This window comes from Amphiura filiformis, chromosome 14 (genome assembly GCF_039555335.1).
Source record: "Amphiura filiformis chromosome 14, Afil_fr2py, whole genome shotgun sequence".
Lineage (NCBI taxonomy): Eukaryota > Metazoa > Echinodermata > Ophiuroidea > Amphilepidida > Amphiuridae > Amphiura > Amphiura filiformis.
In genome coordinates, this window is record NC_092641.1 from 33,439,123 (window position 1) to 33,714,861 (window position 275,739).

Sequence of the window (275,739 nt, forward strand, 5' to 3'; positions counted from 1 at the left end):
CATTTGTTACAAAATTGTTACCCAATTTGTTACCGAAATTGGTGTGAAAATCACACCAAATTCTGCATCCTCGACTTGGAATTGACTAGAATTTCTTGACTAGAATTTATGACCAGGCGTAAATGACTAGATATGCGTTGACCAGGCATAAATGACTAGATCAGCGTTGAAATGATTAGAAAATCTCCTCAAAATGACCAGAATCTCGTCAAATTATTTTTGACTAGGATTTGTAGTCAAAAAAACGAGGCCCCCTAGGTATTTTTATATTTTTCCAAACATATTGTTTTTAGTCATATATATTTGGTGTCAATTTGTTAAGAAATATATTTGGAAGAAATAATAGTCTCTCATGTCCAATTTCCTCGAAATTGACGAAATAATTGGAATTTTGACCAAAAAATGAGCATTTTTTACATTTTTTTCAGAAAAAATAAAAATCGATATTTGTGAACAAGGATGTGTGCTTGATAAATTTTGCCAAAAATATCGGTGCCAAAATTGCTTGCCCCCCTTTCAACCTGCCAAAAATCGCTCGCCCCCCCCTTTCTACCTGCCAAAAAATGCTTGCCCCCCCCTTTTGGCCTGTCAAAAATCTTTGCCCCCCCTATAATACACCACCCCGGGGTACACATAATTATTGCACCACCCCTTAGGGAGAACTGTGAACAGGGAATATACGTACCACATAGGCCTATATAACTTTGTGACCTCCAGTTAAGGCACTTGAAACTTGATTCTGAGTTTAGCGTCCACCGCCCGCGTTATGAATTTTGTGCCGCGTTTGAGATGTAAAATCTGAAAATAATTCATTATTTTGCAAATTACTACTAAACCAGAAAGAAAATTTGTTCTGCAAAATTTTTAAACCCCTTTGTATTTGAACCCTTCTAAAACTATAGAAATCCTTGAAAACTATTAGATGAATCCATCTAAATATTTTAGCATTAAAAATATACAGGTTTTTGACCCTTGCTCTATCTAATTATTTCAATTATACCTTTGGGGTACCAGGCTAGACTAGAAGAAAAGTCAACCTAGCCAAAATGTTTTTACCAGATGGACATTGTTGATGTTGTAAATAATTTAACTAGGAAAGACCTAGTTTTGACCAATGGTGCCAAAAATGTATTTCATAATGTTCTGCATGATTGTAATTTTTGTATAAATGATCGTCAATATCCCCCCCATTTCCCCTATCCTCAAATGTATACGGAGAGGTTAGTACAAATTGGAGTGAAGAAGACTGGCATGGAATACTTCGGAATACATTTAGTTTGTTTTAAAACTTGAAAAACAAAAAGCAAGATAATTATACTTTTATAAATGTTGATGTATGTGTTTGTGACATATTGCGACTGGCGATACCCAATTAGAATGAACAAAAGTGCATAAGCATTGGTAAAAGGACGCTGATAATGAAACCTTGAAAATAATGAATAATGAATAATGAAATAGTTGCCTCATTATGAGCTGAAAAAAATGGGACGCTAAACTCAACATCAAGTTTCAATAGCCTAAAGAGTATGAGTTTTTTGTACCCAAATTGTCACTAGTTTATTCCATGAATATACAAATATATATAACTGTGCCCTGATAGATAAGCAAAAGGACATGTGCATTTTCAATTTGTTTGCAACGGAAGAACAATTCCCACAAACGATTCCAATACCTAGTGGGGGTGTAACCCCCCCCACCACCACCACCACGCTAGGTAAATATACTTGGTTTTGTTGAAAAGCCGTGGTTTAAAAAAAAAGCAAGCTATGAAAATCCCCAAAGTTACCCTCATTTTACGGTACTGGGTCTCATATTGTTGCCTTGATCTCTTTTTTCTAAACAGCGAAATTGCAAATATTGCATTATGCATAATTTTTTTTCACAGTGTGTTTTATAGCAGGGATATGATTGTCTCATATCCCTGATCTCAGTGATTCATTATTAAATGATATATCAAAGTAGGCCTACATAAAGTACCTGATCCATCAAATACCCTTGGTGTAGGCCTACTTTTGTTCCCTACTGGAACAAAGCGCGAGAAAAATTGCAGGCTATTGTTTATTTTTGGCTCAAGTTCCCCCCCATGTCAAAATACTGTTTACCCCCCCCCACGCCTTTCAGAACTAAAATTTTGTGACCCTACATCATGATCATTGAACACTCCCTTATTAAACGTTAGAGGAAAATCTAAGACTGGAACAAGTCTAATTACTAATAATGCGTCGGCGCCGGGGAATTCCCGCATCCGCATCGATGACATAATCAAAATAAATAGACTCCAGTACTCGGTACACGTAAGTTCAACATGAGCGACTGCCTGCACTGTACTTGCTATCAGGGAATTTTATATAAAATCTTACATATCATCTGCAATTCTGAGAAACTTCTTCAGGAAATATGGAGTCCAACCTAACATGCTCAATATGTTTGCAGCTCTATGGTGATCCCGTAGCGCTACCATGTATGCATAGTTTTTGTAGAATTTGTCTCCTGGAATATTGCAATAGCATATCCAGATCTAGCAATGATGACAGAAAGGTACAAACATCATGTCCAAATTGCAAGAAGCTTCATTCCCTCAGCAAGAACATCATCCGCAGCATGCAGAAAAATTTTCAGTTGCAGAGTATTGTGGAAAGCTACAGAAAGCAGCAAGGATTAAACCTACCAAGTCCAGACTGTGACATGTGCAACGAGAAACCAGCAGAATCAAGATGCAGCAAGTGTGAGGTGTCCTATTGTCTTGGATGCCTCAACGTGTGTCACCCCCCTACCAGACCCCCATTTTCTACCCATAGTCTTGTTGCTATTGGGAAGAGTGCTACAGCCACAACCAGCGGCAATGGAAATGCAGAAGCAATGGAGGTAGGCATGAGAGGGAGTCATATTTTGTCAATTAAAACCACTACGATCTTATTAAATTGGTTAATTTTTTCAAACCTGATTTTTTGGCAAATTTAAGGTGGTATTGGAGTCATTATGAAAGTGCTCTGAGCATGTTTTTACAGACTAATTGAGTAGAGCAAAGCACACTTATCAATACCGGTATGCCTTTTGTTTGAAGCAAATCGGACATACGGTTTTCAAAATATATCAATTTATATTTTCTTTGTATCTTACTGTTTTTATCAATAATCAATAAATTAAAGGAACTAAAATGACTGGAGAAGCTCATTAACATACAATATTTGCCAATATTTTGCTAAAAATCCATGCATAAATGTTCAGGGTACTTTATTTTGCATACTTTTGCCTTGAAACATGGTCAAAGTGTTTCTAATATGTTCTAATGTACGTAGTATATAGTGAAGCCGCCCCTAATTTGCATATTTTCATAATTAATTAGCATTTATGCAAATTAGCTCATTAATTATGCTAATTAGAGGGCGGCTTCACTATATAATACACTGCAATATATTAGAAACACTTTGACCAAGTTTCAGGGCAAAAGTATGCAAAATAAAAGTACCGTACCCTGAACATTTATTTTTTAGCAAAATATTGGCAAAAATTACATATTAATGAGCCTTTCCACTCCTTTTAGCTCATTAACTATACTGATTATTGACAAAAACAATAGAATACAAAGAAAATATAAATTGATGTATTATGGAAACCCTACTCAATTAATCTGTTAAAACATCATTTTTTAATTTCTAGAAAATGCCTCCAATACCACCTTAAATGTTTACACATGTCCCCACTTAAACGGAATCAGCCAAACTTGTTGTTGTGTTCGACATAAAGTCATAATTCATAAAATTATGACTTTATGTCCTCCTATAGAACTGCATTTTAAACGGCCAAAATAACCAGTAGGGTTTTTCACTTAACCATGTTATTTCAGCTCAAAATGGACAGAAACCCTTCCCTAGTACTAATTATATTTCAGCATTTTGAGTATAGAATAACACTAAAATTTGATGGAAATCGTGGCCGTGAAGCAAGAGAGTGAGTGGATGTGGTGGAATGAGTGGGCCGGGTTGTGGGTGTGTGTGTTGGGGGGGGGGGGTTGGGCTGAGCAGAAGTATTTTATAGTTCCGTGTACTACGCTAGCCCAGTGATGAAGCCAGGAGTTTCTTCACAATGGGGCCGGTAGTCCGAGGTTGCTCAGACCAGACCACCACTATGGCCCCGTCACAGATGCAAATGGAAGAGATGATAGTGCTTAGGGACCATTCACAAACACTTGTTAGGGGGCCTGATGCAAAAAGGGAGGGGGCCTTAAAAAGTTAGGGGGGCTCTGAAAACAATGACCACAAATTTTCCTGGGAAAATTGAGTTATATGCATTTCTATGGGGTTGACCCATAATTTTCATGTCAAAAGGAGGGGGCTGAAATTTTTGAGATCTGAAAAGGGTGGCCCAAAAAATTTCCACGATGAAATTTTTTGCATCTGGCCCCCCCCCCTAACCAGTGTTTGTGAACGGTCCCTTATTTCCTTTAATATATTGACAGTTGACACACAAACACTTTAGCCTGCTGGATTGTGAAATAGTCCCATACATGATAGTACGTAATACCCACATCCTGTATCCTGTAATGACAATATCTTTAACTTCCGTTTTATTTGTATTCGCTTTACCCAACATATCTTTAAATTTTACAACCAAAAATCACATTTTCATAAAATAACTTTTCTTATTTTGTAGCCTAGATTTAAGAGTATAATCATGGGTAATTTCAATTGCCTGGTGCGTGTGATTAACAGAGATGGAGGTAGAACTTTTTGAATGACCCTCGTATTCTATCAAAAATGTATATGCGATAGTTAACTAATGACCTACCAAACGCACAGAACTCCCAACAAATTCAGAATTCTGCTGCCAGATTAATCATGCTCACTAAGAAACAGAGATCAATTACCCCAATTCTCTGTCATCAAACACAAATCAAATCACAAATCAAACAGGTTTGGTCGATCCTTCATGTAATTATTTCGTGTAAGCTAATCCTAACTCTAACCCTAATCCTAACCCTAAGCCTAATCATAACCCTAACCCTAATCCTAACCCTAAACTAATCCTAACCTTAACCCTAACCCTAAATTTGGTTTTCTGATCATCGGAGCTTCTGGTTAGCGGGTCATTTTAAATGAAAACAAGCCCGCTATTCAGGAATTCTGAATAGCGGTACTTCTGGGTGACATGTTTTGTGAATATTGGGCCTTCTAAGTAACAGGTCCTCTGAGTGACGGTTGCCCCATCTCAATGTTATGACAGCAATGGCTTATTATAGCCGTAAGCAGTGGTATAGCACTTGCCAGCACTTTTTCAGAGGGTGGCCAGCATCCCATGGGGGCAACACTTCTCACAGGGGGCAGCTCCCCCCTTTCCCCCTCCCTTGGCCACGCCACTGGCCGTAAGGCACAAGGAACATCATAGTAAGGGACATTGCAACCTCGTCTCTTCTGGCTATAGCTATGTGGCCTGTCAGGAGCTGGACGAAGATTAGAAGAGGGAGGAAGTGAGACTGAAATTTTGAAAAATGATTGCTTCTTGTGTTAATAATTTACTTTTGTTTTGTTTTTTAATAGATGTCATTGAGCAAGGATGGGTTGAGTAGACGGTCGAATGAGGTTGTCAACTCGCTTGGTGTACCTGCCAGAAAAGGTAATCCTATTTTTTCCTTTATCCAGCTCTGTAAACCTATCTATCTGCGTGATATTGTCACGGAGGTAAAAGTGCGTACTGTGCGTTAGTGTTATAGACTTGATGGGGAAGTCCTCTTCTTTTGGTCTATACGCTAGCGTGCTCGCCTCTTAATCCCAGGGTCGTGGGTTCGAGTCCTGGCAGTGGTTTGAGAAGGCGCAGGATACTTCAGTTTGTGATATAATCATAAATGATGGCAGCAGTGGTCCCTGGTATTTCGGAAAGGGTTAGGCATTCACATAATGGCTGGCCAAAGTTTTCCTTGTATCAAGGACGACCAGTTAGACAAAAAGGCGTAAGGACGCGCCTTACGAGGAGGGGGAGCATGTCACGGAGGTATTTGCGTTAGTGTCTGACAGGGAAGTTCTCTTTTGGTCTATACGCTAGCGGGCTTGCCTCTTAATCCCAGGGTCGTGGGTTCGAGTCCCGGCAGGACCAGAAGTGGCTCGAGGAGGCGCAGGATACTTCCGTGAGGGGTTTGTGACAATATCATGCTGTATTTCCTTCTCTAGTGTTTTCTGTTTCTGTTTATTTCAAAATTATTGACCTTCACCCTAATTTGATTTGATATACTTTCTCTGTATGTAGGTACAACTGGCAAATACTACTGTGGTCGGCGTGTATTGTCATGTTATTGCTGCAATGGCCATTGTGGACCAACCAATGGCTGTAACTGTGCGGACTGTCAGAAGCTGGATGAAGTGAGATTGAACTATGCTGGTGCACCTGCCAGAAAAGGTAATTATCTTTTTCCAGTGTCCGACTCTGTATTTCGTTGTGTTGTCTGCTTCTTCCACTTATTAAACCATCTTTATTATTAACCACATGAAGAAAAACATACAAATCCCAGATCTATACCAATCTTAAAGAAGGAAAATAATATTACAAATAGCATACTAGTATACAAATAAAAAAAAGACTTTCTTTCTACTCCAAAATCATTTTAACTTCACCATAATATGATTTTTAATACTTTCTCTGTATATAGGTACAACTGGCAAGTACTATTGTGGTCGGCGTGTATTGTCATGTTTATGCTGCAATGGCCATTGTGGACCAACCAATGGCTGTAACTGTGTTGACTGTCAGAAGCTGGATATAGATGACAGGAGAGAGGAAGTGAGATTTAACTCTGCTGGTGTTCCTGCCAAAAAAGGTAATCATGTTTTTCCAGTGTCCGGCTCTGTTTGTCTGTATTTCTTCCTCACTGTTGTTTGCTTCTTTCTATTTCAAAAATTATTTATATTCATGCACCAATAAGGCCAAAAAAAAAAAAAGGTTTGTCTCAAAGCTCACGAAATTTAAAAACAAATGCGAAATGCGACTTTTTTCCATGGTATTTTGAGAAAAAAGTCTGATTTTCACAGATTTTTTCTGGAAAAAACGCATTTCTTTTTTGTCAAATTGTGCGATTTTACAATCGCGCGCGCAAGCTTTGAGACAAACCTTCTTTTTTTTTGCCTAATAATGATTAGATGCAATTTCCCTGTATATAGGTACAACTGGCAAGTACTACTGTGGTCGGCGTGTATTGTCATGTTATTGCTGCAATGGACATTGTGGACCAACCAATGGCTGTAACTGTATGGACTGTCAGAAGCTGGATGAAGTGAGATTTAACTCTGCTGGAGCTCCTGCCAGAAAAGGTAATCGTTTTTTCCAGTGTTCATTGTGTCTGTCTTTTGGTCATGCTGTTTTTATTTCATTTCTTTTTTTCACTTTTTTCCCAAAATCTTTTAACCATAATTTGATTTGATACAGATGAGTTGTCTTCTCACGTCAATGCCTGACAGTATGCGCACGCATCATCACAATTTCCATTGTTGTTTGCCTGGCATCATATTTTGTTCAGGGCTCGTGTTTTTAAAACTCCCGCCACATCACAATAAGGCTATTGAACAGTGTAGTGGTTGGATGGGGTTCACTCGAGCATATCGATATACCAGTCCCTTGCCTTTGTTGATAAACATTGAGGTCACCTCATCTATACTTCCTCTGTATTTATAGGTACAACTGGCAAGTACTACTGTGGTCGGCGTGTATTGTCATGTTTTTGCTGCAATGGCCATTGTGGACCAACCAATGGCTGTAACTGTGTGGACTGTCAGAAGCTGGATAATGATGAGAGGAGAGAAGTGAGATTTAACTCTGCCGGTGCTCCTGCCAGGAAAGGTAATCGTCTTTTTCCCAGGGTCCAGTTCTGTGCTGTATTTCTTTCTCTTTGTTTTTAGCTTCTAATTCTATAAAATCAGTTATCTTCATGCACCAATAATGATTTGATGCAATTTAATTTCCCTGTATATAGGTACAACTGGCAAGTACTACTGTGATCGGCGTGTATTGTCATGTTTTTGCTGCAATGGGCATTGTGGACCAACCAATGGCTGTAACTGTGCGGACTGTCAGAAGCTGGATGAAGTGAGATTTAACTCTGCTGGTGCTCCTACCAGAAAAGGTAATCAGCTTTTTCCAGTATCCAGTATGTCGGTCTGTGCTGCATTTCTTTCCCTGTTGTTTCAACTTGTTTGCTTCTATTTCGAAATTATTTATATTCATACACCAATAATAATAATTAGATGTAATTTCTTTGTATATAGGTACAACTGGCAAGTACTATTGTGGTCGGCGTGTATTGTCATGTTTTTGCTGCAATGGACATTGTGGACCAACCAATGGCTGCAACTGTGCGGACTGTCAGAAGCTGGATTAAGATAAAAAGAACAGTCACTGTAAGACTTTATATATGTAGTTTTAATCCCGTTTAATCCATGGGCCTGTCAGGGAGGGAGAATCTCCCGAATTCCAAATCCAGGTCCATCGGTAAAAGGAAAGTAAGTTTTTATTGAACCATGTTGTAGAGTAAGTCAATAAATAAATGTATAGGATGAAGTTTGTAGAGCAATCTCTTACATGTTTCATTACCTTATTATACCATGTGTAATAGTTAAAAGTGTGATGTGGGCCTTCTGGCAGACATGCCTGTATTGTGTAAGGACTCATGCAGTGGTTTAGTGAATTATCTGATAGGACAGGTTGCCAAAATTTATTGGCTCTCCGTAATTCAAGAAGGACCAGGGATACTTTTGCCGTCTTTTTTATTTCATTTTCCATGATATTGAAGATGTTTTTTCGTGGTTTAACTACCACCACATCACAATAAGGCTATTGAACAGTGAAGCGGTTGTATGCAGTTCGCTCAAGCATATCGATATACCAGTCCCTTGCCTTTGTTGCTAAATCAACTCTTCTATACCAGTTGATAACATAAAACTTTTGTCTTTCAGTTTCTTTTGTTTACTTTTTTTATAAAATCTTTTTGGTTAACAAAGTTTTCCCCATTATTGGCCCACATGCATAAACCCAGTTTTAATGATGGGGTCTTGCAAAAATAAATAAAAATGGGTTTGTATATCTTCATATCTAGTTTTTGAAAATTAGTAAGCATTTGTTTATTTGTCCAAAATATTTGGGACAAAATCATGCTACTTAATCATTTTTTCCAAATTCGAGCGCTTTAAAAAAAATCTTTATATGTCCCAGTTGGATTCTGAATATGTATACCGGTACTTTAGACCAACAATAATGAGACCTAAAATTTCCTTGGACCTTTACTGTAATAGGTTAGCATATTTCTTTTTTTAAACTTAATTTTCAATTTAGATGTTATTTGTGAGCATGCAAAAGTATGCGGCGTTTTGAGACTTGCTTTTTTTGTTACTTTAGCCTAAAAGGAAGATTTCATAGTGTCAGTGCAGTATTTCTGGTGACTTTCAGTGATTTTGCAGAAGCATTTTTTGGTTTCAGTTGTTCAAATTTTTTTGATTAAAATTTAATTAGTTGCTTCTAATACATAGCTTAATTTGTGTGCATTTTGCCCTAAAGGTCCCTTACGACGTTCTTGCACTGACATGACGATTTCATATCCTTTATTACTTTATGTAGAAGATAGTGTATATAATTATATAATGTTTATATAGTGGTCCAAGTACTTTTTCCTTCAGGTCATTGTGATCCGTGCTCATAACCAAACTATACCCTTAAGGGGTTACTACACCCCTGGCCAATTTTGTGCCTATTTTTGCATTTTTCTCAAAAATTATAGCGCATTGGTGACAAGTAAGATATGTATATTATAGGGTAAGATATGTATATTATTGGGGCAAGGACTACAACTACTGCACTGAAAATTCAGCAACTCAAGACAAGTAGTTATTGATTTAATGATCAAATATTGGTTTTCCCTCATTTTTGACTGTAACTCCACAACTATTGTCTGTAGTAGTTGTAGTCCTTGCCCCTATAACATACGTATCTTACTTGTCACCAATGCGCTATAATTTTTGAGAAAAATGCAAAAATAGGCAAAAAATTGGCCAGGGGTGTAGTACCCCCTTCATATAATTTAATTACCATCTAATGTTAGTTTTGACTGCTCACCATATTTTTTCAAAACTTTCTGTCTAATGTTGTCATTTGTTATATGACAAAAGAATACTTCATAGAGACCGCCTTTTTTGTATTAATGATTTAATGAAATGAAGTAATCAGCAAACAGTATACATAACTGTACTTTCAAGTAAAGGTATTTACATTGATAATTCAGCTTGACAATTTTAAAACATTCTAATAAAATTGAACTTGTCTTGCTCAATAAATTGCAATTAATAAATAAGTTAATAACTTAAGATTACATAATTATTAATTGACACTTTTCAAATGATTTTTTGTCAATTGTGTTCAATGGAACTTAAATACATCAAGTACAATTGAACTGTTTGCAGAGAAGATGCACTTTAGCCCCTACACTGGGTAAACAAGGGAAGTGGGTTCTGATTGGTTGCGTTGAATCACGCTCTGAAAAGCTTTGGTATATCCACACTTCATTTGCTAACCAAGCTAGAACATCGCATAATCTTGGCACGACCCTGTTATTTTCATGCGGCAAATTGGGCACAAGAGCCGTTCTTATATGGCAGCACTTGCATGTCACACTTTTGCTGTCCAATGATTTACACAGACCATTCCATATAACTTTCCTGCACACACTCTCCTGAGCATGATACTCTCTCCTGAGCATGATAAAGTTTTATTTACAAATAAATGTGGGATTTCCCATTACAAAATTTTACATAATATACCACCAGGCAAAACAGGTTTTAAGAACATCACATAAAGTTCAGGGGAAACCCCGCAGGAAACGCAGTGGATATACCATTGGTATTACTGAGTAAGCCATCAGCCAAGATGGCATGAGTCTAAATATTTGTGAGTATTTGAGGATAAGTCCATCAAAACATCCTTGATATTAATAAAACATGCAATCCTACAAATGCATCTATTTCATGAATTTCAATCAAATTCAACTTCACTTGCTGAGTAAATTGCAATAAATAAGTTCATTAACATAAAAAGTATACCGTCGTTGGGCAGGAATAACAAGTGTCAATGGCCCCTGAACATGTTTAAAGCAAAACCTCCCATGTAACCTCTTGGCAATTTGGTTTTCAACATGTTCAAGGGCCACAAGATTTTCCCTGCCAGACAACGATATTACATTGCTATTCAAAGGCACTGTTTTGTTATTCAAAGGCACTGTTTTAAATATTGTGTCATAACCTTTTTTTAATTTATTTTTAATCAAATGATCTATGTGTACAGGAGGCATTCCAGATATTTTGCATACCCCCTATCCCAAAGATAAAATTATGAAAAAAAAAAAAAAAAAATAAGTAGTATATCCTACAAGTGGTGTCACAAAACCTTGTAGGATTTCCTTCAGTCCCCCACAACATAGTGGGAGTTTCCAGACCAAAAATTAGGTTTATACAAATACATGAAAAAAGCTATAGAGCTATCAAAACATGAAATAATTCTCAATATCATCCGTTGGGCTTTGGATATTATTCTTTTGGTATTTCCATGACAGGAATTTTCATGCAATATTGACCACAAAAAGGTGTATCAATACAAAGTTTACATGCAGATCTACAAATATCTACTATGATTTCTTTGTTTGTTAATATGTGACGCGATCAAGTTAAGGGGGTACTACACCCCTCAATAAATTTGTGACTATTTTTGCATTTTTCTCAAAAACTAAATAACACACTGGTAACAAAAGTTATGTATATTATAGGGGCAAGGAATCTAATTACTACACTGGAATTTCAGTTACCCAAGACAAGCGGTTTGTTATTTATGATAAGAAATAAGGTACCACTAGGGTGTACCTTGTTTCCTATCATATATACGGAACCGCTTGTCTTGAGTCACTGAAATTTCAGTGCAGTAATTGGATTCCTTGCCCCAATAATATACATACATTTTGTTACCAGTTTGTTATTAATTTTTGAGAAAAATGCAAAAATAGTCAAATTTATCACAGGGGTGTAGTACCCCCTTAAATATAGTGTTGTAACCTTTTATTTATTTTTTAATCAAATGATCTATGTGTACAGGAGCCATTCCAGATATTTTGCATACCCCCTATCCCAAAGATAAAATTATAAAAAAATAAAAAATAAGTAGCATATCCTACAAGTGGTGTCACAAAACCTTGTAGGATTTCCTTCAGTCACCCACAACATAGTGGGAGTTTCCAGACCAAAAATTAGGTTTGTACTTCTAGGAATTGGAATTTATACAAATTCATGAAAAAGCTATATAGCTTTCAAACATAAAATAATTCCCAATATCATTGTTGGGCTGTGGATATTATTCTTTTGGTTATTTCCATGACAGGAATTTTCATGCAATATTGACCACAAAAAGGTGTATCAATACAAAGTTTACATGCAGATCTACAAATATCTACTATGATTTCTTTGTTTGTTAAATATGTGACGCGATCAAGTTAAGGGGGTACTACACCCCTCAATAAATTTGTGACTATTTTTGCATTTTTCTCAAAAACTAAATAACACACTGGTAACAAAAGTTATTTATATTATAGGGGCAAGGAATCCAATTACTACACTGAAATTTCAGTGACCCAAGACAAGCGGTTCAATACTTATGATAGACAAGGCGGTTCTCGAACCACGAGTCTCGCCTGCTTTTGTGACCGTCTGCTTTTGCGATAACTGTTGGTAGAGAGGTAAATGAATTTGGCGGTTATCGGCTGGGCACGATTATCTGGCCGATGGTAACTGTACCCACCAAGTTTCATGCCCATGCAACAGTTTTTACTAATATGACCTCAGATGACCCCTGGTGGCCCTGAAATGACCTTCTAAAATTTGGGCTCTAAATGTTGACTGTACCCCTCGTGCTAAGTTTCATGCCCATAAGACAGTTTTTACTAATTTGACCTCAGATGACCCCTGGTGGCCTCGAAATGACCTTCCAAAAATTTGGCTTTAAATGTTGACTGTACCCACCAAGTTCCATGTCCATCCAACAGTTTTTACTAATTTGACCTCAGATGACCCCGAAATGACCTTCCAAAAATTTGGCTTGAAATGTTGACTGTACCCACCAAGTTTCATGTCCATACGACAGTTTTTACTAATTTGACCTCAGATGACCCCTGGTGACCCCAAAATGACCTTCCAAAAATTTGGCTTTAAATGTTGACTGTACCCACCAAGTTTCATGTCCATACGACAGTTTTTACTAATTTGACCTCAGATGACCCCTGGTGACCCCAAAATGACCTTCCAAAAATTTGGCTTTAAATGATGACTGTACCCACCAAGTTTCATGCCCATACGAGTTTTTAATAACTTGACCTCAGATGACCCCTGAATGACCTCGGATGACCTTCCACAAATTTGGCAAAACCAAAGAACTATTTCATCAAATAAATCAAAACAGAAAGATGCTTCCTTTACGAGTTATCACTCATTGAAAGTGCTACTTTGCTATACTTTACATGGAAAGCGACTATCTTAAAGTCGTCATATTTCCTTAATTACATGACCGATCAAGCTGTTATTGGGATATGTGATGCACAGTTGAAAATTAATTATTAAAAGATTTGGTGACCTCAGTTGACCTTTGACCTTGTATGTGACCTTTGACCTCACGAAATTGGAAAAAGTATGTTGCGCTGAAAATCAAATTTGGCAATACCAAAGAACTATTTCATCAAATAAATCAAAACAGAAAGATGCTTCCTTTACGAGTTATCACTCATTGAAAGTGCTACTTTGCTATACTTTACAAAGAAAGCGACTATCTTAAAGTCGTCATATTTCCTTAATTACATGACCGATCAAGCTGTTATTGGGATATGTGATGCACAGTTGAAAATTAATTATTAAAAGATTTGGTGACCTCAGTTGACCTTTGACCTTGTATGTGACCTTTGACCTCATGAAAATCTAATCAGGTCGAGTACCTCTGGCCACGCAACTCCCCGCCAAGTTACGTCACTGTACCCCATACGGATCTCCAGATAATCTGTTCACAAGGTATTTTGCTCATTACGCATATATTATGCAAATTAGGTACTTAATTACCATATTTTACGCTCAAAATCTAATCAGGTCGAGAACCTCTGGCCCCGCTTACTCCTCACCAAGTTACGCCACTGTACCCCATAATGGATCTCCAGATAATCTGTTCACAAGGTATTTTGCTTATTACGCATATATTATGCAAATTAGGTACTTAATTACCATATTTTACGCTCAAAATCTAATCAGGTCGAGAACCTCTGGCCCCGCTTACTCCTCACCAAGTTACGCCACTGTACCCCATACGGATCTCCAGATAAGCTGTTCACAAGGGTTTTTTGCTTGATACGCATCAAATACGCATAAATTATGCAAATTAGGTACATAATTAGCATATTTTGCGCTGAAAATCTAATCAGGTCGAGAACATCTGCCCACGCTTACTCCCCACCAAGTTACGCCACTGTACCCCATACGGATCTCCAGATAAGCTGTTCACAAGGTTTTTTTTGCTTGATACGATCAAATACGCATAAATTATGCAAATTAGGTACTTAATTAGCATATTTTGCGCTGAAAAAAATCTAATCAGGTCGAGAACATCTGGCCACGCTTACTCCCCACCAAGTTACATCACTGTACCCCATAACGGATCTCCAGATAATCTGTTCACAAGGTATTTTGCTTATTACGCATAAATTATGCAAATTAGGTACTTAATTACCATATTTTGCGCTCAAAATCTAATCAGGTCGACACCCTCTGGTCATGCTACCCCTATAAAGTTTCATCATCATAGCACTTACGGTTCTCAAGATAACGCGTTCACAAGCTTTTTCCGAACGCACACACCCCCACACACACACACACACACACACCATAGTGATTACTAAGTCTCTCCCTGAACATTCAGGCGAGACAAAAATGAGGTACCGCTAGGATGTACCTCATTTCCTATCATATTTACTGAACCGCTTGTCTTGAGTCACTGAAATTTCAGTGTAGTAATTGGATTCCTTGCCCCAATAATATACACAACTTTTGTTACAGTGTGTTATTATTTTTTGAGAAAAATGCAAAAATAGTCACAAATTTACCACAGGGGTGTAGTACCCCCTTAAACGAGTCTGATGTAGATCAAAATCATAATTCAGTTTTCAATTTAATTCATTACATGAGCCATTCTCAGCTTTATTTTACTAAAATCCCCATCATAATTAGACTTATGGTTCCTGAGATATGGTCATTTTAGTGTTGCTCAGAACAGTAAAATATAAAGGAAGTTGAATACTATTGTTGCCTATATCTCAAAATTAATATTCCTGACATCAGACTCATTTTGCTTGATCACATCACATATTATTATGTATTTGTTTCATTGATCTTGCAAATCATCTGTAAATGAAGGATATGATATTTTGGTCACACGCACATGTGCAACCTGTACTCTCAACTTCAGCTGCAATATCATCAAGACCCAAATTTCTTTGGATTATTATATTAAACCACAATGAGGCCAGTCTATAGATGATGTGACTTTTGATTACATTATTGAGGGCCTTTGTTTTACCCCTCCCCCATTTGTCCTGAGTTGAGAGTAATGCCATGTTGATTTCGCAGTGGCAGATTCGAATCGTGCATGCTAATCTAATACCGTGGAGTGTATATACACGCGTAGAAGGGGGATTAGTCCGTATGCTGGTGACGGAAACATACCGATTAGAATCTGCCACTGCAAAATCCAAAAAGGTGTTACTCTCAACTTGAGATGGAACACACTATAGGACACTGCCTTATCAGCAAACAAGTTTAATACTTTCAAATTTTTTCAGGTACCACAATCAATCAAATCACAAAAGAAATGATTTTTTTTAAAGATTTTGCAATGTGTACATCATGTGACATGATCTGTTCCATGGAGGCCAAAAAAGCCATTTTGAACATACTGAAAACACCTAAGGTCAAGCATGCATAGTTCTGAAGTTTTGTGATGTCTATTTTCTTGTGTATTTTCTTGTCTTTTCACTCCATATTTTTACCTTGTATCTCAATTTCAAATGTGCCACCTTTGGCCTCCAAGTACCAGATTATGTTACATATATTTGTTACTTTGCTTCTTGCCTGCTTAGGAATAACTGAGGCACCACTTTTTTATTTTCATCTCTTGTCACATCATCTACATTGACTGATCAGAGTATAGCAAGATTATTGCTACATGCATACCTTTAAGTATATAAATTCAGGGACTGTCGTTTGGAATTGGCAGGAGAGCATTAAATAGCTCTTCTAGAGCCTTCAAGAAGAGCTGTTTAGAACATTTACAATAGAATGTATTAAAAAGGGTAGAATGGTCAACTAAGGAGAGCTAAAATTAGCATTGGATGCAAGACATTTTTATGCGTAGCATTATCAGCTTACACTACTCAATTTTTGTTACATTTGCACACTTCACAGTATAAGTCTATTGCATAAAATTGCTACACATTTCCAAAATTGTGTAGCAAAGTGATCAAAATTGAGTAGCACTTTGCTCCACAAAACTGTCTATAGCCAACGCTGGCTAAAAATCACTCTCCTGTATCAGACTTAAGGAGAGCAGAAGAGAGCGATTGCTCTCCTCAAAATACAGTCCCTGTAAATTCAATAGATTGTTCATAATTCAAACAAAGAAATGTTTGCTCAGTGTTTGACCAGTTTGCCTCATCACCCACACCTATGAATTCATTATTGGAGTAATCAGTGCGCCATGTGGAAGTGCATGCGGTAAACATTTTCTTGCTCCATTATTCCAGTAACAAAACATTAACCTTTTCGGTAAATACCATAAACCTTTGTGAGTACAGCTGAGAACTTGTCATTTGACGTCACGCCGACTTGCAATGCGCAGTAACGATGTTCAATAAACGATGTGCGCATCGGCATGACGTCAAATGACGAATTCTCAGGTGTACTCGAAAAGTCTTATGGGATTTACCGAAAAAGTCGATGCACACCATTCCTTATTTTGACATGACGAAAATTTTGAGACAAGTTTAGTTAAAATTGGAGCATTTTTTCCATTTTTTTGCCCCTGTGAAGCTTAACATCAACTGCACTCAGAACTTGAATACTATAAAAAGGGCATGCTTTGTCTCATTGTCATATCAGCATGTACACATGCCAGGTAAGACTTGCGTACAACATCAAACAATAAAACATCTTGACAACTTGTATCATCTACTGTACTGGTCACACCTATTCAAACTGCCTGGTACCTGATATGGCAATTGACAACAACATTTCAATGTGGCCTGATACACAGTAGCTTCAATATTTCCCACATTAGCAACAGAATACCTCAGACTTCATCAAGCTTGTAGTACTGAGTCAAGTCTATCAATGCATATCTCCATGACATCATCAGCAATGCTGGCTGTCAGCATCCTGCAATTTTGAAGAAAAAAACAGTTGACAGTTAAAAAATGCAACATAATAGACCTTGTGTCAAATGCCTTTGTAGGTATGCCCTCCATATTTCCTTCAGAGCTTTACTGCAAGTGTGTCTCCTTTTCATGAGGTTTACTGCAGACGGTGTGGGGTAGCTCCCCCCCCCCCCATTTTAACTCCCAAAAGTACTGCATGAATGAATGCACACTGCTAGTGACCAAACCAGCACAAATTTATCAATACTGAGATACATTATATTATGTTACCGGTGCGATGGTGTGTACTTTTTGTTTGGAGGTAGCATGATATGTAAAAAAAAAGTACAGTGATTTATAGTGCACTACGCACAGGCACAACGCCTAGGCGTTGATCCACAAGCCTCAGCACACTGTAAAGTATAATGGTGTAGGTCATATGGTATAGGTCCATACACCAGTAGTCTAGTATTATTTCAAGTATCATTTTTGGGCATTCCAGTCGAAATCCATCACCCCTATGTTAGACATGACCTTAATCTCCCACACAGGAGGTTTAGATTTCAAATGGAGTCACCCATTCAGATAGTCCCATCTGAAATTCACACTACCTGTATGGAAGTTATTGTTTCTACAGATAGGTCCCCTTTACTATGGTATCGGTAACCAGTATCACTCAAGAACTACACCATCCAACAAATCTCAGGTCAGCTACAGTAACCACAATCTAAATATTTTCTAGTAGGGTTAGCAAGCATAGACTTACCTTGCTCTGAAAGATTTCAGTGTCGCTAGGTCAAGTTGTCCATTTTTCAGGGCTTTGATAAAAATTGCAGCAAGGCCCTGGAAGCAGCATTGCCGAATTCTGTTATGAGCTGGATTGTCCCAACTGGAAAAAAAATCATGGAGATAACATTTAACTTATATTCAGTCACTTTTCAAGTCACAACAGTACAACAGTCATAATGGTATTGTTTGTAAGAAAGGGTTTCACAGACCGCATTGGACATCACTGAGGGCCGCATGTGGTCCGAGTGGGGGATGCAGGTTGACCACTTCTGATCTAGTTTGTTCGACTTGTAATTGATGAAGATGATTCAATTTTTTTTACTGTAATAAAGTTTAAATTTACGGTCACATCAATACACATTTTAATGCAACATGCAACTAGCATAAGTGCTGCTGTTACTATTTTTTTTTTTTTTTCAGACTATCTTTATCTTTCAATTCCTCCATCTCTCAAAAAATTATAATAATATATTGTAAAAGCCAAGTGGCACATTTATCTGCAACCTATTGATTACGAGATCATTGCCTATATGTCATGCAATCCTAGCCAGTAGCAGCTTGTTCTTTTATATTACTTAGAATCAATACATTTATGGAATAAACCCTACACATGATAATGAATGGCCTGCTATGAGATGAAGATAAATAGTGTAAGTGTTCCTGGGGCACATGATGTTGAATGAATCGAAAATAATCTGTGTACCCGGCAGGGTCTTAGCTAGAAATTACGGGTTGCCCATCATTTGAATAAAATTGCCTATCCTAATTTGACCTTTATAACATTTACCAACCATCTATAGCCCATTGAGGGTTTAAAGATCTGCTGATATGGCCTTGTTCTACAAATCTGGTCTACTGAAATGGTCAATTAGCTTCTCAACACATACAATTTATGATATAGCATCTGTCACAGGCATTTTACCCATCCCAAGAGCAAACTCCCCACATAATATGACGGGCAGACGGGTGACTAGCTAAGACACTGGTACCCGGTACTTACATTGGTAGATTTGCTGTATACTGCCATGCTGTTAGTGAATATTCAATAGCTGCTTTCCAGCTCAAGCATCTCAATAGATGTCTGCCTTGTTGAAGACAACATTTCTGTAAAATAATATCATTTTTTGATTTGTCATTCATTAATTGATGGAATACTTCCTTTTTTATCTATGAATAATAATGAGTCAAGAGGTTGAAAAATATGAACAAAATTCATATTAAGCAGTGGCTTAGCTAGGGGTTGTGGCACCCAAGGATACACAATGGCACCCCCTCCCTATTCTTGAAACAATTGCACACAAAGCATGCACAAATTTGCACAAATAGAGCCTATTAAACACTCGTTAATTTTGGTTTAAAATGAAGCTGAATATCGCTCATTAATTGATGATATTGATGAAATGCGCACAAAACTATTGGATTGGTTAGTATTTTTAACATAAGATCGCAGACATATCGCGTACAGCAACTGGCAGCAGTGTTCATTCAAATGAAGTCTTTACGATCACCAGAATGTTGCAACAAACATTGTCCTTTGCATTCAACAGTATCATACATGTAATTACAGTGCTACAATGCAAAAAGATTGCAACAAGAACTGTTAGTGCATATTGATAAAATGATAAAACCAGCATTCAAAGACGCTCACCTTGAAAGACGACAGATGCACACGAACTCTACGATAACAGAGCGCCCCCCTGGTTGAGCCTAGCCTAGTGCGTGGCAATGCGCGGTAGACATTGTGCATTAGATGTGATAGTCTCTTCAACTGCGGAGTTAGATCTGGCTCTGGTAATTGACTGGTTACATCCTGTTTGGGGGGAATTATGCAAGGAAATATACCAATAAAATACAGAACACTTCACATTAGTCCACTTGCAAAGCAAGGTTAGATGAGCATTTTTTTTTTGGCCCATTTTCTTTTTGCTGCTTATTACTATATAAGTGGTATTAAAAGGATGGTTAACATTGGGCAATTAGCAAATTCCAATTATATCAAAGTTTATAAAGGTGTCAAAATTCAGAACTGGTATTTTTACAGGGAGTGAGGCTGGGTTGCCAAAAATAGCAAAAAATTGCTGATTTTGCAGAAACCTAACATCCACGGTACTCCAAATCCTTGCACACCACATGTTTTTATTTCCAAGAAAGAGGATTCAACCATTATATATTGAAATATTAATTAATTAAGTTAGAACGCTCTCTCTCTCGCTCTTATCCTACCCTATAGTATTTCTCTCTTCGTCTCTCACATCTCTTTTGGATGATTCGAATCAAGTTATACTGCACGGCACTTATAAACCAAATAAACCCACAAGCCAATTAGCCTTTTTGAGATATGGCGGACACAATAGGATGGTGCTACACAAAGTGGGTCAATCTTTTGAATTTGCCAGGTTTTACCTAGATTGAAGATTTTTTAGTTTTTGTCTACGCCATACTTTAAAAAGGCTAATGGGTATACCGTATAATGAATTGTCTGGTGGGGTGTTCACATTGCAATTTCGTACCTGACTTGATAGTAGCAATTTAGCCTGATCAATATGACTCATGTATGAATTCTTGTCAGTCAAGTGCTTTAAACAGTTATGGTACACCCTGGTTTTACTTAGTTTATGTCATTTATATTCACCTGTCTCAACTCTGGATTTGCCTCCACAAGATCAGTCACAAGATTCACCAGCTGCGATGAAGACAAACTTAACAAATGCAACCTAAGGGCACCCTTTGTAGACTCTTGCAAAACCTTCAATGACTTAGGCTTTTTGAATAATGTTCCCTCAACAATGCTGCCATCTGTGTAATCCCGTTTAGGAGTTCCCTCATCTTGAGCATCTCGTTTCCTCTTGCTAGAATCGGATCTTACACCACTCTCTGGGGTCTTTGGAGGCGTGTCTGGGTTAAAGGTCACAGAGACCGGGTAGGCTTGTTGCTCCTGGTGTTGTCGTCGTGTTCTTGGAGTGTGTCGGTACTCTGTAAAAAATTATAACACCCATCATTATAAAAGAAAGTAGTCACCGCAAAATCAAAAAGCCAGATGCCAATTATTGTCATCCGGTTATACATGTACATACGACTGCTTGAGCACATAAACATTTCTAAGGCTGCCTGGAGTACAAAAATGCCAATGTAATGTTGTTCGAAAATTCTAGCTTTAGTATGAACAACCGATAGCTTGTGATACTAAAGTTAGAAGGTGCAAGTATTTGTTCTAATGTCACGTACCTTGTTTGGCACATGCAGGGCACAATTTCATGCATATGAATAAAAATTTCTTCATCAAGTTAATTATTAAGATACATAAATGTTAGTCCAGCAAAATTGGACATTCGGAACAATTGTTTTAAAAGCGTAGAAGTGACAACGCTACACAGACGAGTTTTGTAATACCAGCAAGTTCTATCTTATGCACACAGTAACTATCGTGTCGTCGTGCATAAAAGATGAGCAAATGTAATGTAATGTTCAACATTGGATTTCCTAATTGTTCAGAGTTCTGGGTACATGACAGTGATCATTGAGCAAAATCTTAGTCCATTCTGTGTTAGTTCTGTGTAGCTACTTCTAATCTGCCCATGGAAATCATAGTAAGGGCTTTCCAAAAGTAAATTTCCTACAACTTCAAGAGGCATGTGCAGTGCATTGAGTGTGTATGAGCATGAACACAGTTAGCAATAAACAATCACCCTGATTGGCTGATCAACAAGATAGTTGACCCTTGACTCCATACAAACCTTGTGTCGTCACATCTTCATATATCTGCACATGTCTAGTACTTGTAGGTGACACATTTGTTGCATCATTTCTGGGCGTGTGAACTACTGCTGCGTTGCCATGGTTATTACCGTTTCTCAGATGATACGGTGGAGTAGGAAGAGCATCTAGCCAGGGCGGAAAGAGTAAATCTCTCTGATTTTCATCTGAAAGAAAAATGAAATAAAATGCAGAATTTGAGGGTTTTCATGTTATGACTTTCAGGTGGATGTCTGTGAAATCCTTTGCTTGCAGGCCATGGAGGGCAAAACAAATTCCAAAGATATGGGTTTGAGTATTCCACCAGAGGAAAACGCGACCGTGGTATTCGGCCATAATTGCATTTTTTGCGCTTTTTTCAAAATTATTTTTAATTTTTTTGAACAGCTAGCAATGCATGTTATTTATAATTCAATATAATGTCCCAGGCTGTTCAATATAAGCAACAGTATTTAAAAAGTATTTAGAACATGTATTGCCAACTGGTACTACAAAAGTGGGGTAATGTAAATTTGTAAACTCCTTAAGGGCTAGGGTATGAGCGTTTGGACAGTATTTATTGTGGGACATTAGAGCACATCAGACATATCGAATTGCATTCTGAATACGAAGAATGTCATTCTGATATCAAATAATTTTGATTTTTGAAATTGCAATTTAATACACATTTTATGGCAAATCATTAAAATTGATATTTTTGATATTTAACAGTACTTGAAGTAAACTTTATAAATCTGATGATTTATACTTAAAGTGTATGTAGGTGGGATGAAAAGCCGACGATCAATTGAAAATTTTGACCTTTCGTATTGAAGATATGGATTTTTTTCCCAAAACACCAAAATAAATGAGGTCTTTTTGGGAAAAAAATCCATATCTTCAACATGAAAGGTCAAAATTTTCAATTGACCGTCGGCTTTTCCTCCCTACTACATACACTTTAAGTATAAATCATCCGATTTATATAATTTACTTCGAGGACTGTTATATATCAAATTTTTATAATTTGTCATAAAATTTGTATTATATTGTGATTTCAAAAAATGAAAATTATTTGATATCAGAAAGACATGCTACGTATTCAGAATGCAATTCGATAGGTCTGAGGTGCTCTCATGTCCCACAAAAAATACTGTCGAAACGCAATAAACGCTCATTTTAGATCCCTTAAGGTGGTACTACACCCCTTGATAAATTTGTGACTATTTTTGCATTTTTCTCAAAAACTAATAACACATTGGTAACAAAAGTTATGTATATCAGTTCGGGGGCACTGCTAATTCAAAGACGTCTCTGATATCAAATACTCTTGAAGCGTCATGTCACATAACAGTATCATATTTCAGAGACGTCTCATAAATCACATACTCCTAGTTTCAAAACCCAGTCGCAAACGATACTAGTAATTTTGGTGAACGTGCCAGCGCAGTGGGAATAACTTGTGTATAGGCCTTATCAGGGTTGTAGCTAGCCCAAGTTGAGCATGTTGAGTGCCTGCTAATTTTATAGTAAAATTGGGATTTTTTTACTTCAAAACATTTGATTTTGGCCATTGCAATCTAAGTGTGTTCTGGGACCATTTGTCAGAATTTGCACAGATAGATATAATTTTGCACAGGTAGATATTTGCTAAACATAGGAAATCTTATTCTAATACACTCAGCTTCGTTCCGATGTGCTGCATCGAGTGCCGAGCTGTCAACAAAGCTCGACGTATGTGATATCACAGACCCCCGTATGTGAAATCACTGACCCGTCTTTGAAATCAGAGACATCTGTTTATTACGAGTGCCCCCGAACTGATATTAAATAAGGAAATCCAGTTGCTACACTGGAATTTCAGTGACTCAAGACAAGTAGTTATTGATTTTGATCATTTTTGACTGAAACCCCACAACTGTCAACTGTTGTCTGTGCTGAAATGAAATTTCCAGTGCAGTAGTTGTAGTCCTTGCCCCGATAATATCTTACTTGTCACCATTGTGCTATAATTTTTGAGAAAAATGCAAACAGGCACAAAATTGGCCAGGTGTAGTACCACTTTAAATTGATCTTTATTTTGGTAAATTCTGCCATTTCTGTTGTTTCCGTCATTTCTAAGCATGAAAAATATTTAACAAGAAAACAGAATATAAAACAACAGGATACAGAATCGCAGTCGGCTCAATAGTGCGCTGCACCACAACCAAGACCAAACAAAACCACACGTGTGAACTACATTGTAGCTTTCAATAGTTTCATTCATTAAGACAGCTTTTTTGCTCCGAGCTTGTCGTCTTGTTTGCTACCGTAAGGTGGACCTGTTTCGGCCACTTTTTGATAATTTCATTTTTTCTCAGAGATGACACATATGCTTTCTTTCTGCAATTTAAATTTTTTGTTATTATCTTTTAGCTCCTTCCCAGTGGGCACAATCGGGAAAAACTACGTTGTATGGATGTTGTAATAAGATCGGACGTCGGGCAACCAAATTCCAACGTTAACACAAGTAATAATCTAGGACGTCAGTACACCTATTAGTGATGACGTCGCACAAACGTTAATGGTAATGTCGGCCGAAGCGATCGTCGACGACTTCAATACAATGTTGAGGCAACACTTCATTGCCGACATCAGTACAACTGACAATAAAGATGTTGCATTAACGTCACCGGGTGACTACCCTGCGACAGTTGTCGTACGCCTTCAATATAACGTTGAGGCAACACTTTATTGCCGACATCAGTACAACTGACAATAAAGATGTTACATTAACGTCACCTGTTGACTACCCTGCGACAGTTGTCGTGCGACTTCAATACAACGTTGAGGTAAGACTTCATTGACGACATCGGTACACCAATGATTGAAGACGCCGCAACAACGCTCTGCCGTGCGATGGTTGTCGATGACCTCAATACTAACGTTGAAGCAACACTTTATTGACGACATCGGTACAACTGCGATAAAGACGTTGTATTAAGCTAGTCACATAATGACTGCCGTGCAATGGTTGTTGTACGATCTCAATATAACGTTGAGGTAACACTTCATTGACGACATCGTCTGCCATACGCTGGTTGTCATATGACCTCAATACTAACGTTGAAGTAACACTTCATTGACGACATCGGTACGACCGACGATAAATATGTTGCATTTGGCTTATATCTTAAAATGACAGTTTCTTACGCCGAGATTGGGGAAACGTCGTCGCACAAACCTTAATATGACGGTCAGAATGCCGTCCGCGATATCGGACCAACGTTGGTAAACAGCATGGCAGTTGACAGGCCTACTGTTTCCAAGTCATCGGAATGGTCAAGTTGGTCCAAAATTTTCTATTTACTAGGCGCATTAAAGTGTAACATTAAATAAAGACTATAAAAGCCCACTAGATAAACTAATAATAATAATAATGAGGATGATGATGATGTTGCAACTCATGATGATGATGATGATGATGATGATGATGATGATGATGATGATGATGATGATGAATATAATGCTTAGTGATAATGTAATATATAAACCTAATGAATATATAATTATATTTATACTAACAATAACATTTTGGAATTCAATCGTCAGTAAGATTTTTTATTTAAAAAAAAAGAAAAAAAATCAACAAATTTAGTAAATGTTCCATCCTCCAGGCAACCGTCGTCCAACGTTAGATATTGACGTTGACACAACATAGTAGCAACCAATTGTGCCCACTGGGTTAGCTTAGACTCGCTGAGTCTCATGGACGCCGTTCCTATGTCCATCAGACTCGTATTTCCCATTTTGGATGTCAATGGGAAATACACACTTAACGATTTGCGCCGGTTAGAAACTTGAAAAAAATCTTAAAATTTTATCAATGTATATAAAAATGGTACTAACCTTATTGTGCTTGCTAATTTAAGACTCGGTTGAAACAAAATTAAGGATCGAATGCATTTTAGTGTCCAAAAGGCAAAATTATCGTCAAAGTTCTGCCTGAAATCGGCACCCTTGCGAAGGGTTCAGAATTCGAATCGGGAACGAAAATATCCGATCTTTGCGATCAAAAACACAAAATTACAACTTTAAACATACTATTGGCAAAAGACATTATTACCAAACAATACAGAATAGAAAATTTGACATCATTTTCTCAAAATATTGAAAAATTTGCTCACTAGACATCTAAAAAGTTCGCAATCCAATTCCCGTTCAAACGCGTGGGAAACTGAAAGTGCGATAATCGTGACTAGGTTAGCTATAATTTTTTGTTTTTGTGAAAAAATGTTGCCTTCATATTTTTTATTTTTTTTGAGAAATGAGTGGCCAAAATAGCTCACCCTCTTTCGAGATGTTTGACAAAATAAAAGGTATGTTTGTATAGCTAAAAACACATTAAATAACCTTGTCTTGATGTAATGTAAAAGTTAATTTGATAAATTCATAATTTTAACAATCATAATAGCTTGGGTGGTCAAAAGAAATGATCATACATGTATGATGAATAGAATAGCATCCATTGAATTATCATGTTTAAAAATTGATCATAAAAATATAACACACTTTTTAAATTAAAGTCATGAAATAGTAGTTTAAAATCTTACTTTTCATGCTTTTTTACACTTACCTGGACTTCTAGGTGACACTGGTAAATTGCCAAGAGGCAAACGAAGACTGTCTGCTTGAAGATGATGGATTTCTTGCAATTGCGTAGCCATTTTTTTAAAGTAGAAATAAAATTTTGTTTCAATTTTCGCTGTCGAGTTAAATAAATGTTGGCATTCAAAATGCTCTTGCTCAGCCTCAAGTCTACTAATTTATTATTATTGCAGCATTTTGATGATTTAGATTTGATGTAGGAAAAAGAGTTCAATTGCTCGGGAAATTTCTGGTCCAATTCGTCAGTTAATCATTAAACTGGTCGGGGGGAAACTAAGCCAAAAAGGATGTGAGATAAACAAGTATAAACACTTGACTTCGGCAATGAATGGAGCTGAATGGGCGATTCATGTATGAAAATCGATACTTGCACAAATAAAATGGATTTAAAGGAGACACGCTTTCTGTAAATCGATTAGGCGTATCTAGATATTTTTTTATTGTTGTTAAAATTCTTATTTTGTAGGTATTTTATAAAGTTATGACACATTCTGCTGCTAAGTATATACTAAAAATATCATTGCAATCAGTTATTTTTTAATTAAACTTCCAAGCCAGTTTGAATTCTGAATAATTCAATCCTACATTAGCGAGGAGTAGAAACACTGGTTTAAAGGGCCACTCGATGTAAATTGATTTCGCGGCAAATCTGCAGTGGAATTTGGCGGGAGTTTTACAACGCGCGTTCTGATTGGTCAATTTTACCAAGGGTCGCCGGTAATCATACGGGCTGTACTTACCGATCAAAACAGATTTGGCCAAGATTTTTTGTATGCGTATGCCGTATAGTCCGGGGCCGTAGTGCATTAAGGTAAGCTTACCGTAAAATTGAGGTTTAATTTGTTTTTCAGATAAAGCGTATCATATTTCTTGGTTCTTTTCACATCACAAATAGGGCGCACACATCAGCAAGTGCGAAAGAACTTTAAGTCCGGCTTTTAAGCCTGATCAAGTTCATGAAATTCAAATTGCCACACAATCTATGTACTACGGTATTATTATAGTAGGTAACCCAGGCAAACCTTAGTTTTAAAACACATTTGCTAGTCAGTCAAATTCGCCGACAATGTCAATGCAACAAGCGGCTAGGGGACGCAGGGGTAACCTTGTCAATCAAATACTTCATCTATTGTGTTCAATACTTAATCCGATAAGTGATCGATGTATATATATCGATAAAAGTACATGTAGGATCAAGATCATGGAATTAAGCTACGGCGGCGCACATTAATACTTTACGAGGTGATTCAGCCAGGTACCTGGCAGCACTCAACAACAAGTTGTCATGACTTATATTCTTTGTGATTACGAAAAAAAATAATAATGATAATATTGTATAAGATTTTTTTTATTAAAGAAATTAAAACATTTTTTTTATCATTATCATAGGCCTAAATATGAATTCTTATAAACGTTATACATTATAAATATCCGCACGAACAGCATGACTATAATAGCTTGTCATAAAATGTAGGGCTAACTTGAATACAAATACCAATTCAATTTAGCAGAAAAATGTTATATTAAAATGCGCTTTGTGTTTTTTTTTATTTGGTTAAAAACTAAGCATTTTAATAGTCTCAAATTGTTAATACAAATAGGATTGAGTACAGGCCTAATACATATTTATTAGTATTATAGTTTTGCTATATTATTTTTGTTATTATTTATATATTGTGTTATTCAATTTTGAATTATGTTCAATTATCCCAGCAAACACAAAATGTTTTCGAGTTTTCGACATCATTCGCCAAAAGTGAGAAAAGGTTGCCAGAAAATGTTTAAATGTCGGGTTATATAAAGGGAATAAAACTTTTTCATTTACATTCAAAAACATTTTTTGATAACTTACTGCAAATATTCACAAACATACCATTATTTATGTGGTGACAAAATATTTGGCAAAAAATGTTTGCAGAAAATATTTTTCAATAACATTTTGAAAACATTTAAAATTGTAGTGTGTTTCCATACAAAACGTTTTAAAATGTTTTCATGACCTTTATTTAACCCGACATTTAATGTTATTAAAACGTTTTTTACCAAAACCAAAACCCAAAAGTGTTTTGTGTTTGCCGGGATGGCCTTTCAGACCTTCACATTAAAATGTAGAATACTTGGTAGCTTTATATTATAAATGATCAATGATTTAACATAAAAGTTATTATTATTATCATTATTTATAACATTGTGATGATTTTTCATTATTATTACAAATTTGTATTTCATTTCAAAATGTAATCTTTTATAATCCATGAAGATTTATGCGCATTACGTTAAACTTGGTCAATTCCGCACAGTGGTCCTCTGGGGATAATTGCCTATCGATTGGATTGATCATGGATATAAACGTATTGGTGATGTCATAAGCTTAACTTTGGTGGACAATAGAATAACCATTGATTGACAAGGTTACCCCTGCGTCCCCTAGCCGCTTGTGTCAATGCAAATTTACATAGAAATTTAAAACAACTGTTAGAAGAAGGAAACCTACATAAATATGTTTTCTATACTTCACTTGACCCAAATATATGATTTTTTATGGTGATAAGTCACTCGCACATGGAATTTTAGAGGGATTTGGATAGCAGTTCCATTAAAAAAAAGCTGCTATCATAATGAGACTAAGATCTAGAAACACCCCCGAAATGCCGTTTTGGGGAATTTTGCTAGCTGAAACTTTTTGATGAAAGTCAATCTTTGACAAGATGTAACTTTGCTACGGAAAGTGCTATGAAAAAATGGTTTTCAGTTTTGGCTTTGTTTACTCAAGGGCTTTAATTTGATATATAAAATGATGCAGTTTGATGGCACATTTGAATTCACCTAGCATACCTAATTATAGTATAGTTAGTCATGCACTGCGTGGCATGCTAGCCATGTTAGTACTTATAATAGTAAATAGTCATGGGAGTACTAGCATGACTAGTACTATAGTAAATACCAGAGAACTTCAGTGATGGCTCTTTCTAACATTGCGTCAACCGTAAACACGGAAGTGAGGTTCTGATTGGCTAATTATAATTAGCTACGATTGATCGGAGCCTGATCGATGTCTGATTGGCCGATTTCCTGCCGTGGCAATAGAGTCGGTGACTCTTTTCCATGGCGTGCGCATATACATTTGATTTTAATACATGCAACATCATGCCACCACTGAAGTTCTCTGGTATTTACTACATGTATAGGTTAGCCATGAAACATCATGGCCTAGTTGTTCCTTCCTCACCATAGGGCCATGAATGTGGTACCATGTTAAAAAGTCGGGCACCCTGAACTCATGTCGTGGTGATGACGTCACACTGACAACATCTATTTATAGGAAGAATTCAAAACACAGCGACAATAACGGTCAAAAGTCTGGTCTTTTACATCCTCAAATGTGCTCAAAATTTACGAACATGCACCAAATATGTTTTGTTTAAGTCTCATGAAGAAAAATGAGAATATTCACGCCGGGACAGGCCGAAAACCTTACCTCAATTGTAAAATCCACCCGATGTATGCCATTATATTCATTGTTGTAGTGTCAGTGATTGTCTCTGTGTATTGTCCTTGCAGTTGCAAGATGAGTTGTCAAACTGAATTTATACTTGATCGCTGAAACACCACCAGGAAATCAGCTCCACATAGTTGTTAAGCATTGAGCATGCTGACTGGGGCTCATAATTATTGCACAGCCCCTAAATAAAGGGGCAAATGTATACTTTGTGAAGTAATTGTTTTAAAACTTGCTCTGTTCGTATATAAACAGATATGTTCAGCTACATTTCTTACATACCATGGATACAAATAAAAGACATACTCCACTAAGTTGGCAGTTTGTACCTCAGAAGAGACGTCTCCTTCCAGAGGATCCGTTTTATGAAGATGGTAATATCCATTGTAGTGTACAGCAGAAACAGATAACAGTGGAAGAAGAAGAGGAGACAAAAATGGTGTAAGTTGTAATTTTGTCCCCCTCCTCGCAATTCGCCAGCGAAGTGTTATGTGTAATCCGATTATCACTATGTCAACTAGTCTTGCCAGCAAGACTTCAGTCTTTATCATAAACATAATGACATCTACGGACCTGAAGAGTCTATGGTTACAGTTACTGGAACTATAGACGAATCCAATTTCACGCATTCCTACACCTTAATGGCTGCCAAAGTTGGGTCCCCGTCGACTCCATCTCACCTAAAATGTGAAATGATTCGGCCTTGGAGGGTATTTTAAACTGCATTCTATCACCTGTGCTACACGTAGACAAAAGAATAATGACAGTGTACAACACAAAAGAATCTAACATCGAATTTTAAGCGGCTTTAATCCACCCAATTGGGCAGTCACTACACCAGTTTGGTGCATGTGGGGACCCGTCATGGCCGACCAAATCCTGACCATGACTTGGCTCGTTGGATTCGTCTATATGTCAACTGGATCACGCTTTTGAGTTCTGCACCACAATCAAAATGATCGCAACACAAAGTGTGTGTGATCCAGTTACCATGAAACCACTTCGCTGGCGAATCCATGACATTGTTTGGCTTATTTGCAATGTGAATTATTGATGGGGTTAGCTGGCTAGATTGAAGTATCATTGATGTCAAATGTGGACAAAATTCAGGTGTGTGTAGCTGGGAGGAAAAGCCGACCATCACATGAAAATTTGATTGAAAATATATGTGAAGTGTCATAAAAGGCCCAAATATGTGAGTCAAATTATGACTTTAAATACGCCATAGAACTCAATGTTAAACTGTCAAAATAGCCACTGGGGTTTCGTTTACTTTACCTTGTTATTTCAGCTTTAAATGAAAAGAAACCCTTCCTGGCAGGTATACAAATATTACTTTAACATTTTGGTAAAGAATAACAAAATTAAAACTTGACAGAAATCATACATTATGGCTTTAACCAAACGGATGTGGACCTCTCTATTGGAATGAATAATATGAATAGATAGATAGATAGATAGATAACAATCTTTATTCAGGGTATTTCATTCAGTTTACAAAAACTGGTCTCCCATGAGACCCTGATAATAATTAAATAATATAAGATTTTAACAAATAAAATAACAAGAGATAAATTAAATTTAAATAAAAAAAAAAAAAAAAAAAAAAAAAAAAAATGTGTACATATATGTACATGTAGGTAATATTTACAAATCAAGATGATAAAATGCATTTTATAAGACATGAATTTTAACAAACAGGAAGTGAAATTTAATACTAACAGAGGTGAAAAGGTGTGAATTATATGCTTATCTGTGATTTTAACATATTCACATTCATTGATGTAAGATTAATTCGAACATCAGAAGACAGTTTGTTCCACACTGAGGCACCTCTGTAAGAAAAAGTTCGTTTCCCTGAATAGCTAAATCATTTACAATATGCCTTCTTTTCCTCTGTCTACAGAGTACCTGAGTTTCCTTGCCATGTCTCTGGATGTCCTACAGCTCATTTTACCACAGTTCAAGATTATGAGTTACACTACAACAGTGCTCATCGTAATGTGTGTGGAACATGTAGTCGAGTCTTCCCATCGGTGCATCTTTTAGACATTCATGTTATGGAATGGCATGATGCCATGTTTCAAGTTCTTGCTGAAAAACAACCTATGGTATGTGAAGACCCTCTTCTTTTGCAGGATATGTGATATTGCTAGAGAATCAGTCAGTGTTCTTGAAGGTTTTTATGGGACTCATTTGGTTTTGAAAGAATTATAAATTTGATTTGCAAAAATCTGTGAAGAGAGTGTGTATTTTTTGTGGCAGGATTCACAAGTATCTCCTTCAGGGAAAAAAAGGAAATTAAATTACACTGCTATAATCACCAATGTAGCGAAGTACTGAACAAAACAATTCAAGTGCATGCCAGGGTTGTTTTTTTGCATCATCAAATTAAGCACTACAGGATTATCAAGAAATCATAAAATATTATTTCAATGTCAGTATGAAAATGTTAAATTAATATCATTCTTTTATCTTGTTTTGTTTGTTTCAGTATGAGTGTTTGGTGCAGTCATGTGGTATTAAGTTTCAGACAGCTGAAGAAAGGAAACTACACCTGGTTAGGGAACATCACTATCCCAAGGACTTCAGATTTGATCGCAGGGCTAAGAACAGAGGGTAAAGTCAAAGGTCAAAAATTTTAAGATGGGGAAGGATGAAAGCATGCAACATCCAGCTTCTGTAAAAGTGGAAATTCTGTGTGATTCATTTTTTTGCACTTCGACCGATTTTGAAGTATATCACTTTGTTTTTAAAATTTGTGATTCCAAGCATCCATATTGAGCTATACACAAAAGAAATACATTGTTATGTTCATGTTAGCTGCATAGAATGCAAAAAACATGAATATAAAATTATATAAAATTAGTGTGAGCCACTTTTACAGTACCTTGTGATTATGTGCAATCAAAATGTGATAATAAATCCTCATCAATATGAACTTTATGTAGCACACTTTGGGACTGATGGTCTGAACGACGCAAATTTCATAGATTAACAGTGTAAGTCAGAGCCAAGTGGAAAAAAATTAAATAAAAAGAGGCAAATTTATAATTTGTGTTCACTTCAGAATCTATTTAAGAAATGTGTACAAAACCAATGTATTTTTAGATCTTTAACAAAGCTATAAAACAAGGTACAAATCTACCCTTTTGGATACAAAATTGTAATTTTTTGCTGATTTTTTTTTCTTCAAAATTTAAATCAATCAAAAATGATTGCAGCAATAAAAAATTCAAAACAAAATTGTGTCATTTTGAAAATTGAGATGCGTATTTTGGCCTCCAAATTGTGTGAGTTGGATGTTTTTTAGTAAGGTAATGAATAAACAGCATTATAACCACGATACAGATTATCAGAAAAGTGTATAATAGTTTAGATCCATGGCTATATTGATCTCAGAGTGTCCCTCTAAAAGCTAATGATATGTTCATATTATTCCTACAGAAATATTCCACAGCCTGAATTACAGCACACCCACGCACAAGATGACTCAATGGATGTTGGCACTAGTCATACAGAAAGTCATCAACCTAGTACAGACATCAAACCAGCACCCAGGCAATACAGGTAATGTAGGGACTTATGCCCTCCCTGGTAAAAATGCAGTACATTAGCGCCAATCCGGCTTGAAATGTGGGGGACAATCAGTAAAAATTGTCAAAAAGTGGCTGAAAAGAACAAAAAATGGGTCATTTTGCCTAAAGGGAGGGGGCACATCCTCCTACCCCCGCCCCAGATTGACACCCATGCCTGCAAATATATTACAAAATGGATACTGCCTTTTTGCTTTGAAGACAGGTGTTTTAGAATCAGGCTGTTCTTATTATAGTCAAAATGCAGTATGTACAAGTAAATGACACTGTATATACCGTAAAACCCCTTCTACAAGCATATAGTGTACTTCTGATGAAAGCTACATTAATCCAGTCGCCATTATGGAGTTAGAGCAAATAAATTACGGATCCAAGCATATACAAACAAGTATTATTTTAAGACCGATCTATTGTATTGGTATATTAACGCTTGCTTCGAATTAATTAAGCTTTTATAAAAAAACTCTATATATGCTTGTAGACGGGGTTTTACGGTAGTGCATTTTTATTTGATAAGCACAGGTGTATGTATTGGTTTGCCTCAAATTTGGTAGTGATGTAGGTGTTGGTCGCAGTATCAAATCACGCATGTAGCATTAATTGCAGAGCATAAACACATGCATACAAGGGTGGTGTCTTGGCACACTTGCAGCGATCACATGATAGCAGAACAGTGTCTGAATGATGAAAAGTTAATTAAAAATAAGACTGAGAATTTTGTAAGCCTGCATGTTTACACTGTTTTACTGTGTTTTCACCAATAGAGTTCCAAAGAATATTTGTTTTGGTAGAGGCGGTGCAAGAACTTTTCAAAGACCTCACACCAAGCAACATCAAGGCAAGAAACATAATAAAACAAATCCTAGTGAAACGAGGAGAAATAAGCCAACAAATAAAACAAACTTTGAACACCCTGAGCAACAAATGCATCATGCAACACACCAAGAGAGTTATCATGAGCAGACGATGGGTGAACATCAGCCAACAGAGAATGAACCTGACACTATGGAATCACAGGTAATTAAGAAAAAATAGTGTCTGTAAGTAAGCAACATGGCAGATAAAGCCTTTGTACTCCAGACTGATGGCTAATTGCTAATTTCTTTCCCCATAGACCTATTGGGCTATTGGGAAACAATGAATTTTTAAGGTGATAAAAAACTATTTTTTGCATATTTTTCCTACTCAGTGGGCAGTACCTCCTTAGGCTTCCCAAGAATGGCCATTGTCCAAAACTTAGGGCATGTGGCAGAAAACCACACCCTTTAAAAAACTGGAACCAGTTCTGGTGTGGACATGAATTACAAACTAGTAGAGATTGAAGTGTTGGTTGTGAATTTTTCTGTGTCTTCTGGTGGTGATGTATTGAAGTAAGCTGTTCCACTTGAGGAATCTTCCCTCTTACTTCTAGCTAATCCCAGCGTATACGTGACACGATCTGGTCCATGGAGGCCAAAGGCGGCAAATTTGAAAATACATAAGAAAATAGACATCAAAAAACTTCATAACTTTTGAACCAAGTATGCTAGACCTTTGGTGTTTTCAGTAAATAATAGCCTATTGTATGCATAATGTAATAATTGCAGGTACTCAATTTTCAAAAATGCCTCCTTTGACCCCATGCACCAGAACCTGTCACATATGTCATGTTTCATTGCTGACATACTACTCTTCTTGCTGTATTTTAATGTTACAAACCTGGCCATCCTATTTAGACAGCTTCAATTTGCTTCACAAGAGTCTTTGTGTGCGGGTCCCAATCCAAGGAACTGTATTCCAAAATTGGGCAAACCAATGTTTTGTATGCCATAGTATAATGTTTAATGCATGCATGAAGATTACCTCTCAAAAATCCCAGCGATTTATTGGCTTTCGCCGTGATGCTCCCAATGTGCAAGTTCTATGTTTTAACCGAAAGGGATTTTTTTTTTTAAATCCCTTTCGGCTCCTCCCAGGACTGTATTATTAGTTTGTATGTATACTTGCATGGTGTTCTGGTGTGGGTTATTTTAAGCATGTGACATTTATCTGGGTTGAGCTTCTCTGCCACTTGTTTTGCCAGTGTGAGTTTATCAACATCTTTTGGCATCTGTGGCCATCTGCAAAAAAGACAGACATTGCAGTTGCAATACAGGCCCTCTGGAAAGGTAATGATAAACAAAGTCCAGTGACCCATTATGTAAAATGAGTCTTACGCAGGGAAAAACAGAAACTGAGAATGTTCTTGACCCTCGCCTAAAAAATTCAAGTCTTCTATATTTAAATCATAAAATTTACATTTTATCTTGTATTTTGTGTAGGATACTATGGATACCAGGTGACACAGCAAAAACCAACACCATTTCAACAACTGTGTGCCTCTACTGCAATGAAGGAATTCAAAATAAGAGCAGATAATGAAGTACCCCCTCACTTTCTCGGTGCTGAAGTTTATGTGAAATTTGTACATGAGCAAACAAAATCAAGTGACTTCCCCACGGACACAACACATTAGCCCTGATGGGCTTTGCACTCACAACCTTGTATACCTCTGAATTTACTGGTAGTGTGTCAAGATTTTTAAAAACTTTCAAATAATTAGAAATTGTGCGGGTTATTAGCTTCTATACTCCCTGCGGTATTCATCGCATGGTAATCTCAAAACGAGATTCTACCTGCAAAGTGCATGTTGCGTGTGCCTGTCAAACGTGTGCTTTAATTGCTGCGCACGCTTTGCTGCGCACGCCTTCTGGCCTTGCTAGAAAAATGCGAGAAACAACAGAACACTTTTAGTGCATGCATTTGCTGGGACCTCGTTTTGATAGCAAGATGGCGGATCATGCAAAGGGTGAATATGTGTTAGTCAGCGTCTCCAAAACCAGTTGTGGAGAACGATTATGCTGGAGTGTTTTTAATGAGTGTTTGTATAAGTGTATAACTTCATTAATGCAGATTTTTATGATAAGAGTTAATTTTATGACTTTTCTAATCACTCATTTGGGTCACACATATAAGACAACAATAATGGACGATATCAAATCAATTTGCATTCAGTTGTGGAATAACTTTATTTACGTAGTTTATATGTATAGCAATAACAATAGGAACAAAAAGGAGTTATTTGGTAACAGGCCAACTACATTTCATAGAACACATTTACAGAAAATCATATACAATGGTATTTCTCTGTTATAGCCAGTACCTGGAGTTTTTACAATCCTAAATAAAAATGACAAAAAAACTAATATATAGGTGTAATACTGTGCGTCATTTGAAGTTGAAAATAAGCATGCTTAGCCACTGTGCATAAAAGCGGACTAACTTAAGTTTTAGATTACGATCCAAACTAGGCTTATGACACTCTGTGGTCAATACCTGTAGAAATTGCGCTATTGCAGTTGAAATCCATACACCATAATTATGGAAGACATGACCTTAATCTCCCACACAGTGAGTACTAACAGCCTTCAAATAGAGTCGCCCATTCGGGTAACCCCATTTGTAGTGCACACCCCGTGTGTGGAAGATGAATGTCATGTGTTCCATAGGGGGTGTATGGGTTTTAACTGGAATAGCCCAAATGGAGACCATCCTCTGATTTGAATGCGCATAATTTCATAGCTGGCAGTATAAAACTTTTGTATGCAGCCACAATATAGTCACATCACTGGATCCTTGCATGTAATTCTGCACAGAATTAGCTTGTGCCAAGACTGCATCGAGAGATTATATCGTTTTCAGATATATGATCCCTCAATGGATTTCTGAGCTACATGTAATTCTGAGCAGAAATAACATGAACAAATAAGAACCAAAAACCAAAATATGTGTGGACTTGATAGCACCACCAAATAAAGAAAAGTTATGACATCATCTGACCCACTCAACTCTAAAGGAAGAATTTTGGGATAAGTTTGATTTTTAGACAAATTCCCATCAATGGGATTTTCCAATTGGAATCCATACACACCCTATGGATGACACGACTTTACTGTTCCACACAGGTAGTGTGAATTTCAAATGGTTTTAAGTCTATATATGATTGACTCAATTTGAAATCTACACCCTTTGTGTAGGAGATTAAGTTAATGTCTTCAAAAGGGGTGTCTGGATTTCAAATGGAATAGCACAATGCATGACTTATCACAGGATTAGTTATCTTTAGTAACTTACTTAACCCAAAGATAAATTTTGCATTTTGTTGCAACTTAACTCAAATTCTGCCTTTGGCCTGAATGACAGGCTGATTGTTAAAATGATATCTTCTATACTGTCAACAAAGAAAAATCGATCTTCAAATAATATATGACAATCTAAAATAATAGTTTTATTCATGCAAAGATACAGGACAGACTAATACCATCACACCAGCATGAATCGCACCAGGCTGTGAAACATGCTGCAAAAATTGGGAGCATAGGGCAATACACTTACAGTTTACTGAAATCAAATAATGAAAAAGAATATTACAAATTGTAGTCTTAATTATTATTTTAAAGCACAATCAACATTATTACAGACTACATTTCAGCTACTTGGAACACAAAAGGATTAATTGCTAAAGCTGCTTGGAGTGCAAAAATGTTAACTGTTGAGGTTAAGCACAGGTGATAACCCCTTTTGTGCTCCAGGCAGCCTTAGCAGTTAACCTGTCTGTGCTCTAAGCATTGGGACTTTGCAAGTCCTTTCTCTGAGGCAAGAAATTAATTTTACATACTAATCAAAAATAATTAAACAAAAATGCTAATAAACTATAGTGTCCAATATTAACATAGCAGCTTTTTGCACAATGATATTCTCTTTGGTAGCTTTTTTTTTCCATACAGGGTGTCTAAATATTGAATATTATTATTTTTTTTACACACCCTGCATATACGAGAACCCATTGCTATGGTAGCACAGCACTATACCAAGCCCTACAACAACAGGCACAGTTCAACATCCCTTACCTTTCACTATATAACACTGAGGTCAAGGATATTTTAACAGACAGGTCTTGAAAATGATCCTTGCCCCCAAGTGTAAGAAACAAAAGGTGATGGAAGCCGGTGGTTTTAAAGCATCCAAAATAAATACAGGCAGGTTTTCAAATCTCCATTTTGATTGGGGGTGGGGATTTCAATGGTTTTTTTTTAAAAGGTGACAGATTACATAGTTTAGCACCTCCTGCACCCTTTGGGTATACCACATTAACAGTTCTATGGGTCATTTTGATGCACATATGTGACACGATAAAGGGAAATGTGTCGGATGTCGCTAATATTGATTTTGAGATATTGGCAAAGAGAGTGTTAAAATTCTTTTGTTTTATATTGTTTTAAGCGATTGATAATTTCACGTAGCTTCGCAAAGAAAAGTCGTATCAACATGGGATTTTCAGTTTCTGAAAGCTCTAAATGTCCTCTTTAGAAACTTAGGTAAAACTCATTTTCGACCAGGGTCGACATGTGACTCATTCCCTTTGATCATGTCACATATTAGTATCTAGCCCAAGTATTGGAGCTACTTAACTTGGAAACAGGTTGATTTGATGATATGCCTTCATGTAAGGTAGAAAACACTATTCCAAAAACTGGACCCCCCTTTTTTTTAGAAAGGCAGTGCCTGTTGTTAACATGCAACAAAAATAAAATACCTGCAAGATTTAGGACAAACTATGATAGGTGACAAACAAGACAGACATGACACAATAAAAACAAATGCAGCATTTTTTAGTAGAAAAACAAATCACAGTTAGGTTTCTAGTTTAAAAATTGCACATTTTGGGGCAAACGATGAGACAAAACTCAACATAAAACTTGGCAACTTGAATCTACTGGAATGTTCTATAGTATATGGTTACTGGCCATAACAGATATACATCAATTACTTGTGCGACATTGTTGAAGGCAAAACAGGTGTATCTACCATTCTTTCTCCAATAGCAATGCTCCCTTTTGTGTTGGTTCATTGGCACATGATAATTATTGGGTATGATTGTCATCGAAAAGGAAACTCTGTTTTAGTGCCAGTGGGACATAACTTGATTACATGATATAGTAAGCCACTATCAAATTTATTTTTGTTCTGACTGCCAGCCAATTTGAATAATTCATGATAAAAAAATTCAACATTTGTGTACGTCCATATCAAAATGGTGCACTTGTCGGCTGCTACATGTATCTCTTTTTACATAATAGCTATGAATAAATACCCGACTCATCTCAAGTGAAAGTTACTTCAAATCATCCCCAATACAATTCACATGGTTTAGGAATACAAAGAACATTCCTTGTAACTTGGGGATGATTTGAAGTGACTTCAACATGAAACGAGTCTGGTATTTATTCATAGCTTTTATGTAAAATGAGACACATGTAGCAGCAGGCAAGAGCATCATTTTGATATGGATGTACACATTTGTGCTAAAAACCTGCTATGGCATAACTTCCAATGCATTCATACCATGCCAGCTTTGGTTTGAAGGTTAAGATGAGGGCCAGGAGTTAGGATTAAAGGTAAAATTTGGGTTATGGTTATAATAAAAAGGGAGTGATGGGATTAAAATGTTGACACATTTCTCATACATGTATGCTCTTAAAAATTGATGTAATTTTTACTCTATTTTTGAGATAGGGAGGGAGGGAGAGGGGTTATGCTTCTAACAAAACTAGAAAACATTTATTGGATTTCAATGATCTTTTGGCTTCTTCCCTTATTGGATATCATGAAGTTGTAACTTTTCACTAAATAACATAATAAAGGGGAAAACTTTACACACCATTGACATCAACTCAGTCATAGGAATGCCCACAAACACTGGCAAAAGGGAGTTTGATATCAGAAAATAAAAATGACGGATAAATCCAATTACATTAAAAAAATGTTACATCATACTTATTATACATACCGTAAATCAATGTTAATTTAGAATCAGTTTCAAAATTATAGTGATAAAAAATTCACACAATACTGCTCTCTATTTATATATATATATTCATATGTATATTGGTACAGGTTTAAATTATACTATATCAGGCCTTGACAACACATATAAATATCTTGATTCATCCAGTTTCAGACTTCACTTTCATGGCAAGAATACAAAACAACAACACCAGGACATTTTTACACATGTTTAATATTTAACATTAAATTACTTTAAATAGGAGTTTTGTTTTCACATGGCAATATTGACAATTTTGATCCATGTACATGCCGTATGTTTAAATGTATCCTTTAATTACAAGTGATTAAATTTTATAACTTGCTTCTCCAAAATTAAGGAGTTTATTTCCTTCCTATGCTTTGTTCAATTCATAATAGACAAAAAGTTAAAATCCATACATGACCTTAATCTCACACATAGGGGTGCAGCTTTCAAATAAAGTCACCCATTCAGGTAGTCCTATTTGAAATTCACACTCTCTGTGTGGGAGATTAAGGGCATGTCTTCCATACATGGTGTATGGATTTCAACTGAAATATCCCTATCAGTTGCCCATATCACAACTCGCATTTAATGGAGAGCAAGCCTTAGTAAAATAACTGTCATTGCCTATTAAAAGAACTTGCTCAGCTTAAAACACTAGGAGCTATCAATTACTCATCCTGAAACCGCAAGGAGAGCTGCTGACTGCTCATCTGGGAGAGGGGTGTATTGTGTTATAAGCTTTATATATTTATTATGCAACACTGTCCTCACTTTAATATTAGAGTTGCACATGCATGCTTACACACTTATGATATACTGGAATATCTTTAGAAATAATGGAAGTGTCTTAACCTAGCTCAAGCTTATGTTGACTAATTCAAGACTTTGATGAAGACCACAATTTTCTCAACATGTTTATGTCTTTTGTTTACAAAGATATGAAAACTGTTCTGAGCACCTTATGGTAAAGTGCAATTGCACCATTCCTGGGGATGTCACATTATGTTGCCAAGGTATCACTAAACCAGGTTCGTAAACAAGAATGGTGATTTAAATGTTTTTAGGAAGGTGTACATGAATTTGTTTTCTGTACCTCAGTTTGTCAAGAACTGAAACATACTAAACATGGTTACTTTGGTGGGTCGTCCAGAACATAAATTACTATAACACTATTTTCATACTTTCCACAACCAAACTGAATGTTGAGAAAAGGACAAGTCAGAAAAATGATGACATGGTCAATATCACCTGAAGTGGTGGTGTTTCATCAAGTTGGGTTTTTAGGATGTTTGCGTGCAAAAACCGCTCTTTTATGAGCTTTCCCTACATCTCACAACTCTGGATATACATGTATATAAAATATTGGCCCCCATTTGCTGATATACATAAGATTTGTAATAAAATACTACATTGTACTGGTTTATGCCACAAAATAAGAGCAAGATGTTCACTGGCCATGTGTGTAATGACTAAGTGGCTTTGGCTATTCTAGTTGAAATCCATACACCCTATGGAAGACATGACCTTAATCTTCCAAACAGAGTGTGAATTTCAAATGGTGTTACCTGAATGGGCGACTCCATTTGAAATCTACACCTGGGAGATTAAGGCCATGTCTTTCATATGGAGTGTATGAATTTCAACTGGAATTTATTAGACCTCTGCTGAAGAGAATTTTGCCTGTAACATGCTCATCTGTAAGGACAAATGTCTTTTTACTACAATATATTTGTAGACTCATAAAATGACCTTTGAATGTGTGGGGTACACAAAACTCACATGCCACAACTTGAGGTCAAACTTTAAGCTTTAAATGTTGACTGGAGTTGAATGAACTATGCTTTTGGAGATGAGACTATTTCAGCTCATAGTGAGCATGTAGAGATGATCAAGTATACACTTAAAATACAAACAGAAGCAGACGACGAACAGACCAAACAAGCCATGGTCAATTGTGATCAAAATTGCTGCCAAATCATTGCAAGTACATTGCACTGATGAAGTACTGTATACACTGTAATATTTGTGCAGAGAATTATAAAACACTTTTTGGAAATTATGCAAATTGTTAATTTTGCCGAATTTAGGTAAAGTATAGTGTTATTTTCTACATAATAACTGCATATTCACTTGCAACATCCATGAAAATAAAGCCTTCACAAATATAACAGCATCAGTACTTGCGTACCAGCCTAATTAAGGCAGAACACTAAGGAATGAAATCAAAACTCGACTCTGCGGGCAGACTGCGGTTCTAGGCGGTTCCGTCCGCTGCCATTGTTTAGAACAATAGCAACCGGACGGAACCGCCGGAACCGGCGGTTGACCGCCGGTTGAGTTTTGATTTCGTCCCTAAGTAACATCACTTGTCATTATCTTGTCTAGAAATTGAGATATGCCCATCATTTCAATAACATGAGTTCAAATATGAGTTGCTTTAGCCTTGTTTTATGAATTGAATCTACTGCTGAGTTTACAGAACTTTGCCAACAGCTGTAATTGTAATATTACATTAATTGTTCCTCTCCTAGGAGCAGACATGAACAGAGCATGTGGTGGGTAAACATGTGACTAGTTATGACAAGTGGCTATTCCAGTTGAAATCCATACACCCCCTGTGGAAGACATGACTTTAATTTTCCACACAGGGAGTGTGGATTTCAAATGGGGTTACCTGAATAGGGCATTTTGAAAGGCTTTTGTTTTGTCCAAATTAATGTTATTTTTCTAAGTGGTATATTTCCAAACGTTTGTATCGGGTGTTGACAGTTTTACACAAAAATTACATTTTCAAATACGGGTGTTATACTATGCCCAAACAGGCACTTTAAATTTCTGTTAATAGCCAAGAAACTTCATCAATTCTTACATTACATCGCATTACAAATGGTGCTGTTTTAACTTGTCCAACATTTCAAATACACATTGCTTACAATATTTAATAATACTTCTTCATTATCAGTTCGCAGGAAGTCCAAAATAATTACCCACTGTATAAAATAACATTATATAAATTCATCATAGCGCTTTGCATGGAAACCAGCATGCTTCATCAATAATCACAATACATTAACAGGTCATAAATAGTTGAAATGTGTACAATCACTTTTTACTTGTTAAAAATAAATCAAGAAACCAAAATATTCCAAAAACACAAAAATTTTGCACACTAAATATGAATTGCAACGGTGACATTGTACAATAGTGGCATTGGAGTATAATTAAGCAAGAAATTTTCAACAATTTTATTTTCACTTCTTTTTTTTCTTCAAACAGGTAGCTCACATGGATATTGTTAATAGTGTCCAAATATGTAGCACCTGGTTATTATATATTACAGGTTTGTTTCAATAACTTAATTGCTTACATGTATGTAGCATTGAAAATTTATATCATACAATATACATCTGAATAGGGAACCTCCAGGCAACTTTTATACCATAGGCTTTGATTTTTGGCCAAATTTAACACAATTTCACAATTTTTTACAAAAAAGAGGGAAGCATTTTTATACCAGAAGCCCGAAAATGAGACCCGTATTTAAGTGGCACATCCATGAAAAGTCATTTGTACTGAGTACACCCACCCCACCCCAGAGAGGACTCAAACATCAAAACTTCCTGTGTACAATTTTTGGTCACATTGTATTTTACTACATTACTATAGTTATCGGCAAGGTTCTTCAGCGATCTGCCGATTTGAAACTGTTTAAAGCATAAACACAGAATGAAAAGTGAGGTTCCGATTGGTTAATTGAATCGCATCACACCCGATCAAGCTGCGTAGCATCATTTGACCTAGTTCTTTTTAAGCGACAATCAGGTTGAGCAGTTGCACACCGCTGAAGGACCTTGCCGAATACTATTGTGATCAAAAGTGTACTCCGAAAGGCTTATGGGATTTACCAAAAAGGTCAATGGCCTGGTACATGTACATGGACAATACAAAATCCAAACTTTCCCTCCTGGGTCACAACAACAAAATTTGTTGTGCTTTCCTGTTGTGTTTTGGCCCAAAATTACACATGGGTTATTATTAGCCTTTTGGAGATAAAGCCAAAATAATAGGATAGTGCTGCATGAGCTGAGAATAATTGTCTTTAGTATAATTTACCAGCGCTGTTTACTTTCAAATCACAAAGGATTTTGTCCATCCTGCTTCAAAACCCACAACACACAATGACTACAAATATAGACTCAGAACTGTGGACACTTACACTGCACTCAAAGTCTTTGTCAGACTACACTCTTGCTTGATGCAATTATGACACCTTCATCAGGCCATTGCAGTTGAAATCCATACACCCACTATGGATGACATGATCTTATCTCCCATACAGGGGTGTAGATTTCAAATGGAGTCACCCATTGAGGTAACCCCCACTTGAAATTCACACACCCCATGTGGAAGATTAAGGTCATGTCTTCCACAGGAGGTGTATGGATTTTAACTGGAATACCCCATTAAAATTCCAGCACTGTAAAAACACAATTATGGTGGGCAAAATTTCTCACATTTTCAACTGTTCACAATCAAACAAACACCCCAGCTGATATGCATACCTTGCCAGGATTTAAATATGCATTGGTAACACATACATATTGTTTACACTTTGTAACATTTTGTTGCTGATATTGCTTCATATTGTTACCATAGTTACGAACTCCATTAATTACACCTATGAATTATTACTTTGACATTTTTCATTTATGACAAAAAATCTCTCAATTGGTGAAAGAATTAAAGAAGACACTACTAGTATTCCATGTTTACGCTTTTGCAAAGTGAGATTGAGTCGCATGTACAAGAAGAAATATTTATGGCATATTCTGGGCACTTTTAGAGACAAAATAACTTACAATATATGGAGGCTTACACAGACACTGGAGTTGCAATTCAATATCAATACTATATACCGAAACAATAGGCAATTCCAGTCAAAACACATACACCCATATGGAAGACATGGTCTTAATCTCCTACACAGGGGGTGTAGATTTCAAATGGAGTCAACAATTCAGGTAATTCCATTTGAGATTTATACTACCAGTGTGGAACAAAGTCATGTTTCCCGTAGGGGTTGTATGGATTTCAACTGGAATAGCCCAATTTTTAAACCAATTGACAGCAACTGGTTATTTTTTTGTCTCTTTTTAACAGCGATTATACGCTTAAGCTATAATTAGACAGAGAGATAAAGAAATGGGATACCCAAAACAGTATTTTAGTATTGAAACATGGTCCTGTGACAATAGACACACCAAATTCAATCCAAGTTTAATGTTATTTTGGGCAAGAAAAGCCTATGGGAGGAGGAGGCCTTACGAAAGCAATAATTGCACACAGCAGGTAGTACCATTGTCCGTTATATTATGGGCTTTAGGTTCATACTATTAATGGAACCAACAAGTTATGAATTGATTGATGTAATTAATGTTAAGGTTTTGTATCATCATATTGAAATTTACGAGCAGCTAGCATTTATTCCAGCAAAAGTACATTACTGATGTTTAAATCCATTCACATTAAAGGTGTGCGAGTTGTAATTCACGATATAGAGCAGTAATGGACTAATCTAGCTGAAATCCATACACCCTCATGGAAGACATGACTGTAATCTCCCACACAGGGAGTGTGAATTTCAAGCAGGGGTTCACCTGAATGGGTGGCTCCATTTGAAATTCACACTCCCTGTGTGGGAAATTAAGGTCCTGCCTTCCATAGGGATGTATGGATTTCAACAGGAATCACAGTGTCAAAGCTTATAGTAAAAAGCGTTTTGATAGATCTTTCTTTTCAGATTTATATAGAAGGGACTCTACAATAAAGGATGTCACCAACACCCCTAATCCTGATCCCAACCCTATTGCTAATCCTCTCTCCCACTACTTACAGCCTTAAAACTCTTTTAACCGTAAACTTGAACTCAAATTTATATCAAAAACTTCTCATCCTAAATCTTGGTGCCATCCTTCAAAGTCTTACCCTTGTATACAGAAGCTCAGTGCTTGAAAAGAGCCTAAATCATTTGGGGTCTTGAGTGTCAAATCAGTAGAGGAATACCACAAAATGATCAAGAAATGGAATGCTACAGAGAGGATTGTCGATAACAAACATGTCATCCAACACAAAAATTGTTTGGTACTTAGAGATGGTTTAGAAGTCATTATGTTATAGGATATGCCAGATCAGTTTCATTTGGAGTTACAATTTAAAATTCATTATGACAACATGGAAGTTGATGGGGAGAACATACAATTCTGCCTGCCATGTTTTCATCATGGAGGATAAATAGGGCAACTCTGGATTGTTTCAGCAAGCAAGCCTATATTTTCAGTGCTTGCTTGTTTGCGATATGTGAGTAATACTTTATACTGCTTGTCCACGCTATGTACTACATGCACAAGTTTGAAGATGCTAATTTCTGTTTGATTTCGGGCTTATGCTAAAAAAAAAAAGCCAGATTGATGCTATTTTGGTCCCATAGACAAAGCATGTGGCTCCAAGGAGACCCATATGTTATACTTATCTTATTGTGTTTAACAATCAATTCCTAATATTCTTACCAACTGAAATCATTCCATAAGATGACAGTCTAAGTAAATAAAAATAGTCAATTTTACTTCGTAAGTTTTAAAAAGGTTCATTTTAAAGAATCAACAAAATGTGCCAGAAAAAAGGAAAACAAAACAGTGCTCTTGTTTTGTTTTGCTTTGGGAAAAGCTTCAAAAATATGGATTTCGAAAATGTTTGTTACACCTTACTTTTCTGGCATAATTTTAAAATGTTTGCATAATTTGACCGTTCTTTTTATGCTGAGAGGAGAGCTTACAGCTTCAGGTCTATGCTTTAAGTCTAGTATTTCTGCAGCCTGCATACACATACATTATTTGATCTTGGCAATATAACGTCTGCCTTACACCATTGAAGTGCTGATACAAATTTACAGCTTAATTTACTACAAGAGAGGCAAGGAAATTTACATCAAATCTTGACTTTGTTATTAAATTAAATATTATACTTCACAATATATTGGATATACTTTTTTGCTTCATATTTTCACCTTGTAAATGTTTTTGGCCTAACTGGTATTTTTGCTAGTTTACATTGCACATTACTATAATTCTATCACGTCTGAAGTGCTACTTGAGTCTTCGTTCGTCCGCACTGGAAACGTGTCGCTGCTTTCCTCAAAATGCATGTCTGAGGCAGCGTCTGTGGCATCGTCATTGGTGGACTCATCCACCACCATTTCGCTAACAACTGGGGAACAGGGAATCAAATCTGATGGGGATGCTAGTGATTCTTCCTGAAAGTCTGTACTTTCTGTAAAATCATCTTGCAACATCAATACCGATGTCGGTGATTGAACCGACTCTTCTGGCAAATCTGCCTCAAGATCGTCTTGCACTACTACATCAGATGTGGGCGATACTAGCGACTCTTCCGTAAATCATTGCAATCTTCAAGAACATCGTCTTGTGACATTGTTTCTAGAGCTGGAGATGCAAGAGGTTCTTCATTACAATCTTCCTCCACAACAACATTGTCTTGCAAGGGTGCCACTTCATCCTCTTGTGATGAGGCAACAACATTTTCTTGCAACAAAGGATTTCCACCAGATTCTAAATCAATAGGGGAAGCCACAAAATCCTCATCCAGTTCGGATCTTTCAGGACACTGTTCATGTGACAAAGTAGGTATTTTCTCTTCATCGTGCTCAGAGCAAGCACCTTCGCTTTTTACCTTCAACTCCCCCACCCTCTTATCCTCAAAAACTCCATCTTGAGGCGAGAGATCTGGATTGATTACACTCATCTCTGGTGAGACTTTATCGGGCGAGTCAAGCGTTCGTGGCTCCATGCTGAACGACCCACCGTTCGAAGGCGGAGATTGACTAAACATGCTGCTCGTCGGCGACACAGGTTGTTCTATTTCAGGCAATACTGATATGTCTATAGTGTTGCTATTTACAGTGGAATCGGAAATCGATTCGGAGTTGTTTGTCTCAGAACTATCATTCCTACCGCGGACACCTATACTCACTTGCGCGTTTGGATCAAGTTGCTGCTGCTGAAGAGCAAAGTCTCTTTGTAATTGGTCAGTTCTTTCGTCTAGTGTATCTGGCGTTAATTGATCTATTTCAGGTGAGGCTTTGCTCGCTTCCGGCACCGCCATTTCTTTGCTGAATCGGGCAAATATTTGCTCGCTCTCCATGTCGTCGCAGCTTGGCGACGAATCTTCGTTTTGATCATTCTGGAAGGCAAGGGAGACTGGCTTTGATATTGCACCAGAGGGGTGATGGGATTGAGCTTGAGCTTTGCTTTCATACCGTTTTCTAGAAGGGGAAGCGGCACTTTCTTTTGGCCCACAATCCGTAGTGTTCAAATCAAATTTCACTGATTTCTTGGCCCCGTTGCCTTTGCGCCTACTCTGACGCGAGTGGTTACAGTTTGAATTCAGTTGCGATACTAGATCCGGGATTGGTTGATAGCTATCAGGACCAACACCTACTGAGGTGTGGCTCATTGATTCTGAATGATCCGAGGATATACTACCAGATGCAGTCCTACTTGTACTTGAGCCTGCATCAGTGTTAGTATCAAAATCTGGTGTGATAGCTCGATTACTGTACTTTTCAAAAATGTTATCATACTCTAACATGACATTATCCAAACTAATCTTGTCCTCATTGAACGGATTATCCCCGAATGGATCCGAATCTGTACTTATATGAGACATCCGGGCAGCCATTGATCGTGGTCGCGCATTTGTAGACCCTAATAATGCATCATCTAAATTACCTAATATTGCAAGTTCGTTAATCTCGTTAGCGTTCTCCTCAAAGTTTGCAAAGTCATCAAGCGTCTGCACATTAGCATCTTGCGTTTCACATGATCCAGAGTTTTCATGCACACGCATGTGTATGTTATCTTCGCTCACCTGCGAATCCGTACCATGAGTAGTCACAAGCACCTTTGATATCCCTGTGCTTAACTCTTCATCATTCTCTGGTAGACTCTGTACCCCTTTGGATTCCATTGTGTACTCCCCTACACTAGACGTCCGCTTAGCCTTAGGCTTTGCTTTCATAGACACAGCCCTTGAGATCTTATCAAACACGGAACCACGTTTTGAGGTAGGACTCTCTGGACCGGTGTATTTCCGTCTGTACCTGGGACTCAGCTTTGATACTTCCATCATTTCTACATCATCAACTGGCGATGTACTCGTGAGGTGATGAATCCATTGGCGGGTACTTTTGATTTCCCTCCTTGGAGCACTGATTGGCTGTGATCTCGCGACACCCACACTCACGCTATGTCCCACCGCTATGTGTCCGTGCCTCGTCGGCGAGTTCAACCTTTCTATCTCCTGCTGAGTCTCCTCCATAACTGTCCGTGCGCTGACTTCCTTGCGGTGTCTATCCCCCATGGAAACATCCCGGGGGGACGCACTACCTGGAGTTTGTGGAGTTCTCACCGATTCCATGCTGCTGCCACTCTGATCAATCCACAATGGACTGCAACCATCAAAATGTGGCTCTTCAAAGGTCTCCCTGGCATCCACAAAAATTTCATCTTCGTCTTCTGAGCCGTCTTTGTTTCTCTTTAAAGCAGCAGCATGAAGGAAGTCTTGTTTTGCTGCGGCGACAGAAGCTGGACTTAATTCAAAGAAGGAGTTGTGTGAAGAAGCTCGTTGGAGAGTGGAATCTTCCGGACAAGCCACCGAGTTTCTCCTCATTTCTGAAAAACACACAAAAAGGATAAATTTATTATATGGATGACATGAAAGTTGTTCAAAAATTTGGTGAAATCAAGCTCAATGCCACTGTTAGGAGCATTATTTGGTACTGTACAGTGTGCCACTTCTGCCCGATGCTTTTTAATTTTTTTGCATACAGTGCATCACAAACGGAATAAAGCACAGATTTTGGGTGGCATACCTGATTGTACAACGTATAGTCTGTCTCGTCTCAAGTTAAGAGTAACGTCATGTTGGATTTTGCAGTGGCAGATTCAAATTAACACATTTACGAGGTTGCGTCGCCAGTGTACAGACAAATCGCGATTCTAGCACGTGATTTGAATCTGCCACTTTGAAATACAACATGGTGTTACTCTCAATTTGAGAGGAGACAGACTATAGCCCATTGCTTGTGCTGATAATGTTTATCTGATCCTATCAGGCCAAAGGTGGCAATTGTGAAATTGAGGTACAGGCATAAAAACGGAGTAAGAGAAATTACTAAACACATCAAAAGAAATAAGTCCCCCTCTGAAAATTTCGTCATAACATCGTAAAGTAAAACTTTGTACCAATAAAACTTACTTAGAAATAATTATATGATTGTTTACTAAGTGTTTTGTGAAAATGAAAGATGTCCATGACTTCATGGCTGAATGAACCCAAATTGAAGACAAAAACTGCCCTTTCCAAAAGTCACAAAGTAGGCCTATGCTTGTTAACTGCAAGGTGTATTAGGACAAGGAATGGAACTGGCCATCTTACAACTCACTGTGCTCAGCTCTGCACCACAGGGATTTGCATGGCTGAATGATCAAGAATCGATACACATTACAGTAAATGTTCACTTGGTGATGATTTTAAACTGCACTTAAAACACATGGGGTTTTCCATTAGTAACAAGCCATGAATCAACTTTTGTGACAAGCATAGGCCTACTTTGTGACTTTTGAAAAGGGCAGTTTTTGCCTTCAATTTAGACTCATTCAGCCCTGAAGTCATGGAAATCTCTCATTTTCACACAGCACTTAGTAAACAGTCATATAATTATTTCAAAATTTTATTGGTACAAAACGAAACCTTACAATGTTATGACGACATGTTCAGAGGGGGACTTATTTCTTTTGATGTGTTTATTATAAAATCTCATAACTGTGCAATAAAGTTATTATATAAATGATATAAGAATGTTAGCTTGGTTACTCAGCTAGTTGGTTACTGAGCTAAGTGATAATACCTCAATGTTAACATTTCATCAACTACCATTTTTAGACCTAAATTTTGCAGCAAATCTCATCAAAATCGGACTTAAGGTCTGTTCATGCTTCACTGCATCTGCGTTGTTGTGAGTTGTGTTGCCCGCATTGCAGTATTGCAATAAAGTTAAATTAGTTTTAACAGGATTTGTAGCACAGTTGAGTTGTGGCAGAAAATAATCTATATAGCGGTAGTGCAACACAGATGCAGTGAAGTATGAACAGACCTTCCAAAAGTTGCTGGTGGCATGGATAACCTTCAACAACTTCTACAGTCATTTTGGCAATAACTCAAAAATTGATTTCACAAATATATGATGTAACAACTTCATCTGTTTGGTAGATTACGCTGTTAGAACTTATACCAACAACAGGCTCTTCCAGTTGAAATCCATACACCCCTATGGAAGACATGACTGTAATCTCCCACACAGGGGGTGTTGATTTTTTAATGGAGCCACCCATTTAGGAAGCCCCTTTGAAAATCACACTCCCTGTGTGAGAGATTAAGGTCATGTCTTCCACAGGGAGTGTAAGTATTTCAACTGGAATAGCCCAATAACAAACTTGTACCAGTGTTATTCCCAGGCAATCATATCAACAGGCATTGCAAGCAACCAAGATATCACATTCATTATTAGTATATCATTAGAAGTAGCAACAAACTTGTTAAATGAATAAGTATATCAGATTAAGACTTACATGTACCAAATTCAGAAGGAAATACATTTCTGGGTTATAAAGTTTTAACATTATATACTAAAGTGACTTTACAGACTAACTGGGCTGAAGGAGACCAGATAACATAATTACTACCTGTTCAAAGACTTTTGTCATCTTGGTTGACAGCTTCTTCAGAATGACAACTGGGATCATCTTTTCCTGCGGGATTATCCGATACTCTTGATGCTTTCCACATCACTCTGTTGCTTGGTTCTTCTATGAAGTGGATCGGTGGTCTAGAGAGTAATCTCTAATGTCCCACATATACACAGACCATGGATAGGATCCACTACTTAGAAGAACCAAGCAACCGAAGGATGCAAAATGGACCACGCTATCCCACAGAAAATGGAACCCAGGGGTCAAAAGCCAGGGGACAAAAGCCTTTCAGCCAGTGAGTAAATTTGGATTTGTCAATCATAAATTAATTGAATTGAATTGATAAATAAATTAATTGAATTACATGCTCTGCTCAGTTTAATAAGAAGACACAAATAGATGGTGGTTAAACATGATTAGGATGCATGTCAGATGCCTTGTTAGTTAATAAGAGTTCAAATGCACAGTGTATGTTTGTTCAAAATCATAATATGTGACCTGATCTGATCCACTCAGGCCAAAGTCAGAAATTTTGAAAATTGAGTTACTACCATTTCTAGCTTCCTCAGAACCAACACTAACTGGTGTTGAATCTACAAATCTCTTGAATACTTGGTTGAAAAGTTATAAACCTTTTATACATCCATTTTCTTCTGTTTTTTATTCTCACTTTTATTTGCCTATATCTCAGTTTCATTTATAGCCAACTTTAGCCTGATCAGATCTGGTCACATATATTATATAAACTAATAACAATTTTAAAGGAGCAATGCTCTGATTTTAGTGATGTGAACAAAAATCAAACTGTTTTCTCATATGTATCACTGTTACTAAAAGTTGGCAGAAAAACATGAAAATTCACTTCTTTTTGTGTTGCTCTTGGGTTGGCTGATATGTCTGGTTACATTCAGGGGTGTGATTCAAAGCTTGTGAAATATCATGAAAGTAGTAGAAAACCCTAAAAACAGCATGAAATTGGGCTATAATGCCCCAAACAGGCTGAAAATCAATAAAATTGTGTAAATTTTGGTCAAAAAATGCAGGAAATCAAGAAAAATCCTGCAGAATCACAGCCCTGTATATTGTACTTGCCTTCTTTTTAATTATACAACTTTGGCAAGACGCATGTGGGGGAATGTAAATTTGATTTCTTAGCTTGGCAACCCAATTCGCAAAATATCAACTTTGATTCAAATAAATTTTTGAGGTTCTAAGAGAATTTTAAGCATTTAATATGGAAAACATTTGAAATAAGGAATGTTAAAAACAGTATAATAATAATTATGTACAACATCCTCCGAAAATGCAGGCTAAAACAGACAAAACAATCAACATTTTTGAAGCATAAAAATATCCCTTTTACATGGTGAAAATAAGAAGTGTAGGCTAGCACCACCTGACACTAGCATTGCATAATTATGATTAATGTTTTATGCTCCTGAAATGTTGCTTGTTTCATAAAACCTACATTTTGGATGTTGTTGTACATTTAACTCATAGTTTTTAACATTTATTTTCCTTTGTTGTGAACACTTTTTGAATTCTTTATAGATCCATCCAAAATGCCCCTGCTGATCAGTTGGTACTGTTTTAGTTTGCTCTTTAGCTAATAAAGAATGATAAATAATATTGATTTTTGTTGTAAACAAGGTAGGAGAAACAGAAAGGCACTCACAAAAAGTATCACCAAAATCATGATTTCAAACACAGAGTTTGACAAATGCACAAATTAGCCATTAATTAACAACATTTTCGGAATATAAATTTTGGACCCTCCCGAATCAAAAATTTATCAACAAGAACAATGCATGCAATAAGTTGCACACTTTTTCCATTCTTGTATGTGTCCCCTTGATTGCGGTGCGCTATAAAGTTGTCAAAGATGGCGACCGACCATGTCTGCCAAATTCAGTTGCTACAAGGCTGGCTGTTAAACAAATATACAGCAAACAGAAAAAAATAAGCGTAAGATGTGATGCAGTCTGTTGAAATTAGCAGAATTTTAATGAGGTCAGAGTTCAAATTTATCTGAAAATTCATATATTTGAAAGTATTGTTTTTGTTAAATGTTAAAAACACATCACTTCGAAGATTTGCAGCTCTGTGGATCTTTGAAGACTTAATAGGTAAAAACCAACTTGACTGCAAAAGGATGCGCTTCTTATTTTAACCTTTGACCTCATTAAAATTCAAAGTTTATGTAGAACTGATTTCCACAGAATAAAACATAAATTAGGAAAGAGCAGCAGAAGCATAAAACTATATGGTAAGGTTTTGAACTAACTACAAAAGCAAATATAAGCTAGAAGAAATAATCAGAAATTAAAGTGGCAGCCATTTTGGAAACCATTTTGTCTTTTGCAACTTCATCTATTACATCCTAATAGCAACTTACTAATTATGTTGTTGATCAAAGAAATGGAAAAGGAGAGCATCCGCATTGTGGCTAAGATAAGTGATGTTAAGGGTTGCCTCTTTACATTGTCAACATGAATTTCTGATTTTTATTACAATGAATTACTGCATAGATGCAGAGTTTCTAAGACTATTTATCATCAGTAAATTGTTTTGAAGTGGTGAAGTGTTAAGAATTAATAGTGCATATACTATTTAACAGTGGTCAAATTTATGAATTATATGTTGATGGTTGCAAATGTTAAAAGTGTATATAAAGAGACACTGAAAGGTCCTCTGTAACATATACCTTGGTCCACTTGTCCACCTATCCATGTACTGATCATTGGGGGCAGGAGCACCACACAAGCCAAAAAGGGGCAGAAGGATGGGAAGGGTAGGAGGAAAGAGGATAAAAAGTTTGAAACAGAGATATTTGGCGACCTCTAAGTGTCTCTTTACAAATGTTACTTGTTAGTAACTTTATGCAGTAATATATAATGTTATGTGTAAGAGTTCTTTATGCCCAACTGAAGCATTGCAAATTTGATTTTTGACCATCCACCTCAAAAGGGCTATATACTTTTTTATTTCAAATTTCCACTGATCAAACACCAAATCTACAATGATTATATAGCCGTTTGTGGTGTGGAAAATCATACATACATGTGTTGCTCCTCGCATGACATAACATCCAAACTGGAAAATGCCTACTAAAGCCTAATTCTGCACGATAACGAAAGAAAACAATTACCTGGAATGTCTTGTCTCAAATCTCCTCTCAGTTCTAAATGTGAATCCGCTGATGACAATGACTCTGCACTGCGTACAGAACGTAAACTGTTGCGTAACGTTCGAGGGCGTGGTTTGCCTGATGAGATGCGCTGGATGCCCCCGGCCTGCTTTGTCTTGCCGGGTGCACCTGGTGGTCCCCTTCGCTTTCCGTGGAATAATGCCTTCCATCCCGGAGATTTTTTAGATTTGGTCAAAGAACGTTTCCTGAAAGAGAGATAATTTTCAGAATATAAATTATGCATAATGTCTTGGTGTGTTCCTACAGCAATGTTTGGCTTAATCAAGAAAATGTTTCAGGCACATCTATGCTGCATCTTTAAATAGGCACCTGTGCATATGCAAGTATTTTGTGTGAATATTCACACTTTCAAGCTGTGCCTGATGAATCTTGCACTGATTACAGGCATAAGAATAAATGTAGATGAAAACGCAGGAAAATTTGGGAAAAAATTGGGACAATTAAGTGCTTAAAATCTGGCAGAAATGCTTCCAAACTGGCTAAATATAAATATAAATGCCATTTGGCCAATGCTGCCAGCTTTCACAAACTTGGGTTGATTTATCATCTCTGAGTATTACATTCCTGAATTGAATTTGATTTAGCACAAGTAGACTAGAAGCACTGCCTACCTTTCTCTGGGACCGGGAAATTCCAGTACGGTGTGGTACTGTTTAGGCAACGCAGCCGGTCCACCGCCAACTTCTATAAACTTGGGTTTATCGTCCCCTTCTGTATATAATGTGTTCCTAGCCTGGGCTTCCTCTAGTGACAGAAGCTTGGTGGGAGTTGATAGCACCAGTGATTTGGGTCTCCGCATCTCCTGACCGATTCCTGGTTGAAAATAGAAAAACGATTCACACAATTTATGGTAAAAATGGTCAGTTTCACACATGCAATTTGTCGCGATTGGCTGATTTTGAATTACTTTGCTCATTTTAAAATTTGTGATTTTGAAAGAACATTCCCACATTTTGATTTTTGCAGTAGCTGTGCTACGTGCGTATGTGACAAGAAAAATGTCCCATTTACAATATGTTGGTAACAGAGGCTTTAACTACAGCTGGAGATGCAATAAAGTACAAAAAAGTACGTAAGAAAGAAAATTGAATTATTAGAGATACACAGAAACAAAACAAAAAACATCAATGGTCAAAACAGAGAGACAGTACTGTTGTGGATAGAAATACACATAAAAGACAGACAGACATACAGAAAATTAAGACACATGACATATCTCCCACATACACCAGAACACATATCACCCACAGACACATATCTCCCACATACACCTAAATACATTTTGAGTCCTGTAAATTCCAGTTACGTGCATGATTTTTGTTGGAATTTATTTTTTCACTTAATCAGATTTATATTCAGTGAATAGTAAAAAAAAAAAACACCTTTAAAAAAAGAGCACTGGATCCATTTACATCACCTTGACACAAACACACATCATATCCATCTTATTATTACAAACAAGGGAAAATGACCAATTATCAGCATAATCCGCTGTCAACAATTAATTTTCTAATAATGATGTACTCAGCTGAACCTACTTCCACTTGGAACAGGTGCCTCAATTACCACATGTCTCAATGTCACCACACTAACGAGTCTTTTGTTGTTGAGCAGGATAAACCCTCCTATGTGTCATTGGCCCTGAACATGTTTAAAGCAAAACCTGCTATGTAACCTGCTGGAAGTATTGTTTTAAACATGTTCAGGGGCCACATGCACAAAGGAGGTTTTTCCTGCGCAACGACGCTTTGATATTCAGAACCGTAACTATCAACTTAAGAACCACTTAACCAATACTAGGTATGTTTGTACTCATATGAAAGCATTTTGCATACATACTTTAAATATCAGCAAAAAAATGCAAAATTCTTGATTCTTTTTATAAATTTGGTTTTAAAATGTCACCTTATGCAAAACATCAGCATGACTAAGGTTAGAACACACCTGCTGAGATTGCACAAGGATCTAATCTACCCATGACTTAGGCACTGTATGAGCAATGATAGGTTTAAGCCATAATCCCATATTTCCTTACCTACATAAATATAAACCCCAATTATAATGTTTCCCCATTACATAGTGGTCAGTGGCCCATTTCATTTCTTGTGAAGTGTGCCACGTCTTGTGGGTTTGGCTGGCATAGTCCAATATTATGGAATTCAAATTTTGGAAAAATATGGGAATTTAACTTCAGAATTATGAATTATTGACTGGTCCAATATTATTTATTTTTTTTGCAGATAGAAAATGTTTTTTTAAAAACAATTCAAATATACATGCATAATTGAAGCCAAACATGAGTAATCTGTAGTTTCTGGACATGTCTTACCTATGTGTGTGGGGAAGAGTGTGTGGGAGGGGGTTTTGTTGGTGTTGTTTTTTAGCTTTTTATTTGCGTTATGATTTGTATGCTTGTGATTATGTACTTTTCAGCAAACACAAAAATGTTATAAAGATGTTTTGGTTTTAGACAAAATGTTTGAATGACATGTCAATGTCAGGTCACATATAGGTCATGTTGAAACATTTTATATGAAAAAACACAATTTTTTTTTAAATGTTGTCAAAATTTTATTGTAAAATATTTTTGCAAAAGATTTTGTCAAAACTTAATATTTATACATTAGATTGTTTTGTACCAAGTTTTCAAAGATGTATTTGAATGTTATTATAACTTTTTATGCCCTTTATATAACCCAACACAGAAACAGGTTTTTTGATGGATTCTATTCTATTTTTATAGTAAATGGATGGTCATATATTACTGACAAGTTGTGAAATTGAATTTCTCTTTTCACAATGAAACTCTAATCAAGAAGACTTCATGAAGTGCAATGGTGATGTGCCCTCTATTTTATATCAAATTAAAGAGTCCCAACAGTAGCAGCCCTGGCGATCTGCCAAATTATTTAACTATGCCACAGCCATTTGAAGTAGTTTACGAGGAAGTGTTCAAATCTGATCGAACTAATAAATTTAGATGTAATCTGGCAATGAGGATATGTTGCGTAATATATATTTCATTGGATATGTTGCATAATATATAGTGTAGCTCTTGGAAATAGGATGTGGTTATAATGATGGGAGAACCATAGTCATTAGTGTATTCTTTGGGGCATATCTGTAATGATGTCATTGAGATACTTTATAGCTGGAAATTTTCACCAAGTTTTTGTGCTTTTATATAATGAATTTCTGAACAGCCCATTTAAACCCCAGTGAAAACATTCTTAACCCATTGACTTCAATGTGTAGCAATGAAAATAAAGAAACAACAGAACTGTTCAGAATGGCTAAAATAGTGAAAATTAATACTGAAAAAATATCTCACTATACAGTATATAGAGGCCGTCAGCGTGACGTCATATGCCGCCATCTTGTGGGTACACGCTGTGATGGTCGTTCGATCTCCATGCGTGAACAGCAAAATCGCCGCGCGTTGATGCGCGATAACATCTGCGTGGCAAGCTGCGCCCTGCGAGTAGTGACCAACGCATGAACACACAGATCATTTGTACCCACAAGATGGTGAAAGGCTGACGGCCTCTATTGTGCCTATAGCAGGGGTGTGTGTTAAAGATGGCATTGGGATGTGTTTGTGTTGGTGGGGGTGTGTTCATGACACCTATTTACAGGTATTCTGGGTAAACACAAACACAGAGAGGGTTTCCTTCCCACCTATTCCCACTATCCCCCAAAACACTTGCAGAGGTAAGATGCAAAACATGGTATGTATGTATTAAAGTTGTTATTTTAGACAAGGTACATCTTTGAAATGGCTTATTAAGGAGGGATCTCAAATTCAGTGAATATGGTATTAACAGCTATAGGGTATCAACAGCTATAGTTTTCAGCAAAGTTCTGCAGCAGTCTGCCCGTTTGGCGCTGTTTACAGCATATACATTATTCATTTTGGCCAATCGCCAGGTAGTTCTCATAGGGTTAAGGCAACACATCATATTTTGCTTCTGAACTCTTTGCATGATCCCAAGAACCACTTGGCCCTTTATATTGACTTACCTGGCACATCTGGGAAGAGTTTATCATTAAATATCAGATGTGCATTGCGTATTAAATATTCCACTACCGTCGCTTGTATTTTGATTTCCATGAAGGCAGCAGATGTCGCTAACTCCAATTCTTTTGACCTAGAGAATAAATCACATCGAGTCATGGTCAAAATAGTCATAGGGCTATCCCGGTTGAAATCGATACACCCCCTATGGAAGACACAACCTTAATCTTCAATACAGGAGGTGAAGATATCAAATGGAGTCACCCATTCAGGTAACCCCATTTGAAATTCACACTCCTTGTGTGGAAGATTAAGGTCATGTCTTCCATAGGGGGTGTATGGATTTCAACTCCACTAGCTCAAGTCATTTTATTGAACTAAAATTAGCACAAGATGAATCAAAGCAGAACAAAATAACACCATGAAAATGTTACAAATCTTGTTTTCTGAAATAATGAGCCTGTTTCAATCACACAATAATAAACAATTGTCATGATTTTAATAACCAAATCTGAAATTTGTTTAAGTGGTCTGATTTTTATGGTGTTTTCTACCTTACATTGAAGCCTATCACCAAAACGATCTAATGGTATACCACCATTGGCGATAAGATAACTACTTTTTGGTTCATACCACCTATAGTCTATATATCTACCTTCAGTCACCGGCACTAGCTTTGAAGTTCAGCGTGTTCTGCGTTAGCTTAGCGTTAATTGGTGTGTGTACATACTTTTACGCATGCGATCAGCGTGTCGCATATGTACACACAAGAAACCACGCTAAGCCAATGCAACACATGCTGAACTTCAAAACTAGTGCTGGTGACTGGAGGTAGATATAAAGACTACATATTAGTTCATACCTACTACTAAAACATCACACAAGCCTAAATATTTACTGGGGTTATGAGAAACATAAGAGCATTCTCAAATGCCCAGTTGATAGCCCTTGCCTGTATCTAAATGTTTGATGTAAATCAGATCTGGATATTATGCACACATACAGGAAAACAGATACAGACATATTGGCTCTATGTCTGGCATCTGGGTAGTGTCCCTACTTCTGTCCAAGTGACACAATAATGTATGTTTTGACCTGATGTCCAATATTATCAGATTCAACTTTGAAGTTGATGCTTTAGTTTTATCTCTATTTTAGATCTTGTAACTTAAATGTTATGCTCCGAGGTTACCATAGTTACACAACATTTCTTGTTACTTGAGTTGACTCACTGTCACTCACTCTCATTTAGGTTTGATATAACGAATTGTAACACCATTCTGGCAACACCTTCAAACTAACTTGAGTAGATTTGGAGCCCAAACAATGGCAAGATTCTTAGTATTCATTCCTGTTTGTTCCCAATAGGTGGTCATTCTGGCAAGATGGTTGGTAAGGAATTTACCATATTAAAGTATTGTGGCAAAATCTGCTATTTGGCTGTAATTCTTACATCACATTATACTTACTTGAGTAGATTTGGAGCCCAAACAATGGCAAGATTCTTAGTATTCATCCCTGTTTGTTCCCCGTATGCGGCCATTTTGGCAAGATGGTCGATTAAGAATTGTAGCGTGCGATAGTGAGGTGGGGGCAGCTGTTGTACAGTGTCATGCATTTTCACCAGCCTACATTCTTCATCTGTTACTGCTGCTTCCTGTTAGGTTACAAAGTAATTCAAGAAAGTCAGTTATGACCAAGGAGGTAGAATCAAAGAGAACCAAATCCTCAATGTTTGTGCGTCGCTCATGGAAGCTACTTTATGTACATGTACCTCCGGATTTTTCCTATAAACCCTGCAAACTTTGATACAAAGTGCATGGTTGGTTGTTTTCTGTGTGTAACTTGTTACGCCAAAACTGCGCCCTAAGCACTGCAAGAAACGTTCAATTGCAAAGACGTAAATTATTGTTCCATTACGGTCTCAGATACGTTAAGTGGCCTCCATGAGCAACAAAACAAGATGGCGGATTTGCCATAGCATTATGTTTGATGCAATATTGTGTCAGTAATCTTTAGGTATAATATCTTTGGGTATGATTGAAATTGTGATATATCACATTCAAATGATATTGACATGCCTTGTTTGTACTTCCCAAATGTATGACCAATGATAGAACAATTCAAAGAAAATGTTTAACAATGAGAGAAACAAAGACTCAATCTGATCTGAGCCGAAAAGGAATTTGTCTGACATGATTATGATCACCGTAAAGTGTAAAAAAACTTTAGGAGTATCTTAATAGTGAAAGATAAGATGTCCCATAGTAGAGATCGACAAAATAGCACAAAATATAGCAATATTGAAAAAAAAATAGGAATCTCCATTCAAATATGTGTTGCAGTTAGGAACTGGACTCTCTCTACCATTGATTTAAATACCAAATGTTATTGTTCTTGGCTAGCTTACGGATTTATCACTTGCAAGGTTAAGTGTGTACACTTATAGGTCCCATGTTCTGATTTAGCAGATAGCTCCACATTACACTGATACATGCAATTTTGGTGCAAGGGAAATGATGGTCAACTTGAGTCTATGAATAGAACATGAGCTATCAATAATACAACTGACTTACGTAACATTTCACACAGGAAATACTGGTTAAGTGGACATTTAATGCAATTCACTTTTCACACATAGCTGAATTTGAACTGTTTTAATTGTTTTAAATTTACAATTTTAAGCTTTTTACAATAGCTCTAAACACCAAAGGAGCATATTTGCATGCTATTTTCATAGTACCTGTTTGAAGCGTGAAAACAGAATTATAATGAGAAAATACAAAACTGGCAAGTGATTATGGCATATAAATAAACACTACCACAATATACAGAAAATACAGAACACTAAAATGAAACTCAAACACAAAGTTAACAATACAACACTTAGTATAAAACACGGAATATACATTTGAATTAGGAAATAAAAGAATGTATGATTGTCAAAATATAAATTTGAAATAATTAACAAATTGATATATGGAGTCAAATTATAGGAAAACAACTGAGCATTCAAAATTATAAAAAAATATGGAAAAAAATGTATAACTATTTATAAGCATCATCTAAATACATTCATAACCAATATCAAATCAAATTTGCTGTCAGAAAGGGATATTCATTAACTTTATGAAATTTAAATCATAAAATTACCTTGCTGCAAATGTTTATGCCCGAGAAAAATCAAAACCAATATTGTAAAATATATTCTTTTAAAGTTTTCTAAAACAAGTGGACACAAAAAACCAGATGCATATTTAATACCTCCTTCACATGTGAGCTACTCTTAAATAAGTACACAATTAGCTAAAAGCTTTACACAATATGAGTTGAGATACAAGTCTCCATAAAGTCAACATCATCTTTGCAGTTTGCACACTTCCAGTATATAAAGTTTGTTAACTGCATGTACAGCACTGTCACTTTCAAAGTGAATCTTCAAAATGAATCTACAAATGAAGTTGGTATTTCATGTATAGCTACACTTGCTGGCAGAGAAGAACAAAAGTGGGTTTCTGATTGGCTGATTCAATTGCCTGACAATCATAATAACAAACCAATAATCTGATTGGCCGATTATGCATCAAAGTGGTGTTCGGCGCAGAGTGGCGCTCATCAAAGCTCAGCGTATGTCAATCATTAACAGGGTGCTCGCATAAATCAGAGTAAGAGTGCCATACTTCTCTGGAAATACTTCTCTGGAAGCTTGTATAATATATGAATCATTTTTTTACACATGCAAGCCAAATACGACCACTGAAACTAAGCCTTACAATTATACTTAAATCATCCGAGACTGTTTTAACTTTTAGGAAAGTCACTAATCTTTTTCCTTTTTGTTTTCAAATCCTGAAATTGCCATGATCATGAAGTTGCCAAAATTGAAGCAAAATTGATCACCCTTGCACTTTAAATGCATCTGCTAAAAATGTCAAACTTGCTACAGGCAAATTCAAATACCACAAGAAAAATCACACAAAAACATTGTAGTACCTTATATATCATACAGCACTATGCTCAATGTTAATTACAAGACCATTCAGACCGGTTTTACTTTTCTGTTTCCAGTGGAATGTGCAGCATATTTAATTTTTCATTTATTAAAAATGTTTCTAAAATTCCTGTTTGAACAATCTGAATATTTCATATTGAAAGGCTTAATGGGCTATTCTATTTAAAATCCATACACCCCTGTGGAAGACATGACCTTAATCTCCCACACAGGGAGTGTGAATTTCAAATGGGATTATATGAATGGGTGACTAGATTTAAAATCTACACCTGTGTGGAAGGTTAAGGTCCATGGGGGTGTATGGATTTCAAGTAGAATAGCCAAGCTGCAATTCAAGATATCTCATTCTGACAGCAAACCCACGGACTGAATACACAGAAAAAATAAACATAAAAGTTGCACACATCTATAATGGTTACCGCACCTCTGGTTCAAATGGCTCCTAATTTGCATAAGGTCATGGAAGAGTAGAAAACAGATTACAAATAGAATAGAATAGAAAATGTAAAATGTAGCTACTGAGAAACATGATGAGTATGAAACATAATGAAAATATTTGTATCCTTTTTTGAAATAAAACAATCCTTTTTGATTCTTCATGTAATAATTGTACATGATTACTGACTTAGCAACCAGTAGCATAACCGCGAGACCCTCAATTCGGTACCTTTTCCCTCTGCAGTTTGTGCAGGAGACTAAGCTTTGTTTCACCTCAAATTCGGTAGTGATGTCAATGCTTTTTTGCAGCCGCAAGTGTGCCAACATGCCACCCTTGTGCATGTGCTGGAACGCTCTGCTGTAGTATCTTTTATGTGCGCAACTGCGACCAGCGAAATACGCACCTATGTCACTACTGAACTTGAGGTGAACTAAAGTTTAGGTTCCAGATTTTGCCCCCCTCAGATACTGCATTTGCTCCTACCCCAACTCCTCCTTTACAAACTCTGGAGTCAGTACTGTGAAACACTAACACAGCTAAGCACAAAGAGCACCCCCTACATGCATTCACCATTTAATTAAGAAAAGGCTATGCATAAATGATTTCTGTACCATATGCTGGCTTTATAGTATATGTGGAATATGGCCGATATTACACATAATTTATGCACTATTTTTTATGTCAGTATTTTTTGCACACACTTCAACTTAGTACCATAAATTTATCTATGTAAACAAGATTATGTTCCGTGTAAAGGTGTACCCCCTCAACAATGACAGTCACACATTTTTTAATATCATCAAATCAATCCAACAATGCCTGTAGGTGTTAGCGTTGATTAATGGAATTTCGGTCAAAACATGCAAAATAAGCTCATTAATATTCATAAATATGCAGATAAGTTAACACCAAACTATACAGCAGCAGAGGTCATCATATTTTATCACCCTAACTAAGTACATCAGAATTTATGCAGTAAAGAGGATAAATAATGGTGCTTCCACCCGGACAACCAATCATCCATCTGCACAACAACATAAGACCCAAACAACACATTTATTGTGGTGCAAAATGGGACCAAAAAATTTATATGAAAAAATAAAGATTTGAAATCTCACCTCAAATTTCTTATAGAGCTGATAGGTTAACAATGGATTAGGTAGTTCCCTGAAGTACAGTTTACATACAGACGTTACACAGTGGATATCCTTCTCATACTCCGTCAGATCAGGGATTTTCTCCCCATCAAACTCATCTCTTAGGTACTGTATATTGGAGGTGACACCTGATAATCTGTAGACCCCGTCCACGACGCCAAACTTCTCGATAAATTCGGTGCAGACTTTGACGATTTCTGGAACTGCTGATTCGAAAAAAGTGAAACCAAAAAGTATTAAAAAAAATATATCATGGAATAGTCATATATTTTACGAGGAACTTCTGATTGATCAAACTTTAAGAGATTAGATCAAAAGAGAACACACTCCAACAGGCTCCATTATGTTTGTATGTCACTCATGGAGGACAAAATATTGTACCCAAGGATGCCAGTGGCCTGAAGTGACTTTGCAGGAAAAACCTTAAAAGCGGTACAAATTTGGGCTATAAAGTGGTGCAAATTTGGGCTATAAAGTATCAAAACAAGCTTAAAATAAGTGTGGAAATTTGGATTTATTTAAAAAACACCCTAATACATACTGCCTCAGCTGGATAATGAAAGGCAGACAACTTTTACTACAATACCACTTCCACCATTATCTGACTCATGAAAATGCAACTTTTGCCATGACTTTTAAACCCATGTGACTGCTCATGCCATCCCATTTTGAACCATCTTGACTTTATGCCATGGGCAGCGACCCAAGTTCATATCCCTTGACAGGGTGTAGCCAAATAGACTCAACCCTGCTGACATAGTTCAATAAGTCTTCATTTATCCATGATATCTTGACACTTTACCTCATGTTGTGGGGTATGAGTTTCAATACCCAAAATACACAGTTCATCACGTCAAATGTTCAGGGATATTAGGATTCAAGTGCCATGTTCTTGGCATAAATTTGTAAGTTCTTGGTTCATGATTCCAGGAAATTTGGTATTAAATTGTAAAATATGTCTGCATTTATATAATGTCCTTTCAAATTGTTCAAATTTATTCCGCTGCCACTAGGATATATCAAACCATGCATGCCACTGCCAACAACGATGCCAGTATACTACCCCTAACAGCTCCTCATTATACACCTGGGTGCATGGAGTCAGACAAGCAAGATAAAGTATCTTGCTAAAGGACACAACACAGTGGCCTGAGGGTTTGTCACAACTTTGCAATCATGAGACGAAGGCCTTGACTGTTAGGCCTCCACGCTCTCATAAGATTCTTAAATTAACAATTTTAACTACCTAAATGTCAGCATAAGTTTTAATTACTTTGCCTGTGATAGAGATTTTGTTATGAGTGAAAGCTCAGGCCATTAGAAAACTTTAATCAGGACGCTATATGCTTAGGGCTACAGAATACTGTTTACTACACACAACTCCCTCCCCATGACATTTTTGCTTAAATAAACACAAAAGATTTGGCATGTTACCGAATTTATGATTTTTTTCTTCAAATATGGGGTTCTCTCCAATTTTCGTCACTCTGACTCACTAAACTTCTTGGAACAAGTACAACATATATCAAGGTTTAAATGCAAAAGTCATTTTGTTGACATGTGAGTTGTATTTACCTCAATATTAAGGAAATTAGGAAAATCACAAAATGCTGAATAAAAAGCATTTTATACAGTTACGGTAAATGCTTTTTAACCAAGTCTCTAAATACATAAATGACAGCCATTGAACTAAAAAATCACTGACCATCCAGGATTTGAACCTGTTACCTTTGGATCACTGGATAGAGGCATATAAACTTACTTTCATGACCGGAGTTGAGTAAATGTTCCCCTAAGTCACAACCAAACACTCTTTCCCTGAGTATGCCCCGCTGCTTCAGACCACGCCGGGTGGGACGTGCCAGGATAAAGGACCGCAAGAATGTGATCAGTTTCCCATGCTTCCGTAACACTGTAAATAAAAATGAAGTCAATCAATAATTGTACATAAATATGATGATTCAAAGATGGACATCATTAGACAACATATAAGCAGTCTGTATTTACTGGAACAAACATTACATATTTTTTTTCCAATATAACCATCACCTTGTAATCTACAAAATAAGAAATGAAAAAATTCGACAAATATTATTTACTACATACACAATGTTTACCTTCTATACATACATAAGTATGAAGCAGCACCATGCATATTATGGCACACACAAAACAGCCTGGGGACTTCACACTAAGAATGAGTTAATACAAAAAAGTTTCTTTCCTCAACTATGATCTAATCAACAAAACAGTAATCAGCTTATGATTTTAACCAGTAAAATACAAGGTTTGCAGGACTGGAAATAATCAGGAATCCGGGAAATAGCTCTGGAAAATGATGGCATTTGTAGGGAAATGTTATCCCCCCTCCCAAAAAAAAGACAGACATAAGAAATTGTAGGAAATGTTACCATCTTTGGAAAATCTTCCCAGGAAAAATTTTTTAATTTCTTCCTCCAGGGAATTTTTTTCCTGACCCTGAAGGTTGGTTCCGGATCATGTGATGGTCACAATATAGGATAGCAATGCTGACTGACATAATCACTCATGGAATACAAAAAAAACACTTTTCAACCTGAGATTATTTGTCTAAGGTTTCAACAATACCGACACACGATCCCCTCAATCTCCTTAATTGAAGTGTTTTCCCAAAACTGGCTCAGTCCACCATGTTCCTCAGAGTAGTTTGTACGTAACGGCACTATCAGTGATTGGCTAAATTATGTGCAATATGTTATTATATACGAATAAAATCAATCAACTGATGAAATCAAAATCAAAAATCTAGATTATATTGTATTTTTTATGATATACTAATATATATAACACATTCTTCAAGTGTTTTGACTAAAAGTGACTCAATAATGATAATTTTTGTGAAATTTAGTCAATGTTGAAGGTTGCTGTCCATATGAATTGGACATATTATACAAATATTGACTACTATGAGAGGCATGGTTAAAATTTTTAGTATAGTGCGCATGCTATACGAGTCACTGGAAACTAAAAATTATCATAGTGTTGCCTCAATGTTCATCTTATGCGTACCCCCTCCCCTTTCCCCACCAAACAATGTTGGGAGAAGATATGATGAAGATGAGCATATTGGGCATGCCAACATTGTACGTACGGGAGGGGAACCATTTACAATGAGGCCTTTAAAGTGTTCAAACAATTATTTCTAAGATTGCAGGGGTCGACGGTTTATGGGTATGCCCCTGCAATTACTGTATTTTTTTACTATTATTAGCAAACAGATATGGCAACAATTTTCACCATCATTCAAATATCCAAATGTTATAACAATACACAACTTAAAAACCAACCAAAGGAATTAGCGAAGAATACGAAAATATTTAAAAACTAATAAATTGCTGAACACTGTTCCCAGGTTTGTTTCAAATGGATGAAACAATTGCATGCTACAATTTGTGTTTTACCTATAAGCAACATAAATGTAGCAAAAACCTTTCAGAATATTACATTTTCCCAAAATTACACAAATTTTACATGAACTTAATTAAACATTATTTACAAACAAACAAACAATTAATTAACTAGTTTCAAAATCAGCTAACATTTACATAATCTATAAAGTACTTATAGGAAACTACAATTAACTCTACATAGCAGATTATATAGAACTTCTACACCAATTATTGAAGCTTACATTGCTAACACTAACAAATGTGTACAATTCAATTTTCAATTTTTTCTTTAAATTTATCACAAAACCACAGTTCAATTTCATGCAGACCCTATATACCTTGGGTGACAGTGACACTGATTGGACAATCGGTTTTGATCAAATTGTAAAATATTTCAAGAAAAAAACTCAATAGAAACAACAAGAACTTCCAATAAATTATAAAATTTATTTCTTTTGGTGCCCTGAGATATATAGCTTAATGTATGAAAAGCAAATAGCTGACCTTAATTAGAAAATAGGAATTACTAATGTTAGAATTACTGACTGAAAAATGAATTAAAAACAAACAAAAATGACTATTTCTAATGAAAGTGCAGAATTTTTGTTTCAATGTTGACACTATCATGTGCAATGGGTCATATGTCAGGAAATTCAATATTGAAATACAACTGAAACAAGTATTCTCTTCTTGGTTTCTGTTGTTCACACAAAGTCTCAGACACAAAAGATTCAATTAATTTTAATGGCTGTTTTGACCAGCAAAATACAGCATACTTTATACAATGTGTAATAATAATATAATATTAATATTAAACTCAATATTGCATCTAGTTACTATTCAATGTGCTTGAACACACCATCTGAACATCAGGCATGATATGGTAATTTTGGGCAACAATTTGGATAACAAAATAGCCTGAATTCAGGCTAATGCCTGAAAATTTGCATTCCTGGAGAATGCTCAAAACAATTCACTTGCTAGGAGTACACAAAACTGGGTTGTTAATATGCAGGGTACCATTTGATGTACCTAAAATTGGTAGATTAAGTTATTAGCAACATAAACTTTTAAACAATCCTGTAATTTTCAAAACTGATTGTCCTGTCAGTATCACATTTTAGGCTCAAATTAGGTGGTTTCTGAGGAAACTTTTATACATGTCATAATATCCCGATTTCCATGCACAGCTCCTACTGCACAGAAATCTGAAATGAACCAGAATCAATTTTAATGGCCCTCCTAGGTACCATCTAAATATCATATGCTTTAAAATTACCCACTAGATGCCTATATTCAGAACCGTGCAACAATTAAGATCCAAAATTATTATTTTTGAGGAAAATCTGGACAGCTGGGAAAACAGTTAGTTCCTTCATAGGAATTTTGGCATTAGGGAGGGACATGTCAGATCTCAAAATATTGAAATATGTAACAAGAATAATAAAAGCAGTTTCAATTAGGGGCCACTTTTTACTGAAGCAGAGAATTCTGGTCAGTAATAAAACTATTTCTGCTGCAAACAGAGTGTTTGGCTCCTTCTGAACTCCCACTTATTTTGAGCCTTGATCACCTGATCTTGAGACACATGTTGCTGTACCTGGCCGTGGAGCTGCTAGCATGTGGAAATTTGTTAAAAATACAATGAAAAATCATACAGAATAATTATTTCAAATGTTCAATCAATCTTCACTGACAATGTTGTACACAAAAAATTAGTACATCGTTAGGGGCTGGGCAATCATTATGAGCTCCCTGAGAGGTAAATTACCAAATGACATGCCAAAAATTGCTCACTCCCCCCTCCCTCTTGGCTTACCAGAAATTATTTTCATCCACTTTAAAATCTTTTGCCTATTGGTACAGTGAAAATGAGACGGAAGACAGCCCATATATATTTTCATCAATTTGCAATCAACTGTATTGTATCAAATATTTTGGATATTGCCGGTAAGGCCTCATTACGAACAAACAAGCTTTTCATGTGTATTTCAAAGAGGTGATTATTTAGTGGAGTGCTTGATTCTGCAAATACATATCATTTCAAATAAGACAAGTTTGTTAACATCATGTTCAAACTGTCATCATTCCTTTTCCAAGCTATATTTTATATCTCCTATACATTCCACAGACAGTCATGTATTTGTTCCCATCACATGTGAAGGTTCTGATGTCTGTGTGATATATCATCACTTAGAAAAAATTACCTTCATCTTGCGGCAAGTAATGCAGCCTGAATTTACTTTGACATGTAATCAGGAAAGGGGTCATCAACCAGGCAATCTTGTACTCAAAAGCAGCAAATTTGAGGTACTCTGGCGCAGCAGTAAGAAAAACTTTTTTAAAGATCTTTCAATTCATTACTTGGCATGGAAACTGTGGCCCTTACCGACCTTGAGTGAGCCTGCAGCATGAGGTGAGCACATACATGTGGCACAAGACAAATATGGAAGGTATCTCTGCCCAGGAAGATAACCATAAAGCAACACAACTAGCTACACTCCCTTTAAGTCGGAATATACTGTAAAGTAACTGAGCCTAAAAGTTAGTGTTACAAAATACTTTCTGAACTTTGCAGATTGAAAAGTCGATCCCGGGAAGCGGTCAATCTAAACAAATAAGATTGAAAAGCCTGACAAGAAGTTTGAAAAAAAAAGTGTATGAGTGTATTTACTGTATTGTCTTTTCCATCTTTTAGATGGATTATTCATTATTTTCAATGTCTAACTCTAGTCTGACTGGGGCAGAGTTGCTCATCACTGGATGATGTTTAGACCAAACAAAGTGTTATGTGTCCACACCCTCACCACACCAAATCAGATGGAATGTTTTTTACTTCACAACAGAATACGGACCATAATTTTATCTTAAGTCAGAAGAAAAGATGCCATTTAAAAAAATATCTCTAAACGCAAGTTTTTTAAACAGTTTATACACACTGTTTTCAAACATCAATAATGTGATCCAGATTCCCACCTATTTAGCCTTTATTAACAAGCTAACTAGGCTATATGCCCGTTTTGGCTCCAAGAAGATCACAATGACCAATCCTGTTTCTTGGAGAAGGTAGTGTAATGTGGACACGCAAATATTTTGCAGGCAAACATTTTATTGTCTTAACGTGTAGACCCCTATTGTTTTAATCGGGGCTAACATGATCAATGGCAATATTGAACTATTCAAGTTGAAATCCATACAACCCTATGGAAGACACAATCATTGCCCATACAGGGGATGTATATTTCAAATAGATCACCCATTCAGGTAACTCCATTTGAAATTTACACTCCCTGTGTGGAAGATTAAGGTAATGTCTTCATAGAGAGTGTATATGGATTTCAACCAGTATACCCCATAGTATGAAAGTGTGCTGAGGCCTTGATAATTTGGCATAGCTCACTGTAAATCTCTTATATTCCACGCATATCCCTGAATACTAAGTACAGAATTACATGATTATGTCACATGCAACCTTCACCCCTGGAAAGCACAGATGAGCCAGCCAGGGAACCATTTTTTCCACACTTGAGTATATAGGAAATGTTTTAAATGCTCTCTTAATGTTGTTTGAAATAGTAATCCCAACCCACATACCAATCAAAGACATATGTTTGGCTTTCATGCCAGCTTCCTCAATCATGCCACAACAATTTTGAATGTTTGAAAATTTCACATTACAAAATTCAGAACAAAATTACATATCATATCAAACCAGAACAAAATTACATTGAGAATAAAGCACACATTATCCTGCCTAAAAAATGAAAAAAAATGTAAAGGCTGTGACACAAGTTTTGCCTATATTTTCTTTTCAGACCACAAAGCATATGCTGTAGGATCTATCTAGTTAAGCACAATGAGGCCCATTCATTCACTTGTGATGTAATGTCAAAAATCAAGCCATATGCAAGCACACTGCTTCTTGGAAAACTGCCTAAATGGTGTGCAATTCTGTTGTTCAATAAAATGGTTTTCAGCAGTATGGCATTATTTACAACCATAGACTGGGCAGGGGATGATCTGTGAAGGTGGGCTGGATAGAATCTATAAGATCATGCTAAATAAGTCTATTTCTGGCTAATAACAGCTGAATCTAACCTCTTGGCAATAATTAAACCCTGACAGATCCTATACAGTAAGGCTGAAAAAAGTTTGTTTTTGACCAGACCAAGCATATTTCGCTTTTGAGAGCAATATTACCACATTTCGTTTTTTATTTGTGAAATCCAGAAATAATTACATTTTCACGCAACAACACATTTTTAAAAAGAATTCTTCCCTCATATATTTTGTTTATAATAAGAAATATGAAATCCCTAAATATCCTATCAAATTTGACCTATAATTTTTCGAAAACTATTAATTTTCCTATCTAACCTACTCTGCACTGATTTGACAATAAATAAGTATATCGTCGTTGGGCAGGTAAAAAACGCCTATGTGCTTTTGGCCCCTGAACATGTTTAAAACAAAACTGCCAACAGGTTACATAGGAGGTTTTGCTTTAAACACGTTCAGGGGCCAATGACACATAGGAGGTTTTTCCTGTCCAACGACGATATGTGAGTTGAGGCATATGGTTACCATACATCCTGACTCTAGCATAAACAAAATAAAATTAAAATAAACCATTTTGAAAACCAGTTTTCAGGCCTCCTTTTTTTGTTAGCCTAATACTAGTGAGAGTAAAATAATGCCCTATAAGCAATGGCTGCCAGGTGTCATATTGTAGATGTGTAGAATGCAGAAATTGTCAAATATCAATACAGCAGCTATAGCAGCTATTGCAGGTTTTCTAACACTAACCCTCTCTATGTAGCATCTAAAGTGATTGGTAAGAATAAAAAGTGAAACTGATTGTACCCACATGTACCTTTAATTTACAGGAGTGCATCACTTCCGTTAATCACAGATATAATCATGTGTATCAGTCAGACATACAAGTCTGCCCTTAACCCCGCATGAACCTGATATTTATTTGAGGACTTCTACTGTCAATTCAGATTAGCCTGGTCTGATTGATTGTACTTTTGAGAATGAAATTCAGAATGACTATGTATGTATTACTCAAACCCATGAGAGCAAAATAAGTATGGATGGTAGGAAACTCATTTGTTGAGGCCAAGTTCACATGGCAGCAATAAAGAGTTGTTCGCTGGTGTGTTGTTGGTGTCTTTTTGTGTTTCTCTTTTTTTTAGGGCTAAGGCAAGTAAAAATTATAATTTTGTTTCTCATTGAGGTATTTTGGGAAAAACAAGCAAGATGTCCTTTTTTTAAAGACGGCAGATGGATTGTTCCATCATGCACAATACATGGTCCAATTCAACAAGTCCAGGTCACTAGTATTTGGTAGAAACTGGTAAAGGAGGAATGCTGTAAAAAGGAAGCTGGCACTAATGTATTTGTTTGCTTAGCCTAATGGGTCAAAGCCTAATGGGCCAAAGTTGATTTCAAAGGGAGAAAAGCCATTAGCTCTGGAAGGAAATACTCCAAGTGGAGGAATTGTTATTCTGAAAGGAGGAAATACCAGTGTAGTGTCAGAGGATTTTCTCTTAGCATCTTGCTACAGCACCACAATCACATGTTTGATCCTTGAATCGACCGTTGATACTGCTCCGATACTTGTTATTAATGATCTATCAACTAATTAATCAGAATTAATGTTAAATTTATATTCATATGATATCAGAATTAACAATAGTGAATTAATTGATTTCATAAATAATGAGTATCGGCCAAGCATCGATGGTCGATTGACAGATCCAACTAATTTGGTTCTATTGCTTAACATTGCATGTGCAGTCCACTGATCTCTTAAGGCCACTGACCCATTTGTTTTCATTTTCACTTACCAAATAACAAAACAATAACCATGCAACTTTATTTACACATGTACACTGGCATGCACATCAACTAGCTATACCCACCTGGTTTGGGTGAACCCATAAAGTTGTCCACAGTCGGTGGTATTCTTTCGCTGATCAGCTCGACGCACTGACGTGGGAAGAAGCCAACCTCAAAGCGATTTTTGCCCCTCCACCAAGAGGTATCTTCTGGTGGAGGCATGTCAATCACTGACACCATGTCACCAACCTGAATGGTGCAACACAAACAAGGTTGAATGCATGATTTTAAGAAGATATTGCTAAATGTCATAAATAATTCCTTCAAGTGATCACAGAGATTGTTGTACGCTCTCTTTTATATCCACATGTCTTTTCAAAACATAAATCTGTGTTCATCATCTCAGATTCCTGTTTAGATTCTGATTTGGATAACCTCCTTCATATTTCAACTAATATAAAACTCTTAAAATCACAACTGCATGTAGAATTTCTTGTTCACTCTTTATTTCCACAATATGTCATTTTTGAAAAGAAATCAAGCAAAATCAGTCCGAACTCGGAAATATTGATTTTGAGATATAGCCAAAAAAAGGAAGTATTTCCTTTTGTTTCCTATTGTTTTGGAAACTCTTTAATCGCTCATATCTTTGGAACTGGTTGTTTAATTTCAACTGGGTTTTCTGCAAAATCCAGCTTTGTAAATGTTTTTTATTATCCTATAAGAAACGGAAAATTCAATATTTCCGAGTTCTGACTGATTTTGCTTGATCACATCACATATGTGACCAGATCTGACCCAATCAGGCTTAAGTTGGCAATAATGAAACTGAGATATAGGCAAAAAGAGACTAGAAAAAACTATAAAAACTTAAGAAAATGGAACATATAAAAGGTTCATAACTTTGCAACCAAGTATTCAAGAGACCTTGAGATTCAACATCAGTAACTGTAGGTACTGTGCAAGTTCGTATTGGTAGTATCTCATTTTTCAACATTTCCGACTTTGGCCTGAGTGGATCAGATCAGGTCACATAATAGAATCCAACTCAGATGATATCCTTCTTAAAAACAACTATAAACAAATCCAATGACATACAGTGGAAATTATGCTGGTTATCAACACATGTAATGCATCATATTTGAGAGAATACAATGTTTATCATGTGACTGTCTCTTGCAAATAAATTGCTCGTAAGTATTCCATACGAATACAGAATCCACATCAAGTTCTACTTCTCGCTGGTTCATAATTCCCAACAGGCAAAACTTTGAATATAAAGTGCTTAAATTGGTATACATCCCTTGTATTTGAGTCCGTCATAAAGCAGTATATACAGATCTCCGAAAGTATCAGCATGAAATCTACAACACACATGATTCAAATGCAATACCTACTATACCCAGTGACACTTCAGTAATAATTATTCTTTCCATAGGATGACACTTAAGGCTGCCCTGTAGTCTGCTTTTCATCAACTTTCTCAAAATTGGAGTGATTCTAACATATAGAATATAAGCTAGATACTATAATCTTAAATAGGAGATAAAACGTTTCAAAATTGCTTCAATTAAGAGTTACCTTAACATTCTAGTCATATCCCTTTGTCAACAAATGATTACGGGATGAAAGCTTATGAAGACAAGAAGGATTAGCCTGGACTAAGTATGGTTCAGGCCAGCACTAAATAGGGAAAGCTATATACTTATTCCTTGTAAGTGCACTGACCTGAGTATGTAAACATAGCAAGAAAAGGAAAAGTCTCTAACAAAAACTGCAGATTTTATCCAATCCAGCTCCTCAATGCCTTCATTCCACCAACTCTGACACATGGCTTGCTAATTGCGCTAATTATTCACATTTATGCTGAAAATGTTCTTGGTTTCTCACATAGGTTGAAGACAATCCATATCCTAAACCAATAGGGGTACCCCCCTCTAAAGACTAAAATTGCTTCGTCATGATCCCATTGTAATGAGATACCTATGAAACGGTCACAAATTTCATACACACCCACATAGTCATCAGATTAAAAAACTTTGGCCTAATGGACAATTCTATCTATCTGTCCGAGTCATATTTTTCACACTTACCTTAAATTTAACAATAGACAACTATTGGGCTATTCTGGTTTAAATCCATACACCCATATACCAGAATGGGCAATCCATTTGAAATCTACACCCCATGCGTGGGAGATTAAAGTTATGTCTTCCATAAGTGGCGTGTGGATTTCAACTGGACTAGCCCATTATAGGCCTATTATGAGGCCATGGTTAATTAATTTGCATGCATACTTCGGTTTTTTGTACCCTGTGTTTACCTCAATTGAAATCTCGTCAGGCGCCTGCGCCATATAACGTTTGATGACATGAGCTGCTGCCACTGCGGGGATGTTGATGGCCGACTCCTCACTCGCTACAACATGGTTACCATGGTTATCCAGCTGTTACCATAGAAACAAAATAATTTTAGTATTTTGCATAGTCACATGATATTTGTAATATGGTGAGTAAAGCATGCCAAAGATTCAAGACCGTTGAGGTATTGGCCTATAGTCTATACATATAATCACCAGGTTGTGAAAAGGATGGGTAGGTCATGACATTGATTTATTTTTAATTTAATACCCAAGTAGGTTAGACTACAAGAGCTTGGACTCCATTATAGTCCTATGTGTAACACTATTGAAAATACACCAGGTTGAATTGTTATGCATGGGGTCTAAAATAGTGTACCACCAGCATTAATTTGGCAACAGCCCAAAATCAAATAACAATTCTCCTCCAAGCGTGGCTGGCATCATACATATAATGGTAGAGTTCAAACTCTCATTGTCTATTACCCATCTTTGCAATTACCTCAGATACCTACACATATGACTGCCCTACAGAGCTTGTGAAATGTGTTTTTAAAATCATTTTTAACCAAATACAATACAAGAAATACAGTGCTTCAACAATAAAACTCCAACAATATTTGTAATGCAAATGTGCTAAACATTCCTGAGCTGACATTCCTGGCCGGGAACGCTGGAAAACAAATGGTATGAGCTACAGGTCCTGTCTTAATTCATCTTTTGCATAAGAGCACATACATAGAAGGAGGGTCTTGATTAGCTGATTGAGTCAGATCATGAAATATTGGTGTTGGGCTGATTTCTCACAAGGGGGTCATGCGCCAAACAATCAGTGTGCACATGTACAGTCTGTTTGCATTCCGCGTTTGCTGACCCAGTTACAATGCACAAAGCCCAAACATGACCAGAATTCTCACTGATACAATTGGCAGAATAAGTTAAGCTGCAATGATTGACACACTATATCGGCAACTGCAAAATGATTATGACAGGACCTGTAAATTCTAGTATAACCATAAGCAACTAAAAAAGGCGTGAAATGTACATGTACAACAACCAACCATACAAAAAAATTAATAATTCCAACTTTTCTTCACACAACATGGATGGTGAAAACTTTAAATTAAGAAAAAATACTGGCAGTCCAGGATTTCAGCTCATGATATGCAGTTTGCCAGCATAATATGGCACTTTCAATTGTCTTCTAGTAATACTGTAAAAACTTGATAGTTAGCATATGTGCTTACTATCGAGCGCTTTTAAAACATGCAAACATGAATCTTGAGCCCCATCCACAAAAGTGTGGCTTTTGAGCAACTCATCGATACACATATGAACAAGAAAACCTGCGAATGTGTGTCTCATCCCCATTAGCTCAGTTGATAAAGTGCCGGACTTTGGTACAATTTCATGTTTTAAAAAGCGCTTGATAGTAAGCACATATGCTAACTATCAAGTTTTTACGGTTACTGAACAACTTATGAATATCATTTGGCTTTCCTATTTTGGGTAAATTTACTGATTAGTAAAATTGTAATAATTACAGTATAACAAAAATGATTAGTAAAAAGTCTGAATTGCTGGTTAGTAATTAATAGTAAAGGCACGTTTTGAATGATACATGAGAAGGAAGTATAGAGCTAAAGGAATATCAGCTGCAAGGATATGGCCAAAGAGTGCAATGTTTTGGGAGATATAAGACAGAGATCCTAAGAAAGTACTTTTTGGTATTTATATGCCTTATTCTACATTTTTATTGTAGGTCCTGTTAATTGGTAAATATATATGTGGCTTAATATTAGTTAACTTGACTGCAGTTTAACTTTTGGACTTTGCTGGGAGTAAAGGAAGAAAAGAAAAGGGTAAAAGAATCCCTCCATAAGTCTAACCGCCATAGTTAGAAGAACAGGAACTACATTAAGACTTGTTTTGTGCATACAGACCCTTCATGGAACAAACTCTACACAACTGGGACATGGACAGTGGGAGCAGGGATGTTTGGTGCCACTGATTAAAAGTGTTTGTTTTTAAAAAATCCAGGAGGGATAAAAGCACAAAAGTTCTTTTTTAAACCAAATACCCTCGCTGTGACCTTAACAGTCCTATATCCTCGAAGATTGCTTCCTGAATATATCCCAGATCAACGAAGGAAGTGGAAAGACTATTAATATGAGGCTAAACAATTAATATATTCCAAATAGTAACAAAGAAAATATGAAATCTGCACTAATATCAACAATATGAAAGAAAAAGAAAAAGTATTAAGCCAATCCGGTACCAAACAAATCTTTCTATCGTCAATTTAGTTTTTTGGGTTTTTTTATCACCAATATCATGACACAGTATGCAAAAATGTTTAATTTATTTACTGTAATTTGTCTGTAACGCATATTACACCATCTTCCATAATTTAATCTCTGTATCGGCTAATATTCTTTCTACTTCATTAAAAAGTAAGCATATCATGCATGGCAATTTGCATCAAAATGAAAACCGATCCTATCCAGGCTTATATCTAGCACAGCTAATCGGTTGACCTCCACCTGAGCTCAAATAAATGCACAAATTTTCACTTTGTATTATTTTTGGTATTTTGCTCACACTTTCATTTTCAAGTACAGCTGGTTTGATTTGAAATAGGAACTTGTTCCAATCTGATTATCCATTAAACCCTATGAACACATACATAATGTGTAACTCACAGTCAGTTACCAAAGGAGTAGGGTGGTGATAACCCTTACTGAATTGACAAATCAGTTCTGCTGGTGTTTGGATGTTCAGTCTACATACCGTAAAAACTTGATAGTTAGCATATGTGCTTACTATCGAGCGCTTTTGAAAGCATGACATTGTACCAAAGTCCGGTGCTTTACCAACTGAGCTAATGGGGGTTGAGACACAAATTTGCAGGTTTACTTGTTCATATATAACTATGTACGTATACCGATGATTTGCTCAATACCCTTTACACTTTTGTGGATGGGGCATGTGCTTCATATTTGCATGTTTTAAAAGCGCTTGATAGTAAGCACATATGCTAACTATTGAGTTTTTATGGTAATGATATAGCCCACACCTTAGACATACTCCTAATGAGCTATTCCAGTTGACATCCATACACCCCCTACAAAAGACATGACCATAAACTCCCACACAGAGAGTATAAATTTCAAATTGAATCACCAATTTAGGTTGTCCCATTGGAATTCACACTCCCTGTGTGGGAGATTAAGGTCATGTCTTCCATAGGGGTGTATGGATTTCAACTGGAACAACCAAATGGAGAAACTGGTTGTAAACTCTACTATGTTTATGCTTTGAATCCTCTGGAAAATCCCACTTCAATCTATATAGCATTCGTAACATGGGCAACATGACTTCCTATCTACATATCAAGTAAGTCAGCAATGGCGAAACTGTGTTTGATCATTGAGCTATGAAAATTGAATCTAATGAAAAATTTAAAAAAATCAAGCGTACATAGTTATTAGAAGTATCAATCAGAAGGCGTGATCAGTCAAACATGGAATATTTAGAGCAATAGCGCAAAATTGTAAAACTTGACCTATTTAACGCCATTAGCACTGGCGTCAAACGAGAATTAATTTAAATGAACACCAAGAATCGTTCTTTAAAAGGGGATTAAGCAGACTACTGAGTAAGCTTAAATTCCACTTCCAATATATTTTTGCCAAGGATACATCAAACATTCTTAATTTGTAAGTGGATGTTGCATACCGTCAACCTCTCAGGTTCCAAAGTGACAAAATGTTCTTCAAAAACATATATGGAAAACAGATGCCAGGATGCAAAAAATTGATCATACCTAGATCTAAAATGTTTCTACTCATAAAATTTGATTACATTTCTCAGTTTCACTGTTTTTATTTTCTTCATCCTATAACTGGATCAGCCCATGCAATTTTGGAATAGAGCCGTACCTCGGATCATGGCTGAGTCTATAACCCAATTTCTGTTCAACCAATCTATTTACAGATCATTGATTGATGACTCTAATATTTCTTGTATTCGTTATCATCTCGCATTCCCACTCATATCAGCCTCCTACTGTGTCTGTAGGATTTTCATACACAGGCTTTACCTGGGATGGATGTCAAAGAAAAATGTTGACACTGGTATATCTTATAAACAAGCAGATTGCTTGTAAAATTTTAGTGAAGACTAAGATATACCAGCCGGTGTAAAATGATTGAGCACAATTTCCAGTTTTTGTAGACGATAATGAAGCACTAGTGGTGTGCCCATAATTATTGTTCTTCAAACCAAAGTGTTCTGCTAGAAAATATTGCTACATTATGTAAGTTGATGGGAACTTATCATAATAACCCTAAGTAACTAATATCTGAATGAATGCCAAGATTCAAGATCTCAAGTGATTTGGTAAATTGGTATTGGGTAGAAGTACTTTTAAGTCCTCTCTCCAAATTTTGACAATTTTACCCCAATGTCTATTTGCTTGACAAATAAGTCCTCTTGGGTATGTTTCTGTACAACTTCTTCATTTAATGACCAATAAACTTGCTAAAGCTGATTGCTTAATAGCCCTACCACAGGATGAAGCACTCTCATGGGCCATTTTTACAAATTATCAATGTGCTACAGGCCTACAGGGAGAGCAGAAATCTGATTTTGATTGGGAAAATGGACTAAATTTTGTACAATCTGTGTCCAGAGAGTTCTGATCATAGTTTCTATATTGAAAACCAAATGGGCACCAAAACCTCAGTGTTTCCAAGAGTAGTCATAGCTCGTAGAGGTAACAACACTGAATGCTGAATCCAATTGACTGGGTAGATGGACTGATAGACCTTAACACCAAAATAATGATATTATGTGTTCGAGTCGAGCCTCTGTGTAGCGATCTAACACTTCTAGGCACAGAAGTAGCGTTACAGAATATGACCAAAATTTTCACTCCTGGTTGTTTTTTTCTTGACCATGCAGCAGTCTTGTTCATAATTTAAATCAGTGGGAACAGATGGGCACCAATCATTTTGATACAACCTGTATATGCATACTTCAATGTGTTAAAACCACAATCACATATTGGACATATGTAAATTTAATTGCATTCAAGATCCAAGTCAAGTTCATTGGTAATACTTATTTACAATGATGTTGACCTCAACCAGGTACAAGGATACACAGCTGGTACATATTAATAAATGAACACAATATTGACCTTGATTGCATAATTAGTGCTCAAGCAAAGATTAAACTACTCTTTCTGACCTGTACAAATTGATGTAAGTAAATTACAATAATATCATTTGGAATTATTCAAATGTAGAATTCAACATCAGTATATGATTGCTTTTCGCCATACAAGCCAAGAGCTTACAAATTTTATTTTTAATGGCATTTACTGCAAAGTATCATAATTCATTTTAAATAAATCCATATCTTGCTACTTTATTAAATAAGCTTTACGATTTTAGTGACAAATAAATTACATTTTGCTTTATGATCAGGTCAACAAAATCACCATTTAGATTATAAAAAACATTTTGGTATGAGGCTGAAAATCAAACAACCCTAGTATCTCCTCTGATAGCAGTAAGACACGTGAAGAGCTCGGATGCAAAAGGTGCTATTCACCATTTTCTTGCATTAAAGTGACTACCATCTATTCTGTAATGCTAACTATGATAAAACAACAACACATATTTTCTTATTTTGTTCTTGTTTTTGATGAATTATATTTGCCTGTAGCTGTATCCATAGACTCTCTAATAGTCTATACTGTATCTTAAATCGAGAAAATGGATATTGCTTCTTGCATCTGAACACTTGGCATGCCTTTCTACTTTGAATTGCAGAACAATTGAAGCTAGGCATTGCAAAACTGATGTAGGCCTATACAGTATTATTGATATGAAATTAACATTGAATGCAATTCCAGAAACTACAAGAATCATAATGACTGTAGCAGCTGTCAGATGTACGACCAATGACAAATACACAATTCAAATGAGTGCATCCAGTTTGCACAATAGAAAATCAATTAATGCTTTGAAATATGTGAATATGCAAAAAAAAAAAAAAAAACCAAAAAAAACTTTTTTAAGGAAACACATAAATTAGTATCAAATAATTTACCAGCAATGAGAATAAACAACTCAACTGTGTTGCGAGTAAGTTAAAGATAAAAAAATCCAGAATAATCTTTTCGATTAACACTGGTTTGCTGAGTTGCAGAGAATCGATGATTAAAAATGATATACAAAGAAAGTTTATGCTAAAAAGTGCCAAACAATACTGCCATGCAGAATTAAACAGCAATGAATATAATGTGATCATGCAGAGGGAAATACAATGAAAGACTATTAGAGCAAAGTATTATGCTCATGTTGTTGCTGGAAATTTAGTAAAATAGTTATCTGTTTTGAAATTGGAATTCTAGTGGAGCAGACTGCAATGTATGTTTAGAATCATACACATTTTGATGAAGTCATCAACTTTGGTTGAGAGTTCCCCAAGACAATATACATCATGTAGAACATTTGGAGGATGAGAACCAAGCTAGCATGAACCCATGTGTCAAGTTTTATGGTGGCCTTAAAACTTTTTTCTACATAACTATAAATGCAATGTCTAAATTTAGCTCAATTAACAAGTTTTTGCAATTTTACTTGACCACAGGAGTGCTATCAACTCGGCTAAATTTGTTGAAAATAGATTGCTTGACCATTTAAATAACTTGATCAAGTAATGCATGATTCTACAAAAATATTATCATTACCTGCTCCACTACTTAAGCATTCCTTTATAGTTTAACATAAGGGTATCCCGGGGTCCAGGGGACAACTCCACCCTTCTAAAAAAACAAGGACAAAAAAGTGTTTTGACCAATTTTAAGGCGATTTTGAATTTTTTTTGGCAAAACTTTACTACTCCGAGGGGCCCCTCAAGGCTTGAAATATTGCATTTATACACACACAGACATATGTTAATTAGTCAATGCTTGTCATTTTCTTTTTTTGAATTAAACAAAAAAAGTCCTGAATCATGAACAAAGTGGATCTGCGCTGACAAAATAAAGCAACAATTTAGTTCCCCTATTTCGATTATTTCACAAAACTAGCAATGTCTACATAACATCAGGGAATCATTGTTCTTTCAATGGATATGAAAGTCAATTGCTCATGATGCAAACAATGCCCTATAGAGGCAGATAACCAACTTACAATTTCCTGGTTTTCTGAGATTTTTAGATAATAAAATCAATACACTTCCTAATAGACCTTTTCAAATCAACATCGGAAATTTTCGGAAAACAAAGTCGCATGCACCAGGTGTGTACGCATCATAACACACTGGCGTAGATTCACATAAGCACTCGCCAGTGAAAAGAACAAACATGGCAACTAGCGTAAATGCTACGCCCAACAACTACATGATGAAACTACGTCATCTTGGGGATGAAATCAAAACTTGACCGGCGGTTGACCGGCGGTTCTGCCTGGTTCCATCCAGTTTCCATTTTTAAGAACAATAGAAACTGGACAGAACCAGCGTTAACCGCTGGTTGAGTTTGACTTTGGGAAAACTTTGATTTGAAGTTGATAATATTCATGTTCAATCTTTTGTTATTGAATTCATCAAAGTTGGTGCTAATCGATATAATAAAAGAAATATATTTGGGGTTAAAAGTTGGGGTTTGAGGTTAACAAAAATGTTAGGGTTAAAGGTAGTGTAGTGTAAAGTAAAGTAGTGTAATAATGGGGTTATATTGAGATAGTTAACTCAGATTGACTAAAGCATCACTGGCACATCATTAATACATGTTTCTGAAACATTTCCAGCAATTACTTATTTTGTTGAAAAATATCATATTTGCTCAAATGTCAAAAAGGACAAACTCATTTCAACAAATCCATGTTTGAGGGCCAAGTACACCTTGTTTTGATATGTTTACTGTACATTTCATAGCTGTTCTAGGGCCAACCACAATTGGTCGGCAGGCCGGATCTGGCCTACGGGCTGGCTATTGAGAACCTGTTTTAGTTCCATCCCCAGGGGCGCACACTACTAAATAGTCGTCCCATTGAAATACATGGGAAAATACAAGAAAGTAAGTTTGTTTTTCTACCCCATGTAACAACATTTTTAATATTTTGATCAAACCAACGTCTTAAATAAAGATTAAACTTTTATTTAAATTTAATTTTTTGGGACAAGTTAATACAAACTTGAAAGATATGAACTCCTGAACAGCGCCATCCCAAATTTCAGCCGGTACTCTCGCCTCCTTACCAGTTCCGGCCATGATATTGTTCCGAGGGCCTATTACCCATGCACATTCGATTCTGAACATTTTCTGAACAGATTTGTAATGTTGAGCTCCTATTCTATCGTTTTTATCAAAACAACCAAGAGTCACTCAAATTTGTTTCCCTCCAGACGCCGATGTATTTCGCACAGGCGCTATTTTTACCGGAACTATGAAGGGTTACACCAAACGTGGAAGGATTTAGTGTAGTGCACTCCTAGCATTAGTGACTGAGCACCAAAAGAGATGGATTATTTTTATCAGCAAACTTATAGCATGCAGTAACCTTTAAAATATTCACCAGTTTGCTTTTGGGACCACGATACATAATTTTTTTTTCTTTCTCAAATCCAATTGGATTCCTTAGCTAGGCATGTTCATAAAATTTTGAAATTTAATAAATTCATCTAAAATTGCTTTCATTAAAAAGAGAATCATTTAACGTAAAATATGAGGGGTCAATCATGTATGTAGGCCTATAATTGGCAATGTTATGAGGAAAAGTATGCTCGCCTGAATGTCCCAAAATGGGCCAAATTGTGTGTCCCAGCATTATCAATGGCTTCCTATGTCATAACATGTGTGTATGTACTTTATGGCTAAATTTTTGAGCACGAAGGGCCATTTTACAAAACTTTCGCAAATGTTTCATGAAATGTGGCTTTCATTACTTGATAGTATCAAATATTATTCAAATGCAGATTTTTTAAAAATCATGCTACATTGGAGTTTTGAGGGTCAATATCCAAATTTTCTTCATTTTCCTATTGGATTACACAGTTAAGGGTTTTCCGTCGTCACCCGATTCAACTCGACTATTGCGCCTCTTTTCAACGCGTGCGTACTCCGCGTCTTGCTCGGCGTTGCGTTGCAGACATCGCAGAGAACGATGCGTGTTGTGCGTGTCAATGCTATTTTTGCGCACCGGCGATAACCAGGGCCACAAAATAAAGAAAACAATGTTTGCTGAGCGCAAGAAAGGTGGCCGCTTAAATATAACATGTAGGCCTACAAACCAATTTTGCCAGCGTGCTTCCACTGATAACGGACCTGGACCCTCCCCAAAGTAGGCTTACGACAGTAGGGTCCAATAGATGGTATGAAGTTATAGGCCTACCCAACAAACACAGAATCAGGTGGTTTTGTTAAACATTAGGCCTAAACGAGTGTTGGTTAAATTGGTTAATTCGTTTTTATAATATTTTGGCCTAAATGTTGGGTAACCACTACCGGTATATTATAGGCCTATTAAAGGTTATTGTAGAACGTTTCATAATGAAACGCACCACACGGCAACTTTTAAAGTTAAAGCATTTTGTGTTATTGGGTAAAGACCTAGGCCTACTATGTGCACTGAATTCATAATGCATGCGATATAGACAACACCATCAAAACTATTCAATTTCAAACAAATGTGTCATACATTTACAAAAATAATATCATAGCCTAATAAGCCAAACGTTTTTCTACAGCTATAGGCAACCCAGTGTTTAACTTTGCTTTAATTGAACTGCTATGTGATATGAATCCACCTCGAGATAATTCCAGATTATATAGTTTTTGTGACCAAAAAGTTTTCCTCTCGTAAACGGCACTAAGCATGCTAAATAGGCCTATGCCTATAATAAATGTAGGCCTATTATAGTCAAACACTTCCGGCCATGGTGTCAAACGCTTCGCTTTAACATGTTTAATAAATCCTCTTTTTTGGTCGATCGAGTCAGGTGAACATGGTGAAAGCTGAAAATTCCTCACTTTGTGTAATTTGATAACTCTTTGGTCCAATATCTTTGCATATTGCAGAATGAGAGTCTTTCTTACACCCGTTTATGACCAAAATACACCAAATTAGTAAGAATATTAAGGCATGAATGAAGTCTTAATAATCGATATCATTAGAATATTATTGTTCCTATTATGGTAACTTCTTAGGTAACTTTTTTTACAGTGAAAACTTTCCTGCGTAAACAGACAATTCCTTTTTTTTTTTTTTTTCATAAAAGAACGCTAATCCGTAATCAGCTCTCGTGTGTATACCAGCATGTTGGTACTCACCAAAATATCCATGTACGCAATTAACTACGCATGGTGTCGCAGAAAAATGCATTTTGACCTATTTTGGTCAATTTACGCGAAAACAAGGTCCGGTCCCCCCAATTTTTTTTTTGCGCGATTTACAGAGCTTTTTCTTTTTCATAACATATATAAAATTAAACAAATTTGATCGATACAATTTTTTTTCTACAACGCAAAAGGTTGTCTATTTTAAGAAAATTGCTGATTTTGCCAATGAAGTGTACAGATTTTTGGAAATGTACATCTCTTTTAAAACGGCTGTAGCTCAAAAGTGAGGTCCGGCACCCCTTGTTTTTTTTACTGATTTATTATCTACACATATTAATGTACAAAATATGTCAATTTAAAAAAAATTGATCGAATGGTTTAGTTACGACGGTAAACCCTTAAGACAGGATCTTGGTGCACAAGTAAGCTTAATGAAGCCCGCCCTCACATGTTCAAAATGTGATCATGTCTACCTTAGCTGTACATCTCTAATTAATTAAAATACATGCATATCTGAGAGTGAAGGTCTTTGATTTAGGAACTAGGGATTTAATAGGATCAAAGGTAATCAAATCAAATGCAAAACAGTGGGAGGAACTTCTCAACATAACCAAGCAAACAAAAATTGCAATCAAAGGATTTTAACTGGGATTAAAGGATAATCAAACTTCAGTGCTGTAAATTTCTCTTCCACATAAAAAAAAAAAACAAAAAATTGCAACATCTTGGTGTTAAAAACAAAAGGAAATCAAGCTTGCCAAAAAATGCAGTGCCAAAAACTGCTGCTGTAACGTTTATCAATAACAACATGCAAGCAACAGATTTGCCACGTTCATTCAATCTCTTTCCATACCTGCATTTGGACACCATAATTATCAACCTTGTGTGAAGATGGATCAAGCAAGTTAATGTAGCGAAGAAATAGAGGTGATACAGAGATTGATTAGATCATGCACAGACAGTTAGTAAAGACGAGTTTCAAGAGACTTTCTACGTTTCTCTAGATGAATTAGCATTGTAGGTCATACATCAGTTGATATTTAGTGCAAATGTAATCTACTACTACTACTACTATTTAAAAGTTGGATTCAACAATGACAGCGAAGCTTTAAAAATTTAGCAAATTTAAAAACTTGCTCTGCCATTACCCACTCAAAAGCAGTAATCAAATTTAATTTGAATTTAAACAAAATATTTTATATACGAGTCTTGCAAAACAAGTTATTTTCGCATACATTTTTCCTCCCTCCAAAATTGACAAAAATCCACTTTTCTGCAGCAAAATTTTCATGGATTTTAATGGACTACTAAATAGTATGCATTTGGGAGAGTCTCGCATGAAATTATACAACTCAGAAAAACAACTTGTTTTACAGAACTTAGGGATTTCAACACATTGCAGATATTTACCAAACAGCTCATTCGGATTATTTCAATTCTAAGGAGGCTCTCTACATAACAGAAGCCATCCCTTTTTAACGGATTTTTTGTTTTGACAACTTTCGGACTGACAAACATAGAATATCAAATAGGTTGACCAATTGATGCACAACCAAAATTATCAATTGACCATTTTAGTTATTTCTCAAATCCTCTGCAAAAGAAACCCAAACTGAACATCATCAACGACAGTATACTCATAATCAAAGCTACTGCGTATACTCAAAACTGCATTACGCATGCAAAGTATAGTCATGTATGGGCAATGTAGTTGATGATATAGTTTCAGTTTCATTTGACAAAGATTTTGAGATATTACCCAAATGGTCATTTGATGTACAACTTTAACCAAAACTGAGCTTTTTCTTTTTCTGGAAATAGTTGTCATGTAGATAGGGACACTATCATACTGTGGAATAGGTCGTGTTGTTCGCAATTGACCAATAAAAGTGGCATGATTTGCTCATGAATATTTATGAGGTGTAATAATATAGGTTACTTCATACGTCCACATTTGAAGAATTTCATGCAACAGACCAAAACGTGGCATGAAAACCTCACAAGGCACTGTTTTCTACCACAAATGGTGAAGAACTTGATGCTGCATGCCAAACTTGCATCCACTTTTCAAAAATTACTAACAAAAAATTCAAAATGAGACTTGATTGTCAGCAGGCAAATATCTGCCATGCACATGAAGTGCCTAGAAATATACACACCAGTTTCGTTTTATGTTTCCACAAAAGCAAAGCTCAATTCCTGCTTAATAAAATGTGACTTGGCATGATCTTCAACCAATTGCAATGCATTGCTAAGGCTTGTATTCCTGCTTGTTAAAAGTCCCAATTTCGACTTGGCAAGATCAGGCCCGTAACCCCCAAAGGCCAAAAAAGTCCCCTTTTTTTACCCAAAAAGTCCAATTTGCGAGCATGGCAAGCGAAAATATAGGTTTTTTATGCCTTTTGATCAAAAATGCTCCACTTTTTCAAAATCTGTCCCAAGTCCACTTTTTCAAAATCAGCAGCCACCACCCCCTCCCCCTAAATCCTGGTTACAGGCCTGGGCAAGATCTATGACCAATTGCAATGCATTGTTAAGTGGCCATCATTTCAGGTTACTCAGCTATGCTCTTGCAAAGGAGACAATATTGGGTGACTTCACATGAGAGCATGGTCTGCATCAATGCGCTCTCTGGGGATGCACATCCATAATAGAAAGTGTCTACACGGCACTAGGATCACGTAGCGAGTGTGCATGTGAGGCGCTTATGATGTGATGCCATCTGCATGTACAAGATGAGATCACACTGATACGCATCACAGGAGTGCGCACTGATGCGGACCAAGCTTCCTGTGTAGAACCACCCAATGTTAAGCTGGTAGTGAAAAGAGAGATGATGAAAACAGATGTAAAACCACAATATTTCGAAGAGATATAAAACTAATCTAAATTATTGAATTTTTACTTGCTGAACTGTATGAAATATCTAAATGAGATTCGCTGATCAAGAATATTAGCTATTAGTATGCAAGTTCTATTCTCTTTTCTTCTCTTACCTCCATCCAATTCAGAACTGGTCCACAATTGATCATGTCCCCTGCTATCTGGGAAAATCTTCCCAAATAATGTGACAACATGGATTTGACTGCCTGTAAATTGTAAAACAAAAAACAAAAAATGAATTCAAAAATAAATTTTTCATGAGTACATTGAGGATTGAAGCCACATCTCTAGTACTTGGCTACTGGATTATAAAGACCTCTATATATTTAATTGACCCTTTGCATGATCATCCTAAAATGAGGTTCTTACCCAAAAAGTGGTTGCAGTATGTGCGTACATCTTTCAAACACATGCTTTAATTACCATGTAATATACACTTTTGCCCATGCATTTGCTGCCAGGAGAACCTTGTTTAGGTAGCAAGATGGTGGATCCATGCAAAGGGTGAATAGCAGTCTGCACTGTTTCATGTTGAGCGTGAACTACAAGTACAACTGCAGGAATTTTGTGGCATCGTCACCCATCCCTCAACAAGATCCTGTCTCATCTCTTCTTCTCCTTACAACTCTTCCTTCCCTTTTCATGTTGTCCACTCCTACCATAGCTCCTGTCCCAGGGCTCCTATTTCAGCCACATTCTTGCTCTCTCTTCTTCATCCGCTTCCACCTCCTTTACATGATCATTCTTTTTGCTGCTCCTCCTCATTCCCACCTATTTTTTTTTCCTTATCTGCTAATTCCCCATTTCCCAAATGTCTTTTCTTCACACTCTTAAAGACTTCTAAGATCCTTATCCACATCTTCCTCCTTTTTCATTTCCTCCACTTCCTTCTCCCCACCTCCTCTTCTTCACTTCATTCGCTATTGTTGTAAAAAATGTCATCTTCATACCTCACAAGCTTATTTCCATTTGAACACACGGACAGGTTGTATATGGTGAGCTTCATGTATAAGGTATATTGCTGATAGCAATCATTAGGCGAACATGAAGCATGCTGGGAATGAAAAGGGCTCAAAAGTTATTGAATTCATCACTCACGACAGCCAATTTGAGCCCTTTTCATTCCCAGCATGCATCACATTTGCCTATCAAATGCTATCAGCAATATACCTTATAGCTCTTTTGTACACAGGGCCGACGGCTTAACATCATCTCCGAAGGACAGAATTCTCTCATGAATGGTTCATTTAACCAACTCTGAATGCACCCACGGAAAGAGCAGAAGTCTGAATTTAAAACTGTTGCCAAGTAAATTCAAACTTTTTTTCATAATTCAATTACCCAGCAAGTTTTCCACTGCCGCAAATCGAACCCGGGACCTCATGCACCAGAAGTGAGAACCGAACCACATCTCTCCTTGTCCTCCTCTTTTCACTTACCTCTCTGTTTCCAGACAAAGTCTCCCCTTTTGGTAACTCCACAAGTTGGCTAAACCTCCTATCATATATACAGCTATGGAGTTGCTTATCCAATACCCTGAAGTCTTCATAGCACCGTTTGACCAACCACTGCTTGCCGCTGCTGCACACGCGCACCGTGAACGGCATCTCCATTTCGTCGCACGTGCCATTGATGCTGGCAGCTGCGGCTGCAAAGAGCGAGTGTTCGTTGTGTTCGGGGTCATCATGCATGCTCAACTGTTGCAAAAAAATAAGATATAATGATGAGTATGTCAACGCATTTGCAGAGCAATAAAAGTCCAAAGATTTTAGTCACATTGCCACATCATTACAGGCCTATTCTAATCACAAAGCGTTTGAATACAATATTAGAGAGAATAAATCTAACAAAAGTATAACTTAGATTTAACAAGAATCGAACAGAGCACCTGTCTCATCAAGTTATCAGTACTTCACAAATGATAGAGGTAACATCTATGCACTAAAATGGAAAAAGAACAAAATAAACAGGAAAACAGTTTTTCTGTGTTTTCTATTTAAAGCGCAAGGTCTGGTGAATTCATCACAGCATTTTTATAAACGTGATCCCATTGTGTACCCTACCTACCTATCTACGGGCTAGGGTGCTAATTAACTAACAGTGTCTATATTTTTTGGGTTTTTTTATAGGCCTATACCTTTTGTTGTTGTATCAGTCATTTTCTCCATGGTTGCTTTATCATCCAAGAATACCCCCTGGCTATACCCCTAATGACAGATCTATACATTTTGCAAAAAAAAGTATATTCATCTCTGATTGCACAGAAGGATATTAACATTTCTTTCAATCCCCAAAAATTCTTAATTCATGTGGGTTAAGTTGGTGAATCCAAAAACGCTCCTTTATATATAACTTTCACAGTGATAATGATTCACACCCAGCAAGCTAGGGTCAAGTGTTTTGGGAATTCCTAATGATGTCACTTGCTTCAGATTTAGCCTCTCTTCATTATCATAATGACTCAATGTGAAGTTGAATGAAGTTGACATTCAAGTAATTATTAGGAGAGCCAACAAATTGGCAAAGATCAGAATCTGACCTGCTTCAGATTTCATGTATGGGTGTACTATATCACAAAATTGGGTAGCTGTAACTGGGCGAGTTAAAAAAAGGCGAGTTAAAGAAAAGCGAGTTAAAAGGTGAGTTACCCCACAGAGATTAGGTTTTTGTCAATTACCCCCACAAAGTAAGCTAAAAGGCGAGTTACGACAAAACCATCAAGTCGCATCGGCGAGTTACGACAACACCAATGAGTCCCAAAAGCGAGTTACGACAACACCATCAAGTCCTGCAAGCGAGTTACGACAACACCATCAAGTCCTGTCAAATCCCACCATAAAGTCCCGCAAGAGAGTTACGACTTATTGGAATATTATAAATCGTAACTCGCCAATGGGACTTGCTATACAAATCTTAACTCGCTTATGGGACTTGTCGTAACTCGCTTATGGGACTTGCTGTAAATCTTAACTTGCCGATAGGATTTGTCGTAACTCGCCGGCGGGATTTGCCGTAAAAACCTTAAAGGTGAACCTCATTGAAAATAAAGTTATATATCAATGGAAAGCTTATGATGTCAGGATACTAACAATTATTTTTCCCGATTTTTTTGATACCCAATAAAGCTGAAAAATTAAAAAATGAATGAATTTTTGGTCTTTTTAAGGCGCCCAAAAGCACCCAAATCAATCGTCTATGACCTTGAGAATGCTCGTGGACGTAAGCTCAGGGTTCGCAGTCACGTGATCCTACTCGGAAACATGTAAAGCAAGCTGCCCGGCAAGTCTGATTTTCACAATAAAGCTTGAAATTAGAGGAATCTTCAAGTTGCTGGTTCCTTCTATATATATTAAAAATAATAGAATTATTGTCAGCACATAAATTTTCCGTAAATTTTTGACAAAATCAGTCATAACTCGCTGGGTATGATTGGGTAATTGAGTTTGAATTTCGCGCTGGGATCAATTCCATGCGCAAACTTGCTGCTACCGCTCATGTCATGGACTGAATAAACATGATCGAAAAACAAATTACATACTTGTTTGTGACATTTCTATTCTTGATTCATTTGAAAATATCTGATATTTAAAAATATCGTCTTGCAGTAATCAAAAATTAATAAAAAAACTCGCCGATTTCATCAAATCCAGCCCATAAAGGTTTTCATATTTAGCGCATTGCGGTAAATACATTCTTTCCACGCAATCACGATTGAAAGAAACATACTTTATTATAAAATAAGTACAATTGAGGCTTAGTAGATGGAATTCTGAAATATGAATAAAATTAAAATATTGTCACTTGTGTCACGATTCTTTAATGATAGTACAATCAGTGTACGGTACTGAAAAAGTGAAACATTCATGTTTTATGGATTTATACCGAACACGATGCGTAAATTGCTGCTGAAGAAATAACATTTACCCGACCAAGGTGTGTACGCGCAAACACAGCGAGTCGCCAAGTTCGTCCTCCGGTATAGCACTTGCGGTGCGGTGCGTGTTGCAGCAGATCTGATCAAGTCTGCTTTTGTATGCATTTTCGCAATTAAGCTTGAAATTAGAGGAATATTCAAGTTACAAATAATAGAATTATTGTCAACACATAAATTTTCCGTAAATTTTGGACAATGATCAGTCGAAACTGGCTGGGTATAATTGGGTTATTGAGTTCGAATTTCGCGCTGCGATCAATTCCATGCGCAAATGCTTGCTGCGACTGGTGACCGGTCATGGCATAATAATATAAACATCAAATTAAATACTTGTTTATCAAGTGACATTCCCTGTTCTTGATTCATTTTAAAATATCTGATTTCTAAAAAATATTGTCTTGCAGTAATCAAAAGAAGATTTCAATAAATCCAGCTCATAAAAAGGTTTTCATATCTAGCGCCGTGATCATTCCCGGTCGGATATCATTCATTATGGAAAATATTCTTTCCATGAATTGACAATTGAAAGAAACAAATACTTTATAAATACAATTTAGGCTTGGTATTGATGGAATTCTGAAATCTAAGTTATATTATTGTCATTTCTGTCACAGTTCTTGATGATAGCACAATCGGTGTAGCCCTACTGAAAAAGAAAAACATCCATGTAATTGTTGTATGGATGATGGTAGTAGCGAAATACTTAAGAAATTGCAGGAGCTGATGTCTGCGAGGCGGATATGCCCAAACAGCGCTAGCCTTCGTCTTCCGGGAGCACTTCTCTGTGTATTAGCTGATTTGATCAATCGTTCCTTGATATTTGGAACATTTACAGGAATAAATTTTGCTGATGAAGTAGCAATAAGTTGGAAATATCAGAATGTGAATATCAAATCGGTCATTTTGTCTGCAAGTAGCCTACAGTACAGTCGCGGATACCGAACACTCGGCGACTGAGACTCAGTCAGTCACTGGTCACGGAATTCATCCCGTATGTATCTACGAGTTAGCCTATCATACATGACCGGTTGTAAAGCTAAGAAATAACTAAAAAATCCTGTACATGTACCTTATTCTATTCCTTCATTTTCTCATTGTGATAAGTTTATCTCAACTTGGTGTGACGATCGGAACTGGTAGCACTAGCAGTTATTTTTTGCAATCTGTTTTCATTCCGGTTCTTTGGCGAATCTTCGCTCTTCGTGCTTTACTGTAATATTCCCTATGCATATCGTGGATGGCTTGGCCTATCCCAAATCACCCCGGCCAGCACTTTTTCCATTTTTATCCACACACTTTATTCAGGAACTTCATTCTTGATTTGATCATGATGTTTCCTTCATGTTATTCTTATTTTATTGAAGATATTTTTCATGTAAAGTAAGTTGACAATGACTTAATTCAGTACATTGGCCCGATGCATGCCACAGTAATGCATGGACATTGTGTTTACAATCAAACCGAAGTAACTGTGTGTCCCCGAAGCTGGCGTCATCAACTAAAGCGCCCAATTTGAACGATTTCGCTTTTGTAATTTAGGGGGTGCCAATATCCAATCTTTGCATGGAGATTTTGTCTAGCCTGTAATACGTTAGGCAAATAAAAATATTCTTTTCTGCTTCCTGACATCATAAGCTTTCCATTGATACTTAACTTTATTTTCAATGAGGTTCACCTTTAACTCGCCAGCGGGACTTGTTGTATTCTCAGCAGGGGTCAATCTTTAATCTCTGCAGGGGTAACTCACCATTATAACTCGCTTTCATCTAACTCGCCCATTCTTAACTCGCCATTTACCTGTCCCCACAAAATTGCATCTCTATTTTACTCAGGATTTATGTATGTAAAAGCATGGAAATTCTTATCTAAGGCAATGGATCCAGTTTCAAGTGAGAAATAAATCATGAAGGGCAAGCATCATGGGTCTTTGTCATAGATATATCTAAGGAACCACCTACGTCTTGTTTCAACACCTTGTCCCATACCCTCTTAAGATAGATTCTACCAAAATAGTGTTTCACATGCTTGAAGTATGTGATGTATGTTACACACTATCTCACATTTGTCTGTAATTGGCGGATATGTGATCTGCTGTTACCGGCTCACTGACATGTCATCATTAGTATCTGAGCCCCTCCCCATTTGCCTTACCACCCCCTCACCCCGGTACACACTCACATCTAGGTCCTATTTAGAGATAGGCCTACCTCTACACCATATGCTTAATGTTTTGAAAGAAAAAGTAAGTTTTTGTAACAAGGGAATACCACAGAATTAGAGAAGGAGATTCCTGACTCCATATACCGCCACATACAATAGCGCCATCAGCTATTGGGGGTAATCGCATCCTTGCCGACGGTGCGCGGAGACGAACAAAAACAATTCTGCGTCTCATCTGATGCATCTTGGTATTGCGTGCATGTAGCATCAACTGCATCTCTCAAATGCGCCCATCATCCATGTCGTGCTTGCATGACAACAATTACCTCAAGCGCATTCCGAGGGAAACCGAATAACCCCAAACTTTGATCCATGCCTGTATCAAGATGGCAGCCGAGTCCTGGTTCTCCTTCTCTAATTCTGTGGGGTATACCCATCAGGGTATCTGAAATGGTATCTGATTATCAATACATACCTGTACGTTGCCCAGCTCAACATTGTCATAGTGAAAATGAGCGCAGTCGTTGAGTTTTGGAAATCGACTGGACCCGTCATGGTAACTAAAAGTAAAAAGATTCAAAAAACCAAACATAGAATCCAGATTACTAAATGATATAGCAATTGAAAGGACATGAAAGAAAAGTCACATAATCAGTTAATTACATTAATTAGTAATTACTGTCATTTACAATAATATTATTGTAATTAAGATTTATTAGTAAGGCTCTAATTGCAACATAAATGTCAACAAAATTATTCAAATTAATAATGTTTATTATTAAGGTACATGAATGGGCAAATTAAAAAGAAAAAAGTTATTCATGAAAAATAGACTGTACTCCCATAATATAATGCATATGGATTGGGATGGATTAAGTTGCTAGACCCTACACATAATCAACCATCACAGCTTTTAATTAAAACCAAAGTAAAAAAACTAAGAATTAAAACTCTTGCGGAAAATTTCACAACAGTAATTTCATATTATCCTTTTGTTTTAAATATTTCATTTGCTTGTATGGAGTTACAAAAAGCTGAGGTTTTAAAATGTGCGGCACAAACATTGCAATTTGGGCATCATTTGACACATTTTTGAAGAACAGGTGCATAGACTTTTTTTTCACTCTGAACCCATCTCCTTCACATATCTATTGCTTTACTAGAGGATGCAAACAGGTGTCCACACAAGAAAACCCTTCTTTAACATTCTGTCAGTTGGAAAAGAGGGGTTGACTTGACTGCAACACTTTGAAGGCACAAGTCATACCATTCTGGATTATAGCCATAAATGAATATGTCAGGCTGTAGCAGAACTAATCCCGGAATAAGAGAGTATAGGATTTATATTGGAGAGAATGTGGGCTCTTCAATAAGAAAACATTTGCAAGTACAAAAATGAAATTTCTGCCATGTGATAATGATAGTACCGTACTGTAACTACTCCGATAGAATCCCACCCCTATACATTAAGGGTCAAAAATGATGTAGGTGCAAATTTAACTGGTTGCAGTATAGAATCAAGCCCGCAAATATAATCGCACAGAGCGTATGCACACATGTACAATCAAGGGTTGTTTTGCAATACGTCCGAGGCCCAAAAACTTAAAAGCATGGATGTCACTCTCACTCTCTAAGGATATTCTATTCCAATATGGAGGTGGGCTTAGTACTGGGGTGGAGGCTAGTATTTCATCAGCAGCTGAAGATAAACCCAGGGTTAAACTAACATGTATCTACTTTATGTACAATGGTCTAACATAAAGGTTGATCATACCCAAACTAAACCTTATTGGCGACATATTATCAGACCACTTGGCTACCATAACAGAAGTACCCTAGAATTGTTATAGGACACTAAACATCCATCTTCCTGTGTAAGGTTAAGGTTAGACAACAAAAAAGGCTCGTTTGCCTTTTCCCTAACCTACCCAACAAATCCAGAAATCACATGCCTTTTTTGTAAGATACAGAAGTTGAAAACTGTCTTAGTGAGATGATTTTTGAACTGTATATAAACCAAAAATGTGACAAAGGTACTCATTATTCAGTGACGCAGGCGCAAACCCTAGTCGCAGCCAAGATCAGTTCCTTGAGTTTCATACTGGTAGACCGGGACAAGTGACATACATTCTTTACCCAGAAGAATTTCAAGCTAGCTCTATTTTTCCACAAGAAAGAATACACACTGCAGCTGCAGGAGTTCAAACTTGTACTGTACCATATTCAAGCGCCGTAATTGAGCTAACTTTTATTAGAATCAATAGTACAATGATAATATGACAGTGTGTTCTTAAAACAGAAACTCCAAGAAATCAAATCCTAGAAAAGTCAGGGCACTATTACAGCTTGAGTCACTAAATATTAACCACTTAACAGCTTGAATTTCTCAACTATCTGTTGTAAAGTCAATCAAATCTATAGTGGCATAATCACACTGAGTCAGGGGGTGGGGGCACAAGAGACCAAAGTTGGACCTCCACAGACCCCCTGATTAACTGCTAGTTCATTTGGGTGAGGGTAGGGGTGGGGGCTCATGCACCTTCTCTGTTTTGCGCCACCAAATGCATATGATCTACAAAAAGTATTCTCTTCAAGATACCAAAGATCCCACAAAAATCTTGGACAAAGGTATTTGTTAAGATTTTGCTCATTCTTAGATCAAAACCCCAGACCATCAGATAACTTTGAATATTTTTCCCTCTCCAAACCTTGTTTCATAAGACACATTTTGTCAGCTGAATACAAGGGGTTATTAGATGTAGGTGCTTAAATATTAGCAAAACACTTGCTACTTTCTTGCAGTAAGTGTCGAGTTGAATACCAGGGTGAATTTTTAGGTTTCCAGAAGTGTATTCATAGCTCTAAGTAGCAGTCAGGCATAGTTCTTTGAGCTTTTATAGAATATAATTATTTAATAACATTTTGTTTGCTCATTTTCCTTCCCAATTTCACTGAGGAGCTGTACTAGCCCAAATGATTTAGAACAGTTTAATGGAAAAATGTCAACATTGATATAAAAGGTTCCAACATTTTTTGTTATTTGTTTAGCACACAGAAATATATTTTGGTAATGGTATTCATAATTCTCAAGCCTGGTATCGATAATACAAGCTTGCTTGCCTGCTAAGTTACTCATATGTTGAGTACAAGGTACAAACAAATAAACAAAGCTTCATCAACCCACTGCACTGCATTTAGAATTGCATCATCAGTTCAAGTTTAGGTTGTAAGTTACACTATCCTTATTTGCAGATCTGCTGGTAAGCAACTTGCAAATTTTGCCTCCTTTGTCCCCTGACTCATAACAGTGCATATTATTAGCATTAATCCTGGATATTATTTAAGATCAGTCTTATGAGATATGTATTATTTGCTATGACCATATTGCTCATCAATTAATGCCACCACCTGTTGTGCTGATATACTGCTAACGAGCCAAATTTGTTGTGCTATAACCATGATAACTTATTCCTTTTTTCCTATTTTTCTTTATTTCAGTTTTGGTGCTGCTGCCAGCAAGAGACATTTGTTGCACTAGTTGATTTTTAAATCCAAGACAGTTACATACTTTCAACTGTAACTTGATACATTTTGTATGTTTGTTTGTTTGCTTGCTTGCTTGCCAATTAATTTGTTTAATTTGATTGCTTGTCTGCTGATGAAATAATGAAACTAACTTCTCCCAAGCAAATCTGGAACACGAACAATCAGCTATTATATTTACCATGCCAGAACACTCTAAAATTATCAAAATTCAGATTTTTGCTTCAAACATAGCTCTGAAAGCAGCTCACATTGAAAAACAGATCTATGATTCCTGACCGTTGATATGTTCATGTTAATGTTATACAATAAAATGAACTACAAAAGAAAATCGAACGCTTACTTTGTGGCATACTTCAAGATCAATTTGAGCGACACATGACTCATTTCGCTTGATTGCATCACACATGTAAATTGTGTTATTATCAAGTTAATGAATTCATCAATACAGAATAAGCTTATGAGAACTTGTAAACTGTGTCAGATGTGGCATACATTAATAACATTGCATGCAAAACTCAAAGGCGTCATTTTGCTGTCCCAATTCACAATTCTAGATCCCTGTTCTTACGGATTTAGAATTGCAAATGTAACAACAATATGGCGCCTAGCATTTTAGCATGTCTAAATTTTGAACATGGAAATAATTTTGATGAACTTATACAAATAGCATCCTAAATTATCTAAAAGTAAATATGATAATTGCTGTTTTACGCAAGTGGGTTTGCAGTAAGCATTATTTTTTCCAGTTTTAATTTAACTTCCATTTAAAAACTAAAAATCTGCAGGGGGTAGCGTAAGTAAGCTTGATTTTGTTGTTGTTGTTGTTTATTTTCTATTGGAGGCAGCTGACAAAATAATAGGACAGTCAAGGGTCAGAATTGATACTGTAGCCAGAGGACAGATGGCATATTCCTCACCAGCAACTTGGGATCCTTGTCCCAATTGATTGATACTCCAAGCCTTTTGCATGCCTGGAGAAAGTAGAGAACCTGGGAACCATGTTCCATGCAAATGTTGTCATTTGGGTGGAAATGCTTGTCAAATAAAGAAATACAAAAAGAAATGGTGGGTAATTTTGCAATTATGGAGGGAAATTTTGTGTACATGACGTACATTCCTGGGAAATTGACATTTTGCAGACATGAGCCTTTACCCCCTTTAAAAAAAAAACACATTCAATTATGGGTAGAAAGAGAGAGTGAGTGGGGAGAGAAATCTGTTACATGTCGATAACTCTTCTCGAGTTGGAGCATTTTATCCACATGATTTGCATATAACCAAGAATGCATCCCTGATATAACACATTTATCCATGCTTGGCATCACATGGCATGGATGAAGGAGTCAATGCTCATCCCAGTTTCAACCCGATTATTTTGATACGATAAGCGTTCATAAGATGATGATGTGATTAAATTGAACAAACCCTCAACGTCACTGTCTACATAAAGTGTTTAAGAATCATCCCCGTGCCACTATCATCCCAGCTCATATTGCTTGTGGCCATCAACAGCCATCCAGAGCTGTGTAAATGCGACATATTGGTGCGCTGAATACTTCTTGTCGTTATCTTAATGCTCAATTACGACAAGCATATCCACCTCTATGCTGGAGTGGAATGCAGTTTCAAACAACCAATATTGAACAAAAAATTTCAATAATATCAATTGCAAATTGTCGGCAATTTTAGTTTCACAATGTCACTTGATAGAATTTTATTATGAAGCATATTCATTCAAAATGACTCACAGTTGATGATTATGGAGTAAAATGTGAAAGAAAAATGCAGAAAAAAGTCACCTTAGGTGTGTATAATCTATATCCATCTCCAATGTTTCATGCCATCACCATCTCCATTGTCAAAGTTCAATCCATCAGATCCAGCAAACCTTTAACCCCACGATTCTTACGACAAGCCAACATGTACAATCTCATCCTGTATATCACAGAGGCTACAGTACTTGCTATTGTAAAGGTAGCATAGAAGAGAACTTGATATGGGAGGATGAGATGAGTGGCTGCTTATAGCAGAATAATAAGGATGACACTGGGATGGCTTTTCTCGTCTAGACAGTCGTGAGACTCGTTGCCATGTCTAAGGGGGACAGGCTGTGCAAAAATCTTACATGAATAAGCTTAGACAAGTTAACAATGTGATAGTAGAGATTTCTGACATACCAAGTCCATTTACATTCACAAACGATTCAAAAATAATACAATGATTTAATGGTACAGGCAAGAACCAACCAGTCAGTCTTGTACGAACATATGAAAGATCAATTCAAACCTTAAAAGTCAATCATTTTTACCATATTCCATCAGGGTTCCTACAGAATTTGATTTTAAAATTCAATGACTTTTCCAGTGACTTTTACCTATGTTCATAATTCTATGACTTATCCAGAATTCCATCTATGTCGATTGTGAAATTACACATTATCATTGCATACTGGTAATATTTGTAGAGTTCAGTTACAATACGTGGTAAATGCCATGATTATCATCTTGGGTCTAAAATTGAACCTCTTCCCACATCCCTAGACAGTGCACCATCTGAGGTTACTGTTCCGAACCTAGGCTACAATGCATACAGCCCGTAGTATGGCCCTCTATAACAATACGAGTACTGTACAGAATAAAGCGTAGTATCAACACGTCTGCCCAGGCCCGGTCGCAGGTTTTTTACGCTTTTTTGGCCAAAAAAGGTCCAAATTTTTCAGGAAAAGTCCACTTTTACAAAATCGCCCCCCTTGGAAAAAAGGTCCACTTTTTCAAATCAGCACCCCAAAAAAAAAAATGCACGGGCTCGCCTGCCATATAGCCTCAGATTGAGCATGTTATGCATATCCCTGTCCCGTGCTATTCGGTTGGCATCCCTTTAATTTAGTTGCCTCTGAGCACTATTGGGCTTTGCCTGGCTTCGGCTGAATGTTATAAATAAATACATTTTCCAAGACAAATTTTTGACAATATGATACAAATAGTAATCAAAACTAGCACATACATATTTGTTTTATTTTTTCATAATTAAAAAAAAAATATTTAGGCCTATATATTTGCCCAAAAAAAATATGGATATTAGTCTCAAATTGTGAAAAAAATATGGATATTAGTTTTTTGTGTCTGAACTGCTTATTTGTTGACAGAAGGCTTTAATGGAACAAACTGAACTAAATAGATGGTCACTAATGGATTGGTCAGTAGCAATGGACCCATCATCCATGTGTATGATCAGTGATGTAATGGTCATCAGTAGTCACTCCTAATGGGTCATTCATCCAAACTGTCAGTGATAGACTGGTCATCAATAATGGGTCAGTCATTTATGGTTAGTGATGTGATCTCTGATAGCCTAGTCAGCTGTATACATAACTAGAGCGGTTCTCGGGTTGCGCGGTTTTCGGCATACGCGGTTGGTGTGTAAGGTTGTTGGGTGATGGTATGGTAGTGGTTGTGTTTAGATGGGAGTTTCTTTTCAGAACCCTGTATGGGCGAAGCCTGGATGGTGGATGGGGAGTGTGGGGTGATTAAAGAAGGAAATAATATGGAAAAGTAATAGGCCGCACGGCTGTGTAATGTTTATGTTTTACAAGATGCCCAGAGCACGGGTTGGGATATGGGATATCCCCTCGTGGTGTCGAGTTCACAACAGGTGTCGGTATTGCTTTACCAAAACAACCCGAGCCGTGTGGTGGAAGTTCAGTTTGTATGTATAGACAGTTTCCTAGCAATATTGACTGTACCCACCAAGTTTCATGCCCATACGACAGATGTTAGTCATTTGACCTCAGATGACCCCTAAGTGACCTTGGATTACCCCCTTGGATGACCTTCCAAACATTTGACTCTTAATGTTGACTGTACTCACCAAATTTCATGCTGTTATGTCAGTTTTTAGTAATTTGACATCAGATGACCCCTGGGTGACCTCGGATGACACCGAAATGACCTTCCAATAATTTGAATCTAAATGTTGACTATACCCACCAAGTTTCGAGCCCATATAACAGTTTTTAGTAATTTGACCTCAAATGCCCCTGGGTGACCTCGGATGACCCCGAAATGACCTTCCAAAAATTTTACTCTAGTGTCGACTATACCCACCAAGTTTCGTGCCATTATGACAGTTTTTTAGTCATTTGACCTCAGATGAACCCTGGGTGACCTTGGATGACCCCGAAATCTATTCAGCTCTACAAATACAACTGACCAAGTTTAGGCGATACACCATGTTGTTAAAACCCCTGTAGACCCTATACTCGGCATCATCGCACATGTTGACTGCCAAACTTCATCACAACATAAACTTCGAAAACGACCCATTCATACTGTCCCATTTATTGATACCTTCTGTTTGTATCAATTGCCAGTGAGCAAAATACACGTGCTCTGTTCACGATACACAGCAAGTTATAGGTAGCTATGTGCACGATATTACAACCTCTACCTTGCTGCATTTGATTTGCAGTTCTGACATCTGGCCTGCGCCGGTTTAACAACCAGGTCAGACCTTTGGAGCGGGGCTAGACAGGGATGACAGAATGCTGTGTCGTCATAAATTAAATAAAATTTATTACTTTTGGTAAACAAGGGTTGTCTGAGAAGAGAAAATGTGGAAAGGTGAAAAGCAAAATTAAAAAAAAGAGAAGAAAAACAGAAGGGGAAAATGGGGAGAAACGGGAGGGAAATTATGATTTCCTTTCTCCATGCTCAAAATTAAATGTTGAGAGTTTCATTTTTCGTTGGAAAGGGTGTGCCCGAGTGATTGCGTATTAAAACAAACGTTAATAAACAAAAACAAAATTCCCTGAATTGTTATGCCAAAATAAAAAAAATTTAATCTTGTACATTTTTGGCTCTATGTAAAGTTTGGAAGGATTTTTGTTTCTCAAAAAAGAAAAAAAAATCTGGGGTCATAATGAGTCAAAAGATGTGTTTTATACAGTAAATGAAGTAAAAATTATGATGCAGTGATTATGCCACGTTATTAAATTTCTAATCTTAATATTTCGTCTTTTTGTCAAAATTCAAAAAGTATTTAGTTTTGTTTAGTTGTGGCGTTAAAATACCCAAACAATTAAGTTTCTGACGAAACAGTTCTTTCGTGGACACCCTGTATATAGCATGTTTGTACTACAGTGTCGATTTTATTGAAGGTCACTGGTAAATAAACACTTGATAGTCTGTGCCTCGGGCCAGACTGTATGTGGCTATCACGATGTTTGTTCGGATCGCCCGACACAAATTGGCTGTGTAGGAGACTAGGTCTGTGCAAACAAATTAACGACTTATACGAGCGTTTCCAAAAAGCAACACAAAAGCAAACAAAAAATACACCCATTGCCCGCTATTTACCGCATCGAAATGAACGACTCTAATCATGTACCGCATTTAAATGAACGACTCTAATCAGCTGCGGCAATTCCCCAATGGTGGATAGGCCTATACTATACACGTATTCTTATTCGTGCATTTGACGGACTTGGGTGTTTTTGTTTTTGTTAAATATCTCCTCTCCTGAACACATATTATTATAGAAAATCTATCTACTTCTTCATTCGATTACATACTATATACCCTGCAACTTTCAATCTATACAGTGGCTAGATAAACCCTTAAACGTGCGAACAAATATTGCAAAACAAAATTAAAGTATGGCTCTCCGCCTATGGCTCCGCCCATACAATAACCAGTAATGGACTAGCTCACAGTCATGAATCGGTGTGTCAATAACCACAGAGAAAGAATGCTTCATACTTTGGCAGGGCCGAGGGATGTGGGGCAGGGCAGGGGTAGAGGTGGGGCAGGGCCGAGGGAGAGGTGGGGCATGGCCGCACGGGACACTCAAGATGATTGTAACAAAATTTGTGTGAATCAAAGATGATTCTCATATATATTTGAGCAGTTGAGGCTTCACAAGAATTATGATTCCCCAAATTTCCTTCACAAGAATCACATATCACACTATGTGACAGAAGTCAGTGAAAGACCACATTCTGCATAATAATTGCTAAGGCTAATGAAGGTCAATGTTATGTTTAGCGCCACCCCCTGCGTTTGGATTTTCTGGCGGCGTTTGTGATGCCAAAATCCCAAAACAGTTCATTATTTTGTATTTTGTACACAATTAGTTTCCAGTGGGGACACAAGCACAAATGCCAATGATAAATCAACCTATTCCAACATAAATAAAAATTCCCTTTAAAAGGGAAAGCCAGCCTCAATGTAGAAGAGGTCTTGTAATTAGTTTTGGTCAATGTGAAAGGCATTTTTAGGATCACGCTTACATCTACATGACAGTCCACCAAACCATCAACGATGAGAACATGCACACTGAAACAGCAGAAAACATTAATTCCTAATCTCATGTCAACTCTTTTAATTCATTACATGTACTCCAAATTGTTCTGGTCTGTTTGTTTTGTTGTTGTTGTTGTTGTTGTTGTCGTTGGTTTTTTTGTCTTTTCAGCTTTTTACCCACGATATCTCAATTTCCAATTTTGTAATACCAGAACTTACGAACTCAATATCTTCGCTTAGGAATGTCCGATTTCACTGCTTTCGATATATACACTGCCGGTTTGAGTTAACTTACATGTACATTTTATTTTAAAATAACTTAATTAATTCGCAATGTATAGTTTAAGCCTACTATATTATAATAGATAGTGGCCAGCACATTTATAAAGGACTGGTTACTCACTACAATCTTCACTCTTAAACTGTGTTTTTCTGAATGTGCTGATCATGTTGATTGCTAGTCGGAAACTCCTGCGAAGCTATGGACATGGCATCTTACATACTCCATTCTATAACAGTCTGCCTAGTGCCTTGTGTGTTTTCTCTTCAATCATTTTGTTGAATGTAATTTTATGAATCAAATAGTTATGTGTCATTTTATTTATAATAAAGAAGTTATTAAATTAATAAAGTAAGACAATTTATTTATCTATAAGTGCATGTCAAATGGGGTACATTGTTCAATACTATATGCATAAATTATGCCCATATTATAGCTAGGCCCTAAAAACTTTATTTTGCATCGGATTTTCCCGTTGAAAAGACAAAACTGATGTTTATGATAGCAACCATTTCATCAATAACATTTTGAGTCATTTTTATCCATAAAACGACACAGGATATGATAGATAACTACTTTCACATCAATATGGTCCATATGATCACAGATTGTTGAGAATCTGTGATATGATCCGGGATATGATGAAGATTTTGATTCTATAGATCTGTTATCAACATGATATCACGCTGTTCAGTGGTCAAGGAGTAAGGACCCCGGTCAAGGACACTGATATGACATCATAGGTGATGTCAGATTCTTCTGCTGACCATATGATGCTATATATATTAACTATTATTGTTACATTTAGGCCTTTAAACTTTTAAAGTCATAATTAATTAGTTCAAACATAACTTTGGTAATACTCACTCGTTTTCGTTCGTTGAAACGGCAAAACATACTTACTTTTCCTAACAAATCAATTAAAATATTTAAAAAAATTTAACCACAAAAAGTAAAAAAAATCATTCCAATACCACTAAAATATAATCTCTTGAGTAAACTGACCCCAAACCTGAAACAGGTACCAGCCCGAATGGGCTGGCGAAAAGAACTAAAAACAAGATTCTGTTATCAAATTGAACTATAATTGGCCATTACCCCAAGGAGGGCTGGTTTGGGACCAATAATGTGGACAGTCATTTAACAATAATATTTATGGCCTTTTAAGTGGTAAGAAAGCTGGTATAAATACCTGGATGGTGAAAAATATTTTTAATACAAATTTGTTGCTTCATATGCCTTCAAAAAAAGGCATACTGTTGATTAGAGTTGTTTTAATAGAATATTGGAGGGTATATAGTGCGACAAGTGTTGATGAAGTGGCTGCTATTTTGTAATTAATGAAACGTTGCAAAATAATGAATAATGAATAATGAAAAAGTTGCCTCATTGTGGTTTGAAAAAAATGTTACGCTAAACATAACATTGACTTTCATTAGCCTAACACAATAACATATACAACCAAAGACTGCTAACCGAACTAGTTTTCACCTTGTCCAGGCAGTGACATCATTACACATATCATTGGGTGTGCAGCATCTTCAAAACTCAAGCATACCCTCAAAGAACAGGCTTACATACGTAATTCAGTGCTGGAGACACACTTTTTGTGCAGGGTGCCTGTCCATGCACAATTGCACATCCCTTTTAAAAGAATTTTTTGTAGGTGTCACTAAGTCTATTATAATAACGAACATAACATCCACAATAAATATAGCAATTACTCCATTAAATCTATTAACACTCCTCCCCCAAGCTGTGAAAAACATCAGGGTTTACGTGAACTGCATGAATGATATGACGCAAACAGAAACTTATTCACTGCAAGTCACCGTGACAATAACCCTGTAGAACAAAACATATCCACCGTCCGACATGGAAAAGGAAAGACAGGAAATGCAGGCAGACATTGCGAGCGAGATTTCCTAGCGAGTGACTGATTGTCAGCTCCTGTCCTACATAGCAGAATATACCAAATTATTTTTAGTATCAATTGTTTCCATAAATAGGCACAATGTATAGTCTGGTTTAATATGTGGTAAAGCCCACAAGTTTTATATAGCACTGAAAAGCTTATTCTATTAATGTTCTTCATTTAACAGCAAAATCAATCTACCCAGAAAGATAAACCATGTTAACTAATCGGCACACATTATAGACTATAGTCCAGACGTACATGGAGAAATTATGTAACACATCAGCAAATAGCACATACTGGATTGTGCAGAAAATATGGAGTTTATTCTTTGATTCTGGTCAAAACAGCCTCTTCATCTTTCTCTTTTTTTTTTCTTTCTTCTTTTTCCCCCTAAACCATTTCTGTCCCAGGTGTTGGCCTTATTATTAATTAATTTCCACATTAATACAGCTTAATTTGTGTCCTACATGTAGCTCTTTATTTCATAATCTATATAATCAAAATAAAAGCATTTTCTTCCGTATTTCTGTCAGTACTTGGGATGTATACAAAGGTTTGTAGCTGTAATCCTCTGCAGTGCAACAAAACCCAACAGCCTGGATGTCCCCCCCTGACAGCAGGGTGGGGCCTAGTAACTCAAATGGCACATCCAACCAAACCAATCTGGGGAATTAGGGTTAAAGGACCAGTTTAAACGATCTTGCAAAAATGTCATCCATTCTCTTTTTTCATATGAAAACTTTCAATATACTCCCTGCAAATGCTTTGACATCACTATTTCACCCCCCCAGGTCACACATCTTGATTGTAACATTTATACCTGGCAGGACATCAAAAACACATCATGTCCTGCCACTAACATTCAAACTGAGGTTTGGCCCAATTAGTTAAGAATGTAATAATCATAGCTAAATCTGGCAGATTAAGATGTGGTCAATGGTACGACATGATATTATGGAAGTGCTAAGAGCTCCTAAATTTATAGCTTCCTGAATTTAAGTTATTGTGAAAGAGCAGAGATGGAAAGAGTTAATATTGACTGCGGTGTACTTATTTGACCAAGCACATCATAACAGAACACTGTGGCCCAACGATTAGGTCATTAGACTCATGATCCGAAGGTTGTGGGTTCGACCCCTATCAGGGCCAAAATGTTGTGCCCTTGGGCATGACTTTTCTTATCACTTGTCCCACTATACCCAGATGCATGCAAAATGGGGAGCTGTTATGGGGGTTACTGGTGCTGTCATTTTTGGCTGCCAAATGATGGCATATATTCTAGTTGCAACAGAATAAATGTAAAGCACTTTGCTATAAATGCTTACATTTACTTACATAATTTTTAATGTGAGGCGTAAGAAACATTTGAAATGTAAACCAAAATGTCACTTTAATAAAAAGATAATTAAAAGTCACTTGTGGCAGGCAACTGGTTACACTACAAGTTTTATGGTATAACCATTTTAAGAAGTTTTAACACTGACTTTCAAACTTCTACAACATGCTAACTGTTTTAGGTAAAGAATAACATGGAAGATGGTAAAGTATAGAAGGCCACTTCCAAAGATCAAGTTATCAATATTGCTAAACGATGTGCTAGTAAATACAGTTGCTAAACAAACAGTGGCATGCCAAGGAGGTTTATCATTTCACCCCAGGCCCTGTAAAATCAAGCAAGTTTGGGGCATGTTTTAGTTCCTCCTCACTTCAAAGGTTTCTTGGTATGTCCTGGATCAATCTCCAAATTTAAACCCAAATATTGAGATGGCACAACCCAACCCCAGGTCAAGGCAGGTCAAAGGTTAACGTTACAGTAAGGTTACGAGTAGTGAGGATTAAATTAAGCATCAAGGATTGTTTAATGTTGAAGCAAGGTGAAGGGGAAGATCAGGGTTGGAACAAGTGTAAAATTTAGCCAGGATTTACAAAGACTTAGGACACACTAGATATGCCTGGATGTAAATCCGTAAGTTCTAGGACTTGGTAGAGTGGTGATTTCAACAGTTTCATAAAATGACACTGCGGTGTCAATGTCATCATGATATCCAAGCTTAAAAGATGGTCCCATTGGGGCATCATTGCATCATTCTCATCATTATCAATGGAAATGCATGTGGTTAAATTGTACCGCTCCCGATTAATTCTGTATTGCACATTAGTATGCTGTTTGTATTTTTATGATGATTGGATAAAATAAAAGTGAAATGAACTGAACTGAACTGAACTGAAGAGAGGTAAGCTCTCAATTTGGGGGGGGGGATTAAGAAAAGATTACAGCAAAGAAAGGAGTTCAGTTCAGAGTCAAGGATATGTTAAGGCCTTATAGCACAGGCCAAATACCATCACCAGTAAATTAATTCAATTGCTCTAAAATATGAAGTAAGACATAAGAAATGCAGGTGTATTCAGTGACAGAGCCTGGAATGTTTTTTTTTTGGGGGGGGCGGGCAAAGTGAATTTCAGGGGGTAAAAGAACTAATTTTGCTCAAATTTTAGTAATTTTGGGTTTTTACTGGGTGGCCCAGAGTTCTGACTGGGGGGGGGGGGCATTTACCCTCCATTCCCCCCTGGCACCACCACTGGGTGTATTTGGCCCTCAAGCAGGTAAATTATAGATGTTTGGGCCATTTGTATGTAGTTAAGACCCCCTGTTTTATAGAATTAGGATGAGGCTGGAGCTCCTCAAAAGTGGTGTGAATCCATTCTTTAGTCCTAATATCCAACAACAGTTATGAAAGGTCCATCACACTTGTAAGACATTCAAGGGATGTTGTGAACAAAGGCCTAGGTTAAAATGTAGAGGATGAGATTGAAATATGATGACCCAAACATTCATGGCAAAAAGAAAATCCAGTATACATGAACAAAGTAAAGAGAAAATAGCAAAACAAATTTATAATTATATAATAATCATCCAGAAATCCACTTTCCCAGGTTCAAATCACCAAAGTTACTATGTGTACAACTTAAGTACAGACTCTGCACTCAGGGCAAAATAGTACACGTCCAGATTATTTTGCCAAGCGACTGGCAAACTTTGTTTGATATTGGGCTTTTGCCGCTAAATAACCAAGGTTCTATTTTGGTCTCCATCATAACGATCCAATATGGTGGATTAACCATAGCTTTGTGCACTGGTCAAGCAATTGACCTTTTCAGTAAATAAGCCTTTGCGGGTAGACCTGTGATGTCCTCATGCCGATGCGCACACCGTTACTGCGCACTTCACTAAACGATGTGCGCATCGGGGTGATGTCAAATGACAACATCTCAGGTCTACCCGCAAAGGCTTATGGGATTTACCATAAAGGTCAACTCCGAATGTGGACTCTGCAAGTCTAATCTCTTTAGAACAAGCACATAGGACAATTCCAGTTGAAATCCATACACCCCCTATGGAAGACATGACCTTAATCTCCCAAACAGGGGAGTGTAGGTTTCAAATGGTGTCCCCCATAAGGAAACCCTATTTGAAATTCAAGAAGAAATGACCCATATGATTTGTCGGTGACTTAACATTTGTATCCGATGTGGCCACAGAATTATAGAAGGAGAACCGGGACTCAACCTCAACCACCATCTTGATACAGGCACGGAGCAAAAATTGGGGGTATTCGGTTTCCCTCGGAATGCTCGAGTCATTTGTTGTCATGCAAGCGTGACATCGCATACTAAGCGTAATTTGACACGCTTCAAAGTGAAACATGTTGATTGCTAGACGCAAGAGACGCAGCTAATTGTTTTCGTTCGTCACTGTGTAAAACCCCGAATACCCCCAATTTTCTCTCCACAGCTGTTGACGTGATTGTACGTGATGGTATAGGGAGTCCCGGTTCTCCTCCTATAATTCTGTGGATGTGGCTTACAAGAATTATCCCATCAGGTCAAAATTTAAAACTGAACAAACTTTATAGTTACATTGTCCGTGATTCTAAACCAAGTAGTTTCTGGATGATAGGTTTGTTCATTTTCCCACATGACTAAGAGTATACAAGTTAGGTTATGACAGGATTAGCTTGGATCTAGAAGTTTCATGACAGAATTAGGGTTAGATGTAAATTATTTCTAAAAGCACTTCACCTGGTAACTAATGGTAATGCGATAATGTCGTCCTCTTCACTACAAAACAGATAGAATAGAATTTAGTTGACTAATGGCTACAAATGTGTGGAAAAACATCTGATTTGGACATATTTGAACACTTGACAAATGAGTGGCCTACATGAATTAACCCCCTAGGCACTACCTGCCGATCTAACATTGCCTCTGATTGGTCAATTGCATGATATCTTCACTTTAATCACCAATCAGAATGGCTTTGGAAATAATTCATCCCAATTTTTTGTGTGGTGAAATCATTCTAACAATGTTGCTGATTGGTCTAATTGATAATGAAAACTTCTTTTTGGCCAATCGGCAGGTAGTTCTCATGGGTTAATAACTAATCTACCTTTATACTCCAAATGGTCATATAACTGAAAAGAGAGACCAAATATTGACAACACTAATGAAACTATACCATTTTCCAATTTGATGTGGCAGTGACATCAGTTCGCATGTGCAACTACAAACCGCTAGCATTCACTCAAAGCGCTGACGTACACATGCTTAAAGACGGCGCATAGATGTGCACGTTAAATAGTTGCCTCAATGCATTGCCATCACTGCCACATCAGGGTGAAAATGGTAGTTCTGTTTTTAGGACTTCATAGATCTTCGGTTTGATTCCTCTGATATGGTCAGGCTGTTGCTGGTTCCAATCATGATTGAGGCCAAGCTTGTTATGGGAGTGTGTGGTTCCAATCCCTGTTCCCCAAGCAGATCCATTATCCTGTTCACAAAATCAGTATGCTGGAGACACAGCCAAAATTGGGCTATTCCAGTTGAAATCCATACACCCTATTATAGACATGACCTTAATCTCCTACACAGGGAGTGTAGTTGGAGTCATCGGTAACCCCATTTGGAATTCACACTCCCTGTATGGAAGATTAAAGTTATAAGGGGTGAATATGAGAGCACGGTGGCCGAGCGGAACGAGCTACGACTCATAATCGGAAGGTTGCGGGTTCGAGCCCCGGTGACGCCATCGTGTTGTGCCCTTGAGTAAGGCACTTTATCTTGATTACTCCTCTCTACCCAGGTGTGAAATGGGGAGCTGTTATGAATACTGTCCATTGGCGCCGCCCAAAAAGGTATGAGCATGCCTTGGGCATTGTATGGCAGCTGACATATTCTAACGACGGCGGAATAAATGTAAAGCGCTTTGGTACATGTTCACATGTGAAAGGCGCTGTATAAATACTAACATTTATTTTATTTATTTATATGGAATCCAACTGGAATAGCCGAAGCTAATATAATATTTTCAAAAGCTTGTACTTAAGGGGTTTTACACCTTGCCCAATTTTTTGTGCCTATTTTTGCATTTTTCTCAAAAATTATAGCACATTGGTGACAAGTAAGATATGTATATTATAGGGCAAGAACTACAACTACTGCACTGGAAATTTTATTTCAGCACAGACAACAGTTTTGGAGTCAAAAATGAGGGAAAACCAATATTTGATCAATAAAATCAATAACTACTTGCCTTGAGTTGCTGAATTTTCAGTGTAGTAGTTGTAGTCCTTGCCCCTACAATATACATATCTTACTTGTCACCAATGCGCTATTATTTTTGAGAAAAATGCAAAAACAGGCCCAAAATTGGCCAGGGGTGTAGTACCCCCTTAATGATAATTTTGTGTTATATATCATGTAAATGAGGTTAGAAAACAGATGGAACTTACGATGACATTTTCTTGATGCGTAAACTAGCTTGTCTTTTAAGGTTGGTGGCCTCGCCTCCGCCATTGGCATTGTTTTGTATGCTAGTCAGAGGGACCTAAAAATAAAAGCACAAACATAGCAGACAACATTAATGTTTGAATACCATTCACTTGATCTACTTAAAGGAACATTGACAGGTATCACAGGTTCGCATGACATTAAAATATCATGTTATACATTTTTATGCATACAAGTTTATTTTAGCAAGTTGAACAGGGGTGTATCCAGGGAGTGTAGAAGGTGCACACACCCCCCCAGGGTCTATGCATAAAACATGCAAAATCAGCCTATTTGGGGGCTATCCTTGTTACACATCCCTAGACTAGGGGCCCTAGTTGATCTAAACTGTAACTGTATGAATGGGCGTTGTTTTCTTTTGGGGATTGTGCTATCAAACCAATTCATTTAGGGTAACCCCCCCCCCCCAAAAAAAATGACAATGCCGGGCCAACACATGAAAGAATGTAAACTCAGAAAAAAACACCAATAAACTTCATGCGCCTTTAATCACCATGCTGAATGTCAAGTTCACACATTTGGCCATGTCCCATAATTATGGCCTAGAGGGGTTCTTGATTTTCGATTGGGTACGGATACCAATAAGTGTGCAGCTAGGATTCTGCAACTGACCCAGACAATATACAAAATATAAAAGGAGGGGGAAAACCCAACAATATACTCTGCTGACAATTTCTGTCAATAAAATGAAGCTAACTTTGAAAATTTTCTTTCAAATGTTGCTATTTAAAAAATGAAAAATTAGCACTTTTTTTACATTTTTTAATACAATTTTGAAAAAGGAGCACCCATTCTCTAATTCAGTTTCCTATGAAACCCCTAAAATGCTTTACTGAATCTGCCACATACATCCTCATACTCACCATAATTTATAAACAAGAAAACAATGTTTGAAACTGTTGCAGCACAAAAAAATGACTTGTGTAAAAATTACCACTGTCATAGTGAGTGCTTGACATTATAGCTACAGTTCCTGGCCCACATTCTCCATTCAATTACCTGGTTATTATGTGTGATATGCTGGTATGCATGGCTAGTATGTGATACTGTATATACAGAGTGTTTGTATCCATAATAACATTAATGATTTGCCCATGAGCTGTTATTTTGCTAATAACATGGATGATATCAGTTTGTGTGAAATTATGGAGTTGAATGTCAAAGGGAGTCGTAATGTGGCGAGATGGGAGTTGGGCGATAGCTAGTAATATACAGACGTTATCAGCCTGTATGATTTATTACTTCACTATAGTTGTGTTCACATTGTAAGATACGCCCGGTGGAACATGGTCGGCGCAAGTTGCTAGAAGTAGCGGTAGGTGCTGCCAGGAGTAGTGGCAGTGTGAACGATGGTCAGTGTAAGTTCCGCCGTGCGTACGTCCAACGATTTACTTCTGACATAAGTCAGGAGTAGCGAGCTGGCTGTAACCTCCGCCAGGCGTAAGTTGCAATGTGACCCTGATACGCTTGGCATCCGGTGTAAGTTTAACCTTTTGTTGGCCGGAACTAAGAAATTACATATCGCGTGGTTGAAACAGCCTGAAACAGGACACGGAAACACCGGAAGTGGTAGCTGATGTTTACGCCGACCAGAAGTTAATGCTTGGTGGAGCTGGTCGGAGTAGACACGCGGTAGGAGTAAGGAAAATATTTGTGGTATTCTTATCAATGTTAACATAAGTTTACGCCGGGTGGTGTAACTCAAAATGTGAACACAACTTATACACCTTACCAGCTCTAGGAAACATAATGCCTCCGGTGGAGGCATAAAAAACTCTGGCCCCACCTGTCTGGACAAATACCAGATCTTTTAAAAGTGAGATGGATGTTCTAACTACTGAGCTACAAATCCTGGAAAAAGTGCACACTTTGCCTGTCGCTTGGTATATTTCTGTCCCCGCTTCCCCAATTCAATGTTGGATAAAGTCATGTTGTCAACAGGTCTGTGAGACCCTCCAAAAGGGAGTCTGTACTTCACATATATTGCATGCATATTTCACTCGCCTCTCCAATTTTGATAGGGCGCACATTTCAATTGTTAGTACAAGTGTGCCAACTATTTTTCCAGGATTGTAGCTGCATAAGTTGTCCATGATATAAGCCTACAGGGCTCGAATATGAACACGGCCTACCATATTGTTTGGTCATAGCAAGAGGTGCTACATGGCCATCTCACTGTTTGTGCACTTCATGCTTCCTTTAATTTATGTAACATCATACCAAGTTTGATAGAGAGATAGAGAAATATTCTTTTGGCGGCACCGAAGTAATGCTGTGCAAGACTTACATATGTAAGTGATAGCATACACATAATGAATTCGCGAGTGTCAAACATGATATCATTCATGCTACACCACATGGATCGGTATTCTGAAACTGCAGTTGATATCATAATTGTAATATAATTGTTGAGAGACTTGAGTCTACCTTCAAGAGTGTTGTTGTATGATCAAAGCAAGTTATGTGACTGTCATCTCAGGAATAATTTAAGGTATTAACAAATTGTAGAGTTGCACTTCAGAGAGGATATTCTAGATCAATAAAGAATATAATATAGGGTCTTTTTTCATTTCACAACCTTATCCCCTCCCTTCATATCTTGAACTATTGAGGCAAGCCCATGACAGAATGTGCTTGGTTATCGCCTGTATGATGCAGACCATGAATAAAATGAAACAACCAGTAACCAGAAATTTTACACACATATGGGTGGCACCACTGGGGTGCTAACAGGGTGCTAATCCATTCATACCCCAAACACACGATCAGCAGAGCATACAGCACGCATTCCTGTGCAACATAAGCTATGGGGTTATGTGATATAGGCCTACACAATGACAGGGAAAGGGTGTTGTGCATACATGTAGCTGTGGCACTGCTGAAGCCCCCAGTCATATCCCAATTTGATAATCCCTGGTTGAGAGGTATCTCAGTAAATTTCTTAACCAAAAATCTGTTTAACTCCCAGTAACTTTCATTTTTCAATAACTCCCTAAATAAGACTCCTCTTCCTAGTCCTACCCCTCTGTAGATGTTAAGGTTCAGTGGCAGCAATGCAGACTACTTAATCATGCCAGTATCCAAATGGTATTCCCCTATACTGGATTGAGTCTTGTTATCACCGCCACTAGTTAGGATCATCATTATTTCATTGCCGGCTAATCGGGTGTTAACAAACCGATGCTGAACAATTTGCCGTAGGTTATATTTAGGATTTTGAGAAAGAAAAACGTCTTGAGGCAGCTGCAAGTTCTTGCAGTAGTTACATCAGCTACAAATCCAGTTTATCTGACATTTATACTCATTTCAGCGAGTTAACAAAATCTGGTTATTGTTCAGATTCATCAATTTTAAATTGGGAATGAATGCTGATCGGAGTAAGCGATAATCAGATTTTTTCACCAGGTTACACAAGTTTGCCTTGAGTTATGACAGAATTATACCATTCATCTATGGTTACTATGTGATCTGTTTTTGATTGTCTAATCAACACTCAGTTCATCATCGCATTTAATAGTTCCCATTCAAGCAGACTTCCGAAACTTGTACAGTAGTTTACATCCTTCTCAAGGCAAGGTACTCCTGAATTCTGAGGAAACAGGCAGACAGACAAACAGACAAAGCTAACAATAAATGTATAATTATGTTTGGCAGTGTACTCATGATACACATATTTCATCCCATAGACTTCAACTTCTTCAAAACAGACAGATGTCCTGCAGTACAGACACAGCCAGATAAGACAAACATGTGTCTTCAAGTGGTAGGAGTAGACATCCAGGTATTTTGTTCCTTCATACAAAATTTCAAATGCACAACATGGCAACCAGCTTGCAAAGAGGCCACGCAGCAAGACTGCACTATAGTCTGTCCACATAGAAGTACAAACCAAATTTGTGGCATCGGGGGTTGATGCTTTGCGTCACACACGACCGCGACGCGACGCGTAAAGAGCGTGGTGCGCTCGGCGGCAAGTACAAATCGTGCAGCAGTTGGCGCGCCAAAGAAGCATTGGCGCTGAAATAATTATTCTCATACCTCCAGTTTCCGAGGTCTATTTACTTTGTACTTACAGACTGTATGTGCCTTGGTGTGTTGTTATTTGGGGGGAGTTCCTCTTTATGTGTTCCACCAGCCTAACCAAAAGAATACAATTCCATCCAAGTCTGGGCAGATATGACTCAGTCAAAAACACAGCAATACAAACATACATACCTTTGTATAAAACTGACTATTGGCAGCACCCTCTTGATGAAGGCGCATGATTCCAGCTCGGAGGTCTCCATCATTTTCAGAATACTTCCGCACTTTCTTTCCCCTGTAAAAATACACAAGAGATAAACAATTAAACCATTAGTTGAATATACATGTAAAATTGTAAATATTATCATTAGTTGTGACACTCCAACAGTATTTAAGAGCATCTGGACTATTTCTGGATTCTTACATGATGTCATTAAAACACATGAAATGATGGATACAATGTGTAAGTAGTGTTTAGTAGAACTTTACACATTTCAAAAGATGTCACGTTTGTATACCAATGTTTCATCTTTATTCATAATAAATAATGTTTATGATCTAACAAGAATAGACGATAGTCAACTCGAAATTGTGATCATTATTTAAACTTGATATAAACTAACAGACGAATGAGCAAAATGTTTATTAAGAATACAGTCGCAACCACGTTCCATGTGCATAGCAAGCATGTGTGCACGTATACATTTACACACACACACCCCACCATCCTGCACCGGCAATCTGTGCCTTTATGTAAATTGGTATTATCAAAACGAGGATGTCTGAAACAATGTTTTATCAACATGCTTTAAATTCAAAATAGTGGAAGTATCACTCAAATGCATTTAACATGCAATTGCGACCTACTGCAGACCTCCGCGAACTGAGGACAGTGCTCTTTTGCAGGTAGGTCCATGGTATAAATGTGAAAAGTCTTGTGTGTGTCCTTGTTTGCAGGTACACAATACCCTACCTATGCCTGCTGGCAACGGTGGACATTGTGTATTACTGCCAAGGATGTCTGAATCAACATATAATCAGCAAACCGAGGACCAAAATGGCGGATTTTGTGTGTGAATGTATAGCTGTATGATACACAGTTCAAAATACACCAACCATGGTCGGTATTTTTAAAGCACACGTCAACCGCGCACATATCTCTAAAATGCATAATTTGGCATGTACTTGCAACCTACTGCAGACCTCCACAACTGAGGACATACCTGTAGCTGTTTACAGGTAGGTCCATAGTTTAAATGTGGAAAGTATTGTGTGTGTCCTCCTTTGCAGGCCAACACCAACCCACCCTACACAAATGTATCAAACACACACACAGGTTACTGACATTACACACTTTAGAGAATCAATGATTTGTAATAATACCATACAAATCACAATTCCCCTGGAGAGATCATGAACTTGGCACACTTCACAGGTCCGGACATGGAAACAATACTTTCCAATTTGGCACTTCAATGTTTTTTCATGTCTGACACACTCCTGGGAAATTAGTAAACTATTACAATTCATAACCCATACAACCTCACTGCTCCTTCTCAGACACAACACTCAGTAGTATAAATCAGTTTGTGGAGCTGTTTCAAAACCTTAAATCATTTTGAAATGTAATTTGTATATATCCTCATAGTACAAAACAGTAAATGTTCCACACTAAAAGTTCAATAGCACATCAGAACTACAATGCAAGTGTACTACATGTAAGTGTCATTTGTGACTGTCTTGAAAGTCTGGTCAGTACTTAATTTCCGAATGGCGTGTCAAAAAATGCTACCCTCTCATGCCAAAATCGCAAACACAGGATATTTTTTCTTAAGTGGATTTGTAGGCCTACATTTATAAATGCATGATGTCCTGATGTCAATTTTATGTGAGGAAATAAAGTATAGTGAACTTTAATATGCTGCACTATCTGCCCTGTGTACGGATCCGCCATCTTGCTACCAAAACGAGGTTCTCCTGAAAATGCATGCGCAAAATGTGCATTTCTGTTTCTCATGCTTTTCTTGCTTCTCGTCAGACGGCTTTTGCAATGCGTATGCGGTAATTAAAGCGTGCATTTATCAGGCGTACGCACACACACCACGCACTTTGCGGGAATGCGGGTAGAACCTCGTTTTGAGATAACTGTGCGATCAACGAATGCAATACTTCATTCGGCTATTCCATTTGAAATGCACACAACCAAAGAGAGTGTGAATTTTAAATGGGATTACCCGAGTGGGTGACTCCAATTGAAATCCACGTCCCCTATGTGGGAGATTAAGTTAAGGTCATGTCTTCAATAATGGGTGTATGAATTTCAACTGGAATAGCCCATTCTAACTGCCAATTTCTTTGTGTTTCATCAATCTCTTGGTTTGTTCCCTAATATCATAATGTCAGCCTGCTACGCTTATTGCCCAAGTCATTTTTTGTAATTTTGAGAACAAAGAACAAAATGTGGTTCAAGCATGCATTAGTTATGTAATCACCCTAATTATTTCAGATTATTCCCTTTCATTTGTGTCATTATCATTTGTTCTTGTGCAAAGATTAGTGAATAAATGTTTAAATGCATGCTTGAGCCATATTTTGTACTTTGTTCTCAAAATTACAAAAAAATGACTTGCGCAAAAAGCGTAGCAGGCTGACGATAAAATACTAGTACATGTACATACCTGAGTGATCCAAATGGGGTGCCGCTACCACTGCATGAATCAAGCATGAAAGAGAAACAAGAAACGAAAAACAATGATTAGTTATCAACATATTTATAAATATATTTATAATGCACATTAAAAACAGCATATTACTTGTCGCAACAGAAATTGGACAAAATACCGCATCACGCTTAGATGTTGGGATGTGCTCTCCGTGTAAGGACTATAAGCGCAATTATTTTGTCCAATTTCTCAAGCAACAAGTTATGCACAGAACTTTCCTTTTGATGCACATTTGAAAGCATTGCGGGTATATATCTAACATCTTTTCTGATTGGCTACATGGTTCTACAAGGACTTTCAATATTCACAGCTGCAGTGTGACAAGTAACAACACACGGATGGACCTTTCTTGGAACAAATTCTATCGCATTCAAATATTGCACTTTCAGCTAAACAGGGTCCATAAAATTTGTCAAAAGAGTATCAGGTACAATTAGGTGAGTACATATACTTTTTTACCAAATAAATATAGACAGAAACTTCTTTAAAACCAAACCAAGTAGCATTGATTCAGATTCATTTTCAGCCTAATTTTCAGATGCAAAAACCAATATATCAATATTTCTCTAAGTTTGATTGAGATATATAGATCTAGCAAATATTTAAACTTGTAAAAGATGACGAACAATATTATAGAAAATATGGGCTGTTTTAGATCATGGTTTCAAAAATATTCATGGGATTTTTCAAGTAAGGTATTAATTAAAAGCTACATAGGGCAGATGTTTGTTTGTTTAAACGGTTGCTCCTTGTGAAGACATACTTGGGTCCTGATGGGACCAGGCTCAAACAAAATGCTTAAGCCAAGCTAAAAAGCAGATATTTAAGCATGATGCTAGCCTGAAGTGAGAAACAGATTTGTAGCTAAAGATCAAGGAAAAGAAGGCCACTCCCAACAATCAAGTGAACAATATGACTGTCAGTCTTCGGGTCAAGAAGAAAAGAAATGCTTTAATCCAACCTGGACTGCCACTGAATGGCCTTAACATGGAAAGTTTAAAAATGACGTTTATCAGATTTTGCATGGAGCTTTTACAGATTTGAATAGGAATATAGTTAGTAGTTGTTTGTCCTTCTGTACTAGCTTTAATATCATCTAAGTATACATGTACCAAGTGGATTTCCTAAATGCATTCTATATCAAGCTTTACAGTGACCTTCCTTCCTGTGCACTTTATGTACACATCTGTGGCATGATCGATCACAACAAGTTATATGTCATCTCCATTGATTTGAAAGTTATCGTACAAATGTGAATTCAGTTTTGCTTGTATTAAGTTGTGTAATATGGAAAGTCATATTTTAAGAACTCATTGTATTCAACTCTGATGAGAACAAACTAGTTAGACTGGGTAATTTGATAGCATTGAAAATCTCTCAAATTAAAAGTAATTATTCCAAGAGAGGACAATTCCCTTAAATCACATCCTGTATTTATAATTATTGTGATGTGATAGGCTGTGTTTAGTGCAGAAAGGGAAAGTGCACTTTGATCATGGGACAAATATTTTCAGCAACCAATGCGCAGTTGTAGGTCTTGGAAAAGAACAAAGTCAATATGGGCAGCATTAACATCAAACTAAAGTAACATTCATAATTTATGTGATCATTGCTTTAAAATGTCCTATATAATGTCAAGTCAGAGCCATGATTCTGTTGGCTTATTTGAGCTACTGAAGCTGTTGAATTTACACTCCATTGCAGAGTGACGAGCGACGAGTTAAAACCAACAAGGTAGAGTGCTTTTTGTTGCATCGGTGAAAGCACCATCTCATTGGGCAAAAAATCAATTTGTGTAATATAAAACAAACCCATTTGCTAACCCTGACGTCTCTCGAATAGTGAGCGAAAAAGCCCTGTTTGCAAACTCTGATGCCCCTCGATCATAGGGAGTGAAGCACGCTGTTGGAATATCTTACTTCTTAGATCATCATACAGATATCAGAGTCTCAACACAGAAAGCATCATGCTCTTAGTCCTCTTTATAGAAGTTTTCACTTTTTAGTTGTACTGTGTGTGGTGCAAAGTTAAGGGTTTGAGCCAAAAGGGTGCAAAGGCGTTCATCTGAAAATTCACAAATATATTGCTGATCTTGTTTGTTGCCGTCATTCCATCTTTGAAAATAATTTCCCCCCATTTTACACTGTATTGGCCAACCCATCCATTATGACACAATATTGGATAGGCAAAAGACAAAATCCTATCTTTTATTCTATTCAGTTTTAATATATTTTTTGCGAGAAAAACTGCCTTTTTTTCAGAAAAAAATAGAGTTACTTTTGTGAGGACATCCCCATTGTTTTAAATGAACGAAACCATCATGAAAATCTAAGCTGCCGAATCACGTTCTTAGGTCTCGCAAGTGTATTACGCGAACGCATTATCGCGCGATCATTGAGGAGCAACAAGCGTGCCACCGTTGCGTGGCAGCGCGCGCCCTGACTAATATCACTATCAACTATTATGAGATATTATACACCAGAAATCCAATCAAATTACGTGAATTCTTTACAAGACGCACCCATTGAATAAGAATGTATATTTCTTGAAACTTGTTAGCCTGACTTCAAGTATATTATGCTACAATGAGTTACAATTATTCACAGTTCTGCTGTAGCAAATCCAGGTAATGTTGCCAGATGTCAAGAGTTTGGACATTTCATGCTGATTTCAATCAAAAAAATATCTTCACAACTAACTACACATGGGAAACATGTGGAAATCAATGATTTGCACTTCCACAAGGAGGGCTTTTTGCTTTAAAGCAATGTGGCTTTCAAGCTAAATTTTGATGGAATCTGCTGTGTGAACTATCTTGAGGAATCTAATCTGTAAGTTTTCCCCAAAATTTATCCTCAAAAAATGTCCCCCCCCCTGAAAATTTTCAAGGATAAAATGAGGAATGGCAAAGAATAAAGAAACGAGGGATGTCAAAGAGTAAAGTGTCCTTTAAAAAAACTAAAAATGGGACAAAAAATTTACACATGGGGACGAAAATTTCGGTTTTTCCCCTCCCACCAAAATCCTAGCTATGCTACTGACTGTGCAACAAAATTGTAAACCTGAAACACAGGTATGACACATGTGTTGGGCTAGCCACATAAAGCATGTTCCTTGTCTGGAAAGTGATAATTGTATGATGAACTTGAGTTGAGGGGAAAAAATAGTCTGAAAGCTTTGCTATGTTATTCATGTTATGTTGATAAGCTTTCCCCATGATTCATTACTGCATGGTGGTGTTAGGCAGGGCTAAAAATAAGTAGGGGCTACTGGGATGATTGCCACCCCCCCCCCCCTAATTGTGCAAAATAGCCCTTACATAATATATTTGTCAATAGCAATCACAATGTAAACACATGGACTCCTTTTTGTAAAACCTGGTCAAAATTATTCTGAGTCCTGATAGTTCAGCAATAGTTTGATTCTACAACATCATGGGAAGTGAAAGCAACTGAAGTTGGTACCAGGCTATTCTATCCCCAACCAAGAACTGAAAAGGCTATAATTTCCATTTGCACTTTTATATACAGGGTCATAAGTTCATGCTACCCCTGTGTAAACTGAGGCATCTTCCTTTTGAATCCATCAACTCAAGTATTAGGGATAGAGGGAAGGGGAAACATTATTATGAGAACTTGCTTCATTCAACTACAAAAGGCCTGCAATCCTGCATAAAGAATTCAAAACGCAAAATACCTTTACCAGAACTAGTCTTTGTGTGTACTTTTTGTCATTGATAACAATTGTTTTCCACAAAGACTTAATATTTTGTGAAATAATATGGGGCAAATCACAATTGCCCCCTGTATATTTGAGCCCTTTCTATCCAACTAGATTAATCATATTTCTTTTTCAACTTTTTTAAAACAATACTGAGTCAACATAGATTAGTGTTTGGATATATATGATCTGGAACTGTGGGCATCAACACATTCAATTTTGTTTCGCATGTCCTCCTTAATAGTTCAGTTGGTAAGCACACTGGTTAGAAAACCAGTGTCTCAGGTTCAAATCCTGGTCAAGGGTCTTTCTTCTTTGGCTGACTCCAGGAAAAGAATAAAATTATGGTCATACCATTATATTAATCCCAAGTCCAAGGTAACACTAAGTCTTAGTAATAAATAGTGTTGTAAACAAGTGGTGAGTCCAGGTGTGGCAAGGCCCTAAAATGAAACACCATGCAATCTGGACCCTTCACTCCAAGAACATAATCCAAGCTGCAGCTGATCCCCTTATACTATTTGCAGCACCCTGTATATCAACCTACAAGTTACAAAATTGTCTTCCTTACACTTTCAGCTTCATGATGATATGGTTTTGTAGGTTTCTAACAAACCTGATATGAATTACAATCATGTTTGTGTTAAATCATGATTATTTTGGCTAAATTGGAGCATGCTACACATTTTGACTTCAATTCATGGGGCATGACCTTATGTGATGACCTTATGTGAATTTACAATGGCATAAGTTTGAAATTCAGTGACCCATGCAGTAAAACCCCCAAATAATTCTCGCCAATTATAAACCGAACAAACAATACCATGTAGATGAAATATAATTCTTAACCCCCTCCCTGTTACACCTGGTGAATCACCAATATTCCTGAAGAGTACTATACCTCAATCCCCAGGGACCACAGTTCTTGAACCTCAATATGCATGGGTGTAGCACCAAGCTTTACAACTCTATCATAACTCCACCCCACATGAAGAAGATCAATATGAAGTTCCAATGCTGAATATAGGTTATTGATCAAAGTCACATGATGTGAGGCTGTTTAAGAGATCAAAGTTGATTCAGACCCGGCTTTGAACAAGCCACCTCCACACCACTGAGGCTGACACAATTCTACAGACTTGCTGCATGACTTGAAATGTGATACGTCCACTTTTACCTGTACTCTCAAAATAATGCAATTCATTGCATCCCCTATCTGTCATAATGGCCCTTCATAACCACCTACAACCCTTATAATTGCCCCTGACACATACAATCCCTCTATTCCTCCATTACCTTGGATGCGTTGTATGGGACCAGGTCCAGCGCCGCCTCTGCAGCACGTAATCCACCATTATGACCAATCGGCTTGTTAAAATCCCTGATATTCCTACGATTTATCGATCCCAAAAGTGACGCGCGTCAACTGTTCAACTCCGTCATGACCCGTTGCTGTCACCGAACCCAGTTCAAAGTTAGTACTGCTGCCATTGTTTTATCGAGTGTAAAGACCTATAGATATCATACAACATGGTGCTGCTACATAGGAAGTTATGACTAACTGGTTGATAATTCCCATGTATAATTCTAATGCCAGCTTCTGTGCACCATACAAGCCAGAGTACTGTTGTAATTTTTTACCAAATTTATATTTCATGCTTCAACAATTTTAATCAAGCTTGCCAGTTTCGAATTCAGTATTTCCAGGTTTTTGGCATAGACCTACATTCTAATTGACATTTTTTACATACTTTAAATTATACAATGCTAATAAAACTACACAGGAAATATGAACTTTTTTGCATGACAAAATTAACCAATTTTTGACAGTACCAGTGTTTCTATAATTACTGCCCACTTCCACCACACTTCCCTAATTATTATCAAAATACACCTTTCTTATTCCTCACAGCAAATATTCTCAGCATGATATACCAGTTTTAAAAGGACATATTACAGCGTGAAATTGCAATCAATTTTGATATTCATGAAATATGGGGGCAATATTTTTAGCTCAGGGGGTGTGTTTCACCACAGACAGGTATATTTAGCAGCAATATTTTTAGCAAGCCCAAAATAATTGGATGTCATCTTACAGTCTGTGGGCTGCTGTCACTTTAATAGAGCAATATGGTGGTCATTTTTGTTGCGTTATATTTTCGCAAGATATATTCTGCAGGGTAAACAAAACATGGGAGGAATATTGAAAACATCATCATAATATTTCTACTCTTTTATTCAAGTTTTATCAACAATATTTTAACATAAATGTGAGATTCTGCAACATAGATACACGAAAGGCACCAAAGCAGTTGGACTAGTGGGCAATTTCTTTGGTGCCTTTATGAAGATACGAGCATGCCCTTTCCCCCATAGAATGTGTGTAATGATTATGATGTATATCTTTGATTTCGAATATTCACAAGTTCATAAATGACATGTTGCCTTTCTCTTCTCTTTCAATTTGTGATCCACAGCTTCATCCTGCCATTTTTCTCAAAAAAACTTGAGATATTTATACCACTGGAAAGTAAACCTGTAGCTACATAATGTTTTTTTTACAAAACATTTCTTGCAGATTAATTCATTTAGCAAAAATATCGTCAAATTTGAATTACGTTCTGGTACACCAGAACAAAATTACAACACTGGCATATGGAGCAGTGTAATACCAGAGAAGATGAGAATCATCTTCTCTGGTAATACACATGGCAAAATCATGCATAACTCGCAATACGCAAAATCGCAATCAACTGAAATTTTGGGAATAAGCTTTTTTCTTTGATCTTACGAAAAATGTCATAACAAGAGGATGCTAGGATCACAAAATACTCCTTTAAGATAATAAACTGCTTTCAAATGGGTGCTCCTATACTTTTAAATGTTTACCTATGAAGACCTTTTGTGACACAAAGTAGAATGTTATTGCCTCTGGCAGCCATACCCACCCATATTTGGGTCCCAATTGGCCCGGGCCAATTCGTACCCCTTTCCTGATCATCCTGATGACAATTCGTACCCCTTTCCTGATGACAATTCGTACCCCTTTCCTGATGAGCACTGGAAGTTCTAACAGACTTTGAATTTACACTTTGAGTGCCCACCCCTTTATTTCCATATTAGCATCAAATTGGGAGAAAACCACAATGAGACTTTTGAACTTCTAGAACCTATTTTGTAGGCATTAACTTTCAAAGTAAGTCAGTTTCTACATCAGTTACATTTTTTATGCGGATCAAACATATGAAATAATAAATATAATTACATAACAATAATTTATTAGGCTAGGCCATAAATCCCTACTGCATAGGCCTAATTAACTATGAACAGATCACCAACTGAAAACAATCAAATTTTTTTTTTCCAAAACCAGACACAATACCCCGTAATTAGTGAAAATATTACCTTGGTGAAAATGACACGTTGACGAAGTATTTCCTTTAGGCCAGTTTAGTTGTGTTTAGTGGTGTTGATGTGTAATGGATATGATAGCTGGTCAGTCACCATATGTCACCCAGCACCATGGATGAATGTTACAAGCATGTATAGCCGCACCCTGAGCCGCACATGCTTACACAACAGATTCTTTGGTAATTGTCAAATTGGACGTGACCCCCAATAACCCGATGACAAATGTCTTGTTGTTTTCTTGCGTGTCAGATTATATGTATGTTGCTTGTTTGTTTGCTTATTTTGCATTGTTTAGCTCCCTGTGTAGGTTTGTTGATATGTCCTTCATACTGTTTATTTACAGTTCAATTAATAGCCTCTTATTTCATGTAGGGCCTATATAGACGAATCCGACGAGCCAAGTGATGGTCAGGATTAAGTCGGCCATAGCTGGGGGCCATCCGCGCCAAACTAGCTTAGTTTATTTGGATTGCGATCCAAGACGCCCACTATCGAGAGCGCATAGCACTTGCGCCACATCACGGGAGCGGTAAACGCTGCACGCCTATAGATATGATACTGGCGTCGCGTAAAATGGATGGATGGTCCCCCAGCTATGGCCACCAGTCAGGTATAGGAATGTGCCTCGTCAGATTCGTCTATACCCGCTTGCCTTCAATCGTCTTTTGAATATTTGTTAACCCTAACACTGCTTTTTGCTATGGGAGGTTAAAGAAGAAACAAAGAAGTAGAGAAGATGAACAAAGAAGTCACTTGGTACTCTCGGTATTCGAACCTTAGACCCCTCCTATGACAAGCACACAATCACAGACCGGTAGCCACGGTATATGGGTTGTTTCCCAAAATGACCTACTTTTTATGTGTTTTGGGGACAAAAATCCATATCTTCAAATCGAAAGGTCAAACTTTTCAATTGATTGTCGGCTTTTCATCCCAGCTACATACACTTTAAGTACATATCATTTGATTTAGAATGTTTACTTCGAGGACTGTTAAATATCAAAATCAAAAATCAAAAAATATCAAGTGTTGGTAATTTGTAATAAAATTTGTATTATATCGCGAATTTCAAAAATCAATATATTCAGCATTCAATTTGATGTCTGATGTGCTCTCATGTCCCACAAAAATACTATTGAAATGTTCATACCAGGGCCCATAAGCTTTTATTACTCAGCTGATCATTAACTGTATCTACGTAAAACACATGTTTACACTTTTAATTCTTTAATTCTGCTTCCATTTTTCTTGTAATTGATTAAATCTTTGACTGCTATGACCACAGATAATTATGTGCTTACGACATTGACCATTAATTAAACCTTAATGAAGGGGAAATTACACCATGAAAAGATCAAAGACAGATTTTCATTCATTTTATACTACAAAATACAACATTTCACCTATGATTTCACTTATCCTATCATAATTCCTTTACCAACATTAGGGCTACAGGAGGTATTCAAAGTCTTTTGTTGCCATATTGTTTTTTATATTATTTAGGCCTATTTGTTGTTTTCTATTTATTTTGGCATTTTTTGTTTATCATAATAATAATTAATAACAATAATAATTAATAATAAAACAATAGTTTAAACAATTATTCAACACAAAATTAATTGTGATTAACCTCAATATTTTGATGTGAAAACACACATCCTCATCAGTAGAACTCAAGAGAAGCAGTTAATTGACTTCACAATTGACCCAAGATGACCTTAGGTCGAATCAATTCACCTTTTCGGTAAATCCCATAAGCCTTTGCGAGTACACCTGAGAATTCGTCATTTGACGTCACGCTGACTTGCAATGCGCAGTAACGATGTTCGATAAACGATGTGCACATCGGCGCAGATCGGCGTGACGTCAAATGACGAGGTCTCAGGCGTACTCACAAAGGTTTATGGGATTTACCGAAAAGGTGAATGGAGTGTAAAATGTTGGAATCCCTGGTCACGCTTGAGCTGCGGTGAGTGTCTCTTGATTTGTACATTAGTCTCAATTATTTTTATGTTGAATGACTGTTTAAACTTAATAATAATAACAATAATAATAAATAACAATAACAACAACAAACAACAACAACAACAACAACAACAACATTTTTTAAACAGCTGTTCTTTCATTCAAATCAGCTTTGACTCAAGTGCATTGAGAGAGGGGGAAGTTATATCACATGGGAATTGACAGACAGTGACATGGCATGATACACTGTGATACCTAGTCCCCATTTAAAATAGGACATGCTAAATCCATGTTCTAATTTGTTGGCAACTTCAGTGATCTAGTGATAATAAATGGTTGGGATGACATCAACTTTTTTCAGCAACTTCCTGCCAGAATTTCCTGAATTTGTCTGTGTGGTGTGTCCATAGAGAATCACACATCACATGAGAGACATTGGTTTTTTCAATGTTTTAGTGATATTTGCATGAAATTTTGATATAGTGTTTCTCTCAACACAGCATGTGGATGGTATTGATAATATTTTTTTATCGCTCCCTCCCTACTCTATCTCAATCCAACCCTTTAAGGGATGCACCATTCAACTTCCAGGGGGGCCTGAAAGTTGAGGTCGGAGCAAAATGAGGAGTGTTGTTTGTCACCATGAAGGCAGCATACTTCATTGTTGTTTTTATACACAGTTACAATGTAGGTCGGGAAAGTTTTTGAAATCCCTATTAAACCTAACCTCACACTCATGATGGACCATCGAAACATGTTTTTTTACAGTTTTTACAGTCATTCACTCCCAGACTCATTCACTCAACTACTCGCTCACCCCTCCACCCCCTCACCCACATACACTTGCACCCACTTGTTTCCTGTGACAACCGGGGACACACAATGACACAAAATACACAGTTTACATCTTTTTCTGACTAACTGGGGACCAGAATGGAAAATTTTTGAGATTTGTTTTCACTCATTCACTCCCAACAACCACGGTCATTAATACTGAGTGTTCCCATAGGTGTCCCTGGTTGGAATAATGCAATTGTTGGCAATTGTTTAAATAGAGGGGGTATGTAGCCCAAATAGCTGATACCAGGGACTTTTTGTAAAACTAGGGTTGTCTCCAGTTTCTTTTGGTATGAAAAGACACAAAAAAGTCCCCATGATTGCCGGAGATTACGAACACACTCACCCCCACACTCACTCACTCACTCATCATACACTCACAACAAATTCTTGTAAAAATATTGCTAACCAAACCTGTAATAATACCAAAACTATTGACGATTGACAACATAGCATGACACCAATGAATTTGTCTGGTCATTCATATGCTCCACCATACATAAACATATCCTAATGACTTTTCCCTATGTAAAATAATCATGATTCCAGAATAGACACCCACAAAACACCATATGTAAACCATCTAATACAAAGATAACATTTAGGTTCCATCAACTTCCTAGTCTGGGCTACAGACCATGTAACTAAATTATCCCATAGACAATCGAGAGTCTTACTCTAGTCTTCGGGAGAGAAACTACAGAGTACTACACTCTCAGAGAAACTTGATGTTGCCGCGACGCTCTGTCACGCAATCATCGTTCCGCTCACAGCCTTGCAGCTCATCCCCCTAAATCATGACCCGCAGCTCAATGTTGTGGCTATCCCTCCCCCCACCTCCATCGCAAGTAGTCTTTGATAAAGACTACTGGTTGGGATGTCTCTCTGCATGATGAACAACCCATTTGCCATGTTTAAATGTTTAGAAACAGTCAGCAGAAATGCCTACAGCCTAGGGAACTATTTAGTTAATCTGATCGCTAGGGTTTCAAACACACTATCTGTCAGTACACAGTTCCTTGACCCCAATATGCTTGTACATTCAGCAAATGACCTATGAGTATGTTGAGTATTAAAACTCATACCCAAAAATTTAAGGTCAAGTTTAATGCTATGATTGTTGAATGGCAGTTATTGAACTATGCCAGTGGGAATGAGACTATTTTAGCTCATGTTATATCTGCTCATCTGCCAAAGACAGTGACCTATGTATAGTTTGCTTGACATTTAATTGAGCCACAGATGTTATCACCTGGTAAAGACAGTTATAAACAGTGTCCCTCTTCCATCTATTTTTGTGCGACAAATTGGACATTGGAAATTACACTGCCACCGGGCACTAAAAATGTGGGGCCAGGGGAAAAGACAAGGAATCTTGCTCAAAAAGCCCAACCACATTGACTAAACTGTGCAGTATGTTGACTAAACTTGAATAAATAGATAGTACTGTTTATGCCAAAAGTGAAATTAGTGTTAAAAATTTCCATATCTTTATTTGTTCACAATTTTAAGAAATGGTAAATTCTTTTCTGGTGAGGCAAGATAAAACTTTCAATTTATGAAAAATTTAAAAGTATACTTTGATCAGCTCGTAATCGACGGGAAATATTAGGCTTTTACCACTACGCCAAAAAAGAAAACCCACGTTAAGAAGAATATAATTGATCTGCCTGGTCTGTATTTTGTGTGTTGAAGAAAGTAGACAAAGAATAGGACTTCAACTAATAATTTGTAATACTTCTGGCGAGATATCACAAGACAATTCTCCAAATAAAATATATTGATATTAATTCGCGATGATTTAAGGCCCACCGATTACGAGCTGATCAAACTATAGTGGGATGCGACATGATGGGAATTGTTGGGAAGAGATTCAACCAAAATGTTTTAAAATAAACAAAAACTGAATCATGACTCTGTCAATGTTTTAATTCCTGAATTTCCATGATTTCTGGGGAGAGCACCCGCACCCCGGCATCCCTCCCCAGCTAAACAACTGACAAAAACTATGATGCTTTTTCTTCAACATACAAATAAACAAATTTTAAATTCAATCCCATCCTATCAATACTAGCATACTGTATATAACACATGACTAGTATTACTATAGTAATAGATGTACAATGTTATTTACTTCTAAGTTCTAGTAGCAACTTTAACTTTAACCCGATTCCTCAACTTGTGTCCCCACCCTTTCCTGTAATCATCATCACTTACCCATCAGAGTCATGGCTTTCTTGAGCATCAAAATAAATATCAAAATCCGACTCGCTGCCTGATGGCACCACCAACATGGTCATAGGCAATAAGTCCATGGATAATCCACATTAAATGACAAAACAATATCTATAAGTATATATATAAATTCCCACAGATGCAGCCACAATATCCTATTTTGGTACACAAATATTAACATCCAATTCCTGGTCCGGTATACCACTGTGATGCAGCAATGATGGGACCAACACCGGTCAGAACTTGCCGCATTTGCCTCTCTCTATTCCTACTACTAGTACTATCACCATGCACGATGTACATACATTGTTGAATATTGATGGAATGAGTCACTGCGCAGGGGTCGACCACTCTTTTATGTGAACTGAGTGACTACTGATAGCCATGAATGAATCAGCACACTGCACTGTGTGTTCAGTGCCGACCTGAATAGGAGTTGACTGAATGGACCCATGGCCCTACCAAAATATTGAAAATATCATAAGCAAGGAATGTCCTTCTTACAGGGATGAAAGTCCGCCTTTGACAAAAAGCCTGAATAAGCCTGCGCAACAACATGGAAATGACCAGAATGGCCCTAAACGGGCTGAAAATTTTAACAAATTTTGTAAATCTGGACTACAAAAACCTGAAAGCTTGCATCCCTGTTCTTAAAGGGGCATTCTGTCAAGATTTTTTGTAAACTTGACCCATTTTGCAGCAAAACCACCGGTATTTGGTAAATTAATTTCCTACCAAGGGGAAATTGTTGCACCTCCTTTATCCAATTTAGTTTTTTGTGTGTTTTTCTTGTTGTTCTTTTTTCATGGAATTGATATGATTTATGAAACAAGACAGAAGAAATATAGGCCTACATCATGTACTATGAGTTCCACCATGCAAGATTATTCTATAGAAGCAATTCCACCAGTACACCAGTGTCAGCAACCCACATCCCAATCCCCTGCTGGGCCATGTCCTCATACAAGGACAAGGACATCTGCACTTTGACAGTTAGCCAGTGGACATACAAAATATAAAACTGTCAAAATATTGAAAATTCAGCCCATGATAATATCAGGTTTCCAAACCAATCAGAGATAATGAAATAGTGCAAAAAATACCATTTATATCTTGTATGAAAATATGATGCACTATTCAGGAAACTGCCGTTTTACTAATATAGTAAAGAATGCCTTTGTTTTTATTGGTATGATTTATGTCCATATCAAACAGAACATTTCCTTTTTTTGAACACCCAGGTCACTCACTCACTTTAAAGGGAGTTCTGTGTCTAGACTTTGCTGTTTACTTTATTCCATTGTGAAATGTCCCCTTTATTTATATTAGAATAAACAGGGCCAGCCTGCCTGATCTAGAATTAACTTGATCATTATTAACATATGTACTGGGTAGGACCTCTTTCAAAATATTTTGTTTGGAGTAATTAATTAATTAATTATTCAACAGAGATAACCTAATAATTTGAAATATCACGTTTTTATTTTTATTTTTCTCTTTCATATTTCTTCTTACTTCTGAATTGAAGGGGTATTTTAATAGTGATTTTAGCATCCTTTTTTTAGGGTATGGCTCACTATACCCACGAAAAAAAAAAGAGACTTCCAAACGCTCACTTGATTCGACATCAAGTTACGCTTAGATACAATCATGTATTACATGTCTTAGACCCAGTTCACACAGGTGTATTACAATGGTGCCATAATCGTATTACTAAGTATGTATCGTGTGAGTCCACTCAATGTCGTCAGTATAATTTCTACAAATGACTATACAGGATTGTGCCGCATACATGGGCCACTTTCGGCCATTTAGTATTTTTTCAATGACCCCTTTTACTAGGCCAATTTGGTACATACATGGGTCCATTTTTCAGAAAAATAACAAAATTTTCCTTAAAAGTAGCTAAAATTTGTGAAATTTGCATAAAATTTTAAGAAAAATTGTAAATTAAATTTAGCTGAAATACTTTACAAAAATGTATGCAATTGATGTCCCGGCCTCTGGGTACCCGGGGATGACCAGAACTCGTGCTGGGGCTGTATTTTAAGCTTGTTATAACTCCCTGGCTAACTCTCAGCCAGATCCGAACCAACTGGGCACTATTTGTGTGTAAACCCAGGCCAAGGTCCGACCCTACTAGCTGGGCAATTGCTGTAAGGGACGCACCATTAGATTCTCAGGGGGGGCAGAATTTTTTTTTTCGCAACAAGGCGCAGGAATTTTTTGTTTTTTGCCTCCGAGAGCAGCAATTTTTTTTTTTTTCGCTGCCTTTGGCGGAGAATTTTTTTTGTTTCCATTTTAATGTAAATGTAAAGTTGGGTGGGGGAAATTTTTTTTTTTTACTCATCAGTGAGGCAAAATTTTTTTTTTCTTCTCACTAGTGGGCAAAGTTGTTTTTTTCTCATTTCACTAGTGGGTAAGTTTTTTTTTTTTCAAAACTCCCATGCCACCCCCTGAAATTTAATGGTGCGCCCCTAAACACCAACCTTTTAACTTTTGCTCATGTCCTGTCTAAATTCATGGCTCTTTTGACTTGGTCAACTCCCTGGCCATGCAGGGAAAAACTCCCAGCAAAATGTTTTCATGCTGGGTAACCGGGGGTTGAGGTCCCAACTGACAAGTGCATTATGCTTTCCTATATAATTATGTTTTGTTCAGGTAAGACCTCTGCTACTTTTTAATAATCTCATAAATTTCACATGTGTTAAACTTGTGTTCAACATGTTGGTCCATTTTTACCAACATTCTTTTCTTCCATAAATCCATTTGCGGTGTTTTCGGTCCATACTGCCGCAGGGTAAATAAACACCTCTTAGAATCCCCCTTTTCTTGTCTTCTCTTTCTTTTTTGCATAAAAATGCTGCTAGAGTTCACGCTGGGTCAGTGTTGCCTTATATGGAATTCACTTCCTTGGGCAGGTAGACTTGATCCAAGACTCCACAATGGCAAGTCATTTTTAGTTGATTCACAGGTTAGACTGCCCCCAAGATATACCCACAATTTGGCACGGTATGATGCACTCAATTTTCTGCATTTCTGCATTGGTAAACGCCAATAGGCAGTTATTTTGTTGTGAAAAGAGAATTTGTGGACACAGCTTGTTATACCTTGACTCAAGGAAAAACCCAGGCTTAAACTTTAAAAAGTACTCCCTTTTTTTGGGAGGGGGTGGAGGTGCCCTCTGTCAGCGTGGTTCCACTGAACAAACTGTTGCTGGTGAATTTGAGGTGATGTGAGGTACCAGTCCCAGTGAAAACAGATCAGGTGAAGGTGAATGCCAGGCGATGTGAGTGAACCATGACATCCTATATACAACAGTGTCTTTTGGTTAAAACGCTGACCCATCCTTCTACAGGCTGTATCAAAATGATTGGTACCCATCAGTTTTCAGTGATATGAACATCACTACCATATCAAAATAGAATATATACATAATTTGTTGATTAATGTGTTAAGGGGGTACTACACCCCTGTGGTAAATTTGTGACTATTTTTGTATTTTTCTCAAAAACTAAAAACACACTGGTAACAAAAGTTACGTATATTATTGGGGCAAGGAATCTAATTACTACACTGAAATTTCAGTGACTCAAGACAAGCGGTTCAATATATATGATAGGAAATGAGGTACATCCTAGCGGTACCTCATTTCTTATCATAAATAACAAACCGCTTGTCTTAGGTCACTGAAATTCCAGTGTAGTAATTGGATTCCTTGCCCCTATAATATACATAACTTTTTTTACCAGTGTGTTATTAGTTTTTGAGAAAAGTGCAAATATAGTCACAAATTTATTGAAGGGTGTAGTACCCCCTTAAACAGTCTTGTAACTATATATTACCGGTATGTTCATTTCAAGAAGATCCTACATTGCATTTGGAACAAACAAGCTATTTAAGAAGCATCAATACCGATGGGTACCAATCATTTTGATACAGCCTGTATTAGTTTGAAATATTGAAAAAGAACTTTTGAACTTTTGGTTTGTTCCTTGTACAACAAGCATATTGGGTGAAAGAAACTGTGCCTCCTCGTATAGACTTGATAGTGATCAGGTAGCTAGACATCAAAAAGTGGAACACATCTTAACTATTTCCTTGCTCTAGTTCTGTACATTCACTCAATGAACATATAGGTAGCAGTCTGTGTGATTTGATAAATGAACATAATAGAACTCCCAGGGGGGGGTACTCAAGTTTGGTTTTGGTAATTGGTAGGGACGTGCCGCTGAGAATTTGAAAGTGGACCCATAAATATACCAATTTTTCAAGAAATTTGGACCCATTGATATGGCCGAATTTATTATTATTATTCAAGGTTTATTACAACAATGCATATGGCAGCCAAAAGGCTGAATTACATACATGCTACAAAGAAAATGGCAACAACAAAACACTAAATATATCTTACAACAGCATGAAATCCAAAACGAAATCACATACAAACTATATATAACTGCAAACAAGCTAGCAAGAAATTATTGACCTGCTCCTGAAGCATCCTTGTTCCACAGCTGAACCATGTATGGGATGGGACTACGCGCGTATCTTTGAGTGCGCACCTTGGGTAAAGACAGGTGGTTAGCGTTTCGCAGGTTCCTACCAGTCTCCTTGACAAATTTTCCCAAAATTTTGGGGAAATTTTGACAATTTTGGCTAGATTAAGGAAAAATTGGGCTATTTTCCTCCGAAAAAATTTGAGAAAACTTTGAAAAAGGACCCATTCATATACCAAAATAGGCTTTGAAAAAGGGGTCATTGATATACCAAAAGGCTGAAAATGCTACCTATATTTGCGGCACGTCCCCGTATGGTCATTTGTACTGAGTACCCCCCCGGGATAGAACTGATATTGATCCTATATCTTGCTGTGTTTTACTATGAAATAACCCAGGTGTATAATCAGTGTAAAAAGGTTTGATTTTGATTCCTAAAACAGCAGACAATTAGATGGGCCTGGGTAGCTTTTTGGTAATTGATAATTTTGGTAATTGGGGGCAAATTTTATTATTTAATCCAATTCAAAACAAAACAAAAATTGAATGAAATAAAAAATAAATTTATGCAAATGAGCTACCAAATACGCATATTTTGCAACTAAAACCTAGTGGAAATTGAACACAGAAAATTGCCACCACTCCACCAAGTTGCATCACTACATGAATTACCATTTCCGAGAAATTGCACTTTGGGAAATTTATGTAAATTTATGCAAATTAGCTACCAAATTAGCATATTTTGCGACAAAAATGGAATTTGGAGACCACTAATTGACAACCCTCCCCCAAACCGCATCACTAAAGTTCCAAAAATTGCATTCAGAAGCTTGGACAGACAGAATGACGGACGGAATGACGGACAAAATGACAGACAACCACATGACCAGGAAATACCTAGAGTGGCATAAAAATCAGATTTTTTTAGCCTATCCCTGATTATGCCTGTAATACTCAAATCATTAGACCTCTAGGCTTCAAAACATCAGCTGTCATCACCAACAAAGTACTATGAACCGTACCAGAATTCTGCACTTTTCATCTGGTATTATGCCAAATCACAACCCTTACATTAATTTACTACAAGTTCCTGGAAATATATTGTTTCTGTCTCCTTGATTACTTATTTCGCCTAAATCGTTATTGACATTTGGCGTTATTGTCAATGATTTATTTTTTCAATATTTATTTTTACTTGTCCAAATTATGCAAATGCTTATTGGATTTACCGAAAAGGTGAATTGCAGTGCAACACGTAGCCAGTTTAGTCCATCAGCAAACAAGTACTTGTTCCACTGGTAGGCCCCATATTTTTATTGGGCTGTTCTATCTATTTTCTAAAAATCATCCCTATCCATATTTGAAAGTTGATAATTTTACGAAGATTTTGGACAATACAGGGTGATTCCCCCAATTCCCCATATGGTACGGTAAGTTCGGTAACAACAAAATGCAACGATATTTGCGACCACACAATTTCTGTATATACCATGTAGGCTATGTATGTATGACAATGTGATTGTCAGCCCTCAAAGTATAGGCCTACCTGAATACCGGGGAAATCAACTTCATACAATTTTCGAGAAAACTGAAGCAAATGCACATAAAATATACTTAAAAGTTTTCATAGCATAATGCCACAGGGCTTAAGTCAAGTCTACTATGGCCAGTCAACAGTCAGTGTTTCAGGGTGGACCAATAATAGTGACTCACCAGTAAGGAGACTACAGTATTGGTGTCATCATTCTCAAGATATAGACTGAAAAGTAGGGTCTCTATCCGGGGTCTCTATATGCTACCTAATACACAAGCACATGTAAATAATACACACACACAGTAGACTATTCCAGTTGAAATCCACACACCCCCTATGGAAGACTTGACCTTAAGTCTTCTACACAGGTGTACATTTGAATGGGTGACTCCATTTGAAATTCACTTCCTGTGTGTAAGTTTAAGGTTGTATCTTCCATAGGGGGCGATGAACATCAACAGGAATAGCCCAATACTTCTTGGTGAAAATCCAGATAGGCCTATTTTTAAAAGGATTACTAGTATCTTGTTGCTACAGAAATCACACCTTTTCATATCAATGTGGCAGGTGAGATTTACAGATTATGAATTTCCTTTTCTTGACCCAAAGGCTGACAGTAAAATAGTTACCTTGATTTGTTAACAGTTTGCCTTTCTTTTCCTTGATCTCTATCTTCAATATGTTTCTTTCCACATATCAGCCAGCAAACATGCACATACAGGTGTTTTATTCTTGCTTGAGCAATGCTTGAACCTGGTCCCATCAGGACCCCATGTTTCTACAGAGCTCTGCCATTGTAACAAACCTCACATCTTGACTCAAAGAAATATTTTTGTTAACAAAATTCTGTGATCACTTGGAATATATATCAAGTCATTATTTCAATACTTGACTGATGGTATTTTTGCATAGGTCTATAACATATGTAGTTTTATTTATATAAAACCAATAAAATATTCACCTTGTCGCTGTATCCCTTTTTAAAGGGTTTTGTTAAACATAGTCCCTTTTTCAATGCGCCAGCAAACTAAATTCTATCTATTGTCTGAATAAAATTAAGTTCTAAACCTTCCAGTTTAGAATGAATGATTTTTGAATTTAGATACACTGTATTTTGAAATGCATTTTAATCAAGACTCAATGAAGTCCAATAATTTGTAACTTGCATTTCATAAGTTTAATAAGCCCCCCCCCCCCCCAAATGACTGACTTATGCCAATGGTCTATGCTTATGCTCTCAGGACTCAGAAGTAAGTGAACGTCCCCAATGCCAAGGTCAGCATAATCAGATACCTAGATTGCCAAACCTTGTCACCACCTTCTTTCATTGATTCTACATATCTTTATGTCTGTCCATCCGTCTGTTTGTCTGTCATCCCATGCAGGAAATCTACTCATCCTATTGCAACTGACCTCAAGAGCTTTGGGGAGAAAGCGTGAGAAAAAATAACAGATTTTGACCAATAAATCGTCCTGTTGGGTTATGTCTCACTCAGGGTGGAGTTACTTGTATTGTGACCAAGGGTAACAAACGTAAATGGCCTTACCATCATCAAAAAGTCAACTTTTTATAAATGTCAAATATGTGTTCTTTCTCTGTTTTCTAAAGGGAAAATAATACATTTTCCCGTTTTATTTTCTAAAAATACTGTTATCAGGAGTAAAACATATATATGCAAAATGACTGCCTGGCACACATTTCTGATTTTTTTGTACATTGGAGGGCCAAAAAACATGAAAAAGTCAATAAAACTGAACAATCAAACGGCCCACTTATTTCCCAGCCTGTTATAGACCAATGTAGCACTAAGTAAAACAAGCATAATTTTCCACATATTTGCCATTTCTATATTTTTGTGTTCTATATCAGATTTCTTACAATTCTTAGACTGTGATTTTCTATTCGTTGTTGGACAGGAAAAACCTCCTACATTTGTCATTTGCCCCTGAACATTTAGACCTTTTGTATAAATCATGAAAAAAAATTACATTTTGGTACAATCATGCTTGTAATTCATGAACTTTTTGCAATGTTTTAAGAAGAAGTTTCAACTAGTAGGTCTATCGCCAATTTCCTATTTAATGCATTTCATTACAAAACTTTGTAACAATGTTGTTTTTTGAGAATAAAAGTTTTTAGAAAAAGCTCAGTTTCACCATACATTCATACAAAGACTATAGCATCATAAAGCAATATGCATACAAGAAAAGTGGTATCGAAAGTTCAAGTTTTATGGAAGCAAATGGTATCACAATGTTTAATGTTACAAAGATTAATGATCCCACATGGCCCATCTCCCTTGAGTTATGAGGTAGGAAGCCCACCATACATATTTCATGGTTTAAGTCATTCTAACCAGAACATTGGGCCAATTGTATCACACAGCCAGTTTCCCCCAACCATATCTCATAGCTTCTCATAAAAGTTAATTTGAGGATAACACATAGGTCTACACTTTCTCCAAAGACACAATTGATTCAAGCTGCCAAGGAGCCCCAATATTACAGTAAACACTGGTAATACATGTAGGTTAGAATCCCAAACAAGATCATCGGGCATGTCAGGACAGTTCCATTGTAGGCCTATAAATATGGCCTTTCATAGGCTTAGGAGTGGGGGGGGGCTTGCAGAGTTGCAGGGGCTCAGTCTCCTCACTAATTTTGGTATGGGGCTCAGTCCCCTCACTAATTTTGGTGTGGGGGCTCAGCCCCTCCCCCCAATAATTCCAGATGAAGTAAAAACTAGATGGACCGCGGTTCTCGGATGTTGCGGTTTTCGGCGCAAAGCGTCGACCGTGATGCCTCCACCAAAGGGAGTGATGTGGCACGTACTCATAAGTTGATACAAAGCTGGGTGACCCCGGATGACCCCAAAATGACCTTCCAAATATTTGGCTCTAAATGTTGACTGTACCCACCAAGTTTCATGTACGTATGACAGTTTTTACTAATTTGACCTCAGATGACCCGTGGGTGACCCGAAAATGACCTCCCAAAAATTTGGCTCTAAATGTGACTGTACTCACCAAGTTTCATGCCCATATGAGAGTTCAAACTAATTTGACCTCAAATGACCCCTGGTGACCCCAAAATGACCGTCCAAAAATTTGGCTTTAAATGTTGACTGTACCCAATAAGTTTTATGCCCATCCAACAGTTTTTACTAATTTGACCTCAGATGACCCCTGGGTGACCCCAAAATGATGTCCCAAAATTTGGCTCTAAATGTTGGCTGTACTCACTAAGTTTCATGCCCATATGATAGTTTTAGCTAATTTGACCTCAAATGACCCCTGTTGACCCCAAAATGACCTCCCAAAAATTTGGCTCTAAATGTTAACTGTACCCACCAAGTTTCATGCCCATATGATAGTTTTTACTAATTTGACCTCAGATGACCCCTGGTGACCCCAAAATGACCTTCCAAAAATTTGGCTCTATATGTTGACAGTAACCACCAAGTTTCATGCCCATCCAACAGTTTTTACTAATTTGACCTCAGATGACCCCTGGATGACCTCAGATGACCCCGAAATGACCTTCCAAAAATTTGACTCTATATATTGACTGTACCCACCAAATTTCATGCCCATACGACAGTTTTTACTAATTGGACCTTAGATGACCCCTGGGTGACCCTGGATGACCCCAAAATGACCTTCCAAAATTAGGCTCTAAATGTTGACTGTACCCACCAAGTTTCATTCCCATACGACAGATTTTACTAATTTGACCTCAGATGACCCCTGGGTGACCCCAAAATGACCTTCCAAATATTCGGTTCTAAATGTTGACTGTACCTACCAAGTTTCATGGCCATATGGCAGTTTTTGCTAATTTGACCTCAAATGACCCCTGCATGACCTCAGGTGACCTTGACCCACTAACCAATACAAACTTGTTCTGCCTGGGGTCAAGATGCACCCACCCACCAAGTTTGAGGAACATGCGACCCCTAGTCTTTGAGAAAACAGGTAAATAAGGAAAATGAGCCCCCTGACCTCAAATGACCTTTTACCTCAGTATATGACCTTGAACCTCACCCCCAAAAAAGTAGCCAGAGTTTTTGACCATGACCCACCTATCCTGAAAATCTGAAGTCAATCCGCCCATCCATGCCCGAGATATGGCATCCGGACGGAAGGACGGAAAGACGGAAGGACGGAAGGACGGACATTGCAAAAACAGTATGCCTCGCGGTGGAGGCATAAAAATGTGACTAGATACCAGGAAAATGGGTGTTTTGGCCTATTTTTCTCAAAATTTCCTGACACCGAGGGCACCCTCCAGGATGGGTCACCAATTCTTTTGTTTGGTCATCACCCTAATGTTGACAACAAGCCAATGCCTTTGAATGTAAAAACTCATACCCAACAACATGAGTACATGAGGTTATTATCATTTTTGCTAAAAAGTGGTACAAATTTCACCTTGTTTTTTGTCTCATATCCCTGGTTTGACAGACATTGGTGGAATTTCCCCAATTGGGTGGTTTATCCCCCAAACATTTGCTCTCATGTTGAACTGAAAAAAAAAGGTGGAATGAACTTGTGATTTTATGAGTGTTTTTATTGCATTTCATTCAAAGATATCCCTTGGGTCTATATGTGTAGAGCAAGGCTTGAAATGGGAAAGGTAAACAAACTATTTCACTTCCCCAATAAGTTGCAGTTGGGATGTTCAACCCTACTACAACATTTTGTTCATCCACATCCGGAATCAGGCTTTTACCATTTTACCCTTCTAATTTGCTCTTTTTATTACCCAATAACCAGGGTTCGAAATTTTGGTTGTCCGGTTGCCCGGGACAACTAAAAAAGTCGCCGGACAACCAAAAATACTAATTCGGTTGTCCGCCGGACAACCATAAATCTAGCAAAAAGTCACATTTGTAGGCCTACGGACAACCAAAAAACTTAGACGGACAACCAGAAATTGTAATCTGGTTGTCCGTGGGACAACCATTTATTTTCCCTAAATTCGATCACTGCCAATAACAACAAGATATCAAAGTTTCATGCAAAGCAGGGAATGTCATCTTTGATCTTCCTCACAAGCACACATACTTGTTAATAGTCATCAAGAATGATCAACATAGTGAAAAGGACAACAACTACTACAGTGGTTCCCAAACTGTGGGTCATGACCCTTTTGGGGGTCACGGCCTCTTCCAAAAGGGGTGCAAAGTACCATCGTATTGGTCATGTTAACCCCTGACCCTTTCTCAAATTTAAATTTAAAATTGCGTGTACCGGTAAAGCCATTCTGGGAGCCGGTCAGTGACTCGGACGACTTGGAAATTGTGCCCCATTTTTTTAATTTTGCCCAGTACACCACTGATAAGTTTCAGTAAGTAACAGCATTTGTTTAATGCTGCAGATCGCGTCATATGTTTGGTCACAGGAAAAAAGTTTGGAAAGCCCTGAAAAACAGTATCATATACGAAAACCAATGCTCATCATTTCAATACATTAAATAAGTAATCATACCTGCATGCCTTATGCATATTTCAAAAGTGGAACTGAGGCTTTCCAGGATCTGTGCTCACACTACAAAATTTAATGCAAGTAAAAATTGCTGAGTATTATTCTAAACATGATATTGGAATAGCCAGCCTGGGAAGGCAGGCATGTCCCTATTCATTTCCAAGTCAATTGATGATGAATAAGCTCAGATATCAGATATTCAGTACATCTGTATGATCTGTAAGGGTGTTAGTCTCTCAAACAGACACCCGATTTTTGGATGACCTTTAGCTTATGAATCAAAAATTATCCATGCTAAAAAAATCATTATAATACCAAATCTAATCACCATGGAATTCACCATATCCCGTCCAGCTCACATTGGGCGCCACATTCCTTTTTTAAAGGAATTTTTATTTTAGTGAAATTTCTCATCTAGAGCATTCGTCACATAGGGGTGTTAGTGGTTATCCTTGCTCAATTTTGAAGAACTTTTCATAGCTTTTACAATCCAAGTTTTTCTTTCCCTAGTAGGAGTTTTCCTAGGCCTATAATATACTTATTTTTTTCAGTTTTGCAACAAATATCACATATTCAAACAGTACACTGTATGTTGATTTGGATATTTTAAAGCACATTAATTTTCGGCGCTCAAAACTGCTACCGCGAAAAATAACAACGAATATGTTCTTTTATGGGTAGGTCTGTGTAAAAAAACTTGAAATGGTAAATTTAAAGCAAGCAAATAAGATCAAAATTGGCAAAGCGCAATAAATACACACCGAAAATGTACAGAATTCAATTGATATGTTATGCACATGTTGCATGTGTAAAATACATACGCACTAATCTACATGACAAACAATTTCATCATAATGCCCAGCTTGGACAAATTGCATATTACCAGTCTGCATGCTGGTTGGTGTGTATCAATCACAGTGCTTCATGTCTGATCACTGAATGTTACATTGTGTATGATATGGTGATTTTTCTCTTACTGGAAAAATAAACAAATAATTTCACATAATTTATTTGAATTTAGTGTGTCCGTCCCTCCAACAACATGTATACTTACTGGAATCAAGTAAATTCACATTTCAGAATTATATTAGACAAAAACAGCTTTGAGTGTATTTCCCCTGATCCCATTACTAGTATAGGCTACATACTGACCCTCTTCTCACATATTTTTTTGTGTACAAAACATCACTTTTGATCAGGAAATTCTGAATGTGGCGGCACCTTAAAGTTATAAAAAAATGTTTTTAACATATTCTTCTTTTTACTAAACGCAAAGTACAGTAATACTGTAAATCCAAAATCAAAAATTGACTGACAACGTATACCTCACTCAAAAGTCAAAACCAAGATCATATAGGCCTAAATATGATGCTTCTGAAAATCAGACCTGGACAAATGCACCCCTTTTTCAAGAATTTTACGATTCAATTGGAAAAGGTTATCTTTTTTTTTCTTCTTCTTTTGCAAAGAGAAATTCTTAAAAATTAATCATTTTTGCAAACTGTTTCCCACTCAAGCGAGTGTATATCTGGCAGTTTTAAGAAATTAAGAGCAATACAATATGATCAGGAATTCAATATACATTATACATTTTGTTTCAAATGTATCACAAGATAGACCAATTGTGAAAGATGAACCAGTAATTTCAAAATATGTTTGAAATGTCATCGACTCCTGAGAAGACCATATATTCCCCTCCAAGCAATGCAATATTGAATTTAAACTGAACGGCCTTTAGTTTCACATCACACTGTCAACATACATGGCCGGCATACAACACCCAATGGCAGTGGTACGCTGTCGACTGAATGGCTTTTAGTTCAATATCAAAACCGGCATACATCAATATTTTACAAGACGGTATGTGATACGCCACATCAAATATCATAATTATAGTGTAGTAGTAAAATAAAAATAAAATAAAATAAATTGCTAGCTTTAAATATGGCTTATAATCTAAACAATATTTGCAATGTCCTTTTGCGCTAAGCTCCAATCAATATGATATTACTGTCCATTAAGTGCCTAGTCTCCCTGTATTACTACATACATTACATATTCACCTTACACCGATCTATGACTCACAATATACCGTACTGGATATAAATGCCAAATTTTTGCACAGTAACATTTTCAACTACAATTTTAACCAAATTTACCCAAATTTGAGGATTCTTTTTTTTTTAATTGGCTATCTATTAATTTCTGTGAATTCTATACCAAAATATTTACATGCTGTATTGGTGTTAAATTTACTGCTATAAAGCATGAACAAATATTAAAATATTTATTTCCATACCAATATCGGGATACCCAGCATAGATAAGTGTTCAGTTCAGTAATTAGATATCATCAACTCACCATGTAGTTTCTAATGACACACTTTGTGATCTGGATTGGTACACATTTATAAAGACCAGCCAGTGGCACAACTAATGGCGAACTTTGTTTAAAGAAGAAGCCCCGTCAGAGCAATTCTTCTGGGGTGAACCAAACATGCTTGGTTATCAAATTAATCAGTGACAAGGTTATCTCTGAATTTAACATGGGCAATTTGATGCAATAACAGTAATACATCAATTAGTACCTGTCAAATTCAAAGATAACATTGTGACTGATTAATTTGATAACCAGGCAGGGTTGGTTTACCCCAGAAGAACTGCTTTGGCTGGGCTTCCTCTTTAAGCGCTCTGAGTCAAATTGCTCAAACATGCAAGTTGCAGGTGATAGCGAGTCAAAATTTTGTCCAGTAAAACCGTCACCATTATTTTGCGACACCCATTGATCCTATGAACAGCAGAAATGTGCCCAAAATAAACTAATTTTGAATGATTTTACACACAAAAAATATGAGGCTATAAAATATTCTCCCCCCTATCTTCATGCCAATTTTCAATGTCCATTTCAAAAGTCTCAGACCAACACTTAAATTTTGCCTCAGACCCCAAAAAACATACAGCATTTGTGAAAGAGCCTAATTTCCTTATGACATACAAATTATACATCTCGCCTTGCCCACTCTCTGAATCTGATCTGGATATAGATGGTTCAGATTGATCTACATTATAAGTTTGTGTGAATGACCTCAGCACTGGTAGTCATTGCTATTAATAATAAAACTATGCTTTTCTATCCAGCGGACCTGTTAATGTAAGGTGCCATCTATATTTCTCTATTGAGATGTTTTAAAAAACTGACCCTGTAAATCCAATTATCTTATTTCTTCCGCAATTTTATTTGTCCAAGAATATGATATTTTTCTGTGAGTGATGCGAGTGTTGTTTCAGGTGTTCCTAGCATCTTTTACAGACAAATTATTAGATTATCATGCATGAAGATGATATTGAAGTGCAAACCAGTATCGGAAGTGGAATTTATCCTTCATTAATTCTAAGGAATTAATGATCGGCGTGTAATCAACTTATGTGCATTGATCGTGGCACATTTCTCTCCAGCATTATAGATTATGTACAGGCAGGTATATTTGTATTTGTAACGGATCAATTTGCATATCAAATTCTTCATTTGTCATCCTCTGAGAGCTGGTCAAGGAATTGCATTATATCAATGACTCATTGCGGTTTGATAAAAAAGGGTAATGTGTAAAAAAAAATCTTAAATTTTCAAGAAAAAAAAACCTATGCAAAATCACTATCACTAAAAGCTCTGAACACAGCCCTTCTACAGTAAAGTGGCAAATTTTCGATTGAATTGTGGAAAATGAAAGAACATCACAGAATCAGGGTAGAAAACGGTAAACACAGAAAATGCAATTTTGCAAAATTAAGTTTATTATTGCCACTTTTTTTTGCCTATTTTTAATGTTCATTCATTAAAAGACACTTGGCAAACCCTGTCTTTCAATGATATTTTCTTCAAATTTTCCTTTATTTTACTTGCCTTTAGAGACAATTAGTGATCATAATTGTTACCTTTTCTCAGACCACAATCTCACGATAGAAATGATAGTCACTATTATTGGAAGTTTGTTTACATAATCTTTTCTTTCTAGAACTTGTATTAATTTTCAAAATGTTCAGATTTCATTAGAATTTTCAAGTTTTAGAACTTGCAAAATTCAATTTTTTTAGGTCAACCATGAATGATCCTAGCATTTAGGTCTAGGTCCGGGGACACTACAAAACTGGGAAAAAATAACTTAAATAACTTGCAATTTGGTACCCGTTACCGCCGAAAAATGTGCGGTACCGGGCACAAAATTACCCGAAAATCACACCCCTAATTATATCCAAGAACATTAACAACACCAAGCAAGGTTTTCAAGCCATGAACCCACACAGACCAGCTTGTAACCTGGGAACATATGTATTTCTATCAAAACAAACATGAAATCGTACCATTTTAACCAAATTTAAGGATTCTTTTTTGTTGTAAATGAGTCAGCATCATATATGTCACATAGTATATAAGTTGTATAAGAATCATCTAATATATTTTTACAGCAAATTTCTTTGACATACACCTATAATTTTACAAATTTCTATTTAAATGGTTTTTAGGTTTGTTACTGAAAGTTGCAAACCTATAGCCCTGTTCATTTCCCAAACAGGATAAATGGTTCAAGCTATGATGCAATTGTCATTCTGGTCTACATTATGTGACACAATCTATTTACCAATAATGCTACTTGAAATCTATTCGTAAGGCAAGCTGCCATATTTTACTCATAAGGGTTTTAAGGAGTGTGATTTGCAGCTCTCCTGAAAAGTGAAAACTTATTAGGAGTGCAATTTAACAATAACACTCTCCTCAACTACTCAGATGTACACTTAAAATTTAAAATTAGTTCACAGAAAGCCAACAAATCTATGGATACCAAAAACAAAACAAACAAAGTTCATCTGGTCAAATCTGTGAAAATGTTTTGAATCTTTCTGTTAATTGCAATATGATATCATGTTACGGTTTTCTTTAATTAGGCCAAAAAAATTGTTGTGTTGCCCTCACAAGCCAAAAAACGGGAGGGTCGGACGGTCGGGATTTTTTTTTTTTTTTTTTTTAATGTAAAGACTTTTCAAAATTTACGACTGGGCGCGTGAGGGCAACACAACGATTTTTTGATTTTTTGGCCTTATCTTCCTTAGTACATGTTGCTTTGGTAATATATGTACAGTGTCCTCAAACATATAATGTTTGATTTATAATATTTACATCAATTGCTAGAAATGAGCTAAATATTAATGTACTCTGCCAAGGTCATTTGAAAAAATTTTCATTTCATGAAATATTCAGTGTAAAAAATGTAATGTGCATACAATTGTATTTTACAATATATGAAATATTCAATTTTTATCATAATTCTTATGCCCACTCATTTTTGGATTTGTTTTAATTATAATTATATTTTATTCTATGAGATACAGGGATGCAAGTAAAAAAAATGAAATGGCAGGGGATCATGGTTGTAAAATTATGTTCCAATATCTGTGGTAAGACATTTTGCATTCATTGGGCTATTCCAAAAAATAGGTGCACACCCCCTATAGAGGAGTAAATTTCCAATCAAAGAAATGTCGGGATTTCCAAGTCTGCTTTCTGAAAACGACTGGAATTCCAGTTGCCAATGTTACTGGAAAAAGCTTGGAAATCCAATCAAATGAAGGAAAAATCACGGAAATGTTAAAAATGAGCTCTCAAATTGAGGATATCTGATTTTGAACTATTGTTCTGCCGGATTTTTTTGCCTTTGGGCACTTTAAAAGTCTGGATTTCCAACAGTCACGACTGGACAAAAAGTCCGGATATCCGAACTCCTCTATAGGGGGTGTGCATCTATTTTCTGGAATAGCCCATTGTTTCATTATATTTTGGCACCCAATTGAAGATGATATCTTATCCAACTTGTAGTCACTGCTATCAACACATACTACGTTGATTTTGATATCAATCTATTGCATTTACACCTTAACGGTTTCCATGGATGTTATAAACATTGATGTGTCATCATGGCAAGTGGTTAAAAGTACAGATGAGATGTAATCCATTCCTGTCAGACCTATATATAGCAAAAAAATATCAAAAGACCTCCACCCACCAATGAGTTTTTTTCCAGGGGGGGCATATGTAGTATACAGGATGTGCTGTATATGTGCACCCGACTGACCCAACTTGAAAGGTCTGTCGGGGTGTCCGCCCATAGAACAGGGTATTTTTTCGTCGCCTAAAAGCGTAACAAAATTCAGTCATTTTTTATAGTAAAATCCATGATTTTCCTCTCTTCACTATGGGCTAAATGGTGTCATTCAATGTAAGGCAAGGGTAGCGCTAGGTTTTCAAACAAGGGGTCAAAAATTTTGAATTTTGTGAAGCTATGGATCCAAAACAATAGAAATAAAGGGTGAAAATGACCCTTTAGCAACCTCAAAATGGTAATTTTGTGCGCCAAAAGCTAAAACAACAATGCGCCTATGACCCCATGGCGCAAGTTAGCGCTACCCCTGATGTAAGGTACCAGATGAGCATTTGTTCTAACAGAAATGGTCCACCACTTTGTCCATGATTATGGTCTAGCAGCACATATAGCAGTTCTTCCTCGTGAATCATTTTTCATATTTGGGTTCATTCTTTCAATATAATCTACTTCACAAAATAATTATCATTTACATCTTCAGCATTTTCTTTAATTGGTTTCTATGCCTGCTACTGGCAGTCCTGTCTATTTAAGGCCTATGCAAACACTATGTGTCATCAATGCCAATGGGCAATTCATACATTAGGAGTTGACACACTTTTGTTAAATCATAGATTTGGGTACCTGAGTGAAAGGTTATGCATGCACAATTTTAATTGAATAAAACATTTGTGTCAATATACATATACCAAAGCATATACAGTGCATAAAAACTGGGACACTTTAATGTGCATAAAATCTGAGACACTAAAATGTAGCAACTAAATGCTTTCCAGGGTCAGTGTTTGCCTTTTTCAATAAACCCAAAACCCGATTTGTAAAAATAATCATAGAAATATATTTTCACCTAATATCCTGAAAAATTCTGTAGCCCACACCAATGGTCTATGCCCACACTCACAGATCATCAAGCCTTCAGATGCTAGTTGGTGTTGTCAATAAGCTAAGCTCTGAAATGCCCAGGAAAAAATCCTGAAACTGTACCTTTCCTAGACTTTTGTGCAGCATAAACTGCACAACAATTCCAGAAATCGGTACATTTCCTGTAACAACCCAGAAGTCTGATAACATCATTGTAAAACCAAAAAGAACTTTTATTAGGACGCTGACCCCCCCCCCCCGCACCCTCCCTATAAAGCACTGTATGTGTGAAATATTGAAAATTCCAAACTAAAAATATAAATTTTGACCGATATTTTAATTAGTTTTTACAAATGTAATCAGACTTTTTGATCCCCTCCTCCCTAACGAAAGGACTTTAGTTTATAAAATGTCATTGAATTAGGGGTCCATTCATATATTTTCATGACTAAATGGCTGTTTATGTTTTAGTTTATACTTATATTTTCATGACTAAATGGTTGTTTATGTCCGAGGGGCCCCGTTCATACATACCGGAACATTTTGTGATTCTTATTTCATCAAAATAATAACAAAAAATAACAGGTAACATCATTAACAAAATGTGAATTTCCTTCATTTTCCCTACCACACGATCGCACATCTGGGACACAGGGCATTATCATTGTTTATGCCCGTCTCTCGACCAATCATGCGCACTGTATAACAGTGCGTATGTATGAACTTACGGGTTTTTTTCCCTGAACTATCATCTCTGCAGACATTTTTGCACAATGTCAAGGAGAGATAACAGCCTGAATGTGAAGGAACAGGAAAAACATGTCAAGCAGAATTTCTCTCAAAATGGTAACACATTTGGTGCGAACAGATTTCCATTGGCAACCACATCCTTGATCATCATGTTTTAGTTTATACTTAAACTGGGACATCCAATGCCCTACCCTACTGCATGTTAACAGTTGCCAAAATAGTCAACGTTTTTTCTATTGAACAAGGCATATCCTCTATCAAAAGTGCATCCAGAACTAGGATATGTAATGTGGTGCTATGCATCATCACTGCACACATTGAAAAGTTGACATTGGACTACCAAAATTGGTTAAAATGACACCCCCCCCAATGGTATGGTAGCTAATTACTACTGAATGGGGCATCTTACATCATGACATATGTGACCCGTTACAGCAAAAGGTACCTTAAGTCGGGAGCTACATATGCCTTATTTTGCTAGTAACAAATGCATTCTAAACCAATCATTAATCCTATTGTTGTAGAGGATAATAAGGTTTTACCTGTCTATAGAACTGTTTGTTATACAGCTCTAGTCTTTATTTGATATGGCTAATCCCTGTTCAAGTGACATGAGTGGTGGGTTACAAAAGCATTGTATTGTATTTGTATAGGTATGTATTAGCCACCCACTAACAATGAGAGAACATTCCTGAACCTCGATGACTTGTAGATGATTTGAAATGACCGCCACTTCAGATTGTCATTATTGTTTGATATTTTCTGCCAACATTGGGGAAAAGAGACACTTGTAGCAGCCGACATAAGGTACCTTTCGCTGTAACGGGTCACATATGAGCATGCATGCTCTGAATAAAATCTGGGACAATGATGCATCAAAATACTTTGCACACACAACTAATACTCTAGAAAGTAGATTTTTTTATTATGATGATGCATCCAAAAAAATGCACCAAGTTTGACATACTCACCACCCTAATGCTCTCTTTAAAGAACAACCTGTTCCTGATGATGATCCTGATGAAGATTTTTTCTTCCGCTTTCGAAAACCGATCCCGGCGCCCATAATTAATCCGCGCTCACCTCGATCAATGTCGCATCATGTATACATCCACTAACAGGTCGTATTAAAGATCCAATGATATGGCCAAGTGTGAAGCCTTTTGCACATAAGGTCCATGTCCTGCCATAATACAAGGTACACTCAGGAGAATTGCTTCTCTTTATTTTGCTATAAAAATTAAATTTTACGGTTACGTGATGACAATCTACCGTTGGGTCTTACTCATTCCCGACTAAGCGTTCAACTACCAATGACTGAAACCAGTTTGGGTGCTCACTGATTGAGATGCACTTCCTCACTGTTTACCAGTGAGTTTCAGTTTGGCTATTCCATTCATCGAACAAGCTCCCTTTGCCTTGAGCACTCAGCTGACTAGCATGTAGCCACAGAGTGAATAGAAAGTATGTCAGTGACCATTGGTTTCAGTGCTCACTGCTGATGCTGAAGCACTTCCACTGCATCAAAGCTGCTCATCTGATTGTCTAACATGTGTTAAAACCGATTCTTTCTCTTAACTGAGCGCACTCAATCAAGGCTGCAGGAATAGCTCTACTGGAGTTGGCTTGCAAGAAGGAAGTGATTTCACAGGATCAAAGCATCTTTAGTGTTGCTTCAATTCACATTGAACATGTATTTCTTCTGGGTGTACATGTACACAATTTTGTGATGAACCTTGATCAATGCATCAAGCCATAAACTGTTACATGCAGTCTATGATCAAGCTGACTTATTTCACTGCTGGCTGCAATGTTGATCATGTCTTCCCTCCAATCCAATCATGTGCTCACTTTTAAATTCAATTTTATGAAATATTGGATTATTGATGACATGGCGATTCAACACCCTCACACCCCGAGTTATCAGTAGGTACAGTATGTATCCCACTTTTTTATCAATTTGCACTTGCATGTGAAAAAAACACATCCTCAAGCTTGGCTGAAGTCTGAATCCATTCCACTCTACAAATCCTGCTGATGATTACTGTACTTGATCCAAATACAGACCTCGGGATCTGTGATCCAGATCATTAAAAAGCAAGCATTTTGTATACATGCAATCTTCCAACCTTGGCACTGAAAAATTGTTTCATGCCACAATGATCACACTCAATATTCCAACCTGAATATACAAGTCAATGTTGGATTGTTAGTGATGTACAGCTATTATGATAAAACCACTCAAAAGTACATGCAGTATCTAAACCATCCACAGTAAGAACCCTTCTCATACCATTCATAATTTCACTTTGCTCAAGTTCAAGTTGAAGGAAGTAACATGTACATGAACAGTACTAACACATGTTGTGTAAACTGGAATCCTAGAAATCACCAGCACCTGCTACAGAGACAACAGCTTTCAACTGACACATTATAATTCGTCCACGCAGCCATCCAATGTAAATGCCTCATCCTCATTATACCAGTGAAACCACCCCAAATACATCATCCATGACAGCCAGCCATTTTCCCATCTCTGGCAGTGCCTGGTCATTACTTGGTAGGCTGTATGATAAATATGTATACCAAGCGATGGTGACGGTAGTAGGCAGAAAGCTGCGCACAGCTCGCTTGATAAATTTGCTTCTTTTATTAGCAATGCAAAAATTTTCAGTTAATCTAATTAAACAATATCAATGGTTGCGCAGTTCAAGTGCTGCCTGCCTGCAACTGTAACCATGAACCACACTTCAGTTTGATCAGAAGTAATAGAAATTAATCCCTTCACTACTGATATTGTCACTTTGCATTGTTTCAACATTTTTTTTCATGAATAAAAGTTTAATTGATATGTAAACTTGTCAAATTTTATTATCAACAAAAAATAATAGTGGCTTTGGTTTTTAATTTCCATTGCTGATGAAGATCATGTGCACTTTTGAGATCGCTCAGTCATAGCGAGACACTTCCCATCATGCAATGTATAAAAACAGTAAGCAACATTTGAAGCTGGATCAACCACTCAGCCACAAATACAAGCAACTGATTTTTGACAAATCAATTCAATCATTCTTTCCAAAATAAAATTTTTTAGATTCCATGCCTTTTCCAGTTTAATTATTTCAACACCTCAGCAAACAAATTAGGTTTATGTTCATTTCTTACCCCCTTAAGTCACATACCATTGATACATAGCCTTATATAAAGGCCTATGTGGGCAAAATTATTATAACAACATTTTCTCAAAATAGCCAAAATTAAGATTCTGTGCCCCCGCGTTAAAACTCAATTTTGCCAGTACGTTGTTTTATTTTTTGGAATTTTGTGAATGGAGTTCTAACTACGAAATTAACACCTCACGAATATATGTAATAATTACAACTATAGGGCAGAACTGGGCAATCGCGAAAAATAACATTCCCAAAAATGACTCTCTCGCTTCAAATCGCAATAACTGTACAACAAAATTACTACAGATACACAAGATTTTGACTCCCAATATACTGCTGTGGAATATGGTGGTCAGTGTTATCTACAAAAAGATTGGGATGGGGGCTCTTTTTGCCAATCCCCCTCATAGGAGTTATAGGACCCTTATCCCCATATTTCAGATGGGAGGGGAGAGGCAAAAAAAAAGTATTTCTATAACCACGAACTGAATGGAATAAGATTTCCACAATTATTGATACTAGAAGAATGCTATTAAATAATACACATGATGAATCTACTGGGCAAAATCTGCAGAATAGCATAATAGCATTTTATAGCACATATTTCGGTACCGGAGTCCACCATCCAATAGTAAAAATATGAACACGTCATGCACAGTACATGTATATAGTACATATACATGCAAGTACATGTACATTACAATGTACATGCATTGTACTATTTTAGCGGTATTAATTTTTCACATTTTGAACTAAAAAGTTTTGCAATTTCTTTGCAAAATTTTTCAAAAAGCTACACATTGAAGCATAATGGGTTAAAAATATTTTTGTTAAATTTGTGCTTATGAAATCGACTGGCAAATACAAAACAAAAATATCTTGCATAAAAAGTGTCACCGACAGCAGAAAAGGATGAGGGTAACAACCTCAACTCCTGTGCAGATGGCATGAAAACTGATACCATTTGAACCTTTGACTTTAAAGGTTGTGATGCACTGTGGGAAGAGATACATCCTTCACCTGGCGTTTGCTTATCCTTTTACTTTCATGCCTCAGGCTATTTCATTTATTAAAATTTACGTACAATAAAATCTACTACATAAATTGCATACTAACTAGTTGCTGTTGAATGAATGGTATAGTATAGGAAACTCGGGTCTAATTGATAATATTATCAATTTTTCATCATTCCTACTAAAGGAGTGGTCATTATTTATTGGGAGGTTATTAATAGACGTACAAAACTTTACTTCAAAATTTCATGCTCAAGAAACTAGTAGTACTTGGACCAATATTGTAAATGTAAAGTTCTTTGGACTTCCAAAATCCGGGGGGCACTTGCATTTCAAGGTGGACACCATGCTCGTGTAAAAAAACAAAAAGGGTTGTTTTTCAGCATTGGGCAAGTACAGCCCTGTACCTGTTCCAAGTAAAATACTTGCTTAGGCCTTTTTAGGGTAGTACCAAAGTTTAATGGCAAAATAAAAAAGGGTGAAATAGGCTATGTTTGGCTTCTATCAGAACAAATCGTAGGGTAAAACATTAAGAAACATCAAACTACTTATATTATTAACAAGAACCTGAACATGAATTTTTACTTTCTTAGTGTTTAAAAAAAGGCAAAATTCTTGTTTAGGGTATGTTTTGCATGCACTGAGTAATACACGTTTAGGGTGCGTTTCGAGAGTCCATACATGAGCATGGTGTCCATCACGTAATGTAAGTGGCCCCACCGGGTCCAAAATAAGGGGCAGCAGTGTTGGAAATAAAACAGGCCCTGGGTCAAATGTCTATGAAAAGTACTGGAGGCCTGCTGAAACACTATCCAGCAGGCATGGGCAAAAAAGCTACCACTGTAACATTTTGATTCATATTTGAGTGTTTTCCCCTGTCATTAAGAAGAGAACCAAATCGAGTAAAATCTGACTCTTTTTCATTGTCAATTGTAAGCATGTATGCCATAGGCGACGTCACGTAATGCATTTAGCGCCCTCTACACAGAGATTGTAGATCCCAGCTATCAAAAATGTAGTAAAATCCCCTGTTGTTCGGTACTGAGTGGCCCAATGTTCCAATTTTACCACCACACACCCCCACACAAACAAACAGTGAGACCAATTACCACAGCTGGTAAGCTGGAGAAGAAGGTTTCCAGAAGGTTAAGTTTTGGTTAATTTTGAGGCTGATTTTCAGATTCATCCATTGTCATCAATAGGTTACAAGTTCTACCAAATGAGCCATTTAATTGACATCTATAACTACATGCTGAACACAATAGGCAGGTGATCAGACACTCACCATGTTAAATAGTCACACAATGAAGAGGGTTGCTTGGTTGCCTAATTTAATATCTAAGTAGATATTTTACATCCCTACAATAGATACGTCATGGTAGAATGACCACAGAGGACAACCATAGTAAAAATTCAGTGATGGAATCACAAATTATTTGATAAAATATCAAAATACTATATCAGATCATTCGGTTGTGTTGCTTGGTGTGGAATCGGGATTGACATTATTGAACCAATGTAATGTGAAATAGTGCAACAACATTTCAATGCGGCTCAGATAATGTTATACAGTCACCCTTATATGTGTATTGAAAAATGTTTTCACATGGTTTTGCACTCCACAGCCCTCTAACCTCAGAGTACTAATTGTGAGTCAATCTTGAGTAAATATCATTCTTATTAAGGTCAAGGTCAAAGTCAATTTTTTTAATTCACTAAAACATAAGTTCAAGTGCAATAATTTACACCATTGAAAACCTCATCAAATGTAAAAAACGTACCATTTTTATGACCTAAAGAAACCCTGTGTTCCCTAAAAAGGCAAGTGCGCAGACTTATTTTTAGCAAAATCTAAGTTCAAGATCAATCTTTATATCAAATGACTCACTACAAGCATTATATTACTATCTGTAAATATCTACATGCTAATGTCTCATATTAACCCACCGATGCTTCTTGTACAAGACGCTGATGAAAAATTCATTCAAACGAATGCACTCAATCTTATTAAAATTACCCAACATTTAGTCACCGGCACAAATTATGCCGTTAACAGACATGCACGCTAAAACAAAACACTGATTCATCAACTGCTTTCAAAAACACACACCGACACATAAATGAATCCTACACCCAGGTGTATTACCATCACCAGCACAGTGAAGAAATTCACAAATTGAACCCATTGTAACCCAAATGGCGCAGTGGTTGGCCTGTGAATTGCTCATTTGCTCAACCCAGGAGCACATGCTGCAACCTGTGTGATGAAAGGCATGCTTGTGACTCACACCTACCTCTCTGGGGATGATGGCACTACGAGCGCTGTTGCACCCTCTGTCATCACTCCCTCTGTCATGACTCCCCGTGGGACCCACGGGTCCCAGTACACCGTGGGCGAAGTATGGCGCCGCGGGTGGCTGCAGTAACGGACATGCGTGCGACGACTGCGAGGCGGTGATTTGAAGGTTTTCAAACTGACTTCGTGGACCTGAAGTGGAATCAGAGAGGATGTAGAAAAAAAACATTACATACATGTTATCTTCATAAAAAAAACCAACTTCAGCAATTATATATACCGTATTTCGTCAAATAGTCGCCCCCCTCAAATAAACGCCCCCACCACTTTTTTCAACCAAGATGTTTAAAAAATGCCGATATTTCCATGCTATCTTGTGTAGTAAGATTACCAAGTTGCCCACATAGTCGATAATAACATCACTTTTTGGCGAAAATCTGGATTGGAAACCCGGAAGTGAACCAGAAGTCAGTGTTTCTAGTTCATAGTTCGTCATTTTAGCGTGAGTTTTAAGTTTACCTAATGATTTTAATGTGAATTATCGTTATAAAATTGACCTTGAATAAACGCCCCTTTGGGAAAAATGTAACGCCTGGACGTTTATTTGACTTAAATACGGTACTTGCTTCCATACATAAAGCTTTGCAATTGGTCATAAGACACATGTACTTACCGTATTTCCTCAAATAGTCACCCCTTCAATTAAACGCCCCCATCACTTTTTTCAACCAAGATGTATCAAAAATGCTGATATTTCCATGCTATACCTTGTGTAGTAAGCTTACCAAGGTGCACACATGGTACCTAATGGCGTCGATAATTGGCGAATATCTGGTTGTAAACTAATGTTAATTCAATGCATTGAAATCGAATTTAATTGAAATGAAATTTGGGCGATTTTCATTTCAATGCATTGGAATTGAATTGGAATCGAAATGAGTGGGCTTGGGCATGAAGTGGGCTTGGGCATGAATTGAATTGGATTGGAATTGAAATCAAGTTGAGTGATGAAGAATGAAGTGGAATTGAAATGAAATTCAGCTTTGATTTCAATTCAGCATTTCAATTCACAAGCAGATGTCTGTGATTCCAGATCATTCCACCTGTAAAAAGTACCCTTCCCCAATGAAGTTCTGCTCTGTTTAAACAAGCAAACTGTTTTCCCTAAACATGATAAATAAAAAGAAACAGTGGTCACCATAAACTGGTACAAAACATAAACATAAAGTGTTACAAAACATATTGCAACTAAGTAATCTGGAAAGCTTTCATTTAAAAATGATAGCATAAAATACACATATATTGAAGAAAATTAAAAGTATATAATATCATTTCTCATACACAGGTATAGTTAAACTTTTTGAGACTTTTTTGGAGTACTTCTTAATCTTTCTTTAGAAGAATATCAACTGTCTCTCTTGTCATGTGGAAAATTATAGGTTCTATGTTCATAAAGACACTAATATCTTCTAACATGATGCAAATTGATTCTTAGCATTCCCAATCTTTTAAATTGCTCAAATGCCATTGTACATTTGAACAAATTTTGAGAAAACCATTAAAGAAAATGCTTAGGCCTATATCTTTGACAGCTTTTTTCACACTTTTCAAAAGTACAAGGATTTTGGGTGTAACAAGTAGGGGCTATGTAATAGTATCAAAACCTTGATTTTTGACATCTTTGAGGTCAGTGTGGGGACAGGGTCCCATTATCAATCATACCACACACCTTAAGTTTAGAAAATGATGTGCATGGTGGACAAGAAGTTAAGACATATATTAGGAAGTGACTGGACGTCAGTCACCTAAGAACTAAGAAGTTCCAAAGTTTCATAAAAATAGGACCCAGAGGTCAAGGATCACTCGCATTGTTTGAATGTGAAAAGTGAGTATAATTGGTATAACATTTAAAACATGCACTGCAAAAACAGCGTCTAAATATTAAATACCATTCTAGACACCATCTTGTCCTCGATTTGTAAACATTGCTATTTGCTAAACATGTTTAGTAATTTGATTTTGATGCCTTGTGTTTAGATATTAAACACTTAATGTTTTGAAGTTTGACATTTGTGTTTAGATTTTACATGTGTTTACAAATCGAGGACAAAAAGTGTTCAATCTCTAGACACAATTTTGCAGTGTGCCTTTGGTCAATTAACACAAACTGCAACTGTATTGGAATTGGAATTGAATTGGAATTGAAATGAATGCTCAGAATTGAATTGAAATGGATTAGCTGTTAATTTCACTGCATTGGATTGGAATTGAATTGAAATGATTTTGAAATTGACAAATTGAATTGGAATCGAATTGAATTAATTCTAAAGCAAGGTGGATTGAATTGGAATTGAATAGGAAGACTCCAGGTATAGAAAGAATTGAATTTGAATAGAATTGAAATCAATTTTCTGGAGTGAAATAACAATATTGTAAACCCCAGAGTGAACCGGAAGTCATCGTTCCTAAGTTCACAGCTTCATCATTTCAGCGTGAGTTTTAAGCTTACCTAATGATTTTAACAGGAATTATTGTTTTAAAATTAACCTATAGGCCTAATAAATGCCTCTTTTTTGGAAAATGCAAGGAAATATGGTATTGGTATCATCACATGTCTGACTGATATTGTCTTAACATTGACAAGTGATACTCAACAAAATTAACCATTCTCAATTTATGACAGACCAGGACTGATATTACACAAATGAAGAGCTTATTTCCAAACTGTGTTAAGTCCACAAGATTCACTTTGAAGAAAATCAGGAATTTTCTTTATGGCAATGAAAAAAGGTTTGATTTCTATAAAATTACATTGAAGTGAAGGTGACATATATAGGACCATAAAAACATGTAAAGTTAAAATCTAGAGACTTTTGATTTTTTTTAAATGAATTAATTTGTTTTAAAAATAGCATGGACTTAACACGTTTTGACACAAAATGCAATTTCTAGCATGGACTTAACACATTTTGACACAAAACATAGTATCTGTAACACAGAACTAACCGTATTTTTCTCAAACTAGTCTTAAAAGATAACAAATTTATTAAAAACATACAAAATATGATTCTCTCTACTATAAAACACAATTTTGCCACAAAACACCTTGCATCTCGAACCCCTTCCTCCCGCCCATTTTAACCAAAGTTTGATGTTTAAAATAGTTCAAAATTCAAAACTTAGTTGTATTGCATTTCTCAGAATTGAATAAACATCATTTTCACTGACAAAAGGTGATGACCTGAAATAGCCACTTGTTTTACCACATTATCGAAATGTCACCCTCCCCCATGCTGCCACCCTAATCTCATATTGACAGTCGTAAGTTTTTAAGTCCTATGTTTTTTTATACCTTTAACTTTGAAATAATACCTTGAATTTTGATAATCATACAAAATAATAATATCAAAAACTAACTCCAGCACCATCCTCTAACATTAATTCTACCATCACAACCTCTCCCTCTCCCCCATTCCCACCCTGTTCATTTTTTTCTGGAGGTATCTATCAAATATTTAAGAAATCTCATACAAACTAGGCCTACTGATATTAAAAAAAAAACCAAAAAAACAAACAACAACAACAACAACAACAACAACTTTTTATGCAGACCAAATTCAGGTATAGTAGTGTCAGGACCAAACAAGAACGAAGACGCAAAGCAAGGCAATGTTATCAATCATGCAGAACTTTGGCGATTAACTATTAGAAGCCCTATGCCATGCTACTTGCCTACAAGCTGCCCACAAGGGCAGTGTTCGTGGACTACACAGTTTGCTACCAAACTGGATTGGACTTAACACGTTTTGGAAAAAAATCGATACTTTGTGTGTCAATATTTCGGAACTTGACTAATTTTGGAAAAAAAACACAAACATTGCTGGATAGCCCTAGTTACTCACTACCCATTTTCATCAAAATCTCAATTTTGAAGGTGGGTGGACTTAACACGGTTTGGAAATAAGCTCTTCAAATATTGCACACAATTTTCTGATTAAAAACCATGTATTGCAAATGTACACATTCAAACATAGTCTTGTAATACATGTAGGTGGGACTACACTTTGCGTACTGCGTGAATGATGCACGCTTTTGTGAATTTTAACGCAAACATAAGTTCGGACTTAATTGACTCTCACAGTAACAAAACCAAATAATTCCCACCTATTACGAGCTGATCATAGTATAGTATGCTTTCTTATAAAACAAATTCATATGATATCATCACAACACTGGTGTTCAAGACAAGTAACCACATTAAACCCTAAGAAGGGTTGGCCAGAGGTGGTCACACAATGAAGAGACTACTGAAGGAATAGGCACCAGTTTTTCTAGCATTCAGGGCAGTTTGGGTTTAGCAGGCAACACATAGGGACACCTTGTGGCTGCCATATCCTTTTTATTGGCCCTGCCACACCTGCCACGTATGCGCAGCAAGCACCCTCTTCACCATGCTGATTAACTATGTACAGTGTCACAAGTTGCGAAAACATTGGCAACTGCTACCATAATTTTGTAGCTAGTACTAAAGTCTTAATATTCAGATTTCCTTTGACAGCTTAACCATCGCGTATATGTGTGTGACGTCAAGCATGTGCAATGGACATTGTGGAAATAATACGCGCTGGACGGCTGGCAGTACGCTTAATTTGTAAAAGGAAATCTAAATAAAACTTTACTGATCTACAGTGTACTTGTAGCTCTTACCGAAAACTTTACTTTGCATAATTCATGCATTATTAGAAAATTACCAGCAACTGGACAAAAATACAGAAAATAAAAAGAAAGCTGTTGCCAACTTGTAAGTTTCATGGTGCATTGACATATCTCGTGAACCGGAATGCCGACTAGAAATAACATTTTCAGTAAATTGTAATATATAGGGTAAGCGCTTTCACATATCAACCTAAAAAAATATTATTGGGGCCATCTAAATGTAGTACTTCAACTCCAAGAGAAATAATATGGCACACAGTACATAAGTATAATGTCATATTTATATACATTTCATACCTACGATTTTGATCTGTGGATGCTTAGAACTTTATAATAACACACTGGGAAATTACCTTTGCAGGAAAACGATATGATCCTCCTGATGACATGGCGTCAACATAGAGCAGGTAGACTTATTTACAATACATCTGCCATGCAATCAGTGCATGTTTCATCATGTACACACCATATGTACATATTCATGTACATTATATACCTCAGCGATTTTCAAGTTCAGACTCAAAGTCATTACAATAATATTAACTAATTCCATGCAGTCATACATGTGCAGTAAGGCGTAAGGAATCTCTCTATTCACAGTACTCATTTATGCATTATTAATCCGATTCCACTTTAAAGAAATATTGAGTTCACAATTTTGTTCCTGGGGGTACTCCCCTAGTCCCAAGCTGGGTATCCCAATACCAAGATACGGTCTTATGTACTTCCAGCAAGTTTTTTTCTGTAAAATACACACCCAAAACAATTGTCTTGTTGTAAAGGAAGTTTGTATAATTAAATATAATCTACACCTTCAGGGTAAAAAATCAGAAAAGGTTCAAATCTGTTGTGTCCATTTGTGACCTTGGAAAAATCCTGTGATCTTATAAATGCGGCACATTTAGCGTTCCAGTTTTGCTTTGATTCCTTCCTGATCCCATCATACTTTTCTCCACTTTTGAAAATTACTGCCAACCCCTGTATCTTCCATAAGAACTACCAAGGATTTTGATAAAATATGGGCTTGAATTTCTCAGTCAAACAAGTCAAGTCAAACAACAACATGACACTGTTTTGGCCAAAAACAGGGGTTAAATTAAATTTAAGGTGTGCAAGTGCAATCACACACACCTGAAAAGATCATAAGGAGTGCAATTTGCACACCAGAAAATAGATACTTAGTGTGTAGTTCACACACCTGGCAAATCTAGACAAATTCAGGATTGAGATTTGTAACTTTTTCAAAACCCACCCCTGCAAAAATAGTCACATAGTCAAAAAAAAGTCAAATCACCCTCCCCATCCCATTCTTCTAAATGACCTCAATGATATGGGTATGATCTGCAAATTATGGAGACCTAAACCCCTTCCCCTCATCACACAACCACTGCCCCTACCCCCTTCCTCCCCAACCAATCCATACTATATCCTACTATAGAATGACCTCAAGTACGATCTTCAACTTACAGTGAACATTTCAGCATCTTCTGTGTCTACAAGTTTCCAACTGTAAAACCCACTGGCATCACTCCAATGATTACATGCATCGTAAATATGGTGGCTGCTGCTACCTATGTACCAATAGTTTGCTGATGACATTACTACTGTACATAAGACAACTGTCGTGTTATTCAATGACTATTATATGGGCTGCATGTCTACTAGCAATTAGTATGACAGATACTGGTTTTATTGATTCTCATGTGCAGTTAATTACAAGCCTGATGCTTCATACTGCATTTATGCTATTAATTAATGCAACTAGTCAATGGTAAAAATTAAAACAGAGATTTGTATGTAGACGTAAATGTAGTAAGTATGCGCACACATAGCACATTTGTAAGTACACAAGGTTTGAGCAGTCTAGAGAAGAATCAAATTTGAACACAAGTAACAAAATTTAAATGGCTGCTAGTGATACACAAATTCAGCGATCAACCAGTGCTATATGCTGCAGATGTGTATCCAACTATCCATCATTCATAAAAGATGCATGAGATATCCATACAGGTCATCATTATAATTTCATCCAAACTGTGGACACATCTTGCATAATCCAGACCATAAGAAGTATTCAAACAGATAGACTCCGTTATCGAGTAATCAACATATCCAGTATCGAGTAATCAACAGATCCAGTATTGAGTACGGTAATCAACATATCCAATATCGAGTATGGTAATCAACATATCCAGTATCGAGCATATCCAGCAGTTTTTATAGCTCTCCAGACGTATAAATCCAAACCAAAAAGAAAGTAGCTTTTTACCAAGATCAGCTGCTACCATGGCATCAATGGAAATCTTAAGTTTCTTTCATGTTGAGAACTGCACATCATACGAACATTGTATCACCAAGATCAGTCCTAATTTTCCAGTGATGATTCCACCTGTCTATTTATGAACACAACAAATTGTACTCTATATTTTCACTGTAAAACAAGAGTGCCATCTCTGCAAGTTCTCTGTGTTTTTTTCTTTCAGCTTTAGAGAAGAAACTGTGGGTGTATAAATTCCAAGTTACAGTACCGATGAGTAGTCAGATAGTAGGAAAGCCGAATTAACTCCACAAAAATATTAACCACATGCACATCAAGCTGCACTACTAGCGGCAATCATTCAAGCTCTCCGCCAACTTGGCAGGTACAGCTTATTTCCTGTAACAGGTTGAATGTTCTCACAAAGTACCCACACTGGTACTCAACACTGTGCTACATGTACTGTAAGTGACACATGATTTCAAATCACATATTCATATTTTGTTGTCTTTATTTCTTGACTATATGCCTAATGTTGATTTCCTTTTTAATTCACCAAAATACAGAAACCTCTATACATGCATACTGCTGTTTCCTTTCAAAGTACTTGTATTTCGTAATCAGCAGAAGTTTTGAAAGTAAATGGCTCTGGCCTCTTTAAATCCACAGCTGGTCTGGAGGTGTCCTCCTTTCTTGATTCATCACACAGAAATTCCTCCTCTAGTGATGGTCTTCTCAGAGTCCAAAAATTCAAACAACTTTGCTTCAATCCAAAAATTGATCTAGGACCTTTTCTTCTCAGATTGACACACAGGAATAATGTGAAATTTCCCGTGAAGCATGCAAGAAATCCGTATTGCTCTTTCAGCCAAGTCAGTCAGTTCATTCTACTTATTGCAGACAACCTGTATGAATCAAACCCCATTTCCAATCAAGACTAAAAATAAACCTAAACTGACCCCTAATCTTCCATAAATTTCCAAAGAAAAATCTTTAAAAAAATTTGCGATTTTCCTCTGGGGAGACATTCTCAAGTTTGAGTTTCCACCCATTTCCTCCTTGTCTTCCTGTCCCCCATACCTTGTGGCACACTACACAGCCTCATTTCTCCTGCACAGCTCACTAACCCTCTATCCATGATCCAGCAATACAAGTCTTGACCTTCTGACATCTAGGGTTGCAGGAATGAGGATGAATACAAGAGCCTACAGTATGAATGTGCAACCTTATTATGAATGAATCAGAACAATGAGAAAGTTCTGTGACTTGATGAGTTGGTATGATGTGCTAACACCTAAAATTAACTCTACAACAATCACATTTTAGGGAAGAACCACTGCTCTTCCTCAGCGTACCAGAGACCAAAATCAGTCTATTACACTCGAAACATTTCTAGCAATTCCGACTATTATATAACCCCCAACCCAGAACCCGAACCCTAAACCTAAACCCTATTCAATAGCATGCAAAATTAAGAACAGTAGGTGTTCCGACCATTATGGTGACTTAATAATATCCCTCCATACATGCAGTGTTCACATCCACAGATTCCTGCATTTTCTTTTCACTTTTCCTGTGACCCTTTACATAAGACTTGCCCCCTTTAATTTCAGATCAGATAAGGCTGGTGCTGATGGTTGGTTTCCTGCGTCCTGACTGAAAGAGTTTGTGTGCTAAAAGTAACAATTGCCAGTGTTTTTATTTATATTTTTCAGGGCAGTGAAGGGGAAGTTTGCAAGGCCGTACCTACATGTACACACAATTATGAAAATTAGGTTGGTGGTTTGTATCTTAGTGGGATTTTAGTCCTAAGATAAGAAAAGTGTGATAAAAGCAAAGTGCAATTTTATAATAAATGAATCTGCTGCTTCATGAGCAAGCCTCGAAATAAGCAGGCACCCAGGAGCCATTTACCCAATGGGCATAACATTTTGGCTCCTGGTCCACACCAAAATCAAGTGAACCAGACTCTACATTTAAACAAAAATGAGAGCCTGGTAGTTAAACCGGTTTTTGTATTTCATGTGTACAATTAAAATCTAAATGGATCTTTAAAAATGGCTCCTGGTTCACTAGATAATCACAGGACCAGGAGCCGCTTTTTCCAAATGTGTGGCTCCTGGGCAAGATCTACTTATTTTGAGGCTTGTTCATGAGGTACAATGTACAATCCATAAGCATCTCACATAATGCGCTTGATGTATTCCCAGATCATTTGTATCCAAGCAAAAGGACCATGAATCTGATTGTCAGCATGATACAAAACCGACGGAAGAAAACATTTATAATATCATAAGTCAAGTCTAGGTTATGAGTCAAAAGACATTGAAAGCATTTCATTAGAGTTGGCAAGAACATTTTCATAACCTAATAACTTGAATGCAATTTTACTGATTGTAAGAGTTCAACATGTCTGCATTATGTGACATTTAATTGATACATTATCAGCCTATTCAAATAGTCTTACTGCTCACACTAATGCAAATCACCTACCCTTATGATCAGAGATGTTTTGTACAAAATATTTTGTCTACAATTTTAGCAGCTCTGTCAAGGGATCAACATTCCATAAATAGGCCAATTTTATCATATCTCATGTTTATTTCATAATATAATTATAACATTGAAAATAACTTGCTCTGTAACTAAGTACTGCAAGTATAAATTGCTATTCATAATTCATAGCGTCGACTATAAAGACTGCTCACATGCACATATTTTAGCCATGTTTCTGAATGTGATAATAAAAGTAGACCATACAGTTTTACCCTACCTACATTTTGAATATCAGATTGTCTTTATCAGATTCCCAGACTGATTTCAGCTCTGCCATCAGTTCATTTGTGCATAGGTAGATCAATCATTGTTCCAAAAATGCAAAAATCTGAATTTGTAGGATATTCTGAACAAATCACTGACCGGGGGCACTTGACTTTGGAAGTGACAGAGATGTGCGGACAGCAGTTCCAAACTAGGGGGTCTTTTGGTGACAGATTATACACCAAAAAGAGGGGGTCCATTGGTGAGAAGGCCAAAAAATTGGGTGAGTACACACACACAGTGAGTGTGAAACTGTTCCAGCAGCAAATGTGTTGACAGTGGACATCCCTACTAATATTAAAAGGAAAATATCCCTCTAGATAACAAACTTTTCCAGAAATGAGCTTCCTGAATTCCCTTCTTTTTTTTCAGAGATGGGGATCTTATTTTACCTGCTGGTACTCCTCACAAAATTAAAACCAGTTTTACTTCAAGATAACTACTCCTATATAATGTTACTCTAGCAACTCACCTGACTACACATATCTACTCCTTACTCCGGATCATAACACCTGACAATCACAAGCACCTAGTCCGCCAGCACATACAGTACACTATATTCAGTAATCCTTTACAATCCTTACTCAACCATATCGATATCTTGATCTCCAAATTATAACCCCATCACATCTTTATAACATCCAAAACAGACTCCTTAAGTGCAATCAAGCCACTCATTAGCATTACTGCACAAAAATCTTTATGATCCTAATGATGATAAAAACATTGAGATATATGGGCCATGGCGTAATTCCATTGCAATCTTAGCATCCATAAAAATCCAAGTGAATTCAACCAATGCAGACTTTGACACGCTATTAGTTGTCATTGCACGGACATTGTCACACTGAATGCCAACTTCCCAAACAAATGGGTAATGCAAGGAAATTTTCCTTTCTTTTATTTTTACCTTCTTGACCTAATTATCGAATACGGCTTCAATCACTTTCAAATGTAATAATTTTGATTTTTCTTATTTAGCCTCCTACAGAAACAAAGTGTATTGTTTGTGGTTGTTTTTCTTTCGCAGAAAAGTTTCGAAGAACTGGTGATCAATAATAAAGTTCAAGAAAAATTGTTTTTGAAGATCTTGGACAGCCAAGCCTTGACTCAAGTCTAAAATGGTGGCCAGCTCATCAACTGTGTATAGTTGAGATGTAGCCCAGATGAGTCCTCAATCAAGTTATGAATTCTTATAACCATGACCTACCCTCTCTGAGGTGTAAAGCTCGATGTATACACAAATCCGACTTGACACATTCCTACAGTACACCTTACTGGCGGCTATAGCTGGGGGGCCATCCATCCATTTTACGCGATGCCAGTATCATAGGCGTGCAGCGTTTACAGCTCCTGTGATGCGGCGCAAGTGCTACGCACTCTGATGCGCTCGCGATAGTGGGTGTCTTGGAACGCAATCCAAATGAACTAAGCTAGATTGGTGCGGATGGCCCCCAGCTATGGCCGACTTAATCCTGACCATCACTTGGCTCGCCATATTCTCCACTTTGCCACTTCGCGCAAAGCTGCAATGAAAAAATTAACATGCAGCTGCACACGAAGGCATTGATGTATACTACCACCAAAATATTGCCGAGTATCGTGAAGAATTGCTGCCCATCCTGTGCTTTCTGATAGAAACGATCAAACAACAACAAAAAGCAACTGATTTTTTTTCTTTTTCGGATCGGCAGGGAACGGGAAATCAAACCTTTCTCACTTGTAGGTCTAACCTTGAAAATCTCATTCACCAGGTAAAATTCTTGAGATTTTCAAAATCTTAAGGTGTAATGTGTCAGTGTGAACATGGATGATACTACTTTCACATGGATGAGATCGGTAGGAATGCCTGGTGTCACCAGAAGTCATGGCTGGGAATTTGTATTTCAAACATGTGCTATCACCACATCTCATTGAATGTGTTTATTTTGCATTCCGCAGAATCCGCTCCCTTCAAATGGGTGCTGGAATTTGTAAAATACTGAGTTGCTTATTGTTTCCATGTAATATCCCTGTAATACATGGATGGGCTGAGTATTATAATGCAGATTTTAAATCACCAACTCCAAATGTTGCATTCAGTAACATACATGTTCACTTTTACGGTCACAAATTTTATTTTTATGCCAATTGAATACTTATATGTATTTGATTATAACATCAGTATAATTTCAAGTTCATGATGGATTATGTAATCACTGAAAGAGTCAATTTTTTTAAAACTATTTACTTAATAATAATACACATTTATATTGTAGGCTGTACATTTAGCCTAGGTCTACTTGTACAAGGTGTCAAAAAAAATGGAACCCTCATTGCACTTTCTTTTTCTCCTCTTTCAGAAAAGTTGATCAAATATATTTTGGCATGTAAAGAAACCTTGAATTGTTAGCTTTAATAAACCAAAAAAATATTTCAATCGGTTCACAACTTTTTAAGATATGCCCTTTTTAAGAAATGTTCTCATTTTTCACTCTATCCAGGAGGAGATATGGCTCCTTCAAAGATTGAAAAAGAGTACACATACCATAATGATAACTTTACAAAATCACTTTATTTTGGGAATGGGCTTTACCGGTGTACTTACGGGCTATGGATTGTGTCAAGTGTCATTTATTTGTGGGTGTGGGATATACTTGCAAATTGTAAATGAATACTTATTTTTTCTTGGTTATTATTTATGCCATTTTGTTTTATTATGTTTCTTACTTTCTTGCTTTTGTTGTTTCTTGCTTTTTTTTAATTTAGAACATGAGTCACTATTCTTTTGGGGGATAAAAGGTAGCCCTGAAAAGGGATGTTTGGTTTGTCTTTGGTACTATGTTGCTCTGCCCTCTACCTGATTGCCTCCATGGCAAATACAGGTTTCAACCCTGGTCCTCATTGCATCAATTAGGTTGCGTACCATCCTTGTGCGCAGGATACTTGCGAATGCAGCAGTAATTTTGAAGGCTAGCTGGTCATGGGCCTCGATAATAGACGTTTTGAGACAATAATAGACGTTGTTTTGGATTCTGCACAAAAGGAAGAAATCAAGTGGTGTGAGGTCTGGTGATCTTGCAGGCCACTCCAATGCATGACCCATCCCATAGGCGTAGATCCCGGGGGGGATGGGGGGATTTATCACCCCCACAATATTTTGTCAGGGGGTATGGTCCATACAATCATCCCCCCAATGTTGACGCCTAATAATGGGTTTCTGACCAAATTAACCTCATATTTGCCCATTTTAGCCCCCAAAGTGCAAATTCCACTTTTACACCATATTTGATCAGTTTAGCTTCAAAATAGCAAAATTTTTCGCGCGCTTTGCGCGCATTTGTACAATAAGCTTATTCTGTCGCCAAAAGATGCTGCATTTACTATACTTTCAGAATTTTTTGCAACTCCATCCCCCCCAATGTCAAAAATAAATCTACGCCACTGACCCATCCCAACAACTCTTGTTTGCTATCCGTGGACAGAATGAATAAAAATTCCTTTAAAAAAGGAATGGGCGCCCAACTGTTTGGACACTTTTTTTTTCTCTTTAAAACAATAATGTAATATTAGCATAGAAAGAAGTCCATTAATTTTGTATTTTAAACAAAGAATATACGCACAACATTTTATCCCGAACATATCAGAAAACAATAATAAAATAAAATCCAAGCAAATTGTGGTTTTATTTCTAAGCTGGGCATACTTTTAAGCAAAACAGTTATGAAGTAAATCTAGCAAGACCGAAATTAGACGCTCTTTGCAAAGTCAAGCCAAACAAGAGAAATGTGTCTGATTGGGGAAGGTGTTCTGACAATCCAAATATAAACTTAGTCCACCTCAAATGACCTGTAACAATTTGTGATTGACATTACTTAATTCACCTCGGATGACTTTGATCTGACATTCAACTTTTTCGTTCTTACACCAATCATATCCATAACAATTTAACTCTTACAACTTCCTGTCAACTCTCTAATTTAAAACTCTAAATTTCTGTCTGTTTGCCTTTTCTGTCTACAGTTTGTTACAATTATTATGATAAGCAAACATTGCTGGGTAGATAACAGGATTTAGTTATTTACTTAATCCAATCATGGAGGTAGTATAGCTACAACCTTGGCGTAAAAAATGTTGCCACACCTGAGCGTTAATTGGTAACATCCTTCCCGCTCCCCTATTGCAATGTTGATTTGGACAAAATCGTCATCATTTCTACATTACAGTCTCCCAACATTGGAAAATGGGGGTGGGGGTGGGGGGGGGTGGGGAAGGGCAAGTGTAATCTGAATGTGCATTTGCAACTATTATACAAAATAATACGGAACTATAACATATTTAGCTTCGATTGAGTGCTTTTAACACCAGAACGTGCTGGTGTGGCCCTGGTGTGGCAACAATTTCCGCCAGAGTTGTAGTAGGCTTACTACCTCCATGATCCAATCATGGCAATAACGTCAATTTTGGTCTTCAGTGTTTTAAAATACAACAATGTAGAACATGTATAATTAATATGCCGTGTTGTTTGCATACAGTTTTCCGCCCAATTGTGCCACTATATTGCAACTTTGGCAATAACCGCTATATAGATTCTATGGTAATTAGCAAACAAAAGCCATCAGTAGAGTCCTCGTTAATTGATTTTATCACTATGGACCACAATAGTCTCATCCCAATGGCATAGTCCAATAACCTCAATTACATAATCATAGTGCAAAATTTGACCTCAAGTTGCAGAGTATGAGTTTGTGTACCCAAATTTTCAAAGGATGAAAGTAGGCCTACAAATGTATTAGGGCTTAAGAACTGTTCCCATGATAGATGAGCATGTTGTGGATCCTAGTGTATGGTCAAATGTCACCGCTCTATCGGGTTTCTAAGGCACACGGTAAACTGGTTGAACCCATACAAAGGTCAGGATTTATTTGGTGTTTTTATAAATCCTAATTTTGTATTTTAAACAAAGAATATACGCTCACCATTTTATCCTGTGCATATCAGAAAACAATAATAAAATAAAATCCGAGCAAATTGTGGTTTTATTTCTGAGCTGGGCATAATTTTAGCAAAACAATTGCGAAGTCAATCTAGCAAGAGTGAAATTAGAAGCTTTTCACAAAGAATCACAAAGTCATGCCTATATTTTGGCGCCTCCGTAGAGGGCACCAAAAACAGGTACATTTCTTTAAAAGGGCATATCTTCAAAAGTTATGAGCCGATTGAAATAATTGTTCTGGTTTATTAAAGCTAACGATTAATGGTTTCTTTACATACCAAAATATATATTTTTCAGAAGTAGGAGAAAAAGAGGGCGCAATGAGGGTTCTATTTTTGTTTTTACACACTTTAACAGTTATCCGTTGTGTGGGTACAAACATCTAATTGGCGGATTGCAATCAAACAATATCTGAAGGTCTCACAGACTTGGGTTCAGTCTAAGCTAAAGGTCATATCTGTCACAGTGAAGTTCATGTGGGCAGATTTCTCAGGACTTAGTCACAGTCTGAGTGAGGAAACCACCTTGTATCCTATACAATAATAATTGCAGTCTTACTGTTAAAATTAGTCATACATAAAACATATGGCAAGCTAGAAACACAGACCTGCATGATTTGGGAAAGTTACTGTAACTGTAACGTGTATCACATTGGTACACAAATATTGAATGTAGAGCCTACATCATTATTGTAAATCTTTAAAAAGAAAAAGTAGCATTCCATGATGAATCCTCTGTTTTTGTATCAGAAAATATGAAATTTGCTTTTGAGCAAATTTGGGACAAGGCACTTTTAAGTGCCCCATGGCATTACGCCTCGGGCACCACCACCAGCCCCAAGCCAGTAAATCAACTTCTGATCAACACCTGCACAGGGGGTTATTGTATTGCATGAACTTTCAAAATGGACCCTAAACAAGTATTTTTTTTTTTTTTCAATAACTTGGGTCCTGAATACCCTTATATAAATTTATATTAAAGCCTTAATGTACGATCTTTTTAAATCTTTAGATTTTTCTTTTTTTCTTCTAAAATGATAATATGCAATCATTATGAAAGTTCCCAATACATTTGGACGCGAAAAACATTGGGAATTTGCAAAGAAACAACATCATAAACTTCACCTCTATCATGCACTCGAAACATCTCGCACTATTTGGATTAGGACAGCGAGTGCGGCCTCAGAGTTAGTCTCCTACGCGGCCAGTTTGGTTACGTTCCCTCCACATGTGGAAGGAGCGTAACCAAGCTAGTTTTGTAGGAGACTACGGTTTGCGATCGTGGCCGACATAAAGTCATAATCTAAAAAATTATGACTTTATGTCGGACCAACAGAAAATCGTCCCGTTTTACTACAAATAGGGCAAATTTGACAGTTAGCTCATAGATTTAAGTTAGAACATGTGTAAGTATTACAAATATGCCAAAAAATCGGTTTTGAAAAAAATAAAGGTAAATTCTAAAAAAAGATCGTACATTATGACTTTAAGCAATTAGTAGATAATTAAATCTGGTCAACCAGAAAACTCACTCTTTGGCCAGATGGAATCTTAAGCATGTTAACATTAAAACAGTAGAAATCGATATTGTTTTGCTTTTTTTTTCCGAGATTCTTTTTTCTGATTTTTTGATGTTTTTGACACCCTAAAATCCTATAAAATGATATGTAGGCCTACCTTTTGATGTTTCAGGTTTTAATCTCCTGCCAAACAAATTTTGCGCTGAAAATGCTCTTGTTTTTTTACAAAGCAGCATAAAGGGGGCGATATTTGATATTATATACCGCAACTAAAGATTCCCGTCATCTGATTGGTTAAAAGAGCGGGCATAGTTTTGACTAGTTTTTGCGTTTGCGTTGTTCCCAGCGTAAAATGATATTACGCACACGTTAATGTTTTTCGCGCGCTATAATTACGTGGATATCGCAGATTGTAATGATCTGTGTCGTTTGCCTTGAAACTATTAATTTCTCTTCCCAAAATCGATGCTTTTAACCAAACAGATGACAAGAATCTTAAGATTTGGTATAGTATAAAACAAATATTGACTGTTATTCGGAGCACAGTTAAAATTATAGGCCCTCTGTGATGTCAAAACCATGACTATGCCCTCAGCTTCGCTTCGGGCATAGTCATGGTTTTGACATCACCTCGGGCCTATAATTTTAACTGTGCCCCTCATAGCAGTCAATATTTGTATATATATACTTCATTAATATATTCTTGTTCATTGATTGGTTATAAGTGGATCACATGACCAAAAATAGTTCTACCATCAGTACTCTTATCCGTAAATAGTACCTCTAAGCCGTAAATAGTATTTTCAATGTCCCGGATGAGCCGTAAATAGTACCCCCAAGCCGTAAATAGTACTTTTGACCATGCCGTCCGCGTGCGCGCATTCGATGCGACGGAACAGTTCACGCACTTGAAACTGCCATAGCGTCATTTCGCTGCTGTAATTGGTTAGCCCGATTTTCGGGCTATTCGATTTTTGAAGGGTAGGTTGTGCTTAAATTGGTTGTGCTGTTCACTCAGGATAGAAGCAGGAGAGTCCAAACGTCAAATAATTTTCTTTTAACAAATCAATGAACAAAGAACATATTAATGAAGTATATAAAACAAATATATACTGCCTTTATTAAAGTTCTGGTTAAAACTATGGTCCCTCGTTGAGATCAATTAATACTATTGATCTCACCTCGGCCCATAGTTTTAACCAGAACCTCTCATGGCAGTATATATTTGTATATTATTATGTAATTTTAAAGACAATCCATATCCAAAACCAATAGGGTTACCCCCCTTTAAATGCCTTAGATAGTAGTTTATACGGTAGTCGAGACTCGAGAAGCTTTCAATTAGCGTTCACAACATTTTTCTGCGTACACTGCGCAATGTACGTGCCAGCGTGTGCGACTCGCCGACTGTGTGATGTGAGTAACACGGAAGTGAATCCAACCATGCCAACGCACTCATGATTGGTTAGCATTGTATCCTAATTCCTATAGTAGGAATTCCAATTGAATGAACGCAGCTTTCAATAGCGTGACAAATTTTTGCGTTCACTGCGCGATGACGATGTACGCCAGCGTGTGCAACTGTGCGTGAGTAACGCGGAAGTGAATCCAACCATACCAACAACCCACTCGTGATTGGTTAGTATTGTATCCAAGTTTGTGCGTTTACATTGTAGTTTGAAATACGCGATATACGATCGGCGGATCACGGTTGGATCAAGTGCAGCTGTTAAAAGCTACGTTCATTCAATTGGAATTCCAGATAGGTCGTGCATTCGCATTGTAGAATTTGTAGTTTGACATGATACACGATATACGATCGCGGTTGGATCGAGTACAGCTGTTGATAGCTAGCTGCATTCATTCAATTGGAATTCTTATAACTATAAACTATCGTATACATCGTCACATGCAAATTCAAAGCTGAAGTTAGTTCGCAACACAAACTTAAATAACGGGCAAAACAGACACATCATTTATCGGTATGACATTTTCGTATTGGTGCTGCCCTATCTAAGTTTTATACCTGATCTCATGTACCAATACCTTGTGTATTGGTACATGATTCGGCGAGTATACTTCAGCAATAGCGAATATGTGGTCGTTTTTTACTCTGTTCAAAAGCGTCACCTGTACACCAAATACAGCCCCGAAATGGTCTACTTTTAGCGTGCCTTAACTCCGAAACAGTTTCGTCAAAGTTAAAAAGGCGATCCCCAACCCTTTGCTTACCTTGAACGAATTTGCAGTAATTTCCGCTAGCTCCGTGTTGAAAAATGTCCGATACTTGCCCGGTACAAACATAGAAATGGCCACATTTGCTTCAGTCCTGGTATGAATATTTCTTCCGTAATCCAATGGTTCCAACGTGGGCATCACGATGATAGTCTCCTACACAACCAGATTGTGTCGGCCTGACGCTCATTGATCCTATTATCGCTGAAGTGAGGACAGCGTGAGCTCTTACCTGCGTAAAAGTCTGTTCGACAAAGGCGATTGTGAATAAGGATGATTGACAGCGCCGCGCCGTTCATTGGGCGGAGTCATTATATTATGACAGCAGCCAGGTTGCGCTGTCCTCTGACCTTGACTGTTAAATCACGTAGACATACCGTGACCTGGGTACACGTACAAAGCTGGGGGGATGCGACTGCGGCCGCCATTTTGACACGCGGTATCTACTCTTCAGAAAAATTACTTTTGTTGACGTTTTATATCAAACAATTTTCGATAACGGATTCCTACTAGGATTTCAATTTTTTATTAATGAAGGTGCATGTAGCTTTGAGGAATAACACGGGATATTACGAGTTTTATTTCAACTGGTGGTGTAGGAAGGTGAGTGAATTCGTGAATGAGGCCGGGGATTGAGGTATTGTTGTTTCAACGATCCGATAGTAGGATACTAAACGTAGGCTAAAATGTCTAATGACGCCATGTTTACATGAAAACATTAGCTGCTGCGAGGTCAGTGTCGTTGAATTAGTTACCTAAATTCCTTTCAGGATATTCTGATTTCACTTATTTATAATATGAACGAAAATTCACCATATAAACTCAAAAGTGTGAATGCAAGCTGTTATTGCTGACAATAGAAACATTGTTGCAAAGTCATTAAAAACAGGTATGTATTACAGACGTTCTTTGGCCGAAACGAGATACAGGCTAGTTAGGTAGTCTATCTAAGTTTGCACTGAAGTGCCATCTCAGTTTTGGTGCGCCAATGTGGATCATGTGTTAATGAATTTTTATTTATTCGGGATAAATAATGCCGGGGTATAATGACAATTACAAGCATAAGAGTTTAGACAAGAAGTACAAGAAGCTGTGTAAATGTAATTAATATTATGACAAACATGCAACTATTTAAGCTACAGGAGCCTTGTATTTTTTAGTGCAATGTTGCATTGCACTAGCTTTTTGTATAAACTTCATCCCATACCGTTGTGCAGAGCTACGCTCTACTACGGTATGGGTTCCTCGTACTAGCTGAAGTTGAATTACCCTGTGTAAAGATAGTCACTTGTGCTGAGCATGAAATTGGTCACTTATCGCTCACTGTTCAAAATGTGACATCTACACCAATTACAGTCCCCGAAACTATCTACTTTTTAGCCGACCTCAATTCCGAAACATTTAGTGATAGTTAAAAATGCGATCCCCAACCCTTTGGTTACCTTTGGACGAATTTTTCGAAATCTCCGCGGAGTCTCCGTGTCTGAAATTCCCCGGTACAATCATCGAAAATGTTGCAATTCTCAGTTCTCGTGATGATACTATATCCGCATCGCTGTTTTCATACATGAATATGCATATCTCTGACCCCTGTAAGGTCAAAAACGTGGCGTTGATTTCAACCAATCCGATCCACCGTTTAATAAGCAGCTTGATACTGACGTCATATCTGAGGTGACCAGGAGGCAGGAGCTACCATTTTGGTAAACTGAACTCGACTCATGCGTTCTTTTGGTTCACATAAATCGAACAAAATTTTCAATAACGGGTAATAGTATGATTTCAATTTTTTATTAGTGAAGTTACTTGTAGTTTTGAGGAATGACAAAGTTGTTTTTGGAAACTTAGATGTTTGTTTCAACTGATGATGTAGGATCGCAAGGTGAGTGAATTCGTGAAGAGATTTGCTTGTTTGAGTGATAGTAGGATACGGGATGTAGGCTAGTCCTCTGTGTTTGACCGGCTCCGACGTCTCAATTCACAACGTCTCAATTCGTACCTGCTTACCAGACAGCAATACTGTGTATTGCTGTATGGAACCAGATATAAAGTTGAATGGAGTTGACTTGGTACTTGGTAGTTCTTCCTCCTAAATACTCCAAAAAGAGTTTTAACTGGAGGTCGGAGAGAGTGGTCTAATTGATGTGAATTGCAGGGTCGGATTTGAGAGCTGTTTTGAAGGTCAATGGTGAAGGCTGGTCTACTGTGGTATGAAGGAGTCTATTCCATTCCCTGGTGGTTCGGATGAAGAATGAGTTTGCATTTGCATCTGTGTTTGTGTGTTGCTGCTGGAATTGCTGTGAGTGTCCTCTTCTAGGTCTGGTTGTTTTGGGCTTGATGTGGTCGGAGTGCTTAATCTCCAGGTGGCCATTCAGGATCTTATAAAAGCAGGTAAGCCGATGGCACTTCCTTCTTTCCTGAAGCGAGGACCAATTCAATTCTTTCAGGATGGCAGTGATGCTGGTATCTTGCCCATAAGTGTTGGACACAAATCTTGCAGCCCTCTTCTGGACTCTTTCAATGGTGTCAATGTTCTTCTTGGTAAAGGGGTCCCAAGAAGCTGTGGCATAGTCTAAGTGGGGTCTACGGCGTCAAGTACAATTTTTCCTTGACAGATGGAGCACAGTGATAAAATTTCTTCTGATGAAGTTAAGCACCCTGGTTGCTTTTGATGTAGCATACTCTGTCTGTTTGTTCCAACGAAGATCACGTTGAAAGTGGACACCTAAATACTGGGTATTATTCGTCTCCTCTAGGTCGACTCCCATCATGGAGTAGTTGCAAGGTTCTGGATTCCTCTTGCGGGTGATCCTCATGGTTTTACACTTTGATGGATTAAATCTCATGCCCCATGTTTGGGCCCACTCAACCATTTTGTCTAAATCTGCTTGTAGCTGGTGTTCATCTTCAGCTGACTTGATGTTGTTGTAAACCAGGCAATCATCAGCAAATAAGCGGGTGGTACTAGAGATGTTTTCATGGATGTCATTTATGAACATGAGGAAGAGATGAGGACCCAAAACTGTCCCCTGTGGAGCTCCACTGAGAACTGGTTTCCAGTCGGATGAGTTCCCATTCACCACTACACGCTGGAAACGTTTGGTTAAAAAGGAAGCAATCCACTCTTTGGTTTTATTTCTGATGCCATAATATCCTATCTTGAGAAGTAGCCGGTTATGTGGCATGACATCAAAAGCTTTTGAGAAGTCAAGCACTCCCAAGTCAGTAGTATGTTTACTGTCCAGATTCTGTAGCAAATCTTGTGAAGTGAGGATGAGTTGGGTTTCGCGAGGATCTCGCTTTTAAAAGCATGTTGGTTGTCTGCGATGATGTTAAACTTGTTCAAGTGTCTCATCACCTGACTATCCACGATGTGCTCCAACAATTTGCAACATGTACTGGTCAAGGACACCGCCTGTAATTGGCAGGATCGGTGGTGGTACCTTTCTTGAAAATGGGGCTTATGTTTGCTCTCCTCCAGTCGAGTGGCAATGAACCAGAGTCCAAGGACTGTTGAAATATGAAAGTCAATATAGGCGCAAGTTCGTGAGCCGCCAGTTTCAAAGCCTGGTTCTGGATCTCATCTGGTCCAATTGCTTTGGAAACTTTGATGTCGTTAAGAAGTTTCTCGACTCCTTCAGTCTGGATTTTAATCTCAGGCATGTCTGGGTATGGACTATCAGGCAAAATGGGCATTGATTCCGGATCTGAGTCTTCTCTTGTAAAAACACTCTGGAACTGGTTAGCAAGAACCTGGGCTTTATCAGAGTCACTTGTAAACAGCTCGCCATCAACCTTCAGTGGCTGCACACCAGTGTTATCTTGGCGTCTGGATCTGATGTAACGCCAAAATATTTTGGGGTCTTCTGACTCAGCTACTGTCTGCACATGTTCTCTGTGTGCCTTCCGGAGAGCTTCGGTCCACTTGCTTGCGGATACTGCAGAACTTATCCCAATCAGATCTTAAACCACTCTTCTTTGCTCTCACGTAAGCTTTTTCCTTCTTGCTGCAGAGGCGCTTCATCTTGGAGTTAAACCACGGTGCGGCGGTCTACCTTTAACACGCTTATGTGGAACTAGTTCAACCACGAAAGCGAGTTCAGAGAATCTTTAAACCAGGTCCAATTTCCCTCACGGTACTTGTCTCCGCAGACGAGCAAAGAATTCTTCGCTCAAAATAGACGATCTTGCTTTGAACTCACTCTCGTCGACCTTACGCCACAGAGGGATGTTTCTGGGGGGTTTAACTTGAAGCTTGGCTTTGGTGGAAATGGTGCTCTGGATGATGCAATGATCACTTATGCCTGCATGTGGCCTCACATTTTGCATCAGAGAAGGATGAGTGGTGAGCAATAAATCAAGTGTGTTCTCAGTCCCATTCACATCTTTCCTGGTAGGAAAATTCACTTTCTGTGACAGGAAATTATCATTAATAATTTGGATCAATGAAGTTTGGAGTTCACCTCTGGGTATCACTTCCTCTTCACATGACCAATCAAGATTTGGGACATTGAAGTCCCTCCTAGGATGATGTACGCAGAACCAGCACTGCTGTTTATTTTAGCAAGGCTATCACCAAGACTTAACAGAGGGTCCAACCCTGCATCTGGGGGTCTGTAGAATCCCCCAATCAGGACGTTTTGGCCAGGTAGAGAAGCCTGACACCACAACAGTTCTGTGTCGTCATCAGTATCAAGATCGGTTCTCTCAAAACAGGGTATGTCTTTGTTTACTGCAACAAATACGCCACCACCGTGCGAATTCCTGTCTTTACGGAAAACTTGCATATGATCTGGAAAAACTTGGCGGAATTGATATTATCATCCAGCCAGGATTCTGTACCAAAAATGATATCAGGATTCTCAAGTTCAATGAAGGATTCAAGGACGGCCGATTTCCCTTTAATGCTGCGACAGTTGACAACGGCAATGCTGATGTTATGTCCATTGCTACTGGGTTTACTTTTAACATTGGCAGAGTTTTGTCTGACATTGGCAGAGTTTTGTCTAACATTGGCAGAGTTTTGTCTAACATTGGCAGAGTTTTGTCTAACATTGGCAGAGTTTTGTCTAACATTGGCAGAGTTTGGTCTAAGGTTGGCAGAATTTTGTCTAATATTGGCAGAGAATTGTCTATCGTTGGCAGAGTTGTGTCTAAAATCAGTAGAATTTTGACTATTGGCAGGGTTTTGTTGAATATTGGCAAACTTGTGATGACCTTTCCTGTCGGCGATTGTCCAACCATTCTCTTGTTTCTTCAGAAACAACGGGTCAACCCTTTGTGATTTCCAACCATTGCCATCACGGGTTAACTTGGTGGGGGGGACTTTTTTGACACCCCTGGGACTGGATGCACTGAGTGGATACGATGGAACACTAACTTCAAGTTCAATGTCAGAGTCATCCAGGGATGATAAACACTCAAAAGGGTTACTGAGGTTGGAGTTCAAATCACTATCCTCGAAAAAGGAGCTTGCAAAATTAACAATGTCGCATGTTGGACACAACCAAATTGCATCAGGATGGTCATTATGGTACCGGATGGAATTATTCGAAGCGTTAGAGCAATTGAAGTGAAACCATGTCTCACAAGTACCGGGTGTCCCAAAAAAAGGTTACATGTAGATTTTTGAAAATAATATAAGTTAATGTTAACCAATATCAATATCCTTTTCATGACATAATCTATGTACCCTCTACTAGTACCCCTGTGAACATCAAGTTCACAACCTACGTAGGCCTATTTAGTCCGCATTCCACGCATTCCTGAGCAAGCACTTTACGTGACATAATGCAACACGAGGTTCATTATACCACCGTCATAGCCACCGTGCATTTGGGCATTTGGCGGGGCACTTGAGTAGGCCGGCCATATCATGGCAGATGCAGTATTTTATTCTGATAAACAAAGCATAAAACTTGTTCAGTTTTATTTCAAGAGTTTATCCAGAAATTTAAAAATAAACAACAGCGAGTTCAAGTCCAAACAAGACCTAAATGCAAAAGATTGTTATTCATTTCACTATGTTGATGACAGGAGATACAGCGTGCAGAACTGCTTTCACCTAAAACGTGTTCTTCTCTAATGACCATCTTCCTTTATTTATTACCACCAAGTGTCAAGAAGTTCTAAAACTAATTTATTTATTTTAAGTGTACAACATTTAATGTTTTAGTAATTTTCTTTTGTGCAATAAGTTCAACAATGAAAAATAAGCGAACCATAAAAAGTAATAAAGAAAAATCTGAGAACAAAGGTGTGCATGTGTTTAACTTTCACAGCGATATTTTGATGGTTAGTCACTTTTGACACCCCTGTCATCTTGCGCTCATAACTTAAGTTGCTTTTAAGATACGGAATTGAAACTCAGCAAACAGTTACGAGAAGGATTGATTAATAATATCTGAAAAAATGACATTGTTTCGTTTTACCATCACAAAATGCGGTCCATTTTCTACATGTAACCTTTTTATGGGACACCTTGTAGAACACTGAATAGAGTCTTTAGCAGCCGAGTAACCACACATACCGCAGGGCCACTTGGGTTTCCTTCCACGCCTTTGATCTACGAAAGTGGTCTGGGACTGGCTCTGATTACACACGCCATTAATGCCAATGTTATTGGTATTGATATGATTTTCATTGTCAAAACTAGCCACTGGGGGGGCCAGGGTTTAAATTAATATCTCCAGCGAGCAAATTAACAAGGAGGAAGAGGGCAATCTTCCCCTGGGGTAGCCAAGAAAGGGTGTGGCGCTCATAACAATACCCTTCCCCGCATACGGGTTAGCACTGCATGAATGTGAAACTATGTAAGCCTCGGTGAAATTGCACGGATAGTCTATAAAGTTCAGCGGCACATCAATGTCAACAGGATTGAAAGTTGAGTCAAAAAAAGGAATGATCCTACCGTTTATCTTCCGGTGTAGTCCTGAGTGTCTCACAGTAAGGTACAATGCCATACAAACCAAAGAGTATGATCCCAAGAATCTCCCACGGCGATCCAATGCGAATAAAAACATGGTGGAACCGGTCAGTTAAAATTGAAGCAGTAGGCTCCGTCACGATTAAAAATTGCACACACTGATGAGTTGAAGTTGAATCCAGGTTAAAAATGTTCAAAAACGTCTAAAAGTCCACAGTAAAATAACACATCAAAATTGGTTAAAAATTGGGTGGATGAGTTGTAGAAAGTAAATCTGCAAGCGATGATGGAATCTCGAAGTAAAACAACTCGGTGACGCAGCAGTAATTGCACAACAATGGTATCCACGTATCCAATATCAAAACATCCAATGGCGGGAAAAATTAAAGTCTTTAAAATACAGCTCCAGTGGTCCAAAAATTCTCCAAAAGTCGTCAAAACGGTGTCGAATAAATAGCGGAGAGGGTAATAAGGGCAAAAATGTGGAATAAATCGAAAAAGTGGAGAATAAATTAGAAAAATTTGGTGTAAAAACGGGAGCTCCGAAAAGTGCGACCACTCTCTCTGACGTCTCTCTCTCATCCTTGAGTTCTTGTGTTCCCTACATTTTTAATATTATACTTTTATAGCATAAGTTCCAAGTGCTTATTTTATCCATACAATAAAATAGGGAATTTTCAAGTTTATAATAAAATCCCGATGACCGTCAGTGTCATGACTGTGCCAATATGTAAATGGGATTCTGAATTCTGTGAAGGTATGAACAGGTACAGCCTGACGAATTCCGCTACTTCCGTACACACACAGACAATCGCCCGGCGAAGAGCGATATGCGAGAACCGAGAAAAAATATTAACTTACGTTTTCAACCGATTAAAAATCTCCACTATCTGTCCTTATAATCCTCCTTAAAATCAGCTCAATAGAATATTTCTTGATTCCTCCAGGACTGTAAATTCCACTAATGTTTGTTGCATCCCATCTCTATTTCGCTTCTCCTCTCGCCATCTTGAATATTTTTTTTTCGAAGATGCCCTAATCACGTGACTCAATTAAGGGTGGCGATGTCCACAGATCAGACAGATGTTGAGTCATCTGCCACCAGAGCAATTCTGCATCATGTGTGTGCATTGAAAGATCAATATTACCAAATCAAAGTTGACTTTTAGCAAATGAAGATATCTGATGATGAAATATCCGGGAAAAGAATAGAATAATGTCAAAAAGAAAAATAGTTTTCCTGTCCATGATTTTCTGTTCAAGTGCTCCTCAACATCATCATTTCAGAAAACAAAAGAACAGGGCCGGCCGGGTCCGACTCTTTGGAACTGACTGCGAGAGGGATCTTTATAAGAAAGGAAACATCAACGATCCAGAACACTAATTGATAAGACATCAAAGTCTAAAACATTATTGTACGTCCCATACCGGACGACATATGTTTGGACTAAAAACCTAAAGAAACCTACTTTGATGTGTATAGGCCTACTACTCTCGATCGGGCTCTCGATTCCAGAAAATAGGCCCGGGAAAATAGGCCTTTACCCAGGTTGGTCCGTGAGGAACACATGCTAATCCATGGAAAACCATGAACCGTTCCAAGCTCATACAAATGCACAAGCCTGGATAGCCAGTGTAGGCTAATATATGCATGTTGGCCTAGATAGCTTTTGATAAACAAAGCAAGAAATGGAAGAAAATAGCTAGGAAAAAGAGAAAAAGAGAAGGCCACTCCCAAACACAATTGTACAATTTTACTCTTAGCCCTTAGGCCTACTTCGTGAGAAAGGAAACTGGAATTCCAATCTCAGGCCCGATGCAAAGGCTTATGCCTACAGCTCTATTTTGGGGGGGAATTAAAAAAAGGTCCCATAAATAGCCTATGTAGGCCTATCTTGTTTTGCCAAATAAAACGTACGGTAGCTAATCCTTAAGTTCTAATAAAAGTCCAATTTTAATAGGGGCCCCTATTATAGGCCCGAATTATCATGCAATTTGAGGGAAACCAGACAAAAAATAATGAAATTTTGCATTTTTTCGTACAATTTGGCAAAAGTCTGCGCACTCAAAATCTCAAGTATAGGCCTGGGCCCTGTAAGCTAAGAGTTAGCACATCATTTTAATATTCGTTACGGTATCTTTGATAATTGATTTAATGAAAAAGATTAAAAATTGTGTTGTCCACAAATTAAAATACATACCGGGGTAACTTGCAATTGGTCTTTACACAAGTCTTTGGGCTTGATTGTCATACCATACGAAAATCGCCTAGGCCTAGGCCCCTATGCATATTTTTAGTCCAAAAATCATAACAGCTAACTATAGGCCTAAAGGATAGGATTTAGGCTATATTGCATTTAGCAAAACAAGATAATAATATTTTTAACCAAAAAAATTAGTGCTGTAGGCCCAGGGCCGGATTTACCATAGGGCCAGATGGGCCCGGGCCCAGGGCCCCCAAATTTTGGGGGCCCCCAAAATTGGCCTGTGCAGTGTGCATCTTCCATTTTAGCCGAAAAACACCGTGTTTTGAGCCAAAATAGTCTACAAAAATTGCAAACTTTTGCGCGCTACGCGCGCACTGGCCTATAATATAGCAAAATCAGCTTCAATTCGGGCTAAAATATTCTTAAATTTAAATTTTTTCGCGCGCACATGTCCTTGTAACATCTAAAAAAATTGCCACTTGAGTGCACCTCACGGTGCGTTTGGGGCCTCCAAATTTTGGCCTGGCCCAGGGCCCCCAAAAAGGTAAATCCGGCCCTGTGTAGGCCTATTCTGGAATCGGGAAATAGGCTAGTAATATGCATGTCACATATTTAGTAACGTATACACTTCTAGTGCCCGTTTCTATTCATCGTTATGTATTCTTCTCCCGTGCATTATTTTCGCGAACTACCCTTCACAGCCCAAATTATATAAACCTGCACGCTAAACAATGCATTATCTAAAACCTGCACGCTAAACAATAGATTCTAGATAATACGTGCACGCTCAAATACTAGAAATACTACTTTCACATAACCATAAAGTAGAGTTAGGTGGCGCTTTAGACACAGAGATCACATAACTATATAATTGTCTGTTCGATATATATACCAACAAAAAAGTACGAATATACATTCTGTGGTGTTAAAATGGTATACGGAGTTTAGGATTAGGGTTTAGGGTTGGGATGGGGCAGTCTTGTAATAAGACTAGTAGAGTTGCACCCTTGCAAATATCATTGTCATAAATTATGATTAATGACCTCAAATAAATCAAACATCAAATGAGAATAATCGAGCTTCTATTAATTAAAAAGGGCCAAAAACAGGTGGATCATAATTATACAAGATGACACCATTGCAAAATATTCAGCATTTTACAAATGAAATACATGCAGGCCTATATCTAAAATAACATAGCCGGGCCCGGGAAACACACACTAGCGCATAATATCATGATCATGCTTTATAATACCATAGGCCTTCAAACACATGTGTTTGAAGGCCTATGATAATACTGAACAAATTGTTAAATCCCAATGTCGTGTGTTTTAATATAAGTAGTTCAAATTATAGAGCTATAAAGTCCAGTTGATATTCACCGTAGTACTAGTCTGACATCTAAATCGATCGTTTCCAACTGGTTCAGTGCTCTCTGTGTTCGAAACCACGATATTAAATGATCACAACATAAAGTCAAGTCAATTAAACCATGCGTGAATAAGTTACCTAAGTATGACGTATGGCGCAATCGATACCATTGATTACAGGGATTGATTTTCTTTACCAGTTAAATGCTACGTAGCTGGTCAATGTCCTGACGGTGTTTTTAAAATGTAAGATATTTTCCTAATATTAAAACTAATATAATGAATGCAGCAATTAATATTGCCTATTGTTTTAATAGGCCTACACTCAAAGTGTATGACGGATAACGTACTCGTGCAAATGCATTCGTCAAGATAATTGCACTTGCCATGGAGTTATTGCATTTAGCTTTCGAGCCTATCGGCTCTCAAGCTAAATGCAATAACTCCACGGCGCGTGCGATTATCTTGACGAATGCATTGCACTCAGTTCATTATCCTTATCATAATAGGCCTATATACGTTTTCATGCATGTAAGGGATAGTGCAAACTATTTACCTGCATAATTTGAGACCAGTTTTATTAAATTCGGGCCAATTTTTTAGTTATGCCTGCATCATGGTGTCCTCCGGAGTGTCCCAAAAGTCGCTGTCCATTTATTTTTGAACCTTCACATCTTTCACAAGGATCGGCGTAGGGAAAATTAAAATACATATTTGGAAAGAAAAACTTTTATAAATATATTCTGATACCAGACCAGGGGGCAGGTATATACGAACTTCCTCATTCAAAGGTCTTAGATAAGCATTATTTCCCAATCACTTAGCATTCATATAGCCATTAGGGCTCATATGCATCTGGGATGATCTGGGATACCGTATTCATTTGAAACCAAGGAGATGACTACAATGATGGTTGTGGCAGTGAGATTGAACTGTCCCTATATGACAGGAGGCAACTGGTGGGTGAGGGAAGCTCAAGACTGAGGGTGGGGTGGGTGAGATGGGAAATAACCACTGCATACAATACCATGAATACAGTAATGTGTTGCTTAAATCTACTGCTGATCTGTGTATTGATGAATAAGTGCGTCGCCTACATCTACTGCTGATCTGTGTATTGATGAAGTAGTACAGGGTGTCCCAAAAAAAAGAGGTCCCTCATTGCGCCCTCTTTTTCTCCTATTTCTGAAAAGTTGATAAAATATATTTTGGTATGTAAAGAAACCTATATGCCCTTTTGAATAAAAGTACCCGTTTTTCACTCTGTCCACGGATAGCAAACAGAGTGGTTGGGATGGCTCATGCTGATGCTGTGGAGTGGCCTGCACGATCACCAGACCTCACACCACTTGATTTGTTTCCATTGTGGCAAAATCTAAGATCTTCGCAAACATATTACTGAATGCATTCGCAAGTATCCGGCGCACAAGGATGGCACGCAACGCAATTGATGCAATGAGGACCAGGGCTGAAACCTGTATTCGCCAAGGAGGCAACCAGGTAGAGGACAGAGCAGAAGAACCAAAGACAAACCAAACAGCCTCTTTTAGGGCTACCTTTTATCCTAAAAAGCGAAATGACTTATGTTGTCAATAAAAAAAAAGCAAGAAACAATAAAGTAAGAAAGTAAGAAACATAATAAAACAAAAAGCATAAATAACCAAGAAAAAATAAGTAATTGCAAGTAAAGCAAAAGAAGTCCCATTCGGGATCCATTTTACCCACAAATTAATAATACTATTAACAAAATCCATTGCCCATAAACCCACCGGTCAAGTCCATTCCATAAATAAAGTTATTTTATAAAGTTATCATTGAGGAATGATTGATATTCATGCATGGTATGTGTACTCCTTTTCAATCTTCCCACCTTCTCCGTGGACAGAGTGAAAAACGGGTACATTTCTTTAAAAGAGCAGATCTTCAAAAGTTGTGAGCCGATTGATATAATTGTTTTGGTTTATTAAAGCTAACGACTCAAGGTTTCTGTACATACCAAAATATATTTGATAAACTTGTCAAAAATAGGAGAAAAAGAGGGCGCAATGAGGGGCCTCTTTTTTTTTTGGGACACCCTGTATATATCTTACATCTACTGCTGCTCTGTGTATTGAAGAAGGGGTGTATTGCTAACATCTATTGCTGATCTGTGTATTGATGAAGTAGTATATTGCTTACATCTATTGCTGATATGTGTATTGATGAAGCAGTGTATTGCTAACATCTACTGCTGATATGTGTATTGATGAAGTAGTATATTGCTTACATCTATTGCTGATCTGTGTATTGGTGAAGTAGTGTATTGCGTGTATTGCTGATCTATGTATTGATGAAGAAGTGTATTGCTTACATCTATTGCTGATCTGTGTATTGTGAAGTAGTGTATTGCTTACATCTATTGCTGATCTGTGTATTGATGAAGTAGTGTATTGCTAACATCTATTGCGATGTGAATTGATGAAGTACCGTAAAATGGGGTAACTTTGGGCACTTTTCAGAGTTTTTAAACCACTGCTTCCAAACAAAACCAATTATATTTCTAATTCACTCTTTTTGTGACATTAGGGTTCCTTCTACACCTTGAAGTTGAAAAAGATTTTTAATAATTTTGTAAGGGTGCCCTAGGGGTTAAAATGACCTGACCAAAGTTACCCCGCCTTTGGGGCAACTTTGGTCACAGTATTACATTCCATGAAGGAAAAAAATCAAAAAAATTGATCTTCGCTGAATATTGTCAAGTTTTTGTATTTTTGTGACATTTGACACCTTGCAAAATTAATCAAACACATATCCTTGCTCACAAATATCGATTTTTATTTTTTTTGAAAAAAATGTAAAAAAATTCTGATTTTTGGTCAAAAATCCTGCTTTTTTCGTAAATTTCAAGGAAATTACAAATGAGCGACTATTATTTCTTCCAAACATATTTCTTAACAAATTGACACCAAATATGACTAAAAACAATATTGCTGTACGAAAATATGACCATTTAAAAAAATATATTTGACCGACCAAAGTTACCCCGCTGACCGAAGTTACCCCATTTTACGGTAGTATATTGCTTACATCTATTGCTGATCTGTGTATTGATGAAGTAGTGTATTGCTTACATCTATTGCTGATCTGTGTATTGATGAAGTAGTGTATTGCTAACATCTACTGCTGATATGTGTATTGATGAAGTAGTGTATTGCTAACATCTACTGCTGATATGTGTATTGATGAAGTAGTGTATTGCTAACATCTACTGCTGATATGTGTATTGATGAAGTAGTATATTGCTTACATCTATTGCTGATCTGTGTATTGATGAAGTAGTGTATTGCTTACATCTATTGCTGATCTGTGTATTGATGAAGTAGTGTATTGCTTACATCTATTGCTGATCTGTGTATTGATAGAAGTAGTGCATTGCTAACATCTACTGCTGATCTGTGTATTGATGAAGTAGTATATTGCTAACATCTACTGCTGATCTGTGTATTGATGCAGTATTGTATTGCTTACATCTACTGCTAATCTGTGTATTGATGAAGTAGTATATTGCTTACATCTATTGCTGATCTGTGTATTGGTGAAGTAGTGTATTGCTAACATCTATTGCTGATATGTGTATTGATGAAGTAGTGTATTGCTAACATCTATTGCTGATCTGTGTATTGATGAAGTAGTGTATTGCTTACATCTATTGCTGATCTGTGTATTGATGAAGTAGTGTATTGCTAACATATATTGCTGATCTGTGTATTGATGTAGTATATTGCTAACATCTACTGCTGATCTGTGTATTGATGAAGTAGTGTATTGCTAACATCTATTACTGATCTGTGTATTGGTGAAGTAGTGTATTGCTAACATCTATTGCTGATCTGTGTATTGATGAAGTAGTGTATTGCTAACATCTATTGCTGATCTGTGTATTGGTGAAGTAGTGTATTGCTAACATCTATTGCTGATCTGTGTATTGATGAAGTAGTGTATTGCTAACATCTATTGCTGATCTGTGTATTGATGAAGTAGTGTATTGCTAACATCTATTGCTGATCTGTGTATTGATGAAGTAGTGTATTGCTTACATCTATTGCTGATCTGTGTATTGGTGAAGTAGTGTATTGCTAACATCTATTGCTGATCTGTGTATGCTAACATCTACTGCTGATCTGTGTATTGATGAAGTAGTGTATTGCTAACATCTACGAGGGGCGGTTAAAATGTTCGTAGAACAAGGTATGCCACTTTGTCACACGGTGTTGAATTTGGTCTCATTTGACAGCTTGTTCCTTCAAAACATTACCGCAAAAATATTAGATTTTTGCATCACTGTTTATGGGCAGAACAATCTTCAGAGGGAGCCTAGCTCCATGAATTCACAGGTAGGCCTACTAATACTACCAGAAGTGAACACAGGATCATCTTGGAAATTTCTCCCGACGGTGATGAAAACTCAAATGAAATTTAACAATTTACAGTTGCAGTAAATGGTGATGAAGTCCTTGATATTCAACAGCAACGAAATGGTCCAAAGAGTTCAAGGATTGAATGAGCGTCCTTGAAGATCATCCAAGGTCCAAACGACTTGTTGACGTCACCACTAATAATATACCTGCTGATACATTGGCATTGATAATAATTAAAGAACCAAACAAGAAAGATGAGATAGTCACAAAATATGACATTTCTTATGAAAATCACCCATCCCCACCCCAACTATCAATTTCTTGTGTGAACTGTGGAATGTCTATTCATTGAAATGTTATAAATATTTATATTGGTTCTTTCTTTGCATGTTCTTCTCCTCTTTCATTTTTTCTTTTATTTTTTAAGTTTGTGTAATTGTATGTTGTAACTTAGGGTAATGTAAGGGGGTGCTTGCTTCAGGCCTTTTGAGCATCTCCTCATTCAAATTTTGTGTCTTCTATATATATTTTGTATGTTGATTTGAATGATATAAAATGATGATGTATCTATGTATGTAAATGTTTTCAACATAAATTCATTACCACTTGGATATTCCAGGCATCTTCTACGTGGGTCCCAGAATCTTCATGCTAGTAAGGTATATCATATAATTTTGATACCAAAATTGAGGCAAGCCATCAAGTGTAGAAGGTTGGTGGTAGGAATGGGGATGTTTTCGAATTGTGTCCTGTGCCCTTTTCTCAGTTTGTCAAACTGCCATTCACGACAGAGGGATCAGCTAACTAAATTGACCATATTGTGGTCCAGCAAGGGCCTCTAGTTAGTGAAACGTAGAATTTTAAGCCCTACCTTCATGATATCAGGTCTGCTAGTGATCATATGCTGGTGAGCCTTCCCTGAAGAATGGCTCATGGAGCAGTCGGAAGACTTCCATTTTAGGTTTTAAGTAAATTGCGATGGGTGCATTAAGGTATGCAGTAACCATGTTCAAGAGTGAGATAGAAAGAATTTGGCTAGTCCTATTTTAAGTACCTTGCTCTACGAACTTATTGAGGGGCATCTTTTAAATAAAACGCTCTAATTTTCCTGCTCGCTGTGCTCGCAACATGTATCTAGACCATTTAAGGTTTGCAAATTGGGATCCCACAAATTTTGACATGTGCAAAGGGGGGCAAGCAATCAAAATAATACAAAATGCACATTTCAATTTGTGCATTTCCCATACTCTTGGGTCATTCAGATGATACTGGCAGGGCTTACTGTCGACATGGATCGACTTGCATCAAAATTTATATTACTTGTGACATTGCATCATATAAATATCATCAGCCTCCTCTATACCGTAGAAACCCGTCTATAAGGAATAGAAGCGACTGTGATGATAGCATATTTCATGCTAGCGCCCTCCACAATATTATATCATTATGGAATTTGAGCAAATCATTTACCGACACAAGCAGGTATACAATGTATTATTTTATCTTTATTTCGCATCTCACGAGCATAGCTCACTTGGCAAGGCATAAGACTTTGGTTCTTTAGATCGGAAGATGGTGAGTTCGAGCCTCATCACGGTCACACAAACTTTTATAAACAAAATATTGTTCAAACTTTTCATTTATATTTTCTTGCATTTTCTAAAGACTCCTTTCGTGATCATTTTTTTTTCATATTTAGTTTAATTTATTCTATTGTTTTTCTTTTATTGTTTCTTTTCTTTGTCTTTTTTTCTTGTTTAATTTTATTTTTCTTTATTTTTCTTTGATTCATATAATATTGGCAGGATAAGGAGAGGAGGGAACTAAAGACCCATTCAGTGATTTGCTCATCCGGACGATCGTAAAAATCATCAAAATTCACCTTTGTCATTGTCATAGATGTGGTAACATAGCCTGCTAGTGGTTCAGCAGAAAACCGTGTGACACATAATATACATTTGGCTACATTTTATTATACGATAAATATGAATTTATTAAACATGGTAACAAATATTCTCTAGCAGATCGGTTATACGATGGAACTGGTAGGCATAGGCCTATTATAAATTCGGGATATTAAATATCTTCCTGACGAGACAGATCTGCGCATGTGGTCAAAGACGATTCCTTACTAGCCACAGACCGTCCGCTGGAATTAGTTGAATCGCTATGGCTGTTGGTCGGACCTCTCATCTCTCCACATCGATTGTGACCTATCCCCGACATTGCCCTTATGAACTCACATCCTCCTGTTTATTCCAATACGCTGGTGAAGTTACGTAATTAATCGGATTAACTACCATAGCAATAGGTGAAAACAATTTTTGAATATACCGCGTTATACACTGATACGTTCAGGCGGTACCTCTTCATTGAACCATATCATGCTGCACCTGTAAGATCTTTGAAAAGACCAGTATTGTATTCAATCTATGATTGCAGACATACACAGTACAGGTGATGAGTGTAACCTGCTTGTAGCGCAGCGCGATATGTTCAAAATTGTTTTCACCTATTGCTATGGTAATTAATCCGACATCATAACTTCACCAGCGTATAATGGCTTAATAAATTCTGACCATCACTTGGCTTGTTGGATTCGTCTATACTACAATTCAGCATCGAAGTGGTTACGTAATTCTCTTGGTTACCGGATCACGCTACTTTGGTATGCCTTCGAGTGCCATATACTTTATGTGGTGATCATTTCGATCGTGGTTCATTACTCTAGCGCGTGATCCCGTTGACATAGTAACATTACGTAACCGATACTGATTCGCTGTCAGTGACGTAATAATCGCAATAACTACCATCAAGCAGATTGCACTAATCACCAGCGTATGTCACCAAACATAGATTGAATACCACTCTTTTCATAAATACTAATCTTACATGGCGAGTGATTAGCATTTCTTTGACAACTATGGTTTAATGCATAGGTGCCCCGTGAACGATGAAGTGCAGGGCTATATATTGAAATTGTATTCATCAATTGCTATGGTAGTTAATCCGATTAATTACGTCACATCGACAGCGAATAGCCTATAGTATGGGTTCAAGTGGAACAAAAATAGTGTATGTCCATTGCTAGCTATGGTAATTAATCATGTTAGTGTTTACATCACTACTTCGGTGAAGACAAGAGAAGTGTGCCTTCTCTACCAACGCCTGTGATATAACAGGTGCAAGCAATGAAACAAAATTGAATGACCAGAATAGTTTCCTTTGTCAGATGAATTGATTGAAGTTTTGAAGACACTCTATTCTTGATGGGACAATAGATTCAAATATGGAATAATTATTATTCCTCATCTATTTTTTTTATTGAAAAAACTGCAATTGTGGCAACAGAACAATATTTATTTTGATTTCATTTCAAGTAGAAACAAAATCGTGCTTAAGCCAAAAACGCATTTTACTTCAATAATTGGGATGGCACAAAGGTGCAACATAGGTTTTTATTGCAAAGACGAGGACAGACAAGTAGTTACAACACATCTGTCTAACCGTGGGTTTCGCTGTTATTTAGAATAAATGCTTTTACTAGTTTCTATAAAACCACAAAATTACTAAAAAAAACTATAAGAAAAACTAAAAAAAAAAAAAAAAAAAAAAAACAACAACCGCACCTAAAATTAAAAGTAGAAAGGTAGATTTGAAGAAAGATAAAAGAACATGTCAAAAGTTAAAATTAAACGAGAATGAAAAAACGGAACGGTGCCCGGACCATGCTCTCTTCAGCATGTCTTCAGTTCCAAAGTCTGACGCTCTATCAATTGAGCTATACGATCCTGATATCTGAAACAGTCGTTATTATGTCAATACAATTGATTGGTGTTACAACATACTTAGATGGAATGCATAGCCACCCAGTGCCAGTATATATTTGCTCAAACTCCAAATACAACAAGCAACCACTTTTATTGAGGGCGTTTCTTGGGTATATCCTTGTAGACGGGGTTTTACGGTATTTTAATGATGATGATGATGATGATGCTGCTGCTGCTGCTGATGATGATGATGATGAAAATTAATAGACACATGAACTATTAAGGTAGAATGATTGTCATTATTAAATGACTACTATTTATTGAGTTCTCTACAAGCATTTGCACAAAATACTCTCTAAGATAAACATTATAGAAAAGGGAAAGGTTGGAATAGTTTTACATCAGTCTTTTGCAAAAACAGGCCCAAACTTTGCCTCGTTCACATATATAGATAGTAGTTTACTCCAGAGTTTGGGTAAGCAAAGGGGATTCCATATGTGTCTGACAACAGACCCCCTTTTAGACAAATGACTCCCTGTTTTATCCTATTACCCAATGACCCTTTTTTTTCTTCGACTCCATTTTGTTTTCAAATCAGCTTTCAAATGACCGTCATAATTTTTGCAGTCTTGAGTTTGCTACCAATGTCTCCATATTACACTTGCTTCTGCCCAATGACACCCAGTCTTATGATCCCCATTTTGCATTACTAGTATTATGTTTTCAGAATCTTCTTTCCGATACCTTGTACTCATTTTGAAAGATCCAATTTCAGGCGGGGGAAATTGGGATCCACATATCTCCAGAGCACTGTTCCAAGTTCACATTTTCTCATAACCAATCAGAAGCTTTAAGATTTTTCCATATTTCTTGTAGGGGTGTTTTTTCCTGATTAAAAGATTAAAAAACAATACCGAAAGTTTTTTTTTTTTTTTTTTTTCATTATTTTCCCTTCAAACAATTCTTTCTCACAAGTTGATGCAAAATTAATAATTTAGTCATAATGCGACAAATCATTTTTTTTTGTTGCTATACTTGCACGGCAAAATATTCTGAAAACATACCGTAATAATTATAATGATAAAATTGGATGGACTTTTTCATACAATGCAAAAATATGTTGGTCTCACATACTTGCTCAAGAGTTGTCAAGACTTGACAGCGATATGTAATCCAGAACATCCTAGACTTCTCCGTAGTTCACTTGCCATTGTGCGCACTCAGGCTATTACCTTTGCAATTAAAACTCCAATTGTGTGCACAATTGATAGATTTTCCTGATCTATTCAGTCACCACACGCCCTCTGTTAGCTTGATACCCAAGTGAATTTTTCTCGGGGACAGCAGTCAGTAACGTGAGCAATTCTCCAAAATAAAACAGACTGCTGGAAAATCACTGGTAGGCATGAAGGGAGCCCTCTTTCAAAAAATATTAAAAAACACAATTATTATTGTTTAAAGTAAGGCAGGACACAAATCACTTAGAATGCCTACATCTAGATTTGAGACTATTTATTACATTATAATATCGAGATTAATAACATATAGGCCTACTTCTAAATTTCTCAAAATTTGACTATGGCATAGTCTAAGAACATCCCTACTTTACAGCAAAAATTATGTATGCAACTCACAACAAGAAATGAAAACAGTCTTATCCCCCTCTGAGAACTACTGCATTTTTACAGCATTCATCGGATTAACTTTGAAACCAATGTACCATTGACGTGTCTTTTAATAATAATAGTAATAATAATAATAATACCTGGGATTTATAATGCGCTCTACGATGTAAAAACAGCCTCAAGGTGCTGCACAGAATCTTAAAACTACATACACTACAAAATCAACCAAGGCCTTCATGTTGAACAAAATAGTATATCATGAAAAATAAGCATGATAAAACTCATTATACACACCTTAATATACTAAAACATAAAATAATGTACAAAATAAACAATCAATAAAATACCGTAAGCATGACCAGCAAACTACCGGTATATAAAATTAGTCTACACTCTGGAGACACATGTTTAAAAAGTAGCAAAATGAATAAGATTAAAAACACTTTAAAAAGGCAGTATTTGCACAAACCACATATGCCACCTTATTTCACACTTCTAAAAATAATATAATTAAGAACCCTTGCAGAAAATGAAATTGCGCAACTGAAATGAGATGACGATCATATTGTCTAACAAGATGCATTGAAAAGATGTTACAAGTCCTTTTTTGAAAGAGTTTATGTTTGAAACTGAACGAAGCTTGAAAGGCAACTTGTTCCACACCTTTGGTGCAGCTGCGGCAAATGATCTTTCGCCGTAGAACTTGGTTTTACACTTCTTTGGTGCGCGTGTACAAAGGAGAGCTTGTGAAGCCGACCGTAGAGCCCGCTGTGGCTGATACTCCCCAATAAGATCGCTAATATATCTAGGAGCCAACCCGTGCAATGCCTTATAGGTAAGCAAAGCAATCTTGTACACAAATCCGCTGTTGCATGGGAAGCCAATGGAGGACTCTAAGAACAGGCTTCATGTGCTCATCCGCAGTGTTCTGCACTCTCTGTAACTTCGCGATTTCATTGTCTTGAAGTCCGTACAAAACAGCATTACATGAGTCTAAACGCAAGCATGCAAGGATACAAATGGAAAATGTGAAAGAACCCTGATAATACACACTCTTCCTTGGAAGTGCTCTGCTGGGGGAGGAGTATACACATCTCACAAAAAGAAAGTCCTCACTTCTTTGAGTGATCATACTTTTAAACACAATTAATTGAAAGTAATACAATTTATAGGAACATGTGGATAATTTGGTTAGCTATGATACCAAACTTGTGTACAAGGAAATCAGAATGATTGAGAAATTAATAATTGAATGAAATTTGGTGCATACATTCAATACCTTAGAATTCCATCTGCAAGCCTATCAATGAGGTTTTTTTGAAGAAACATGCGCCAGACAACCGCCACAAAAACGTTATTTGGAGTCTGTCCAACTATATTAATGATACAGGTGACTGTACAAACATGTATTATTGTAAGACCAATTTATTGTTATGTTTTTGTGTAGGGTGTTTGTCTTTCGTCAAGAAAACCCTCATTGATAGGCAATATATGATTGTAGATGGGATCCTACGGTAAATGATCATATGCTATAAAATGAAGTGGGTATTCAATGTATTTTCAGTTTCTTGGTGTTTTTGGTAACATTTTTGATGTGTTACTTTTTAAAAAAAAGAACATGATTAATTGATTAATATGATAAAAGTAAGCATTTCAGATGTAAAAGTGAAGAGTGAAAGAATTGGTTTGTTGTTTTATTTTCTTTCATTAAATTGAACTGGATGAAATTTAGTTGAAGACAACCTTTTTCTAAACACTAGTTGACATTTTAGGTTGCAGTACAATGTACATTGTTCTATGCCAAACTCTTGACTGACTGATTGACTACACAACTACACATTTGAATTATTATACAAACTGATATTTAAAGGTCCAAACAGCGATCCCAGCGAGAGGATCAAAAAAATTGTGTAAAGGATAAGTCAGTAAGTTGAAGCCCCATTCAAGTATAATGCAACTAATTTCTCTACTTAAGAGAAATTACATATTACATTTTCATGTAAAATGTTCTATTTTGTCTTTGTAACTTTTTAACTGAATTTGGATGATGTTCTGAATGAACAAATCACTGAATAGGACTTTTAACTATTGGTATATTGCTACAATCTTGGAAATTACCTTTAAAGGAGAATGGTCTAATTTTATCACATGCTGTTTCCACCATGATTGAATGACCTTAGCCCACTCAATCCCCACGTGTGGAGTTTTATATCTATATTCCTTTTGATACCATAGACTAGAGCCAATTGCACACACAGGTGTATGCGACTCTAAGCCACAGCAAATTACAGTCAGTCTACTCTGAAGTACAAAGTACCAATGCGGACATACACATTGTGCCGACTTTGAAGGCACGCATACCTCAGCAGAGACACAGCAATGAGCACCATTTTACGCGCTGTATACGCTCGCGTAGTCATTTTGTACTTCAGAGTAGACAAACTGTAGGCTGATGGAAATAAATCGTAAGTGCCAACATCAAATTTTATTTTGTTGGTTGGTTTATAACGCCCCGGCTGAATTCACTCTCACAGAAAGACCCCCTTTTTGAGAGCCTTCTCACCGAAAGACCCCTTTTTGGTGTCAAGGCTCTCGCTGAAAGACCCCTATAGTTTCGAACTGCTGTCCGTACATCCCGTCACTTCCAAAGTCAAGTGCACCCCCGGGGGTTAACCCACATGCACTTTGTCATTTTGGCTTATGAAATACAAACAAAACATCTTCCAGTCCTAGTATTTCACAGGCTCAATGAGAAAAATATGGGTTTTCCATTCATACCAAAATCTCCATTTTGATGGGGAAAAGTGAGTCAAGATGTTGATTGGGCCATCCTCCTGTTTAAAAACACAAATTATAATACAAGCTAGTATAACATCTAAGCTTAATCAAAATATCACAATAATTCACAATGAAAGCTGCCATAATTATACAAAACTGATCACTATCTATTCCCATAATTACTACATCTCCCTGCCAGCCTTCAACACAATGCTAAATACACAAATGAAATCAAATTCCACATGTATAATTCTCAGAGGCTGTGTAATTATTATGAGCCTCTGAGCTTCATTTGCTGAAGACCACATCATAATTAGACATACGGTTCCTGCTATGGTCATTTAAGTGTTGCTCAGAATAATGAAAATACAAAGGAAATTGGAAACTATTATTGGCTATATTCACCAAATCAAACTTCACGACATCCAACTCATTTTGCTGTTCACATCACATATATTTGAGGTCATCCTTACAGAAGGGGCTACATACTTGATGAAAGTTTTGACTTGTCAGTTTGTTTAAGGATGTTTATACCTGTGTTACTTTTTATTACAACAACTGATGTTGAGATTTGTCCATTGCTGCGTTGAGCATTTGTTTCACTCTCTCTTGTTTGTGTTGAGGCACATCTAACCAACTTGGTCCCACTACTTCAATAGGCATCTTACCATTCTGCAACATAAATACACACAAAAAAGATTAAAGATTGTATAATTTTTTTTAATTACACCAGTATACATATACATAGAGGGGGGTACTCCCTGATAACCGATGATGACATAAGTCCAATGGGGGGAAGGGGTCACCAAGCATGACTGAATGGGTACCAGCCATTTTTCTGCAATTTTGAATGAGATGTTTCAAAATGTTCACTTTGATTGGGAGGCATGCCCGCCATAGTGGCAGTGGTGTGTGGCCATATGGCTATACACCACTGCCACATGAGCCCCCACTATCACCTCATCATGACCCCATTTGAATAATACTAAAGAAATACTATGATATCTGAAGTGACTTCTTTGTCAGAATCTAACTATTTTTTAATAACACTTTCAACTGTCATGGATGGCATATATTCTTTTTCTTTTAAACTAGATGGACCGCGGTTCTCGGATGTCGCTGTACCGGTATTCGACGCACAGCGTCGACCGAGATGCCTCCACCAAAGGGAGCAATGTGGCACTCAAAAGTTGATTCAAAGCTTCAAGCCTAAAAGAGGAGACTGAATTTGACCTCAGATGACCCCAAAATAACCTTCCAATGACACCTGGGTGACCCCGGATGACCTTCAAAACTTTTGGCTGTAAATGGTGACAATACCCACCAAGTTTTTGACCTAAGATGACCCCAAAATAACCTTTCAAAAAAACAGAATTTCCTGACCCCGATAAACCTTTCTACTGCATAACAATTGTATTCCACCAAAGTGCATCACATCATGCCATACCACTTCCGAGAAATAACCTTCTTAAATATGTGATGGACATTTTGACAAAATGACCTTCCAAAAATTTGGCTCTAAATGTTGACTGTACCCACCAAATTTCATGCCATACAACAGTTTTTATCAATTTGACCTCAGATGACCTCGGGTGACCCCGGATGACCTTCCAAATATTTGGCTTTAAATGTTGACTGTACCCACCAAATTCCATGCACATATGACAGTTTTTACTAATTTGACCCCAGATGACCCCTGGGTGACCCCAATATGACCTACCCAAAATGTGGCTCTAAATGTTGACTGTACTCACCAAGTTTCATGCCCATATGATAGTTTTTACTAATTTGACCTCAGATGACCCCAAAATGACCTTCCAAAAATTTGCATCTAAATGTTGACTGTACCCCCAAGTTTCATGCCCATATGACAGTTTCTACTAAATTGACCTCAGATGACCCCTGGGTGACCCCAGATAACCCCAAAATGACCTTCAAAACATTTTGCTCTAAATGTTGACTGTACCTATCAATTACCCTCAGACCGAGAAAGTCAAAAAGGACAAGGACACAAAGATTTTGCTAATCATGGATGGCACTCCATCAAGTTGCCTTTTATTGAGCGTTTGAATTTGTTTCAGAATTCACACCAATTACCTTTGATCTCAGCCGAAATAAAATTAACAAAATATATAATATTCTCATAGAGAAAACGTTATTGGACACATTTGGAACACGACAGCCGCCATCGAATTCCCCTTACCCCAGTGACCCCGACTTGAGTAAAGTGTTACACTTTGTACTATTGAAATCAGATCAAAACCTATCCTAGGGTAGACCTACCCCCTAGAATTAAATTCCGAGTGTACACTGACTCTGAAACCGTTGATTAACATAACATATCATGGCTGAGACCCACACAAGGTATATATACTACTGGTGCATACAATTCAAGATCTCCGAGGGTGGCTGTCCCCTGGGATTCCACCAACAGGTGTGTAATTGACCTGAAGGTTACCATGGATAAAAGGATTATTGTGACTTACTCGTCTACCTGTGCATGTGTATCATTATAATTTACAAAAGAATATCTAAAATCCCAATCTTCAACAATTACTAATGTACTATACTCGAGCAACAACCAAATTTTTGCACATATAACTCTTTTAACATGTACTGATTATTGACAGCTCTCCATTTTCTAGAACTGATATATATATAATTTATAGAAGGGGAACAATATTATATTGTGACCCTTATCTTTGAAGATCTTGTGCTTATTTGAAGATCTCTGAAAGCCTTTCTCTCTGTTACCTATGGCATCTGTGATAAACACATTTGGAACTTACAGGCTGGTTAATTTAAAATAACATTCTGAAAATTTGTACCATTTTGCTTGTACTCCTGATCTATTGAGACTTTCTGCTTATCCAGTATTTCTCTATATTGCAATAACATAATTTATATAACATTTAACGATAATTTAACGATAATGTCCTCACTACTTTACTTGCAGCTATTTCTGTAAAGGATTCCCTCTTCGCATGTGCTGATTTAAGCCCTTTTCTTTCCGATGTTTACTTGATGGAGAGACATTCATAAATGACTCACAAACTCAATCGCGCACTACATGTAGATGTTTACAAAATCGATGTCACCTATTGATCCCCATGCCAACACCACAACACACCCAGCATGGAGCTAGCATGATCATACCCGGATCGACAAACACAATAGGGATCGTCCATTTCTCGCCATGGGTAAATTTGTTTTCCTTTCGCTTTGCTCGTAAAACATTAGTTTCATGGCCATACAACAGTTTTTGCTAATTTGACATAAGATGACCCCTGGATGACCTCAGGCGACCTTGATCCCCTAACCTATACAAACATGTTCTGCCTGGGGTCAAGATGCACCCACCCACCAAGTTTGAGGAACGTGCGACCCCTAGTCTCCGAGAAAAGAGGTAAATAAGGAAAATGGGCCCCCTGACCTCAAATGACCTTTGACCTCAGTATATGACCTTGAACCTCACCCAAAAGAAAGTAGCCACAGTTTCTGACCATGACCCACCTATCCTGAAAATCTGAAGTCAATCCGCCCATCCATGCCCAAGATATAGCCTCCGGACGGAAGGACGGAAGACGAAGGACGGAAGCACGGACATTGCAAAAACAGTATGCCTCGCGATGGAGGAATAACAAGAGCTATATAGAAAGTCATGCGAGACATGACACACAAGCCGACCTGTTAATGGGTCAAGTTTGAGCAATTTAGAAATTTGAATAATAATAATAAGAATAATTCCTGTTGAATTTGAGCTCGATTGGACCAATTTCGAAATTTGACCTTTGACCCCTATAACTTGACCCTTGGGTCACGGATGGGGTCAACTGCTCTTGCATTGTGCTTAGGATGTCATAAGAAAGATTCCTGGTGAATTTCAGCTTAATCGGAACTTATACATGGATTTTGATTTTTTAAATTTTGATTGACCTTTTGACCCCCTTAATGACCTTTGACTTCAATGGAAAAAAAACCTTACATACACCGACAAAATGCATTGTTCCAATTTTAATTAAAACATTCTACTGTGTTTAGTTGTTGAGATAAAAATTCTTAAAGTTATTTAGCTAAAAACAGGAAGTGACCCCTTAATGACCTTTGACCCCCAAAATAAAAATACCATGCATACATCAGGTAGCACTGATTCATGTATGATGGTTATATTATTCTGGTCTGTTTACATTTTGAGATAAAAATTTTTTGAACATTTTTGATAATTTTGGTATGTAATTTGTAAAGACAGTGATTTTTTGAATATTTTTTAGACTTTGACCGGAAATGACCCCTTAATGACCTTTGACCCCTTATCTAAGCACACTCTATAGACACCGACTAAAGTCGAGTCACATGATATAACCATGTTCTCATCGCATGAAATTTGTGGAAGGAGTAGCATTTTTTGTGAAATCATTTTTGACCATTATAGCTAGGTCAAAGGTCACAACAAGGTCAAAGTCAAATGGAAGGTTTGCCTCAGCCCAGTGGTCATTTGGGTCAAGTTTGGTTGAAATCTGTCAATCCCTTGCGGAGCTAGATGCAGTTGATTGCGGTTGCCAGAAGAAAGAAGAAGAAGAAGAAGAATTATAAGAAGACAGAACAACCGACCCCATCTTCCACAGGGTGGTTGAAGACAACAAAACAAAATTTTAACACTAATGGTGATCAAGTTTTCTATGGAGAACATGTCATCAAAACTCCTCGGAAACAAAAATTGTGCAAAGCCTAGTATGTGGTAACATTAATTCCTCTTTATGCAAAAATTCCAGAGGTACAGAGCAGTTTCAAAAAATCTACAATTTTACATACTGCAGTAACAGTAAGTTACAGCTCACCCAACAATCTTTCAATTACAAACCATTCAATTCATCCACATCAAATAGATATGACTTTTTACCAAATAGTTGGTTTGCACACAATGTGTAATTGCACAACCTCTACTGATGAGGATCTGAGCTTTCAAAACTAACAGCTGCGATCCGATAAAGGGCTACAGCTATTGAAAAGTGAAGATATCCTATTACACCATCAGTGAAAGGCCAAAACTTGTGATGCACTTAGGTGTTTTTACCTCCACAGTACAAAAATTTTCTAAATGCCTTCATCAACAAGCCATGCCTATAATTGGCAACACAGATGTAAGGACTAAAAAAATAAACTTGGTTGTCCTCCACCGACCATATTAAATCTTGAAATCTGGAATAAAGTTTTTAAGGTAGAAAATAGATTTATGGGGATCAATTTGTCTCAAATAGGAGAACAAGGCGGTTCTCGAACCACGAGTCTCGCCTGCTTTTGTGACCGTCTGCTTTTGCGATAACTGTTGGTAGAGAGGTAAATGAATTTGGCGGTTATCGGCTGGGCACGATTATCTGGCTAACTGTACCCACCAAGTTTCATGCCCATGCAACAGTTTTTACTAATATGACCTCAGATGACCCCTGGTGGCCCTGAAATGACCTTCTAATATTTTGGCTCTAAATGTTGACTGTACCCCTCGTGCTAAGTTTCATGCCCATACGACAGTTTTTACTAATTTGACCTCAGATGACCCCTGGTGACTCCGAAATTACCTTCCAAATATTTGGTTTTAAATGTCAACTGTACCCACCAAGTTTCATGCCCATACGACAGTTTTTACTAATTTGACTTCAGATGACCCCTGGTGACCCCAAAATGACCTTCCAAAACTTTGGCTTTAAATGTTGACTGTACCCACCAAATTTCATGCCCATCCGACAGTTTTACTAATTTGACCTCAGATGACCCCTGGTAACCTCAAAATGACCTTCCAAAATTTGGCTTTAAATGTTGACTGTACCCACCAAGTTTCATGCCCATACGACAGTTTTACTAATTTGACCTCAGATGACCCTGGTGACCCCAACATGACCTTCCAAAAATTTGGCTTTAAATGTTGACTGTACTCACCAAGTTTCATGCCCATACGACAGTTTTTACTAATTTGACCCCTGGTGACCCCAAAATGAACTTCCAAAAATTTGGCTTGAAATGTTGACTGTACCCATCACGTTTCATGCCCATACGACAGTTTTTAATAACTTGACCTCAGATGACCCCTGAGTGACCTCGGATGACCCGTAATGACCTTCCAAAATTTGACAAAACCAAAGAACTATTTCATCAAAGTAATAAATCAAAACAGAAAGATGCTTCCTTTACGAGTTATCACTCATTGAAAGTGCTACTTTGCTATACTTTACATGGAAAGTGACTATCTTAAGGGATCTAAAATGGCGTTTATTTGCGTTTGACAGTATTTTTGTGGGACATGAGAGCACCTCAGACCTATCGAATTGCATTCTGAATCTGAAGCATGTCTTTCTGATATCAAATAATTTTCATTTTTGAAAATCACAATATAATACAAATTTTATGACAAATTATAAAATATTGTTATTTTCAAAAAATGAAAATTATTTGATATCAGAAAAAGACATGCTTCGTATTCAGAATGCAATTCCATAGGTCTGAGGTGCTCTCATGTCCCACAAAAAATACTGTCGAAATGCAATAAACGCTCATTTTAGACCCCTTAAAATCGTCATATTTCCTTAATTACATGACCGATTAAGCTGTTATTTGGATATGTGATGCACAGTTGAAAATTAATTATTAAAAGATTTGGTGATCTCAGTTGACCTTTGACCTTGTATGTGACCTTTGACCTCACGAAATTGGATAAAGTATGTTGCGTTGAAAATCTAATCAGGTCGAGTACCTCTGGCCATAACTCCCCACCAAGTTACGTCACTGTACCCCATACGGATCTCCAGATAATCTGTTCACAAGGTATTTTGCTTATTACGCATATATTATGCAAATTAGGTACTTAATTACCATATTTTACGCTCAAAATCTAATCAGGTCGAGAACCTCTGGCCCCGCTACTCCTCACCAAGTTACGTCACTGTACCCCATACGGCATGTACGGATCTCCAGATAAGCTATTCACAAGGGTTTTTGGCTTCATATGCATCAAATACGCATAAATTATGCATTAATTAGGTACTTAATTAGCATATTTTGCACTGAAAATCTAATCAAGTCGAGAACATCTTGCCACGCTACTCCCCACCAAGTTACGTCACTGTACCCTATACGGATCTCCAGATAAGCTGTTCACAAGGGTTTTTTTTTTTTTATACGCATCAAATACGCATAAATTATGCAAATTAGGTACTTAATTAGCATATTTTGCGCTGAAAATCTAATCAGGTCGAGAACATCTGGCCACGCTACTCCCCACCAAGTTACGTCACTGTACCCCATACGGATCTCCAGATAATCTGTTCACAAGGTATTTTGCTTATTACGCATAAATTATGCAAATTAGGTACTTAATTACCATATTTTGCGCTCAAAATCTAATCAGGTCGACACCCTTTGGTCATGCTACCCCCTATAAAGTTTCATCATCATAGCCCTTACGGTTCTCAAGATAACGCGTTCACAAGCTTTTTCCGAACACACCCCCGCACACACGCACACCCACCCCCCCCCCCACACACGGACACACACACACCATAGTGATTACTAAGTCTCTCCCTGAATATTTTCAGGCGAGACAAAAAGTAATGGCCTATGAAAAGACCCCCCCCCCTAAATATAATAATATTAACCCTAACACTGACCCATGCTTTTTGGTATCGGAAGTCAGAGAAGATCCGAATTTTTCAAGAAGAAGGAGAATTTTGACTTGGCACCCCGAGATTCGAACCTTTGACCCCTCGCATGCCAAGCGAACGAACGCGGTCCGGTAGCTGCTCGGGTTATTGCTGCCCGGCCAGCAATTCCGTGAGCATATCACACTTCGGGTGATTGCGTCGCCATGAACCCTGGGATGCATGCATGTTATGAATTTTTCATCGTGGTATTTTGTGGTTTTTACTGGTGTTAGGGGTAATGGACACTCTAATCTGGAAAAATACATCTTTTTAACCCTAACACTGACCCATGCTTTTTGGTATCGGAAGTCAGAGAAGATCCGAATTTTTCAAGAAGAAGGAGAATTTTTGACTTGGCACCCCCCGGGAATCGAACCTTTGACCCCTCGCATGCCAACCGAGCGATCGCGGACCGGTAGCTGCTCGGGTTATTGCTGCCCGCCAGCAATTCCGTGAGCATATCACACCGGGTGATTGCGTCATCGCATGAACCCTGGGATGCATGCATGTTATGAATTTTTCATTGTGGTATTTTGTGGTTTTTACTGGTGTTAGGGTTATAAATATTATTTTAGTCCTGAATACAAAATATAATAAACAAGCATAAAAGAATCTGATACGAAAATTTGTTACTCTGAAGCGTTACAATCGTAATTTTCAGTCAAAAATCCACAAGAAATGACTCTTGATACAACTTAGGCCTATATTTAAAAAACAGAAGCGGCTGCCTGCATCTGGAACTCTTCATATCTGAAAGTTTGAAGGTCTTATTTCATACATCAGAATTATCTGCAAGATTGCAAGATGGCTTAGGTGTAGAGCCTTTTTGAAGCATTATTTCTCTACCGGGCAAGCCTATGTAATTACCGGTAAACTAAAATTCACCTCTCGTTTTAACTCCTTCTCATACTGCCAAATTACTCAACTGGACGATGCATGTATCTTTCATCTTTCATTTAATGTAGAAACAGCAACACAAAGTCTCAGGATTCAGTATTTGTAGCTATTTGTAGTATTTTGTAGGTCTTTTGTAGGTTAAAACTTAGTAAGAGATCCAGGTAAATACAGCTTGCTCCAATTCACGAGTGGCCAATCAATCGAACTTGTATCGATCTATCAAATATGCAAATGAGCCTAAATTAGGGGCGCACAACCAGAAATTGGCACCAACATCCCGGCCCTCAATTGCCATTAATGTGAACATGGCAATTCCTAATAAAATTGCAAGCAATTGGGTGCCAACTTTCCTTGACACATGTCCAAACATACCTGGGATCACTTATCAAACCTAAGTTCACAGACTTTACCATGTAACAGCCTGATATGAGTTTGTCAAATAAATCTGAATTTGAAACACAAAATGGTTGACTAAAATTGTGTTATTACAATGTACTTGTCCAAAAGGGTGCAATCAAGCCAAAGGATTGCAAATTTATATCAAAATTGACCCTTACTTTATGGTCACAGCTCTTTTGCAAGCACTTGAACACAATTTAACGCTTAAAGCGTTCAAAAATAAACTTTCTTTAGCTCATCATAAAAATAACAATAAAACAGAATGTGTATATACATGAATGCACACCCAAGTAACATGTACCTACAGCAAAGGACCAATTTAAACAAAAACATTTGGACCAAAACAAAGACCAGAAAAATCTGGCAATTTGGAATCCCATTTTTCCAACAAGCCAAAATGAACTGGTACATGCAATAAGGGAAAGCTTTCATGAATATACTTAACTTTAGCAAAACAATCACATAACATGTTATGGCTCATAGTTCTTCTTCTAATGAAGTTAAGTCCTAGATGTGATTAAAGGTTCAATAGCATAGAACACTGTACAATAAGTCTGCATGACATAATATGCTAAACACAAATTCTTTCTTTTAGTGAAGCTTGGTAACTTTTGGTAATTATATAAACTCCAAATATCCCTAGTCTAAAATTTGGAATAAACCTGCTTTTGGCATTTGCAACAAAACAAGCATGCGAATCAAATTTTATGTATTGTCTTTCTGAAGCAGTCCAAATTATTCAAGGAGATGGTCCCAAGAGCACGGTTTACTCCCTTGGCTTTGGCAATGGTAGAATCGGCTCCTATCATCTGACATGCCTGAAGAGTAAAGACATACAATGGCAATGGTAGAATCAGCTCCTAACTTCTGACATGCCTGAAGATATTCAAATGGTACAGCTAGATGACCATGTTGAGTAGGCTGGTTTTCTATTTAACCACAGACAGCGCTATCACACTACACATTGATGGCTCCAATGGTGTTATCACAGACTATGGTATTAAGGGTTCCCTGTGCACAAACATGGGATACACACACTGGGGAAATTTCCACAAATTAATGTGCCATAGAAATGTTTGTTCCATTTTCAGTTATTTACAGGTGCACAGCTGCAAAGTTTAAATTCAAGAATCACCCAACTAGTTACGGATGCCAATAATGTCTTGAATCCTCCATACCAGATAATAAAGCATGATCCTGGCTTGTAAATTGTCCACATATTATACACAGGTTCCAAGTTCCAACACAGATTACACCTGTGTACCACATGCTGCGCAGGCCAGTTCCACATCCGTGAAACCATAATAGAAGCTGATAAACAGTCTCGTCATTTACGGAAATAAAATGTTCTCTGTCACTCTGCAGATTTAATTCAGCTGTCCTTATGTGTCCTTCTGTACTCAATTCATCCATTTTAACAGATTTTACAGCTCCTTATCAGGTAGAATTTAGCCCCATTTGGTAGCATTCAAATCAAATCCCCATATCACAGCTTGAGCAACATTCAGCTTTTCAAATGTTCAGTCAATTCTATACAGCTTGTGTATAGTATGTGGCAACTTAAGCATTTTTTTTTTTTTGGGACATTTCCTTCCCATGGACAAATCACTTGACAATTTGCCCAGAATCCTGAGGGTATGGTGCCTCAAGCTCGCCTTTGAACTATGCAATGCTGGCTATATTTTGCATGCACAGTTCCTTACATCTATTTCGTCTTCTTCTTTCATCATCACACTCAGAAAATGTTTTTGCCACAATTAATGGTGGTACTTAAATTACAGGTACACCATATTTTGTAATATAAGGTTGCTCAGAATAGTTCATAATACATGTAGCTGACAATGGTTCTGGTGTCTTGCACTGGTTCTGGTGGTTATCCAAGTTGAAATCCACTTTTTACAATGGTAGGTCCTTCCACGTGAAATTTCACTGCATTATAATGGTATGTATACACAATGTCATACAGGTAGTCTGTTTCTGGAATAATTAGTCATGGCATGCTGTAGCGATGTGTACTGCATGTACATGTATTATAGATCCAGACGTTCTCTAGGCTTGATACACGGTCTGGTTCTGGTTCCCTTGTGACGCAGGTTACTCGCAGTCACATTACTGGAATCCGCTTTCTGTTCATGTTTATCAGGTGTCAAGTCTTGCTGATTCTCTGTTTCTTCTGTTCCTGGAGCTTGTTCAGGTGTTTTTGCAGGGTTTTCAGCTTCAAGTAGCAGACATATCTTGCTAATTGGTCTCAGAATAGTTGACACCTGAGTCTTTACCTTGACTTGGCGGACATATCCACTCTTGTCGGGTAGAGTTTCCATAACTTTTCCCATCCTCCATGTATTTCTGGGTAGGGTGTCATCAACTACAAGGACAATGTCCCCAACTTGGACATTGCGCTGTGGGGATAGCCACTTTTGCCTTTCTTGTAGCTGAGGTAAGTATTGTCTTATCCATCGACGCCAGAAGATATTGGCCAAATATTGTACCTGTTTCCATCGGCGCCTTAGATATTGATCAGTATCTTCTGAGAGGTTGGGGGCCAGATAGGTTGTCCTTCAGAAGCAATAAGTGGTTGGGTGTGAGAGCTTCTAAATCATCAATGTCATCTGATGATCTTGTAATGGGTCTGCTGTTTAAGATCCCTTCCACCTCACAAAACAATGTGTGTAAATTGTCATCTGTCAGAACTTGTTCTTGCAAGACGGAGTTCAGTACCTTTCTAATTGATCGAATCATCCTCTCCCATATACCACCATGGTGTGATGCAACAGGGGGGTTGAAGATCCAATTTATGCTCTTCTGGAGTAGAGTACTGTGAATCTGTGCTTGATTGAGTTTCTGGATTTCTTGTCGCAGTTCATTTTCAGCACCGACCATATTTGTGCCGTTATCTGACCTGATGGACTTCACCTGCCCTCGTCGAGTGATAAACCGCCTGATTGCATTGATGCATGCCGATGTGTCCATTGATTCTGCTTTCTCTATGTGAACGGCTCGTGTTGTTAGACACGTGAATATGGTTCCATATCGTTTCACAGATGATCTACCTACTCTCACATAAAATGGTCCGAAGAAGTCCATTCCAACATTTGTGAAGGGTGGCTGGTCTGGTGTGACACGATCTTTGGGTAGATCTGCCATGTGTTGCACTTCAGCTTTTCTGCTGTACTTTCTGCAGGATACACATTTGTTTACTATCTTTCTCGTGCAGCTATTGGCATTTACAATCCAGAACTTCTTACGCAGGATATGAAGCATGTAGTTACGACCACTGTGGCCTGTCATTTCATGTATTTCTCTCAGGATTAACTCTGTGACGGGTGATGACTTTGGGAGTATCATAGGGTATCTTGTGTCCTCTGGTAAGGCTGCCTTTGACAAGCGTCCACCAACACGTAACACTCCTTCCGAAAGAAATGGGCACAGCTTTCTGATAGAGCTTGATCTTTGCACATGTGAGTTATCAAACTTTCCCATTTCTGATGCAGGAACCAGTGACTGTCTTTCCAGGATCTTGATCTCTTCTGGGAAAGCCTTGGATTGTTCATATTTCACCACTGCTGTTTCTGCATCTTGTATGTCCTTTGCATTCAAAGGTTTGATGCCTTGTACTTGATTTCCATATTTGTCATCATCTTTGTCTGTGTGGTCTTCACCACTCTGTTGCAGTGTTGTACTGACATGTTCTGATTTCTTCTGTCTAACTTTGTAGCGAAGGTGTTTCTTGATTAAGTAGAATCCATGCCACTGCTCTTCTTAGGCGATACCATGAACTGTAGTATGTGAGCAGTTTGTCGATTGCTGAATCTTTTATCACTGTTGCATGGCTTATAACTCGCTTCTTCACTTCAGGATCATCTATGTCGATGCTTCTTTGTCTTGGCATTTCAGGCCACTTGTCTTCTGGCTCCTGCAAGAACTCTGGCCCGTTGATCCATCTAGTGTTATCAAGAAATTTCTGCACTTTCAAGCCACGTGAACATTCATCAGCAGGATTACTTTCACTTTTAACATAATGCCATTGGGAAGGATCTGTTGCTTCTCTGATGAGCTCCACCCGATATGCCACGAATGTTTGGAATCTGGAAGCTTCACTGCTAATGTATCCAAGTACCGTAGTACTGTCTGTCCAAAACACAGACTGGTCTATGGGAAGTTCCAGCTCTTTACGCAGCATGTTATCCATTCTTACTGCGACTGTGGCAGCCGTAAGCTCCATCCTAGGAATGGTGACCCTTTTGAGTGGTGCAACTCTGGACTTGGACATAAGAAGCTGACTGTGTACTTCGTCAGAATTGTTTACCATACGCAAGTACGATACTGCTCCATAGCCAACCGTACTGGCATCCGCAAAGTGATGAAGTTGCGTTGTCTTTGGACTCTCAAAGCCTGTAGGCTTGAAACATCTGGCGATGGAAAAGTTTTCTAACTTTGGCAGCTCAGATATCCAGTCCTTCCATTGTCTTTGGTATTCTTGAGGGATTTCATCATCCCAGCTAAGTTGCAGTTTGCACAAATCTTGCAGTAATAGCCGTGCAGGCAAGATGGCGGGAGCCACTAATCCGAGTGGATCATATAGGGAACTCACTGTTGTTAGTATCCCTCTTCCAGTCATATTGTGGTCTTTCACTTCTATTTTGAAGCTGAAACTGAAACCCACCTTTGCTCAGCACTGAGGTGAGATCCTCAACTAAGGTGATGGCTTCTTCATCTGAGGTTAGAGACTTTAAGCAATCATCAACATAAAAGTTTCTATTTATAGTCTCTGTCACTGGTTTAGAACAAGTGTTGTCTATAGCTGTTCTTCTCAAGGCATAGTTTGAGCAGGCTGGTGATGAAACCGCTCCAAAGAGGTGCGTAGTCATACGATACTCTTTCATTGCCTTTGACGTATCTCCGTTGGGCCACCAGAGAAAGCGTAGGATTCTTCTGACACCTTCACCTGATTAAACATCCCTTGCACGTCTGCCATCACTGCTACTTGCTCTTGTCTAAAACGCAATAGAACACCCACAAGGGAGTTTGTCATGTCTGGGCCTTGAAGCAGTTGCTTATTTAGCGAGGTTCCTCTGAATGTTGCAGCGCAGTCAAACACAACTCTGATTTTGAGTTTCTTTGGATGACGAACTCCATGATGTGGGATAAACCACCTTCTACCATCTGTGTGTGTGTCGTCATTTGGGACTGCTTCTGCATAGCCATTCTCAATTGTTTCATTCATGGCTTTGACATATTCAGCTTTGAATTGCGCATCTTTCTGAAATCTCCTTTTCAAGTGTTCCAGTCTATTGGCAGCCATGACTCTGTTGTTGGGAAAGATCATTTGCTTGTCCCGGAGAGGCAGAAGCATCTCATAATGGCCCTTGGTGTGTTTTATGGACGTTTGTACAATATCAAGAAATCTTCGATCATCACGTGATCGTTGAGGGTGTCATCTACCGATCTCTCTGTGAAGTCTTGGTTATAGAGGTCTATCAGTTGCTGCTGAATGTTTTCCTCTACCTTAATCCTGTGCACAGATACTTTGTCTGTCTGTGTAGTCAAACCATGGACTTCCCACCCAAGTTGTGTCTTACAGGCAAACGGTCCCTCGTCTTGGGCTTGAATTACTCTTGTTGGTTCCAGAGCCTTTGGGACATTATTTCCTATCAAAAGTTCTACCTTGTCGTTAGGTTTCATCTCTGGTATATTAATCTCTTGTAAGTATGGCCATGCCTTTAATGCATCTTTGCCTGTTATGATGTCATCTTTGGTTACAGGTATGGTATCCTGAATATATGTGTCAGGTAGTTCTATGCGATTTTCACCACCAATGTCTGAGACAATCAAGTTGGCTATCTTGTTAGTGTCTATGCACTTAGTACCATTAATGGTCTGCACACGAATCCTTGTCTTTGCTCCTGTTGCGGACAGTCTGTATTGGAGGCTCTTTGTACAGAATACTGCTGTACTCTTGCTGTCTAGCAGTGCATAGGTATTAACTTGTCTTCCGGAGTCCGGAGAATACACTGTGACTGGCACCACCGACAGCAAAGAGCTTGCGCCGGCCCTCGTAAGGCCACACGCCATGGAGGCATCAGCAGCGTTATCTGGCTTCCTTTCTCTGTGTAAAATTGTAGGATGCATTTTCATACATGTTCTACACTTCAGTTTTTTCTTGCAATCTTTTGCCCGATGAACACCCTTCTTCAAGCATGCAAAGCAGAGGCCTTTCCTCTATATCACTGCATTTCTCTCTTCATATGGTTTTTTGAGGAGTCCTTTGCAATCTGATGTGTTGTGTGATTTGTTATCACAGTCATAACACCATTTCGGGGGTGATTCCTTTGCATCATTACCACTTGATTGTTTACTATCCTCAGTGGCATGTGTGGAGAAGTTTAATCTTCTTTTGTTGGCTTTGAATGGTGGATTTTTACTCTCCTTGGTAGTACCTTGAATATTCCCATAGACAGGATTAGACACAATTCTCATCTGCCTTTCCACAAATGATACGTAATCTTGAAACCCTGCCATGCGACCTTCCACTTCCTGTATGGTATCTACTTTAATTCTCCATTGATGTCTAATAGGGTAAGGAATCTTCTCAAGCAGCACCTTGACTGTAGCTGAATGATCTATCTCATTTAGACATTCCAAATTCTTCATGGTATTTAAATATTCACCCAAGAATATTGCATAACTTGACCACGCCTTTGCATCATCACGCTTTACCTCTGGCCAACCTCTAGCCTTTTTCTTAAAGGCTTCCGCTATCACAACCTTATCCCCAAACTTCTTCTTCAAATGCTTCATTGCTTCTTCAAACCCTTTTGGGCCCTTGCTCAGGTATCCTTTCACCACATGATTGGGTTCACCACTGGTGTGTTGGTCTAAGAAATACAACTTATCCATCTCATTATCAGTTTTTGCTTCTATGCAATACCTGAATGACTCAATAAAGCTACAATATTCTAGGGGGTCACCATCATATGACTTCATCTTTCTCTGAGGTAATGATGCATGTTTACTTCAGAATTGCTGATGCCAAGGTACTTAACATTTGGTTTTCAGATGACACCGGTGGCTTCTTATCGTCGCATTTTACCTCTCTATCTATTCCACCTATATCATCTTCTTCTATTTCCACATTGTCATTCACTCTACTCATTCTGTTGGCTGAGTCTTGTGGAATGGGGTCTAACCATGGATTCTGGTCCACAGTACTTGTGTTTCTATTTATGACTTGATTCTTGTTATCTTCACTACCGGTAAGTTGACTTGAAAATACTGCGGTAGCTTTTGTTGTACTGGATTCATTGGGCCATAACTTATTTCCTGCGGTGGCTGTAGTTGCACCGGGTTCACATATGCTTTGTGTCTGGTCCTGCGGTTGCCATTGTTCTACCAGATGTATTGTGCTCCGGTCATGTGGTTGCCCTTGTTGTACCGGATTCAACCTACTGTGAGTCTGGTTCTGCGGTGGCTGTTGTTTTACCATATTACTATGAATCTGGTCCTGCGGTGGCCATTGATGTACCGGATTCAATCTACTGTGAGTCTGGTCCTGCGGCGGCCATTGTTTTACCATATTACTATGAATCTGGTCCTGCGGTGGCCATTGATGTACCGGATTCAATCTACTGTGAGTCTGGTCCTGCAGTGGCCATTGTTTTACCATATCCATGTTACTATGAATCTGGTCCTGCGGTGGCAATTGTTGTACCGCATCCACATTGCTATGAATCTTGTCCTGCGGTGGCTGTTGTTTTACCATATCCATGTTGCTATGAATCTGGTCCTGAGGTGGCCATTGTTTTACCATATCCATGTTACTATGAATCTGGTCCTGCGGTGGCAATTGTTGTACCGCATCCACATCGCTATTAATCTTGTCTTGCGGTGGCAAATGCTGTACCAGATTCAACATGTTGTGAGTCTGGTCCTGTGGTGATTGTTGTTCTACCAGGTCCACTACGCTCTGGTCTTTACCATTTTGTTGTTGTGTAGGTGGTGGTCTTATTACCTGTTCTTGTTGTAGTGAGTTTTTCACTGGTTGTAGTTCTGATGGGTTTTTCATTAATTGTTGTGGGGTTTTCACCATTTGTTGCTGCGCAACTTTCTCTAGTTCTTGCGATGGAATTTTTACTGGTTGTTGATGCGAAACTTTCACTGGTTGAATCTTTTGTTCAGAAACTGGTTGCCTAGAACTATGTGCTGTTTGTACCTCTGCTGCTCTTATTATCGCTTGGCGATGCTTTCAGCAAATCATACTACCGGTATCGGTATCATTATCCGAGACACTATCTCTTTCTGAGTAGTAATTATCTTCATATAACTTTGTAACAGCTCTTGCTGCTTCTAACTCTACCTGTATTTGCATCTGCTCTTGTTTATATGCTTCATCTTCTAATTTCCTTTGTAATTCTCTCATATTTTCCTCCATTTCATGCCTTTTCTTCAAGACTGTGGCCTTTGCGGTCAACTCTATTGGGCTATTCAGAAATTAACGGCACCTACCCTAAAGAAGGCATGGGATTCCCAATAAGTTTGAGTTTTCCCATGTCTTCTTTAGGGGTAAAAAGCCGTCCTCAGCAATTGCGAGCACCAACATGCGAGGGGGTATACACCCCCCACCCACACACACATTTGAACATGAGAGTCCGTGATCATTATTTTTAGAATCCAATTAAATATTCATAGCTGATTGATCATTGATTATCGGTTATCGACTATCGATTAACACCATCTCAAACACTGCTTACCAGCGTGCTAAGGTACCCTGGACCAAAACAAGCATATTTAAAGCACAGTACTTTAAATATGCTTTCTAAACAACATTCAATGTGCGACATTTGGAGCGACGATAAAGTACCTTTAAAGTACAAATAAAGCACAATGACCAGAAAAGTACATTTAAAAGCATACTGAAAAAAGCACATTTAAAGTACTGTACTTTAATTGTACTTTATACCAAACAAGCATATTTAAAGTACTGTGTTTTAAATATGCTTTCTAAACAACATTCAAAGTGCGACATTTGGAGCGACGATAAAGTACCTTTAAAGTACAAATAAAGCACAATGACCAGAAAAGTACATTTAAAAGCATACTGAAAAAGCACATTTAAAGTACTGTACTTTAATTGTACTTTATACCAAACAAGCATATTTAAAGTACTGTGTTTTAAATATGCTTTCTAAACAACATTCCAAAGTGCGACATTTGGAACAACGATAAAGTACCTTTAAAGTACAAATAAAGCACAATGACCAGAAAAGTACATTTAAAAGCATACTGAAAAAAGCACATTTAAAGTACTGTACTTTAATTGTACTTTATACCAAAGAAGCATATTTAAAGTACTGTGTTTTAAATATGCTTTCTAAACAACATTCAAAGTGCGACATTTGGAAGCGACGATAAAAGTACCTTTAAAGTACAAATAAAGCACAATGACCAGAAAAGTACATTTAAAAGCATACTGAAAAAGCACATTTAAAGTACTGTACTTTAATTGTACTTTATACCAAACAAGCATATTTAAAGTACTGTGTTTTAAATATGCTTTCTAAACAACATTCCAAGGTGCGACATTTGGAACGACGATAAAGTACCTTTAAAGTACAAATAAAGCACAATGACCAGAAAAGTACATTTAAAGCATACTGAAAAAAGCACATTTAAAGTACTGTACTTTAATTGTACTTTATACCAAACAAGTATATTTAAAGTACTGTGCTTTAATTATACTTTACACCAAAACAAGTATATTTAAAGCACTGTGCTTTAAATGTGCTTTCTAAACAACATTCCTATGTGCAACATTTGGAACGACAATAAAGTACCTTTAAAGTACAAATAAAGCACAATGACTAGAAAAGTACATTTAAAGCATACTGAAAAAAGGCATTTTTAAAGTATACTGTGCTTCGAGGTTCCATACCATATACCAGTAAGCTTATAATTATAAGCTTACCACATATGGAGCTTATCAAAGTATTGGTAACACAAGTATGTTCACATTCAAGCATACATTACCAGTAACCATCTCCTGTAATCAAGCCTGTATTTGTAAGTCCATTAAGTCCTTCATTTTATATAAATATGAACAGTTTTATACATCCATTGCAATATGCAACCTTAGCACAATATGGCGTTGGTATTTTTTCAAATCTAGAAGGATAGTCATGTGACTTGTATATGTAAACATCACATGACCATGATGGCCACATTAAAGTACATTTAAAGTACACTGAAAAGCACATTTTAAGTACTCTTACATTGCTGACAATACCGGGGAAAACCAATCCAGGTAAAGTATACATAAAGTACTGATAAAGTATATTTAAAGTACACACTGATGTTCAAAATTTGGTTAAGTCCAAAATAAGCACAACTAAAGTATACTCACTGACACTGGGAAAAAAAGTAAGTCCAAATAAAGTATAGTTAAAGCACAAAAAATTTCCCATATTTATCAAAATATTCATAAAGTATAATTAAAGTCATATAAAGCACATTTAAAGTACCTTTAAAGTAAACAGTTTTTCCAGGATATGAAAAATAAGCACATTTAAAGTACACTTTATATGTACTAATTAACAGAAAGTACAGTTAAAGTACCCATAAAGTACAGTTAAAGTGCCCATAAAGTACAGATAAAGTACATTTCTAATGTGCTTTATTTGGTCCAGGATAAGACTGTGATGAAATCCGTAGGCATGATACTCTATGCACTACTGCTGGCTATGATCTGACCTCATTGTTTACGAGGTCAGATCTTAAAAAAGATTAAGATTTTCCCATGTCTTCTTTAGGGGAGAGCCAAAAATATCTGGATACGCCCATTTCTTTGGTCAATGCCCTTTCTCTTTCTGAATATCTACTTGATGCGTGGCTAGATGCACGACTAGATGCACGGCTCCTTATTGACTTTGATGCTGAACATTGTGAGGCACGATCTGAGTCTCTTGCAATGAAGTCTCTTGGTCTTACAGTAGGGCTAGTACTAGTAGTAGGTTTCGATTCGTCATGGCCGTAAGTCATACTACTACGCCACCTTTCCACCTTTTCATGATGGCTTATCTCGCTGGGGGTATCCCACGGCACCCTCAACCGTCCATAGTCGGCCAGCCTGGTTTCTTTACCCCCGGGTCTTTACCATTTCTCTTCCTTTCTGGGAGTTGCTCTGCTGGCCTATCTTCTTGTAGCAATTCACCACCAACAGCCCCATATACATCACTTCCACTACCATCTTTGCTGCCAGACATTTTTGTAGATTCAAGACTGTTTATGATAAATCTTGCTGTAGTTTACTAGGTACATGTCTTGTATTTCCTTCTTGTCCAACACCGTCTGTGCCGCACAACACCACAACAGCGCCCTCTATAACTCTAGGGAAAATCGAGCGTGACCCATGTACACGTGTGGCTGTCAGTTCATGAAAACTTTTTCCATAAAAACAATTTAATCCACTTTATCGGGGTATTTGAGGACCAAAGCGCCTTATTTCGATGCAAATAAGATGATATTTAGTATCTAGAAGATGTCCTTAGTTCATTTATTGGTAGCCATTACACTTGGCAAGATCCTTCATGGTGAATTTCTCATTTTCTTTGTAAGTTTTAACTGGAATGTAGAGCCTTTTTGAAGCATTATTTCTCTACCGGGCAAGCCTATGTAATTACCGGTAAACTAAAATTCACCTCTCGTTTTAACTCCTTCTCATACTGCCAAATTACTCAACTGGACGATGCATGTATCTTTCATCTTTCATTTAATGTAGAAACAGCAACACAAAGTCTCAGGATTCAGTATTTGTAGCTATTTGTAGTATTTTTGTAGGTCTTTTGTAGGTTAAAACTTAGTAAGAGATCCAGGTAAATACAGCTTGCTCCAATTCACGAGTGGCCAATCAATCGAACTTGTATCGATCTATCAAATATGCAAATGAGCCTAAATTAGGGGCGCACAACCAGAAATTGGCACCAACATTAGGGGTTTAGGTGACCGTGGCCATAGACATATCCACCTAGACCTATGACTGCCCATCCCTGCCCGTGGCAGTAGGTGAAGCCACGTATCCAAGGTGATTTTGGTCGGGTGGTCGGACGCGGAGAAATAAGCGTTCATGTCTGGAGAAAAAGACGCGCTCGTTTGCATGATTGTTGCGCCATTATCGCTCGCGTCAAATGCAACATGTTCCATAGACGCGAACATATCTGCTTGCTTGCGTCCGGGTATGCGTCCTTGTCAAAGTCGTTGCTAAGCAGTGTCGGCTTCACTACGCGAACCAAAGTCATAGGTCTAGGTACTTGTTTGTCTGGGACCGTGGCCCTATTGGCTAATGCACAAATTTAGATTTTCTTTCTATTTAAATAATATGTTAAAGCTTATGCCCTGTAGATTACATTCGGTTCTTGAGATATGGCCTGTCAAAATGGCGCGAAACCAAAACAAAAAATTGGCAACAACTTTCTTTTTATTTTCTATATTTGCCAAGTCCAGTTGCCAGATGATTTTATGCATGAATTATGCAAAGTAAAGATTTCAGATACAATTAAAAGAGCTATGGTACTGAGGCATGGTACATGGGTAGAACACACACTATACTACAAAATTACGGTTGCGATTTGGCAAATTTCAATTTGCATAATTAATTAGGGCCACTTATTAGAAAAGTTGATTAGGGCCCTAATTAATTATGCAAATGGAAATTTGTCAAAGGCATCCATGGGTTTTATATCTTATTTTGTAGCCGATCTGAACATTTTACTTTGTATAATTCTTGCATATATAATTAGAAAATAAGGCCTACCTGACAACATTGCATAACAAAAATAAAAGAAATTTGTTGCCAACTTCTTGGTTTCAGCGCCATTTTGACAGGCCATATTTTGGTAACGAATATCCGATTAAAATAAAATTTTCAGTCTTGTAATCAGGAGAGAATGGACTCACATATTTCAATCGGACAAAAATCTATATCCAATAGCGTTACTTTAAAGCTAGCATTATAAGTGTCTCCTTAACTAATAACAAAAGGTGCCCACTGGTATCTTGGAGGCATTGTCTTTTTTAAAGACATTTCTTGTTTTGCTTGATACGCATCAAATACGCATAAATTATGCAAATTAAGTACTTAATTAGCATATTTTGCGATCTAATCAGGTCGAGAACATCTGGCCACGCTATTCCCCACCAAGTTACGTCACTGTACCCCATGCGGATCTCCAGATAACCCCAGATACAGTTCCACAAAGCGGATTTCTTCAGATTTCCAACCATATTTGTAGAAGCGTTACGCATAAATTATGCAAATTAACAACTAAATGCGCATACTTTTCGGCGAAAAACTAATCAGGTGATCAGCAGATGTGTATCATAGCTGCCACCAGGTTTCGTTACCATGCGCCCGACGGATCTTGAGATAGTCTGTCCACAAACTCTGCTATCAATTTGCGCTGATTTTCGCATAAATTATGCAAATTAGCTATGTTCATTTCCATATTTTTCACCGAAAAACATACGGGTACGGAGCAAACTTGGATACCCTTCCTCCCACCAAGTAGCATCGCCCTAAGTCCAGAGATGTCACAGGCTGACCCAAAAAAATCCTGAACGTGCGAAGCGAAGCTCTCGCGTAACACGGCCGGGGGGTCCGGGGGCCCGCTTAAGGGCCCCGGTGGGGAATCCAGGGCGAAGCCCGTCAAAGTCGAGGGGCAGCCCCCTCAAGCCAGATGGTTTCTGCACATTTAGGACCACAGTAAAGGCCATTTCAGATGGTAAAAAGAATAGTTCAAAGCTCCTGGCTTGTTCTACCATGGAGGTATATAAATAAATGGAGAATGATCGCCAGAATTCTAATTAAAAAAGTAATTCCAAGTAAAAAAGGTAAGCCAAATGTGCCTCACATTATAAGCCAAAATGGGCATGGTAATATTGCTACAGGTAAAGATACTGCTGACTCATTTAATCAATTCTTCACCTCAGTTGGTGAAGAACTTAGTAAACAATTTGATAATATTGATATCATCTGCCCATGTAATGATGGGAAAAGTAGTATATTTCGATGTAACCATAGTGAGAGTTTTAAATTCTATTCTGTATCCTATGATTTTGTATATAACCAAATATGTAATATGGATAATAATAAGTCACCAGGTTTAGATAAATTCAATGTAAAACTGCTCAAATTGGCTGCACCTTATGTGTCAAAATCACTTGCTCATATTTGTAACATTTCTTTAAACAGTTCCAAATTTCCTGATGAGTGGAAGAAAGCCAAAGTCACTCCAATTTTTAAATCTGGTGATAAGAATAACGTAAGCAATTACAGGCCGATTTCTGTCTTGCCAATTATTTCAAAGATTATTGAAAGAACTGTTCATAACCAATTATATGATTATCTTTGTAGTAGAAATATTCTTTCGGATTCTCAATCTGGTTTTAGATCCAATCATTCTACAACAACAACTTTACTAGATGTTCAAGATTATATTCTTAATAATATGGACAATGGTTTTGCAACAGGAGTTATATTTTGGATTTAAAAAGGCTTTTGATACGGTAAATCATGAAATTCTAATTAATAAACTTGCTGACTATGGTATTAAGGGTAATGAACTTGGTTGGTTTAAATCATACCTAAGTAATAGGGCTCAAGCTGTGCATGTGAATTCTTTTCTGTCAGATTTCAAAACTTATAATACTGGAATTCCTCAAGGCTCAATCTTGGGTCCTCTGCTATTTATAATTTTTGTTAATTGTTTACCTGATGTTGTAACTTGTAAGACAGTAATGTATGCAGATGATACTTCTCTTATGTGTAAAGCAAAAATGCTGATGACCTAAAAATGCAACTTGAATCTAACCTAAAAACTGTTGCTAACTGGTTTAAAGCTAATAAGCTCACATTAAATACTGATAAAACTAAGTTTATGGTTTTTGGAACTGATCATACGCTTAATCATCACAAGGACATAACTCTCACATTTGATGACAAAATTATTGAAAGAGTTGATGTTTTCAAATATCTTGGTATTAAGTTTGATAGTAATATGTCTTGGTCATCACACATTGATCATGTATCTGGAAATATCTCCAAGAGAATTGGTGTTGTAAAACGTGCTAAGTATTTCCTTCCTCATAAAACCTTAGTTATGCTCTCTAATGCTCTTGTAATTCCACATTTCGACTATGCCAGCAGTGTTTGGTCTAATTGTTCTGCAACCAATCAATATCAGCTTCAAGTGCTTCATAACAGATTAGCTAGAACAATTCTCTTTGCTGATATTAGAACACCAGTAGATGACATGTTAAATTCTTTAAATTGGATTAAACTTTGTGATAGATGGTCTAATCACATGATTATTCTTACCTTTAAATGTATCAAAAATATGTGTCCTGACTATTTATGTAATCAATTTGACTTTGTCCATAATGCTCATGATCACAAAACAAGGAGTCATTCTTCTAACACATTGATCATGCCTAAATATAATTCTAATAGTGGTAAACGTACATTTATTGTAAGAGCTGCAAATTTATGGAATAACTTACCACCATCATATCGTATAAACCTTGAAACTCTGTCTTTGCATCAATTCAAGACGAGCATCATTATTTCTGCTAAATCATAATCATTTATTATCATATTGTATGTATTTTTGATTTATATCGTTCATGTACTTGAGATGCATTATTTTCTTTCTTTCACATTATTATTCATGTTCTTGTATATATTTTAAACATCATGTTATTTTGTAAATATTCTGTAAAAATGTTGTAAATATTGTTGTATGAGGGCCTGCTTGGAAAGCAGTGCTTGCCACTGAAGTAGTTTAAATCCCTCAATAAAGATTTCACAAATCAAAAAAAAAAAAAAAATCTCTTAAGTGGAGATTATCCCGTTACCTCTATTCAATGAGTCATCAAACTTGAATTGACCAGCCACTTCAGCCAAGCTATTGATCTCCACGATGGTTATGAGCCTCTACCATGGTTCATTGATTGTCACTCCCAAAATTTCCTCATAGGAATTGACCCTACATTGACCCGTACCGGAAGCCTTGTAAAAGAGACTGTATAATGACGTCAGCTAGTCAATCAGCTAGTTCAAAGTCACCAGTTTTGATAGTTTATAGTTTCAATGTATGATCGTGCGAAAACCCGAAGAAATTCGGATGTTCTGTTCTCAAGTTATGAAACTGTTTTCTACACTAGTTGTGCCGTAACTTGACAAATATACTTAGTTTTCATGTTCATATATTTTAATCTTTTAAGGGGGTCTGATGGAGTTCAAATATAGTGCAAATGAAAGCAAAACGTTTTTACCTTCCGATTGTGAAAAAATTATGTTGGGCCAATTTGGGCCATTTGAGTTCTGAGCGAGCAAAATTTACGGAAGTACTTGAATTCAAGCAAAAGTGATGATCAGACAATCTTTTCTAGAGAGAAATTGATATACGGAATGTATAGGCCCTACATACTTTGTTTAAACAGTTTCTCATAGTTAAGTGTATGATAATCGTGATTTTGGTTGAAGCTTCGGGTCAAATTGATTGAGTGCCATGACGGATATGTCATGTTATTGTTTTTAAACTTTAAATTCTGTATTTTCATGAAATCGTATAGGCCGCCTAAATCATCATCATTAAACTTCTCATTGTATAATAAATAATTATCAGTATTTAGGCCTAAATGATTATTAATATTATTAGGAGGCTATCATTTTCTTTGGAGGAGGGGTTCCAAATATACGGGGGGTCATAACTTTTTGGAAAAAAAAGTCATAATTCAATTTTTCATGACCAAAATGTAGGGAGTCACAAGATGACAACAGATAAGGTGTTTTTTTTCAAAAGACTGATTTCTTGATGCAATTTAAGCACTCAATTTTTGGCGAAAATGAGATTTTGATATCAAAATTTTATGAAACATGAGCACTTTCCAATAAGTATAGGCCCTAAACTTCATTTTACCCCATTGAAATCAATGGCCAGTGAAACAGACTTCACAATGTAATCAGCTTAGCATAATCAATATAAACCTGAAATTGCCTATTCAACAATAATTGGTCATAACCAACGTAGTACAAAAGAGGCTTGGCTGGATCATTCTCTATTTATTTATATACCTCCATGGTTCTACACTTTAAATAAAAAGTGCTTCCTTCTTCCAGAAAACATGCTTTAAAGTTTTCAGTTTCCTATACTTTTATGTACAAGAGACACTCTTAAAAAAAGTTTTTTGGCTTTATTACATGGACAATATGAATGATGTTGATATATGTGAAGCAGAACGATAAGACAATAGGGCCACTCCAAAAGCGAAAAAAAAATTTAAAAAAAAAAAAAAATTTTTTTTTTTTTTTTTTTTTTTGAAAATCCGAATTTTTTTTAATCCCCAAAATCCGGAAATCCGGATAAATCCGGAAATGTGACATCTCTGTAAGTCTTACGGTTCCCCAGATACAGCTCTGGACAGACACACATACATCCATCCACACACACATCCACCCACATGTACCCTCCTACATCCACACCCCCACACACACGCACGGACAGACAGAAATAGTGATTACTAAGTCCCATCCTGAACAAAGTTCAGGCGAGACAAAAAAGGGGCAAAATGAAGGTTTTGTTTTGGAACACCCTGTACAATACATTGAAAACAGAATCACACATGTAATTATGATTGTAATTGGTGACTAATAATAAAGTTAAGCAAATAATTTACAATGTCACGCGGTAGCCGTGACCAGCAAGTTTTTTAAAAAAAAGACTGATAAAGAAGACTAATAACAGATGCTCCTGCGAGACTATATTTACACCTAACATTAAAACACTTGACTTCTATTGTTCGATGTTATTTTTCGCTGGGTACAAAATGTGGCTAAAACCATGCTAAATGTTATTTACAGTCCCAGGTGTAATATCTTGACAACTCATTAATTCAAAAAGGGCCACCAATCCTACAGTCAATCATTGTTCGTAATAAACAAATATTTTTGCTTCCATTTCACGCGGTATTTCATAGCGAAAATTAGTGGCAAATCATACTGATCCAGAATTTTTAGACACTGCTACAGGTCTACCTGGTTATCACCTTCACACTACTTTTTCAGATTCACTTCCAATTATACCCTATATAGCAATTTCTGAAATACCGTACATACAAATTCCGAACCCCATTCGCCAAAAAATCAAGTTTTTCACAATTCTTTTGTTCTTTTCGGACGACACATCAATTCATATAATAAATATTGTACATTGACACGCTTTTTCACAGCTAAAGGCATTGGACTCCTATTCAGGGGACTGGAGTTCGAAATCCGATGACCAACTTATTTATTTTTTTTTTACAATCTTTTATTAAACAATTAATTTTCGTTCATCAAGGATAACATAATTTTAAACATCTAGTGCTATTGTGATATTATTTTTTTTTATCAAAGCAAGATGTTTTATTCTCAGGGAAATTGTTTATTATATGAAGAACCTATTTAAAAAAAACACCACTCACAGTGTCATACAACATCATCAATGATAGAGACCAGTTCTATGTATCCATGTACTGTAGCCGTTAGCGAACAAATAATAAAACAAATCTGAATAACACAAGAAACTACATCAGGATAACAATACTAGGATATATGCAATAGAGGCCCTGCATGAAATTATTGATTGGCTCCAAACAAAGGATTTGAACCGGTGTCCTTCACCGTAGTTATGGCAGAGTACAGTCCATTCAATCAAATGTTGTCATCAACCTATTTGATCGTAGTGCGGGTTATGTGTGTGAGACGAACTGTCACGGTAGATTGCAATCATGCTTTTGTTGAATGCATTTGAGTAGTCCGCCATATTTACGGGATGATACGTCACATGCAAGGCCTCTATACCACATCACTAATTGCAGAGTCATTCTCACGTCGTGTTCACACGGTCAGACATTATCATCATTAGTCGGCTCCGGAGCAGGCCACTACAAGCTTTCTCCAACAACTCCGATCAATAGTAATTAAACAATTTAGTTTGGCTGCAGCAGTGTAATGAAAGACTGTCTTGAGATAATTGACTGCTAGGTTGGACGAAATTATGTGCTCAGGTGTATCGAGGTGGAAGCTGAGCATAGATGGTTTATAAGAGAATCGTTTCTTTAGCCAAACCTTTTAATATGTTACCGCTAATATGTCAGGCTGACCGTGTGAACACGACTTCATTGAAATAAAATTCTGTCCTACCACGGCCCAATTCGCATGATTAAATAGGACAATAAAACATATGAATGTTGTGGAATCGATCTAGAGACCTGTGCACTCCAACATGGCTGCCATTTCAATTGTTATACCGTTCAAGTTGGTTTATTGCATACACTCTTTTGGTGTGAAAAATTATTGTTCCACTAGTATGGAAGGCCAGCAGGGACAAAAACGTATCCAAAGAGAGACAACCAAATATGGAAGGCCATTAAAGTCATACGTAAAGACAAATTAGCAAAGCGGCAAAAATACCCATATGCCTATTGAAAGGAGGGACTGTCCCACCACCATGACCACAGACACACGGAACCCCCGATAGAGAGCAGGGCTTGAAGAACGAGGGAAATTAAAACCACAAACCGCAAAAGACCGCCAACAACCGCCGCTCAATAGGGATGTCAAACTAGATTGCCCCGCAGGGCTAAAAAGAACCACAAACCGCGAAATATGGATATCCAACCAGTTTAAAAGACAAATTAGCCACCGATAGAGGCCAGGGCCTGAACAAGTTGAGAAATTAAAACCAAAAACCGCCGCTCACTAGGGATATCCAACTAGATTGGCCCGCAGGGCTACAAAGAACCACGAACCGCGAAATTTGGATATTCCAACAAATTAAAACCACAAACTGCGAAGACAACCAACAACCGCCGCTCAATAGAGACATCCAGCTAGATTGCCCATGAGGGCTTCAAAAAAACCACACAGCGCAAGTATAGTTATCCAACAAGCTTAAACTATAAATTAACCCCGATAGAAGGTAGGGCATAAAGAATGAGGGAAATCAAAACCACAAACCGCGAAAGACCGCCAACAACCGACGCTTAATAGGGAAATCCAACTAGATCTATAAATCTAAATAACTATCAACCGCTAAATTTGGATATCCAACTAGATTGCCCCGCAGGGCTACAAAGAACCACAAACCGCGAAGTATAGTTATCCAATAAGCTTAAACTATAAATTAACGCCCGATAGAGGGTAGGGCATGAAGAATGAGGGCACTTAAAACTACAAACCGCGAAAGACCGCCAACAACCGCCGCTTAATAGGAAATCAACTATATTGCCCACCAAGAGGGCTACAAAGAACTATCAACCGCGAAATTTGGATATCCAACTAGATTGCCCTTGCAGGGCTACTAAAAACCACAATCATTAAAACATAATTATCTTGCTAAGTCGTGGCACTTAGACGCTTCCGTAGCAGCATTGCTACATAGTTTCAATTTGAAGTAAATCGGACTGACTCTGTGTCTCGCTGGCATCGTCAACATTGGGTATGTGTTGTTCACATTTACATTTTCTTAGTTGCCTTGAATAATTAAAGTATATTAAAATGTATATGTATCCCAATTAACATTACAGTCACGCGGTAGCTGTGACCAGCAAGTTTTAAAAATAAACGGCTGATAAAGTTTTATTAAATTATTTACTGTCATAAATCAAGGATAACATAATTTCAAACATCTATTTTTCGTTTTATGGAGTACTTCAGAACCCGATGACTTTCCAAGCTTAGAGCTGCTTGGCTACATTCATAAAAAGAACGAAAATCCACCAAAAAAACGTTGACAACGTAAAAAAAGCAGCAAGTTTTAAAAGCCCCCACCTCGGCTCACTTTTTGAAACTTGGCCCATTTTGAATATCAACAGCAAATCAGTGTTTTTAACGTTTAAACAATAGCATCATTGACATTACCATGCCTACTTGTTATTTGTTTAATTCAATCATTGGTCATGAACTTAATAATTATTATCAAACAAAACATATAGGATCGATATTGGCCAAGAACAACATACATTGTAATAACCTTTCTCATCGTTCCAGAATGCTAACAACTTAATATCGCATCGGCACATTAAAGATACATAACACTTCTGGAAATGTTTTAAGTTGATAATTATGACAAAGATTAAATCAGTATCTTTTACAAATGGGACCAAGTTTCAAAAAGTGAGCCGAGGTGGGGGCTTTTTAAACTTGCTGCTTTTTTTACGTTGTCAACGTTTTTTTGGTGGATTTCTATCTACATGGTTAGGGATACATACATTGTTTTTGCTATGTACATCTGCACCAGCTTTCAGCAACACATCACATACTTCTTGATGTACCCTCCTGGCAGCTTTGTGAAGTGGAGTTTCCTCGTCCTACAATACATTGAAAACAGAATCACACATGTAATATTTTAAATGTTGAATAGATTATAATTGTTTTATAATTTAAATTGGTGACAACTAATAAAGTTAAGCACATACTTTTACAGGGTTTTTTTACATTTCTATCTAGGGGACTGTGATACATACATTGTCCTTGCTATGTACATCTGTACTCAGGTGTTTTTACCTCTGCAGTACAAAATGTTTCTAAATGCCTTCATCTACAAGCAATGCCTAAAATTGGCAACGCAGATGTAATAACAGGTAGGAGCAAACTTGGATAGCTCCCCAGGTTAATTATGCAGATGCTTGGTAATCTTTTGACTCGCGTCCAACAACCAAATACTTGACTTCAAATGACAAATTAGTGCACAAAAGGATACACTTATAAGATGAAACGTATCTTCTTTTATTACTAGTATCTGCACTTAGCTTTCCTTTACATATCGAAGTCTTTATATGTTGAACAAGCGGTAAAAGAATGTATTTTACCGAGAGCATCCTATAACAACAAACAATTTTTCAACATGGCAGCCTCGATCCAGTGAAATCACACATGCTGGTTGACAAGTTAAGTTTAGCTTACTTCAAGGGAGCTCATCACATAAACAAACATGCCATATAGGAATGCAATGATTAAGGATGGACAACACTTAAACAAACTTTGATTTAGGTAAATGGCATCAACATAACTAAAAAAATAAACTTGGTGGTCCTCTACCGACCGACTTTAATGATCTTGGAAATCTGGGAAAAAGTTTTGAGGGGAAAAAAAGACTTTGAGAAAAAACATTGTTTTTTTACAGACATTTTGACATTCTGAAAAGATTTGTGTGCAATTTCTTCTACACCATTTTAAAATATGAATGAAGTGATGCAGTAATAAAATATCCCAATTCACACGTATTTTAGGCTTTAATTATTAAGCCAATTAAGTCTCTTACATGTTTTGGCTATGACCTTCAAAAATCCATTATCAAAAAAAATCCACCGACTGACACTGTCTTCCACAGGGTGGTTGAAGACAACCAAACAATATTTTAAGCCCAATGGTGATCAATATGGAGAACAGAAAACTCTTCAGAAAGTAAAATTGTGCAAAGCCTAGTATGTGTCCCCTACAAGACTTATGTAATGTGGTAAGCATCCTTTCATTTCCTCTTTATGCCAAAATTCCAGAGGTACAGAGCAGTTTCAGAAAATCTGCAATTTTACATACTGCAGGAACAGTAGGTTACAGCTCACCCATCAATCTATCAATTACAAACCATGCAGGCATACATATCACACTAATTATCAGTGATTATATTTTAACATCACTACCAAAACAAGTACAAACATTCTCCATATAATGCTGCTATGATGACATAATGTATCTGCACACTACAGCCCAAATGAGTTTGGGCTAAAACTCCTACAAATGCACCGTTTTCAACAGATTTTTATGCTAATTATGAAGGAGATGTATAATTTCAACCAAATCAACAAGTTAAAAATATATCCCTTAGAATAATTTCATAAGAGCAAATATAAAAATCATAAACTTAACCACAAAAAAACTTATAGTGAGATTCACTAAACCCCAACCCCTGCCTCAATGTTTGACAATCGGTCTTATAAATGAATATAGGTGGTGGGTTCATATTTTTATCACTAACCTGAGCGCAAATGATTGTTATTAGCCCAAGTTGTTAATAATAATAAGCGCAGTGATTTATAATGCGCTACGCACAGGCACAACGCCTAGACGTTAATCCACAAGCCTCAGCACACTTTACAGGTTGTCGCTGACCACTATGGCCCCACATAATTCCATCAACCATTAAACAACAATTCAGGGACTTTGCTGCTTCAAGAGCGCACACTCAAGGAAAATTACAGGTTTGTGTAGAAATAGTAATATGAAACAATTAATTACAGATTACACTAGGATTACTGACAAGAGCCAAACTATTATTGATTTAATATTTGTTTCATGTCCGGACCTTGTTATAACATCAGGTGTACATAGTTTAGGTCTTAGTGACCACTCATTAATTTATGTTGTGCGCAAACACAAACAAATTAAACTTCCTCCAAAAACTATTAAGTCTAGATGTTTTAAGAATTTCAATGAAATGGCCTTTATTAACACTATAAAAGATATTGATTGGAACCAAATTACTTGTATTGATGATGTAAATAATGCACTTAGTAAGTGGCAATCTTTATTCAATGAAGCATGTGATAAGCATGCACCATTTAAGGAGAAGAAGGTAAAAGGACATCTCCCTGATTGGATTAATGGGGATTTTCTGCATTTATGTAAAGACAGGGACTATTATTTTGCTAAGGCACATAAAACAAATGATCAAGCGGATTGGGACATGGCAAGGATGTTAAGAAATAAAGTAAACAACATGAGGTACTATCTCAAGAAAAATTATTGTAATGAAGCTGTTACTAACAACATGCATGACAGTAAAAAATTATGGAAATCAATTAAGAAAATAATTCCAAGTAAGACTGTTGGTGCTCCTAGTGTAGTAAATTCTGATAGTGGTCCGACAAATTCAAGTGGTAGTATTGCAAATGAATTTAACAATTATTTTACATCAATTGGTAATACACTTGGTAAGCAATTTGATAGTAAAACAAATGAAACTTGTCCATGTAACCATTTATATTGTAAGCAATACTGTACTGTAAATAAGTTTAAGTTCCTAGAAATAACCTCTGATTTTGTATTAGAACAAATATGTAGTATGGATAACAACAAATCACCTGGATTTGATCAATTTAATGTAAAATTACTCAAATTGGCTGCACCGTTTATTTCAGATTGTCTGGCCTACATTTGTAACTTGTCTTTAAGCAATTCTGTATTTCCTGATAACTGGAAAAAGGCAAAGGTAACACCTATTCACAAGTCAGGTGATAAAAATAATGTTGGAAATTATAGGCCAATTTCAGTCCTACCCATTGTGTCCAAGATTATTGCTGTTTATAATCAATTATATGAGTACTTAAATGATGCAAATATTCTCTCAAGTGCACAATCTGGTTTCCGTGCCAATCATTCAACGACTACTACTCTTCTTGATGTCCAAGATTTTGTTTTAAATAATATGGATAATGGATATGCTACAGGTATGATCTTTCTTGATTTAAAAAAAGCGTTTGATGTGGTAAACCATGATATACTTATTGATAAACTGAGCAGATATGGCATAAATGGTAATGAACTATTTTGGTTTAAATCTTACTTAAGCAACAGATCTCAGGCTGTTAATGTAAATGCTACTCTTTCAAAATTTGAAGATATCAATATAGGTATTCCGAGGGATCAATTTTAGGGCCATTGCTCTTTATAATATTTGTAAATTGCTTAGCATCCACTGTGGATTGCAAAATAGTCATGTACGCTGATGACACAACCTTGATTTGTAGAGCTAAGAATGAGGTAGATCTTCAAGCACATTTGCAATCAAACATGTGTAAAGTAGCAAAGTGGTTAACAGCTAACAAACTCATTTTAAATGTAGATAAAACTAAATTAATGATCCTTGGTAACAATCATATCATAGATAAATTTAGTAATGTAAATCTTATATACAACAATTGTATTATTGAAAAGGTTGATGATTTCAAATATCTAGGTGTTAAGTTTGATTATAATATGTCATGGTCCTCTCACATTGATTATTTATCTAAAAATGTATCAAAAAGAATTGGTATCATTAGGCGTTGTAGACATTTTCTTCCACATCACACTCTTGTTATGTTATCAAATGCTCTTGTAACCCCTAATTTTGATTATGCTAGTTCAGTGTGGTGTAACTTTTCTCTTGAATATCAAAGAAGGCTTCAGGTTTTACAAAATAGTTTAGCTAGAACGATTCTATTTGCTGATATTAGGACGCCAGTAATAGACATGTTAAACTCACTAGGGTGGATCAAACTAAGTGACAGATGGAAAAATCATATGCTTATTCTTACATTTAAATGTTTAAGAAATCTTAGTCCTTCATATTTATCATCTCAGTTTGAATTTGTTCATAATACCCATTCTCATGTAACCAGAAATCATTCGTCTAATACATTGATTGTTCCAAAATACAACACTAATTCTGGATTACGTACATTTCACGTCAGAGCTGCTCATATTTGGAACAGTATATCACCAATGATTCGAACTGATATGGAAAATATGTCTTTGAGACAATTCAAAACAAATGTTCTCATTTCATGTTAAAATGTGTATATTCTATGAATTCATAATTGTGATTGCATTTTTTGTATATCTTATATTGTATCACTTTTGTGTACTATTATTATATTATGTTTTGTATTGACTGAGGGCCTGCTTGGAAAGCAGTGCTGGTCACTGAAGTTGTTACCCTCAATAAAGAAAGAATAAACTAAACTAACCTAGACATACCACAAATAACCATCGCAACCAGGATCAGCTCCCCGAGTTTCGTACGGGTTACAAGTTGTTGGGTGTATTTATGAGCTTCATACACTAGGAGAAGTCAAATGGCGCCGTTTTCCCAATTTTGGCGTCGAAAGGCCATATGGCGTCAAAAGCGCCGTTAGCGTCACTTGGAGTCACTGGATCCATTTTGGCGTCACTGGCGCCAACTTGGCTCCACTGGATCCATTTTGGCGTCACTGGCGCCAACTTGGCGTCACAGGTTCCAATTTGGCGCCACTGGCGCCTTTTCAGCATCATGAGATTTTTTTTGGCGTCAATGGCGCTGATTTGGCGTCGGTTATTCTCCCGCATGGTGTTAGTGGCGCTAAAGTGGTGATCTGGTGCCAAACCTGCATCAATGGCCAATTCTAACATTGCAATTAAATTGAATAATGAATATTTTATTATTGTGACATTGTCTACCATTAATTGGTGAATAGACATCGTGATTATAAAATTAATATGCATCTGAGCATTGAAATCATCAACAACCGCCCCGGGCGGCAACCAGCATGCGTGGCATGTACCGTTGGATGTTGGTTTTCGAATGCACCCCTTAAAAAAACACAGTCCTTGATTAGCGCATGTGGAATGTAGGCTAAATTCCTGACCTTATCATCTGTATGTAATCACAAAATTACTAAAATAGTGATTCTGGACCTAAAAATTATTTTCAGTTATTTTCAAAATATCCTTTGGTAGTACATACCAGTACATGGTTCCACAAAAATGCCTAATTTTAGCCCAAAATGTATGTAAACAACAGATATACAGCAACTACTTGTGACTTGAAAAATGTACTAGATGTGAAGGTTTCCATTAATATTGAGTTCCTCTTTCAGTTGAAGAACCATTTTGAACAAAAAATATTGCAAAAAAAATATGGGTATTTTAAGAATCCTTTCCAATGAACAGTCTCATACCATTTATATCCAACAAATACTTAACCATATTACACATCAAAATAACCTCAATGGCTGTGCATTGATATTTGTACAAGGAACCCTAGGTGGAAATTGTCTTTTGATTTTGAAAGATCTTAATTTGTACCACCAAAATTCATTTTACTTTTATGGAAACAACTTTTTTGTAGAAAAATATTAGACTGTGAAAAATGTACTATGGAATTACATGATTTTTACTCCGAAATCACAGCTTCAGAAAACAAGATTTTTTCCTGTGAATATGATATAATTAGAAGAAAAAATTTATATCTCATTCCATGCATATGTTAACAATAACTTTCAAGTGGAAAGGAAGCTCGGGAATGATTTTGAATTTTTGAGGTCATGTCCTTGTTGCATGGAATCGCCCGTATACAAATATTGAATGTTTATGAGTTCAATGGTAAGAAAATTTTCATGAGGTGAAATATGGACTGCTCCATTCAACAAGGCTTTGCCGAGTTGAATGGAACAGTTCTTATTTCACCGAATGGAATATTCTTCCCATTGAACAAAAAAAAACTTTAAATATTTGTTTTATATAACTCATGGTCATTTTCACAGTAAAGGGTGTAACTTTTGATTTTCAGGGTCAAAATTTCAAACCACTTAAATATGTTACTGTTTACTGAAATCATGCAAAGAAGCAACTTAAATTCCAGTAAAATAAAAAAATTTGACATTTCCATAACATTTTGGTTAAAATCTAAGAAAAAATGTATTTTACATAAGCTCAGAAAATTATGACATGAAAGCTGGAATACATGTGAAATTACATTCCAAAGTAAGTCAACAGATATATGTTAAATTTTATACCATGTTTTGCTATGTTTGCAATTGCAGGTTTGAAATTTTTAACATCAAGTTTCATTTCAATGGAAATTTCCCAACCTTAAACATATTTTTTTTTTTTTAATTGGGTTCCTAAAATAATTTGAATGTCTAACTTCATGTACAAATACTACTTGATAAAAGGAACCTCCCAGCCAAGTTTCGCAGAAATTGGAGTTGTTTTTTAGAATTGGCAATTCAAGCGATTTGTGTTTCGGAGGCTTCAGTTAACAACACAAGTGATCATAAAAGCAAAATATTTGGCTAACTACTACAAGTTGACATGAAAAAATAGGTAAAAAATATCACGATTACCAATTTTCATGCTTTGCTTCTAAGTATTGAATTTCAGTTGTGACAAAAAGTAAATTGTCGCGTCACAGCAAGTAATTTTTTTTGTTTCGGAGGCTTCATGTTAACAATGGTTAAACATTGCAGAAGTAGTTTTTTTTGAAAAGAACACTGTGAGGATCATCTAAGCTGTTATTTTCTTGTGTGTATTGAATTAATGCTTCTATGCAGCAGATATTGTAGATTTATCACATTTAAATTTTTTCACCCATTTGTTAAGTATGGTGTTAACTTGCATGTTTGATATTGTAATTTCACTTGTGAATGTGGGAACTGGGGACCGTTGGGAATCTCTGTGGATGCTTGAAGTAGGCCTACATAAAGTTGTTGTAACATAAATGAAATATTTTAGTCCAAATGGTAGGGAAGATGGGAGATCCAGGATGCTACAAACCACACAACCCAGTGTTCACATACACAATATACAAAAACTTCAAGGTCCCTCGAGTCGTAGAGTTTGAATCTGGGTTCTCATCAATTTGGACAGGCCCAAAATCAAATTGTAAAATTAATGTTAAAATGGTTCATGTATTGTGACACTTTTTAAAACGTTCAAATCAACAGCAGGTAATGGCAAGTCAATCTTTGTAGGGCTGTCCACATCTTCAAATAAATGTGGGTATCATGGTGTTTGAGGTTTTGGCTGTTGAATATATCTAGCAGTTTGTGTTGATTTTGCTCTAATGTAATATGTCACTAAAAAAAACCCTAAATTTTTTTAAGTAAACATGGTACCAAAACCTACAAACAATGTAACATATGGTTGCCAATTTTTCAAAATTGCTTGGCTTGAGATATTGAACGGACTGCGGGCATACCGGGAATGAAATATTGTTTGCTAAATAAAATTGTTATTTATTTTTACGCCCTGGCGCTCGAATATCTAAAAGAATTGGGGAGTGAGGGAAGAGACACAAAACATTGTCTCTGATTATATTTGATGTGTGAGATTTTACTATATCATGGTGTGTGATATCATTACCTTGGCATGTTATTTTAAGTTAAAACTACCGTGATATGTGGGCATGAGAAAGTGCCTAAATTTGTGATACTCACGCTGAATGCATAAGAGAACCGAATAGGTGTCATTAAATACCAAAGGGGTTGCAAACTGAGCCCTCTTACATTCCCAACTAATTGTTGATGTTCCCAAAATTTAAAAATCTATACGTGGTATACTACATTTTGTCTTCCATCATGTGTGCCAGCTGCGTTGGGAGGGGTTCAGTTGAGGGACTCAGCCTTAGTTATTATGAAATTGAGGATGAACATTTCAATGATTTCAGTAATTATTGAAAACCCAAAATACATGCCTTTTACTTGTGTGCAAAATTTTCCTTTATCCCAACTAACTGAAATAATGCATGATACACATAATTGCTTTCCTTTTTGTTCTATTCTATTTATGCGATGATATTCTTATAATTCTACCAGTGAATCTTTATCATTACTATTGAACACAAAATATTGTTTTTGATACAAGTATTATTGTAAAACTGTGTTTGCTGCCCCCCAAATGAACAATTGACATGGCAAATCCACAAGTTACATTCATATACTGCCATCTTCTGATAAAGTAAACATTGCAACAAATGTCCAGGTTTCAGAGATCAATTTCTATTGGTGTAAAGTTTTACTTTTCTCCCAACCAAGCCCCTGTTTACATTGTGAAACAAAGCAGACTTTCTTTATAAGCAGATGTTTCTGCATTGATTACAATGAAGGTTCACCAGATACTGTTTTCCTGGTCCCTGGCAGTCTAGGCCTTCCTACAGTACAAGGCTCCAGACCCTTGAGATTCCCACCATTCTTTCTCGCTTTGATTATCTTCGCATTATGTTTGCTGTTGGATGTTTAATAAATACAATATTAGCTGGGCTGACTATATCAAGCTGAATACTCTTTCCTCCAGACAAGCAGTCAACATAGATTTCCGGCATTTCCATCGCAGCCGAACTGACGCTTTCCATAATTCCCTCTTTGTCGCATTTCCCAGGTTATGGTCCACCTTGCCAAATGATGTCTCCCGCGCCATTGTTTTTAGTTTGTTTTCTTTTTCACGCAAAAGCAGCGTAGTTGTATGTACCTTTATCAGTAATGTGGTTTTTTTTTTAAATCGCTTTTTTTATATATAATATCTTTCGTCAACGGGGTTATCGGAGACCCACTTCAAAGTGATTTAGTTCGCTATTAGGGAATCCGCCAGGGACCCCGTTCACTATTGTATTTGTGTTTATTGTTTTAAGGCTTTTTTTCTGCTATTGTATGTTTGTTTGCCTGGATTATCAATAAATCAAATCAAATCAAATCAATGAGGTAGAACCAAAGCATACTGACTCCACCATGTTTGTGTGTCACTCATGTTTGCAAAATATTGTATCTCTTGATTATTTCGCTATGCTTGGCAAATTTTAATTCAATGTACATTGTTGTTTGCATTCTGCATGGAACGCATTGTGCCATTCCGCGGTATGGGTAACATAATTATTTGGAATTTTCTTCATTTAAGTTTGTTAAATGTATTTGGCTATATTTCAGAAATTAAAGGCCCCCCCCCCCCCCTCCCTAAAGACGACACAGGATTCCCAAAATTTTTAACCATTTTTTGCTCTGGAAATTCCCCCCCAAAATGGTCATTATTTTCACAACCCTAAAGAAGAAATGGGAATTCCCAAGAAAAAGACACCGCTTTATTTTAGGCTTGGGAATTCCCAAAAATTTCGGCAAAAATTAGTCTTCTTTAGGGACACTCGGAATTCCCAATTATTTAATCATTTTATTGTTCACTATTGGGAATTCCCATTTTTTCTTGGATACAATTTTGGTCTGGGAATTCCCAAAACATTATGGTACAAACTTACATGTCTTTTTAGGGGGGATACTATTCATTTCTGGAATAGCCCATTTAAATGTTATCAACATTTTATGTTAAATGGTATAATTTTGTGGCTTACCAAGAAGTAAAATGGGGGTAACTTATCCTTCTAGTAGACCTTTCCTATCAAATGTTATGATGGGCCCAAGTTATTTCCTTTCCTAAAATCACTGTTTTTGTTATTTTGTGTAAAACCATGTCAATTTTGAATGACTGGTATAAGAATGTATAATTATTAGACTTATATTATTTAAAAGGATAACATATTGATTTTAATAAACAAAAGATGTGAACTTAATTTGGCTTTTAAGAGTACAATGAGCATTTTAAAATATCTTGTTTATATTTTTGTTGGCCAAAAGCAAGGTTGCAAAATCAGGAACTGCAGAGAGTTTCACCAAAGAAATGATTCATTTTTAAATCTTCAATGTCAGCATTTTCCACCCAAAAATATTTTGTTCACACCTTTGGCTGTCAATTTTGGGAAGATTGTAACCAATTCAACTTAATGTAATGGTTCCCTTCATCTTATCATTTCTTATGCTTTTCTATATTTCTAAAATTGACAAAAAATGGGTGTAAATGGCTGTTTCCATGTAATCTGGCTTCTCTTTGAATTCTCCTAATAGCTTAAAATTAAAGAAGCACTGTATATCAATACTTACAGGCCCTTTCAGTGATCCCAGTGAAAATGCAAAAAGAAAAAAATTGTTTATAAATTGATTAAAAGTGAAGGATAAGCCATGTTCAGCCTTTGTTTAAAAGAAACACGGACTGACTCTAAAACTGTGTCCATGTACAGCCGTTGTCTCTCTCTCTCTCTCTCTCTCTCACTCTAGGTGCCATATCCTAAGACGTTGGCGATCATGTCATGCCACAATTCTCTGTTATAAGCCATCTCCAGAAGCTCTGTCGCTTTATGTTCAGCTCCCCTTTCTTTTAGCCAGTCTTTCAGATTTGATAACCAAATCACTCTCTTCCTGCCTCTGCTCCTTGTTCCTTCTATTCTTCCTGTCAATACTAGGTTCTCGAAACCATCCTTTCTGAGGATATGACCAAGGAATTTGAGCTGCTTAACTCTGATTTCACGTAACAGCTTCCTGTTCACATTTGCTCTATCGTCATTAGACACTTTATCAGTCCACGGGATCTTCATCATTCTTCTAAGGAACCAGATCTCGCAGCTCTCCAATCTTTTTTTAATGTCTGTTGTTATTGACCATGCTTCACTTCCATACATTAATACAGGGACGACATAGCAGTTGAGTACCAATTCTGGTCTCTATACTGAGGGCACTTTTTTAGGATCTTGTCTAATTTTGAGAATGCAGACTTAGCCAGTGCAATCCTTCTCTTAACCTCCTTAATACATCTGGCATCTTCTGTGATTAGACTTGAAAGGTAGTTGAAGGAGGAAACTTGCTTAATTCTTTGATCTTTCACCTTCAATATGCATGTTGGGCTTTCAGTCTTTGATACCACCATGCATTCTGTCTTCTTGCAATTTAACGATAAACCTTTCCTGAACCACCACATCAAGAAGCCTTTGCAGATCCTCCTCAGACTCAGCTAATAGGACAGTGTCAACTGCATATCTTATGTTCGTGATGTTATGTCCACCTATACCAAGACCATTTTTCTTTTCTAGTTCCCTTAGGATCAGCTCACTGTAATAATTAAAGAGATCTGGTGACATCACACATCCCTGTCTGACTCCTCTCTTAATGCTTGTATATTCACTACAATCTCCATCCACCCTTATGCACGCTGTTTGGTTCCAATAAAGGTTCTGCAATAGTCGTAGATCCTTTCCATGCAGGTCTAGCTTACCAAGATCTTCAAAAAGCTGATCATGTCTCACCTTGTCAAAGGCTTTTGAGTAGTCAATGAAACACATAATCGTGTCAAAACAAAGTAAAATTATATCCTGGCTTTTACCTGAAATTGTTTATTAGCAATAGCAATAAACTACTTCTTTAGCTTGATGATTAATTTAAGTAATTTTGCATGCAATAAATTCAGTTTGTAAATAATTGTACAACCACAAAGTAAGATTGCTTCCTATGCCTATACACGGAGAGGGGGGCTACCGGTATGTCCTAAACGGATTTTAATTATAATCATTTGATTTCTACATAAACATTAACAGTATTGCACGGTTTGCACCCAAGGCATGTTGGACGACTTAGCATTTTACCATTTTACACTTAGAGGGCGTGTAAAAAAAGCACCTGTGCGCACTAAATGGGTGTGTGCATTCGAGCTCAATGGCGTTGATTCATTGGGGCTAAGAAAGCTCCAAGCAATTGTAACAACTCTCATTAGTGGTACATACCCATAAATTAGCAGGTAAAATAACTGATAAATCAATTTAAGGCCAGAATAAGGGAAGACAAATTTGTCCATGCCCGAAGTTGAGATTTTTGATATTTATCAACACTATGTACTCTTTCACTTGAAACTGATAAAATACATTATTATGTTTTCAGGGTTATTAGGAGTTAAGAAAGCCTAATAATGATAATATTGGATGGCTTATTTCGCATGATACCATAACATATCAGATTCGTCATACAAATATCGAACTCGCCGTTGGCTCGTCCGATATTTTTATGACTCATCCGATATTTATTTATTTTATTTATTTATTTTATTTATTACACTTTATCACTGGCACAGAATTACAAGAAATATATAATATTGCACATAAGTTACATCAAAAATTACACAATATTATGAAAGGAACATTTGTTTTAAAAGTCAGTGAATGGCTGGGCGAACAGGTGCCAGGCACCTCTAAGACCGCCCCACCAAAACCAAAAAAGAAGGGAAGGGAAAAATAAATTAGAGGGGGAAAATGCAGGTAAGTTACATTTGCCTGCAATTTGGACAATTACAAAAAGAGGTCCAAGTGCAAACAGAAGTTGCATCAAAGGTGCGAGCAAATTTGATATGTTATGGTATCATGCTCAGCCATCCAATATTATATCAATATTGCGATTTGTGTCGCAATATTGTAGCATGTAACTCTGCGCGTATGTCCAACACAGTCAAGGCGTATTCTGTATGTTGTTAATGCCAGCAAATGTGGGGTAAACAAAACAAAAATTTGGAGTCAAAATGCCACAGATTTTTTTAATTATTTTGAATTTTGGCGCACTAAAAGCAGACATTATAGAATCGTTGGTGCAAAAAGATGCATATTTAGACCATGCACCAGATAAAGCTTTTACAAGCGTGAAAGTCTTACTGTTTTAAAATAATTATAAGGACGTTTTGTGCATAATTTTGACTTTTTTTACTAAAACATCGATTTCTCAGAGTTCACTAAATTAGACAATATTGCACGATCTTTGTGACAAGATATCTTGAAAAATATGCAAACAAAAGGTAAATCTTTTAGAGTACATCAAAGTCTAGGGAAGGTTTTCTCATTTTTTGGTATATTTGTTTTAAAACAAAAATATACACCATTATAATTTTAGCTTAATTAATAGTTTGACAAAATTGCTCTTTTTATCGTGCTTTTTTTAAATATTTCGAAAAAAGAGATGAATTTTAAAAAAATGAAAAAAACCTTCCCTAAGTTCATGCCTCTTCTCCATGAAAAGCTAACAGAATTTTTTTTACTGCAAACAGAATTTTTTTAGGTTGTCTCAAAAAATTGGGGCAAAAAGTGAATTTTTGAGATTTTTCAAAAAGCATAAAGATTTCTGAAAAATCTGAGCGTCACCATGGGATTCCTTGACTCATTTTCCTTTCCAAAAATATATAGTTTTGGACTTTGAACATACAATTCAGAAATAATGATGCTTGAAAAGGTCCATGTTCTCTCCCATTTTAATACTCTGGCCTTAATTAGCTATTGTTGTAAGCAGTGGACTAGACTGCTGAATGCGGTTCCAGTCCACATCGAAACCAAATTAAGGTAAATGAAAAAATGAATGAAAATAAAAACCTAAAAAGACCCAATTTTGCCGGACTCGAGGAGGACTCAGCTTGACTCTATAAGCCGAGTCCTTGGGGTACGAATTTGAGTCCTTACTCAACTCCGAGTCCTTACTCGAGTCCAAGTCCAGGAATGGAGTCCTCCAGCACTGCTTTTATATTGCCTCACACTACATGTTCTACTATAATGGGGTTTCCAGTCATAATTATGGTTCCTCAAGTATTCCCACAGCATCAATTAGGCTAGTTGTGGTAAACCCCTTTGCCTTTCTGGGTGAATGACACACTCCAATTTAGAGTACACTATTGGGAACCAAAAAATGAACTAAAATATTGACTTGTTCTTAATGTGGCTATGACCTTTCTAGTCACACATGTCTATTAATAAAACTTCAGACTTGTCAAGCAAACTCAACAAAGTTTCCGAAAATGAACTAAAATGAACCTTTTCTTCCTAGTGACAGGGTCTCTTTTGCTATTTTTTTTTCATTTGCCACCACAAAACATTCTCCTGTGTTTATTTCGGTAATACTTTAACTGGAAGTATTTTTTATTTTACACTAATTTTGCCCAAAATCACAAACATAATGCATTTTTACCCTAAATTTTACATCAAGATATAAACATGCAATATTTTTTCCCAAATTAAATGCATGTCACTTGAAATCTCTGCAGCCAATAATTATATGAAGTCTGTTGCGGTTTGATTTCAAATTTATAGCCATTTTAATATATAATATATTGACAATTTTTAAGTAAATATTTGTGCAAAATCATACAAGATCCATTTTTCAACGCAAATATCTCAACTCACATCTGTTTTCATTTTTCAGAAGGAACACTTTTTGCCCTTTAAAAAAAATATTGGCCAAATATTAAAATTTGACTTTTATTGCCAGCTAAGGGCTCTGGTGTTTCAACAGTATTTTGTGTGGGACATGAGAGCACATCAGACATATCAAATTGAATTCTGAATACAAAGAATGTCCTTCTGATATCAATAACTTTGTTGTTTTTTTAAATTCACAATATAATACAATTTTTATGACAAATTATGAAAATTTGATATTTTTCTCCCAAAAAGTTCTATTTCTTTGTGTGCTTTGGGGGAAAAAATCTGTATTTTGAATACAAAAGGTCAAATTTTTTAATTGATTGTATGTTGGCTTTTTATCCCACTTTAAGTACATCATTATCATCAATTTTAATAATTTTCCATCAAAATGTGTATTATCTCGTGAATTTCTAAAAAATCTAAATTATTTGATATCAGAAGGGGGGCACTCTAGTTTCACAGTGTACACATGCATGGCCAGAGACTTTTAAAACATAGCCTAAACAGGATTTGCCCTTTTGAGCAAAATACATGCCTATAAACAGGAATTTAGAAGGGTTTTGCAACAAATTTTATTCCCTATAAACAGGACTATAAACCTAAAAGATATACCCCTAAGCAGGATTTGATCTGAAATGAACCACCCCGATATCTTCATGGCAGAAATCACCATGGTAGGTTGAATCCACCGCCACGCGTGGCCATTTTGTTCCGACCTTTTTAATAGTTTTGAGACGCATAGGACATCTGACTAAGGCTACTGACAATAGCCCAGTGACTGACCTTGCTGTGTGTGAGTGACCATGGTATACGCCATAGTTCAACTGCTTCTACCTCCATGATTGGCATACACAGCACATATAAAATCAGAATTTTTGTCAAGTTTTTGAGTTCAAGACGCTCGCTTCTTTTATTTCTCAAGACGCTAGCTAACAACTATCATATCCGTTGAACATACCGTATTTCGTCACATTTTCCCAAGGGGGGCGTTTATTAGAGGTCATTTTAAGCATGACAATTCCCGTTAAAATCATTAGGTAAGCTTAAAAGTCACGCTAAAATGACGAACTATGAACTTTTGACACTGACTTTTGGTTCACTTCCGGGTTTCTGATGCAGATTTTCGCCATTTATTGCTGTTATTACCGACCATGTGAGCAACTTGGTAAGCTTATTACGCAAGATAGCATGGAAATATCGGAATTTTTTTAACATCTTGGTTGAAAAAAAAGTGGTGGGGGCGTTTATTTGAGGGGGGGGGTGACTATTTGACTAAATACGGTATATATATTCAAGTGTAAGGAACCAAATCTGGTTTCTTTAGACAAAATCATTTATTCATCATTTTCTACCACGGTATCCAAAGATTTTCGTCTAAATATCAAATTGTGCATAGCACATTCACGTGTATCGATCCCGGGTATTGATTTTAGTATCTCTGCTGTACCAAGTAATTATTAGCCAGGCGATGTCGGTGTGCCACGTGTCATGTTATTTCATATTTATGAATATTAATGAGCTTGCATATTTGTATATTATTTGTATTTATAAACCTTTGTTATATACACACCTTTGTGTGGGGCCACCTTAATTACAAACTGCGCAATTCTAGTTGTTACTCTTTTCCTATAAAAAGGTCTAAAAGTGGGAGACAAACATTGACAAAAGGTCCACTTAAGTTTTTGGTGATAAGACATTCAAAGGGCCAAAAAGTGCAATTTGTAGCGGGGTTTGAGTTCACAAATCTGCCCAATATACAGTAGTATTCAAAAACGGTCCACTTTTTAGAAGTACTGCACCTCGACCCCCCCCCACCCAAAAAATAAATTCTGCATATAGGCCTATATATGTGTGTGTGTAAGGGCCTGGCCTTCACCAACTTTAACAGGCCCAAACTCAACTTCAGAATATTAGCTAATATTATGGTTATTTTATTTTGTTTGTTTGAAAAGGAACCAAATTTTCAAGGGGTATTCAGGCCTTTAGAAGGTCTGAAAAGTTATTTCTATATACATACACTACATTGGCTTAGGAAGATTTTCAATATGGGGGACTGAAACTTGAAAAAAAATTGGTGCCCCCCTTCCTAAGCCTATGAACTTCACACATGATTCTTCCAAAATCTAATTGCATATATCTTTATCTTCCATATTTTAATAAATTTCAATACTTTCATGCAGCCTACATTTCTTTCTTTCTTTTGAAGAGATGATGATAAATATTGATTTAAAAACTGCCCAAAATAAACATGCAGTTTGCAGCTGTATGAATTTGAGTCTGAAAGGCATTCAAAACCTAATTTGAATATCTCTGCAAATAAGTTTATAAGCCACCATACTCTTGTTCAAGTTTATTTGAAATTTCCTATAAAATATGTATACTGTGTCACAGTAGTAGCAAGTTATGACTAGTACTGCTAAAGATAGTTCAAATTTACCACTATTTATCATGTATATTGTCAAATAGGTCTGAGCTAGGGGCAAGAGGTCAACATGCTTAATGGCATTTGAATTCCAGCACTGCTATTAAAGGTGCACTGGTATATTTAGAGTAAATTATTAAACACATTCTAGTGTTTTGAAAATCCCATAAATATAGCAGTGAGTCAGGTGTTTAAAATATATGCCTTCTCTATGTACAATGTATTTAAATTATTTACATGAATAAAAGACTAAAGTAATCTAAAAATGCAACAATTAAGTGGCAAATTCAATCACATTTGCTTTCTAAGAAAACAGCCATTTAAGATCTGTGTAAAGGTTATGTTCTTCATATAGTATCTCAATTTATACTTTAGCACTAATTAGGCCTAAAAAATTGTTTCAACATTTTAAAAAATTAGGGTAGGTAGTTCGAGACTTTTTTTTACTCAATAAAGCTGTATTAAAATTGCATTTATAAGGCCTTGGAACTTTTTGTTTCTTTTTTTTTTAATTCAATTTTTTATTTAGCTTTACGGTATTTCTTTATTTTTTGCAAAAAAAAAAAAACCCTTAAGGGTCGGGCCTAATTCTAGGGTCGGTCAGGTTACAGCAATCAATGATTTTTAGGCCTTACATAGACCTACCTATAGGCCTTACATAGACCTACCTATATGTATGAATACAATAGCATACAATACAATTTTTAATAAAACAGTGAAAACCCCTAAGTTGTTTTTTAAGTTGATTGGACAGTTTTAAATTATAGTATGACTGAAGAGTAAGTTTCTGGTTAAGGGGGGTCGATCTTTTGTGCGTAATCTCGGTGACAACCTCATGACCAGGGGAACATGTTGGAACATTTTGCACGGGTCAGGTCAAAGGACATCATTCTGGGGCCAAATCTTAGAATTGCGTTATCTGGACATCTGTAAGAGGTACAAGGCTCAAACTCGGTGATAACCTCATGACTGGGGGGGGGGGGGATTATGGAACATCTTGCAGGGGCCAGGTCAAAGGTCATCTGGGGTCAAATCTTAGAATTGCATTTTCTGGACATCTGTAAGGAGTACAGGACTCAAGTCAAAACTCGGTGACAACAAACCTCATGACTAGGGGAACATTTTTGGAACATTTTGCAGGGGGTCGGATACCTCCACAACACCAACATGCCCCAGCTAGGTTTGTGGTCTATGATCACCATTTGCCACTAGTTAGCTTTATTTCTTTATTTTTTGCAAAAAACCAAAACAAAAAAAACACCTTAAGGGCTGGGGTATGAGCGTTTGGACAGTATTTATTGTGGGACATTAGAGCACATCAGACATATCGAATTGCATTCTGAATACGAAGAATGTCATTCTGATATCAAATAATTTTGATTTTTGAAATTTGCAATTTAATACACATTTTATGGCAAATCATTAAAAATTGATATTTTTGATATTTAACAGTGCTTGAAGTAAACTTTAGAAATCTGATGATTTATACTTAAAGTGTATGTAGGTGGGATGAAAAGCCGACAATCAATTGAAAATTTTAACCTTTTCATATTGAAGATATGGATTTTTTTCAAAAAAAACACCAAAAAAAATAAGGTCTTTTTGGGAAAAAAGTCCATATCTTCAATATGAAAGGTCAAAATTTTCAATTGACCGTCGGCTTTTCCTCCCTGCTACATACACTTTAAGAATATGTCATTAGATTTATATCAAAAATTTGAAAATATCAAATTTTTATAATTTGTCATAAAATTTGTATTATATTGTGATTTTCAAAAAATGAAAATTATTTGATATCAGAAAGACATGCTTCAGTATTCAGAATGCAATTCGATAGGTCTGAGGTGCTCTCATGTCCCACAAAAAATACTGTCGAAACGCATAATAAACGCTCATTTTAGATCCCTTAAGGGTAGGGCCTAATTCTAGGGTCGGTCAGGTTACAGCAATCAATGATTTTTTAGGCCTTACATAGACCTATATGTATGAATACAATAGCATACAATACAATTTTTAATAAAACAGTGAAAACCCCTGCTTGTTTTTTAAGTTGATTGGACAGTTTTAAATTATAGTATGACTGAAGAGTAAGTTTCTGGTTAAGGAAATATTATGTCAATTTGAACATAAACTATGAGTTTCTTAATATGTGTTTGTCTTGCAAGATAATATCTATTAACAGTGTAGGCCTATAATAATCGCAGGCCTACAATAATCACATGTCTATATACTTCCCTGATGAGTAAAGGTCTGTATTTGTGGGCCTTGATGCCTTTTCATTTAGTGCTCCATCAATTGCACAATACATCTTTTTGATTTTGTTTGTTTTTTTGTTTCTTGTACAAAAACTATATTAGAATAAAAAATAAAACAAATAAATATACTTCCCATCTTGAAAGTGAAATGTATTTTTAAACAAATGTTTTCACTATTACCGTAACCACCCGGGTATAAGCCCACCTTCGGCTATAAGCCCACCCCCTATTTTTCCAAACATTCTGGGAACAAGGGTGCACTCATACATTTGTAAGCCTGTATAAGCCCAGTGCTAAATTTTGACCAAGTTCTTAAATCAAATCAATACTTTGCTCTCATATTTAAGAACAAATATAAAAAATATCAGTTGATAATTAACATTCCACACTTATAATTTTAAGAAATTGACATAAAAGATAGAAATTACTGGTACATTGGGCATATACAAATGGGGGTGATTGTTCGTATTTTTAAATTCAAGCACTAGCCCTTCCCCGGTTATAAGCCCACCCCTATTTTTGAAGTGAAATCTGCCATCTAGGGGGGTGGGCTTATACCCGAGTGGTTACGGTATATTATCAGGACCTTGGGAAATCCCACATGGTTTTGTGAATTCACCCATGGGAAATCGCACATTTATTTTTTTTAAACCATGTCATCTTTGGGGAGAGTCTGGACTGTGGATAATATCTGGAATAGCCCAATACCATGGCACAGTCCCTACTCCAAGTCAAACATTCCATGTAACACAAGAGCTCACAAGCAAGCAAGCTGCTTTTCTGCCAAAATTGACCATACAATGGTCAAAATCTCTATCTCACCTTGTGCACTTTACAATGCTAAAATAAAAGAAAAATTTCTTTTTTCACACCCATTTCATTACAAAAAAACCAAAAAAAACCAAGTCTCATTGAATGCTGTCCGATAAGCAGGGCCACTGGTTCCAATTTCAGGCGGGGGGCACTCAACTAATATTTTGATAGGGGTGTGCAGGGTACTAAGAACCGATTTTCAGGCAATAGGGACTTCATGAACTTAAATTTCAACATGGGGGTATAGTTAATTAAAATTAGGCCAAACAATAGGCTGGGGAGCTTACAATTCTATTCACAAACTTTCCAGATTTGAGGCACAAAGACTAGAGCATGATCCAAATTTGGAATTATGGAAACTTTCGGGCCTCATAACTGCTAAATTGTTGGTCTAAAGTATATATGATTATACATATTTACAATGGCAAAGATGTGATAAATTCATATGTGAGGTCAAATTTGGGAAAACCTAAAAACAGGTTTTTGGCCCACTTCTTTTTAGTTCAACGTAACAAAAAAAAAAAATTATTAGGTCAAAATCATTTTTGTTTTAATTTTTAAAAACTAGATAAAAACATCTAGGAACCATTTTTAAAAAACAATTTTTTAGGAAATGGTAAATTACAATCCCCTAACATGCTGCCTATGACATTTTAAAGCAATTTTTATCCGACGACCAACCTGCAGAAGCAAACCATCAACTTGATTTGCTCACAAGATTCATCAATATTTGAAACTCAGAACAATGCAGCCTATTTCCAATGTAATTCACCTATATGCAATCATAGCCAGGAATCAGAGATCATAAAGGCAGTTGTTCTTCGTGACCCATTATGTAACTATACTCTGCTAATCCTTTGTTCAACATTACATTGCTTATCTACAAACACATTCTGTACATTTTACACGCCCTCTTGAATGCCTTAAAATGTAAAATACAAGAGTGGTAGCTGGTACTATCGGATAGCCTATTGTTCACATTTGTTTATATGCTGTATCTGTTTTCGTGATTGCACAAAAGTAATTTTCTGAAGATTTTCAGAAATATTGACCAAGCATTAGATTTTTACCAGTTTTTACCAGTCTTGGGACTATCCAGTAGAAATTATTTTGGCACAGTATAGTAAAGGGAGTAAACCTGAACACCTGACCTGAAATTTTGTTACCTTTTCATCAGGAGGATTGGCTTCTTAGTGTATCAAAATAATATTAAATTTTATTATTGCAACATTTGTTAGAATTGGCGAAGTATGCCGATTTGGCACCAGAATCACCATTTTGGCGCCACTGACGCCATACGTGCTGTGAGAAAATACCCCGACGCCAAAATGGCGCCAATGACTCCAAAATGGCGCCAATGACGCCAAAAAAATCCCTTGATGACAAAACAGCGTCACTGGCGCCAAAATGGATCCAATGACGCCAACATTTGGCGCCAGTGACTCCAAGTGGCGCCATTTGACGCCTTTTGACTCCAATCGGCGCCTTTTGACGCCGAAATTGGGAAAACGGCGCCGTTTCACTTCTCCTAGTGATAGGATGCAAGCTCAGATTTTTTTGCCAATTTATAGAGATAAAAAGTACTGCAGTGACAATAACAAAATAATATGAAGTATAAAATCTATAATAAATTACTGAGTTTGGTGAATTGGTAAGGCGCTAAAAACTTCTACGTTTTACATTATTTCGGAAAACGGATTTTTTTTTTTTGTTGAGTAAAGTTGTCCGCACCCCAATAAAACGTCCAATTTTGTTTTTGTTTATGTTAAGGGTGTCAAATTATGTTAATTTCTCAAAGGCAGGGCAAAGGCAGTGGCAGCGCACCTGCATGCTACAACTTTTCAGGCCAACACAATACACTAATGTTGACATAGCCTGAAATTGGCCTTCTGTTTTGGCATTGGTGTGAAGATACTATGCCTGTAGTCTGGATGGTCATTGAATTACCTATTATACAATCACACAGTATTATATAATACCAGGGACTGTGTATGAACACTTAATTAGTCACACATCAATAAAGTCAACATTTACTCAAAAGGATGAAATGTCCTTTTTGGAAGATTGTCAACATCTCATAATGTCCTATTTGTAGGTCAAGATTGCCATCATGAACATCTCATACCTATAAGGGACGCACCATTTGATACTCGGTGGGGGGGGGGGTAGGAAGTTAGGGTCGGGGAAAGAAATTTTTGTCGGCGAATTGTTTTTGGTGGTGATTTTTTTTTTTTTGGCCGCCTGGCGGCAAGTTTTTGTTTTTTTAATTTCATGCATTTATACACAGTTAGGTGGGGAAAGGTTTTTTTTTTTAGTGTTGGTGGGGAGTTTTTTTTTTGCTCATGTAGTGGGTGAAGTTTTTTTTTCAAAACTTCATAACCCCACCCTGAGAATCTAATGATGCGTCCCTAAGGGCTGTTGGTGTAGCAAAGTGAGGAGGGTATTATAGTTTAATTGTGCTAATTATAATATGGTGCAATTGCCTATTTTTTTGCCTCTCAAACCACTGAATTTTATTTACCATGAATAGGCCTACTCTGCTCTTTGTGGTAATGCTATGTTATCAGCATTGTATGATCATAACTTAATAATATGAAACTGAGTGTAAGGAAATGTGAATAAAATTGTTTCATCTGCACAGTGGTGTAGCCAGGACTTTTCAGAGAGAGAGAGGGGGGGGGGGACAAGGCAAATTTCATGTAACAAGTAAAAAGTACAACAAATTTATCCAAAATGGGCTAACAAATAAAAAGTACAACAAGTACGTGCATACAAATCTTAAATATCTGTCAGCCAGCATATCACAGGGGGCCAAGAGGGAATTGAATAAAATTGTGTTCATCCGCTCAGTGATGTAGCTAGGACTTTTGCAGGGGGCAGCAAGGTACATTTCAAGGTGGGGACAATGAACTTGGACGAAAATTGTACAAAATGGCCAAAAGGTACAACAAATTTGTCCAAAATGGGCTAAAAAGTACTGTAAATGCATAAAAATCTTAAATATCAGGGCGGCCAGCATCAAACAGGGGCAAGACTTCTCACGGTGGATATGATATGGTGGCAAGAAGACTTGCTTCGATCACGATGTAATTGCAATTTCAAGCCATTGATTTATATGGAAATGATACTACATATTATATTTCTAAATGATATAATCTCCTCTCATACCATTAATCACATTAAATAAAACATTTTCACAAAATATAACAAATTTACAAACCGCGAAAGACTCTGACCGCGCAAGACGGGTGATCGCTAGTTAATCAAATTTAAAAGTGCGACCGTGGCAGAACAAAATCTGAAGTTTCCTAAATGACTTCCACAGCTGGGAGGCGAGTTAGCACAGCGGTAGTTCCTCGCTTTGCACCACTGAGGTCCCGGGTTCAAGCCCGGCGCTGCCCAAGGACTCATGTGCACTTGGTTTATCGCGATCCATGCTCGCTCTCGCAGGTTTTCTCCGGGATCTCCGGTTTCCTCCTGCTTTCAAAATCGGTGATTAGTTGTTTCGTTATCAAAAACTTCCTTAACCCAATGGAATTTGGGGAGCTGCAGAAAATGGGTGGATGTTACAATCTAAGTGTGGATAGGTTTGCGCCAGGTTCGGCTGCAACTAGCCTAGTTGATGCTATCTGATTGTGATGATTCACCATGACTGCTTTGATCCCTCTGAGATCTGGGAAAAGGCGCTATATAAACACCAAAATTTATTTATTTATTTATTTATCATCTTTTTTCTCCCTTCTTGCAAGTTTGTAGACAAATGCAGTGGCCAGTGATCGATTTTCGTATATTTTTGTGTAGCAAAAACTGCTGTGCTGCTACTCACTTTCAGATTTGAGTAGCAATTCCAAAATTGTGATTAGAGAGGTTACTAGCACTTCACCCTTGTGCGGCACATAAAAGATGACACTTTAGTGGCACAGATTACTTGATGACATATTGTAGGCCAACATTCCTTGGATGGCACACGATGACATTAAGATGACATTCGTTCTTTCCACACTTGATATTTTCCAGCAAGGGGAGAGGTTACTAGCACTTCACCCTTGTGCGGTACATAAAAGATAACATTTTCGCGGCACAAATTACTTGATGACATTTTGTAGGCACACATTTCTTGGCACACGACGACATTAGATGACATTCATTCCTTCCACAAATTAAATTTTACAGCAAGGGGAGAGGTTACTAGCACTTCACCCTTGTGCCGCACGGCAAATAAAAGATGACATTTTTCGGTAAGAATTACTTGATGACATATTCCTGTAGGCACACATACCTTTTGCACACGACGACATCAGGATCACATTCGTTCTTTCCATACATGATATTTTACAGCAAGGGGAGAGGTTACTAGCATTTCACCCTTGTGTAGCACATAAAAGATGACATTTTTCAGTACGAATTACTCGATGACATATTTTTGTGGGCACATCTCTTGGCACACGTCGACGTTAAGATGAATTCGTTCTTTCCACACTTTATATTTTACAGCAAGGGGAGAGGTTACTTACGACGCCCCGGAAGGGTCATAGTAAAAATATTTATTTTTGTGACAGTGAAAAATATATTTTGACCTTTTTATCATACTAAATAGTGAAAATATATTTTTGGTGGGCAGCAAAAAATATATTTTTACCTTTTTATCACACTTAATAGTGAAAATATATTTTTGGTGGGCATTAAAAAATATATTTTGACCTTTTTATCATACTAAATAGTAAAAATATATTTTGGTGGGCAGTAAAATATATTTTTACCTTTTTATCACACTTAATAGTGAAAATATATTTTTGGTGGGCATTAAAAAATATATTTTGACCTTTTTATCATACTAAATAGTAAAAATATATTTTGGTGGGCAGTAAAATATATTTTGACCTTTTATCATACTTAATAGTGAAAATATATTTTTGGTGGGCAGCAAAAAATGTATTTTGACCTTTTTATCATACTAAATAGTGAAAATATATTTTTGGTGTGCAGTAAAAATATATTTTGACCTTTTTATCACACTTATTAGTGAAAATATATTTTGGTGGGCATTAAAAAACATATTTTGACCTTTTTATCATACTTAATAGTGAAAATATATTTTTGGTGGGCAGCAAAAAATATATTTTGACCTTTTTATCATATTAAATAGTGAAAATTTATTTATTTATTTATTTATTTATTTACAACATGTTTACCCAGGGTAGCCCGATTCAGCCGAAGCTGGTCTAACACGGGGCCATGCAAAATACATAGAAGGAATATAATTATAGAGAATTACAAAGAATATAATTATACAATTTACAACTCAAGCCATTATTAAAAGATACATTAAAAGAATATAAATCTCAAATACATTTGTACAGTTTGCAATAATTATTAAAACTCACATGCCATTATTAAATGAACATTGATCCATAAAAACATCATATAAAACACATAATAACTCAGTAACATATATATTTCAAGATGTTATTTACATTATACACTATTTAATTAAAACTGGTGAAAATAAACATTTTTGTAATACCGTTTAAAAGTTTGCACATTTATTGAGTTTCTAATATCATTTTCAATGTTGTTCCATAATTTTACACCACTGTAACTGAGCGATGATTTAAAACATTCTAAGTCATATCCATGAATTGAAGGTGGCAAAGCCAACTGACCAGCAGCAGCCTGTCGTGTGTTAACATTGTGAGTTGTACATACATGGTTAAACATTTTTGCAAGATAATGTGGCGCCAGGCCATTAAGAGATTTATAAACCATTAGTGCTTTAAAATAATCATTACGAGTGTGAAGCCGTTCCCAACCAAGAATTCTAAACATGAAATCTGATGAAGTTAAGTTGTTCACGCTCAAAATCACTCTTGCACAGCGTTTATGAAGAACATTAAGTTTGGAACTGTCATCTTTAAAACGACCATACCATGAGATATTGCAATAGTCAAATATAGGCTGAACAAACGATTTAAAAATAACATTTAATGTATCAATTTCAAGGAAAGGTTTCAGGCGTCTTAATAGCCCAATCTTACAGAAAACCTTTTGAATAATACTATTAACTTGATCATGCCATTTTAACTGATCATCAATAACAACACCTAGGCATTTTGCCTTTCTTACTCTTTCAAGTTGTTTACCATTAACAAATACAGAAAAATCTTTCTCATTAACATTCCTTAACTTACTCGCAGTTCCAATCAACATAACATTTGTCTTATCAGTGTTCAAAAACAATTTATTAACATTCAACCAATTCATTATTGAATCAAGATCAGAAGACAATTTAGCAGATATATCTTGGGGGTCTTTACCACTGACGGAGAGTGTTGTGTCGTCAGCATACATAGATATTTGACCATGGGAAATTACTTTGTTCATACTGTTGATAAATATAAGGAAAAACAATGGACCTAGTATACTGCCCGGGGGACACCTGTTGAAACAGGGCGTGAGTTTGACATAGTATCTTTAAAACACACTCTCTGGGTGCGGCACGATAAATATGAACTGAACCACTCATGTGCAGTGGCAGAAGCACCCAAATCTTTAAGTTTACTGAGCAATATGTCGTGATTGACGGTGTCGAATGCTTTGCGCAAATCTATAAACGAAACACCAATTATTTTACCAGAATTTATACTATTAGTCCAATCATTAACCATATTTAACAAACATGTTTCAGTAGAATGAAAAGGCCTAAAACCTGATTGATTTTCATTAATCAGCTTGTTTTCACTTAAATAATCATACAAATGTTTATGAACAGCCTTTTCAATGATTTTGCTCACAACAGGAAGGATGGCAATTGGCCTGAAGTTGTTAATTGACATATCACCACCTTTGTGAAGAGGAACTACTTTAGCTTCTTTCCATAAATCGGGAAACACACCTGTTCTCAAAGACAAATTCATAATGTACACAAGGCTGCTCAAAATAGCAGGTTTGGCCAATTTCAAAATTTTGCTACCAATGTCATCAAGACCAGTGGCCTTTTTCTCACTCATGAGGTCAATTTCTCTACAAATAAATTCACTTGAAATAGATGGTAAATCAAATGCGGGTTTAGAGCAATCGCCAATTGGTTTATCTTCAACATAAACAGATTCATCATTGCAAATAGTACCATTGCTATCAACAAGTTTAGCAGCAACACCTGTAAAGTACTTATTAAAACCATTAGCAATATCATTAACACTTGTACACACCTCGTCATCAATAGTGATTGATGAGGGACTAGGAGAAGCTTTGTGAGGCAAAATATCGTTAAGCGCTTTCCACATCTTCTTAGAATCACCAGCATTTTGGGACACACTTTGCTTACAATAAGTTTCTTTTGCTTTACGAATCATTGATGTAACCTCATTTCTACACTGCTTATATTCTTCCCAATCAGAACTAGTATTACTTCTCAAAGCTTTGCGATGTAAATAATCCCTTTTTTTTTATTCTTTTTAATATCTTTGTTTAACCAAGGTGTTGGTGTAGCTTTTACACGCTTAGACTTTTTAGGAATATGTTTATCAACAACTCTTTCAAACATTTCATACCATAACTTTAAAGCATCATTGACATTACGAAATTTTTCAATCTCATTCCATGGTACACTAGTTAGATCATCAACAAACATTTTCTCATCAAATGATTTAAAACACCGATACTCAATGGATTTATGTTCACCTTTCACTGGTTTACAATTTCTAACTGCATAAATCATGTAATGGTCACTTATTGATGTTTGTATAACACCACAATTACTATATAACTCAGGTTTAGAAGTATAAAATAGATCAATGATTGTTTTGCTATGTGGCGTGACCCTTGTTGGTAAACAGATCAATTGCTGTAATTGATGCATTTCAGTGACAAACTTAAGATCATTGACCTCCTTGGTGGATACATTAGGAGAATAATCACAATTAAAATCTCCAAGCACAACAATCTCATTATCAGCTACAGAAGCATTTGATAACATAACAGACAATTTTTCAGAAAACTCAGTATTTTTTCCATTAGGGTTATAGATAGCACACACCAAAATGGGGCTTCTATGGGGCGGTGTTATCTCAGCCCATATACACTCAACACTACCATCAGATAAATCATCTCTTTTCTTATAATTATAAGTATTTCTAATGTAGAGAGCGACGCCGCCTCCATCTCTTTTTCTGTCTTTTCTTAAGGGCGTACTACACCCATATATTGGTTTGATTGGTCTAAAAAAATATTTTTTCATTTATAGCTAGGCGATATATGCACGGATCATGTGAAAATTAAAAAAATTATGAAAAAACATCGTTTTTCACCTATTTGTCTTAAAAGTTGATTGGTTGATAAGGACGCTTATTCATCTCGTTTTAAGGGATTTTTGATTTAGCGAGAGTACGTAGTCAATCTTCATAGGGATGGGCGATACCAGCTTTTGGTACCCATTGTCGAACTAGAGCAGTCAGGGGGTTTGGGTCGTATCGAATTTGTAGAAAAAATAAAACAAAATGAAAGTGGACAATTTTGGCACTATTATGCCAAGGCCTATATACTAGTGTAAAATTTTAGTTTGGCGGCCGAAAATTTGTGAGAGCCTTTCGTGGACAAGTTTCAATTCCCTATTATCGTAGGCCTATAAATTGTTTTAAACATAAATCGGTAAAGCAGAAGCGAAAATGGCCACTTGTATATCGATTACAGGGGAGGGTAAAATGAAGACTAAATTGAAGTGATTTGGTGGACCATTTTGGTACTAGTGTGTAAAATTTTAGTTTGAAAAAGCCGCATATTTGTAAAATGATGGTCCATGAAACCTTCCTTGGACAAGTTTTCCCTGTAAGCCTATACATAAATTGGGCTTAAATTTGCAAATGTTGGAAGAAGAGCGAAAATGATCATATGTTTATCCACTACATGAGAAGGGGAGTCTGAGGGGATGTTCCCCCTGAGAAGTTTGAAAAATTTGCAAAATAAAGGTCGAATTGAAGCCATTCGGTGCATTGTTTTTACACTACTATTTGAATCAATTGCTTTAAACAGAAAAAGGGCCCGAAATCAATTTGCAAAACTTGAGATTGGCAATTACTAAAGCATGCATAAATCGATGAAGTCGTTATGGAGTCCGTCTTAATTTTTGACTTTGGTGGCAAAATGTGAGGGGCCCTGCATATCGGCGGACCCGCAGTAATTTTCACGTGCTTTTAGGACGAGGACCGCCTTCAAGCAATGCCTAGTCATGAGGCCTCTATATAGGACCTACTTCCAATCGTCCCGACTGTGCGGTTATTTACACATGGGCCTACTCAATTACGTGCAATTTAGTTTCTCTCCTCCTTTCCTCCATTTTCTCTTCTCTTTATTTATTTATTTGGGGGCGTCAGCCACCTGAATCTGCAGCTTTAATTGAGTCCATGTGTAGGCCTATGTTGGGGATTGGAGGGGGTACTGAGGCCTACCACATTTAATAATTGAACTTACTTACTCTTTGTGGGATTTCGAATCGCAACACAGGTAATAATAAAACCAGTAGCAAACTTCACTTTACCAACAAGATACAACAACTTTACAACTTTCTTTTTAATTAATGAAACAAAGCTTATTTTTGACTCAGAGTTTAAATTTAAGATGCTAGCCTAAGTCAATAACTTTGCACATTCTTCGGGTTCCTTTGTTTCCATGCACTCTTGTTAAAAGAAGACATAAAACCTGATGATCAGCTGACTCTTTCTGTTGACAATTTAAGTTTAAAACATTATTAACACAATTTTGTGTTGAAATTAATTGTAAACATTAAACAAAACCAATACATTGGCTATAGTTTCAAATCTTTCATAACATATAGGCCTAACCGTGGTGTTTGTAAAATATTTTGTAAAAGATTTGCAATTAGGCCTACTTTGATTGGATTCGAACATTGCAACTTTACAATGCTCAAGAACACGAAAACTTGGTGTGTGAAACATTGTTAAAAATTGTATGAAATGAGGATTCCTAGCGTAAACTAGTTTCTATACACTTTTAAATGTGAATGATAGGAGGTCTGTAGGCTAAAGGGGGCCCCGAAAAATTTTTGTGATGAATTTTTTTTGCTTCAGCAAGTGTTTGTGAGCGGTCGACGGTCCCTATAGGCCTACCACACACTATTTATTCGCTACCCGAAGTCGCTAATAGAGAATGAAAGATTTTTTATTTAATATTTGTTTTCAATTTTCGAATAATTATTTTTGTTTTCAATAGGCCTCGTTCCATAAAAATAAAAGTAGGCCCTATTGTATCGAAATTGACCGATACCAAAATGGTATCGAATCGCCCACCGCTAGAAAAACCAAATCATGGCGTCCGATACAAAAATGTATGCGGAAGTCTTTCGACAAGCGAATACAGTGAGTTTCATGGATTTATACTGGATATATAATGGATTTTCTTAAAGTGGAATGATTTCAGCATGCGGTACAGGTAAGTGACGAAGCTGTTAATACTCGTGAACTAGTAGGGTGTCCCATTTAGCTGTTATCATTGTGAACATACCGATTCACATTACAAATGCATTATAAATCATGTTTTGTAAGCTTCCCGTATGTCCTCAGAAAACTGAGCAAAAATTCACCTAATACTGAAAACCAAGGCATTTACTGTTCTTTAATTTCAACCTGATCAAACCTGAAACAAATATGCTGCCTTGCGAACACAAATTTTGCATATCATTGTCAACTAAAAGGGGGGAAATAAGTTTAATTTCATTGATAACATGAAATTGATGCATATTAATGTTTTCAAAGCTGTGCATAATTAATTAATTTCCCCCAAAAAATAATTTGTATACTTTTAGCGTCTGTCACAAATGCTTAACAAGTGTGAGTGATTGGATTAACGGTATCAATTCTGAAATTCTATAGAAACTCGATTTTGTGAATCGAGGTCTATGTACCTCTTCCGAGCTTATACCTTTAAAAGCATGTAAGCTACATTGATACCGATGCCACCAATAGAACGAGAAGATTTGCCCCTTCATTTTGCATACCACTTTGACCAATTTTTTTTTCTCATTTCTCCACAAAATGCAGAAAACCCGCAAAAAAATCCAATGGGTGTAGTACCCCCTTAAGATGTTAAAACCAGGTAGATGTAACTCACTGTCAACAATACTTCGGTCACAGAGAGTTTCGTTAACGCAAATAATATCGAATACATTACCACACATATGTCGAAACTCATCGATTTTACCGATCAAACTGTGCGTATTAATGTGACCAAATTTTATTCCCTTGGATGAAAAATTAGGAACACTACCATTTTGCAATTGCATATACTCATTTTCATGAACAACATCATGTGCAACTTTTTCTTGTAAATTCCTAATTTCATGGTCAACAACAACAGTTTTTAAATCAAGTGAACTTGATCTTTCGGCACTCTGAACATGGCCAAATCCTCAATATTTGGTGGGCAGTAAAAAATATATTTTGACCTTTTATCATACTAAATGGTGAAAATATTATTTTGGTGGTGAGTTTAAAATATTTTCTTACCTTTTTATCATATTTAATAGTGAAAATATTTTTTGGTGGGCAGGAAAAATATATTTGTACCTTTTTATCATAATAAATAGTGAAAAAATATTTTTTGGTGGGCAAGAAAAATATATTTTTACCTTTTTATCATACTAATTAGTGAAAATATTTTTTTCGGTGGGCAGAAAAATATATTTTCACTAACTTGGGGAGTCTGTTTTTGTTTTAGTGAAAATATATTTTTCTGCGCCACCGAAAAAAATATTTTCACCAATTTGTACAGGCGGCGGCGTATGACATGGTCGAGCCGGCAACTTGTGAAACCGCCCGGCCGTATGGCATTTTCCAATATAGTCGGTTAATTTTGTGGGGTTCATTATCGAACCCCAACGGTTTTTGCTTGTATTTATATTATTTATCAACATAGGCCTATTTGTTTGTGATATTTCAAGCGTTTTAAAATTTCAAAATAATCCCATTCAATTACACGGTTGACGATGAAAATTTACTGAATTTAGAGAATGCAATGCGGCCACCACCTGAATTTGCGTAGGCCCCGGCGCGGCCCAAGGACTCATGTGCACTTGGTTTATCCCGATCCATGCTCGCTCTCGCAGGTTTTCTCCGGGATCTCCGGTTTCTCCTGCTTTCAAAATCGGTGATTAGTTGTTTCGTTATCAAAACTTCCTTCACCCAATGGAATTTGGGGAGCTGCAGAAAATGGGTGGATGTTACAATGTAAGTGCGGATAGGTTGCGCCGGGTTCGGCTGCAACTAGCCTAGTTGATGCGATCTGATTGTGATGATTCACCACGAGCGAAATTACAGCGCTTTGAATCCTCTTGAAAAAGCGCTATATAAATTTTTTTTTTTTTCCCCAGTGTAAACAAGTAATCCAAAAGCTGGGGGAAGTAATTTTTTGTATTTGCTTCTTTTAAAAAGTATGGCACAACTAGCTAGTTCTGATGACAAATAGATATGACTTTTTACCAAACAGTCGGAAACCCAGTTCACGATTTCGAGCAAATCTTAAACATGGACGTAGCCCCTTGCGAACTTCGCCTTTGGTCAGAGTCGAGGCTGTTTGGTACGCCTTAAATAGAGGCGGTAGTTTTACTACTATAGTTCAGGTCAAAAATAACCAATCGGCGGAACTTTCAGAATCGGATCGCCATATAAGGATACAGCTTATGAATAATTATAGTTCATTTCTAAGGCAGTAACCGCATCCCTCGAGCACTGATTAGCGGCCCGCATCGCAGGTGAGTTTTTGATCAGTCTCTTTTATTTACCTTTTTCCTAATCTGCCACAGGTCGTACAGCGTGTGTCAATACTATGATTTATTGAAATTTTGATTGAAACATGTCTTAATTTACGAATTCTTAAAAAAATTTTGCCGGACGCCTCGCGAAAAATGAAATAATTGGCTGTTACTGATGAGGCGTGTCTGTGAAATGACTAGGGTGACGAATTTTGCACCACTGCGCACACGCAAATTATACTTTGCGTATAAAAACATGAACATGATGAAACTTTTTCCTAATCTGCCACAGGTCGTTTAGCTTTGGTACTATGATTTATAGAAATTTTGATTGAAACATCATTATTTCATAATTATTAAAAAAATTTCAACGGACGCCACGCGAAAAATGAAATAATTGGCTGTTACTGAGGCGTGTCTGTGGCTACCGTGAAATTAAAGGGTGACGAATTTTGCACCACTACGTGCACAAACAAATTTTAATTTACGTATAAAAACATGAAATGCATCCAGCTTTGTAACGGAATACGTTCAGTTTGTGCTTCCATAAATTGTCTTCGATCGTGAATATAAATTCGCGATGAACGTCGCCATGGTCGCGATTATTCGTTCTCGAGTTTTGATTTTTTCACGTTTTCCATTGTTTCAGTGACCAGACTTGCATGAATCATGATGACTATAGTGAGAATTCAAATTGAATGAATGCAGCTTTCATTAGCTTCATTAGCGTTGGCATGGTTTTATTCACTTCCGCGTTACTCACACACGTGCGCACCCCCGCACACGCTGGCGTGCATCGCACAGTGTACGCAAAAATCGTCACGCTATTGAAAGCTACGTTCATTCAATTGGAATTCCCACTATAGTTGTGTGAGTCTTTATGACATGGCATGCATGCATGAATTATGGAATTGAATGTTGCTTATTTGCAGGCCTACAGAATGTAATCAAAAAGAATAGAAATAGATGCTAAAGTGCATGAGTATATATAGGCAAAATATCTACAGTTTCTATCAGAGAAGAACAGCAGTTGTTTACATTTTGAGAGCGTGCAGACTGCAGAGCTTGTTCGAGAGCATCCGTGAGCAAATTTGTTGCTAGTGTTCATGTGTTTCTCGAGCAATGCAGAGCGTAAACACGGAAATGGGGTTCTGAGATAATTCAATCATTCTTACAAATACAGACTGATTTATCTGATCAACCGATTGTGTGTCAAAATGTTGGTTGGCGCAGTTTGGTGCTAAATATTAGGGCGCGCAGCCGCCCACGTCAATCTGAGCGAGGGATTGCCGTTCTTCTCTGAGACCCAGTAACTAATTCCCGATCATGAGACATGTGAGAGCCAACTTGGGGTACGCACAGATATTTGCGTCTACCAAAAGCTTATGGCACAAGCACATCTTAAGTTTTGAAAATTGACCAATCACAGTCCTTAGTTGAGCATTTGTGTTGTTCCATGAAAAGTACGGTGATGCAACAGTACGCAGAAGAAGGTTTACACATCCTCTCATTATGATCAAGAATTATTTACTTTGCCTAGACATTTTTGATGTATTTCTCACTCTCATTTGACATTGCATTCGCACATGCACAGCAGCAGGGTTCGATTTAGAGGGGTTTTACATGCACAAATGCATGTAACTTTGGCTCTGTACATGTAGAATTTTGCCTGTGCATGCAAAATTTTGTGTTATTCAGCCCATTTTGAGGAAAAAACCAGAGTTGTGCATGTTAATTTTATTTTCTAAATCGAACCCTGCACAGCAGTACCGTAAGCTTATCGTATGAAATATGATTAGTTATTATAATCCGGTTTATTATACTTTTAGAATTTGGTTATCAAATCTAATGGTCCAGTGACCGTGCCTTGTGGCACACTAGATTCCACTTTCAACCCATTCCGAGCACTCTCCGTCTGTCCGTCAATCACATTATCACAACACGCTATACATTTTCTAATTTTTCTTTGCCTGAGAAACAACTCAATCCATTTATGGATTTTACCTCTAATTCCATACCTCGAAATCTTTAAAAGCATTCTCATGTGTGGCACCTTAGTTATCAGACGCTTTTTGAAAGTCCATCACTATCAGATCAACTTGATTTTTGTTGTCTAGCTCCAAAGCTGTGTCATGTATCATGGCTGAGATCAGTTGTGTTTCACATGAATGACCTTTACGGAATTTTTGTTTGCATACTGTGTGAGTCTAAAGGCTATCGTTTTTGAGCATATGATCCATGTTTTTTCTTTTGTACAAAATGTTCCCTTTTAATTTGAGCCTAGCAAAACAAAGCAAATTGCTTTAAAATTCCAGTGCCAATTTCGGTAATTTGTGTCACTCTGTCGAATCAAAGAAATCCTAAAATTGATTTTCCTTCAAAAATGTGGAACCATAATTTTGTTAATATTATGACTTTCATACTGGGTAATTAGATTTTTGTTGAAAATAATTAATTTGAATGAATTCTTATAGTGTTCCACAACTTCTTGTTTCAGTGTTGCAAGTTTTCCGGTTTTTGCCAGATTTCCGGGTTTTTCTGGATCTGGATTTTTTTGCAGAATTTTTTTTTTTAATAACATTTCTGGAAGTGGACTGGATGATGATATTTCACCATAAAATTAAAAAGAGCAAAAAAAAGGGGGTGATACCGTCATAGCCTATTCCCTGATCCCTAGCGTTCCCTAAAAAGATAGTGCTCCTGAACTTGTCCTAACATTCTGTAGGCCTTTTTTCCTTCTTAACAATGGCTCTAATTTCTGAAGACAATAGAAGTAAGTGACATTGACACATATTGCCTTGACATTTCAGGGAGAAGGTATTGTCTGATACTGACTTGAGTCGCTCGACCAAGGAACCTGATGATACACAAGCAAAGAAGACAACAGTGAGTGAAGCAAAGAAGCCAAGGACAGAATAATAGATGTGAAAATGTCTGACACACAGTTTGTAAGTATGCAGCAGTGGTGTAGCGATCCTATGCATGGAGGGCACCAACCTTGATTGGGGGGTACATAAGCCATTTTTCGGCAATATTCCTGTGAGATTTCCCCCTTGCGTATGCCCCTATGATGATAAGCCACAGTGGTATGTAGGATTTTCTTAGGGTGCTGAATTGCAGAAAAGTGGACATTTTCCAGGGTGAGGCAATTTTGTGAAAAGTGAAGTTTACCAAATTTTGTACCAAAGCCCTCCCCCACCCGGGGGGGGGGGGTGGGGGCTGGTGTATACATGTCTGTTATCATTTTTCATTTTGTTTCCTTGAATATTTGTGAGTCATCCAATCTTGTCCAGTATAAATCAGTGTGCGGGGCTGTAGAATTTTGAACAACTACCGGTACTCCAATGTGTACATGTGCACTATGCAGTCTAGCTAGTTGGTTGCTACATTTGTATAAGCACACCATGGTAAAGAGCTGCTGTAAACTTGTGTAAAGAGGATAACATATGCGTACATGTAGATGACTGCAAGTATATGAGTATGAGGCATCCAAATTCATTCATATCAACTATCAATACCTATCCACAATTGCAATCAAAGGCAAACTAGATCCATTGAATTGTTTTTGCATGTGCCGGTTTTGAAGTGCAGGATATTTGAAATTTATGTTATACAATTGGTTGTCATTGAAAAAACTAAAAACTTCAATATGCACACTTATTTTCTGTACCATACCTCCGCTTCACCTTATAGTCTACTTTTTTTTCAAATTAAACGTAGGACACATCTGGAATTCTGGCTATTGTGGATGAACTTTAAGGAGGAGGACCATTGAGTGCAGCTTACAGCAAAATGGTGCACATTCTAATCAAGAAATATGGATACAGGTAAGAAAATAATTACTTAAAAAACATATTATGCAAAAAAAATTACCACCAAACTAAGCAAGGTGTTTCCAGATATTTCAATATGTCTGAAAGTTGTCACATTTGTTCATTTTGCGGTGCACATTCACTTTTTTGTTTGTTTCCACATTGGATTTTAAAATCTTCATAAGCTTTGAGACATGTACATGTATGGAATTTTATTTCCTAAGTAATTGTATGATTAAGCCTGGTCAGAATGCTAGGTGCTGGTTAACTAGGTGGTTACCTGTGACCATCATTACCTACATGCTCCATGCTGTTTTCCCTGTTTGCCAGCCATAAGAGAATTAATTTCTTTCGATCTCCCACATGATCTCGAGGTTGCGTTTTCTTTTATACCCAAATTTCTTTTGTCCAAACCAGTCAATTAAAAACAAGGTTAATTATTTTAAAAAAATTTTCATCTCTTTTTTCAGATGTGGATGAACAAAGTGTAAAAATGTGGTTCTGATAGCACTGTCTTTCATGTTGCTACAGTGAAGAAGGTAGTGGCATCTTTCATTGACTTTCAGCCAGTAAGTTTTATTCAATTATGTGTATTAAAAGGAGCAGTATGTAAAATAACAAATTGACTTCCTTCCTCTGTACTTTAATGTCAGAAATTACCACAGGTAGAATTTATATTAATCTTGTGAAAATCCATTGCATTCTGTAAATTTTCCAGAATCTGTAATGTTGACATGAATCTCTTTGAATTCTCGTACATCTATTCAAGAAAATCCCTGCAAAGAATTTCATGGTTTCTTGGATTCTCTCTGAAATTATTAACCCTGATTTACTATAACTGAAATGAAATTTAATTGAAAAATAACAGGCAGATTTTCCCTAACTTTTTGACAAGGGGCCCCGATTTCTACATCAGTGTGGTGCGACCCAAAACATATACTGTGGAATAAATATTCAGATTTGGGGAGAGGTACCGTACAAGTATGAGTTGTCCCATTGACTATTTACTGGTACAAGTGTGAGAAATGATGGAATTACACAATATGAAGGTGCAGTTGCCCTGCAAAATGACAGTTTGATAAACAAGAATTTCTAGTACCTTTTGTTTTATTTTTGATTTTTTTAATGTTTATAATCTTACCTGAATGTTTTTATGCCTCCACCGCGAGGCATACTGTTTTTGCACTGTCTGTGCTTCCGTCCGTCCGGATGGGCGGATTGACTTCAGATTTTCAGGATAGGTGGGTCATGTTCAAAAACTATGGATACTTTTTTTTTGGGTGATGTTCAAGGTCATATACTGAGGTCAAAGGTCATTTGAGGTCAAACTAGGTAAACTTGTAAATTGGGTCTCATATGAACAGTTCAAATCCTATTGCAACCAAACTTGAGTCATAGCTACACTTTGTGAACCCTCATATATTGTTGGTGATATAAGGTCATATACTGAGAGGTCAAAGGTCATTTGAGGTCAACTTGTAAAATACTATTATTTTGAGACTTTTGGTTAAAATTTGGTCTCATATGAACAGTTCAAATCCGAATGCAACCAATCTTGGGTCATAGCTACACTATGGAAACCCTCATTATTTATTTATCGGGGGACCTTTTTATACTTTGTTGCATGTAGTCCTACAGGGGGCCCATTTTCCTTATTTACCTCTTTTCTCAGAGACTAGGGGTTGCATGTTCCTCAAACTTGGTGGGTGGGTGCATCTTGACCCCATGCAGAACAAGTTTGTATTGGTTAGTGGGTCAAGGTCACATTAGGTCATCCAGGGGTCATCTGAGGTCAAATTAGAAAAAACTGTCGTATGGGCATGAAACTTGGTAGGTACATTCAACATTTAGAACCAAATTTTTGGAAGGTAATTTTGGGGTCATCTGGGTCACCCAGGGGTCATCTGAGGTCAAATTAGTAATAACTGTGGTATGGGCATGAAACTTGGTGGGTACGATCAACATTGGAAGATCATTTTGGGGTCATCTGGGGTCAACTGAGGTCAAATTATTAATAACTGTGGTATGGGCATTACATTTGGTGGGTACAGTCAACATTTAGAGCCAAATTTTTGGAAGCTCATTTTGGGGTCATCTGGGGTCATCCAGAGGTCATCTGAGGTCAAATTAGTAAAACTGTTGTATGGGCATGAAATTTGGTGGGTACAGTCAACATTTAAAGCCAAATTTTTTGAAGGTCATTTCAGGGTCATCAGAGGTCATCCACGGATCATCTGAGGTCAAATTAGTAAAAACTGTTGTATGGGCATAAAACTTGGTAGGTGCAGTCACCATCAGCCAGGTAATCGTGACAGCCGAGTCATCCAGGTGTCATCTGATGTTAAATTCAGTCTGCCCTTGAGGCTTGAAACTTTGTATCAACTTTTGAGTGCCACATTGCTCCCTTTGGTGGAAGCATCACGGTCGACGCTGTGCGTCGAAAACCGCGACATCCGAGAACCGCGGTCCATCTAGTTTCTATAAGGTTTTTGTTCCCGACCCATTTTAAATGGTCTACGACACAAAAAAGGCTGTGACCCAGAATATACAATTTGTAGAATCGATCTAGGCATTATCGCATATACTTATTGATTGTTAAATCCTTGACAGACGCACACTTTTGAGGCCTGTTCACAAAGCATGGATATGAATTTTTCCATATTTTGTCATGGATATAAATGCAGCAAAAATAATCATTTTAAAACTAGCAATAAGCATGAAAAAGAGGGGGAGAGGCAAGGGAGTGATGGTAACTTAATCCAAGATTAAGAGTGATAAAACAATTGGCTTGCTGTGCAAACCATTTGTATTGTGTACAGTGCTTGTTGTGCTCCCTGCCTATGATACTACCCCTACCCCTTTTCGGGTCTCAAATACTGCATCATTTTATTTACTGGGATATATTTATCATTTTTTTTACAGACAAACCTACCAAAATACTTGGATGCTCGCTTGTGGAAGAGACGACTGCCATTTGTTCTCGTACTCAGCCCACAGGATCTACTGTCGCCATTGTTGAAGGGGGTGGAGGGGCCGGCTGTGCCCTAAACCAGGAGAGATTGCAGAGGGCATTGGACGTGTGTTTTCAGGTTTTTTACGTGCTAGACCAAGAGGATGCAAGTGTATGTTTTTACCACATGGGAATTCATACAATACGCACAAAGAAAAAACAAACCTCCTCCTAAATAATGCAGTTAATGTAGCTGGTGAAGGGACTATAAATATTCTGTATTAGAAAAATACAAATCTGATACCATGTTATAAAAAAAATCAGATAGCACTTTCTGTGTACTTGTACAGTTGCTAACCTGAAGCATTGTGCACTTTTTAGTAGCAGCTTGAGAATTTCCACACATGAGGTACAAGGTCAAATGTTGATTTTAAGATGTGGAGCCATTTTGGATTTGATCCCGGTGACCACGAGAGGTAACAAAAGGTCATACCGGGGTAAAAAAAATTTACCCCTTCACAACCAAAAAGTGTCATTTTACCCAAAAGTAAGGGTTTTGTACGATAACTTCATAACATTAACAATAGCTCGTAGACTACTACATAATTTTTTTAAATCCTTGTGATCAGACAAGTAATTTGGTATTTCTTTCAACAAGATCAAAGCATTTTCAATTTTTTACCCTTGTATGACCCTCCGTGACCTCTAGTGGTCACCAGGGGTCTTAAAAATTAACATTGGATCTTGATCGTCTTCATGTGTGGGTACTTTCATGCTTCTACTAGAAAGTGTACAATTTTGGAGCGTAGCAGCTGTACAAAACAGGCCAAAGGAATGAGTACTTCATCTCAGCTGGACATTTTAACACTAAGTGTTTACCCGGAGTGTTTAGCACCTGGTGTCAATCATTGTTTCTGTGATTAAATGGCACTATTATTATGTTGCCCCTACTGTACATCCCAGTGGCTTAGATTCCTTTTTGGCATGGGGGTGGGATTGGAAAAATTCTTGGGTGAATCCAGCACCTTTTGGTGACAGAAATATATACAAAAGTGGAATCAATTTGTGCGAAATGTGCTATAAGTGAAATAATTGGCACTTTTGGGGCTAACATGGCCAAATAAGAGTTGGTCATAAACTCCCATACAGGTGTCAACCAGGGCGTCAACATTTGAGGGATGTTTGTATGGACCCCCCGCGGCAAAATATTGGGGGATTTGCCACCCCCCCCTCCCCCCCCCCGGATCTACGTCTATGGTACATCCCACTCAACATTTTGTTCTATTATAAAAAAGGGATTTTGTTCTAGAATGGGAGATATGTGCATGTTCATGTTATATTTACCTCAAATGTATCATAATTTTTTATTGTATGACCAGATCCTTTATTGAGCTATTCCAGTTGAAATCTATACACCCCCTTTGGAAGATATGACCGTACACATGGAGTGTTAATTTCAAATTGAGTTACCTCACCATCATTTTACAGATTTTGTCATAGGTAGATCCTGTAATCTCACTGTACAAAAACTGTAAAATCACAGAAATTTATGTGACTTCTGTGAAAAAACTCCCAGTGTTTCTGGTATTAGGTCTTATGGCATCACAAGTCGTTGGTGTCCGTCAACAATTGTGTGTACGTCAACAATTTGGTCTCATACATGTATGAACAGTTCAAATCATATGATTATCCTATTGCAATCATTTATTATGCTTTTAGAATCTTCCATCCTATACTTTAAAATTAAATACACATATTTAAAAACCAATTATTCTGGATATCTGCCCTCAAACTGAAATTGGCGACCAATTACACCTGAAAATGGAGGTCTCTGCATCAGCTTGCAGTCCACGATCACCATACATGTAGCGTATAGATATTGAAATACCATTTAGCGACTCCACTTTTAAGCGGTTACAGAATGTAATAGAGAAAATTAAAATTTTGACCAAAAATCACATTTTGACTAAAAATTCACATTTTTGACCAAAAAATCACAGTTTTGAAGAAAAATTATATTTTTGATCAAAAATCACATTTGTGACCAAAAAATCACATTTATGACCAAAAATCACATTTTTAGCAAAAATCAAATTTTTGACCAAAAAAATCACATTTTTGAAGAAAAATTCACATTTGTGACAATAAAATCACATTTTTGACCAAATATCACATTTTTGGCCAAAAATCATGTTTTTGACCAAAAATAAAATTTTTTACTAAAAATCAGATTCTCAAAGCATAATAATGATAAAATCGTATGGATCCTTTCACACGATACACAAAGATATTGGCCTCGCTGTGAGTTTAAAAGATATCGTTTGGGCTATCGCCTCGCACAATATCTTTTAAAACTCACAGCTTGACTAATATCTTTGTGTATCACGCGTAAGGTGTAAAAATATAGTTGTGTGTTCGTATTTTGATACGTGCAGGCAATTGTGTCCACCAGGCAAGCCCATACGCAGGGTGGGGGTGCGACGCACCCCCCTAATTTTGGAAAAATATACCAAAAGTCCCAAAATTTCAGAATTTGAGAGTGCAGCAAGCAAAAAAAATCAGGATTTTTACTTTTTTTTTGGACAATAAAGGTCCAAATTTTGGGAAGAAAGTCCACTTTTCACAAAATCGCCCCCCCCCCCTTTGAAAAAAAGTCCACTTTTTCAAAATCAGCACCCCAAATGTAATCCTGCGTACGGGCCTGCCAACAGGAAACCAGGTTGCAAATGGGTGTCACAGAATTAATCCCAATACTATAATTTTCATAAACTACCATAAATGAACGAATACACAAATTTATTGGTCTTTTTAAAATATTGGACGAGACGTCTAGTCTAATATTTTAAACCTTGCAAAAACCAGTAAATTTTGTATTGGGTGAAAAAAACATACAATTTTATCATTATGTTTTCAAAATCTGTTTGTGGTCAAATCGTCTATATTCCATCGTGGCGTATAGTGGGGCGCCACGAATAAACAACTTTTCGAGAAAATCTGGTTTGAAGAAATTGCCAATTTAAAATCGAGTTGTGTAAATCAAACATTCATTATATTTTGTAAATGATGTGAAATTTCTGTAGTAAACTAAATAGATTTTATTGTTACATATTTTTCAAAAGAAATAAATACATACTATTGCTGGCAAACTGAAAATAAAAAGCACAAAACTATACGTCACTATGGAAAACAAACAAAACGCAATACCCTAACCTAACGTTAACCTTCACGCCACCTCGGTCGCTGTGTAATCCCTATGGCGTTACTTTTCGTCGTTTGTATTCCATAGTGCTGTATAGGTCCGATACGTGTACGCCACTATGACATACAATGTTTTTCATTTTTGCCGATATTTCATAATTATAAAATGTGTATAAAAAGTGGTGTATGGTCGATACGCCACTATGGAAAACACAAAATTTCACTTTGTAGCTATACGACACATTTAATTAATTAATTAATTATTAATTAGCTAGTTTTGACTGATGAAACTTAGAAAAATGAAAAAGAACATCATTAAAAACATATATGCCAATTTTCAAAAAAATATCACTATACGCCACTATGGAATACAGCCGACGAAATGTGGTTTTAGAGTATAAAGGTGCCAAATGTGTGCCAAAAATCGCTTGCACCTCCCGTTTGAGCTCCTTTTGACCTGCCAAAATTGTTTGCCTCTTTTGGGTTGCCCCAAAAAATTATTGTGCCCCCCCATTTTACCTTTCTCATGGCTCTTAATTATTGCACAATTGCCTGCACAGATGGCCATCTGCAGTACTATCAGAGTGTAATCGTTCATAATTTGGGAAAGGGGGGCATGAAAAGGACAACGTCTAATTCATAAATCTATCAAAGAAACAAGGGTGGACTTTGAACCTAGCTTAACCACAGGACCGTAGGCCGAGCCTAACCCTCCCAGAGGCCTATATTTTACCCAAACAGTCCATTTGCACCACAGGCCCAGCCTAGCCCTCTCAAATTGCAAATGCCAAAAACGTCGCATAGGCCTATATTTTACCCAAACAGTCCATTTGCACCGCAGGCCTAGCCTAGCCCTCCCAAAGTGCAAATGCCAAAAGCGTCGCATAGGCCTATATTTTACCCAAACAGTCCATTTGCACCACACGCCCGTAGGCCTAGCCTAACCCTCCCAAAGTGCAAATGCCAAAAAAACGTCGCATAGGACTATATTTTACCCAAACAGTCCATTTGCGAGGCAAAAAATAGGTTTCTTTGTGCCTTTTTGGTCAAAAAGGTCAAAATTTTGAACAACAAAAAGTCCACCTTTTCAAATTTCTCCCCCGGTCAACTTTTTCAAAAGCACCCCCCCAAATGTCCTGGTTACGAGCCTGCTTAACCATTTACAAATTTGAAGAAGTCGGGAGGGAGAGAGAGAAAGAGAGCAGTGGCTTATTTTCTTTTTTGACTAGATATTAGTGGATGGGGGTTGAATTAATTTCTTCGTAATGTGTGAATCCAGCACCGGGGAGGGGTAATTGTATGGCCCATCCCACTAAGTTTTACGTCTAGAGTGAAAGAGAAAGAAGTGGTCACAACTATTTCTGTTTAAAAGGATCAGAATATTTTCCTGACAGCAAATTTAGTAGTATTATTTCATATATATTTTTGACAAAGACAAAAATACTATAGGGTTCTAGGCCTATAGCCTATAAACGGTTGACCTAATCCTTTTAAAGTGACATTCTCACTTGTAGGGTAGGCCTACATTTGTATAGTCAAAGTGACACGAACAAATCAAAAATACAGCCTACAGGCCTACTAATAATAACCCCTCCGGTGCCGTATACTTGAAAGTTGTAGGCCTATTATTAGGCTATAGCGGCCGTGAAAACAGTTAGCCCTAAGCCTACATGTACCTTGGCTTGAATAGCCCAATAGGCCAACCTACGTGGTCATATCTTAGTAAATTTATGAAATTCATGCAACCTACTCCAACTCATACACGTCGCGTCGGGGGCTAAAATTGAGTTTTCAATGTACTTTTACGAGCTTTTACGTGCGTCAGAGAGGCCGTTTATATTTGGTGCTGTGCGCCCGTAATGTACGAAAACAACAAGCTTTGCCGTTCCGCCATTTTGTTTACACGGCTGCAGACGACGGCGATATTTTGTCGGATATTAAATCTGCCACAGGTCGTATTGCGTGTTGTTGCACATTTCCCTTCACACACAAGTTAAGTACTGTAGAAAACTACATTTTGATGAACAAATTAGTGACGGACGTAATAACCGACAACTTATTACAAGGATTTTCCTGTGTTTTTGGCGTCACTCACTGCCGAAAACGGCAGATTTTGGCATAGTAAATCGCGCATTTTACCAAAACGCCATTGAATTCCTTCAATCTAATTCTTGAAATATCATCATTCAAATGTCCCTTACACAATAATTTCACTGAATTTCAGAGAATTATCTAGTAATTGAAGCACTCGAAGCATTATTGAAGAGGTCACCTTCACTTGAATTTGCCGCCATTTCTGGTAAGTATGTCACGTGACAAAATCGTAAGGTCCCGGGTCAAACGGCAACTGGCTTCCCGACTGCAAATAGTTGGTTTGCACACGACGTGTCATTGCACAACCTGTACTGATGAGGATCTAAGCTTTCAAAACTAACAGCTGCGATCCGATAAAGGGGTACGGCTATTGAAAAGTGAAGGTATCCTATTACACCACCAGTGAAGGGC

At 37.0% G+C, this 275,739-nt stretch overlaps 5 protein-coding genes and 2 long non-coding RNA genes across 12 annotated transcripts; 3 read left to right on the plus strand and 4 right to left on the minus strand.

Annotated features, from left to right (window-relative positions):
- The first annotated feature begins 2,282 nt into the window (after window positions 1-2,282).
- On the plus strand, window positions 2,283-11,049 carry LOC140169984 (uncharacterized). Of its 2 annotated transcripts, XM_072193295.1 has the most exons (8): window positions 2,283-2,865; window positions 5,538-5,613; window positions 6,241-6,390; window positions 6,641-6,808; window positions 7,149-7,298; window positions 7,660-7,824; window positions 7,958-8,107; window positions 8,250-11,049. In XM_072193295.1, the coding sequence occupies exons 1-8, from the start codon at window positions 2,398-2,400 to the stop codon at window positions 8,360-8,362; spliced, it is 1,440 nt and encodes a 479-aa protein (XP_072049396.1). In that variant the 5' UTR covers window positions 2,283-2,397; the 3' UTR covers window positions 8,363-11,049. The 2 variants fall into 2 exon arrangements, with proteins under 2 accessions (XP_072049396.1, XP_072049397.1); XM_072193296.1 differs by lacking the exon at window positions 7,958-8,107.
- Window positions 11,050-15,920: 4,871 nt separating this feature from the next.
- On the minus strand, window positions 15,921-26,958 carry LOC140169990 (uncharacterized). The gene is made up of 7 exons (XM_072193304.1): window positions 26,589-26,958; window positions 21,976-22,161; window positions 20,874-21,214; window positions 19,890-20,051; window positions 19,242-19,345; window positions 18,219-18,341; window positions 15,921-17,474 (listed from the first exon to the last, which is right to left on the minus strand). The coding sequence occupies exons 1-7, from the start codon at window positions 26,677-26,679 to the stop codon at window positions 17,399-17,401; spliced, it is 1,083 nt and encodes a 360-aa protein (XP_072049405.1). The 5' UTR covers window positions 26,680-26,958; the 3' UTR covers window positions 15,921-17,398.
- LOC140169996 (uncharacterized) lies at window positions 23,046-239,202 on the plus strand. The gene is made up of 2 exons (XR_011861451.1): window positions 23,046-23,166; window positions 238,368-239,202. It is a non-coding gene; the product is annotated as an uncharacterized lncRNA (long non-coding RNA).
- LOC140169985 (zinc finger protein 511-like) lies at window positions 30,135-36,604 on the plus strand. Its single transcript, XM_072193297.1, has 6 exons — window positions 30,135-30,560; window positions 32,026-32,230; window positions 32,614-32,738; window positions 33,567-33,689; window positions 34,480-34,732; window positions 36,016-36,604. The coding sequence occupies exons 1-6, from the start codon at window positions 30,403-30,405 to the stop codon at window positions 36,034-36,036; spliced, it is 885 nt and encodes a 294-aa protein (XP_072049398.1). The 5' UTR covers window positions 30,135-30,402; the 3' UTR covers window positions 36,037-36,604.
- Window positions 46,283-185,260, minus strand: LOC140169987 (uncharacterized). Of its 5 annotated transcripts, none has more exons than XM_072193301.1 (18): window positions 185,104-185,260; window positions 158,794-158,987; window positions 120,823-120,852; window positions 118,337-118,439; window positions 114,064-114,158; window positions 96,704-96,788; window positions 91,574-91,831; window positions 90,248-90,340; window positions 76,859-76,981; window positions 74,619-74,784; window positions 70,292-70,306; window positions 67,026-67,175; window positions 65,225-65,466; window positions 61,125-61,312; window positions 59,661-59,788; window positions 56,252-56,453; window positions 55,581-55,825; window positions 46,283-50,353 (listed from the first exon to the last, which is right to left on the minus strand). In XM_072193301.1, the coding sequence occupies exons 2-18, from the start codon at window positions 158,853-158,855 to the stop codon at window positions 48,042-48,044; spliced, it is 4,497 nt and encodes a 1,498-aa protein (XP_072049402.1). In that variant the 5' UTR covers window positions 158,856-158,987; window positions 185,104-185,260; the 3' UTR covers window positions 46,283-48,041. The 5 variants fall into 5 exon arrangements, with proteins under 5 accessions (XP_072049402.1, XP_072049399.1, XP_072049401.1 ...); XM_072193298.1 differs by lacking the exon at window positions 185,104-185,260 and adding an exon at window positions 164,979-165,281; XM_072193300.1 differs by lacking the exons at window positions 158,794-158,987; window positions 185,104-185,260 and adding an exon at window positions 153,288-153,914.
- LOC140169986 (uncharacterized) lies at window positions 200,126-230,772 on the minus strand. Its single transcript, XR_011861450.1, has 2 exons — window positions 230,677-230,772; window positions 200,126-201,061 (listed from the first exon to the last, which is right to left on the minus strand). It is a non-coding gene; the product is annotated as an uncharacterized lncRNA (long non-coding RNA).
- Window positions 239,203-256,851: 17,649 nt separating the features above from the next.
- On the minus strand, window positions 256,852-257,866 carry LOC140169371 (uncharacterized). The gene is made up of 2 exons (XM_072192629.1): window positions 257,306-257,866; window positions 256,852-256,896 (listed from the first exon to the last, which is right to left on the minus strand). Exons 1-2 carry the CDS (start codon window positions 257,864-257,866, stop codon window positions 256,852-256,854), a joined length of 606 nt encoding a protein of 201 aa, XP_072048730.1.
- Between the last annotated feature and the right edge of the window lie 17,873 nt (window positions 257,867-275,739).

Bases quoted from the DNA above. Each gene is read 5' to 3' on its own strand.
- LOC140169990 (XM_072193304.1), bottom strand. From the start codon at position 26,679: ATGGCTACGCAATTGCAAGAAATCCATCATCTTCAAGCAGACAGTCTT. The intron at 22,162-26,588 runs GTAAGTGTAAAA...TTTTTCTTTCAG, and splicing joins AGTGTCACCTAGAAGTCCAG to ATGAAAATCAGAGAGATTTA. The intron at 17,475-18,218 runs GTAAGTCTATGC...TCAAAATTGCAG, and splicing joins CTGAAATCTTTCAGAGCAAG to GATGCTGACAGCCAGCATTG.
- LOC140169987 (XM_072193298.1), bottom strand. From the start codon at position 165,110: ATGTCATCAGCAAACTATTGGTACATAGGTAGCAGCAGCCACCATATT. The intron at 90,341-91,573 runs GTAAGTGAAAAG...TACAATTTACAG, and splicing joins CTTTGTCTGGAAACAGAGAG to GCAGTCAAATCCATGTTGTC. The intron at 50,354-55,580 runs GTAATTGTTTTC...TGTGTTTTTCAG, and splicing joins TTTGAGACAAGACATTCCAG to AAATGAGGAGAAACTCGGTG.
- LOC140169371 (XM_072192629.1), bottom strand. From the start codon at position 257,866: ATGATTCGTAAAGCAAAAGAAACTTATTGTAAGCAAAGTGTGTCCCAA. The intron at 256,897-257,305 runs GTGAGCAAAATC...ATTTATCAACAG, and splicing joins CAATTGCCATCCTTCCTGTT to TATGAACAAAGTAATTTCCC.
- LOC140169985 (XM_072193297.1), top strand. From the start codon at position 30,403: ATGGATACAAATAAAAGACATACTCCACTAAGTTGGCAGTTTGTACCT. The intron at 33,690-34,479 runs GTAATGTAGGGA...TTTCACCAATAG, and splicing joins CCAGCACCCAGGCAATACAG to AGTTCCAAAGAATATTTGTT. The intron at 34,733-36,015 runs GTAATTAAGAAA...TATTTTGTGTAG, and splicing joins CTGACACTATGGAATCACAG to GATACTATGGATACCAGGTG.
- LOC140169984 (XM_072193295.1), top strand. From the start codon at position 2,398: ATGGAGTCCAACCTAACATGCTCAATATGTTTGCAGCTCTATGGTGAT. The intron at 6,391-6,640 runs GTAATTATCTTT...CTCTGTATATAG, and splicing joins TGGTGCACCTGCCAGAAAAG to GTACAACTGGCAAGTACTAT. The intron at 7,299-7,659 runs GTAATCGTTTTT...CTGTATTTATAG, and splicing joins TGGAGCTCCTGCCAGAAAAG to GTACAACTGGCAAGTACTAC.